The sequence below is a fragment of the Astyanax mexicanus genome, chromosome 3 (assembly GCF_023375975.1).
Source record: "Astyanax mexicanus isolate ESR-SI-001 chromosome 3, AstMex3_surface, whole genome shotgun sequence".
NCBI lineage: Eukaryota > Metazoa > Chordata > Actinopteri > Characiformes > Acestrorhamphidae > Astyanax > Astyanax mexicanus.
The window spans coordinates 53,864,836-54,148,375 of NC_064410.1; the positions used below are offsets into that span (position 1 = coordinate 53,864,836).

The following is a 283,540-nucleotide window of genomic DNA, read 5'->3' on the forward strand; positions in this document are numbered from 1 at the left end:
CCTAAAAGAAACACAACAGCAGGGTTAAAAGATAAGGAATGGGCTCTGCACTGAGCTCCATATGTTCAGCTGGAAGCGATATTCCCCAGACTGTCTTTGATTTATGGCATAAACGATTTGAATCCTCGCCCATAAATGGTCTCACATCATCAGTTCCTTCTTCTCAAATCAATGACCCATTGTAAATGAGTTTTGTGCTTCATTTAAGAAGTGATCACAGGACAATTATCCACATCTGATACACGCTTAGGAAATGTTCCTCAGAGGAATGTATCAGTGTACAGTACATGGTCAAAAGTATTGGGACACCTGCTCATTTATTTTTCAACTGATAGCAAAGAATTAAAGGGAATTCATCCTGCTGTTTTTGGAGTAACCGTCTCTGTTGTGCAGGGAAGTGTTTCTACTAGATTTTGGATCATTGCTGTTAGAATTTGATTGCAGTCAATCCATCCCAACTCATGCCAAGTATTGGATTAAGCACCATCATTCCAGAGAGCACAGTTTCACTGCTCCAGAAAGCTGGCTAGAATTGCAGCACTTTATCTGAGGAGCTCCTGTTGCTGTTCCTTGCAATATGAGTGTTTCTAATCTGAGTAAAATAGAAAAACAAGAGCAAACAGCAATTATTTACACAGAAATGGAATTGCGAAATCGAGCCACAGCTTGAAAGAATGTCCCTCTCACTCCTCAGAAGAGCCCAGAATCAGTCCTGGGTGTGGAATCATTTATTCAGCACAAGTGACAAAACTCCATTAAACTTCTGATACGAGGTGCAGAAAAACTTCAAGAGTATACGGTAGATTAAAGAATTATTTTAATGCACATGGAATTTATTTTTTACCTGGAGAAAGATGGAAATTGTGGCTGATTTTAATACTAAAATTACTAATGGCTTTAAGAATAACATATTGTAAATTAATATTAAACTTGATATTGTCTTATTGTGCAATACAGCTTTTGGGAAAATCTCTTTGCATACTTAAACATTGAAATATTTAAAACATTTAGATTTGAAAAGGAAATTGTGTTAGAATTGAATCTTTTTAAGGTATATTGTTTGTATTGTTGTATTTTTTTCTGCTAATGAAGTCTCTTCATATATTGTGTATATATATTTTGTTGGACAAAGTAAACTCAATAGTAATCAAAGCCTTAATTTAAAGCCTTAGTGTTTCCTAACAGTAGAGTAAGTCACAAACCTATATTAAAGCCCAGTCATGCAAACAAATAAATACATAAATAAATAATATTAAAGATACCATCAATATCTTGAAAGTGAAACCGTCAATATCTTGAAATATACCTTGATATATATTTTAAGTCATACCGCCCAGCACTAATATATAGCCATTCAGTCATGTCCGTGTATGGTCACTGTCTGTTCCTGGGTTAACAAATTTTATTTAGTCCAGCCTACAAAAAGCTTTGCCAGCATTACAGATTAAATATGCAGTGGACACCACTTTGGAAACTAATATTTAGTGAACATCCAAGAGAGTTGCCGTAGGCTTTTAATGCATTTTAAGTGGTTGGCGAGGAAGCTAGTCCAAGAACTCAACCATGAAAGACGAGTAAAAAGCTATTGTAAATTCTAAACGTCTTTCCATTCTCCTCATTTCATTATTATGCCAATATTGCTTTAGGAGGAAAATTGCATTTTCTCTTGTCCTTTGAAACCTCTCACAGATTAGGTTATAATGATTCCTCTGCAGAGTTTCTCTTGTTCTGAAATGAGAGTGTCCTTCACAGTCTGCCTTTACTTCTGACCTCCTTTCTTCTCGCTTGGAGGTACAGTATCATACAATTCTAGCTGTACTAATTTAAGTGGACAACAATTGGGCCTCTGTCAGAAATACTCTGATATGCTAAAGGTTTTGGGATAGAAGTAAGTATGTCAGTTAATCATGAGGTGTTGTCTCAGGGGATGACTTAAGAGCATCCACACCTGTATTCTGTATACCAGGGGTCGGCAATAGGCGGCCCGTGGGCCAGATGTGGCCCACAAGCATGAAACATCTGGCCTGTGAGGTTGTTTGAACTATAATGAGCGATAATGAAAAAAATGCTTCTCTGGTGAGCTTTTGTTTACATCCCTCCCCTGTCTCTCTGTCTTGCTTGGCGTGACTTTAGTTTCCTCCCGGTCTTGTTTTCCCACCCGTTCTTGGGCTCCCTATTTCCTTATAAGTGCGTTTTTTTCCTGGCTGTGTCCCAATTCACTAGCCGGGGCAGCGGTAGTGTATTGGACTGCGACCCTGACGACACAGGTTTGATTATTTATTTATTTTTCCCTTTTTCCTGGGTTACCTGCTTTGAATTTAACTCTTCTGCAATTGGGTTCAACAACCCTCTGGACTGGAGAGCTACTAGTCTGTAGCACTCCATCCTAATACATTTATTAATTTTCCAAAAAAAAAAAATTTGTGGCTGGCCATGTAATGGCTTGGAAAATATCTGGCCCACAGCCAAACTTAATTGCTGATCCCTGTTGTATATGTTGTAAGGAGCTACCTTGTGAGTGAGGTTGAACACTGGCCAGTGTGCTCATGGCAAGGTGGCATGAATTACCAGAGTGAGTTGAAGTGATACCTATTGGAGTGGGCTTGGGAGTGCCCGTACATGTGTATGCTGTGAGGTGTTATCTTGTGTGTAGGATTGAACTCCAGAGTTTGAGTGAGGCCTGATAGTGGGTACAAGATTGAAAAAACATTGTTTTTCTAAAGTCGTTCTGACTTGCTTAACTTTCTTTGGTGCACAGTGTTGCTTATGTAACTAGAATACATCATAGAAGGCATTACCACCCTCAGTGGGCAGCACAGTGGGTGATAATGATTCTTCTTATTTTAGAAATGCTAGTGCTTTTTCACAGTCAGTCTGTCTTTACTTGACCTTGTTTCTCCTCGCTTGGAGGTATAATACATTTCCAGCTCTGCTAATTGAAGTGGACGAATGTGGAACACAGTATATTTGCTGTGGGTGGTGGTGTGGAGTGGGAGTTCCATGCCTCTTCCCGAGGCCGGAGCAGCGTGTAGTGGAGATTAAGAGGAGTGATGATGTTTCTGACAGGACTGGCAGGTTCTCTTACAGCCAGAGCGTCCTGCTGCTCTGCTGGGAGCTCCTGGATCTGTCTGTTATTAGCAGAGGGAATTCACTCACCTGACAATGATAGATGGCTGCTCTTGTGCAGAAGCGTTACTGTAAGCTTAGCTTATCTCCTCATTACTGCGGACTCTCCTTCTGCTCGGCTCATTCTGCAGTTTTGCGTAGCTGTTTTAATGCCTGTTCTTGTAGCTCTGCCTGGCCTGATTATGTAAAGCACTGATTTATCAGTCAACATTTGTTTGCGAGCGACATTTGTTGATGGCGTGTGATTCACTTTCAAGCTTGGCTACATCCAAAACAACATTCTGTTAGCATCTAGTTGGAACAAAGGGGGAGAAAATGACCACCGTTCCACATTTTTGTAAGTTGCTTTAGACGTGAATAGTTACACAAGCGCCATTTGTTAAATACAGAGTTGCAGGGTTGGGGTGGTTGAGGTCTGGATAGTAATTTCATATCAATATTTATCGTGACAGACAGACAGACAGACAGATACTTTATTGATCCCAGAGGAACATTCTGGACATTCAGTAGCAGCGGATAAACACAGTACACAGAAGTTAAAAAAAGGATAAGATAATATGATACAGATAAAAATACAATAAAAGTAATAAAATAAAGTATAAACGTAGAGTCTTTTAGTGTATGGGTGTGTAATGGAGGTAGTGCAGTTAAACACAGTAAAACAACAATGAACACCAGTTGCTGTGCATATTAAAAAGACGAATAATGGCACTACAATCTTCACAGCACAGCAGTGCCAATATTACACGTTATAGCACTAACCTCGAGTGTAATATTGTGATTATACAACAGTTCCATTATTGCTGTTTATGGAAAGATTTTGAGTTAAAGAGGACGAGAAAATATGATCTGTTTGGTTATAAAAACTGAGAGTTAAAATAGTTCCATTGCTGTTCTGTTTGTAGCTGTGCTGTTTGGCTTGTAAGCACTGCATCGTTCCTAGGTTACCTGTATGTGGCGGAGTAATACGTTAAGAGCTTCGGTTACCGTGCATTACCGGCCGATAATGGCACTCATAGAAAGCCTTTCAGCCAATCACATTGCAGGGTCCAAACTAACTGTGGTATAATAACGAATCATAAAGTTTTTTCTTTCCCTATTTTAACTGATTTATTAAAGTTTTTTGAACTTAATCAACTGTAAGTTGGACCTGACTCTGCATCAGGATATTAGGTATTGTGTGGTTGTGAAACAGATGGAAAAACAAAGACAGCGATGGCATCTGGCAGCTAATTCCAGCATGGAAGACGGAGAAGGAGATGAGGAGGAGCGTGATCAGAGATGGAAGCCACAGCTGAACAGAGGGATTAAAGAGACGAGGAGCTGCGAGATCAAGAGCACTGGCAGCTAAGATAAGACGAGGGCAGGCCGACCAAAGGGCCCTTGATAAGTATTCGCTCAGATCTCATCACACGGATCTCGTCACACAATCTCCTAGAAGTGGGGGAGGGCAGTGGTTGAACTCTGGGCCTATCAGATCCCCTCTCACCGTCCAGCTGCCGTTAGAATCCCCTAGGCTTGAACCCTCTGCTGACACAGGACATTTTTAGCTATGGGTCCAGCGATCGCTTTGACGTAGTTAATTCCTTCATGTGCTTCATGTGTCCAATCTCTTCCTTCCTTCTCCACACAGCTGCTTCTCACTGCAGTACAATGAAAACATGGTTTATCTAGAGTCAACATGCAGACATGTTGAATTGTTAAAGGTGACCTTTCTGCTTTAATTACTGTAAAATCTTAAACATTTAAACTTTAACACTGAAGCTGTATGTAAAGATGGTAAATATTAGGTTAAATTAATATTGCCAGCATTGCAGCATCCCAGCCATTGTTTTTATGTGGGGATCCTGAGGGTGGGTTTCTTTGATTTGACCAAATTGAAAACCTCTAGAATATAATCAAGAGGAAGATGGATGATCACAAGCCTTCAAACCAAACTGAACTGCTTGTATTTTTGCACCAGGAGTGGTATAAAGTTATCTAAAAGCAGTGTGTAAGACTGGTGGAGGAAAACATGCCAAGATGCATTAAACTGTGATTAAAAACCGTTATTCCACCAAATATTGATTTCTGAACTTTATGAATATGAACTTGTTTTCTTTGCATTATTTGAGGTCTGAAAACTCTAAGACCACTAAGAGACCACTTCAGTTTCTGAATCAGTTTCTCTGATTTTCCTATTTATAGGTTTATGTTTGAGTAAAATGAACATTGATGTTTAATCCTATAAACTACAGTCAACATTTCTCCCAAATTCCAAATAAACATAATGTCATTTAAATGGCTGAAATAACAAAAAAGATGCAGAGCTTTCAGACCTTAAATAATGCAAGAAAAACAAGTTCATGTTTATAAAGTTTTAAGAGTTCAGAAATCAATATTTGGTGGAAAAACCCTGTTTTTTAATTACAGTTTTTATGCATCTTGGCATGATCTCCTCCACCAGTCTTACACACTGCTTTTGGATAACTCATCATTTCTAAGTGGTCTCTTATTTTTTTCCAATGATTAAGGTCTTGATAAACCCCAGTAATAATCAGAATCAGTGACGAGTCTATCCACTTTCCTCTTCGCTTTGTTTTTATTGTCTTGTGTATTTTTATGAAAGTCTGAGCTTGCTTAGCTTTAGCATCATCTTCATTTTCTCACACTGTGTTCAGCTTGTGGTTTGTGTTTGTGACGAAGCTGTTTGTCTGCATTGCTGATTGGCCACTGACCAGCAACACTTGCTTCTCATTTGCATGAAATTAGACAAATCGTAACTTTTTGTCACCTGCTTCGCCTCGTTCATGTCACTACCGCTTCCCGAGTCCTCTGGACACCACTGCCACCATTCTCTTCTTCAATACGCTCTCTCTGAACATACTGATAGAATCTCCTAGGCTTGAACCCTGTGCTGACACAGGACATTTTTGGCTATGGGTCCACCAGTGCTTGCTCTGACAAATCCTTCATGTCCTCCACGTGTCCAATCTCTTCCTTCCTCCTCCATGCAGCTGCTGTCTGTCCACTGCCTGTCCCCGGAGTACGTCCCTCAACGCTGACCCTGCCAAACAATGTTATTACACATAGTCTTTATTGAATTTGCCCTCTAATGAAAGGAGGAGGGGCTCGGCGTGCCGGTAAAAGAGCGCTGCTGGTGCTCAGAGATGAGTCGACTGAATTATAAAGCCCAGTCATGTCTGAGAGCTCCATTAGTCTAGGTGGCAGGCCGTCACAGTCCTCCTGACTTAATCAATGGGATCGCTTCATTAATCCTTTTCTCCCAGGAGAACAGGAGGCAGATAGCCCGACTCCCAGCTCTCTGTGGTGACAGTGAGAGGCTTGAAGGGAGGAAGAGTTCATTTCAGTTCATTTTTGGTGCTGATGGTACTGCTAATGGTGCCCTGCCAAGCCAGAGTAAAGCCAAAGGCCAGATTTAATACATTTTGCCTTGTTATTTTAACACAGTAACTTCTACTCTACCATTTTGTATGGCACATTTGAGTCAGTATATTTTGTTAAAAAAAGTGTTGAACTGACCTCTACTTGATTGTTCCTTCTCTTAAATCAATCAGGCAGGTTAGGGTAATAAAATCGATTAGAGGTCGCAGTGTCTTTGAGTAGCTTTTAGTAGAATTTTTTTTTTGTGTGTTTTTGGTGGAGTATTCAAATTTCAAGAATTCGATATTATTTTCAGCATTTTATAGTTTTTTATAAATGGAATTATGTGTTTTATGTATTATTTGTACAACAGACACTTTAATGTTATTATTATTTTGTATTCAGGGCTTGTGTTTAGCTACGAATGGCTTCTCAAAATAACTGTGAGGTCTTTAAAAATACAATAAAAGGAATTTGTGTTTTTTTTATTAAAGACCTCACAGTTCTTTTAAACTGTGCAGTAGTATACCATATTTATTGGACTATAAGGCACACTTAAACTCCTTTTAATCCGGCATTTATTAGCGCTATCTGTGGCTGGCTACGCTGCTAATTGTGGCTAATTAGCACTGCTAACTATGGCTAGCTAGCGCTGCTAACCGTGGCTGGCTAGCGCCAGATTTTGCTGTGTATCTGGTTCTGCATTTTTAAAAATAGCAACACCACTTGAGCTCCAGATTATTCAGCAAACAGCCAAATAACAACATGGAGCACTCATTAATCAATTGACAACACCTAAGCAATCACCTGAGACTCCATAGCAACCACCTGGGATACAACAACGTCTCCCTAGCAGTCACTTATCAAATCACTATAAGAACCAATAAGAAGCATCATGGAAACCACCTGAAATTCCATAACTACAACTAGCTCACATGATATCAACTACTTCGTTCAGAATTTAAAATATGCACATTTAATGCACAAATAATTAATTTTATTATTTTTTAAAACACTTTTATCCTTGACAAGTAACTTAAAATAATATGTGCCTAGATTCATGAAACGTTATTTGCACAGTACCACTCTGCATGCATTTAGGGTTAGATTTATAAGTATAGTAAAGATCAGAGATTACATTTTAATATTAACTGCTCCCCGCTGAGGACCAAATTGTGCTAGTTGAAGAAGCACCACTAGAAACGATTTTTGCGGATCCATAACTCAAGATCTATTACCCTGACATTCACTCCGTACAGTTTTCCACTTCTAAACTCCTTTGGCAGCTAATTAAATCGGTCGTCACATTCAAGCAATAACTGAGCGTCTGGGAACTGCCTGAACAGCCCTGCCAAAAACTCACATTAGCACTTAGGATGTGTAAATTTGCTCCTCAGCTGATTAACTGTACTGACGCCACTGTTCTAATTAAGAACTAATAGCTTTATGTGTGTGTGTGTATATGTGTGTATCTCTCTCTGTGTGTGTGTGAATGTTTGGTCATGACATGAAGCCAACTGCTAGAATAACGGATCCCAGTTCTTGATGTTACAACGCTGTTGCTAAACCCACTACTTTTTAGGATGAGTCACGCATTTGCATGTTAGTCATCGCCTCTTGGTCGGAGATGCTGTTGCAGCTGATGCTGATGCTGCCGCTGCTGCAGAGGAAGCTCCATCCTGACACACAGACACGTTTCCAGACGTAACCATATGGCAGATGTTCACAGGAGAGCAGGATAAAGAAGACAGCCTGCTGGAGCCCGGTCTCACTTCATTGACACTGTGATTCCAGCTAGGGCAGACAGATTTACTGGAGACAAATAGTTATTTCTAGCCATCAAAGTCGGCTCCTTTGTGCAGGTTTTGTGCCAGAAAATTATAGTTTTGTGCAAACTGCGTGTCTAGAACAGGGGGACGAGTGCACAGGACGTCACGAAACACAAATTTGCCGTCGCAGTCAGCTGTACTAAAGATGGATTTTTCTTTGGAGCAAGTTAAAAGCTTTTTTTGTTTGTTTTTCATTACATTGCAAACCTCTGTTGTGGGGGTTTGTGGCTGTTTTTATCTGGATTTTATGTGGTTCATATCAGTATCAACATTATTTCAAGTTATCTGAAAGTAAGAAATAAATTGTCTTACACATTTTGGCCAGATTATTCAGTCTTACTCTGTTTATATTTTTAGTCTAATAACCGAGCTTGCCCATCAATGGCTATCTATACTATATGGACTAAAGTATTGGGACCCCTACATATTCATTGTTTCGTTATTGATGAAAGGATGGGCTGTAGTATGTTGTAGTTAGTAGGAATGAGATAAAGATTAAACTGTGACCATAAACTAGTCCTCCACTTCTCACTGACTTGTGGCCACGACTTATTTGTATTCAAGCAGGAGAGTTTATACATTATACTATTTTTGTTCCTCTCTTCTGTCAATTGGAGGACTTTTTATCAGATCTTTGAGCATTCTTAAGGACTTTATACCCTCTAGCCCATCCCTAGCACCATTAAGCATGGTGTCAATAGGTACTTCATGTTTATCTACTTTAAAGAGTTCTATTTAATTGGCAGTATATTTATGTATATATGTATTATTCCGACACCCTATTGGTTTATACTGTGATTCATCACACCTGCACACGTCCCGCGTCCAACTAAGTCCAGTCCAACTAAGCTTCTTTAGTATATTTACATTCTACTAAAATACATTCATTTTAAATGTGCATATATGCAGCTGAAACAGGGAACAGCCTAGTGCATCCCAAATTTATCATTTACTATTAACATTTTAATATAACATTATAGTCAGTATGGCTTTTAGAAAAATGTGTTTTTGGCACTATAGTGCACTATAGGACCCTAAGGCACGGCTTAAGCTTCTGTTCTTAGTGGCATTTTTTCCTCTTTTATTACTTTTACTTTTATACTATAAGTAGTTTTGAAACCAGTAGTTTTTTTCTCTCCCCAGTTTACAAGGCCAATTACCCAACCCACTCATTAGAACTCCCAATATCTCTAGTGATGCTAGAGATATGATGACCAGGAGCGTGAAGACTAGCAGATGCCTCCTCTAACACATATGAAGTCAGCCACCACCTCTTTTAGAACTTTTCATTGCCAAGTAGCATCACAGCATGCTCGGAGGAAAGCGCAGCGACTCGGTTCCGATACATCAGCTCACAGACACAGCCTTGTGCTGATCAACATCACCCTTTGGTTTGATGTGGGGAGAGAGCACCATCTACCCACCCAGAGAGAGCAAGGCCAATTGTGCTCTCTCAGGGCTCTGGCAGCTGATGGCAAGCTGCATGACCGGGATTCAAACCAGCGATCTCCCGAATCATAGTGGCAGCACCTTAGTCTGCTGGACCACACGAAGCCCTGCTGGACCACTCAGAACCAGAACTTTTACACTTTTACTTAAAGAGTAAAAAACTTGAGCTGATACTTCAACTTCTACAGAAGTATTTTAAACCCTAGTATCTAGACTTCTACCTACAAAGAAATGAATGTGAATACTTTTCACACCTTTGAATGTGAAAAGTATGAAATGCATTCATTAGAGAGATATGTGTCCACAAACTTTTGGACATGTACTGTATCTCCTCCTCATGTGCTCTGCTGTCGTCCCTCATCCAGTCAGGTTAATGTAATGTGAAAAATGCAGGGAGGGCAGGGCGTGGAGTGGAGTGGAGAAGGAGGGTAATGAATTTGGAAGGAGAATGGAGTGGAATAGAATGATGAATAGATAGAAAGAAAGACAGAAGCAAGGAACAAGAACAAATATAGACAATAGTAAGGACGAGTTGGCTGAGACGATGCTTGGGAAAAGTCTTATTCTGGTAGTGTTGCGGGTCTTTTCTCCTTTTAAGGACATGGATGGATGGGATTCTGACAGCTGGGAAACGGTCTCTCGTTATAAGACAAAAAAATGGTTGTTCACTGCAGGGACACGCCATCAATTTAAGCTACTCTGACTGCTCCTCGTCTGCAAGGCTTTTCTTTAAAAAAACTGTGTTCAGTATCATCAAGGCAGCCTGGCTGCGGCGGGTGCCCTTTACTTCTGTTAACCTTTGTCATGATTTATTGAAGAGACACTCCATTTCTCTGTTTTCCCTGGAGAGAAGAAGCATCTTACTGTATGCCATGAAGTACATTCTATAAAGTGGCACAGGAAGGTTATTACTGATAGAAAACAAACCAGGCCTGCTTGTTCAGAGCATAAATGGTGCGGTGGTTAGTCATGACCTTGAGAAGATTAGGCCAAAATTGTGGGATGACGGTATGTAACTCGATCATGAAGTGCTACCTTAGAGGCCTGGTTGGGTACACCCTCATGTTTGTAAGTTGTGAGGTGTTGTATTGTTAGTGAGGCTGAACACTGGCCAGTGTTCTCATGGCAAGGCAACATTAGTTATATCCATTCTATTATCCATGAAGTTGTGTGGGCATTGAACATTCCTCTATCCACAGAGTGACTTTTGTATTGGAATTAATGGTAAGTAGGCATTACCATTTACAGTAGACAGTGCAGTGGGTGGTAATGATCATTTACGGCAGTGTCTGGCTAGAACTGTTCATGCAAACACAAAGCAACTTAGAAATCACACCCACATTCAATGCACAAGCCCCCCATGCATATCCTATGCATATCCAAAGCAGTTTTTTTTTTTAGCTTGGTTCTAATTGGTTCTGCTTTTGAGTTTGACTCTCTGTTTTCCTGCCACATTTGAAATAAATATTTTAGTTGGTTCTACCTCAGTCAAACTCAGAGGTAGAACCAATCAAAATCTCTATTTTAAATGTGTATGGGACAACAGGGAGTCAAACTCAGAGGCAGAACCAGTCAGAATCCCTATGAGTTTGACTCTGTTGTCCCACACACACACATCTAAAATAGGGATTCTGATTGGTCCTACCTCGAAATTATGACTCTGTTGCCCTACTCACATCTAAAATAGGGATTCTGATTGGTTCTATCTCTGAGTTTGACTATGTTGTCCCACCTCCATCTAAAATAGAAATTTTAATTGGTTCTGCTTCTGAGTTTGACTCTCTGTTGTCCCACCCCCAGCTGAAATAGGGATTCTGATTGATTCTGTCTCTGAGTTTGACTCTGTTGTCCCACCCCCATCTAAAATAGAAATTTTGATTGGTTCTGCTTCTGAGTTTAATTCTCTGTTGTCTGCCCACGTCTAAAATAGAGATTCTGATTGGCTCTATCTTTGAATTTGACACTGTTTCCCCACCCCCAGCTGAAATAGAGTTTTTTATTGGCTCTGCTTCTGAGTTTGACTCGCTGTTGTCCTGTCCACATCTAAAATAAACATTTTGATTGGTTCTGCCTCTGAGTTTGACTCTCTGTTGTCCCACCCCCAGCTGAAATAGGGATTCTGATTTGTTCTGTCTCTGAGTTTGACTCTGTTGTCCCACTCACACTTAAAATAGTTTGACTCTGTTGTCCTGTCCACATCTAAAATAGAGATTTTGATTGGTTCTACCTCTGAGTTTGACTCTATTTTCCGCCCACACCTGATAGAGGCAGAATCAAACAGAATCGCTATATCAGATGTAGGCGGACAACAGAGTCAAACTCAGAGGCAGAGACATATGAGTTTGATTCTGTTGTCCCACCTACATCTAAAATAGAGATTTTGATTGGTTCTGCTTTTGGGTTTGACTCTCTGTTGTCATGTCCACATCTAAAATAGAGATTTTGATTGGTTTTGCCTCTGAGTTTGACTCTCTGTTCTCCCTCCCACATCTAAAATAGAGATTTTAATTGGTTCTACCTCTGAGTTTGACTCTGTCTTTCCACCCTCAGCTGAAATAGAGATTTTGATTGGTTGTGCTTCTGAGTTTGACTCTCTGTTGTCCCAACTACATCTAAAATACGGATTCTGATTGGTTCTGATGGGGAGTTTGGGAGTAAATAGGTCAGTGTCAGTGTAAAATACGGAGGTGGGATTTCTTAAAATTAGATATTAAACTCAATTAAGCAACTTATGATAATAAGCAACATTAGACCTTTTATTTAGTCGGTTCTAGCCTGTGTACTACTTCTATCACAAATCCCAGCACTAGCTAAAAAAAGTTTTTTCATTATTTTCTCAGTTCTGTACAACTTATTAACAAAAACGCTGCCCTTGCATTCATTCGGAACGCTGTTTGAAGCGCTTCCTTTTTCTCTCCAAAGCTGTTTTTTTTTTAAGTCAAATGTGTTTGTGCGGCCTTCCCAGAGGCATGGTGACCTAAAACTCCTCACAGCTTCTCCTCATCAGCGCTTTATTCCATTTACGGCTCCCGTGAGAACAAACGCGAGGTTAAAACCCTCCTGATGGCTCACAGAAAAGAGTCTTGACAGCCCTGTTCGTATTTTTCATTTGCGTGTAGTGTAGCATAGCAAGTCACTTATCATGTGCCCCACTTAGAAGAGCAGAGCCTGCATTAAACATGAGGCGGGGCATTTCGGCCCTCGGAAAGCTGATTGCGTCCTTGGAGGGTTTTGGCTCAGATGTTTTCAAGATTGTGGAGTGTTGTGGAGTGAGGTGGTGCTCTCTGATTGGCTGACCGTGTGCGGGGGAGGTTGTGAGTGTGTGTATGTGTTTATGGCTGTACATTGAACCCTACGCTGTTGCATGGTACGAGGGATTGTGTCCTGTTGTGAGTGCGTGCGGCGCTCGGGTTTGCCTGTTAGTCACGATTATCTCAGTGGTGTTGACGCTGGCTGGAGCAGACAGGGCTAAAGAGGTGCTGATGGGTCACGCTTTCTGACAACTGCAGCACCAGTAATTCGCCTGCTTATCCGTCGTGCTCATGCTTCCACACACCCAGGAAAGCTAGAGACAAAACTGCTGTCACACAAATGCAAATGACAGATCTGCCAGTTATAATTTGATTTGAAGGGAATTTGTAGAATCGTTTTTTTGCCATAAGTAGTATACACTGACATGCCGGAGATCTCTGGAATAAATAACAGACCACTTAAAAATGATGAGTTTCTCTGATTTTACCAAATTGAAAACCTCTGGAATATAATCCGGAGAAAGCTGAACTGCTTGATTTTTTCCACCAGGAGTGGCATAAATTTATCCAAAAGCAATGTGTAAGACTGGTGGAGGAGAACATGCCAAGATGCATGAAAACTCTTAAAACTTTATGAAGATGAACTTGTTGTTTTTTTTTTTTTGCATTATTTGAAGTCTTAAAGCTCTGCATATTTTTTTTTGTTATTTCAGCCATTTCTCATTTTCTGCATAAATGCTCTAAATGACAATATTTTACAATATTTTTGTTTTACTCAAACATATACCTATAAATAGCAAAATCAGAGAAACTGATTCAGAAACTGATGTGGTCTCTTATTTTAGTCTGTTTTGTTTGGTCTGTTTGCTTAATAGCATTGTAATAACACATTTTTTATGATAAAGTATTTCTGTATATATACAATTAATCTATATGCCTATAAAAATCTCAAACTAAACAAATCACATTAAAGTAAAGGCTTAAACTAAAGACGCAAACTTCACACACCAAATGTATAAATTAATTTGATACAAATAAAAAGGCACAAGCTATTTGTAGTAGTGTGTACTATTACTAAAAATGTTTTGTCATGTCAGATGTTGAACAAAACGATGAAATATGTACAGTATGTTCTTACTTTTTACAATGGAATGGTCTGGCATTGTCTGTCTGGAATTTAGGTGAAACCAAAATAAAGGTAAATCTATTTAAGAACCATTTCTTTGTCATCTGTAGTTTGATTTTTAGTGGGGGGAAATATTGAAGATTTTTTTTAGCATATATCGTCCAGCTCTAATTAACTCTCAATGCTCTGTCTACTGTGTGCAGTAATGCCTTCTATGGTGTGTTCTCAATATACACGTGAGACTGTGGATTAACGAATGTTAATTAATTGCATTAGAAATGGATGTCCCATCCATCTGGCACCCCCTTTCAGGCCTCAGTGGAACTAAAATAATTTATGTGGCCTTGCCATGAGCACACCCCATGCCCCTATTGTTCGAAGCATCCCTTGGGGAAACACATTATAAGCAATTTACATACTGCTATTCCCATGACATTTGGCATGGCAGTGTAGTTCTGAATTAGCTGGCTGTTTTTTATCCAGGAGATTAAACTGCTTTGGAACGATTGTGATTCAAGCCAGAGGCCTAATTTGCTTTTGTCATTGAAAGGTATTAGCCTCTGTGGTTTTGAGAGAGCGCTTAAAGCAGTGTAGTTTACATTCAGTCCGGCTCCTACAGGGAGCACAATAATCAAAACCGGCTAACCCAAGCATAATAATGAAATTTCCAATTTCCATTCGCTAAACAATATCTGTTCTGCCTCTTGCTCATAACCAGAGCTTTTTTAATTAACATGCTGGCACAGGGGAAGACGCGTTTCACCAGACGTTCAGTGGCTCAAACGTTCACCTAGGAGGAGGATGTGTCTGCTTAGGTTTTATTAAAAAGCTCTTGGCTCGTCTTGCCCTCCAGAGTAGCAGGGAGGTGGTGGCTCAGATCCTCCAGTGCTGACGTTGCGATAAAAAGCTTAATTAAGTCCTAAATCATAGATTTTTATATTTCATCGCTGTCGTAAGATAACATTGCAACTTTTTTTTCCCATGCCATTTAGAAAAGAAAGCTGCCCTTTACATCGTGTGACCTTTTTATGATGAATGGGCTAATAAATAATGTCCAGCATTATTTGAAGTGTAACCCACATAGATCACATCAGTGAGCTTTAGGTGCCCATAACCATTTCCCAAGTTCAACTATTGTCCTTTCTTCATTGTGGACCTTTACCTCACTCTACCTTACTCTTTTATCCTGGACTTCTTTTTTTAATGAGATAGGTTACAGTCTATGGAATTGAGAGTGCTTTATCTGATACTTTTGGGATAAGCTGGGGATATAAGTTGATCAAACATCCTGACCTTATGTACGCTGTTGTTGCTGAGTGCAATCAAATCCTTGTCACAATGCCACACAATCAAATAGAACCCATTTCCTGGACAGTAGAAGCAGTTACACCAACAAAAACAGCATGAACACTTTAGTAAATATACTTAATTACAGAAAAACAATGATTGAGGTGTCCCATTTTTTTCCGTACTGACCCTTGCATACCAGGAACACTCCACAAGATCTGCCTGATGCTTTAGAGATTTTCTGCCGTTCCAATTTGACCCTGCTGGTCAAAATGTATCACATTTTTAAAGGTCATTTTTTCTGCTTCCAATAAATCAACTTCAAGAACTGACTGTTAACTTACTGCCTAATATGTAGATCCCACCTCTTGAGAGATGCCACTGTGACCAGATAATCAATGTTGTTCATGTAGTATTGTAGGTCACTTGTCGGGTACTGGGCCTGCATTAAACATGAGGCAGGAGAGGCTCATGGTTTGATCCTGTGATTTAGGCCCTCGGGAAGCTGATTGCATCCTTGAAGGGTTTCAGCTCAGGTGTTTACATGATTGCAAAATGATCTGGACTAATTAATAGTCAATGTTGTTTACTTCTCCTGTCTGATCAGTGTGGATGTAAATGTAAATGGTTTAGTAATCACTGTTTTGGTGATGACCTGAATGTGACGATATTAACTTACTTGATTGCAGAAAAACAATGACTGAGCAGGTGTCCCAATTTTTTTCCATATAGTGTTGCATGTGAGTCTTTAAACCCTTTGAACCGTTTTTTTTTCTCTGTTTTGTCCGTTTTTATTTTACTTGTTATAATACAGCTATGTTAGAAAACTGCCACATGCTGTTATTTTTTATACCAGAAAACATTGAACTGCTCAAAAATGTCATTATTTGAGATAAAAATCTTCCAGAATTTGTAAATCTTCATGAAATGAATCATGTTTTGATCAAAATTTTTTATTTTTTTATTTTGGAATGTACAGACTTTAAATCAGTTCACGCAAGAGTTTTCGGTACCACTTTAAAATAACACTACCTTTATAAAGGGTCTATAAATGGTTTACAATTAGTTCATTAATGGTTACTAATTAGGTTGTAAATGCCTTAGAAATCAACAATTATTTTCAGTAGTACTTTTTTTTTTTACTGTATCAGAATACATGAGCAGCACCAGGCGGATTGCTAAGACCTTGACAGTCCTAGCAGACTAAGAGTTTGAGTAATTGTGATTTAGTACACTGGATATTTACTATAATAACAATAACTATTATAATAAGGGTTCTTTAACAAAATTATCAGATTGATACAGTTTTACCATAATACACACAAAATTAAAAACTATATACATATATGCAAACTTGAAATGTAAATATAAAAACAAATACAAAACTGGTAAAAATAATAAATATTTTGTAAAAAAAAAAAAAAAAAAAAAAGAAAGAGTACAGAATAGAATAAAGCATGAAAATATTTTGCACCTGGGTACTCACTACTGTTGGGAGTGTAATTTACTTTAACTTTGCTGCAGTAAATACAAATCACACTTTAAGTGCCCCTTCTTTACCAGCTTTACACGTGCACTTGTTGGCAAGCTGAAAGATACAGAACCGGCATTTGAAGCGAAAGAAAATCCTATATATATATATATATATATATATATATATATATATATATATATATATATATATAATGTATATGATTTTACACAAATACAACTTTATTTTACTTTATTGCACAGTTCTTGAGAGAGATTTTGTGCAGCTTCACCAAAGTTACATAGTGCAGTCACAACATTCTGGTCTGGAGTAGCATTGCCAGGTTATTACAGGTTGGTGAACTGTTCAACATGATTATGCATCTTTTATTTTAGATGGTAATTTCAATATAATGGTAATATTTTTTCTCTTATGAAGTGTTTTAAGTGTTTTTCCTTAACTATGATCCACCTGGTTCGAGCATGTGAGCATGCTGGTCATCCTGCTGAACTGTGTGACCCTGGGCATGTACCAGCCCTGCGAGGACGTCGCGTGCCAGTCCGAGTGGTGTATCATACTGCGGGTAAGCCTTGATCTTTTGATGACACTTTTGATGTGATGAGGTAAGCCAGTTGGCAAAGACACACTCTTTCTCTCTCTCTCACACACACACACGCACACACACACACACACACACACACACACACACTCACCCTCATTGCTGTGCTCTTTTTTCCCTTCTTCCCACACTGCATTCTTGTGCCCACTGGCAGGTGGCAGATTGTGTCCCTGCATATATTTTTTCAAAGTCTGTCAGTATATGATTTTTCTCTTTCTAGTGCTTCTTAAAGCCCAGATTAAATTTGGGCACAGCCATTTATAGCTCGTTTCCATCGTGGTTCCAGTGTTTATTCCAATTCCTGCTGGGCACAGGTCTGAGGGTTCAGCGGAGGCCTGGCCAGATGTCAGGAAGAGAAGCATGTTGTTTGTGTAGCACATTGATTCCCTGCAGCTCTGCCTAGTGCCCCCGGCAGGGGACCGGCGGGGCTGTGGGAAAGGCGAGGGTCCAGCCCTCTCTGCCAGCCGGATCAGTGAGGTTTAGGAGACCTGGGTCAATCTGGGCCATGACCTGAAGATCCACAATACCAATAACTCATGTCCTGTACTCCCACTCCTTCCCCCAGGACTGGCATGATAGATAATGACTTCAGGATGATTTGATTTGTGAATCTTCTATTGCCAAAGCGCCAATCCTTTTTATTAAGCATGCACAGAAATGACATTTCTGTCTGAAACCCATGCAAACCAACCATGCAAAATAAAAAAATGGATTACTGGGATACTCAGAATACTGATTAATGAATACCTGATATACCTAATATGTTTTCTTTTTCATCATAAGTTTTATTAAATGTCTTAATTTTCAAAACTACAATTTTAAACTACAAACAATAAAAGTACAATAAAACATAATTACCTCAGCAGTTCTGTTTTAATCATTGGTATATTTTTGAGCAGTGCTACATATTCAAGTCACATATTTAGCTTACTACAGGGTTTGGACAATGAAACTGAAACACCAGTCATTTTAGCGCAGCCTGATGGCCAATCTTCATTAACTGCACATTGCACCAGTAAGAGCAGAGTGTGAAGGTTCAATTAGCAGGGTAAGAGCACAGTTTTGCTCCAAATATTGTAATGCACACAACACTATGGGTGACATACCAGAGTTCAAAAGAGGACAAATTGTTGGTGCACGTCTTGCTGGCGCATCTGTGACAAAGACAGCAAGTATTTGTGATGTATTAAGAGCCACGGTATCCAGGATAATGTCAGCATACCTCCAAGAAGGACCAACCACATCCAACAGGATTAACTGTGGATGCTGTAAGAGGAAGCTGTCTGAAAGGGATGTTCGGGTGCTAACCCGGATTATATACAAAAAAACATGAAACCACGGCTGCCCAAATCACGGCAAAATTCAATGTGCACCTCAACTCTCCTGTTTCCACCAGAACTGTCCATCACCACAATAAATTAATGTGGTCTAAAACCAGGTGTTTCAGTTTCACTGTCCAACCCCTGTACATCAGTAACTATTTAAAAAAACTAATAATTGGTACATTTTTGAGCAGTGCTACATGTTCAAGTCACATATTTAGCTTCATATCTACATCAGTAACTATTTAAAATGTATATAATATAAACAAAGTACCTTATAGCAGTATTACCTCAGCAGTGCTGTTTTAATTATTGGTATATTTTTTAAAGAGCAATTCAAGTCACATATTTAGCTTCATATCTACATCAGTAACTATTAAAAAATATTTATAATAGAAAAACATATCTGAAACAAAATTAATTATTCTGTCATTTCATTATTTGTGCTTTTTTTGCCGAATATTTTTGGTTGCAATTTTTTTTTTTGGTTTACAAAGTATTTAGTTTATCCCTATTTTTACACACACATATTAATTGTTTTGGCCGTATAAACCTTCTGTTTAAAGTCGTTCAGTTGATGCAGGGCTAACCTGCAGGGAAGTGGCTGCTTTATTTTGACAGCACGTCATACTTAAGTGTAAATTAAAAGTCTGCCTCTGTCTACAGGCGTTTGATGACTGCATCTTCGCCTTCTTTGCTGTGGAGATGGTCATCAAGATGATGGCTCTGGGGATTTTTGGACCGGCGTGTTACCTCGGAGACACGTGGAACCGTCTGGACTTCTTCATCGTCATGGCCGGGTGAGGGATGCGCTCCTTCCTAATGTGCCTGATGATCAAGTCTTCAGCAAATGCATTTCTCAGAGACATTTTTTTTGCAGAGGACAGTTATTGAGTACAAATGATATTGTCTAGAAATTGCATTGTTTGTGTCATTTTTTAAATTGTTGTCTGTCTATTTAGGTACTTAGGAATAGTTTGCCAAATCAAATTATTCTGCAGTTTACATTTTAATGTAATCTGGAATGTAGTCAGTCAGCAGGGTTTGCAAATAATGAAATGTAGGTTGCTACCCACAATGCTTCACCAACTGTAGGCTTTACACTATACGTACAACAGTATCCAGACACTCACGGTTAATAAGTGAGTTCAGCTACTTAATGATGCACCCGTTACTGTGGCATGCATTTAGTTACTTACTTATGCACAGTTTGTTTAATCGCTATAAAAAGCATTGCATGTATAACAGAACCCTCACTAATGCTGTCTTGCCTTTAAATACTCAAATATTGTTTCAAACTGTATTCAATAAATCATAAAGGCTGTTACTGCAATAAAAAAGGACAAAAAAAACAAATAAACTCTCTATAATAACCTTTGAAAAAGGCCAAATAAACTCACTATTACTACCTTTTTAAAGGCAACTATGCATAAGCAGGTGTCTGAATACAAATAATACAAATGCAAAACTTTAATAAAGGAATTCATTAGATAAAATTGTTTAGTTGTTTACTGGTAATCATATCTAACAAGTAATAGTAATATATAGGTGATAAGGTTTCTTCCTCTTAATGTAAGGGAGTTTTTCCTTGCCACAGTTGTCACCACAATAATTGGCATCTCTGTGGTGATGCTCATTAGAAGCGTGGACCTGTTTTTCTCTGTAAAGCTGCTTTGTAAAAACTTCTGTTGTAAAAAGTGCTATATAAATAAAATTGAATTGAATTGAATTAGAATATATAGCACAAATTAGCAATGTGAGCTTTAATCATGCATATTTACAGAAACTGCATTATCTCTGAACTGAGCTTACCAATGAGTTAACTTGAGTAATGTGAAATGTGTGAGCTTATACATTAGTAAACTGAGGTTTACTAATGTGATGTCAGTACATTTCTGAAATAATGTACTGTTATCAAAAATGGACTAAAATATACTATATATTAGCTGTGGGCAATATTATATCGTGCACAATATATCGTGACACAGAAATATCGTGATATTAAAAATCCATATGGTGATATTAGAGATGTTCTGTCTTAAAAGTAGTCTATTATTTACTGTGAAGCTTTAGGTGTATTTATTGTATAATTGTATAATTTTAGTTTGCAGTTTATATACATGCACTAAATATTCTGCAATATTTTTTGCTGCATTTTATTATTTTATGGTATGTTATTTATTTTGCCACATTATGATTATGCTGTTATACTCTTATACTATATTCCGGAAAGTAATTTATTATTTTTCTGTTTTCCTATATCGCCAAGTATATCGTTATTGCAAAAATACCCTGAAATATCGTGATATTATTTTAGAACCATATTGCCCACCTGTACTATATATGTGTTGCAGACTGCTGACTGACTGAGCTAATGAACACACACAGCTTCACTAGTCCCTGTAAAGAAGAATTACCAATAGAATAGGACCCAGCATTGAGCTTTGGGATGAGTTGAGTCACTAAATGTAGTCAGATCCTCTCAGCAATTCTCCAAAATCTAATACAGTTGCTTCACTAAAATACAATTGATTTAGGAAAAAACAATGAATGAGCAGGTGCCCATTTTTATCCATTTAGTGTACATAGTGTACAAAGCTAATGTAGCACAATAGCATCACCTTAAACATCATTTCTGTCTGTAACATTGGCCATGTGAGAGATTACGTATTAGCTAATTGGCGTGGTATAAGCTACCATTAATTCATAGCTAAATTAGCCTTGTAGCTCTATCTTGTAGATCTAGTCATCAAACATGTCTTGACATCTAGACTGTCTTGATGTACAGTAAGGGGGGAAATTGTGTAAGTAAACTTTTCACAGTTATTTCTTTCTAGTTATTTATTTTATAATTGAAAGCATCAATAAGCATCTCTGATGTGTCTGTTGAGCCAGGACTGCTTCTCATTCTGCTCTGATGTAATCAATAAGAGATGCTCAGAAGGAAAGGTCAGCCTGAGTTGCCTACAGAGTGACCTTTAGTGTCCAGAGCTGATTGTAGAGGCTGAATTGTTTTCTCTGTGCTTTGTTCTGCCGCAGGATGTTGGAGTACTCACTGGACGGCCACAACGCCAGCCTGTCAGCCATCCGGACTGTGCGTGTGCTCAGGCCTCTAAAAGCCATCAACAGAGTCCCCAGTAAGTGCCTGCCGCATCCCCACAACTCCCAACAGCTAGACTCTGCTGATAAGGCACAGTTTAATCTGATTTATTACCTAGATAATGATAATTACCACAGCTATGAACAAGCGCTGCTGTTTACACGTGTGTGTCTGTGCTGCGTTTACTACTCACAGCCGTGTGAGCCATGCTTTGTACATCCCATTAAAAACACTGTGTTTGTAAGCGCAGCATTTAGGTTTATGCCTGTGTGAAACCAAACCAAACAGAGGGAGAAAACTCTCCAAATAAAGAAACTCATTAACTGATCTGGGGTGGGTTTCCCGAAAGCTTCGTAACGCTAAGAACTTCGTTAACTCGTACTTAAGATTGATCGTTAATTAAAGAGTGTTTCCCAAACCGGTGCGTAACTAAAGTACTACGTAAACTCACTCGCAGATTAACGAGTGCCCTGACCCACTCGTTATTCTTAAGAGCTTCTTTAGGGGACCTCGACTTGCAGTTCAGCACCTTAAACACCAGGGACCGCCAATATTGAGGGAGAAAAAATATAATTTCCGTGGTTGAAGCAATTATATTATGTTACAATTAATTCTATAATTCTATAATTCTATAATTATTATATTATATTATATTATATTACATTACATTACATTACATTACATTACATTACATTACATTATATTATATTATTTCCCGTGTCTGCGGGTGCTCCGGTTTCCTCCCACAGTCCAAAGACTTAAAAATTGCCCCTTAGGTGTGAGTGTGTGAGTGGAAGTGCCTGTGTGTATGTCTGCCCTGCGACGGATTGGCGGCCTGTCCAGGGTGTATACTGCATTCCGCCCGATGCCGGCTGGTATAGACTCCAACCCCCCCCCCCCCCTCCCCTCCCCCGCGACCCTTAACAGATAAAGCGGTTGACGATGAGTGAGTAAGTGAGTGAATGATTTATTATATTATATTATATTATATTATATTATATTATATTATAATGCCAACTTTGTCTGTGGCTTGTAATCTAACTGGGCACATTGGAATTGACCAATCGAACCCACGAATAAATAATTAAAATCCAGATTCCTGCAGATGATGCTCACGGTCTAAGCAAAGCTGCAAAGTCACCAAGTCCGTGGATTCTGTAATCAGGCTGTTACTGTGCCATACACACACTTATATACACTTCCAACCAGGGAATTACAGCACAACACAATATATTTCCATGATATTGGTAAAATTCCTGGTACTGTAGGTCCGGTGCAGGGGACGCCTGCGGTGTCTTTAATCACACCTACACGTATTGTAAAGGGTATCGGTGAATGTGCAGGTAATATTTAATATTATTCCTTAATCAGGTGCTTCTAACCAACATTGTGGCCGTTCATCTGGGCAAACTCTGGGGTGTGTCAGCTCATAAATACCAATCAAAAGTTGGACACATTCAATGTTTTTATTTAATTTTTTTTTTATTGTCGATTAATATTAAAACCATGAAAACTATTAATTGACGCATATGGAATAATCTAGTAAACAAAAAGGTGCATGGCCTTCACAATCCCCTGACCTAAACCCAACTGAGATGGTGATTTAGGATGAGCTGGAGCTTTACAGAGTGTATAAAGTATAATAAAACATACTCCTTTTGGTTTTAATATATATATATATATATATGTATTATTATATTATTTTTATATTATTAATAATTATAATAATAAATTAATATTACTATCAATATTACTATTAATAATATTAGTATAACATCTATTAATATAATATATATTAACAATAATATTTTTAAAAAAGTAAAAAAAAGTTTAATGTTTTAAAATAGATTAGATTTTCGAGTATTTATTTAGTCATATGTATCTTTAGGAGTATTTTATTAATGCCAAAGTACATCCTTTTGTAATTTAAATATTATAATTTGTATAATGTTGTTGATTACAACACATTTCTACGTTTTTAGGGTGTAATAGTGAATAAATACTGCATATTGGCAGTGTTGAATCGATATTTGTGGATCGATTAAGTGCGCTGTTTCGGGGGAGGAGTCAACAAAGACGTTCTTTAACCTCGTTCGTTAATTTTCACGTTGCGAAGCTCTTTGGGAAACACTCGCAGAACTGGCTCGTTCTTTACTCACGTCATTCGTTACTTCGTTCGTTATTCGCTAAGGTTGATCGTTTTCGGGAAACCCACCCCTGAACCCTTGAATTCAGAGAAAACTATTAATGAGCAGCTCTTTCAGTATGTCTGTCTGTATAGTGTACAATGCATAGCTAAAACAATAGTATAATATTACATAAATTATGTTTGTAATGTTGCTATTTTGTGGGATTACTAGAAGCTAATTAGTGGGGTATAAAATCCTATTAGTTTTTAGCTCCATTAGACTCAGGTCTCTAAAGGCCTAAATGTCCTAAAAATAAATAAGGAAAACCAAATTAAAGAAATAGGACAAAGGTAGATTCTGGACAGTTACTGTAACAAATACAGGATATACTCTTTTTAATACCCTTGAATTCAGAGGAAATGAGCAGCTCTTCCAATACGTTTGTCCATATAGTTTACAATGCATAAAACAATAGTAGAATATTGCATTAATTGTGTTTGTAATTTTGCTAAATTGTAGGATTTCTAGAAGCTAATTGGTGGGGTATAAGCTTCTATTAATTGTTATCTCCATTAGCCTCAGACCTCTAAAAGTCCATCAGCTTCCAACTTCCATAAACAAAGTAAAATATCGCAGTATAGGGCAAAATTAAACACAGTTTACTGCAAGCAAGAGGATATACAAGCATTGTTTTTTATCTAATTTTATGAGAACAGTAATGGTATGAAAACACACCATCATATCCATATCATCTAACTTAAAACGAAAATAATATTTTATCCAATCAGAATATTAGAATCTAAAGATAAATAACACTACAACAGCAGTGCTTTAAGGTTTGTGAATCCTTTATAAATCTACATTTCTACATCAACTGTCCTTAAACCTTAATCAGACTTTCTAAATGTTTGTAATGTTTGTAATGTTGCTACTTTGTGGCATTACTAGAAGCTAATTAGTGGGGTATAAAATCCTATTAATTTTTAGCTCCATTAAACTCAGGTCTATAAAGTCCTAAAAGTAAATAAGGAAAACCAAATTAAAGAAATACGACAAAGGTAGATTCTGGACAGTTACTGTAACAAAAGCAGGATAAACTCTCTTTTTAAATTCTTTTAAATTTAGAGGAAACTAGGAATGAGCACTGCTTTTAATATGTTTGTCCATATCCTTTATAATGCATAGCTAAAACAATAGTAGAATATTACATTTATTGTAATTATAATTTTGCTAATTTGTGGGATTACTAGAAGCTAATTGGTGGGGAATAAGCTTCTGTTAATTGTTAGCTCTATTAGCCTCTAAAAGTCCATCAGCTTCCAACTTCCATCAACAGAGTCTCCAAAGTAAAGTATCGTAGTATTGGGGTATATTAAACACAGTAGTTTTTTTGTCTTATTTTAGAAGGAAACACATAATCATATGCATATCATCTGAGTTAAATAAAAAATAGTATTTTTATTCAATTGGAACATTTGGATCTGTAGATTAAAAAAACACTGCAACAGTGGTGCGTGAAAGTTTGTGAATCCTTTATAAATATTTACATTTTTACATCAACTGTCCTAAAAACTTAAGGAAATAAGGACAACCAAATGAAAGAACAGTTACTCTAACAAAAGCAGGATAAACACTTTTTAATACTTTTGAATTCATTGGAAACTATGAATGATCAGCTCTTCCAATATGTTTGTACATATAGTTTACAATGCATTGCTAAAAAAAAGAATAGAATATTACATTAATTATGTTAGTTTTTTGCTAATTTGTTGGGTTTCTAGAAGCTAATTGATGGGTTATAAAAGTCCATCAACTTCAAACTTTCTTCAACAGAGTCTCCAAAGTAATGTGTCACAGTATAGGGGTATAATAATAATCCTAATATAATAATTAATCCTCTTTTAGAAGAACAGTCATGATATGAAAACAGACCATCATATCCATAACATCAGAGTTAAATAGAAAATAATATTTTCATCCAATCAGAACATTAGGATCTGTCAATAAAAAAAGTCCTAAAAGTAAATGAGGAGAATCAAATTGAAGAAATAATACAATGGTAGGTTCAGGGCAGTTACTCTAACAAATTTAGAGGAAACTAGGAATGAGCAGCTCTTTCAATACGTTTGTCCATATAGTTTACAAAGCATAGCTAAAACAATAGTAGAATATTACATTTATTGTATTTATAGTTTTGCTAATTTGTAGGATTACTAGAAGCTAATTATTGGGGTATAATCTTCTATTAATTGTTAGCTCTATTAGCCTCAGACCTCTAAAAGTCCATCAGCTTCCAACTTCCATCAACAGAGTCTTCAATAAGGGCCTGCTCGGCCCCCACAACTCCCATCAGCATCCATCAGTTAGATAAATCAGAACAGAGACAGACAGCAAAGCTACATGATGTCTGGTTATAAACAGATGGGTGATGTTTCTTAGCCACACATATGAGGAGGCGGTATGGGAAAGACCAGTTACTGAGCACTTAGTTCTGTATACATTACACAGCCCTACATCCGCTGCAAATTGGTGGAAACATGACACCGATCTGATGGAAGCATCTGTGGTATTTCTTCTGGTAATCTCCTCAGGATGACGTGCAAAACAGTCGCTTTTGATCGCCGCAGGATATCTTCAGAAAGACGACACGAATCAAAAACTGTTGCTGTTGTACGTAATCACAGTTTCTAGCACCAGTCTCGTAATTGTTGTTGCCCTGTATAGAGTTATCGGTTTAGAGAGCAGGGGGTGCGTTTATTTCCAATTTTGTGCAAAGCTGGTTGTGGATTCAGCGCTCAGTTAAGCCTCCCCTGCTGCCCGGACTTTAATGGCTCCACTGTAGCACAGATAGGGGAACCGATTCTGGATTCTTGAGTGGGGGGGGGGATGCCTAAGTCACAGCTTATTTTAACTTTCGCTGAGTAAAAGTGTCCTTGTAGACCCCTGTGATGCAATATGTAATGTATCACAGTATAGGGGTTTATTGAACACAATATATGCAAGCAAGACAATATACTCGTTGTTTTTATCTATTTTTCTTAGAACAGTCATGGTATAAAAACACACCAAAGAGAAAATAATATTTTATTTTATCCAATCAAAACATTAGGATCTGAAGATAAAGTACAACAATGCAACAGTGGTGCGTAAAAGTTTGTGAATCTTTTAGAAGATTCACATCTACATCAACTTTTCTTAAACCATCATCAGACTTTCACACCTTCTTTAAGTCCTCAAAGTAAATAAGGAAAACCAAATTAAAGAAATAAGAACAAAATATTAGACTTGATCAATATTGGTCTCAACAGTGAGTCATGAAAATAAAGAAAACGCATTGAATGAGAAGGTGTGTCCAAACTTTTGGCCTGTACAGTATGTAATGTGGAATGTGGGGAGATACAATAGTACAATAGTCCAATAGGTGAGGTGTAACTATGAGTAGGGGTGTTTTTTTTTTCACGCCTAAAAGTCCAGACCAGGGTTTGTGTGTTTGGTACATTATATAATGTTCGTTTGGTCCAGTTAGTTTTGGTTTCACCCTTAAGGGTGCTTTCACACCTGCCTCGTTTGGTCCGGACTTTTGGACTTTTCAGATTGGTCCGAACCAATGTAGCAGGTGTGAAAGGGGCCGCGAACCACGGTCCGGACCAAAGGACCAGATTTTGGTCCGACCAAGAGAGGTGGTCTCGGTCCGGATCTTCTGGTCCGGTTCACCTCCAGTGTGAAAGCGCTTTTCTGGATGGTTCAAACTTTCGACCAATTGCAGGAAGCTGAGCAGGCGTTCCTCAACAACGGCAGCAGAAGAAGAAAAATAACCGGTTTTCCTCCTTATCTGACGTTCGTTTGGCAAATCAGCTTCAATTTTATGGAAAATGCATCACACAAGAGTATCACACAAAGGTCTTTGGTGCGCTCCCTAAACTGCAGTGTGAAAACAAAAATAAGCGGACCAAATATATACAATGTAGCAAACACATGAACCTTGGTTCGGACCACGGTCCGGACTTTCAGGTGTGAAAGCACCCTTAGTTTAGTAAGTGGACCAAAGAACTGTCCTACATCCTTTCGTCAGCTCCTCACACCGGTAGGTTAATTCACACATCAGGTTTAAATCTGGTGGCTGATCTTCTCAAAAAGACTCCATGTCTTCCTAAGCCCTGGTGAGTGGTGTGTGAGAGCGTGAGCTGGTCTCCTCATCTATCTCCACTCCACTGTTACAGAGCTCTCCTCCCTCCAGGGAGCTCATTACCCCTGCTGCGGAGCGCTGGGGCCTCCTCTGAGACGGCTTCACGTCGCTGTATGTGGGAGGCATGGGAGGGAGGCCAAGACAGGCCACACAGAGGATGTTCCCTCTCCACTCAAACAGGTCCATTTAAGGCCCTCTCCTTTCCTCATCATTCAGCCGAATTACATCTACCGTACACACACACACACACACACACACAGATAGAGTAGGTATTTCCGTCGAATGCATCTCGGCGCAGAGGCGGTATTTTTTTCCTGTCGTCTCGTCCTCGTGTTGTGCTGCTCTCTGGCTTTAATTCAGGCACTCAGACTGGTATGCGGCGTGTTGTTCGCTCCGTTCCCTCGTTAGTGTTTTGACATCAATTAGTCTAAGTGGAGGAGTATCCATTAACTCCTGGTGGTTGACCTTTCCAGTGCCTCTTCCCTGAAATTAGGCTCTCTTTCACCGAAGATGGATCGATAGTTTGTAACTACATGCGCAGAGTTACTACTCTACAACCTAAATCAAAATCCGAGCACCATCTGATATCTGCCGCCTACTCGCCCTCAGGAGCTTTAAGAACTCACAGGCACTTTCAGACAGGAAGAGCCCATTTAGGATGGGTCTGGAATGTCTATCTTTGGGTAACAGGGCATTAGTTCTTCTCTTGAAGTCTATTTTCTGCTGCTGATTTCCTCCTGCAGTTTATACATCCTGACAACTCCAGAATCACCTCTCTGAATTTGATTTGCTCCTGTCTGGAAGCACAATAACATGACTTGTTCTCTCTTCCTCTAAAATTTGCTCTTCACACGCCTTCTTTGCCAGCCACAGTTCCTTAAAGGTGCCATAGAATGCATTTATTCAGCAGTTCAACCCTATAGGGCTGAGGAACACACAAAATTCGATGTCGCTTCATGTTTCGACACTATACAGCTCTGTAAAAAATTAAGATAAGAGAAGATAATCCTTTATTAAGCTTGCAACAGGGAAATTAGCAGTGTTACAGCAGCACAGAGGACAGAGCAAAGGAGGTAGCATGAATATACAAGCCATATATAAAATAGGAACCCAAAATAAATAATAGTAAAATATAATAAGTAAATCAATTATAAAATATTGCACCTTAAACATATTGCACATGATGGTGGTAAACATATTAATAATAGAAAAAAAATGCACGTACAAAACACAATATAATTATTTTTTTTACCAGATAAAACTATTTGTAACTCCTGTCTAATGAGTGCAGTGGCTGTTATAGAGTCTTACAGCAGCAGGGAGGAATGACCTGCGATATCTCTCCTTCAAATTATGAGACCACTTCAGTTTCTGAATCAGTTTCTTTGATTAGGCTGTTTATAAGTTTATGTTTGAGTAAAATGAACATTGTTGTTTTATTCTATAAACTACAGACAACATTTCTCCCAAATTGCAAATACAAATATTTTCATTTAGAGCATTTATTTGCAGAAAATGGGAAATGGCTAAAATAACAAAAAAAAAAAAGATGCAGAGCTTTCAGACCTCGAACAATGCAAATAAAACAAGTTCATATTCAAGTTTTAAGAGTTCAAAAATAAATTTTTGGTGGAATAATCCTGTTTTTTAATCACAGTTTTCATGCATCTTAGCCTGTTCTCCTCCACCAGTCTTACACACTGCTTTTGGATAACTTTTTGCCTTTACCCCTGGTGCAAAAATTCAAGCAGTTCAGTTTGGTTTGATGGCTTGTGATCATCCACCTTCCTCTTGATTATATTCCAGAGGTTTTCAAGTTGGTAAAATCAAAGAAACCTGTCATTTTTAAGTGGTCTCTTATTTTTTTTTCGAGAGCTGTATTTACAAATGTATCTGCTCACCTGCATTATGTTTGCTGATGTAAGGCTTGGGTGGATTTGAGCTGCTCAGGCATAGAAAACCATTTCATGAAGCTCTGTTTGCTCTACTGTTCTCTATCTAATCTGAAGCTACATGAAGTTTGAAGGTGTGTAGTGATGTAGTGACTCTGCAGAAAGTTGGTTCCTCTGTGCACTATGCTATCACTGACAGTTGGCTGTGGAATATTTAGTAGTGAGGAGAAAATTTCAAGACTAGGCATCTTATCATGGTAACACAGTGCTGGAGTTCACTGAGCTCCTGAGAGCAATGCATTCTTTTACTAATGTTTGTAGAAACAGTCTGCAGGACTAGTTTCTGCTTTTCTATACCTGTCGCCATGGAACTGATACAGGAACACATTAGTTTATTGCTTTTTTTGATGGGTGAACAATTCAGCTTCAAAGTCATTTTGGTACTCCATTGACTGTAATAGGCAAAATGGTGCATCAATCTTTACAGTACGCATGATTCTTTCAAAATGTTTCAAAGCATATTAATGTTAGATTCTGTCAGCTTGTCCAGAAATGCATGTGAAAAGCATGTACTGAAGTGGTGGCTCAAACCAATAATTACACTTGAGTGAAAAAAAAACAGTTCTCACATAACTCCACTCTAAGAGCCAGTCATTTGCTGGTAACTGTAGCAGAACTTCCGCACTTATAAAGAGGACAGCTTTGTTTTAGGGTAATTACAGACTTTCTCATTTGTAAGTTTTATCCTTTATCCTGCAGCAGGGCTTGATGGCAATGTGCTGCAGCAGTGGATCTGAAATCTGAAACTGTCCCTGAGTGTAACAATCAGAGAGGCCCTGTGGTCAGACTGCAGTGCAGAAGATAAAATTACTGTTTTAACAAGCATCATTACATGTGATGTAGAGATGCACTAATGACTAATACAGGAACTGTGGGCTGAAGCTGATATTTCTGATATTTATTATGTAGATTTCTGCTGATGCTGATACAGATATATAAATATTGATAAAATGTAGAAATGTAGACAATTACTAGATTAATATTATATGTATATGAGATATGTAACTATAATGTAATTACTAGGGGTGGGCAATATTATATCGTATACAATATATTGTGACAAAGAAATATTGTGATATTAAAAATCCATATTGTGATAATAGGGCTGTTCTGTCTTAAAAGTAGTCTATTATTAACTGTGAAGCTTTAGGTGTATTTATTGTATAATTGTTTTAGTATGCAGTTTATATGCATGCACTAAATATTCTGCAATATTATTTGCTGCATTATATTATTTTATGCTATATCATTTATTTTGCCACATTATGATTATACTGTTATACTCTAATACTATATTCCTGAAATGAATGAATTATTTTAGTTTTCCTATATCACCAAGTATATCGTTATCGCAAAAATACCCTGAAATATTGTGATATTATTTTAGAGCCATATCGCCCACCCCTAGTAATTACTATAATGCATACAAATGCAGTAAAATGAATAAGATACGCTGAATTCTTCTAAACTTTCAGTGTTTCTTTAGTACAAAACATGTCTTTAAACATGGGCTCATTTTATTGCCAGAGTTTTACTCAATTTCAGCAGGTTCCAGGCTTCCATTTGTAATATATGTGTTAAAGTGTGAGTTAACTCACATGCCCTAATAACTTGTGGCCACAACATGTGTGATTACAATTTTATTGTCTTGCTCCTACGTTTCACTAACTTATGTCCACAACTTAAGTATCTCATTTCCACATCTTACTATATTTCAACTTCAAATAATTTATCTCATTCATACTCTTTACAAACTGGAAGCCACAACTTAATTACCTTATCTTTTTCCCACTACTTACGAATTTGTGATTACAATTTAATTATCTTGCTCCTAAATTTCACTAACTTGTGACCACAACTTAATTATCATTTTGTTACACCATACTAACTTGTGGCCACTACATAATTATCTCATTCCTAATCCTTACTAACTTTTGGCTGCAACTTAATTATCTCATTCCCACAGCTTTCTATCTTGTGGTCGCAACTGAATTAGCTCATTCCTCCTCCCTACTGACTGGTACCCACAGCTTAATTATCTTGTTTGCACTACTTATTAATTTGTGATTACAATGTAGTTATCTTTATTCTACATTTCACTAACTTGTGACCACAGCTTAATTATCTCGTTCTCACATCTTACAAACGTTTGCCCGCAACTTAATTATATCATTCACACAGCTTTCTAAGTTGTGGCCACAACATAATTATCTCATTCCTACTCCTCAATAATGTGTAGCTACAACTTAATTATCTCTTTCCCATAGCTTTCTAACGTGTGGCCACAATTTAATTATCTCATTCCTACTCCTTACTAACTTGTAGCTACAACTTAATTATTTATTTCCCATAGCTTTCTAACATGTGGCCACAATTTAATGATCTCATTCCTACTCCTTATTAACTGGTAGCCACAACATAAATATATTGTTGTTACACCTTACTAACTTGTGACCACAACTCAATTATCTCATTACCACATCTTACTAAGTCATAGAGGGAACTTTTCTTTAGTTATACAGGATGTGATCAGCAGGGTTTGAGGTTTTGCCAATTGTTTGAAAGTTTGCTGTTGAAAAACTGCAGAACTCAGAAAAACAGAAACACTGAAAAACATAGTTAATCACAGTCGAGCTGCAGCGTCTATGAGATGAAACGATGTTGTATAAAATGAGCCCAAACCCTGATTATATAAAATTGTCAGTGTGAAACGAGTGATATAATTTTAAATCTGCCTCTGTGGAATTTATGAAAACCGTGTTCTGCAAAGCTGCACAAAGCGCTAAACAGTGGGGAGCTCAGTCACCGGCACTGAAATGACTCTTTTTATTTCTTTTTTCTCTCTTTCTGTCTGTTTCTTTGTCTCCGCAGGTATGAAGATACTGGTGACTCTGCTCCTAGATACTCTGCCTATGTTAGGCAATGTCCTCCTGCTGTGCTTTTTTGTCTTCTTTATATTCGGCATTGTCGGGGTGCAGCTGTGGGCTGGTCTTCTGAGGAACAGGTGTTTCATGAAGGAGAACTTTACAGAGTAAGTGTCTCTCTCTCTCTCCTGTCCTCTGTCCTCTCACTGCTCTCTCTCCTACCTTCTCTCCTACTCTCCCTCTAACCTACACTCTCTCTCTCTGTACATACAGCTCTGGAAAAAAATCAGAAGGCCCCTTCATTTTCTTCACTTTCTGAATCTGTTTCTCTGATTTTGGTATTTATAGATATATGTTTGAGTAAAATTAATATTTTTTATTCTATGAACTACGAACAACATTCTTCTTACACACTGCTTTTGGATAACTTTATGTCTTTACTCCTGGTGCAAAAATTCAAGCAGGTTTGATGGCTTGTGATCATCCATCTTCCTCTTGATTATATTCCAAGTTTTTTAATTTGGTAAAATCAAAGAAATTCATCACTTTTAAGTGGTCTCGTATTGGTCTCTTTTTATATATATATATATATATATATATAGTAAAAAAGGAGAAGACATGTCCAGTGTACAAATTGATGTTGCCAGGAACCAATAAAAAAGGTGTCAGATATACTTATAAAGTTGCACTGTGCAAACATTAGTTCTACACCAGCCCAGAAAAAAACTTAAATTTTAAGTGTTAAAATTATGGAAAGCTCATTTAAATGGGTGAAAAAAAAATGCTATGCATTTATGTTTAGATGCAAAGGTTTCTGATCTGTTATAAAACCAAACCAAAGCCACTCAAAACCCTTTTTTCAGTGTTTGAATTAGTTATTTAAACTTGGTGTTATCACTAACAACAATTTACAGGGTCCTGTGCCATTAAATACAGTTCATCTCCTCGTGATTGGCACCAATTGGCCACTGTTTAAAGGAGAACTCCGGTGTGAAATTGTCTTTGGTGTAGTAAAACATGATACAAAGTACTAACCTTTGTTAAAAAGCCCACCACCGCTCTCCTACAGCTTTCTGAGATTCGGTAGTTTTGTACTTTTTGCCCAGCACTCTGTACAATGACAGTAACAGGGCATGTTTTGCCCCAATAAATCACTTTTTCCCCTGTTATTCAGGCTCAAAGTAGCTCCACACCTCCTTATTAAAATCCGGAGAGCCCTGACATTTAAAACTAGGCATTAATAACTTAAAAAGTGCACAAGAAGTTTATTAAAAGCCACCGTTTAGATCCTATAATGCGAGCTTCAGCTCCAAGCGCCGCCATTACTGAACTGATAATAATAGACATATAGACTTTGGCAATACTTTTTTAACCATAGGGGCACCAGGAGGGCAGTTGCCCCCCCTGCCCCCTAGTTGAGTCAAACATTGTGTCCCTTCCTCCCTCTCTCCCTCCATTCCTCTCTCTCTCTTTCTCTCTCCCTCTCTTGCTCGCTGTCTCTCCACCGGGAGCACGTCAGGGCTTCGGACGTGATCCAAAGCGACAGTCAACTGTTGCCAGCAGCAATGGCATTTCAGCTGCTGACAGTCGTGTAAACTGAACATCGCACCCCAGCGTAAAATCACTGTCGAGCCGCATCCCCTGAGCCACGGAGATGCACACACCTTCAATAACGCTACGGCAGCTCAAAACATTAGTATAAAAAAAAAAAAAATTCAGCCTGACCAGAAAAAACCACATGCCCTCTAAGTCATATTTTTTTGATGTAATGGAACAAACGAGCGCTCTGTGTTCCGCAGTGGTCCGTGTAATTCAGATATCATTAGAAGGCAGCGGTGTCGTTCGTCGGCCCCTCGTTTGGCACTGAAAACTCCCCCAAAAAGACTCCGAGCTGCTGTGCTAGAGTCGCTGAGGACACAATCTAGCTAACAGGCTCGCTTTTTAAAAGCTAAAACTATTTTTAACGAGAGATTGTGTAAGATGATTGCAAAACCACTGCATCATGACATTGCATCATTGCTTTAATCACACAGAGGTGTGAACTGCTTTCTTTGTCTGGCTTCTCCTCCTACTGTCTAACTGCCCCAGCCTGCACCAGCACATCTCAGTCTCAGTTCAGACATGATTCCAGTGTGTTATTAGGCTGATTTTCTATCTGCAGAGCGTGCTTCATATTACTGGTTCTGTCAGATTTCATAAAACAACATTGCATCATTCTGATTTTGTACATTGGACTAACTGACTTGCTTAGGATTAAGCCAGATCACATACCGGTATTTAAAAATGAGAATCAGGTCCAGACATTATCTATAGTTCCCTTCCACAAACGTAGTGTACAGTTGGAGATTTTAGAATAGGCTTTCTCACTACAGGAAATGTTCTGCATGACCCACTGTGAATTCTCCAGAAAGGCTTTTTATCCCACTTGTAGTAATTTCCAATCCCCCCCTACAGTAGCTAGTGCTCTCTCTCTCTCTATCATATAAAAGACATTTTTACTTGAAATGTATAAGCAAGCATGGGCTTTTATCCAGTCGCATGAAATGAGAGTTCTTTATAACTGCCAGTAAACCACAGGCAGCTCAACACGCTTGGAGGAGAACACTAACGTGAGTTAACAGGTGCCCTCACTGTAAAGCTTTGCAGAAGAATGGCAGAAGAAAGATGATCATCCTGTCCTTTCTTGGACACTGGTCCACAGCCATGCAGTTTAGAGTCTGCACTGTAAAATTATTTTGCATAGTGGCATCACAAAATACATAATTTAAAATGTTAAATGTTAGCAATGTTAAATGTCTATAAAATGACTGTGAAAGTTGTATAACTGGTATGTATATTTGGAATGGTTTGTATCAAAAGCGCTGATTAAATTAAGTTTGACATAAAATATGACAGAAAGTAAATTTAAATAGATAATAAATAATTGCATATTTTTATCATTTTAAAATTCCTCCGATACTTCAAATACTGTAAATATATATAGAAATATACTGTATATTGTATTTACTGTATTTACTGTGTTGTGTTGCTATTTATTATGTTGCTTAAAATCTATAATAAAAAAAACATCACAATTGATTCTAAACTTTTAAACATTAGTTTTTATTCTGCAAAATAAATTTAATTGTTGGATATACTGGAAATGTTCATTAAGCAAAAAAATCTAAAATGGCAAATTTACAGTAAATAGAAAAAAAAGATTAACAATAAAAGTCAATGTAAAAAATTTTTTTTTCAAGTCATATTTAAAGTGGCAGTCTGTATTATTTTGTTTCTAAGCTGAAGGCAGAAGCATGTCTAAGTGTAGAAGGGATAAAATGTTGTGTTTAATGGTACCGGTGTGCTGGAACGACCATCCCTGCTTAACCTAATATATTCATTCTAAAAACTAGGGTGTCTGGTTGCTTTTCCTGGGAGTGCTTCTGGCCACGTCACGCGTCTTTACGTACTTTCGTCACACGTACAGCTTCTAAAAGAGGATCCGGCTCAGTTTTACTGAACGCGAGCGGCTGGTGGAGCAGTGGAGACTTCAGAACAGGAAACTCACACTTCAGTAGCCCATTCACTCATAGTAAAACCAAAGAAACAAAGAAGTGAATTTTCTGACTGAGCGTGCTCTTTCTCTCTCTCTCTCTCTCTCTCTCTCTCTCTCTCTCTCTCTCTCTCTCTCTGAACATGGAATCGAATTCATCCGCTCTGGAAGGAGACCGCATCACACCCGCCCAGTTTAAAATGATTCTTCCACATGAACTGTGCAATTACTTACAGACATCAGTTTTAAGCACTTATATTGATTCATTCAATATGGAATTTTGACACAATGTAAAGAACAAGTGAATGTGAAAAAATGGTATAAATGGAGATATGAAGTGTTTTCCTGATCAGATCATTTACTTATAGCTGTAGCAAACCCACCTATCACCTCCAAATATCACATGTGATGTGTGTTTTTGACTCTTTTTCTCTACAGCATATATAATCTGTCCATGAGTCAGTACTATATGGACGAGGACGGCGAGGACAACCCATTCATCTGCTCTTCTGAGAAGGAGAACGGCATGCGGCGCTGCCGCAACGTGCCTCCGCTCATGGAGAATGGGTTTAATTGCACGCTCAACGCCTCCTTCTCACACTACACATACTCCGACCCCAACAGCTGCGTGAACTGGAACCAGTACTACAACCAGTGTCGACCTGGGGATTTAAACCCTCACAAAGGGGCTGTGAACTTTGATAATATTGGGTATGCTTGGATCGCTATATTCCAGGTACGTCCCTCTTTGATCTGTTGATGGTTACTGAATGCATGAAGCCTCTCGGAAGCCTACTTTCATACAGCAGGTAAAAGTGTCCCAAATCCAAATCTCAATATATCCTATGTTTTATAAGCTGTTCACACTATCTGTTTAATGTGGCCTACAGTATATTAGTTCATACTCCTAAAATGACGCTAATGCACAAAAGAGCAGTGCTTCACTATAAGTTTCGGTTTTATTTACTTTGGCATCACAGAAGCAAATAAGGCTCTTTACTTCATTACCTCTTAATAGGAGCTCACCCTTTACAACAGGGGTCGGCAATAGGCGGTCCGTGGGCCAGATTTGACCCCCGCAAGCATGAAACATCTGGCCTTTGAGGTTGTTTGAAACATAATGAACAATAATAAAAAAAAAAAAAAAGTATCTCTGGTGAGCTTTTGTTTACATTCCTCCCCTGTCTCTCTGTCACGCTTGGCATGACTTTAGTTTCCACCTGTTCTCGTTATTCCACCCATTCTTGGGCTCCCTATCTCTTTATAAGGGCATTTTTTTTCCCGGTCAGGTCCCAATTCACTAGCATGGGCAGTGATAGTGCATTGGACTGTGACCCTGATGACACGTTTCAATCCCGTGTGAGGAGCGGTGTACTTATTTATTTATTTTGTCCTTTATTCTTGGGTTTACCTGCTTTGAGATGAACTGTTCTGCAATTAGGTTCAACACCCCTCTGGGCTGAAGAGCTTCTCATCTGTAGCACTTCATCCCATTACATTATATTTTCCAAAACAGATTTTTTTTTAGTTGTGGCTTGAAAATAATCTGGCCACGGCCAAACTTAATTGCAGACCCCTGCTTTACACTTATAACAGCTTCAATTCTTCTGGGAAGTGTTTATGAGAATTTTGTGACAATTCTTCCAGAAGCACCACACAAAAAATGGTCTGTTATCTCTTTTGTGAGGTTGTTATCCCAACATTGAACCCCTCACTCACTACTCTCATCCATTTCCCGCTCTACTCTCTGCCTTTTTTACTTCATCTACACAAAAAAGTCACATAATTTCTCATCTGGCTGTACAGAGTGAGTTACAAAGACATAAATGAGATGAGATGTATCATGGCCCAGATTAAAATTGCGCTGTTCACGCTGCCAATCAAATGGCACATCTGTAACACATCTGCGTAATATATGACAAAATGATCAGTCATGATGGGTTGGTTTTACCTGCTGTATGAAAACATTTAATCCATCTGATTAATAATCAGGTTTAAAGGTAATAGTTTTCTACAGCTCAGTTCTACAGCTTTTTCTATTCTTCTAGAAAGGAGAGTGTCTGATTGAACACACTTCAGCTACTCCAAATGATTAAATATCTCTCGAGTAAATGTGAGGTTTTAGTCATCATGGTTCAATTCTCTTCTCTCTCTCACGACTCTCCAAAAATTACACCTCTTTTTTTTATCAGTGAGATTTATTGTCCATCTTTATCAGTGAAATTGAAATGTTTCCCAGAATATTGCTTTTCTTCTTGAAGTAATTCATTAGCATTTCAAATCTGGCCTGTAAAAAACTGCAGCGTTGCACAAGGCCACAGTCTGGCCTCTGTGTAGGTAGATTAATATGCATTCATGTATTTCCTAATACATGAATGCATTCCATAATTCCATAATTACAAACTGTTGCAGTATGTAAAGTGATCATGAAGAGTTGAAACTTTAAGGCACAGCTTATAGAATTGACAGTGTAAACACACCATGCTGGAATTACGGATGGTTTGAAATGAAACTTTTTTACCAATCAGAGAAGCTGAGAAACTTTTATTGGTTTTAACCCCCTAACAGACCAGGATTTTTTTCAATTTTCTGCCTGACATTACACCACTAAATCCTGAGGAATTCAGGATTACATAAAAAGCTTTCGTGTTTTATAAGGAACATTACTGAAAAGCATAATTGTAAGTGTAATATAAAATATTTAAAAAGATTAAGTAAATCTTTTAATTGATTAATCTATTTTATGAATAAAATAATAAAATTTGCTCTTTACTGAACTTTTTTAAATTTTACAATCAGTATTTTCCTGAATAAAAATTAAACAGTTAATGTACTTCAACCCTTTATTTTCCTTATGTTTATCTAGTTTTTATGTCTATTTTTTTAAACATGCAGATTTTGGATTGATTCCTATTTCTGATCTGGAATTATTAAGTACAGGGTTTGGACAGTGAAACTGAAACACCTGTCATTTTAGTGTGGGAGGTTTCATGGCTAAATTGGAGCAGCCTGGTGACCAATCTTCATTAATTACACATTGCACCAGTAAGAGCAGAGTGTGAAGGATCAATTAGCAGAGTAAGAGCACAGTTCTGCTCAGACCTCAGTCTCTGCATTATGGGTGACATACCAGAGTTCAAAAGACCACGGTATCCAGGGTAATGTTAGCATACCACCAAAAAGTACCAACCACATCCAACAGGATTAACTGTGGACGCTGTAAGAGGAAGCTGTCTGAAAGGGATGTTCGGGTGCTAACCCGGATTGTATCCAAAAAACATAAAACCACATCTGAATTAAACACCACGTTCATGTTCATGCTTAATCACTAATTTACAAAATAAAAAAACATATCTCTTATTTCCTACATATTTTTTATTCTTCTAAAAAGGACAGTATCTGATTAGACACTCTCCAGCTGCTCCCAATGATTAAACATCTCTTAAATAAATGTGAGGGTTTGGTCATCATAGTCCTGTTCTCTATTCTCTCTCACGACTCTCCAAAGATTACACTTTTCTTATTAGATCAGTGAGATCTATTGTCCATCTCTGTCAGTGACATTTAAATGTTTCCCAGAATATCTAGGAATATCTAGTGGTCATGTATAAATTCCTCAGCATTTCCAGTCTGGCCTGTATGATCGCGGTGGCTCGCAGGGCCGAGGCTCAGGCCTGTGCTTGAGGAGATTGAGTATGCACAGACACGCCCGGGGTTGAGTGCGTTAAGGAATGTGGCGATGGCACAATAAGAGCCGCGCTGACGGCCGGTAATGAGAGCCTGCAGCTCAGAGGGCACACTCATTAGTTTGGGTTTGCTTGGTGGGTCAGGCTCCCGCTCGCTCTCTCCCCCGGGTTAATGGTAAGACATGACACGCTGTAATTTAGGAGGAGTAACTGACACCGTTTCACATGTGTAAACAAGAGAACATGAGAGAACCGTTACTCCTTTCACACGCCACTGGACCTCCATTAAGTAAGTGGCAGGAGAGGACTCAGCTTACAAACAGTGGAGGCGAGGCCAGCCAAAACACACTGCTTTACCCTGTGTGAACACCACAACCCATAAAATCACACTCTATTGTCTGTGCAGCAGTGAGCCTCTGGAAGGTGTGTCCTCCAGCAAAAATGCACAATGCATTCTGGACCTGTCACAGTGACAGTCATTGTGTTGGACTGAACTATGTCAAACAGAGGCGATACAGGTGTATGTAAATAGGTGAATGTAAATCAATATATTAATATTGTGACTGGCCCCTGGGGTTAGTGCCGTGGCCACTGTGACACGGTAGCAGGAAGCACAGAGATACACAGACACAGGGAGTAAATGAACTCAAACCACACCTTTATTTGACTTTAAACACCCTCCACCACACCCAAAAGAACTTAAATAAACATAACGTTAGCCCAGTGGGGCTCAAGTCGCGTTTCTTTCTTCCTAAAGTCTCTTTTAAGGTCCGTGTGGCCTCAGCTCTCTGCTCCCCAGTCAAGTCCTCCTTGAGTGCGGGCTGAGGCAGAATTTTTATACCTGTCCACCCTGGCTGTTTAATCAGTCCTGATGCAGACCAGCTGGGACAGATAGAGCTGTGCGTTCCGGCGTGGGGCAGACCCACGGCTCCCCCGCCTCCTCACGCCACAGTATATATTATAGTTCTTGTAAATTATGAGCATGTATTTAATAAATTAACTAAAACAGGATCTAATACAGAGCTTTATTTGTTTACTAAAGGTTTATAAGTGTTTATATCGTTTGGAAGAAAAATTGGTGACACTTTATATGAATATTGTCTCTATAAGACTATAAACATACTCAAAACACATTCAATAAGTATATATATATATTGATAAAAAGGGACCCAAAAAAGCAGTGATGTGCACTAAGGCCCTTCTAACCCTTCAGAGAAGGGTTGACAATAGGTAAATGTAAATCATTATATTAATATATATCATAGTTGTTGTAAATTATGAGCAGATATTTAATAAATTAACTCAAATAAAAACACAAGATCTAATACAGAGCTTTATTTGTTTGCTAAAGGTTTATAAGCTTTTATATCACTTAGAAGAATAATTGGTAACACTTTATATGAATATCATCTCTTTAAGACTATAAACATAGTCACAACACATTCAATATACATATACAGTATATATTGATAAAAAGGTGCCCCAAAAAGCAAATACAGGATCTAATACAAAGCATTAATCTGCGTTTTTCAGTTGCTGACAACGCAACTAACCAATCAAAACTGCTTTTTAAATGGCTGCTGTCCCCTTATGTCTGCGTGCCCCTTTTACTGATTTCTTGAAGGGTGTAGTAATGAGTCTTTTAGCAAAGCTGTAGGACAATCTAACCAATCAGATTCATGATTTTCACTACAGTGCATTATGAATGCATTATGGTGTGAGATGAGTGCGTTCATTGTGCTGAACATTGTTTTATAGACATACCATTTATGGAAAATTTTACCTAAAATATGTAGCTACAGACATGTTAACTTTAAAATCAAAATCTGCCTATTATGTTGATAAATAGCATGTCTGTCGTTTTTGGAGGGAAATCGCTCTGTAAAAATACAGATTAATATACTGAACTGACTAATTAAAGCTCAGCTCTGTGGAGTGAGTGCTGGTACTGACAGTATGGTGATAAACACTCTTCTCATGATGACCTACATGGATAAATACCTTTTTATTAGGGAACAGCTGCTTGTTTGGAAGAGCTCCTGCATGGTGAAATGCCAAGCAGGCCAAAATTAAACATTTTTTAAGAGTGTTTTATCCAAATTAAATAATAAAAAGCAGTAAACAGCGTAAGCTTTTGTGAAACTGCACGCTAAATAGTGACGCATGAAAATGCGCAATCAATCCACAGCTCGGAATGTGTTCTTGTGTGTGAAAATAAACCAGCAGTAATGAGCCTCTCCCCCAAAAAAACCCAGAACCATTTATTCAGGATAATTTTGGAAAAAAAAAAACATAGATTGCGATGCCTAGAAGTGCCCTGGACATCCCTGTGATTTGGCCATTGGCTGTGCCCAGTACAATGTGATGGTGATCGTGTACTGATTGCATTTTAACTCTCCTCAATTTACATCTTGCCAGGAAATTTTCTATGCACTTAAAAGGCCTGCAACCCTCGGGAAGTGGTCTATTAGACCTGAAGTAATGGCTCATTGAATAAAACAGCATCAGTGGAGGAAACCCAGGAGTGCTTGGCCATTAACAGATACAAAGATGTGGACAAAATTTAAATAAATACATTTTCAAAGGCTAAAAGTCTTTAAATGCTCCACAAAGATGTACTTCTGTTGTTTGGTCACTGTAAATGACAGCATGTGCTGTATTTTTCGCCAGGCATATTTAATGGATTTGGCTATTAACTTTTGAAGCCCAATTCACTTCCAATGCTCTTTTTATCTGTGTTATACTTTCACTTGAGACTGTCAATCAAAACTCCACACACACCACTGTGAACACAATGGGCCCTGTTGTACACCCTTTGGAAGGCGCTCCGTAATGCTCTTTGCTATCTTACAGCACGTCAACTTTCTATTTTCCTGCCTCATAGCATCAGAGTTTAGAAATATATCTACAGTGATGGGTGTGGTGGTCTGGAAGTGAGGTGTGTTCAGGTAAATTTCTGGTGTGTTGCTTGTCAAGTGACAAGTGACACTCTGAAGATTTCATGCCCAGAACACACCCATGATTAATTAAGAGAATTACTTCATGCTTTTTGTGAGTTTCGCACTGTGCAAGGCGTTTGACCTATGTGCTACACATCTCTAAAATAGGGCCCTAAGGTTGTTTATACTTGATGCATCCATTTCTGAGCTATTCACTAAATGTAATACCCAAGATCACAACACTATTAAATAGTTACTACACATCAGTAGTTGGCAAACAGCTACAGCTCTCAGTTCAGAGTGTGTATTAATCAGATCGAAATGGGTCCGCATTACAGTACATGTCCATATATTTTTGCACTGTTAAATTGTGTATCAGAGTGACGTTAGTATGAACTGCGTAAAATGTTCTGTGTTAAATATGGCGTAGTGTTGTTTTGATGCTGTTTTCTCCTCCAGTAGTGGACTTTTAGCAAAATATCTGACTAATGTAAGAGACTTCAGTGTCCCAGTAGCTCCATCTTTTTATTATTAGCATTCCACCTCAGAGCTTTTGTCCTTTCATGTTTTTTCCCATCATATCCTCATCTGAAGAAACCCCAGAGGAAAACTACATGAAAGACTTGCCAGGCTTTTTAGTCCCCAGATGATCTTTTCCCAAAAAAAGTGGAATAATGTTTGAGGTGGATTAGATAGTCAGAAATAAAACAGATACAGCCGTGAGGAGAGAACAGATCTGTCAGGCTGCAGACTGTGATCACACCCAGCTTTTTTAAATGAGAGCATTATGATAATGAGTTTACTGTCAGGTACGAATGTTTCTGACTGTAGATTATCTGATTGCTCTAATCGTTATTTAATATCTGAATATCTGACATTCTTTCTCTTTTTCTCTTTTTTTTCACAGGTTATCACACTGGAGGGATGGGTGGACATCATGTATTACGTTATGGATGCCCACTCCTTTTACAATTTTATATATTTTATATTGCTTATTATAGTAAGTATGTTTCTTTCTGTTATAACCCTTATGCTAATTTTGTGTTAATGCACTGCAACATCAGCAAGCAAATGTGCCACAAATGCCACACAGAACCTGTATGTTTCCATGTCTTATTTTATATTCAGGCAATTCCCAAATAATTTTGTCCTTTTGTAATATTGTAATCACTTACCTAAAGCTTTGGAAAAAGTTTATTTGATTTTACATCTGGAATATAATCAAGAGGAAGATAGATGATCACAAGCCATCAAACCAAGCTGAACTGCTTGAATTTTTGCACCAGGAGTGGCATAAAGTTATTCAAAAGCAGTGTGTAAGACTGGTGGAGAAGAACATGCCAAGATGCATGAAAACTGTGATTAAAAACAGGTTTATTCCACCAAATATTGATTTCTGAATTCTTAAAACTTATGAACTTATGAATATGAACTTTTTTTTTGTTTTTTTGCATTATTTGAGGTCTAAAAGCTCTGAATATTTTTGGTTATTTCAGCCATTTCTCATTTTCTGCAAATAAATGCTGTAAATGACAAGTTTTTCATTTGTTATTTGGGAGAAATGTTGTCCGAAGTTTATAGAATAAAATAACAATGTAGATTTTACTCAAACGTATACCTATAAATAGCAAAATCAGAGAAACAGATTTAAAAACTGACGTGGTCTCTTAATTGTTTCCAGAGCTGTATATCTTAATATGTTCTTTTTTCCTCTGCTGCAGGTGGGCTCTTTCTTCATGATCAACCTGTGCCTGGTTGTAATTGCAACCCAGTTCTCGGAGACGAAGCAACGAGTGAACAAGTTGATGAAGGACCAGCGCGTGTGCTACCAGTCCAACGACAGCACGCTGGCCAGCTACTCGGAGCCCGGCAGCTGCTACGAGGAGATGCTCAGGTACATCAGCCACCTGTACCGCAAGGTGAAGCGCCGGACGTCCAGACTCTACCACGGCTGGCAGAGCAAGCGCCGGAAGAAAATCAACCCCAACAGTAGCCTGGCTGGGGTAGGCGGTGCTGGGGTGGGTGGCGCAAACGGGCACAGCAGGCAGAGGAGCAGAAATCACTGGGCACACTCCATCCATAACCTCATTCAGCACCACCAGCACCACCACTGTCACCTCAGCAATGGCCTCCCCAGCCCGCAGGCCACCACAGGCAGCAGCGAGGCTCTGGAGATGAGGTTCATCACTCCAGGGACGCAGTTCACAGTGCCCTCGCGGCTAAACGCCGGGCAGGATCTTTCACCCGGCATCCAGTCGGTGCACAGCATCTTTCAAGGTGACTTTCACGAGGCCCCGCAGGTTTGCACAGGAACCACAGCTGGTGTGTCTTCACTAGGGAGGCTTAATGGGGGCATGAACTATCCCACCATTCTGCCATCCTTCATTTGCAGCTACACAGGCAGAAACCCCACGGCCAAAGGGAGGGACGAATCCAACAACGGCACAACAGACGTGACGGATCCCTTGGAAAAACTCCAGCAGCTCACAGGAGACCACAGTAAGAGCCCTTTCTGTCACCTCCTCACCTCACCATACCACAGTTAGTTCACAAAGCTGGAACAGCGCTTTGTAGATGTGACAGAAAATCCATGCCTCAAATGTTAAAGTCATTAACAGGATCCTTAGAGGGCTGAGGCATCGGTGAGTGTAGATAAGTAGATAAGTTAGCGATACTTTGCTCCCAAAGATTTCACAGGACAGGAACTCAAGCTCATTCTTCCTCCGAAGGATAAGCTGATTCAAGAGGCATGCTCTAATGCTAAGTAGTATTTCATCATTATCTCCTGGGAGCACATGAAGTTTAAAGATTTAGGTTGCTTCGGCTGAGCATTATTCATCACATTTGCTCCTGGAAGAGGTCACCTGAAGGTAGTTTTAGTTTCAGAGTTCTTTCAGTTGTCATACCTTAAAATCTGGACTTAAGCCTAAACTAAAAATCAGTACATACAAGTACATTTGATCCAGTTAGTAAGAACTTTGCTGCATCCTATCATCATCATCTACATAGATTATGTTTCTCTAAACTTGACATTGATTGGTGTGTAGACAGATAGCTGATTGGTTTATAGCACGTTATGCTCAAAACACAACCATGACTAATTAAGAAAATTAGTACTTTTGTCTTTCATGCATTTCACACCACACAAGGTGGACTTTTTCAATCGCTGCGATACCACGTGCACTAAATCACAGTTGACTGGTGTACAGTTGACATCTGTCTCTCCTATAGATCACTAAAATAGGGTCCTGTGTGTGATCCCTTTGGCTACTTAACCATTTCCACCCCAAAAAACAATGTCTGTTATGTTTTACAAAGAAATAGCTGCAAATAGATCAGTATATTTCTAAATATTGGTTAATCTACAGTTACAGTAGATACAGAAATAATCAGTATCATTTAAACTGTTGTACCCATATTGCTGTGTGGTGCACAGTAGCAGGTATATTGTCAATATGGTAAGAAAATTAATCATGATTTGATAACATATCATCATATTGGCCACTTCTGTTTATAATGTATACCTCAAATCCACAGCCTCTGTCTACAGTAATTTCTGCTTACTGCTTATGAAGTTCCTGAGTCACCTACACTTCAGCTCAGGAGGGCGGTGCTGTATGATTAAGTGTTTCCCAACAACATTAAAATGAAGAAAAAGGACAGACCCCAGGATGCTCGAAATAGGTGGTAGTTTTATTATGAGGCCATGAGATGAAAGGCTTTAAACAGAGGCACGGGGGAAGGAATAGAGTGCTGCCAGGGTTGTGTTCTTCATCACTGATCGTCTGTGCATGGCTGCCAGACTCGGTGCCTGGAGGAGCTCACATGTGTAATTTGTTTCCTTGGCTTAATTTGACTGTAATCAACACCTGTTTATTTCCCTAAACAGAGAGCATTTAAAATAAACCTGAGGTTGGTTTTGATGCCATGTGGTCATGAATCATTTGAACACATTTGTGGTTTAAGCCAAATGGACTTAATAGGGTGGATGATTAAGTCACAGTGGAGTTACAGCGCAAAAATCCTAACAGTTGAAAGCAGGACGCATCAGTAATCTAGCAGGAGCGTTACTGAATATCAAGCAGAACACCTTTCACATGTGTCTAGTTTTCTATTCAGACCATGTTCATATCAACCAGCAGTAGATTTGAGCAAGATTGTTAACCCTCTCTGCTTTCTGGGCGGAACAGTGATCGTTGCAATTTGTCATGATTATCATCACTGTCATTATCGGTATGATTGATGTCATTCTTGTCATATTTGTTGTCATCATTGTCATTATCATTATTAGTGTCCTTGTCATTATTGTTGTTTTGTTGCCGATGTTGTCATCACGGTCATAATTGCTTTTCGTTTTCATTGTCGTTTTTATTGTCTTAGTCATTGTTGTCATTGTTTCCACTGTTGTCATTGTGGTTGTTATTGTTTGTCTTCATTGTTGTCAGCTTTATTATTGTTATTGTCTTTATCGTTGTGTTTGTCATTGTTGTCATTGTCATTGTTATTGTTGTTTTTGTTGTCACTGTGATTGTTTTTATCATTATCAGTGACTTTGTCATTGTTGTCTTTGTCATCATCGTCTTTATCATTGTAGTCTTTGTTATTGTTGTCATCTTTGTTGTTGTTTGTAGTAGGGCTGCACGATATTGGAAAAATGTTACATTGCAAATGTTCTTTTTTTGCGATATATATTGTGATATTAAACAATGCAGGGCCCGTGACATCACCAGCCCCGCCCTCAAAAGCTGAGTCAGCGTCAGCACTCAAAACCTGAGGAAAACAGCAAAACAATAGTAACTGGCCCTTTAATCAGGCATATAAATGGCTTTTTAAAAGGTAATTAAGAGTGTTTTTCTGGGATTAAAAGCATAATTCAGCTGTAACTGGAAATATCTGCGGCGCTAGACTGAGGTGCACAGCTTTCGACACGTGTGTTTACAAGCACATGCCCATCCATGTGGATGGAGGCAATGCGGTTACCTCGTGTTTACTCCTGCTCCTGCTCGCCCTCGCGCTTCTCGCGCAGGCAGCAGCAGCCTGTCACTCACACAGACACAGAGACTGTGCTGTGTATGTACTTCTTGTGTCAAGAATCAAAACATTGCAATATGACGTGTTTGATTAAATTGTTTTAAGTGACTATTGCGCATGTGCACATTGTGATGACGATGCTTAAACGATATATCGTGCAGCCCTAATTGTTAGTGTCATAATTTTTATTTTTGTTATCATTGTCTTTGTCATTGTTGTCTTTCTCATCATTGTCTTTGTCATTGTTGATTACCTTCATAGGCTTGTATTTATCTTTTTCATCATTATGAGTCTAAGCCATTTGACAGATTGTAATGTTTTTTTTCTGCAGGTCATGGTCGCTTGCTGTTGCAGATGAAGGGCATGGTGCCCACGGCGCTGCTCTTCGAGGTGCTGGGTTGCCCGTACTGTGCCCGGACACTGGAGAACATGGACCTGGAGCTGGCCGAGTCTGAGTGCTCCCGGTCGGAGGGGGAGGTGGTGCACGAGTTTTCTCATGGAGTGGAGTTCAAACCCTCCAGGTTACACCACCAAAAGAGACTGTGTGAGCGTATCCACATGGCTCGCTACTGGGAGGACTTCAGGGACAGGATGAAGCGCATAGTGGATAGCAAGTACTTCAACAGGGGGATTATGATCGCCATCCTCATCAACACCTTGAGCATGGGAATCGAGCACCATGAGCAGGTGAGTGCCAGCGTGGGTTCTTCAGCTTCTTCCTGCTTGCTGGTGGCCAGCACTCTGGAATTCCTCATGAGGGATCCTGAGCTCATTTTACAAGCCTCCCATTCATCTGTTTTACATCTGCTGTTGTTAAAGTAAGAGCCAGAGATAGCAGTCAGATTACTTTAGCGGCGGTGGTTGCAGGGGGAAAAGGGGGAAAGACAGTCAGGGGAACAAAGAGCATTTTCTTCAGGAGTGAATTGGAAGCATGTGGCCAGCGTCTGGCTTGTATCGAGGGCTGAACAATGCGCTCCTCAGAAGTACCATATCTGACTGGTGTACACAAAGGGATTAGCCGGTGATTTCTTTTTCATTCATAAACAGTGCAGAGGGCTCCATGGCCTTATTGGGCTAACAGACTGGCTGGTTATGTAACTGTGCGCAGTGCTGCACTGCCTCACACTGCACCTCCTCTCGCTGTGCCCGGGCCTCGCTGCCAGGGAGCGGGGATCTCTGTACCCGTAATATCAGGCAGAAGCCTGTGACTCGCTGATCTGATCAAGTTCCCGAGGGGGCAGACTGGTGCGGATGTTGGACATCCCATAACCCAGTTACAGCTCGCAATTTGCTGTTGCTGTTTGTCTCTAAAGTGTAGAGCTCAGTTCTGTTCATCAGCACACAGAGAGGAATGGATGAAGTGGAGTGACTGGTCTTGGCGTTTTCCTATATTCCTCTGATGTTAAGAGAATGTTATCCTAGAAATATCATAAACATATATATATATATATATATATATATATGATAAACAGCTTTTAGATTGTGATTTTGGAGTTATTGCTGTGGATTTGACAAGACACTTCAGACAGTGCTATTTTTTGTTCGTACTGTTATTAAAGCCCCAAGAAGTTGTATAACATAGAAATTGTGGTGTTCAAACCTGGAGAAATTGTGGATGAATGACTGGTTTGGAAATATTGTGCAGGTTGTATAGGATTATGTACATCCATGCAGATGTAATATATATAGATTTTTGTAACATTAATATGATCTAAAATCTAATGATTTTAGATCATAACCATAATCATATCCCATAATTAATGTTGTTAGGTTACAGTAGGCAATGTAGGATTGTATTGGCAAGAACATGGTGATATAATACATCACTATACAGAGGTTGTGGTCTGATATATTACATTATTTTTACATGTACAAATAGATTTTTAGGAAAACTGTCATAGTTTTCCATCATAGTACACAATCATATGGGCAAAACCTGAAAAATAAAGTTTACCTTTAAAAATTTAAAATAATAAGAAAAATATAAACTCATAAAAAAACTAATTTAAAACAATTACAGGCTTTTTGATGGTGATTAGAATTTAAACGTTTCTAAAACTCTCTTTTGAATTTCATCATAATGGACAAAAGAAATTCTTCAGAATTATTTGGTATTCAAAAAATAATTGTATTTTCTTTTAAAGCTTTCTGTGTTAAGTATAATAATAAGCATGACATATAATGATATTTAATACTGATATTTAATTTAAAAATATAATATTTCATAGAGTTTCTGTGTGACAGTGACATCTGAGTACCATATAATTAGGACTGTAGGTTTGGAAGCATTGCTGTTAGGATTTGATTGCATTAATGAGGTCAGGATGTTGAAAGATCACTACCTCATCCCAGCTCATCCTGAAATATTGGCTTGAAGTTCTATCATATATATCTCTAGTCCGTATCTGGCATTAGGCAATTTATTATTTTTGTTTTTGTCGTGAACAGAATGAAACATTAAACACCTTTAACTCTTTTTGGAAGTTTAGTTTAAAGTCATTAATTTATAAAAATACATTTCATAATAAGAGTATTATTATAGCATACAGTAATTGTTTTTGATGATGTTTTTTTGGGTGCACCTGCTTTGGGTAATTTACTACTGAAGAATACCTGAAACAGCACACTCATCTTTAAAACTAATGGATACAACTTGAAAATGTACTCAGCGGGCCACTTCCCCAGGCTCAGATTAAGCCTAAACCTAGACTAAATAGCTTTTCCAATAGTGATTCATCATTGGCTTTGCAAATTAATGCAAGACCTGGTTTAATCCCTGTCTGGGAAACTGGCCCTGTTTGAAGCTTTTTTAAAACCCTCTGTTCAGTAGCCAAATTAGCAACATTAAACAGGAGTCATAAACTAAACATGGGAGTAATTAGTTGGCACGTGGAAGCTAAACTGTGATATTGCTCTGAGTCGTGCTTTAAAAGCTTACTTATATAGAGGAATTTACCCCACTGCTAATCATAGTGGGAGGGATGAGGTGCTGAGTTGCTCTGAGGAAGTCTTCAGTATAATAACTGTCAGGATGTAATAACATGCTGTAAAGTCTCTCGTTTGGTGTCTTGTGTAGTTTATATAGGACTGCTTTAAATATGCACTGTCCCCTATGAGTCATTGCATGGGCACATACAGCTCTGAAAAAAATAAGAGACCATTTAATGATGGTTTACCTTGATTTTACCAAATAGAAAACATCTGGAATATAATCAAGAGGAAGTTGGATGATCTCAAGCCATTAAACCAAGATGAACTACTTGAATTTTTGCACCAGGAGTAAAGGCATAAAGTTACCCAAAAGCAGTGTGTAAGACTGGTGGAGGAGAACATGCCAAGATGCATGAAAACTGTGATTAAAAACCAGGGTTATTCCAACAAATATTGATTCTGAACTCTTAAAACTTAAAGACTTAAAACTTGTTTTCTTTGCATTATTTGAGGTCTAAAAGCTCTGCATCTTTTTTGTTATTTCAGCCATTTCTCATTTTCTGCAAATAGATGCTTTAAATGACAATATTTTTATTTGGAATTTGGGATGAATGTTGTCTGTAGTTTATGGCATAAAACAACAATGTTCGTTTTAATCAAACATATACCTATGAATAGCAAAATCAGAGAAACTGATTCAGAAACTGAAGTGGTCTCTTATTTTTTTCCAGAGAGCTTTGGCTATATCGCCCACCCCTAGTATGAAACTTCTTTTGATTGCCTTAATTAGTGTAATCAACATATAATATGAAAATAGTTCATCTCACATATATGTATCTATCGCCTGCTTGTTTATTTCACATAGATACTGTTCGAATATAGTCAAATTAAAGGTAAAAAGGTGTCAGAAAGGTCAGAGTACTTTTTCTTTACAACTGTGAGACATATTTCACCCCAATAACACACACACATGTGCAGAGGTGCAGATGCTATGAATAATTAGTAATTAACTATTCACTTCTTGATTGGATTTTTGGGGGTTCCAGACATCTTTTGGATAATTAAACATGCATCAGGTCAAATTGACCCGGAACACCATTGCCGTTCCAGATAAATTAGCGTAACAGGAGGGTTAAATTTACAAATGTGTCTGTAATGCTTCTCCAGATACTGAATTGAACTCTAAACTGGTGCGAACGCTGTGAGTTTTCCCAGTGGTAAACTCAGGATTGCACAGTTTCTACAGGACAGCATGTGTTGTAGTCGTTTATAGAGGATTGATCTCTATAGGCCTGGCCTCTGCTCTGTGCGAGGGCGGGTGAAAGGATGGCCGCTCGGCACAGTCCCAGCTCTCCGGAGTCAATCAGTCGGTTAATCGTATTTACACAGCGCCAGCGAGTGGATCAATCAACGTCACAGCACAGACGCTCGGCCCTTTAAAGCCTGAGTCCACACTGGATTGTTCGGATGTGCGCTGAAGCAGTGGGCTAACGGTCGTCTGGGTTTGATAATGAACGACTTGTTTGTTTGCACAGCGAGCGAGGCGAGGGGAGGCGAGGGGAAGTGGCCGTGCTGATCACTAGTGGATATGGGCGTAATAGAATAAGTATGACTGCACTCTTCCTGGATGCCAAATGTCACGGACGTTGTGCGCAAGCGAGTTTTATGAGCACTGCAGACAGTGAACAGAGCCTGGGCTTATTACAGCATACACATCATCTATCTCATCTGGCTTATCTTAGTCAGGCTAGTCTTTGTTGGCACGTCTCTGTCTGTAAGATATCTGTTTATGATCGCTATTACTGCTCTTACTGCTGTTACAGACACTGCTGCGTAAGGGGGGTGTGATATTATCAGTGGTGTTGCACTGATCCCACTGAAACAAAGGGACAAAGTGGCTGTGTAAAAGGTCTATTGCCAATACCAATACTTTGGCTGCATAATAAAAAAAAAAACAAGACAAAAAAAAACATTGTGATACTTTAGTATCGTTATTCAGCGATATACAGCTCTGAAAAAAATAAGAAATCACTTAAAAATTATAAGTTTCTTTACATATTACCAAATTGAAAACCTCTAGAATATAATCAAGTGGGGGATGGATGATCACAAGCCATTAAACCAAACTGAACTGCTAGAATGATTGAGTGAAGTGGCATAAAGTTATCAAAAAGCAGTGTATAAGACTGGTGGAGGAGAACATGCCAAGATGCATGAAAACTGTGATTAAAAAACAGGGTAATGTTGATTTCTAAACTCTTAAAACTTTATGAATATGAACTTGTTTTTTGCATTATTTAGGTCTTTAGGTCTCTCATTTTCTGCAAATAAATGCTCTAAATGACAATATTTTTATTTGGAATTTGGGAGAAATGTTGTTCGTAGTTTATAGAATAAAAGAACAATGTACATTTTACTCAAACATATACCTATAAATAGCAAAATCACAGAAACTGATTCAGAAATTGAAGTGGTCTCTTCATTTTTTCCAGAGCTGTATATTGTGATATTAAAAAGGATTTTTACCAGATTTGCCCAGCTGTTAGTGGTTTAACATCTTATAATATTAATAATGCACCCTGTGTATCAAAAATTGCAGAAATCAAATATTATTTACCTTTGGTGGATGTCACAAAAAATGAATATAATGCTAATTTTGCTGCATGATATGTTTCATTTGCTTTTGTGACCTTGTCAGGGCCCTATAAAATCAGTTTTATTTTTATTTCAATCCAGATTCCTTTATTTTGGTTGTATTTGTGTTTTTATATTTGAAATTCACTTTGTGATTCTGTTCCTTGTTTTCCACATTGCAAAGGTCACAGAGCCCTGCATTACAGGTCTTGTGACTTTTGCACTTCTTCACATTGTGATAAATTATGTAGCCCTAACTCGTACTGTGTGTAAGTGCCCATATCAGTGCCAATACCAGCACTTAAGCACGTAAAAAATGATATGAGTTTTAACATGGTGGAACCTTCACACCTTCTACTACATGTATATGCTCTGTAACTGGGCAAGACACTCCATACCCATCACAAATGTCCATTCTTTCAGTTTATCCATCTGATTTATGCTCCTTTTATCTGCTAATTTCCTCCTTCACAGAACATAAACAAACAAGGATGCACCCAGACAGAATAGATACAGGAGTGTGTGAGATACATAATTCCTGGAATATATTTATTTAAACTCTGCAGTAATATATTCAAAGTGCTGATCAGAGAATAAGCTTTTCTTAGGTTCATTTGTTTCAGCATTACAGAAAATTAAACAGGCTCCAATTAATAAATTACACAGCATCGCAGTCCGTTAGTTTCAGACTCTTTTTTTCCAATGTGGAAGGACCTTTACACAAAGTATCACTATTGACAATAGACCATTTTCCCAGTCACTGTGTCACTACATCCTGCTCTGAATAGTAGTAGTGTTTTCTACAGAAATTATAGCAATATTATTGTGTATGATATGATAAGATATGGCACTGCTGCTGTGTAATGTACGCTGATGTTGTGGCAGACAGCAGCAGGTTTACATCATTGTCTATGTTTTGTACCTCTCTGTAGATAATGGTGAGCCCCATTAACAGTGCAGCACTGCTGCAGAGCTTTATAGCGGCGAATGGCTTGTTATTTGTCGGCCCCCCTCCTGCTCCTGTGGTGATTTGTGGTGCGCTGTGCCCGGCTCCACTCACTGAGGCATAAAGAAAGTGGGTGAGATGCGGTGGATGTACAGCGAGGGGCCCAGAGACTCTGTGGAGTGTGGTGGAGCGAGCGAGCAAGAGTAAGTGAGCAAGAGAGAAAGAAAAAGAGGAAAACAGAGTGAGAGGAGGGAGAGAAAAAAAAGAGAGTGAGAAAATTAGAGTGACAGGAAGAGAGAGAAAGGTAGAGAGTGACAGAAAGAGAAAGAGACATGTAGAGAGTATGAGAACAAACAAGAATGAGAAATGAATAGACAAAGAGAGAGAGATTGAGAGGAAATGAGGGAAAGATGGTTAGAGAAAGAAAAATAGAGTGAGAGAGAAAAATAGAAAGAGAGAGAGATAGGACAGTAGGAGAGTGGAAAAAAATGGACAGAAAGAGAGATAGATAGAAAATTTGAGGAAGAGAGAAATATAGCTATAGATAAGCAGAGAGAAAAAAGTGATAAAAAGACACCTGAGAAAAAGAAAGAAAAAGAGAGTGAGAGAGACAAAGAGATAATGAGAGGGCAAGAGAGAGAGAGAGAGAGAAAGAGAGACAGAGAGGGAGAATGGAGGAAGAAGAGAGTGAGAGACAGAAAGGTAAAATGAGAGAGGGAGACGGTGAAAGAGAGAATGTGGGCGAGACGAGGAGAGAGAGACAGAGATCGAGAATGAGAGAGAGAGGTAGAGAGACAGAGAGATAGACAGACAGAGAGCGAGAATGAGAAGGAAAGAGAGAAAGACTGAGCATAAGGATGGGAGAAAGAGGAAGAGAGAGAGAGAGAGAGAGGGAGAGAGGGAGAGAGACAGTGAGAGAGGGAGAATGAGAGAGAGAGAGAGAGAACGAGAGAGGGAGCGAGACAGTGAGAGAGGGAGAATGAGAGAGAGAGAGAGAGAGAGAAAGGAAAAGAGTAACAGAGAGAGGGAGAATGAGAGAGAGAGAGAAGGAGAGAGTAAGAAAGAGGGAGAATGTGAGAGGGAGAGAGCTGTGGCTGATTCCCAATAGACTACTCCCACAGAAGGGTCGGTCGCCTCATCCCACCCCCCTCCACCGTCCTCTTCACGACTCTCGTCTCTTCAGTTGTCCTCCATATCCTCCTCTCTCTCTCTCTCTCTCTCTCTCTCTATCCTCCACTCCACTGCTCTACACTGGGAGCTCTGGGACATTTTCTTCACCATTGTTTTTCAATAGCTCACCCCCTCCTGTACAGCAAATGTTCCTGATGCAGCAGCAGTGGGACTTCACAGCTCAGCCAGTGCAGGCCAATTAGAGGAGCTTTAGAATGGGGTTCGATCTGTGTGTGTGCGCGAGCGGTATAATGGGTAAAGTTTAGCATTTGTCAAAGACGGAGGAGGCAGACATAAGGAGCTTCGGTATTGAAAGGAGGACAACAATACAGAGGCTGGATAGAGGATAAAACAGCCTTTAGAAAAGCAGGATCTCTGAACATAAGACTGTATTATGGAGAATACATGACTGTGCTGTTACTATTCCACAGCCTCAGTCAGTCAGTGTGTGAAAGAGAAATGTAATGTGACAATGCTGTTCTGAAAAAGGGAGCAGACCAGTTAAAGGCTAGAACTCGACAAATGTTCCTGTTTAATATGCGTATTATATTATTGTATGAAGATTATCTGTTAATCAGATAAAAGACCCACTTGATTAAGTAGCAGTGGTGTGGGAATGTTTGTTACTATGCACAGCTAAAATATAGTTAAAGATGACCTGATTTCCAAAAGGCATAAAATAAAAGATTAAACATCTCCTTAATATTTTACACTTTTAAATCAGTGCTCCTGAAGCAATAGTTTGCACATTATGCATGGCCAGTAATTAGTGGCACAACCTTTGGAGACTATCAAACCTTTAAGTATTATTTGGGGGGGGTTAGTAATTTTTCTGGCAACATTTTTCTAATTAGGAAACTTGTGGGTCTTACTAACTCACTAGCTCACTGACTAGGTAACTAGCATACTCTAGGCATAAATACTTAGCACACTTCGCTAATGTGAGCTTTTTAATGGAGTGAAAGAAGAAATATAAAAAGAAGAAATATAACATTAAACATAACGTTTTGCTCTGAGTGGTCCAGCAAGCTAAGCGCTGCTGCTGTGATCGGGGATTGCTGGTTCAAGTCCTGGTCATGCAGCTTGCCATCAGCTGCCAGAGCCCTGAGAGAGCACAATTGGCCTTGCTTTCTCTGATTGGGTGGATGTGGCTCTATCCCCTCATCACTCCAAAGGGTGATATCGATCAGCACAAGGCATCTGTGAGCTGATGCATCAGAACCGATTCGCTGTGCTTTTCTCCTTTACCAGCAAAATCCACAGAAAATCCACAAAAACACAAAAATGAAAGCAAAGTAGCAAAATCCAAATAATTTTTAAATAACTTTAAAGAATAATTAAGTAATATACATATTTGTGCATCAGTTGGCTGTGTAAATAAACTTGTTGTTTTATGAGTTGTCCCTCTCAGCTTCCTATGATATTGCTGGGAAAAAAAATCCTACAGGAATAACACTACTATTGTTCTATTATGTTAAAAATATATATTATTATAGTGTTTTTACAGTTAAGGCTGGAGTTTGATTTCATATTTTACTGTAAACTGTAAATGTCACCCAGCACTTTTTTTCTTATGTATCATACTGTGATTGATACTGTGATTTTATTTACAGTATGAACTTGTGCAGCCTCTTGAAACACAGATCTTCACCAGGCAGTATACCTGAAATAATACTAAAATAATACTTTCTGCTTTTGTTGTAAATGATTCGTAGAGCTCGGCTATTTTGGAGTTAGTGCGCTTTACAGAAATCTCCAAAAATCTTGACATTTAAGAATGGTGTCTGCAGTGAATGATAATTCACAAGGCCCTGATTAATGAGCCTGTGCTTACCTGATCCAGACAAAAACAACTTTATCTGACCTTCGAGAGACATCTGGAGTGAAAAATCACACAAAGCAAAGCAAAGCAAAAAAAGATACCTGCATTTATACCAAGAGAAGTCAATTTTAAACAATTTTTAGTTGCTTATTAAGGCACTTTATTTGGTTTGCTCAGAAATGTGTTTGGTGGTTTTCAGCCTCTCTTCTTCTTGCTTTTGTACTTAAATCGAGAGCTCGTTTCTGATGCATTTAGAGTAATAACTGTAGACGTTTGAGTAAGACGTTCTAGAAAAGTCTCCTTATATTTTCTCTTAGAGTTTTGAGAAGTTGTATTTTTCCGGTTCCTGAACCCAGTCTCCCAGAAGCTCCTAGGATCACATTAGGATCATTATAAGATGTCAGAGGGATTATCATGTGAGCACTTTCAGTACAGTGATTAAGATGGTCTTAAGGTGGCAGTACTTTTGGTACTTTGGGACTTTAATATAGTTATCAGGGTTTTTTCAGGGGGTTCTCTTGCTGTTGTAGCAGCTCCTATAATGCTTGGTACCAGTTTACTCTTCTTTTTTAGCTGTAAGATACAAGAGCTATACAGGACTAGGATAGTTATGTTAGTGGAGATAACTTAGCCTTTGCATTTGTAAGTTTACTAAAAGACTGTCAACTTTTTTTCTGTGTACTTTTAATTAATTAATTTATTTATTTATTTTTAACCTTCATTTCCACTTGGTAAATACATTAAGAGACTGAAAAATAAGTTAAAATTTTAAAAACAAGCAAACAATACTAGATTTAATTAAGAAATAATTAACACTAATAAGGTAAGAGGTCAAAGTCAAACCAGAAATAAAACAAATAAAAGGATGAAATCAGTAAAATTATAAAAATAAAAGGGCTAAAAGGTAAAACATAAAATTAGATGAATATAAATAAGTAAATATTTAAAATATTTAAAATAAATAAAAGGGAAAAGAAAAAACTCAACTAAAACATTTAAAAACAAAATTGATAGTGTGACCTAGGGCTGCATTATATTTGAAAAACTTGACATTGATATTGATATGTTTTGTTATTCTGGCATAAATATTAAAATGTTATAAGAGTTCCCTTATTAGTAAGATATTTGAGGTATGATTTGTATGTTTTAATATGCCATATGTATTTTTTAATCAATTTTTTAAAATCTTTTTTTATTCTAATTCAGATTTGGAATTTGTTTAAATTTTAATCTGAAATCCATTTTAATGAACAGAATTTTGTCATTTTTTCCATATTCTCCTAATTGCAAAAATCATAGGGCCTTTTATTGCATATCCTACGGTGTAACTATTGCAGGTACTTGTGCACGTTACAATGTCTGTGCTCAAACAATATACTGTATTGTGCAGCACAAATGTGATCTACTGTAGGCTTCTGTGGTTTCACAATGGCTTTAATTTAAACCACATATCACTATGTCCTTATAAAGATGTTAAAACAGCAGCCATGTTCATTGGATCCATTTTTCATTTTTGTTGAATGTGAAAACTAAAAAGACTTTGTTTTTAAGTGGTTTAAAACACATCTTTAGGTCTTCAAACTTTAACACTCTTTTCAAGTTTCACTCTAAACCAAAATTGAATATAGTAAAGGTCTTTTTAACAACATAAGTGATGGGTGAGAGTCAAAATGCTGCATGGCCTTGCTAAGTATTTAAACAGTACTCAGAATTATTTCTTTTTTATATTAAATTAAAAGCCATTTATTAAATTTTGTGACAAAATTGTGTTGTTATTTTGTAAACACTAAACATGTTAATGTATTTAATTTTTTTTAGTACCATGTATTATTATATTATTAACATGAATCAGCTTTTGTACAATATAAGTTCACATGTATGTGGACACCACTTGTAATAAATGCAGCTGAATTCAGCTAATTTATGTGCAAATGCTGAAAAGCAGAATATATTATTTTTTATACTCTTCCTTTGGAAGAAACATTAAATAATCAGGTCTCAATATTTTGGCCCATATAGAGTATCTCTTGTACCTAAAATAGGGTTAGCAGTCATGATGGTCAAATGAGGCTGTTGCCTGGAACTGAACTGAAAGTAAATTGAATTGAATTTACTGAACTGGATTGAATTAACAAATTGAGCATTTAGAGTTCTGTCTGGCTTGGAGTTAAGAGTTATGACTATACATGAAAATAGAGATGATGTAGAGATGGTGTAACAGTGTGTTTTGGGTCAATATAAGCAGGAAATGCTGTATTAAATATCAGAGGAAATAGTACGCTGGTCAGTTCAGCATTCTTTAGCTTTCATGGGAAGTGACGAATGTCATGGGACATAATAGTAGATCTTCACATTGCATGTCAGTGTAATTCAACTGAATAAATATGAGCATATATCATTGGGGCTTTGAAGGCCTGTGCCCTGAGGAATCCTTACTGCCAAAAATACTGCTGTTTTATTAGGAACAGTTAGACCATCAATATTTTCTTTTTAAGTTTAGAAAGAGTTACATAAATTGTCTTATGCATATGAATCATCTGAGGCAGAGTTAACTTTTTTTGACCGACTATGAAGACTATAAATATGTTTGTTTATATTTGATGTTTTTAATTACTAAGGAATAAATGTATGATTCATTGTCCCATAGTGCTAAACAGTCTTTAAATAGCTTTGGCTTAGTTTTATAACAACACATGATGAATTTTAAAGCTGTTTTAGGAATTTAGCTATATGATAAGTACTGTCTGTAATTATTCTTAGAGCTTCAGTTGACAGTAAGGCAGTATAGTATTAGACTGCTGTGTTAGCATCACTACTGCTTCGTTAGCATCACTACTTCAGTGTTAGCATAGCCACTGCTGTGTTAGCATCACTACCGCTTCGTTAGCATCAATACTGATGTGTTAGCATCACTACTGCTGTGTTAGCATCACTATTGCTGTGTTAGCATCACTAGTGCTGTGTTAGCATCACTACTGAAGTGTTAGCATCACTGTTAGCATTACTACTGCTGTGTTAGCATCACTACTGCTGTGTTAGCATCACTACTGATGTGTTAGTATCACTAATGCACACTTATGACACACTTGTTGTCCACTAGCACTTTTCTTTACCACGTGTCGCCGTGCCGTATCTCTGGCTCGCCGTGTGGGCGTGTTCATGACGTTTTTAATTTCAAATGAAGCTACAGAAGTAGGCGATCATAAGTTTATCACAGTGTTATTCTTACCAAGCATTGTAATTATGGCATTAGTCACAAGGTCAAAGGGTCACAGCACCTTTTCACCAAATTAAGAGCATCCCTATTGTTAAAATTTTATGACCAGTTTTATGCAACCAGTAGTGGCAGTCCAGTAAAGCTAGGCTTGCCTTGTTTTCTTGATTTTCAAGATTTTGATTTTCCTCCATTGCTGTGTATATCAGATGAAGTACATTTCTATTAGACGGTTAAATCTTTAAGCCCCCTAAGCATGCAGCTGGAAGTCTCTATGAGAAGGTCATCACGTAATTGCCTGGAATATTTGATTGCTGTAATGTGAACGGTGTGCAGGTGAACTTTTAGGTTGACTGCACTCTAAATGATCAGGCCAGAAGCGGTAGAAGCTTTTGGCTTTATGGCTCCTGTAGAATTTGTTTATTGATTTGTGCTGGAGACCTTGAATGCAGTGATTTCTTAAGCTCCTCACAGAGTGTTGGTAGTGTACAGTCTGCATCAGCTAATGCGGGGGCAAATTATCCAGTCCAGAAACGTCTTGTGATGGATAGATTTTAGGAGTACTCTCTGATTGATTCTGTTCTGCAGTATTGCTCGGCTCTCAATAAAAGCAGTAAATGATGTCAAGCCATTAGGATTTGACGTATCAGCATCCACATCATTGTGTTATTCCAACAACACTGGAGGTAAATGTCTGCATCAAAAATTATAAGCACACTCTGTTCAGTAGAAGCCTGGTCCTAAAGGCATATGATAATGTTTTTGTCCTTTTTGTCCTAGTCTTTTTGACTTTGCTTTGAGATATTAGGCATTAGTTGAACACTCAGTTCAAGTGATGTGATAAAAACATAGAAACCAACATAGGAATTTGAGACACTTTATCATGGGAAAAATCGTGACCTGTTCTGCATGTTCTAACCCCATGAGTACACTTTGTTTTTTTTTTCAGTAAAACTTTTAAACCCTACATTTATAATACGAGGTCTGTAGTGCAGGGGCGCTACATTTATTGTACACAATTTATTGACTAATATTAATCTTTCCAACGTACAGTTGAATGTAAAGCAGTTCTGCATGAAACAGGATGCCAACTTTTATATCTAAAATGAATTCTAAGATCATTTTAAAAGACAAGTCAAGAGGTATTTTGAATTGATTTATTCAGGTAATTGTTTAATATTTAGTTAGGTCTTCATGTATTATTGTAATATTCCATATTACAATGTTAATTTTTCTATGGTATGGGAATTTTTTGTCTTTACCTGTTCAGGCTGTGTAGTTGATGATGAAACTATGATTAAATTATTTTTTTTACTTGTGTAGGACCTAAAGCTGGGAGATCAATTGATTTTATCCATTAATTCGAATTTACAGTTAAAAACAATGTGTTGTTATGAAAATCGATGCACTTTTTAACTTTGGTGAAGCAGACAGGACAACAAAAGAACTGTGTAATGCTGCGTAACCTGAGTCATTAAATAAATAAATAAATAATAACATTACTCTACTGTCCATATGCTTCTTTCATTTAAATTGTTGGTTCTGTACCTCTTAGCTTGTAAAATATACAGTACAGGCCAAAAGTCTATAGTCTATATATAGACACACCTTCTCTTTTGCAATGCATTTTCTTTATTTTCATGACTATTTACATTGTAGATTCTCACTGAAGGCATCAAAACTATAAATGAACACATGCAGAGTTATGCACTTAAAAAAAAAGGTGAAATGACTAAAAACATGTTTTATATTCTAGTTTCTTCCAAATAGCCACCCTTTGCTCTGATTACTGCTTTGCACACACTTGGCATCATTCTCTCAATGAGCTTCAAGAGGTGGTCACCTAAAATGGTTTACCAACAGTCTTGAAGGAAGGAGTTCCCAGAGGTGTTTAGCACTTTTTGGCTCCTTTGCCTTCTTCACTCTGTGCTCCAGCTCACCCCAAACCATCTGGATTGGGTTCAGGTCAGGTGACTGTGGAGGCCAGGTCATTTTTTGTTAAGTACATAAAACTCCACATGTGTTCATTCATTGTTTTGATGCCTTCAGTGAGAATCTACAATGTAAATATTCATGAAAATAAAGAAAACGCTTTGAATGAGAAGGTGTGTCCAAACGTTTGTACGCCTGTACTGTATATATATATATATATATATATATATATATATATATATATATATATATATATATATATATATATATATATATCAGCTAAAGCGTGATTTGCTGTGGCTGTAGAGAATTGCACTTTCTAAGTTTTAGGGGAGTCCATGACCAAAACATACAATTCCAACCTAATGCTGCTTTAAACTACAAATAATGATGCATGTCTGATATTATTCTAATTCTAATTATATTATAATTATAATGTCATTATAAGAGTTGGTGCCCGTAGTCACTCTGTGGGACATGGGACATCCAGCAGACCATTACCACTGTGCACTGGTGTAATGAGGTGTGGTTTTGTGTTTTCTCCCACAGCCTAAAGAACTGACAGACATTCTGGAGATCAGCAATATCGTCTTCACCAGCATGTTTGTCCTTGAGATGATCTTTAAGCTGGTGGCCTTTGGAATCTATGGCTACATCAAGAACCCTTATAATATATTTGATGGGATCATAGTAGTGATAAGGTAAGTGATTTCAGTAATTATAGTATTTTAGTGTGCAGTCGTGCACTAATGCTCATCAGTAAGAGTATGACTCTTTCTAATTCTATAATAAGCTCCACACTGGAAGTCAATCTGGATGGACTGGATGTCAGCCCAGTCCACCACCATCATGCATTTGTGTAATTGGTTGTGTATGCGTCTGCTGATCTCACTCGGCCTCTCTTTCCAGTGTGTGGGAGATCATTGGCCAGGCCGACGGGGGTCTCTCCGTGCTCAGGACCTTTCGTCTCCTCCGAGTGCTCAAGCTGGTGCGCTTCCTTCCAGCCCTGCGCAGACAACTGGTGGTCCTGATGAAGTCGATGGACAACGTGGCCACATTCTGCATGCTGCTCATGCTCTTCATTTTTACTTTCAGGTGCCAAGAACACCCAGCAGTCCACTCACACACCTCACTCAATTTATGCAGTTTGGTTAATCATCAGTCAGAGGAGCTAAAGTCCTCTACTGCCACTTCACTCAGACCCCAGAGCATTGTCAGGAACTGGTCAGGAAGACAGTTCTGTTTTAAATACCCTGCTGAAAAATCTTACTCAGGCATTGTTTTTGCTGTTTGCTGGTTTTGGATGGTCTACGCTGTTTTTTGAAGGTCAGGGTGGTCAAACAAAGTGAAAATATACACTATGCTTGTAGGTTAGATGCTTAAACAGTGTAGTGTATGTTACATTTGATTTTGGTCATGCTTGGTCATGCTGGTTGATAACCATTACCAAGCTGGTTGATCAACATGAACAACATGACGAATTTAGTTGACCAGAGTGACGAGCATATCCATGCTGGCTGATCAGTTTGGTCATGTTGGTCATACTGGTTGATCAGTTTGGTCATGTTGGTTGATCAGCTTGGTCATGTTGGTTGACCAGTTTGGCCTTGTTGGTCACTCTTGTTGACCAGCTTGGTCATGTTGGTCATCCTGGCCAACCAGCTTGGTTTTGTTGGTTATGCAGGTCAACCAGCTTGGTTATGTGGGTCATGCTGGTCAACCAGCTTGGTTATGTTGGTCATTCTGATCAACCAGCTTGGTTATGTTGGTCATCCTGGTCAACCAGCTTGGTCCTGTTGGTCATGGTGTTTGATCAGTTTGGTTATGTTGGTCATGGTGTTTGATCAGTTTGGTCATGTTGGTCATCCTGGCCAACCAGCTTGGTTTTGTTGGTTATGCAGGTCAACCAGCTTGGTTATGTGGGTCATGCTGGTCAACCAGCTTGGTTATGTTGGTCATCCTGATCAACCAGCTTGGTTATGTTGGTCATCCTGGTCATCCAGCTTGGTCCTGTTGGTCATGGTGTTTGATCAGTTTGGTTATGTTGGTCATGGTGTTTGATCAGTTTGGTCATGTTGGTCATGCTGTTCAACCAGCTTGGTCATGCTGGGTGACCAGTTTGGTCATGTTGGTCATCCTGAACAACATAATCAAGCTGGTTGACGAGCTTGGCAATTTTCGTTGTGGTTATCAATCAGCTTTGGTTTTGCTGGTCAACCACCATGATCTTACTTAGTCCTACTGGTTGCCTAGATAGGTAAGGTTAATCAGGTTTATAGACCAGATAAACCATCACTCTCAAACAATAACATACCATTTGCTGATCAAGAGCTAAGCTGCTCAGCCAACCTACTAGCTCGAGCTCCTCATGCTATTTCTTTTATCTACAAATATACATATTGTTATAAAATCAAAACAAAGGACTTGACAAATAAAATAATTTCACAGGATTAAGTCATATCTGATTATTAAAAAAAAAAAACAGAATATAGCTAAAGCTTATCCTCTACTTTCCCCACAGTATTCTTGGAATGCACTTGTTTGGGTGCAAATTCTGCCTGAAGACGGAGAATGGAGATACGATTCCAGACAGGAAGAACTTCGACTCTCTGCTGTGGGCCATCGTCACTGTGTTTCAGGTTGGAGCCAAGTTTACTGTGTTTATTCGATCATTTAAGTAGACTTGTAAACTGTATACACTGATAGTTTAGATTGGAGTAAGGTCTAAAAATCAGATTAAGTAATCTGATAAAGAGAGCTGGATTTCTCTGTGCACAAATATCTGAGGACAATTTTCAACAACATGCTGAGGTTTTCCTCTAATTGAGAGGAGATACTAAAGAAATGCCATCAGAGGCAGTACTTGTTTAGGAAGTTGAAATCGTTTAGAGTTAACAAAGGACAGTTATATCAACTTCTATTATATATTAATTGAAAATATTATAACTTTCTCTTTCATTTTCTGGTTTTAATCCTTCATCCTGCAGAACAGAAACTGTCTGATGAAGGACCCATCTCATATTATGTTTTCTGATTGGAATATCAGAAATCTGAATGTATCCAGAGTAATTCAGGTCAATGCATGTGTGAATTTAGACTGTAGTATTGGCTGGTTGCAAAGCAAAAATCAGATTATTGCCTGAATCGTGTAAACTGTGAGTTTTCCCATTATCTGATTGCTCATGTTATAGTAAAAATGTTGATCAGATTAATGATAAACTACGATGGTCTGCAGTTCTGCAATTGGATTATGAAACATATGCAAACACTCTCAGTGTCTCAGATACTGGTTGCTTTGGCTGGAATGGTTTCAGATGTACATTATCCCTGAGGTCCAGGCTTTTAATAAATAGCATTTAGCATTAGCATTGGAATTGGATGAGGTTTTAAGCCTGAGAAAAAAACTACATCCAAGGATCATAATGTGTTTATTTCTACATCTTCCAGGGGTAACAAAAAGGCATTTCTTCTGTAGCAACAGTCATTTTAAAAGAGCCGGCTCTGCCCTCCATTATCAGAGCGGCTCCAAGCAGAGCGATTATTTTAATGCACTAAAAGGATTTTCTTGTAGTGTTTGTTGCATCAGCACAATTTTCTCAGTTGCTGCTGAGGTGCTGAACCCGCATTGTGTTTGTCCACACTGTGTAAATTCAGTGGCTTCACTGCTATTGGAAACATTTATAGAGCTTTTGTTAAGCAGTGAACAGGTGTAATAAGTGGACTGATACAGATAAGAGGTGTGCCAAGGTGTGCATAAAAAGACCCGTTTCAATGAAGTGTTTATTTCACCTCTGTGCTTTAGTTACGCTAGACAGCCAGGGAGAATTCATCTGTCTGTAGTATTTTTATAGAAGATACTTGCCTATATATGCAGTACATTTGGGGTTACATGTAGGGTTCTTTCCTCAGAGAGGGATTAAGTCTAGTTTTAGACTATACACAACTGTGAATGATGATTCTCCATTGGAATATATATAGTCTAGGACTAGGATTAATTTATAAAAAAGTTGACATTGTTCACCATTTTGTTCCTGTACTAGATTCCACACAACACATCTAAAAACAGAATTTCAAAGATTTTGGTAACACTTTACAATATGGGTACATTAGTTAACAGTACTTACAACAAAATGTCATAACTATTATTTATTAACTAAATATTTATTAAAATGTATAAACAATTAAGACATAGTCAATAATTACAAATGTTTTAATTTATTAACTAAATATTTATTAAAATGTATAAAAAAGTAAGACATTGTTAATAATTATAAATGTTTTAAATATTTTTTTTAATTTATCATTATCAACAACATTTTTAAGTATTAAAATTTAGTAATGATTAATAATGTGTTAACAATTTTTAACTAGCAATTAGTTGAGACAGTATTTAACCATTTAATAATGTTTTGTTACTGGTGTAATTACTGTTAATTGTGACCCTCATTGTAAAGTTTTACCAGGATTTTCAACAAATTATTGTCATTTTTTTACTGAAAGAAAAAGTCACTCAATATTTGGTGTAACCTCAATATTTGTTTGACATATCTCACTGCCTTCCTTCCTTAGAGCTGTTTGCAGATTTCTATGCAGTTTTATAACAGAGGAATAGAAGTTGTGCAGAATATTGGCACAGACATAAAAAATATTTAATAATTTCTAATTACTGAAATGATATCCTACAGCAATTTAATATTCTGTAGGACTTTTTTTTTTTTATGGTGAGAACATAAAGATACAAATATAGTTCAGAAAAAAACTAGTGTTTTGTGCCTATGTATGCCTAAAATATAAGTACTGTACAGACAAAAGTATTGGGACACCTGTTTATGCATTGTTTCTTCTGAAATTGATCTTTTTTATTATATGGTTTTATTTAAGAGTTTAAAAAGCTGATGCTTTTGTTGGCACAACTGTCTCTACTGTCAGTGAAGGCTTTCTCTAAGCTGCTGAGAGCATTGCTGTGAGGATTTGATTGCATTTATTTGCAAAAGTATTGTCAGTGACACAGCTCTACAGCTCCAGAGTGCTGGGGGCTTGAACCCCTCTAACCCATAAACCAGTTTAATATTTGTATTTATGTTAAAATTGTACTATTACTACTGGTTTAGATATTCCTGTAGTGGAACTTGTTGCTGCACAATTATCTGCATAATATTTATGCTTTTTACCTCTTACATCTACCCATCATATTTTTTCATACCGTTCTATCTATCTATCTATCTATCTATCTATCTATCTATCTATCTATCTATCTATCTATCTATCTATCTATCTATCTATCTATCTATCTATCTATCTATCTATCTATCTATCTATCTATCTATCTATCTATTCTACTGCCATTACTTTTCTTAACAGGGACTAGACAAGCTGTGTGTTCGCATTTGCATATCTGTGTCAGTAATGGGTGCAACCTATACAAGTTGAATGCATTAATTAGAAAGGGGGCCTATAAATATTTTGAGAGTGTATTATTATTATTATTATTATTATTGTTGTTGTTAATATTACTATTAGACAAAATTGATTAAATAAAGATTTATTTTTGGAAAAATAACAAAAACTTTATCTAGGAGATGCACAGTGTATCCTCAGTTCTAAAATTGACCATATATCACAAATTATATCAGTATTATGATGTTGTTTGTCTCAGCTGTACATTGTAGTCACACATTGTGTTTGTTTGTTGTTGTTTCAGATACTTACTCAAGAGGACTGGAACGTGGTCCTCTATAACGGGATGGCTTCCTCGTCTCCGCTCGCCTCACTTTACTTCGTGGCCCTGATGACCTTCGGGAACTATGTTCTCTTTAACCTGCTGGTGGCCATCCTGGTGGAGGCCTTTCAGGCGGAGGTACATCCGTCACGCACTGTCCGCATTATTCAGTATTCATTAACATGCTGCTCTGTGTTTAAATGGTCAAACAGTATTCCCAGCAGGAGCTTAGTTACATCCTACAAACAATAAAGACATTATTATACACATTCAGCCTCCTGTACTGGTGCATGTCATCGCTGCCACATTATTTATGCACATACTAAACGATTCTTTATCACACTTTAAACTGCTTGGGTCTGCAGCTGCATATCTGATGCTGTAGCTCTTTGTTGGACCCATCTGTTTAGCTGCAGGCTGTGTGAACCACAAGCAGGTCACTAGCATGCGTGTGTAAAGCCGCTAACGTTAGCGTTAGCGCTGCAGCCCTCACACTGTGAGCAGAGGCCTCAGCTGTGAGGCTCAGGCTCAGTGGAGGGCCATGTGTGTTGATGCCAAAGGACCCGGTCCTCAGAGAAACAGAGACAGGCTGCTATTTGTGTTCATTGTCTCAACCTGGTGACTTGACTTTCAGCTGCGCTCCAAATAGCACAGTTAGCACAGTTAGCGAAGCGCTGCGTGCTGCCCACTCCAATTGCTGGCCCCCTGTGGAGAGCTGGCTCTTTAAAATGCCTCCTGTGCCTTGCAGGGTGATGCCAACAGGTCCGACTCAGACGAGGAGAAGAGGTCAGTTGACTTTGAAGAGGAGGAGAAGATGGGGGAGCTGCGTGCCAGAGGTGAATGCCATGCAATTTATTATTTTTTTTTTTTACCCATAATAAACTTTTCAGACAGTCAGTGAACTCATTCATCAACTCTTTGGTGTTCACCACAATTTTTTGGTAGAGCATATTTGGTGTCATTAAAACTTGCATACCTTAAAGAAGGTGTTGAACATATCTCAACTTCATTGTATCATCTCTGCTAGTCAGAAGATAAACCATCAAGATCAGTTGATGAGTTTGTCTATTTGGAGCATTTTCTCCCTCTGTTTGACTTGGTTTCATACAGGTACAAACGTAAACACACCAAAATAGCTATCAATAAACCATCCGAGCACATCATCTCCTCTGATTGGTCAAAGCTGTCTAGTGTGAGAGCAAAAAGGAATTATAACGAGAAGATTCTGAGTTCCAGTGTGTATATTTGTGCAGTGTGCAGCTGCTTTAACACTGAATGTTGAGAACAGTGTTTTTAACAGGACGTGCAGTGCAGATGTAGACATAGTAAACAGAGTCGCCCGGCTTCAAGCAGTGGATGCAGCACAGATTGTGCGTGTAAACAGCATGGAGCAGACACAGCGTTTGTTCATAGCAGTGGTAATTACGGTTATCTGGCTAATATATCAGATTAACCTGCACAATATCAGCAGTTTAGCTAAAATTAAAGGAATATATTTTGATAGCTGCGTCGGATCGAGACCGGATCACTTTCTTACCAAAAGTAAACCACTTCTCTAGCAGCTCTCAATCCAGTTCTTTTGATCGACACCCGAGTGTGATTACTGTTTTCATACATGCTTAGTTGAACCGCACTAAGGATACAAACAAACCAGAGTCCGTTTTAACCTAACCAAATAGTGCTGGTGTGAAAATGCCCTTTTTTTGTTGTTGTTTTGTGTGCTGTTTTTGTGTTTGCTGTCAATGATTAAATGTTAACATATTTTGCTAATTCATCTATAAGCTTTAACTTGCAATTTTATTTTTATACACAAATGAATCACATCACCAAGTTTGTCTGCAGATATTTACATGTAAATATAAGCTCTTAAAATGACATTTTAGGTAGTTAATCAAGATTAATCACAGAATATTATTGGAATAGATTAATTTTTTTTTTTTAACAATTGACACCATCCATTTATCTCTATATGTTTTATATTTTTGTATTATTGTCCCAAACAAAAAAAGATTGATTTTTAAAAGGTGTGTATGTGAAAGGGTTAAATTTATTTATTTTGTCTTTTTAAAAATGATATAGTTTTTACTAGTTGTAGGATATTGGAGTCATCCCACGGTCATTATAAGATCAGAGCTGTAAAAAAAATTATAAATATAACGTATAATCTAATCTACTTTTTGTTAGGACTTTTCTTAAGAACAAATTAAATATTCTTTTACAAAGATGTTGGTGATTGAGACTCAATTTTAAAGCAGAATTGCATTAGTTTGTGTATTCCATCACCTTCTTTGTTATACTGCTCTGTTTAAGCTCGGATGATCTCAGTCTGGCTGCCACTGTGATTGCCTCTCATAAAGAGGGCAATGGTTCTCTAGAGCTGCATAAAAATTGGCGTTCACCTGCCACAGTCTGTGGATCTGATGAGGAAAATGGCGTTTTATGTGTTCTCTGCCATTTAGTTTTACTGTTGTAGGTCCTGCATGGCAAGTCTTTTCATTTAGTGTAGTCAATGGGCTGTGGTGGTATTTTGCAGTTTACAGTATTCCAGGCTGCTGTTTGGGCTTTTTATCTCTGGTTTCCCGAAACTGATGGCACTGTTTTTAATGATCACTGACAGAGCTGAAGATGTACTCACTGATGATGTCAGCAAATGGGCATGTGGAGTCCCGTGGTAACTTGCCACCACCAATCATCATGCGCACAGCCGCCACCCCCATGCCTACGCCTAAGAGCTCTCTCGGGCCAGAATCCGTCTTTGGTTTGGGGGAGTCAAGAAGAGGCAGCGGGGTCTCCATCGATCCAAACGGCTACGATCAGAGGTCCTTGGTAAGTGGATTTTCTACTGCTTGTTATGGAAAATACAAAATTAACAAATATATATATATATATATATATATGAAATGATGCTTTTCTGCTACATGTGACCTATTTCTGGCCAATCAGCACCATGTCAGCATTTACTGCCTACTCAGCTCACTTGGAACCATGAGTAAACAGTGGTTAAAAGTGGAGAAAAAAGAACTCGATTCCATGTATCAGGTACCAAATTTGTTCGATTTTGTGTCTCTCGGCTTGTCCAGAAATGTGCGTTCTTTAGCAGTGGTACAAGTCTATACTTTCCAGGCTGTAAGGGAAACATTATTGTCATTTTAAGAACATATAACGTCACTGATATAATGACAATATTATAGTATAATAATGCTTTTACACTTTTTAAAAGATCAGTTAAGTTTTGATTATTAAGAATATTATGAATCATTATTACATTTAATAAATAGAAAAAACATTGCAGGTACCAGGTATAAATATAATTGCCGGATGAAACATATTGTATTGAAAAACCCATAAGTAACTTTTCTTTTTAAAAGTCATATGCCATTTCCATTTTTTTTTAGCATTTTACAATAATATAAATTAAGATCAATTATATGATATAAACTGTAGCTAATTAGTGTGAGTGTGCTATGGAAGTTAACTTGTGTGATGTGGTGTGGTCCTCAAACCGATCTTCAGGGACTCTTATGATGGAGCACATTTTTGATTTATCCATATGTGTTGTCAAATGAATTGGAACAAAAATCTGGGGACCATCTGGGGAGTCTCCGAGGACCAGTTTGAGAACTAGTACTGCCGTAAAGCACCTTTCTCAGGCACTCTATACCTACTGCTTCTGTATTGTATATGTATTGTAAATATATAGTTTATAATGGAAATATATGTAACTCTGCTATTTAAATGGTATATGTTTAAGTAAAATGAACATTGTTGTTTTATTCTATAAACTACAGATAAAAGTTCATATTCATAAAGTTTTAAAAGTTCAGAAATCAATATTTGGTGCAATAACCCTGGTTTTAATCACAGTTTTCATGCATCATCTTGGCATGTTCTCCTCCACCAGTCTTACACACTGCTTTTGGATAACTTTATGCCACTCCTGGTGCAAAAATTTAAGCAGTTAAATTTGGTTTGATGGCTTGTGATCATCCATCTTCCTCTTGATTATATTCCAGAGGTTTTAAATGTGGTAAAATCAAGAAAAATCATCATCGTTAAGTGTTATTTTTTTCCATTGCTGTATATATAAACAGTATATTCTCTTCCTGTCCCCTCAGTCCAGCCCACGGAGATCACCGTGTCACCCCCGGAGCACAGGCAGTAACTGGGGGAGCCGCAGGTCGAGCTGGAACAGTCTTAGCCGAGCACCGAGTCTGAAGAGGAAGGATACATCTGGGGAGAGAGAGTCTCTGCTGTCTGGTGAGGGCAGGGGCAGCTTCGAGGACGACGACACAGATGAAAACCTGTCAGGAAGAGCAGGCAGCACCAGCGGAGGTTCACTACAGCACCCCAGTTCTCTGGAGTTCCCTGATCTGGCCCCAGGACCCTGCCTGTACCCTTCAGAAGAGTACCATGACTGCAACGGAAGGGCCATGCAACTGCCCACAGATCTGCCAGCAGAGCTGAATCGGGAGGACTCTGCCAATGAGGAGGATCTGGATGATGTGAGTAAAGATCTGAACTCTCCAAAAGTATTGGATCAGTGAGGCCAATCCGTTTATGTCTTCCAAATCTCACCAAACCAGCACTGAAACAAATGTTACAAACAAAGGTCTCATTCCATCGTTTTTTAAAAGCATTGATAACATTTCTTTCAGCTAAATTAACTCTACTAAACTCTTACCTTAGACTTTCACCACATCGAAGCCCCAAAGTCCGCTCTATATCATAAAATCCAATGCAAACGGCACCCGCTTTGACCAGGCTTCCCTAGTGAATATTAAGGGACTTGGTAAAACGTAAAATCCACCAGAGATCCAATTTAAACCTACAGGTACTCACACAAGATACCTAACGCTCACTAGCTCTGTAAACAGAGCTTTAAGCTCCTCTTTGGATCATTACCGCCTGTGGTTGACGTAGACTTCTGAGCCTTTCCTGATCAACTCGTATTTCTGAGGATTTTCTTTTATTAGCTACTGCAGACAAGGGAGGCTGAAAAACAGTTTTATGTGCAGCATCCATATACAACTCAGAGAGACCTATAGTATTTCACAAAGAACAAGAAAAGTGGATTTTAGCAGCATGGCCAGAACTAACTGTTGTCTATAAGATGTTCTCCCATGGGGTTGACTTGCTAGGAGACTAATTGTCATGGTGTAATCGATTCAGCCGAGCACTTCTCAGCCTGTAATTGTTTTTCTTGGTGGATAGAAAGTTTTCTGGTGCCAGTGTGATGATATCTCTGAAAACACGAGACTCTGCATTAAAATCACTGAAATTAAGTTTTGAGAGTTATGAAATGTGGGGAAATATATAATATAATATATATATAATAATATAATTAAAAAAAAAAAAAAATATATATATATATATATATATATATATATATATATATATATATATATATATATATATATATATATTTATATATAAATATATATATATAAAATATACAAGCTACTTATGTGTATTAGATTAGAAGGGCAGAGGAAGCTTGAGGAATTTTCTGTTTTTTTACAGAATTTGTGCAGTGGTACAGGCAGAACACTACAAAAAAATATATATAAGCATGTAAATTTCAATCAAGTCTGAAATCTAGTATAAAACTCTGATGTTTTCATTTTTTTTATTAAAAAAGCACAGAAAGTTTAACTACAGGATTATAGGATTATCCATCTTATTAGTAAATTGTTTTAAATAATAGTATCTGTTAAAAGTCTCTCATTCTTCTGGCAGGTAATGCTGTTTGTGGTAAGCTGTATTTCTTGCATAAATCTAAATATTCAATCAATTAATTATTGAGCTAAGTGAACTATTTGCCACAAATTAGACCCTTCTTATTGCTCAATACAATCAAATCCTTACAGCAATGACTCAGAATCTAGCAGAAACCTTTTTCTGTACAGTAGAGACAGTTATTTTAACAAAAGCAGGATAAACTATTTTATATTACCCTGAATTTAGATGAAAAAGTGAATAAACATGCATCCCAACACTTTTGTCACTGTTTTTGCAGTGAAACACTTTCCTATCTCACAGTCTCATATATGATCTGACTCACAGTAACTCTCAATAATTCAGTTAGGCAGGTCTCTTAGGCAGGAGTTAACTGTGGCATTTGCAGACATTTGGCTGCTATTTGTGCAGTTATTGAACAGTCTGTCTGGTCTGGTCTGCTCGTGTGCTGCAGAGTTTCTGTTGCCGGTTGAGGAGGATGCTGAACGCCTATAAGCCGCAGTGGTGTAAAGATCACGAGGACTGGTCCCTGTATATGTTCTCCCCAGAAAACAAGTGAGTAGGCTTCACACAATGCACACATATACAGTTTATACCCCAGAGTATCTGCAAATCTTAAAGATCTTACATTCGTTTATATTAAAATGGTCTTAATTTGTCTTAATGTATCTTAAATCAGTTTCCCAAAAGTCTTTAAAATACATTAACTAAATACAAATATGGTTGGATGTAAAATGTTCTATGCAAGTTAATTAGGATTAACTTAATAACGTTTTTTTAAGATGGTATGATAATGGTATCAGAATACAAACAGGTCCATGTTTATTTGCAAAAAAACTGGTAATTCATATTTGTTTGAAATATTGTTTTGTCAGAAATACAGGAATAATAAGCTTTCTGTAAAGTCTGTTAACTTAATAACTTAATTACTTAATTTACTTGTCTCCTTACTATGTTGTTTTTTTGGAAAGTGGTCTTACTTTTGTCTGTGAGTGGGGTTAAAAAGTTTTTAAAAAATTACATTTATTTGCCTGTACGTGCAGATACACCTCAGAGTATATGTATTTCATTTTAAGTTTTTTTTTTCTTTCTTTTTTTTATTATTATTTTTTTATTCATTGTTCTGCTTTTTTGACCTCTTTATCTTATATTTTCTTATTTTTATTTAAAAAAAATATTTTACCTTTTTTGTTGATCTTTTTCTCTCTTATTACTGAATTCTTAAATTGATCATTATATATTATTTATTATATTTTGTTTAATATGTTTTTCTTTTTTTATATTTTTAGTTTGCCTATTTTTTTCAGTTGTTTTGGTCTAAGACAATAAAATATTATTTTTATTTTTCTCTCTCAATCCCTGTGTATTGTAAACGCTCGTATACGAGTGAAAGTAAAAGTTGATTGATTAATTGATTGAATTGATGCTAAATCTAATTGGTTTAGATTTTTGTTATGTAATATCTTGGTGTTTTGCAGGTTTCGTGTGATCTGCAACCGGATCATCTCGCACAGATTGTTTGATCATGTGGTTTTGGTCTTTATCTTCCTGAACTGCATCACGATCGCTCTGGAGAGGCCGAATATTAAGCCTCACAGCACAGTAAGCTCAGCTGCAGTGTTGTGTTGTTTTGGATCTTATGAAAGTCGTGTATTTTCAGGCTTGTAGTTAAAAGGACCTCCTGTCTTACTGAAAACACTTTAATCTTAGAAGCGTTTAGAATCCATAATAGCTCTCCAGCAGTACCAGTTATTTGCTTTTGTGATGCTGCATCTAAATATATCCTCTCAGTGCTGTTCTTTCTGTTGTTGTTTTTCTTACAGGAGCGAGTGTTTCTCAGTATTTCCAATTATGTATTCACTGTGATCTTTCTTGCTGAAATGACTGTGAAGGTATGGAAGCTTACATTTGATACATTCATTTACTAGTGCTGTGCTGTCAGTGCATGCAATTAATCTGGAAATTTTAATGCATTCATTTATTTTTACGCAAATTAATCATGTCAGTTTGGTCACATATTGGTGTTCTATTCAGTGCTATAAACACAGCATCGGTGCTTTTATTTTTGGTTATTTTTAGATAGCTACAATGCTTTTTATTCATGCTGAAATATGGATTAAATCTCATAACTAACTCTCACAACCCCTCTGTCTCAAACAAACGCACATACAGATGCATGTTTCTTGTATTTTGTCTTTTTTTACAAAAATACAGGAAAAAAACAGCATTATTTTTTTATAATAAATAACCACAGAATATTGTTGTAAATACTACATTTTTTGTTTTTTTCTAATATAATTATTTACTAATATAAATGTATAAACTCTATTTCACCAGTCTTGCATTCATTCTCTCATACTTTTAATTACACTGCCCAAAAATGGCCAAAAAAAAGTTGCCACCAAAAAAAGGTCACACACTCTAATATTTAATTGGACCATCTTTATCTTTATCTTTATTGCAGCACGCATTCACTGTGGCATTGTTTCGATAAGCTTCTGCAATGATACAAGATTTATTTCAGTCCAATTTTGCAATAATTTTTTACCAAGATCTTGCAGCAGCATTGATGATGGTAGAGTCTGACCACTGAACAAAGCAGCTCTTCTCCATCCAGCACATCCCAAAGATTTTCAATGAGGTTAAGATCTGGACTCTGTGGTGAACTCTCTCTCAATCCATGTGTGAAAATGATGATCTCATGCTCCCTGAGTCACACTTTCACAATTACAGCACCATGAATTGATGAAATATTCAGGTAGTCAGCTGACCTCATTCTTTCAGCACCTACTGTTGCTGAACCTAAACCTGCAGACCAACTGCAGCATCAACCCCACATCATTTACTGACTTAAATTTATTTTTTTGGCCAGGCAGTGTATCTAATATAAAAATTTCAACTGTTAAGACCAAGAACATGTAGGATTAATCACATAATATTGATTATTGATTTATTGTTTTTAATTAATTAACTAACACTAATGACATTGACTGTTTGGTATTGCAGGTGGTGGCCCTCGGCTTCTACAGCTATCTGCAGAGCACGTGGAACATCTTGGATGGAATGCTGGTGTTCGTTTCGCTCATTGACATTCTGGTGTCTCTAGCGTCGTCCGGTGGGAACCGGATCTTGGGCATTCTGAGGGTTCTCCGACTGCTGAGGACACTGAGGCCTCTGAGGTAAAAAAGCTGGGGTTTTTGCTTAACTATACTATAGTTTACTGTAATTAAAGGTTATTGATTTTCTTGTGAGTGAACATGAACACTGGGCGATGTGCTCATGGCAGGGAAATGTGTATTATCAGAATTCAAGCAATGCCTGAATTGAGTGGGAGTAGATGGTTAGGACATTTCACAGTGTCAAGTGTGTCCCAGGAATATAAGATTATTAGGGCTGCACGATATATCGTTTAAGTATCGTCATCACAATGTGCACATGCGCAAAAGTCGCATCACAGGACGTGCAATGTCACTTAAGGGAATTAAATCAAACATGTCATGCTGCAATGTTTTGATTCTTGACACAAGAAGTAGACTGTCTCTGTGTCTGTGTGGGTGACAGGCTGCTGCTGCCTGAGAAGCACAGGAGGAGGGAAAGCTGTGCACCTCAGTCCAGCACAGTTTTGTGCAGATATTTCCAGTTACAGCTGAATTCATGCTTTTAATCCCAGAAAAAAGCTCTTATTTACCTTTTAAAAACAATTTAAATGCCTAATTAAAGGGCCAATTACTGATGCTACTTTTGCTGTTTCCCTCTGGTTTTGAGAGCTCGGCGCTGACTTAGCTCTTGATCGGTCCGGACACGAGACAGCATGCGGGGAGGGGCGGGGCTGGTGATGTCATGGGCCCTGTATTGTTTATCATCGCGATATATATCGTTGAAAAAAGAACATTTGCAATGTAAATTTTTTTCAATATCGTGCAGCTCTAGGTGATATGATTCAAGACATTACCACCAACAGTAGACAGCTCAGTGAGTGGGAAATGTGATTCACACCGACAATCGAACCCACACACATATCCCACCCATTATTACATGAGACATGTCCCATGACTTGTGGCATGTCAGTGTTTTCAGCCAGTAAAACCTACTGAAGAGGATTGACTGTTCTATTTCTGTTGAATGTTCTTGAAATGTTGGCTGATATTTGCTCACTACTGCAGTTAAAATCATTCAGGCAGTCCTTTAAGTACTACACAGTAAAATTGCACTAATAGCGTTAATTCAACACTTGCAAATATATTCATATAAAAGTAAAAAAGTAAAACAAAAATACTTGTTTTTGCTTTAACAGGGTGATCAGCCGTGCTCCTGGTCTGAAGCTGGTGGTGGAAACACTCATAACATCTCTGAGACCTATCGGGAATATTGTGGTGATCTGCTGGGCCTTCTTCATCATCTTTGGTATTCTTGGAGTTCAGGTAAAGACTTCTACAAGTCTAAACTTTATAAATGAACAGTCTCTAATAAATAAACATCATTGTGTAGATTTTAAATAACTGTGTAAAAACTGTGTTCTATTGTTCAGCTCTTCAAGGGAAAGTTTTACCATTGTGAAGGACTGGATACAAGAAACATTACCAACAAATCAGATTGTCTGCTAGCAAACTACAAATGGGTTCCGAGGAAATACAACTTTGATAATCTTGGACAGGTAAGTGTTCGTTTGTGTTGAAATTTTAATACAAAATTTGTCACTGTGTCAAAATTTTTTGATGAACAGACCAAAAAAAAAAAATCTAAAAAATTACCTCACATAAACTTTTTTACATTCATTTTTATTGAAAGTTAAAAAGTTTTCTCTCTCCTCTAAAGTTGCTGTTTTGGAGATGCATGTTTTTCATTGGACAGCGACGATATAGTCCTGTGTAAAACGGCATATTTTGCTTTTTTATATATTTTTTTATTTTGTAGTAAACACAGTCTCTGTAGCTAATCAATCATAAAACACAACAATATCATCTATTGGTGGATATTTTGAATAATTGTCCTTTTCGAGATGCCATATTCTTTGGGCCTAGTCCTACATTTTCAAACATGAATTTGCTGATTGTGGGCAAAGGTATATCAAAGAAACACAATTCATGATGATTTTTATTTTTTTTATGTTAACTGTGTGTTAAATTTGATCAAAAAAATTGTTTTATGTTTGATTTGCTTTTCTTGCAAATAGTATTGTCTGTTAATGACCACATTATGCCACTTTCAATGTAATAGCATAATAATGATGATATAATAGTGTAATAATTATATTACAGCGCATACATAAAATTAATTCCTTATTTTTAAACAAAGTCAACAGACCAGCTCATTTACATCAATGGAATTTCCTCACAAGTACACACAGTGGGTTATATTAAGGTCATAATTGAGGTCATATATTGTATGATGAGTCAATAAATGTATGATGAGAAATACATACAGTCAATTCACAAAACATGTATTTTTCAAAATATTAGACTTCACAAGAGGAGGATAAAATGTTCTCAAATATGATTTTATTCCAAGTTATTTTAGTGCATTTCTATTGGTCTGTTAATCCAAAACTACTTACACAGTGTGCAAAGCAGATGCAGGATTTAAACGGTGCAGAAAACTAAAAACTGACCAAAATGTACTTTTTTTAATGGATAGAGCAGCGATATACAGAAGATATTTCACATTACCCATGCTTGGATGGCCTAGAAGGAAGTTTGGGGAGATTTTAATGGACGTTAGCTCAGCCCATTTCTAATTTATGATGGAAACTAGACATTTAATGATGTAATGCTTTTAATGTACTTAATCCCTGAAAGTCGATTAGAGTTCCAGGATGTCAGAATTTGGTTTCTGTATTTTGTCTGTTAATTTGACGGGTTTTATCTGTGTTTCTCAGGCTCTGATGTCGCTGTTTGTGCTGTCGTGTAAGGACGGCTGGGTGAATATTATGTATGATGGGCTGGATGCTGTGGGAGTGGACCAGCAGGTTTGCTCTTTTTTATTTTTTTCTTTATCCTCAGACATTTCACAAGCATGGGCTGGACAAAATAGCAATATCGTGTATAATATATTTACAATTTATTATTGATAAGTGGCGTCAATATCAATATTTTATTAAATAATTCATAATTGAATTCATAATCTGTCTCTTACGTGTGCTTGCTTTGGGCAGCCGGTACGGAACCACAACCCGTGGATGCTGCTATACTTCATCTCCTTCCTGCTGATCGTGAGCTTCTTTGTGCTGAACATGTTCGTGGGCGTGGTGGTGGAGAACTTCCACAAATGTCGGCAGGACCAGGAGGAGGAGGAGGCGCGCCTGCGCGAGGAGAAGAGGCGGCGGCAGCAGGAGAAAAGGCGCAGGAGTAAGGAGAATTACGGGTCTGGTCGGTAGTCTGTTTTTCTGAGCACTGCCTGCCTCCAGAGCCTGAGACAGAGAAAGAGAGAGAAAGTTAGAGAGAGAGAGAGCAAAAAAGAGACTGAGACGAAAGTCTGAGAATATCAAAGTCTGTAGATTTCGCCAATGATCTGGTGAAGGCCTTGGATTGTGATGCTCTGCAGCATGCCCTTTGCATGAGATCCCATCGCCACCAAATACTGCATGACAGATTATTAGTGGGAATTAGCATTCAGTAAAACCACTCTACAGCTCTGGAAAAAATTAAAAGACCTCTGATTCTCTGATTTTGCTATTCATAGGTATATATTTGAGTAAAATGAACATTGTGGTTTTATTCTTAAAACTGCGGACAATATTTATCCCAAATTTCAAATACAAATATTGTCATTTAAAGCTTTTATTTGCAGAAAATAAAATGAAAAATGAGAAATGGCTGAAAAGATAACAAAAAAGAGGCAGAGCTTTCAGACCTCAAATAATGTGAAGAAAACAAATATTCATATTCATAAAGTTGTAGGAGTTTAGAAATCAATATTTGGTGGAATAACCCTGGTTTTTAATCAAAGTTTTCATGCATCTTGGCATGTTCTCCTCCACCAGTCTTACACACTGCTTTTGGATAACTTTATGCCACTATTGGTTCAAAAATTCAAGCAGTTCAGTTTGGTTTGATGGCTTGTGATCATCCATCTTCCTCTTGATTATATTCCAGAGGTTTTCAATTTGGTAAAATAAAAAAAAAACTTTTTTTTTTTCTAGAGCTGTATGATCCGCAGACTCTTCACTTTGAGAGCAGTTGAATCCAAAGGGAGCTCATTCATTTGTCTTAGATTTCTAAAAGCCTTGGATATAAAACACGACTTTAAACTGTGTATTAGCAAGAACTATGACACGATACACCATACATTGATACGCAATTCAATATATTCCGATATATTGCAATACTAAAAGCAAGGCAATATGTTGCGATTGATTGCAACACGTTATCATATTACTAAACTCTGAGTAAATAAAAGTTTATTTTGTATGGAATTAAAACAGTTGGATTTAACAACACAAGAGTATAACACTGTTATCTAGTGTTCTCTATTGCATTATTTTTGCTGTTTGATGCACTGACAGTGAGACCAAATTCAGCGCAACACCTGAAAGGCAACATACAGAACTGCCAATAATCTACAAACCAATCAGTGTGAAGTTTAGAGAAACACAGCCACGTAGGTGATGATGACAGAGGATGGGAAAGTGTTGGTTTATATACAGAAGCATCACAGACACGCCCACACATGGAAACAACTGCGGAATAAACGAGTGCAAGTGGATTCATACCTTAAGCAATACATTGCCTTCACACACACACACACACACACACACACACACAGCAGGGCTATCTGACTAATGATCTCTAACATTAAAGCTGACAGTTTTATCCCCCTCTCTTACACTCTTCCTGTGGGTCATTGATTCAGTTAGTGTATTAGTGGTGCTGCATCTGTAGCTACACTGCCGGTCACAAGCTTTAGAGCACACCAATTTTTCCAGTTTTTGGTGCCATTTAAGCACTTCCAAGTCCAGTGAATAAACTGGAATTGTAGCAGTAAATTTAAAGTGCTTTTGAATGAAAAACAAACTAAAACTACTGCTGAGTGATATGATCTCAAATGAAGATTACTAACGTAACAAATGTTTTACATTTTACCTCGATTGCTACCAATGAATGGCAGACACGGCATTTATCTTTGTTTTATGCTGCTTATAAGCTGCACAGTTGGCTCAATGTTGCATTTATGTTGCAGGCACTTGGCTATGAATCTATAGTATGTTTTAAAGCAGAATGTACATGGATGGACACGATAGGGAAAGTATTTAATTTAGAATTTAAACAAAAATGTTAATGTGAAACTTATATATTATATAGATGTATTACACACAAAGTGATCTATTTTAAGTGTTTATTTCTTTTATTGTTGATGATTATGACTTACAGTCAATGAAAACCCAAAAATCATAGTTTTAGAAAATTATATTATATTATTATATAATTATATAAGACCAATTGGTATCTTCGGCAGTGTGGGCAGTGTGCCAAGTCCTCCTGAAAATGACATCTGAAATGACATGTCTCTCCAAACCATCACTGATTGTGGAAACCTAGCCCTCAGGCAGTTTGGACTGTGTGTCTCTCCACTCTTCCTCCAGACTCTGCTCCCTCAATTTACAAATGAATTGCAAAATTTACTGATGATCAGTGATGGTTTGGAGAGACATGTCTGTCATCTGCTGGTGTCGATCCACTGTGTTTTATTATCAAGTCTAAAGTCTGTGCAGTTTTGTTTTCCCACAAAATCTTAAAGCACTCCATGCTTCCCTCTGCAGCTGACAACTTTTATGGAGATACAGATTTCATTTTCCAGCAGGACTTTGGCACACTGCCAAAAGTACCAATTGGTCTTAAATAATATAGTATTCTAACTTTCTGAGACACTGATTTTGGGGTTTTCATTGGTTGTAAGCCATTAATCATCAACAATAAAAGAAATGAACAATTAAAATTAAGATCACTCTGTGTGTAATACATCTATATAATATATGAGTTTCACCTTTTAGACTGAATTACTGAAATAAGTTTTTTTTTACTTTTTAATGATATTTAATTATATTTATATTTAGATGTATTCTTAATCCCCTGCTGTAGGATGTTCTGTGTGTATAAATACACTGCTATTGAGGCACTGGTTATTGTGTTTCTGGCTAAAATGTGGTAACGTTTATTCCTATCAAAACAAACATAATCTTAACATGATCTTAATAAGTCAACAAACACAGATTTATTTCTGAGTTTATAGGTACATATGTTGTTAGTTGGATTCACCTGACCATTACAACCCACCTTAATTTTACATTTAGGCCCCATATGTAGTGTACAGCTTACATGGGGCCCATGTTTATACCCTCCTTGTCCCATCACTGATTGAAGATACAGGTGTGACATTAAGAAAATCAGTGATTGTAAAGATGGCAAAAAAAGAAAAGCATACTTACCTGAACTGTGCTCAAAATTGGGTGTTAAAACATTTGACTGCTACTGTTTAATACTATAGAATTTCCACTTAAATTGAATTACAGTCTATCTGATTTCTTCCTAAAATCTCACACATACCACATCCACCCGGTTCGTTTTTCACCCGTACCCTGAGAGCACTCTTTTAGACTGAGGACTGTGGGGTAAAGTGCCTTTGGCTCTTCACCCGTGCCAGCATTTTGGCACCTCAGGAACGCAATCTCTCCTCAGTCAAAGTGCATTCTTATGACAGCCCCCGATGATGAGGACTTAAAAAAAAGCTGGAACTCTCCCTGAAAGAATAAGTGATTTATGAGCAGCTGTCAGCTTCTTCTGACAGCACAGGAACACAGCGCAGGATGTACAGGAAGTTGGGCACCAACTGCTTGAAGAAGTGCTCTTCAGTCTATAGCTGATTTATCCTTCACCCCCGCCATCATATTTCACCTCAACTGTATGGAGGAGTTAGCTGGTGTGGGAGATTTGAGGGCAGACTGGTGTTGTATTTGGTGGGGATCTGGTTGGATTCTTAGACTGCATGTGCATCTTTATACGCCGAGAACACAGTTGATCTTAGCCTCTCTCTATTTGGTATTTGGTAAGATGTTACCAGTAAACATGCTTTGTATGGCAGACTCAGAAAGATGGATTCAGCGATTGTCTGGGTTTCAAAAGTGTCAAATTAAAGTAATTTAATACAGAAATACTAGAAATACACTTGAAATACACTATATGTTCAAATATGTGTGGGCACCTATTCTAATGAATGCATTCAGCTATTTAAGTTGCACATCACTGCTGACTAGAGCTGGGTATTGTCATCATTATTCTGCCCATCCAAAGCAGCTGGTTTACACATTAGTCTTGCTCATCTACCAGCCTGGTTCTGATGGTTATGTTAGTTGAAGAGCATGGCCATGCTGGTCATGCACCTCAAACAACATTTTCTTGTTGGTTATACTGGTCAACCAGTTTGGTCACAATGGTGGTCTTGCTCAACCAAAATGGTTTGGCTGGTCCTGCTGATCATACTTGTGAACCAAAATGTCATACTGATCAACCAGCTTAGTTACGATTTAAAATATTACGATTTGAGCATCTCATACATAAAATCTAAGTAAAAAATATTGCGTTTTTGACCATCAGTATTGGAAAACATAATGGGCACTATCATACCCCCTATGCAAGGCATATTGCGATGCTCATTGCTATCATACACCTCGCGAAAGGTATATGTTCATGCCTTGTGCCTGCACCATTTAAAGGGCAGTTTCCTCTGCTGAAAAGCGTACAAACGCTGCACTGTTAAAATAGCAATCTGCTAAACCCACACCTGGGTCTTAAGGGAAATTTCAAGTGACATGCTTATTAAGGGAATAAGTACATGCCTTTTGTGTGTTTCAAGCTGCACAAAGTGTACTTTTCCTGTCGTTATGATAGCAAAGACATATTCATACACCCTAAATCAAGTAACATGGTGTGTGGTTGACAGCTTGCCTATAGATCTCTAAAATAGGCCCAATATATTGATACTTCCATAAATCAGTATTATACACAACTTGTTTATTCTCTAAAGTATTACCTGTAGTAAATATTACCAATAGAATAGAACCCTCTGGAGCACACAAAAATGAACCTATAGGCACTGTGCTTAATGCCAGACTTTGGCAGTGGAGCAGTGAAGCTGTGTTTTCTGGAATAATGGTGCTCCATCTAATAATTTTAATGCTATCAAATCCTCACGGCAATGTCCCAACACTTTAGCAGAAAGTGTTTAATGCACAGTAGAGACAGTAACTACAACAAAAGTAGGATTAACTCTTTTTAAATACCTTTGATTTCTGAAGAGATAATGAATGATCAGGTGTCCCAACACTTTTGTCCATATAGTGTATTATGTTATTAAAAGAGCTGTAAGCTTTGCTCTCAGTTGTTGTTTGGAATCGTTCACACACAGCCAAAGATTGTCATGTTTACACGGCCAAAATACAGCATGCTCCTCTGAACAGCATGATTATGGAGGCACTGTACTGCAGGAGATGGATCTGGGTTCAGAAGGGCTGTTTGATCTTCTGTATAATGATATTTTATGTTTTTATAATGTAGATACACACATTATACAGTTCTTACAGGGTGATGCTGTAAAACAGTCTGTTCTGTCCTTCTGTGCTGTAGAATTCTCCTCTCGTGCTCAGTGCCTCTTGCTTGTTGCTCACTGCTGTAGCTGTACTGCATGTAATACGGCATTGACCCCATTATGCATATGTGTGTGTCTGTCTGTCTGTCTGTCTGTGTGTCAACGTGTGGAACAGAGGCGCAAAAGATACCCTACTACGCATACTACTCCCCAATCCGGCTGTATATCCACACACTGTGCTCCAACCACTACCTGGACCTCTTCATCACCTTCATCATCTGCATCAATGTGGTCACCATGTCCATAGAGCACTACGACCAGCCCCAGGTGAGTGCACCAAAATGCACTGTTTTTGTCAGAAACAAAACCTAAACAAAATAAAATAATGCAGAATACAAAGTAGAAAACATTGTTTTTTTATATTTTCAGTTATTTTTTTCACTTTTTTTAATTAAATAGCTTTTAAAAGAAAGAAAAACAATTACAAACCTACATTTGGGTTCTTCCAACAAATATTCATTTTTACCTTTCTCCATTTTCATAAACATTTTTATTTTGATTAATTTGATATTTGTTTGTTGTGTCAGTCAATAAAAAGATTAATCGGATTTATCACAACTATATTTTTGTTCTACACATTTGTTCTTCTTCTCTAGAATTAAGCTTTTAATAATGGATCTTTAAGTGTAAATAAAATAATGAATGTAAGATTAGCAAAATGGAATTATATTTATATAAGTGGTGTCACTTATAAATATAATTGTATTAATCACAGCAATATTCTGGAATATTCAGTGTTAAAAATTAAATTGGGAGGTGTAATAAGATATGAGATTTATTAGATTCAATCTATATTTCACCATAAATAAAATGTAATATAGCTCTATTTTCTGAACTTGAGAATAGCCACAGTGTGTTTACATTATTAAATAAAAAAGTAATAGAAAAAGTGACACTTATACTTCCTTATGAAGGTGCTTACAACACCAAAAGGGAGAAAATAGCATTGATATATGGTTATTTGTTGGAGGCCCTCAATTTCAAAATATTTACACTGAACATTTTTACATCCCAGCTGGTTGTGATTTGCTTATGTAATCAAAAATGTCAAAGAAAAGAAAAAAATGGCCAAGCACAGAAAAGCATTTTTTGCTATATTTAACCAAATAATTTGTTGTCAAATATAATGTGCATTGCTAAACCACTAGTACATTTTTTATGTGCTATTTTGTGTTTGACTTTATTAAACAGTCATTAGCCTTGTTTTATTTCTTTACAGTATCTAGAAGAAGCTTTAAAGTACTGCAACTACGTCTTCACCATCTTCTTCATCTTAGAGGCTATTCTCAAACTCGTGGCCTTTGGGATCCGAAGATTCTTCAAAGACAGGTACAGTAGTAAGGGCTTCAGAGTGTCACATGTAGGGGGTGTGCCATATTTTATCGTTTGTTTAATCTATTTTAATACTGCATATATGGAGATATTTGGAGTGCATTATTAGTTATTATTATAATAAAATTACATTTTCATTTTGTTGCAGTAGTGTATTCTTGAAATATTTTTTTTTTTTATTTAGTGTTTTGTCACATCTCGAAGAGTATCACTATCGCAAAAATACCATGAAATATCATGATATTATTTTAGGGCCATATCAAATGGAGCATTTCCTGATTATAAATGTGATGGTTTTCTTACATTTTAAACATAAGATCCTGATTAAAAAAAAATCAGTTCCAGATTGTTTTTTGCTGGTAGTCGATTTCACATGTGTCAGGTGGGGTGCAGGAAGGACTAGGAGGCGGACGCAAATGCAAACTACAAAAACATTTATTAACAAAAATAAACACAAAATAAACATAGAAAAAACAAAAGAAACCAGGACTGAGGAAACACAAGCGAAAACACAGAACACTGACAGACGTGGAACGTACAAGGACCGACACAGGAACAGGAAACACACAGGCTATAAATAAACACGGGAAGAGGAAACACTTGGGGTTAGGGGGCGGGGCTACAAATGAACACAGGTGAGGGCAATGAAACACTAAGGAACACGGGTCACGGGGGGAACATTGTCTAAAAAGTATTTAAAATTTAATTAAAATCCGTATTATCATTATAATAAATCCGTTATAAGCCTCTTATAAAAGCCTTATGTTAAATTGTTACCCAAAATATTATTACCTTTGTATGTGTTGAATTTTTGGTTATTTTGTACAGAACAGTTTATGGTTTTATCATATTTAAAGTGAATATCCACATCTGTCTTTCCAAAACATATTTAACCACCAAAACTCCTCCAGTACCACCAAAACAGTCTGCTTAACCAGAGATGTGTTTGACTACAGAGAGTAAATTCATGTGGTCAAACCCTTTATCAGGATACAATCCAGATACTAGTACTCTGAAATTACCAGGTGTAAACTGGGTCTTAGATGGTCCAGAAACGCTTGTTTTTTTTCAGTTTTTTATAATCATTTATGTAAATTAAATATAAGCATTAAACATTAATGAGAGGATTAAAGAGGATGGAATGGATTGTCTTGGACTTTTTTTATACCCAATGTTAGCCTTGTTTAAATGTCACTTGTATTACTGCCACTATAGAGTTTAAACATCCAGGGTTAAACAGTATTTCTAACAGTGATGTTTTAGTACATTGGCTCTCCTTCGCCCTGTAGACAGCTGAACACGTTTTACAATGTCCTCCTGATTAGTTTACACATCAGTATGGGGGCTGCACACTTCAGACACTCATTACCAACACAAACCGGCTTATTCTAAAGGTCACTCTAGTGAGATCTGCAGGGAAACTTGTCGGCCTGTGCATCCTCAGTGCCGTTTCCTTTATTCTGGCCTCTCCCTGAGGAAGAAAGTGGGCATTGTAAAGGCTTATGCTTTCAGCTACACTGCGGCAGTGCATTGTTTCACTGTTGAGCTTCTGTACACCAAGTCCAAGCCCAAACAGATAAAAGTAAATGTGGATTAAAAATCAAAGTGGCATCCTGCAGAGTTACTGGCTGTTCCTGTCCTCTTATATCTGCATTACAATGCTTTACACTGATTGTGAGAGAGATGACAATTACATTATTGTTTTTAGCTTCAAAATTGAAGGTTTGGAACAGTATCACAGGATTGCTCCTGTCGACGTTCTGAACACACTCTGTCTCTCTGATCATTTAACACAACTGTGCGATTAAATCATGTTTTAATTGCTTGTGCATAATGCATGAAATTGTGATGTGTCTTGTTGGGTGATGGATCGGCTGTTGGGTTAATCATTTGTTTCAATTATGCCGAACGTCACAGAATGAGGAAAGTCATGATTGCCCCAGTTTATCACTTAATCCCACATTAGCTGAGCTTAATGTATATGGCCAGATGTAACTCTCCTTATGCTGCTATATTTATGGCTGTTGGTAGACTATGGTAGTCTAATTTATTACTATGGTGTTGGTACCAACAACACTATTATGACCATCTAGCAACCACATCCGGTACCATAGCAACCTCCTCGCTAAAAAGGTTTTACCCCAGATAGCAGAAGCCTAGTAACCAAGCAACTCTCTACCAACCACTAACTGACTCCATAGTGAGCACCTAGCTACCAACACTGCAGCACCCATCTAGAAACAACCTAACAGCCAATCGTTTTTACAAAAAAACATCTAGCAACCAATTAGCAACACTATAGCAACCGCCCAGCAACATCCTAACAAAAATTAGCAACTTATAAAATATAAGACATCTAGTGACCCTATAACACCTTAGCAACCACCTTGGATACTGTAGCAACCACTTAGCAACCACCTACCTACAACCTAACAATCAGTAGGCAACTCTTTAGCAAAACACTAAAAAACATTTTAAAACATTAAAAAAACTTTTACCCCACTAAGCAACAGCCTAGCAACAGCCTAGCAACTGTTCTGAAGTAGGACATTAAGCCGAGCTTAATGTATATGGCCAGATGTAACTCTCCTTGTGGCTAAGTTCTTCTTGTTCCGGCTTCTTCTCATTTTTCTTAAAGATTTTGAGAAATTTACACCAACTGGTGACTGTTCAGTTTTATTGTGCAATTCAGACTTCTACAGACCTTTGGATCAAACATGTGGTTTCTGTGGTGCAACTTAAATGTCTGGGATTTTTTTCCCCATAGGAATCAACATAAAAACACCATAGAAACCACCTGCTATACAGTAACAACCCAGAAGTAACCACTTACACTACACTAAAAAAACACAAAGCAACTCCATATGAGCATCTAGCAACAACCCTAGCAGCATTACTGCAGCCATTTATCTATCAACCACTTACAAACACCATAGCAATAAATTAGACTACCATAGCAACCACCTAGTAAAAACCTAGCAACACCCCATCAAACATTAAACAACTTCCTAGTAAGCACCTAAGAGCACTAGTATGCCCATCTAGCAACCACATCCGGTACCATAGCAACCTCCTCACTAAAACAGTTTTACCCCACATAGCGACAGCCTAGTAACCAAGCAACACCCTACCAACCACTAATCAACTCCATTGTGTGTACCTAGCTACCAACACTGTAGCACCCATCTAGAAACACCTTATCAGTATTACACAAATATCTACCAACCAATTAGCAACACTATAGCAACCACCTAGCAACATCCTAACAACAACTTAGCAACTCCATATTGTGCACCTAGTAAACACTATAACACCAGTCAAGAAACAGGCTATCAACAACCACTTAAGAACAACTTAGCAGCCACCTTGAACATTGTGGCAACCACCTAGCAATATCTTAACATCCAGTAGGCAACTCTTTAGCAAAACACCAGAAAAAAAACAGTTTCACCCCACTTAGCAACAGCCTAGCAACTGTCCTGGAGTAAGGACCCATTTTTCTCATTTTCGCCATGTAAGCATTTGTACACAGCTTGTATTGTACAGTATGTGCTGATATGTGTACAATATGCAGCACTGTATATAAAATACGCTGTGCTGTTTCCTGGCAGGTGGAACCAGCTGGACTTGGCCATCGTGCTTCTCTCCATCATGGGCATCACCCTGGAGGAGATCAAGATGAACGCCGCCCTTCCAATAAACCCCACCATCATCCGCATCATGAGGGTCCTGAGAATAGCCAGAGGTACTCCAGCGTTATAACCGTCAGCAGAGAATTCCTATATATCATCATTTACAGGACGTGCAAATAGAGTTGCAGAACTGCTGAGGTGCTGTGATTCACATTCTGCTGATGTTTACAGTGCTGAAGCTTCTGAAGATGGCCAAGGGCATGAGAGCATTGCTGGACACTGTGATGCAGGCTCTTCCACAGGTGAGCATACACTGTGTTTTGGTTGGATGGTTTGTGTGAGGCTGTTGGCTTAGATCTTTTGTCTTTGTACTTATTTGGTGTGTTTTTTGGGATAAAACTAGGTGACGCTTTAGACTTTTAGACTTTAGTTTACATTTTACATTTTAGACATTTTACAGGCTGTCAGAGGACAGACATGAACTAACCTATTAAATGATTCTCAACAACATGTCAATAGAGATTTATCTACCTTTCAACAACATAATATATATATATATAATATAATATAATGCTACCTTCATCTAAGTATTTGTAGTGTATATATATATATATATATATATATATATAGAGATATATATGGATCAACATGGATAAATTATATTTTGTCAATCAAAGTAAAGTAAAATATATATCAGCAAAATATCAACTGACTATTAACTAACTTGACTGTCTTATGTCAGTTTGCTGATAGTCTGCAAAGTGTTTAAAAGTGTCCTTCTGTATACACAGTACAGAGAAGGAGGTTAATCATACCAATTTGATTAATCAAATTACTTTTTACGTTTTAATGCAATTTTCAAAGTGAAATAATCATGATTGCACATCGTTCCATATAAAACCTGTCAGAGGAAATGTCAGTTTAGATAAGCTTGTGTTATATATATTTAAAGAAAATCAAGAATATTGTTTTTACAATTTCACCCAGCCCTAATAAAATAAAATAAAGTTTACCAGGAACATAAAATGATTTGAAATGTGTGTAATGTAAAAAATAGTGTGCAATGCACGTGCTATACAACAGGCCAGATGTCTTGGCATGGATTTGCGGTTCCTATGTATTTCCTATAGATTTTGAGGTTTCTAATGGTGTCTAGTGATAATCCATCCCATTCAACTCAAACATTCCTGCAGATGTTTCAGTAGGGTTGCTGCTAGAAGTTTAAATAGCAAGTCAAATAGCATCCCACACTTTTTCAATGAAGGATGGTATAGCATATATGTCTCCAAAGAACTATAGGAAGAGCATTGTCCTACAGTGCACTGGAGTGTTGGTTCAGAAGAAGTAGGGCCACTGTTTGCAGGACCTTATTAACGTAACACTGGGTTGTCAATCAAATCAAATCAAATTTATTTGTATAGCACTTTTTACAACTGGTGTTGGCAAAAAGCAGCTTTACAGAAACATGATCACAGGACAAGGAATCAGGCAAGACATTAAACATAGAAAATACACAATACAGAACCCCCAGTGGGCGCGTAATAAAATGTGTCTGTAATAAAAAGAAAAGGTGATCTGACATCAAGAAATTGATTGTGACAACAAACCGCTTATACTGCCGCTGACTATGGTGCATCCACACGCATATATTTGTTGATCGTCTTCACTAAGGTAATAGCAGAATGGCATCTTCAGTGAAATGTCACACTTTTGTCTTTAGCCAATATTGTGTAGCTCAAGTGTGTATCTGTGTGTGTACTGTGTGTGTGTGTTCTGTGAGTAATAAAGAACACAGAGCAGGCACCACAGAGCTGGGTGTTGTAGTGTGTGATTGATTTTTTAATAATACAGTATGTGATCATGTGTTCTGGTCTTTTTTAGGTGGGGAATCTGGGCTTGCTGTTTATGCTCCTCTTCTTCATCTATGCTGCACTCGGTGTGGAGCTCTTCGGGAAACTGGGTCAGTGCTGCATTCCTCTACTGTGCTCGAGCTTTCTTCTCTCAGCATCACTGCCTGCACTCCGCACCGCCTGCCATTTTTGGTTTGAGGTCGGAGATGTTTAGATTCAGTCCTTAAGGGCAACTTTCCGTGCTGCAAAACTGGATCTCTCTCTAAACTACAGTAGTGCTTTGTTATAAGAGGGAAAAGCTAAATTAGCTTTGTGGCTCTTTAGAGAATTGAGCGAGCTTACCCCTGTGACAGCAGCTTATTTTTATGAGAAGTAGCCCCTGGGCTCAAGCAGACATTTCTGTGTCAAGCAGCTCCCTGTGTGAGGCTTGTCTTATCAGAGGAATGATGGGATTAAGCTCCGTCTTGAAGGACGTGCACTCTAATTGCTTTCATTCGCCTTTAACTTTGAAATCAATGCTAATTATTGAGGCAGACGCTTCTGAGGGCAGCGTCCCATTTGTCCTTTAAAAGATACAACGAATCATCTTCGCATTATGCGTCTGCTTTCTACAGCAGCCTCAGTGGATAATTGGTGTTTTTTGAAATGCTTTTCTGCTTGAATTCTGCTTGTGCCTGACTGACGATTGTTGACGTTCACCATTGAATTGCAGATTGCATTAAACAGCCGTGTGAAGGACTGAGTCGACACGCCACATTCGAGAACTTCGGAATGGCCTTTCTGACCCTCTTCCGAGTTTCAACTGGGGACAATTGGAACGGCATAATGAAGGTACTGTAAGACTGAATATTAAAGCTGGGAAATAACACAGCACAGAAAACACATTACAAAATAGGATGATGTACAAAATATTAATGTCATTATGTGCTGGTTAACTGTGAATTTACTACTTATTACTGGTCACTGATCACCACAACGCGTACACAGGTCAAGTCAAGTCAAGTAGTTTTACTGTCAGTACTGCATATCGTTGCTGTCCTATGAAAAACACTTATCTCCATTTCGATTTTTAGTTTACTACATAATTTGAACAGACAAACTGTCCCTTACACTGTGCCAAAATTTCTTGATGAACGGACCAATAGAAACTCTTCAAAATGACCTGAAATAAAAAAAAAACTTTCATTGACTTCCATTGAAAGTTTTTTTCTCTCTCCTGTTTTGAAGATAAGTGTTTTTCATTGGACAGCGATAGTATGTACAAGACATACAGAGAATTGAAATTGTGTTACTCTTCTTCCCAAAGTTACAACAATCGCATCAAGATAAGATATAAATATAAAAAGAATGAGATACACTAAATGTACAATATAACAAGATCACAGATATAGACATACATGAAACAAGAGACACAAGACAATAGTGCAATAGTGATGGGGGGGGATAAGAGTGAATGACAGTACCATTGTAAACAGAACAGAACCCGTATGAACATCAGTGCAAATATAATGTACAAAAGCTTAAGGCTGATAAAGTGAAAGAGTGCGTAAAGTTATTTAAATGTCACAGTTGTAGGGGGAATTGTAGGTATGACAGGTGGAGAACTATTATTATTATCAGTATACAGTATCTCACCAAAGTGAGTACACCCCTCACATTTTTGTACTTATTTCCATGAAACATCACTGCTGCGTGAACTTGGCCATTGTGCTGTATCTCAGTTCTAGGGTGTTAGCAGTCTTCTTATAGCCTGGGCCATCTTTGTAGTGAGCAACAATTCTGTTTCTCACATTTTACTATGAAGTGCCATACTTAATATCCAGTGGCCAGTATAAGAGAATTGTGATCAGTATAAGAGAATTGTGCCCATATTGCAAAATGTATCACTTCTGCTCCTCATTCACACCTGAAACCTTGTGACATCGGCGAGTCACATGACACCGGGGAGGGAAAACGGCTAATTGGGCACAATTTGGTCATTTTCGCTTTAGGCTGCACTCACTTTTGCTGCCAGTGGTTTGTTTAGACATTAATAAATGTGTGTTGCGTTATTTACACTGTTATACTGTAGCTGTACACTGACTACTTTACATTGTATCGAAGTGTCATATATTCAGTGTTGTTACATGAAAATATATAATAAAATATATAGAAAAATGTGAGGTGTTTGATGTATTGTTACATGCCTTTTGCGTCTGCAGTATAGTTGTTTAATTTCTTACAAACACTGTGTAATAATACATTTCTGAAGAATTACTCTAAATAATTATCAAATGAAATCTTAACCTTCACTTTAATTTTCTGGTACATTTTATACAGTTTATTTGATGTGTATTTTTTGTTAATCTTAAGTATTTCTTTAAGCTAGGTTTTGAAGAGCAAAAGACAGAGTATTTTGATAATAACAGACCACACTGAGGAAACATCTTCCTCTAATCTTATAGTTTTGAAGATTTATATTTTCTAGTTTTTATATAAATTGACTTTGTATATTTTTATATATTTCTTGACATTTAAGTCTAGACAGAGTTATTTTATCTTGTCTTATAATTAATAGTCATGTTGGGTTTTCTGCAGGACACTCTGAGGGAGTGCATTCCTGCAGATAACTGCCTGAGCTACCTGCCCCTGGTCTCTCCACTCTACTTCGTCACCTTCGTGCTGATGGCCCAGTTTGTGCTGGTGAACGTGGTGGTGGCTGTGCTGATGAAGCATCTGGAGGAGAGCAATAAGGAGGCCAAGGAGGAAGCTGAGATGGACAGTGACACTGAAATGGACAAGGAGATCCAGAATGCTACTGATGACTCAGGAGAGAGTTCTGGTGGACCAGAGGAAAGGGAGACATACGTGGGTCCGAGGCCTGACTCACCCGGACAAGTAAGTTAGAGCAGCTTATTTTCTTAAATAAATCATATAGTTCTTTACGTTTTATCAGAAGGAATAACTATGAATGGACTAATTCAAATGCTCCTAAATAACAAAATAGTTGAGATATCAGACATAAAAATAACAAATATATATATAGATAATAATAATACTCATTGAATTTACACAGTACAGAAATTAAGAATTTAACAGGTAATGTGTAATCAGTTAACTGTGTAAGTGCAAAACATGCAACATACTGTAAATCTATACAACAAAACAGGAGGACATAAATGATTATATTTTATATATAAGTGTATTATGTGTTCAGTGCAAAGTCTAGGTGCTGTCCTAGTTAGCAGTGCATGCAACAGATTTTGTTGTTGTGTAAATGGAGTGCTCTAATCTTAAGGAAAGCTGTGCAGGGTCATATAAAGGTCACATTAAAAGGATAACAGGAGAAAACTAAAGAAAAACGACAGGCTGTAAATGGGATTTGGGATATATCTATCTGAATTCTGACCGTTGTATAAATCCAAGAGTTAAAGATCACATCAAGTTGCTCTGAGTGGTCCAGCAGGCTAAGCGCTGCCACTATGATCAGGTTCGAATCCTGTTCATGCAGCTTGCCATCAGCTGCCGGAGCCCTGAGAGAGCACAATTGGCCTTGCTCTCTCTGGGTGGGTAGATGGCACTCTTTCCCCTCATCACTGCAAAGGGTGATTTCAATCAGCATAAGGCATCTGTGAGCTGATATATCAGAACTGAGTCACTGTGCAGCAGCAGTTTGAAAAGAAGTGGTGGCTGACTTCACATGTATCGGAGGAGTCATGTGCTAGTCTTCACCCTCCTGGTGTAATTGGCCATGTAAATTGGGAAGAAAATTGACCCTTCTTCTGTGAAGTGCTGAGGTGACCCCACATAATGCCTGCGTACTGAAGGGTTATATATGGATAGTGAGCTTCTGTAGGGGGGCTGGGACTGTTTTCTGTCAAGGTGCTGCTTCAGTGAGCCGGTGAATGAGTCTGCTATAAGAGCTTACTTGTGTGGATATGTGTGTAAGGGGAGGAATGGGGAAGGGGGGGGTGTCTTTATGTACCTGGACAGATGGGTAAACGAGAATATCCCTCACACAGGATGAAGAAAGGCAAGGTACTCAGGAGAATTTCCTCTCTCCGCGGAAGATGTCCGTGTCCAGAATGCACTCGCTACCCAACGACAGCTACATGTTCCGGCCGGTGAGGCCTGCCAGCGCACCGTACCCACTGCAGGAGCTGGAGCCAAATCAAGGATACCCTGAATTAGGTACTCTTTTTTTTAACCAGACAAAAGTTCATAACCTAGATTTTCGTCTTTAAGAATCGAAAATTGTACATACATTTGTGTTAACCCAGTGAAAACCTAATGGAAGTGAATGACCCATTAACTTTCCATATAGGCTCGGTGACCTCGATCCACTCCCAGCCATGTGAGGGTCATTCCCTGCTCCAGGTCCCTGGTGTTCCTCCTCCTCCCCAGTTTAACGTCTGCATGCCCAGGATCCCTCCTCCCATGCCTTCCCCCACGCATAGCATAGGCAGGCCTCTGCGTAGGCAGGTACAGTAGCTGCACCACTTTTTTTGCACATTACTTCATTCTCAAATAATTAGCTTTAAATGAAAAAATGCTGCAAAACAGGGATCTAAAATGCATCAGGACATTGTGATGCATTGATCTGAAGGTGGTGATTCTATTACACTACTGGTCATAGGTTTTAAAACACCCCTAATTTTTCTGTTTTATTCAAATTTAAGCATGTTACATTTGTGTATCATTAGAGAAACAGACCAGACGTTTACAGACATAAAAGGCAAAAAGGGATTCAATGGAGTTCACAAGAGGAATTAAGCTAAAGCAGATTTGTGAACCAAGTTAACCAGGGTCAAAAAACAGAAAACCAAACAACCAAACCAAAAGTAACAAAACCAAAAGGAGAGACCAGTTTTACAATAGAATAGAATACACATAATGAAAGCAGACAGATATTTAATGCTCATTGTGCAATGACAGGAGTTGGCAATACTTTGCAAAGATACAGGGTCTAAATACACAGAAGGTAATGAGACAGATTAATTGAATCAGTACTCAGGGGATAATGATCATAGAAAGCGTAATTCATTGGTGTGAGGCAGGTGAGCCCTCAGACAGTAGGGGATTATGGGAATTGTAGTTGTTCTGATGAATGAAAGCAGATGGGAGGTCAGAATGCAAAAAGCTATGCCAATAAGGCCAGAGAATAACCTAAAATGGTGCAAAGACCAGTATTCTTAAGTGGTACAAAGTAAAACAGTAAAGAGCCGGAGCTAAAAAAAAAAAAAAAAAGGGGGAAATAAATGTTACAACTAATTTATACCAAAGAAGAAATTATGCAAATAATTTGAAATATATATTTATATATTTATATGTATAAAAGCAGTGTTGTGACAGACTGTGTTATTGCACACTCTACTGCAGTATTTACACTATATTGCATGTCTGGATTTATCTTATTAAGAGTAGAAAAAAATTGTAAACATAGAACCCAGCCTTATATCTCTTCAATATGGAAATAAAGTCAGATTGTGGTCAAGTAGGTTTCCTACACCATCAGAAGACTCCTGGAAACTGGAGAAAAGTGAGGAAGTCTAGTATAGGAAGACGCCTGAGAAGAGGATGGAAAAAGACCTGGTGTTGTGCCAAAATCTGACTCCCTTCATGTACAGGCATCTGATGCAGCGGAGGGGGCAGATTGGACCAATTATGCTGGTGATTTCTGTATCTACTGTAACTGTAGATTAACCCTTATTTAATCAGAGGGGAATCAGTTATCCCTTTCCTGCTGTGTGACATGCATGCACTTAGAAGGTGTCAGATGCTGGTGGAGAGGCAGAAATTGGCACCTGGAAAGGCAACTTGCCAAATTGATGGCATTCCCATACCCGACGCATTTTGTTCTACAGACCAATCAGAGTTAAGTATAGGGAGATGCAGCTTACACAAATGGCGATGACAAAAGAAAGCATAGTTCTTTAGCCTGCTCAATCACTAAACTGCAATATAAAACAGGACTTTCTGGTGTGAAAATGAAAGAATAAAATTATTAACTAAAAAAGCAGTCTGGTTTGAGTCACAGAACACTGCCAATGGACTACTAAAAAACATTTTGGGTGTTTAAAAATGTTTGACCAGTAGTGTATATAGTGTATAATAGTGTATATACAGTGTACATATGGAATGCTATAATTAATTAAATTAATTGGTTATAATAATAAGTGAATAAATAATAGCAATAATTTACACATTACAAGTCATTTGGCTGTATCGAAATCTGCCAAAAATGTAAAGTGGTATTTTTAGCAATAAATGTAATATTTTTTAATCCAGCTACACCATAGTTAAATCAGAGACTTAATCAAAATGAAACATTCTGAACTTTTTTTTTTCATTCTTATCCTCCTAAATTTTTATTTTCAGGAAGCGGTTAAGAACGACTCCGTCGATGTGCAAACCTACGGCTCCAAAGACAACCTGGACAGACAGATTGAGACGACCTCAACTAGTTTCGCCTTTCCAGTTCCCAGAATCTCCTCCCCCAGCAGCCTGCAGGTATCCCCGCTGCTGCCCCCTCGCAGCCGCTCCCCCTGCATCCACGTCCTGCAGCACCCTCGCCACCAGCGCAATATCCCCTCCAGGCCTCCCAGCCAGGCCAGCAGCGGCAGTGGCAGCACCAGCCCTAGCGGCTCCATGTTCGACTCGACGGATCCTGCCGATGAAGAGGTGCGGCACATCAACAGCTCGGCCAGGCTGTGGGTGGGGCTTCCGCCGGAGGTTCGAAGCCATTCGCTCTCCCCCTACAGCACCCAGGGGCTGCTGCTACCCGTTCCAATGAAGAACTGCAGCAGCGCCGCCAACCTGGCCATGGGCGGCCTCAAAGACAAGGACGCTAAGAAGTTCTTCAGCGTGGACGCCGAGGGGTTTCTGGACAAGCCTTCCGGTGCGGACGACCAGCGGCGGCACTCCATCGAGATTTGCCCTTCCCTGGAGGACGACGAAGATGACGTGTTCCAGCTGGGCAGCGGCGGTGAGAGGAGGCACCCGCCCACACGCGGACAATCATTGCACATCCCTAGGAAGAAAAAGATGAGTCCTCCATGCATCTCCATTGAACCACCGCTGGAGGTGGAGATCCCGGCTTCTCTGGTGTCCAGGAAGAAGCTGCCCGAGAGCAGCATGTTGCTGAGAAGACGGACGCCTTCCTACGAGCTGATGCTGCAGCGTGACTCGCTCGATCTTCTGGAGCACCAGCTCCCCAGCCAGCCTCTCATTAAGGTGGAGAGGCACCCGTCGCACTGTGGAGAATATCTCTCTCTTCCGCAGTTCACCTTCGACCAGGCGGACCCCGATTCCACGGGCGGTCTGGCGGGCGTCCTGTGCGAACACGATCCGCCCACACAACCGCGCTCTCCGTTCGACAGCAGACTGGAGGAATCCACAGACTTCAGCACAGTCAACAGAACTGTTCAATGATACGGATATAAACGCCACAGATGATGAAGGATGATGATAAAAGAAGAGTTTAAACGGCTTTAGACAGCGCGGCGCGGCACTCTTTTATTATTTTCCTTCTTGATTTAGTTTTTGAACGTGGGGCACCAACCACTTACTTCAGTAGCCAAAGTTTTTTTCAGATGTAATATTACTGTATGTAAGCCAGCCAGGAATGGCACCTTTGATAACGTGTGCGTGATCGGGCAAGATGGGATATGCAATTTCAGGTTTCCATTCGGAACTCTTTATCTTTCTCCCAGTGCTCAATCACATTGATTTGAGTTCAGGAACGTGTAGTGTTTTTTTTTATTATTATTACAATTATAAATATTATGATTATTCCTTTATCCCATACCATCTTGTCATTAACTTGAACAGCTGTTTTTCTGTAAAAGAGTATAATACAGAGCAAATTAAAATAAAAAATACAAATTTTAAAAAAGACAAAGAAAACAAACACAAGATCTGTACATGTTCTGTACTATTGAATCATATGTTGTAAATAGAGGAAATATTGTATTGGTGAAAGAAAATAGATCTATTCATATGCACATATTTTTTATAGAGATCTATAATGTTTTTTGCACATATCAATTTGAATTTCAAGTTGAATTGTCTTTTGTTGTCCTCTTGTGAATGTACATTTTTTTAATCGAATAGCAGTGGGATCAATTCTAGTCTGTTTAGACCTACTGATACTGAGATGATTTTTATTTTTCTATTGGGAGACGGGGTATGAGATACTAAAGTAGATCTAATGAGAACCAAACTTCAAATGATCTGTAGCCTGAGTGCAATACACTGTACATGTTTATGTAAGTTTACTCTGTTAGGTTGCTCCCATTTTTCTTTCTCTTTTTTTGTTCTTTTTTACACGAGCATAGTCAGTGACGTGCATCTCACCAACACGAACCAAACTATAGCAGTGTTTCTCGGTCCTGCTCCTGGAGGTGCTCCGCCCTGCCCCAACACACCTGATTCATCCAGAGCTGGGTTTATGGTACACAATTTTAGGCCTGATGATTGTCCAGTCTTTTTGTTTTTTAAAATTGTTGATAAAAGTGGTCTGAGGCAAATCCCTTACATTTGAAAGGCTCAAAGACACAATTCAAGTAAATACCCAGTGGTCCCCAATTGCTTGTAAGCCCCTGACAGATATCTAGTATCGCTGCGTCAATGCACATGAATGCACGGCCCCCTTCCAACTGGTCGCATGTGGGCATTACAAAGGCGTTCCCTGCGTCATCCAATTAAATCATTTTAATAAATGGAAAATGGTTTTATACAAGCTATTATTATTCCCTAAAACCTAATAAATATAAATATGTATTAAAATATATATAAATATAAATGTTTAATTGCACTTAACTAAAATATTTTCGTACACTGCGCTGAAGACACGTATCAGGCAAACACCTGTTCTCTGATTGGATAGATGCATCGCACTGGATGGATTCATTTGCATAAAGTTCACCTCGACGCCACTTTTTATTGCATTGCAAATCAAAATTGACGCATCCGACCAGCTCTGACGGAGCCAACGCTTCCCATAAAAAATGAATGGGATACATCGCTATTTGTTGTCACGACGGAGCAGTGTAAATTTAGCATATGTTTAATATTGTGACCTTTCAGTGACTCTAAGAGGGCATACTCTAACTTTTAGTCTTTTAAAGAGTTCAGTTTCACACATGGAGGAGTTCAGTTGTGGTGAGAAGCTAATCCGACCTCAATCTGACTCTTAAATTAGCAAATATCAGGAAATATGGATTTATTGGTGTCAGTAACCAATATTCTTTACCCATGTTTACCCTATTTATCTGCTACCATGTGGAGTAATGAAGCAGTAGCTTTAGTAAGCCTAATTGGGTGGCGAGTCTTAGAGGGAGTTTAGAGCGCTTATGTTTTAATAAAAATATAAATATGTGAAGCCATGTATCAATAATGTATCGCAAACAAAACAATACGATATATTGATATTTCTTTCAGCCCCTATAACTGATTTAGACTAAGGAATAGGAGCTCTAGGTGTAAAAACATACTAAATCTATAGTGGTAAAAGTGTTTTGACTAGAAGGTGCAGTGACTAGCAACAGCCATTGGGAGTAAAGAAGTAAAGGAGAAAGCACGAGAAGATGGAGGTATACAACACTTTTCTTTATGTATTATCTCATTCATATACTTATATATTATTCTTCTGTGTGTTTTCACTACGGATCAACTCACAGGTAATTTGCATTATTTTTATGGACATCTGAAAGTTCCTGCGTGTTTTTGGAGAGCAGACTGGTCTCCTCAGTTTTGAGGTATGTTAGCCGCAGCAGCTAAACGAATTTCTTATAATAAGACATAAAACAGGGGATCCACTCAAATGTGCAGGGCAGGGTGCCCCCAGGACCAGCATTGAGAAACACTGGCCTACACCACCCATACTCAATTTCATCTCAATGTATTCTGTAAGGTTTCCACCACCACCACACCATTGTTCAGTATTGAATTTAATAATGACATGTTTGACCCTCCGCTGTGGCACAGGTAGTATGCATGTGAAGGACAAAATAAACCCCTGTAGATATGATCTGTCGCCAGGTAGACTTTGTCCTTTTCTCCCTTTTTATAATGTTCTATCTGTACAAGGAAAACCAGCGTATTTTCTGTAAAGAGAAAAAGAGAGAGAGAGTTGATTTTAGCACAAACAGGATCTGGTTTACCTGTCAGCTGTGATACGGTGCCTCTACATTTATTCTGCAGTAAAGAGATGGATGATTATTATTATTATATTATACGAAGGAAATTATGCATATGGGTGATTTTACGACTATGGGCACTTTTATTACACATACACTATTAAATACAGACCTACTACTACAAATGCACAAATATATGAGCAAAAAGGTAAATGGACATCTCTTTACATCTCCCGTATACAATGCATTCAGCTATTTTGAGTTGCATCTGGTGCTGACTCAGATGTACAAATGTACACATACAGCTTGTCTAGTCCCTGTAAAGATCCAGCTAACAATTTTTACAATGAAGGGGTTAATGAAGAAGTTCAATCTGTCAAGCTTTCAGGAAGTTCTTAGATCATTTTTAAACATTCTGGTAACATTGCTGCAATGTCACTTGTGATTAGTGTTTAGTGTTTAGTTTTGGTAACGTTTTCTGGGGAAATATTGCCAATAGAATAGAATAGAAAATTTAAATTTGTTTAAAAAAAATTAGTTTTCCATCATACTATGGTTGATTTGGGGAGTTGGAGATCACTGCTGTAAGTAAACATCTTTACTGGATTTATAACTCAATCACAAGATTTCCCTTTAAAATGAAGGATCCTGTAAGTGCCCATAGCTCTATAAAAACACCCATACAGACAAGGTTAGAAAGAGTTTATTCAGAACTGATTCAGACTATTGCCTTTGACTATTTCATTTTAAAGCATACAGCATAAATTGTATTAATTATTAAGCTCACTATATTACATATATACACTTACATCAACATATTAGTACATTAACAGAACTAGCTAATACCTACTGAAGCTTTATTCAGTGGTCATTTACTCATTTTCTCCATTTTTTAATCTTGAATTGATTCAGAAAGTGAAACTCTTGCATGTTGTTGGAGGATTTTAGAGAAAAAAACAATCTGGATGTTTTTGAGGAGTTTTGATATTTAAACTTGGATTTGTAGACGGACTACCTAATTGCACTGGGTTGTAATGGGCTGTCTAAGTTTTCCTCTTTGTAGATCAACTTCTTAACTGTCTAATGCAATATTTGTATCCTTGAGAGACGAGCTCAAGCAGCTTGGGTGTTCGCAACAATCATGTTTAGTACTAGACTACTGAGACCACTTTTGAAACCTGTATTTCTGAGTATTTAATTGTGATGGATAGTTAATGTTCAGTTAATCTGGACTGAAAATTTCCTGTTTTTCCATTGCCATGATTTTTGCAAAAATACAGTTTGAAATTTCTTGGGAACAAATGTTTGAACATAGTGTGGAGATTTAAAATGAAGGACTCGGCCGTGAACATGCTGAAAATGTTTGAATCACTTGACAATTGAAGATATTGACGTTACTGTGGTTGGAATCTGAGCTTGTCTGAACTTAGTGTCCTTGAAGAAATAATACAGTTATTTTCCTTAACTTTTCCTGGAAGAAAGTTCCAATGTTTTTTCTTCTTCTTTTTTCTTTTCTTTTTATTTTAAGCGAAATGTCTGCAATAATTTTAGATTTCTTTGATTTGAAAGGACTTCGATGTTTCTGGAAGGGAGGTATTTAAACGGCTGAACAATTTCTAAGCTGTATTGTTACTTTTTATTGTGCAGCGATCACATGTTGATCTGAGCGATACTGTCATCTACAGATAAACATTTTTATCCAAAAATAAGTCTTTTGATTTGTGGTATTTTTTTAAATGAAGTTTGACAATATTGCCTACATATAAAACACATACATTCCTGTAAATAACAATATTACAAATACACACTGGTGACTGAGGACAAAACTACACATCTTAGTAATGTGTCTTTGTTGTGCTTATGTATCATGTCCCATGGACTCTAAAGAATTGCATGTGATTTCTGTTTGAATGCACAATTCTAGTCTGGCTCCCACTATCAGGCCTCTCCCGCCAGCTCCTATAATTCTCTTTACCTTGCCATGAGCACGCTGGCCAGTGTTTACCCTCACTCACCAGATCACCCCTCACAACTTGTGGTCATGTGGGCATTCCCAAGCCAATTCCTCAGGTAACACTTCCTGATCAGTTTACAAACTGAGGCCCATAACTTTTGGCATTTTCATTTGTGATTTTGTGATAAAGACCCCCCACCAGACCCCCTCACTTTTAGTGCTTTTTAGCTTTAGACTGTCTGATCATGTTCTGCTCTGAAGCTCTCAGTTGTCTGAGAAACAGCTGCTCTTCTGTTCTTCTGCAGATACCTCACTAATGCCGGACCATCACACTCACTGCCCACAATCCCCAGCCCTGTTTACTGATGTTCTTCCCACAGATCACACAGGTCACTTTATTCAATGTTCCTACTGAAAAAGCGGCTGATTAACCAGTCTTCAGTCTGACTGAATAATGAAGCCACTGTGAGAGTCACAAGTTACTTATATAGGAGCACACAGCGTGTTCTTGTTGTTTCTCTTTGGATGCTTAGTTATAACACTGAATTAGGACTAATCATGTGGAGGCTGTTCTTCAGGACAGATCTCACTGCGTGGTTTACAATTCTGAAAAGGTTATCAGTCACATACAAAGCCATGCAGTTCAGTTTACATGTAGAAAGGTAGGTGGATGGATGGATGGATGGATGGATGGATGGATAGATAGATAGATAGATAGATAGATAGATAGATAGATAGATAATAGATAGATAGATAGATAGATAGATAGATAGATAGATAGATAGATAGATAGATGATAGATAGATAGATAGATAGATAGATAGATAGATAGATAGATAGATAGATAGATAGATAGATAGATAGATTCTCACGGTTATTCCTATTACAGAGGTGGGCCAATGTAGTGTTAGAAGTCTTGCCCAGGAACTCTTCTTGGTGTAGCATAGTATAGTCACATGATGTTCCAGCTCACATGCAGGTGGTGGTGTTATCCACAGCACCACACCAACCCTGTAATAGATAGATAGTAAAAGAAGGATACACAAATGATAACGAACAGATGGTTCCCCAATACTTGTGTCAATATATTGAATTACTTAGTAGTATGTGTAACATGTATTGACTATATCTACAAAGAAGATATATGTACACTGATCAGCCATAACATTAAAACCACTGATAGGTGAAATGAACAGCATTGATTGTCCGGTTCCAATGAGAGAAGCAGAATGAATGGGCAAGCATAAGAATCTGAGGTCATTTGGCAAGGGCCAAACTGTGATAGCCAGATGACCAAACATCAGGTTAGTATTGTGTGTGTTCCTGGTATAACTTACAGTGCTCAGAAAGGGTTCTTGCACCATTTTAAAAAGTCGAATTTAATGCTTTTTAAGACCTTAATAAATATAATTTAAGCAGTCATAATTTCTTTAGTTCTCTCCCGGGTAATGTGAGTGTGTTAGCTAACTTGCAGCTCATTTTAGCTAGCATCCGCTAACCTTAGTTCTGTCCCTAGTAATGTTAGCTAGCTCATTTTAGCTAGCAAAATTTAGTATGTTAGCTAGCTCACCGCTAAAGTTAGTATGTTAGCTAGCTTGCCGTTAATGTTAGCTAGCTCTCTGATAACCTTAGTTCTCTCTCTGGATTTGACGCTTACGATAAGCCACTGTGTTTTCTCACCAGCATTTAACACACCATCTGAAAACATAATACCTACAGCAAATTTACAGTAAATTTAAGACCTTAATTACCCAGATTTTAATTTAAGACATTTTAAGACATTTCAGGACCTACAGGAACCCTGACAGAATCTACCAGAAGTGCTCCAAGGAAGCACCACAATCATGGACACCCAATCTCACTGATGTGGTTCATGGAGGCCCCACCTCACAACATACAGGACTTAAAGGATCTGATTCTAGCGTCTTGATGCATGCAAAGAAACATGCAAAGAATATTCTAGGTCTGAAACTTGACCACATGAAGAACTGCTGCCACTTTATTTTTTATTGAAAATTTAAGTGTACCAGTTTCACAACAGAGAGAAACATGCTGCACTTGGATTGCTGAAGTCCTTTAGTAACTTCCTGGTGTTGGCCCGTCGCCTCTTGCTGAATATAGACTGAAGGTCAGGGAGCGCAGTCTGGATGATGCGCTCAGATGATCAGACCACCCTCTGCAGTGCCCACCTGTCCTGCATGGTGCTGTTTCCTAACCAGGCTGTGATGCTTGCTGCCAGGATGCTCTCAGTGCTGCAGTTGTGAAAGTTTCTGGATGTTTTGGGAATGTTCATTTTAATGTTTCCATAATGTTATTATTCATCTTTATGAAAAATCATCATTATGCCACCGTTTTCAGAACATTCCTGGCACTTTATTCCTGTAACATTACAAGCTAACCTTCCTGGAACCTTTTTCAAAACCTTGCTAAACATGCTTATAATGTTTTCAGCTAATGTTAGCTGGGCCTCTTCTAGACAATAGAGATAGTTACTGCTGTCAATTTACTGTAAGCATGATTAATTTTTTGAATGCCCCTGATTTTGGCATCTTAATTTTTTTGACCATATGGTGTATCATGAATCATTATGTCAATGTCCTAAAATAATAAAATTTTCCTAAATCATCTATATACTATAAATACTGCATAGTTATTTAGTCTGCATTTATTCAGCAAAATAATCGTTCATAGAACTAACTAGCAATGCTATACAATTTGTGGCTGATATTAATATGTTATTATTAGTTTTTTTTTACAATCAGTATTTTCAAAATGTTAAATTAGAAGTAAGATTTCTGGTTGGTTCTCTTGCTCGACTGTATAATAAGATGCCCTCTCAAAGGATTGTTCATTTTTAAATATCAATAAGGACAGTGTAACATTCTATGGCTAAATAAGAACATAGGAAATTGGGTGTAAAACTTTATTTTACATTATATAACTTTGTCTGTTAGGCATTGAAACAGGTTTATTTCTGCCCCTCAAAATCAGAATAAATACATTTCTATTTTTTATTCTGGTAAATAAGTTGGTTGTATTACACCATCCGATATTAAATGCAAGAAAATGCTAAATAAAAATAAGAATCAGAAAACTTTTCATCATTTATTTTCATGTTTCCTGAATTTAAGATTTCCAAACATGAAAAACTTAACAATAAAAATATAATTGAAAATGCATTTCTTCTGCTTTATTAAATGAAAAATAATATATATTTTATTTAATGATAAAGGTTACACCAGGGGTCACCAACCTTTTTGAACCTGAGAGCTACTTCTTGGGTACCAATTAATGCGAAGGGCTACCAGTTTGATACACACTCATGAAATTACAACTTTTCTCAATTTACCTTTAATTATATGTTATTATTAATAATTAATGACATTCATCTATGTGAAGACACATATCAATATGCAACACTATTTTTATAAATCTCTGCAATTGTTTACATTTTATATTATATTATATTTTAATATAATATTACATATATTACATTATATTGTATAATATATAAACTATAGGCTATCTCTAAGCTAATATTAATCTAATATAATCTAAAATTACACCAATGCAACTGATTTAAAAAAAAAAAGAATAGCAACAAAAATGCTATTTTTAGACCAGGTCTGCGGGCTACTCATAAGGTCCTTGCGGGCTACCTGGTGCCCGCGGGCACCATGTTGGTGACCCCTGGGTTACACTGATCCCAAAACAACTGCCATATGTTTTGTATGTGTTTCCTAAAATTGGTTTAAATATATATATATATATATATGTATTATATGTATCTATGTAATATGAGGTAGGTTCATAGCAGCTACTCATTATCAGTGTTTTTTTCTCGTGGTTTTATCTCCATCTAGTGGAAGCTGAATGCGGTACAGTTGAAGCGGAACCGCTGAGTGCAGTGAGGCTGGTGAGGGGGAAGATTAATCAGGGCGCACAGGCAGACAGCTGTGTCAGAACGTATCTAAACAGTAAGAGCGTTTACTGTATAATATCAGCTTTATTAATGTAGCTGAAACAGAGGAGATGGTTTTACCAGCGCTGATATAATACAGGTATTTTATACACATTTTCTGTGTACATTTATAGGACGGGTCTTTCTGAAAACGCCTGGAAAACGTTAAGATAGCAAACGCTGTGAAAACGCTAAGCTAACTAACTGTGCATGTTGTCTTCAGGTGCCTAGGTTGGGAAACGTTCAGTAAACCGTCCACTGTGGGTCTGTTATACAATTATTTTCTTGTAAAATATTATTTTAATGTTTGAAACCTTCAAGACAGCTGAAATATGTACATTTTATTAGTATGTATGCTGGTATTCTTTTATTATGTCTAGTTCACTTGCATGGCTGAAAGAGTACACATAATTGAACTAATTAAGGATTGATAACTACAAGAAAACACTAATAAGAGTCAGTCTAATGTAATTTCTTTATTTAGGGACGTCATATCTGAAAATAATTTAAACACATTTACGAGGAAGTTAAAGTCTAAGTCTAAGGTAAGTTATAGCTTATGTTTTATATCCCTCTGCCAGTTGACAACGCTGTTTCATTACCACAGATACAATTATAAATAAAGATGTAAAACATATTTCCTATTCATTACTAAGTAATTAGAAGTATAGCTGCTGAGTTTAAAATATTTCTGTAGTGGTTAAAGTATGAACTTAAGATTTTTACTCTATAAATAAAAGTGTAAAATAACTTTCTAAGTAGTTTTAAAAGAAGTTTCAATAAGATTATAAAAGTAAAAGTAATGTAAGGGGAAAAAACTAAAGCAATTAAGGACAAGGCAACACCACAGAGTCCTATAGTGCACTACTATATATACTCCCCAAAAAACATTTTTTCTAAAAGCAATAGTGGCTATAATGTTTTATTAAAATGTTAATATTGATACATTTGGGATGCACCCTGTTTCACCTGCATATATGCTTAATGTAAATAAATGTATTTTAGTAGAATATAAATATATCAAAAAGGCTTGGTTGGACGTTTGTCTAGAGTTCTCTGCTATGTTCTTGCTGGAGTGTGTGTTGGGGGTGTGATGTGTGCAGGTGTGATGGATCACAGTATAAACCAATAGGGTGTCAGAATGGTAAATGTTTATACTTCTCATCCAACCACAATCAGATTCGCTCTATCTGGATGGAGAGGTTTATTTGGATAGGGGTTTTATTGAACGATGAGAAGCCGGAATGAAAACGTGCTGAAATGCAATAGGAGTAAGGAGGCTATTTTTAAAATGTAAGGAGTAGAAAGTTCAGATAATTGTGTAAAAATGTTAGACGTAGAAGTAAAAAATGTACTCCAGTAAAGTAAAACCTTTGCTGGAGTAAAATGTGTGCTTAAGTAAGGTAATGGAGTAATTTTCATTTGTTTTATTCATTAAAAAAATCAACATTGTAAATAAAAATATTATTACTGTGCCTGCCCAATTAATATAACAAATTTCAGTTATTCATCTAAGAAGAAAAATGCATGTTGAATAATAAATATGAGGAAATATGGTTAAAAGGTTTTGCAGTAATTTTATAATCAGAGGTGTCAATTAATGAAGTAAAAATACTTTGTTACCTTAACTAAGTAGAAATTTCGGTTATCTATACTTTACGTAATTATTTTAATGAAAAATAGTTCAGAACCATTTTAAAGAGTATATATAAATGATATAATTAGAGCATTAATAGAGCATTAAATGCTGGACAAAAAACTGACAGAATAACAATACAATAGCATAAAGCAATCATGCCCTTTTAAAAGTTTTGGCTTTGTTTGTGTTTGGTTATTTACAGTGTTCCTGACTCTCTGATAATCCCAGCCTAAACATACAGCGATATTAAACACTTCAGTGAGCAGAAATGTGGGGTGAGATAGAGCCAAGCTTCAGACCACAGAGTCCAGAGACTTTTGAAAACGATCAGCCGCTGAGGGATGACCAGGAGGAAGAGGAGGAGGAGGATGAAGATGAGGGTGACGACATGATGCAGAGTGCTGCTGTGGTTTGTGCTCAGTCTACAGCACCCAAGGGACCGGTAAGTGAACTATAAGTATATTCTGATATTTTTTTTAAGGAAGTATTATTTGTAGGTTAGTAGATTTAAGTAACAACAAAGTTTTGTTGAATATTTTATGTAAAATTAAATAAAATGTCTATCTTGACATGAATAGGTAATGAGTAGAATGTAAATTGCTTTCTTTACATTTGTTTTTAGGCAGTTGTCACGCTTGACACGCTTATCCAGAGTCACTTGCATGTAATTCATGTTACACTGGGTGGAGAATATAGAGTTAGAGTTGCTCAGTGACTGTTGGTTGGAGTATAGTGGATTGGTGTAGTATAGTGTGCTTGCTTGGGTGGGGAGTCAAACCACATTCTACAACAGCAGTGGTCCTTAACCCTGTTCCAGGTCAGCAAAAAGTTATGAGGCCATGGGTACATATTGTATGATAGTGTAATAAGTGTGACAGGTAAACTGTCCTGCACATTTTAACACCAAAATTGCAATATAACTGCATTATAATGATATTATTATTATTATTATTATTATTATTATTATTATTATTATTATTATTATTATTACTACATCAGTGGCCTAAAAATCCTTTAAATAACAATAATGTTGTTTATTGCAATGCATTTTGGGACAATATACAGCTTTGGAAAAAAATAAGAATTTAAGAAGCTAATTTAGCTATTTATAGGTATATGTTTGAGTAAAATGAACATTGATGTTTTTTTCTATAAACTATGGATATTTCTCCTAAATTCCAATTAAAGAATATTGTCATTTAGAGCATTTATTTGCAGAAAATGAGAAATGGCAAAAAAAAAAAAAATAGAGATCTCAAAGAATGCAAAGAAAACAAGTTCATATTCATAAAGTTTGAATATGAACTTCATAAAGAGTTCAGAAATAAATATTAGGTGGAATAACCCTGTTTTTAAATCAAAGTTTTCATGCATCTTGGCATCATGTTCTCCTCCACCAGTCTTACACACTGCTTTTGGATATCTTTATACCACTCCTGTTGCAAAAATTCAAGCAGTAAAATAAAAAATTAAGAAACTTATAATTTTAAGTGGTCTCTTTTTTTTTAACAGAGATGTATAATCCAAAAAAAAAGACAGATGCATGTTAGGTCTAGTTACAGGAAGGGAGTGATGTTATCCACTACACTAGTCCATCCACCTTTCCTCAATATTACACCTGAATAGAAGTGAAAGCCTTATGACTAAATTACCCAGGAAAGAACAGTAAATACCCATATATGAAAATAACAGGTAACTACCTACGCATTTTTGCTCATTACTAAAAAAAATGAAGGGGTTCATTTTTTTTTCTTTGTATTTATTTTAAAGGGAGAAGTTTCCTCCTGTGGTCTCAGTGCCATGATTGAGGCCATAGCGTCCAGTGGAAGTCCAGTGAAGAGCCAGCAGCTGGGAGAGCCGGATCTTTCTGTAGAGGAGAAGAAGAAAGTCCTGCTGGAACAGTATGAAACCAAGCCTTTAGTCTTCCTGGAGCGTTACCACGCACACATGCAACCAGAGCACTTGGAGGCCTTCTCTCACCTGAGCAGTGACTGCAGAGCACAGTACTACTGCACAGAGGTCCAGAAACGAGCGTCCTGTTCATCCAACAGAACGAGAGTCCGCAACCACCGATATGCAGCCCTCCGAGCACTTCAGAAGGGTACGAGCAGCAGTTTAAGCTTCGTGTTTACAATTTCATATTTCTAATGTGAGACACTACTGATTCATTTTTTTTTTTGTGAATCAGGAATTATAGCTTTTGTTGAAGGAATTGTGTCTGCTGCTGATTTTAGAGTGTTGCTTTATGGATTTGATTGAATTCAGCAACAAGAGTCTTAAGCTGGAATTACACTAGTCAACTTTAACCCCAGTTAATTTCCCATTTGTAGGGAATCTATGCTAGTGGGCTCTGGTCTGCAGACTCTGGTGCAGTTGGGTGAAAGTCGTATAGTGTATTGTAGACTGAGGCTCCATTTTTAGCCCTAAGATTGCCTTTTGATTTGTTTTACACAATTTTGGTCAGAGTCTGGTAGTGTAAACTCTCTCCATGAGTCTTTTACATTAAACCATGCTAGATGCACATTGCTAAAGTAGCTTAATGCATTCTTTTGAAGTGGTGTCCACAAATATGTGGACATATAGGGTTGCCAGACAGGGATTAAGCCTATACTTGGAATACATTTTTCCATTTCATGGAAAATCACTATTCAGAATACTGTGTAGTGCAAGACTAGGTTAAACCTCTTTTCTAAGAAACAAACCCATAATTATATTCTGCATTTATTTATTTGATGTGTCTTGTTACACTAAACTGACTGTAGCATATATAAATGTAACAAGATATTATGTCAGGAAAAAATCTTCTGTGTCCTAACTGGTTGTTTCTTAACCTTTTCCTCCATAGAGGGCCAGTACTTCAGTGAGGAGCAGATGAGGTTTCGGGAGCCTCTGCTGTATGAGCAGTATATTGGACAGTATCTGAGCGATGAAGAGATCCTGCAGCGATCTGAACAAGCCATGCAGCAAGGCCCAGCCTGTCTGTCTGACCTGCTCATCAGCTCCTACCAGGAGAAACAGCTCCAGAACCGACTGCAGGAGGAGCAGGACAGAGAGCAGTGTGCAGAGGAGGAGGAAGAGGAGGAGGAAGAGGAGGGTGAGAAATATTTAAATCTTTTCAACTGAATAAAAGCAGGAACAGGGCACAATGTCATGTATATCAAGCTGCATACTGTTTTTGTATTGTTTTTTGCAAACATGACTATTAATGTGCACTTTCATATTTCAGAATGGTTATAATTTAATTGTAAACAAAATTCTGTGAGTTTATTGACTGATTGCAAAGTAAAAATCTGATTACCACCTCACTCCATTATCTGATTACCCAAGTTAAATTTAAACACATTAATCAGATTACTGACAAACTCCCGTCTTCTACAGTAATCGGATTGTGAAGTGCATATAAATTAACTAATTGACTTGCATCATTTGTGATTTTAGATTATTTATATTAGCTTAATATTAACTAACAACAACTTATCAATTATGAAAATATTTGGCAATAATTTAATAATTTGTGTCAACGTTAAGTCATGACTTGAAGCCTTGGGTTAAGGAGATTCAGTTAATTCTTTTTATTTCCCTCACTCAATGTTCATAGACCTTGCTAGAGTAGTAAAATAAGACATGTCTCATTTTTAGTAAATTTATATCTTACTCACATTTAGCAAACAAATTAGCCAAAGCATTATCCCCTTCACCTTAAATTCCACCTTTAATGTGGCAGCTCGACCAGCAGTTCCAAAGCAAGCCATATTTTGTCAGGCTAACATTAGTGACGTGATATTTTTTTTTCTCTTGATCAATGTTATTAGAGCCTGCTGAAGTAGTTAAACAAGACGTTTTATTTTTTAGTAAATTATTTTGTTTTGTTCCACCTTAAATACAAGCACAAAAAATAATGATAATCTGTAAATTATCAAAATGTAAATCTCTGGATAATTCTTCATATAAACTAATATGTTTAACAATAGTGTGTTGTGCGTTAAAATATTTTTTGTCTTTGATCTTTTATATCTGGTCAAATATATTTATGTTGCATTTCCCTTTTATTCTCAGCACATGGCAGCATCACCTAATGTCCATTTATTTAATTTCATTTTAGATCAGTATTTATTAACTTAAAGCTGTATGTGCATTCTTTTCTTTGTATAAAATTAATAATCGGTTAATTGAAAAACAGATCAACAGATTAAATCAATTCTCAAAAAACCTTAGTTGCAGCCCTAATGTGAACATGAACATATTTTTTTATCCACATAAACAAAATGACAGCTGTGATTAGTCAGTATGCTTGAAAATACCCCTGTAAACCCTGTTGATCAGACATTTCCCTGCAGTATTTTCTGTTAAAGGGCAGAATTTATTGTTCTGATAAGTCATCCAGAAGCAGCAAAGCGTCATCATACTACCACGACGTTTTCTTTTTTTTTTTTTTTTGCGGTGCTGGATTTTACACCAGATGTTGCACCAGTTTTTACAACATGCCTGAGACTAATTGCTCCCTCTCCACTACAGAATACATCCAAATTTATATGAACTCATTGCATCCAGCTGGTGTTGCTATACACCTGAATATATGAGACCTGTCTGAATGTATGACTTTTTAAACATCAATTTAAAAGCTGTTTGACCAGTGGTAGTATGGTCCCCCTTTATGAGTCTTGGTTTTTCCCAAGGTTTTCTTTCCTCCGCGCTCGCTGGGGGTTCAGTGTTTTGCCTGATTCTCTGTCCTCTGATCACATTTCTGTAAAGCTGATTTGTGACATCAGTTGTAAAATGTGCAATATTAATAAATTGATTTGTGTAATGGGACCCCCCCTTTTATGGAGGTCCTACCTTCAGCTCATCAGTCAGAACATAAGAAGAGTCAATCCTATTACTATTGGTTCTTCAGTTGTACAGTGTGATGTTTATTTTAAAGCTGTGACTTGTGAATAAATGTTCTGTGACAGGACTGTCTTTCTGTTCTTATAGAGAATAATGCGTCTAGACAGGCCGAGTGGGAGCCCAGTGCTGAAGAGAAGGCTATGCTGAGAGAAGAGTTTCTGAGTCAGATGCATCAGCGATTCCTGGATGGCAAAGACAGGGACTTCAACTACAGGTTAGTTGTGCAGGGACTCAAATGCCATTTAAATTTGAAAACCAGAAAAATAACAGTGCAGTCCAACAAGCAAGTGGTGATTTAAGGCAACATAGCAACTGTACATTTAAAATAGCTTCAGAATTCTGATGATTTACCACTGACCTGTACTAGGTAGAATGGTCTCTCTGCCGGTGCTATTTATTTAATCTTTTTAATCTAAAATATCTGGAAATGCTACTTATTTCTGAAGTGTCTATCCATCTTATCCTGGTTACCAGCGCCTCCCACAGACCAATGTGTACATATTTCCTAACCATTCCGCTGAGCTCGTACAGAAAAAAGTTCCAGCATATTCGGCACAAACACCCGGTGGGATAAAGCATATAATAATTGCTTTGTCAAAGTCTTTTCTGTAATTCATTTAGTGTGTTCTCAATTTTCAGTCACAAACCCCCTGAAGTGTCCATCAGTGCGAGTAACTCCACGGCTGTGTAGACACAGTGTCAGCTCAGGATATGAATGTACCGGTAAACCTAGTTTTAAACCATTTCCATAGATAGATAGCTAGCTAGATACCTTATTGATCCCCGAGGGGAAAATCTAGAAATTCCCCTTTGTCATCTGTTTTTCTTTGTCATCTGTAGTCTGATTTTTAGTAGGGGGAAATCAAAAATCTGTCAAATCAAAAAAAAAAAAAACTTAGCAGCGTAGCCAGTGTCAATTTGTCTTTAAATGTTTGTTTGCCATTCTCCAGCCTAATTAAGGCTTTGAAGTCACTTGGTAACCATTTACAACGTCTAATAGAGCCTCTGAAAGCCATTTCTGGAACAGCATGTCCCACATATGCAGATCTTCCTTGTACAGAGCAAACTCAAGGTTTGAGTGTCAAATTAGCTCTAGTCATCACCCCCAAACTAGCAAAACTCTAGCAGGTATGTTAATACTTCACTCTAATTTGCATTTGAGTTCATTAACACACAAGGGTTCACATACTTGTTCACTATCACTGTTATGGGTGTTATTATTTTAGCCACGTTGTTTTTCTATACCCCTGATTTGGATAAAGAGCAGATCACATTTTATGATAAAGAAAAAATGTTCAGAGAAAAACATAACATTTCGATGGGTTCACATACTTTTGTTGCCCCTGTATTAATATTTTTTTTACTTAGTTTACATCTTTGTTAGAAAATACATGTTTACATTGAGGAGGAGATCTGTATTTACTGCAGTGGTGTAAAAGTGAATTATCCTCCCACCTGATGCCACAAAGCAGCTTTACGAACATGTGGTAGCAGGACAAAGAATCAGATAAAGCACAAAACCCCAAGTAGCAAACTGAAGTGACTTCTCACTATTTTATAATTAGTTTGTGATATAAGGTTGCTATAGAGCCATCTGGGTCTCATATTTAATGCAAGCTGATGAAAGTAAGACATGATTGTTAAATTAAATTAATAATAGGGCCTTGTAAACAACAGTATTGTCAGTAGTGGATGGTGGGTAATTAATCCATCAATAATACATTTCATAGTACTTTATCTTCTAGATTGTATATGGTGTCTAATTTATTTTAATCATGTGTGTTGCAGTGAAGTGGATGAGAACCCAGATTATGATAACCTGGACATCTTAAACCGTGATGCTGAAGAGCGCTACTTCGATGATGATGATGATAATGATGAAGAGGAGGAGGGTGATTAAGAAAAGGAAAACAAGATGGACTAATCACTGGTGAGAGGTTGAATTTAACTGACTGCAATCCTGGAACATTACTTTCTTGTTATACAGAGTAAAATATTTTTGTATTGTAAATAAGAACAATGTTTTCTAAATATTCAAATGCTGATAAAAAAAAGAAGTTACTTTTGTTATAGTGTAAATAAAGGCTGCAAAAATGGACACGACTGAAACCCTTTGAAATATCAATTAACAGTTGATAGTTAACAAGCTAGCCTATACTGGTAGGCTAGCTTGTTAACTATTTTATTTGTCTAGAAAACCAGCTGGCAGCTTTATCAAAATAAAAATAAATATAAATTAGAGCACAAGTTAAAGGAGTAAATACTTTATTAACATTCTCCATTAGCATAGCTATAATCTTCATTACAGTTCTACACAAGAAACAAATTAAATACAGATTCACAGGCTATGGATTTTGGATGTAACAGGTAAAGGTTAAAGTTCTTAATAAAGACAAAAATATACAAAAAAATACAGATTAATTGAACAAGATTAGTGAGGTCCCATTGACATCTAAAAACAGGAATTCCACTGGCGTAACACTACAGAAAATGAGTGACCGCGTTAAAAAAGTATAACCTTTACCAAGCAGTGTGTGAAGTATGTCGTAATTTCCCTGGAAAACATGATGCAAATGTAGCAGTTTAACTTCTAAAAGACGGTAAAAAGAAAAAAAAATCCTAGTCAATTCTAAAATCCACTGCAAAACATTTTGCATTGTTGGCACAATATTCGTTTCTTAAGGTTTCCTTCTCTAAGTCACTTCATCATCAGCTGGATGAGCTACAGTGAACCTGTGGTTTCCGAAATTCACTGATTTGGAAAGACAGAATTCCTAAATAATCTCTCTATATAAAAATAAACAAACAGTAGAAATCCAAATTAAATGGGTGGTATAAAATTATTCTATAGAATACAGGGTACATAGAAAAATCAGTAATTATTAGTTCCTTCATTTTTCTGTTAATACTTTAACAAAAGCATACATGAGTAATAAACTCAAAGCTCAAAACTGGCTAATTACTGATGAGAATACTTGCAAGATTACAACACCATGCTCCTTCAGCGTCTATAGTTCACAGTTAATTGTCAGAATTATTCATAATGGTGAGTGGCTACACAGGAACCATTGACAAAATAAGAGGGAAGAGAGCAAAGGGCAAAAAAAATCTATTATATTCTATTAAACCCACAGGGTCCATAAGATGAACTTTTCAATGGCCTCCTGAGTGTCAGCAGAAACCATCACGGATAAGGTTGAAAAAGCTGTTGGGAGGCAACAGAAACAATTCATACTGGATACACTCCCTCTAAAATGGTGCACACACAGTGAGAGGGGACAGGCAGAAAGTGGCATAGTGGCACATGGAAAGAGGAATGTGTAGGAGAAAGTAAAGCAAAAGGAAACAAGACAAAAGATCATATATACTTGAACACATGGTCAGTTCAAGTATCATGACCACCACCTCTTGCCTGCATGTTGTGCAACACTTGTGATCTACCTCTGATCTTCATTTGAAGCTCTAGGAGTAACACCCCGGCGCTCCCACAGTGAGAGCAGCGTTAGTGTTGAAGGGAAGAAACGCACTGGGAGAACAGACGAGGTGAGGAGAGGGCAAAAGGTCAAACATTCCACATTCTGGCACAAGGAACCGTGCAGCATTCCCGCCATTGTCCAAATTCCCAGAGCCATATCCTCCTTCTCAAGTTGTGATTAGGAGAAACCAGAAGATTAGTCATCACCTCTCCTGTAAGAGCCCTGAAAAACAGAACATAATCTTCAATTATAATGTAATCAGTTCAGCGGTGCATAATTACAGGCACTTCTCCAAATAGCTCCCTCTGTGACCTTAGTGCACTACTCTGACATGCCCTGCCCAACAAGTCCACTAGAGGGAAGCAGCAGCATCTGTTCTCTGTGCTGCAGAAACCTTGTTTCAGCATTTTAATACATTTACATGTTTATTTAGACCAGTAGAAATGCTTTACACTGATTTCTGTTAAAGGTTAGGATGTTTTTCCCTTCAGTTTCTAAGACCTTCAGTTTCTGAATAGGGTTTCTCCGATTTTGCTATGTATAGGTATATATTTGAGTAAAATGAACATGTTCGTTTTATTCTATAATCTAAGGACAATATTCCCCCAAAATTACAAATAAACAGTCATTTAGAGCATTTATTTGCAGAAAATAAGAAATGGCTGAAATAAAGATGCAGAGGTCTCAGACCTCAAATAATGCAAACAAAACAAGTTTATATTCATAATGATTTAAGAGTTCAAAAATCAATATTTGGTTAAATAAGCCCTGGTTTTTAATCACAGTTTTCATGCATCTCAGCATGTTCTCCTCCACCAGTCATACACACTGCTTTTGGATATCTTTATGCCACTCCTGGTGCAAAAAATCAAGCAGTTCAGTTTGGTTTGATGGCTTGTGATTATCCATCTTCCTCTTGATTATATTCCAGAGTTTTTCAATTTGGTAAAATCCAATAAACATAATTTAGGTGGTCTTTCATTTTTTTGTGCCAGAGCTGTATATACACCCATTTTAACAAATGCAATATCCCATCTATTTAGGACCCACTATCAGACCTCCCTCAATCTCTAATCTAAAAATTCCTATCAGTTTACCATCAGCATGCTAAGCCAGTGTTCAGGCTCACGTACAAGATAACACCTCACAACATATACAGATGTGGCCATTCCCTAGCTTGGCTTAGGCAAAACCTTCATCTATTTACTTGCTGCTATTTTATGACTTTTGTCATGTAAGTGTTGAAAAAGAACAAATTCTCATTTAGCCTCCTTTAGTCATCCTTCAGTCATTTTTTTTTCTCAGAATAAAACAAGACACTTTTAGGACGTACTGCTGCTCGATGTGGAGGAAATAAAACTGAAACTGATGTGGCGCGTGGGCAGAAATGAGTAAGGTTTTAATTTTGGGGCTTAGGGTTTCCAAAAAGGGAAAAGTGAGTGAAGTCAGCTACTGTTACAGCATACGGCATCTGGGACTGTTCTTCAGCCCTGCATGTTCTTTAAGAGCGGTCTGTTACTGACTGTGTGGCAATTTATCAAAAAAAGAGAGCGGCAGTAAAACCCCTGTGGTGTTTAATGGAGTTCCAAACTAAATGGAAAATGTTTAGTCATTCACAACTACAAAAGAAGCATCAAGCCTATAGTGGATCTTGACACTTAGACATGCAGCTCCTGGACTCACCAGGGGTTCATTTCCTTGCTTTGGCTCTTTCTCCATCCAAAAACAAATCTCCACCCAAATCTGGACTCAAAGCAGGATCACTCCCCAGTAAGATCTAAAGGATTTAGTGGAGTGCTCCCAGGCTGAAGGTGAAACTTACCTCCAGTTGTCATTTCTGCTCAGTTGATGAGAATTCCAGAAGGTCGTCCATCTTCCTCTGTCATATTCCTCAAGTTATTCTCAGCCTCGTCCACAGTCCTGAGGAAACATCAAATATTTACTATTAATCTGAAATATCAGACACACACACACACACACACACACACCTTAGCTTAGTAATTTATCTCAGGAGTAGGAATGGACATCTTAAGTAATTTAAAACTTCACGATTACACTAAAAATAGTCCACGTACAGCTGGGTTATTAAAGCAGCGAGTATTTGCGATAGATAAAGGGATCTATCTCAAATACTCGCTGCTTTAATAACCCAGTGCAGGCTAATGCAGTCATGCAAAATGCTTACATTGACTTCCATCAGTTACAACAAAGAAGCAGATGTGCTACAGCTGTTTTCTATCCATTTGAGTCAGATTTTGAGTCAGTTTCTGTCTTATATTTTTATATCAACTGATTTACAAAATGTTGCCATTGTAGAAATTCTTATACTAGTCTTTTGCTTGTTCAGTGTCCTTAACCATAAACTTTAAGAAACTCCTGAAGACAGAGCTCTTCAAAGAGCACTCACTCTCCTAACACCTCTAACTAACTGACTACTTCTAACCTCATTTCCTTCTTCCTCTCCTTCCCTCATCTATCCCATAATTTCCCTTTGATCTCCTGTAGGCCCTATCTAAAATGTTTGTCTTAAATCTTTGTCCTCTGTTGCTGAATGTAGAACATTAATTGTATGTCACTTTGCATAAAAAAGTCTGCCAAATGCAATGTAATATAATGTACTGGCAACCCATGTGAACTTTGTGTCTGGTGAGGAGGACAGCTCTTTCCAGTGTTTCAAAATTGGACTTTCGTAGCCATTTTACACACTAATCATAATTTTATACATATTTGTTCTTCAAAGCAGTGGTATAAGCTAGGATCAGGGTTCATACACTTTTTAACTGATAAATTTCTAAGATTTTCTCATGACTTTTCAACATCCTCAAGGCAAATTGTCATGACCATATGATTTTTAAAACAACAGAGCAGACATGGACAATAAAACCAAAAATCAACTAAAACTACCATTAAACTTGATTATAGTAGGCCTAAAATGAATAATAGAAATGTTGACATTTTTTAACAATAAAATGTGTGTCAGATCCTGAGAGCTTCATTATGTAGGGCTAAATTACTGAATTAACTCTAAACTGACGTATTTGTAGCTCAAAATATATTTTCTCCATCGATAAACGGAAACACAAAGATTTATTATAGACCAAATTTCCATGACTTTCCCAAAACCTATCCAGGCTTGGAAATTGCTATTTTCAAATTCCATGACTTTTTCAGGTTTTTCCTGACGGTACGAACCCTGTAAGATTAAATAAGGCAGTGCCTATCAAGCCTTCTAAAAGAGAACATTCTCCACTTACACTAGGAAGTCTTTCACATCCTCCACCGTGAGCTCTCCTGTGGTGTCGAGTGTGATGTCAGCGCTGCTGTTTGGGGAATCCAGGGCAGAAGAGGACAAAGGACTCACCTCATCAAACACTCCTGATAACCAGAGAGAAAGAGAGGAAAGAGAGAGATGTACAACAGAGGAAATGAAATAGGCTTATTAAATACACATCTATAAGGATCTCCCACTTCGGTTCAGTGCACCATCTTATGCCCTGAAGGTGCCATTACTGGACCTAGCCAACAGCATTGAGAAGAGTTGTCGAGTGTAAATGACAGTTAAGAGACTACAGTGTGGAACTGTTGTTTTACAGCGGAGCAAGAAAACAATGTAACACTACTATACACAAACTTCTATACACACAGGTTGACTTACTGACTGGACTGCAGTGTTTTAAAGAAACAGGGAGCTAAATGGTCAGGTAGGACAGTCAGACTATGTACGGGGACTGCCGCTATGATCAGGAGAGCGTCATTTCGAATCCTGTTCATGTAGCTTGCCATCAGCTACCAGAGCCCTGAGAGAGCACAATTGGCCTTGCTCTCTCTGGGTGGGTGGATGGCACTCTCCCCCCACATTACTCCAAAGGGTGATCGATCAGCACAAGATGTCTGTGAGCTGATGTATCAGAACCGAGTTGCTGCGCTTTCCTTCGAGTGCACTGTGATGCTACTCAGCAATGCTGCATCAGCAGCGGTTTGAAAAGAGGTGGAGTCTGACTTCACATGTATCGGAGGAGGCATGTGCTAGTTAGTCTTCACCCTCCTGGTGTTGGGGCATCACTAGTGATAGGGGGAGTTCTAATGAGTGGGTTGGGTAATTAGCCATGTAAATTGGGGAAAAATGGGATAAAAAATGTAAATAAAATTAAGAAAAAAGTAAAGCACTATATAAAATGTTACTAACTAATGAAGTGACTTTGTTTCAGTAGTAATTAGCAGCACATGCAATCTAAAACCAAAGGTATGATAATGCTGAGTATCAGCTGATACCAAGCTGATCCAATCAGACTGAGGGCAAAATAACCTGATCAGGACATTCTTACAAATCACATCAAAACCCAAGAGCTCCACTTCAGAAAACAACTTCAAATGTAATCACTTCCCTTTTACTCTGAAAAAACATGAAAATTAATGTAGACTTTAAACATCATGCATATTAAATATCATTACATAAGCAGTCTCCAAAAGAAAACATCTGCTAGGCACTTCTCATTTCTGTCCTTAAAAAACTGTAATCTACTTTCCAGCTGTTTGAGTTTTAAATAGAGAAGAAGTTCTACCTTCAGCCTCCCCTGCAGACCTGCTCTCTCCTGATGACGGAGTCTTGTGTGCGCCGTTGGCCTGGGGTGGAACTGTTGTGCAGAAGCTGAAATTATTCCACAAGAGGGGATTATTACCTTACATAAGATCTCTCACACACACACACCTGCTAAAAACACCAATTCAGCCCAGTACAATACAAACAGCTCTTTAGAAGAGACAGAGTGATATAATTTATATTATACAGAGCATTACAGTCTCCCTATATAAAATAGTAACAGTTTCCTATAGACGGTCTTAGCTACATGAAAAATGCTCAGTGTCCTATTAATTAGATTATTCACTTATTCAAAGCATGATTCAGAGTGTTCATTCATTTGTCATCAGAAAATACTAATACTTAATCATTTTTTTACTCTCCAACACAATTTTGTGTATTTCAATGTGTTTTTATCAAACCTGTATCCCTGTCTACATATGAAACACGTCTTTAAAAAAAAAGTACTAAAAAATATCCGCTTTGTTTCATCCCTCTGCTAAATTGCCATCCAGTCACACTAACATGTTTTGTTCTTTTAAAAAAATGGTCTGTAATAAAAAGATCACAAAGAGGAAGTGACATCATTTATGACTTTGTTACAACTTGCTTTTCATTGTTTCTAGCTGTTCCATTCACTTTACATTGTTTGCTATTTGTTGCTTAAGCAATAACCAGATGGGATTAGGTTCTCAGGGGGTTCTGGGGTAATTTTCTCTTTTATGGGTGGTCCTCTGTGATTTTATTCCCATCTTAAAGACCCTGTTCATGTTTTTCTCAGACGTCCTCTTAAAAAATAAAATTACAGGCAGAATTATCTACTGTTTTTTACTGAACTGCCGGTAATTTTAGTCCCATCCAGTCCAGACCCACGTTCAGAGTGTCTCACCTTGTGTTAAATAAAATAGCTATTTATACACCATATTTACATATGATACACGTAAACACAACAGTGAGTGGAAATGGAAGAGCTACTGAACGCAAATGTCATGTGACTGAAATAAATAAATATATAAAATACATAACACCTCACTGCCCCTCCCCTTTTTTTAATTGCAGTCTGGATGAAAGAGTTTTATCACCGAGTAGAAGTGTGAAATATTTTTCACAGACGTCCCCCTGAGAAACTAATCCCAGCCGAGTAAGGCTTAAAACAGAATCTCAAGCTCAATACAAATCACCCCATCACACAAAATATACCAATAAACTACAAAAAATATTTGCTCTTGATGAAAAGTTTGAAATCTGCAACATGGAAACTGCACCAGTTTCATAGAATAAACCCACATAATCAAGTATATTTGTAATTAGTGTAGTCAAAGTAATTAAGAAAATACATTTCAGGCTCAGAGAAGAACGCTATTGTTTATAGGTATGCAACATAATTTTTTTAAATTCCTGTTAAAGGTCTTACCTGGTTTCTGATGAATCATGTGGTCGATCAAACTCCACCTGACACAGCGGTTCTGTGATGACCCGCGCAGACAGAGAGAACCGCTCGTACTCGGAGGGCGAGATCAGATAGAATCCTGTTACAGAGCAACATTAACGCATTAACAACTAACAAGCACATGTTCACTGTGGATAAAATGTGTTTTATATAAACACACAAATACCTTGCCCAGTCTTTGTAAACACACAGGAGGCGATGCCGCTGATGTCCTCCTTGCGGATGCAGTCGTGGCGCACCTGCGGTCTCAGTGCAGGTATACTGAACACGTGGATGTCTCCCAGGTTGGTGAGACACACCAGGCCATTCTCAGAGTAATCCTCAGAAGCCACACTGCTGAAGTTCACCAGAGCCACCTTCCGCACACGGCAGCCTTCATGAGCCGTCAGCTTAAATTTAGTCTTGGCACTAACTTTAGGCAGCATGAACACCTAGAACAAAAGAGACGTCAGTTAATCCGCATAACGGGAATCTGCAGACAAATACAGTTAAAGTGCTTAAAAAACAAATGCTATAAAACTTTACAAACTGTTAACAATTGCTTACTTGTAGAGACTGTCGCTGACATTTACATTGTTTTCATACATTTTAGTTTTATTCAGAGGTCACAGTATTCTAAAAGAAGGAATTTTGAGCAATATTTCCATTTATTACCATAAAAATACATTTTGTAAAATATTTGATTTTCTTTTCTTTTTTTTTTTTTTTGCACTTTCTACAATCAAATGCCATAAAGAGATGCGAAAGACTTTAAAACCCTTCTGTTGAGGTGATTCTTTATATTCCTTTTTGAACCAAAAGAGGTTTTTTTTGTTTAAGTGTACATCTCAATACCATTATTTAAATAATAAAAAAAAAGTCAATCCACACTTGATAAAAAATTGTCATTAAAACCAAATAAAAATGTTATCGTTTGGATTTCCTTTGTATTTTTGATCCATTTAACATACTCTCAGGACAATTGTGGGTTAATTTGAGAATTCTCATTTTTGTTAACTCCTACAAGGCTTCTAATTTCATTTAACTGTTTTTAATCATAGTGAATTAATTTAACATTTAGCAATCATTTCATATTCACTAATCTCATAACTGATTGCTCGTGTGCTCTGAATGTGTGAACAGATGAGGGAATCTGCAGAAATTACATGCACAGACAATTCTAGCCAGAAGACCACGGTCACAACCATTACCACCCACTGCACTGTCCACTGTGGGTAGTAATGCTTTCTATGTCAAACTCTCAACACACCCAACACTGTCCAGGCTTTCAACCATTTCTCAATCCTCAATCAGATATTTGGAATGTTCCATCACTTAAGAAGGTATGCAGTTGACATCACTGTGAAGGTCTTCACTGTGGTCACACCCACAGCGTGACAAAAAGACAAACCGGGATGTCTGATATTTATATATGTTTAGAGTTTATATCATCACAGCACACCTAATCCAACTAATGAACTGGGTCCTTGAGTCCTGGCTAAGGAGAACTAGGTTTATTACGGTGTGTTTGTATCATAACAGAAACATATTGGCTATGTTATGGCATCGACAGTGTTTGTGACTTAAGCATCACAGACTTAAATCAGTTTCTTCATATAAAGGACTTCTTCATATGTGTGTTCTGGTGGTCCCCTGAGGCAACACTTCATGATCAGTTTACATACTGCCATCCCATGCCAATGCAAAATTGGTTTATCTTACTTTTTTACAAATGCACCAACAATAGGATCTTAACATAAAAAATTCACTGAATTCTGACTTCTATATATTTGCAGTGATGAACTGCAGACACTATGCTCACCTTAAACTGCTCCTCAGAGGCAATCAGGACCGAATGGCTGCCCTGCATGTCTGGAGCTTTAGCGAGGTCTCTGGAAACTTCGTACGGCTCTGGCAGCGGGTTTCCTCTGCCGTCCAGCACAGCGATGGACACCACCGGAGCTCTGTGCATCAGCTGGATCTCCTTCCCCAGCAGGGCCTCCACACTCTGCTCCGAAAACTTCTCCTGCGAGGGCACGTCCAGGGCGTACGCGTACACCGAGCCCGAGTTCGTCCCCGCCCACATGGTGGGGCCATGGTGCGTTCCTGAGAAATGTACAAAGAGAATTATTATAGAAAAAAGGAGTTGGAGTTGCTCAGATGGTAGACATCTTAGACGTACCGATGGCAGGTACTGGGTGATGAAATGTGTTTTACTTTCTCCCTCTTAAGACAAATAAAAATGCTTTAAGAAACTTCCATTTTTGAACAAAACAGCCAAAAGCAGCTGCCAATAATGAGGATTATTACACACTCCAACCACCTACGCAAAAGCACATCTGTATCCGTCCGTAAAGAATTTCACGGGTTCATCTGAGTTTTAAGTGCAGGTGTAGAACTGCAATCCATTCTCTCAAATTTCTCAACTCCCAATAGTGTTAACCCTTCACAAACATGAATCCACAGCTATTAGACATCATGCATATTCACCTCATTAATTCAACAATAACTCTAAGTTCAAAATTTCCCCAACAAGCGTCTGACCTACTGTAAAGACAGACATCACTCAGCCTCTATTGTTTAAGACACTGTTTGAGTTTCAGAATGACCTCTGCAGATGTTGGAGACAGGGCAGGGCTTGGGTGTGTGGTCCAGAAACGACTAGACAGATCCAAATCCAGCAGAGAGGCTTTCAGAAAGGAAAACAATAGCCTGGGCGAGTCAGTTTGGCCTCAGTCAGATATGTGTTTTGGTATGATTGTATATTCTAAAGCAGTTCACACATTCAGAACAGCACCAAGAGCAAACGGTTTAAACAGAGAACTTCTATTGTAAAGTATCCAGATCACCGCTGAGCTGAGCTTATTTATAGTGGCAGGCAAATCCACTACTTCAGATTCTACTAAAACTTCATGGAGGTCTTTTGTAGTCAAAAAAGTTTTTATTCAATTTTCTAACCACCCTATAAGCAGTTCTCTGTTTTATTTGTCTTAATTTGCTTATTAACATTAACTGGCAGCACTATAAAATTATATTAGATTGCGTTTAGCGAACGCTTTAATCCAAACCGATTTACAAATGATGAGTTACATTAGCAATAGACGACATCGAATCCGAGGCAAGACATTTAGCAAAGCCTGATAGAGGCCAAAAGTGTAATACTGGGATAGAAAAGGAGGAAAGGAGGAGGTGGAGCAGGAAATGAGTTTAGAATAGCTCATTTGTTAGAAGTGTTAGAAGAGTAAGTTCTCTTTGAAGAGCTCTGTCGTTTTAAGGTTCTTTAATTTAGCGAGGGACACTCCTGATCTGGTAGTGGTAGGTAGCTTAACATATTTACGTTTTAATTTAATTACATTTTTATCACATAATTGGTTTCTGCTTTCTTTAGTAATTCATTCTTTGTATAAAAGTATATATATGTTTATAAAGTTAACACAGTTCCTACTATTGGGCTCAGTAGGTGGATTACATTTTTTTATGCTGAAATATTAAAATCAAACATTAAATCTTTAATTTGTAATTTCCCTGTCAAAAATACAAGAACGTTTTGGCATTTTAACAGAACTGTTGTGTTTGACATAAAAATATTTTCCTTCAGGATACAACAATATTGTTAAAAATGTACTAATACATGTGAGACATAGTCGTTGCAGGAGGCCTCATGCAGGTCCACCAAGTTAAATGCGGCTAGCAGCGTGCAGAACCCAGAGTAACCGGACAGACATTCTTCTTCTGTAAAAGGTCTCTTCAATCCACACTACTTACAGAAACCAATCGAGCAGTGGAGGCTCATGGAGGAATTAAACTTTAATTAGTAAACATTTCAGCTTGCATAAATAAATGTTTCATTTCAATAAACTAGATCAATGAATCCAAGACTTGGTACCACTGTAGTAAAGCAGATTCAACTAATTAATCACCAAATGAATAAACCACTGCTGAGCTGAAATACGTTTATTACAGGTAATAGAGAAAATATAGTAAGACAGCGGTCTTCATATCCATATCCTTCAGGAAAGCTGACCTAGATCACATTTATATATGCAGATAGTGTAATGTAATCAGCAGAGCACAGAGGTGACGTGTGTGTGTGTGTGTGTGTGTACCGTCTCGGAGGAAGGTGTCAGCAAAGCAGAGACAGCGCACAACACCAGAGAGTGAGTCATCAGCCGAGCGTGGCTCAATCCGTCTCTGCACCGGCGTGACCTCAGCATCCTGCTCTGCTAGATGGGCGTTAGCCTCCTGGACCTAAACACACCCACCCAGGAGAGAGAGGCAGAGAGAGACAGAAACACAAATGAACACAAACGCACACAATCAGCTGAAGAACTGCAGCAGAGTAAACACCGGGACACACAGGATCAATAATGTAAATCTAGATAAATGACTGGCGCCTGCAGAATTAGCATGATAAATGATCAATTCAGAGTGCTGCACAATCAGAGTACTGCAGAGCCTTACCACAGAGTTCACACCTCCCTTACTAATAACATAATTGTTTTTCAAAGCTGTATATAATAATCAAGTGCCCACTTCAGTTTCTGGATCAGTTTCTCTGATTTTGCTATTTATAGGTATATGTTTGTAGTTTATAGAATAAAACAACAATGTTCATTTTACTCAAACTAGGGCTGTGACGATAATTTTATTACCGCAATACCGCGGTTATGGGACGTCACCGCGGTGATGAGCTCATTACCGTCATTACCGCATTTTTTATGGCTGTCAAATCTGATTGACTGCGTTTTGAGCGGTAGTAAAATGCTCCATATAAGCACAACTGTGGTGAATTCAGTATTAATATGTCAAGTGTAAGTCCTACACTATAGGGCTGTGCAATATATCAAATATATTTTGATCGCGATAGATATTGGTGTCAAACGATCTCAAAATTCATAATATCGAATATAAAATTTTTTGTCATTTATCTGTGCTGCCGCTGCACTGGCGCGGCAGCGAATGGGTTAAGCAAAACGCGGTGTGTGGTACTCATTGAGGTCAGAACAGCTCTGGAGTCTCCTGCTCACTTCATCTCCATTGAGGCTGCTGAAGAGAGTGAAGATTAGCAGCACTAATATTGGCTCGGAAATGGAAGCTACAGGGCAGGCTCAGTAAGTTGAGAAAAAAGGAAGAAAAAGACTCAGAACAGAAGAGAATCATCTGCAAGATTTGCCGGAAAGTGGTGTCTGCACCTCTCGCCAACACATCAAACTAATTCACCCACCTCAAGGTAAACCATAGAGCCATGTAAGGTGTTCCGTGGTCACATTTTGAGAAAGTAAAATATATTAATTCATTGTCTGGCTGCTGGCTGTTCTGCGTGAGCACCGCGGAGAACGCGCGGCATTGCGCCTCAGTCTTGGTAAAAATAGTAAGGTTGGTTGAAGTGCAGTTCAAACAGCAAAGCAATGATATAAAACTATAACCACCATCTTTACTGAAATGTTGTTATCTGACCAAGTCTGAGGTAAAATGCGCTGCGCCTTGTCTCTTTCACAGCACGCGGAACTGAGTTCAGAACCGCTACAAATATAACCATATAAAACTCAGTTCAGATAAATAAACTTCAGATGAGTAAGGACAAGTAAAGTGAAACAAAAATTGTCAAACATAAAGGACAGGTTTCTATTATTTTAAAATGGAACTAATGTCTTTTTTTTTGGTCGGTTGTCTCTTGCGAGCCGATTTCTTAACGTCACGACATTTTAATCAACATATTATATGACGCGGGTCCCGTCAGGATATCTTGCGGCACAGACAGAACTGAATTGTTATTGGCGGGAACAGGAGTTTAATCAATCCAGAGGATGTGGGAGCACATTAATAAATAGTTAAGAAAATTGTAATAATCACGCAGTGATTCTCATGCACGCAACAAAAAAACCCTAAGCACAAAAAAGGAGCGGAGAATGGACCGACACGCGCGCACACACACCGATTTTTTTTTTTGTAATGTGGTAAGAAACGTGACCGCACTATTCAGCGCGGTTTTAATAAATATTTTTTTTAATTTTAAGCACTAAATGTAATTTATTAAATTTATTTAGGACCGCGGGGCAGGTGCGGCAAAACTGTGTATGTGGCGGGCTGATGCGGGATTAAAAGAAGGATTTTTTTTGCGGAACGGTAACGGGACAAAAAAGAAATGATGTCTGAATTAATTTCCTCCAATCGAATATAATTTAACATGGTTTAAGAATATAAAATAATTTATAAACAAACGAAATATTTAATATTGAGCTAATAGCCCAAGTGCAAAAATACAAAATCTGTAATACTCTGCACTGCACAATTCAAACGAAATAGCCGTAACGCAGCTGCGCTCCTGCCCTGCGATGCAGCCGAAGCCTGGTGTGAGGCAGCAGAAATTCTGGGGTGAAAACTACATAACTACACAACATAAGGAGACATAATGCACTCCAAATATTCAGGAGGGAAGTGAAATAAATGATACTGTACAGATATAATCTGTATCTAGTAGATATTTAATGAGAAATAAGAAGAGTGTGAATAAAAAAAAAAACAGACGCCTATCACAGACTTCTTGAGCCTTGAGCCCGAGGAAAGGGGTGAGAAATATATTTTTTTCGGGGCCGGGGGTCAGTGGAAAATTTTGCTGTGGATTAATTCGTCTTTTTTTTTAAAACGAATATTAGAATATTCGCTACCGATTACTGCCGAATATCCTGAGCTCAAAACCGCTATTCGGGCCAGCCCTAAAATAGATCTATGGATGGAGAAGGGGGGGGCGGACAAGCTCCTCCTTCAAAAAGTGGGGGGGGGGGTCTCGCGGTTAACCGCAATATCGCGGTGATGCGTTAGTTTTTTACCGCGGTTATAAAAAATCAATACCGCCCCAGCCCTAACTCAAACAACATTTCTCCCAAATTCCAAATAAAAATATTGCCATTGCATTTATATGCAGAAAAAGAGAAATGGCTGAACGGAAAAAAAAAAAAGAAAAAAAGACGCAGAGCTTTAAGAGTTCAGAAATCAATATATGGTGGAATAACCCTGGTTTTTAAAGAATAGTTCTCATGCATTTTGGCAGGTTCTCCACCACCAGTCTTACACACTGCTTTTGGATAACTTTATTCAACTCCTGGTGCAAAAAATGATTTGATGGCTTGTGATCATCCATCTTCCTCTTGATTATATTCCAGAGTTTTTTTTAATTTGGTAAAATCAAAGAAACATTTTTCTTATTTTTTCCAGAGCTGTATAATAATAAACACTGCTTGATAACACCACCAGTTTATTATGCATTCTGCAAAACACAGTTATCAAGAGATTCATCTGATCATTTGAATGTAGAAAAAACGGTGTTCAATTCATTTTAATGGTTAGATTATTATGAATTAACAACTGCATAAAGGGTTCAATAAAGGCAAAGCCAGAAATAAAATATGAACAATTAAAATTATTTGGTGTGGCACAGTGGATAACACTACTACCTGCCAGTGAGCTAACTACCACATCATGTGGGAGACTGGGTTCAATTCCTTGCCTGGGTGACTATGCTGCACTGTACCAATCCCTAGGCAAAACTCTTAACACTACAGTGGCCACGTCTTTACTAGAAATAACCTTACAAATCACTCTGAATAGGAGCATCAGCTAAATGCCATAAATGTAAATGAATTTACTGAATTCAATTAAGTATTTTTTTTTACCCATTAGGGTTATTTATTAGCAATATTATTATAAATAACATCCAATAATCTTAATCATCAGTCCACTTCAATGTTACTCCAGGAGTGGCGGCATGCACTCAATAGTAAGAGTCCAGAGTTCTCAAAAGCATGTTTTGTTGTTTTTCGTGAACATGAATCCACTTTATTTTGTACAGCTCCGCTCTCTCTGGTTACTTTTGCATGCACATGCAGACTAAGAGGACTTGAAATCCAGTTTACTTGTGATTTCTGCTACTGCTAGACCTAGAAATTTACTTACAAAATCCAATTAAGAAACTGGAGTATGCTCATGACCACTCAAATAATCAGATGACTGCAGAAATCTGATTATTGCACAAAAAAAATCCAGACGCAGAACTTTCAGATTACATGCACATCAACTTTGGCAGATTTCATAACAGACTTTCTTAATGAGCAAATCATTAATGGGTTGGGCCACAGGAGACCAGTCACACACAAAAATAATTAGCATAATTCAGCTAGTCTTTAGCATGCTTGTTATAAGCTGCCAGTAAACAGATCGAGCCAACAGCAGGAACACAGAGAGTAGAACTGCTGACAGTGTCAGTAGTGAAGCACTCACTTTACTGGAGGGACTGCTGACCAACACACGCTTCTTCCCAGACACTCTGCTCTTCCTGATTCTCCTGAACGACTGCCGCAGAGACTTCTTCAGAGACTTGACCCGTGAGAGCGGCCCCTCCATAGCCAGAGAGTCATTAGGGTGAAGTGTGCACCTGGAGAGGAAACAGACTCTGATCATTTTCACATATTAATGAATTTATTATATGTTCTGACCTGTAACAAAAAAAAAGCATGCTGTAATACATAACCAGGTGCATGCCTTAATTACAGTGTGACACACTGAAACAATTATTAAACCTGATTTATTAGAGAAAAGTTCACTGATTAAAGCCATCCTGGATGTGCTGCAGAATAATGTTTAAGAATACCTTCTGGCTCTCAAAGCTTTCTAGGAAATAGCTTAGCATTTTTTTTATTCTTATTTCATACTAATCATATTATAAGACTTGAGACCACACAGAAATCACATTTTTTCAGCTTGATCACAATTTAATTTCACATTTTATGTCATGCATATGTCTACTGTTATGGAAAGATGCACAACAGGGTGGAAAACTTTAGTGAAAAGTAGCATTTAATAAAAAATGTGGTCAACTAGAGTTGCAGATATGTTGTTGGTCTTGGGGACCATGTTTTATTTCAAAAATACTTTTATTTATTATATTATTTAAAAATATATTTTAATTAAGTAAAATTTCACTGTGACTGAGTAGAGAGCTTAAACTTCACTTTAGCTAACTGTGGAGATGAGAAATATTCAGTGCAATTAAATTTATTTAATTTCTGCGCAAGCAAGTGTTAGTACTTTAAAAGTTGTAATGTAACTGATGTTCAAGAATTTTCTGTCAGTGCAGTTATCTGGGGATAACCCTAAGCATTTTAAGAAAATAACCTTTGACATGTTTAAATAGCTTGATTTTTATAAAAATAGCTAGACAAATAACTGAAATGCTAAATTATTAAGATGAAGAAGAAATATTTAAAAATAAGATTTAACCACTTAAAATAATCCATCAACTTAAAGCCACACTGCAGCAAACGGACCCCACTCCTGATCAAAGAAAAACAAATAAAATGTGCAAAAAGTTCTTCAAAGGTCAACTTTTCTCTATATGTTTAATAATTGGTTCATTCACAGTATATCTTTAAAACTTATTTTGTAACAGTGTTTGTGTGAAGTTTAAACAGCTATACTGTTGCACAAACATCACGTTATATTGATATTGACTCTACTACAGCTTTCTTTGTTGGCCGGGCTCCAGCGTTACCTTGCCAGCACTGGGCTCCGGCGATGGTAGTCGAAGAGGCCAAAGCCGTGACTGGTGCCAAACGCAATGAGGTTCCACTCGGCGTGCAGCGTTACCGCAGTAACCGCCGCGGGGGGCATGCACTGCACTAGGACAACCGGCTGGAATCCAGGAGCAAACACAACAGAGCCAGACTTCGGGGGCAGCCTGTCGTGACCCTTCCACGTAAAACCCTCCCGGTCCTGCAGGAGATCCACTGTGGCCACATCGATCATGTGATCGGACTTCTCATCAGACAGATACAACACGATCACCTGCAAATAAGAGACACATAGCTGAAGTTCTGACACTCATAATAACCAGTGTGTATAGTTAACTGTACACTCATTGGAGGATGGTTAGGAACATTACTGTATGGTTCAATCGTTTTTACATGTAGAGGGCTCATACAATAAACGTCCATGATTTTGTCACGACTTTTTCATGCCTTCAAGGCAAATTTTCATGAACACATGATTTTTTTAAACATCATTGCAGACACTGACAGTAAAACCAAAAATGAACTAAAAGTATAATTAAAATGTATTATACTAGGACCAAAATGAATCAGATAAAATGTTGACACGCAATATTTGATGATATAATGTTTGTCAGCTTCTGAAAGCTCTGTTGTGTAGGGCTTAATTACTGAATTAACTGTGAGCTGACATATTTTTGAGACTTGTAGACCACATTTCCATTATTTTTCCAAAACTTATCCAGGTCTGGAAATTGCCATTTTCAAATTTCATTTTTTTTTTTTTATGACCATATGAACCCAGCATGTAGACAGTTATAAATGAAGGGTGGGTTTTTTATGAACAAAAAAAATAACAAATATTCTTTAAAAAAAAAAACATTCGAAAACATTTGAATCCCTATCGTAGTGGCAGCACTCTGAGCCCCAAACTGTGAATATTTAAACTTTATGGGATGGATTACTGCAGGAGACCATTGGGAACAACTTTAACACCATGCTGAGATGTCTGACATTGCCATGCTACACACTTAAGATGTTTTAACTCAACAAATATTGCGCATTTCCAGTTTAATGTTTTAACTTGTATTATTCCTGGTAACATAGTCTTTCTGAATAGAATCACAATCAGACACTTCCTCCTGTAAATGCATTTTTGCAACTCTGAGTCAATAAAACTGAGGAATTCTCTATTGCAAATGATCTATATACCTGCATTCATTCTCAATATCTTTTAAAAGAAAATCTAAGTGTCTATATCTTCACATATCTTTTTTTTTTACACATTAAGCAAAGCAGAGAAATTGCCTACCTGCCCTGCAGTTCCAGCCACCACCAGTTTACCACTGTATTTACACAGGCAGATCTTCTGGATTCCGAGTCTGGGGTCATCACTGTATGGGTCGAAACAGCCCACCTGCACATAAACCAAAAGAAAACAGTGCAGTGGCTCAATATCCTGTTAGAGTTCAGTCACAAAGACATCATTACTCATATGGGCAGAGGCTGCATATCTTACATTCATTCACTTATAGACTATACACCCTATATAGCATACCATCTAACTTCAATAACATACTACATACCTCGTATTTCACCAACCAGACACAGATTCCAAGAGTGGTTAAACCTGAAAACTCCCAAAAATCCAACAGCACAAGCAGAGCATGTTCAATCTCTAAATGTTGTGCATAGTTTTGCTACAGAATCTGGGTTGAACATCAAGGTTTCCTTGAAATTCATTTAAATTATTAAAATGATACACATTAGAGAATCCCTTATATCCATTTTAGGCTGAAGTACAAAAAGTCATGGGATATCATGGTATTTTGTGAGTGGCGCTTGAACTGTGTGTCTCTCCACTCTTCCTCCAGACTTTGGTCCTTTGATTTCTAATAAAATGTCAAATTCACTGATGGTCAGTGATGGTATGGAGAGACATATCAGCTGGTGTTGACCCACTGTGTTATATTTTATCAAGTCTAAAGTGCAGAGTTTTCCCAGAAAATCTTACAGCACTGCTGACAACTTCTATGAGATGCAGATTTCATTTTTCAGCAGGATTTGGCACAGGGACCACACTGTACCAATTGGTCTTATATAATATTCACATTTTCTGAGACACCTATTTTTTGTGTTTTCATTGACTGTAAGCCATAATTATGAATTATTATGCTTAAAATAGATCACTCTGTGTTTTAATACATCTATATAACATATGAGTTTCACATTTGGAACTTAATTACTGAAATAAAAGAAACTTTTCAGTTATATGCTTTCACTTCAGCTAAACCTTGAGGTGCTTTTACATCTAAAAACAAAAACTGAAGGATGAGATTTTCTAAACTTTCTAATCACAGCCCACACACACTTACACTAAACTCCCCCTAGATTAGGGGGAACCTGCAGGAAACACTAAAGATTATATATAATCATGACAAATCAACTCTAAATTAACATGCTCCTTAAAAACCTGACAAGATTACAGTACACAGAACAGAGAGGAACATATAAAGCCATGAAACACAGCAGCACATATACAGCAAAACAATCCAGCCGTGCCATCCTGAGGAGGAATGCGCTTGATTTTTAGCAGATCCAAGCAAAGCGTTTCAGGCCTCAGACTGTCTGCTTTTAATTAGAGAGAAAAAAGGGAAAGGACTGCAGTGTGAATCCCACAGGCTGTACATGGCTGTGCGCCAGGCTGCAGTCCACAGCAGGGGGAAAGGTGGAGAAAGAAGAGAGAAAAGAGAAACAGGAAAAACTCCACAATTCTTATTGTGCCTTTCGCTATTAAGACGACAGCAATCTGAGACTTAATCACAGAATCTTTTAACTGAAAAATAATGTCCACGTCAGTGAATTAATAAAACCCAGCCCATGTGTGTTTGATCAAAGGCTGACCTTTCTGAAAGGAGGCCACTCCTCCTCGCCGGCCTGCGTCAGGCTGTCATTGTGGTCACAGTCAGTCTGGAAGATGTTAGCTGTGCTCAGTTTGTAGAGAGGCCTGAGCGACACTCCTGACGCATCCCAAAAGCGCACAGTGCCATCCTCGTGACTGAAGACAAACAAACGACAAATCATTGCAGGTCTGGAGGCGTCTGACAGTGTAGCTTCAACCTTCTTCCTACTCAACCATATTTTGCAAGGCAGAAATTTAGTGCAGCAGTAATTTAAAAAAAAAAAAAAAAAAAAAAAAAAAAAAAAAATCACACCTCTATTTCAAGGGCTTGTGCAAGATTTAGTAAAAACATTACAGCCGCTGGCGAAGTCTCTGCTGGCACACTGACATTAATCTGCAGACACAGGCAATTAATACTTCCAAAGCTCTTACCCAGTTAGCATCAGCTCTTGCTGTTTTGGATCTGGTGCTAAGTTTTTCCCTCCGCATATCGGCCAGTTCTGTCGAAACGGCGAGAGAGAAATAATCATTACATCCTTCTGAAGCAGCAACATCAATCACACGGCTCCAACAGTCTTCTATTCTCTGATGTAATAAACATTAAAAGCCTTTACTCTGTTGCGGGTTGATGTTTTATTGAGGGTTGTTAAATAAAATCTCTCAGTCACAGCACTTGATTCCAAGCAATTACATCTAAAAATACAGCATGAGCTTACTGTAGGCAACTTTGACCCCATATAAAACAAAACGTGCACACACCCAAAAACCACTGTACATAGTGTGGTTTCTATGGTGTTGCTTGTTGGTTGCTCTTGAATTTCAGGTAGCCGTTATGGTGTTACTTTGCAAGGCAGCACATAATCAATATAATTAAAAACACGTAGTATCAAATTCAGGGCATTAAGGCCAATTTATAATTCTACATGACACCTACGGCCTATGATTTTGTACCCTGCGCATAGCCGCAACCTGTACGCCATAGCCTATGCCGTAGCCCGACACACAACTCTCCAGAAAAGTAACTGTACTGCATGCCGCGGACAGCCGCAGCTGTGATTGGTCTACCAAGCCTCGCATTCCTGCCTTCACGGTATAAACGGCACAGCGACGAAAAGCCACTGATACACGTTCAGGGCGTATAGACATGCCTTAATATAAATTGTTCTTCAAACTGCAAATAAATAAATAAATAAATAAATAAAATTAAATTAAATAAATAAAAAATAAATGCCTCAGCATCAACAGGTAACCTGTTTTATATTATAGTAACATAATACCTGAAATATAAATCTTAAAATTTGTACCTAACCGCCAACTTTCCATTTTAAAATGGTAATAATGAGATTTTTTTTATATATTTAAATCACTGGGGTAATATGTAGCTAAGGTTATCCCTAGCAAATATATTTTTACCTCAGTGTAGTGTACTATACAAATTAAACAATAGACAATAGTTCTTAACTCGTTCATACATGCTTATAAATTAAATATAGAAATACAAAACAGGAAACAACTTTGAATAACCCTTGGATCAGTGTTGCATTACTAAAACACTAGCACTGTAGAAATTGCTTAACATGGGGGTATTATTATGCTGCCGTCTTTCCACAGTGCTCTGATATGCTTGTGCTTTAAGTGCTTGTGTATAGCAGCTTCAGTCCAGCTTGCTCTTCAGAGAACTTAAAAGCTGTCTCCTTTTATTATTTCAAACTATTTCAAATTTTCTCATTTCCTCTCAACCCACTCACTAGGACTCCATCACTAGTTATGTCCTCCTAAGAGAGTGAAGACTAGCACATGCCTCCTCTGATACATGTGATTGTGCCATCTACCCACCCAGAGAGAGCAAGGCCAATTGTTCTCTCTCAGACTCCCCTGCTGATGGCAAGCAGGCACTCAAACCAGATTCAAACTGGTGATTCTTGGATCATTGTGGCAGCACCTTAGTCCCCCGGATGGGTGGCAGCACTATTTTAACACATGGTAGTGATAGTGTGTGGTTTTGGATATGAACCCTGTCATCTTTGCAAATAATCAACACAAATGATAAAAATCAAGGTGTTTTTGCAATGGGCATCGTGTCAGTGAGTGTTACAAAGGCTTTGCCTTTTTTTTTTAGTGGTTAAGGTGGTGTCCCACAATGGTTGCAAGGCATTTGCATTGGTAATCCCAGGTGGTTGCTCTGGTGACTCAAGGTGATTGCTCAGGTGTTGTCAAGTAGTTGATGCGGTACTCTATGTGGTCGGTTGAGTGTTCTCAAATCAAATTTGTCACATCACAGACTACAGATGTACAGGTAAGAGAACAACTTTTCTCCCACAGTATGCAGAGAAAATATTTACAACCAAGAAGAATAAGTAAAATAAAAATAAAAAATACTATTAACTAAATATATACAATAACTTTTACACTATATACATTATTGCACTGTAGATGTGTGGTAAAATATAACTAAATATGTAGATATTACAATGCTTACTATTGTACATGTAATATATAATATCTGAAAGTTTTACAAACTTTTGAATCCTATTCTGTCCTATACAGAAAACATTCCATTAAAATCCGTTGCTAAACAGCACTGCAGCAGCATATGTGCCCTGAAGCGTAGCTTCCCCTATATATAGTGGATAGCGCATGTTTGTAATTTCCATAGCCAGCGTGCCTCAATCTGTGTGTGATCAAATATTGCACATTTGCCAGTATCTGCTAGACTGAGAATGGAATACCAAACACACACACAGCAGTATCTAACCTCAGCACTGAATGAAACAAGCCTAATACTCAGACTAGTCAATTTCATCACTGACTGAACACACTGCCTTTACAACACGTGACACATTATCAGAACTACAGCAGGTCTGAAGATGTAATCAATAAAATCAGAACATGTACTGAGACAACTGACCGTGTGAGTCTGCAGAGATCCCTGCTGCTGACCGGCGCTGACCACCCTCTCCCACAGCTTGGTTGGCACGTTGGAGATGTGGTAGGAGCAGGTGATGGCCGAGGAGTGTAGAGGAGCCAGGTAAGGGGCGGGGATTGTGGGCCAGCCAGCTGTTTGAAGGTCTATCACCACCAGCTCTTCCTCCAGAAGGACAACAAGGGCTGAAGGATCATCAAATTCTATAAAACAAACATGAATACACGTATTTACATTAAATATAATTTATTCTATTAAATATTATGTATTCTTATTAATAAATACAAAGCACCCCCCTGACACACAACACAAATTCGGTTTTATATAAATAAAAAATAAATAAATAGTTGGTAGTCACCAATACCTTTGTTTAAAAAAAGATTAGACCTTCTAGAGACAAGAAATGACCATACCGATAATTATACTGAAATCATGACTATCAGACAACCCACAGATTTGACATTTCTTCTTTAAAAAGGTTAAATGTATGTATTTTAATTGAAGTTGACAGTTCTATTTTTTGTCCTATGAGTTTTCTAAGTTAAAGATCATCTATGAGAATACTGGGTTACATTGGTATAAATGGCGATCAGCATGTTAAAAATCTCATATCACAATATTTAGACATTTTAAAATATTATGTAATCACATTATTTTTGACACAGCGACTGAAAAACTGCTACTTATATACTTTTATACAAAGTAGAGTGAGTTTTACATAAACCTTTGCCTTTTATCCAATTAAACAGGACTGATTACACATTTTAATAAAATATGTACTTCGTTAGAATCATTTAAAGTGTTGACAAAATAATAAAATTGTACAATATAATAAAATTGTCAAATTCAGGGTTTATACACTTTAACCAGTAAATTTCCATGATTTTTTCATCCAGGCAAATTCTCATTAACATACAATATTGAAAACAGTGCAGAAAAGGACAATAAAATAAAAAATTATTTAAGCAATGTTGACACAATCTTCAATAATAATAAAATGTGTGTCAGATCCTGAGAGCTTCATTGTATAGGGCTATATTACTGAACTAACTCTGAGCTAATGCATTTGTTAGCTTAAAACAGATTTTCTCAGTCAATAAATAGATAAATGGAGAGAGATTTGTGAATTTTTGTGCAATTTGTGCAAATTTCCACAACTTTACCAAAACTTTCTGGGTATTTTTATTTTTAGAACTTATCCAAAATTTTTTTCTTTTACATTTCATGACTTTAGTTTTCTTCATGACCGTACAAACCCTGCTAATTGCACAGCCCCTACATACATACTATGTTAGACATCCATCCTATTCCTCCCCTTCCCTTAAATTCTACTGAAACTCCCAGGTTTAGTACAGATCTAGATATATTCAGGTCTCACAGAAGCCTGGGATTTCCAGAACGCTGTGAAAACAAAACGGGCAATCGACTGCCAAACCAATTCCCCCTGTTATTTGAAGAAGCTTCTGTTTTCATTAGATGTAAATGTTTCACCGACAGCCCACTGCAGCCGGCTCTCGGCGCACTCACCACTGTGTGCGTCTGTGCAGTGGACGGTGAAAAAGTCGATGACTCGGGAGGTGAAGTCGAGGGTAACGTGCTGGCTGTCCTGCAGTATTGTTAGGCAGTGTCTGTCTCCGTAGCTGGCGCGGGGCATGCCGCCGCTGAACAGCACCAGCGGAGCTCTGCAGAGAAAACACAGTGCGGGAGAGGATTTCCCCCTGAGTCAAAAGAGCCACAGCTAAAACATTTCACCATCACCCACTGCTCCCAGTGCAGACACACACCCCGACTCTGCGGTCCTCCATAAGATCTTGTTCACGGCTTTACAGGGAAACGGACCTGAAGAGAAACGAGAGACAGAGAATGGCAGTCGTTAATACAGCTCTACACACAGATTTTCAGGCTTTTTTTTTTTTTTTAAACAAATATTCAGTATTTGTGGTGGGCTTAAGGCCCAAAACGACAAAATTGTACAAAAAAACAGGCATTTTCTGCACCTTCTTTACTACAATAAAGGAGAGCTCTGGTGTAAAATGGACTTTTGATGTAGTAAAACATAATAAAAGGTACTTACCTTTGATGAATAGCACACCTCCATTCTCCCACAGCATTACGAGATCTAGAAATTTTAACAGGTTGTACAAACATCCTTCTTTTTCAACCGTTATCCAGGTCCTGACATTTAAAATGAGGCATTAATAACTTAAAGTGCAAAAGATTATTTTGAGCTACTTTGAGCTGGATAACGGTGTGAAAAGCTATTTTTCAGGGCAAAATTATGCCCCGTGTGACCCAGTCTGAGGGGTGTTTGGACAAACAGTCAAAATTTCTGGATCTCGGAACGCTGTGGGAGAACGGAGGTGTGCTATTCATCGAAGATAAGTACTTTTTATCATGTTTTATTACACCTGCAACAATCACATTATTAACTTCTTGTACAGTATATGGTCTTAACCTCAACTGATTGTTAAACACAAAGGCTAATTTTAAAGTTGGCTACAATTACAGTTTTATTTCTTAATGTTTCATTTATTTAGAATATCTAAATATGTTACTTTTAAATAAAAATCCATGTTCAGACATTGGAATTTAAATATAAGTGTACATATGCATTAATTATGCTATTACATTATCAAATATGATGCCATTCATTTGTAAATATCAGTGACATACAACAAGCTTAAAATTACAATATAGCTTTTTGCAATAATTTCTGGAAATAATGTCGCACAAAAAAAATAAATAACTGGTTATCATGATGGAATTACTTAGATCTGACGCAGTACTTAAGTGATCAAGGTATCCTCAAGAGTTTTAACTTCTCTGTATTTCCCATTGCATCTATGTTTTAGAAACAAGAGCCCATAAAAGTGAATAAGCCAAGTTTAAAAACCTCAAATGTAGTTGATTTGTTATATATGTTTTTTATTATTATCAGTTGCATAAAATAACACTGTTGTTTAACAATTATTTTTCGCAAACTAAATCATCCGAATAAATAAAAAAGGACAGGCCTAATGAGAGCACATAAAACACAAATTAAAAAAATAATAAACGGAATGACATAAAAATTGAGGTGGTGTTGAGGTGAACAGTTCAGAATAACACTTTGCAAGGCCAAAACGATTTCACTTTGGCCCGCTCTGCACTACATCATCCCTAGAGTGGAGATTTGTTTGAAAAACAGCTATGAAACCCCAGTGAAACATGTGTTAATAACCCATCAGCTAATTTAAAAACAAGAGCATTTTAATAAGTCTGCAGAACAACTTTACAAGCCAATAAAAAGCTGTATTCACTAAAGTCTGCGGTGCATTAACTACATTTCCAGATATTCTGTGAGCTAGACACACATCTTCAGAATGACCAGTCAGAGTTACAGCCAATTCACCATCAACAAAAACAACAACCAACATTAAAGTGAGACTAGCATCTCTATTGGCGCTACTTTGTACTCGGCACACTGCTTTCTGCACTATGTAATTTTTTAAAGCAGGAGGGACAAGACTTAAGAGACCTGCACAACACCAGATTCATTTTAGTACAAAGGTCAGTCCACATGCTTTTAGATTTTTTCTTAAGAGGCAAAATAATTTTTGTATCTCTCAGCTTGTCCAGAAAAGCATGTTTAAAGCAGGCCATCCTTTAGGAGTGGCTCAGAGCACATATTTTACTTCGAGACTCTGGGGAAAGGGTAAGACAAGAAATTCCAATTCTCACATAATGCTAATTTAATTAGGGTGTGAAGGCAATGCATAAATCAAGGCGTTTCATATGTCATTTATATTGAGATTTATATATCTTGTGTAAACCAGTCAACAACAGCAGAGACACCCCATAGTAAAATTACTTTTTCCCAGTGCAGAGAAACAGAAAGGGTCCATAAATGTATTCTGGATGACGAAGAGAGATGATCGTCTTTTCAAGCTTGGAGATTTTTGCGAGGTTTGAAAACTGATGCCAAACCAGCTTTGCTCTGCAAGCTGATATGATTATTGTGTTTGGCTGGCTGTGCTGCAGTTTGCTGTCCTGCTTTGAAAGCAAGGATGACAAACTGCTGTCCTGCTTTGAAAGCAAGGATGACAAACTACACTTGAAATTTTATAATGTACAGTCTGCTAGCCAACTGCCCAGACATGTGTTTAGCAGTGTGTGTGATTTGCTTGGACACAGTTTACAAAAGCACTGCTGTGCCTGTAGTTCTTTCACCCAACCGAGCAGCTGCACACCTCGTATCTGTATAAAGCACTGCCAGAATTCACAAAAGGGAATCAGGTGTGTTAACTGCTCACACAACACAACCCTGCATCCATCAGCACCTCTTCCCCTTCCCCAAAGTCTTACAGGAGTTATTAAACACTATCAGTATCACTTACAGAATCTGTAATATTCTCCATATATACAGCCCTGAAAAAAAAAAAACTTATTTTACCAAATTGAAAATCTCTAGAATATAATCAAGAGGAAGATGGATGATCACAGCCATCAAACCAAGCTGAACTGCTTGAACTTGGCATAAAATTATCCAAAAGCAGTGTGTAAGACTGGTGGAGGGGAACATGCCAAGATGCATGAAAACTGTGATTAAAAACCAGAGTTATTCCACCTAATATTGATTTCTGAACTTTCTGAATATGAACTTGTTTTCTTTGCCATTTCAGCCATTTCTCATTTTCTGCAAATAAATGCTCTAAATGACAATATTTTTATTTGGAATTTGGGAGAAATGTCTGCTGTATATAAAATAAAACATGTTCATTTTACTCAAACATAAACCTATAAATAGCAAAATCAGAGAAACAGGTCTATTTTATTCAGTTCTCCAGCTCTGGAGATTTAAACCATGACCGGACATGGAGCATGTTATACTTCTGACTTACCGTATGTTATAGTGGAGCTGACTGGTTCATTGGTGCAAGGGGTGCTGCTACTAACAGACCACACCATGTACCCGCCATCACTGTGGGAGCTGACAAAGCTGTTCCCCGACCGCTCCCAGACCAAACTCTCCAGCTGCTGCAGAAGAGACAAACACAAAACACACAAACTAGATATTTAAAAGGAGCGAAATACATAAATACAAAAACCTTGTGAATGCTTTCAAAAAAGTAGATAAATTCATAAATTAAGGAAATAGATAATAAGCACATATAAATAAAATAAGTACATAAATTAATAAATAAAGTTAAACGCACTCTGAAAAAAATAAATAAAAATGGAATGTAAAATTAAAATATTTTAAGTACAATACAATGAAATACACACAAACTAAACAAATTAAAAATATATATATAATAAAATGTACCATAAATAAACAAAGACAAGTAAAATAAAAAAAATCTAACAAAATACCACATGCCACAAAAAAAAAAAAAAAAAAAAAAAAAAATTACATAAATAAACTGATTTACACAAATACAAAAAAGTAATAAGGTAAAATAAAAATGAACTGAAATCTCAAACGATTTCAAAGTATACAAATAACATTTACTTTAATTGTTCTAATTTATTATTTATTAAAAAAAATACTGCAGATGTAACCCTGTCTTCATGCTCACCTGTTTTCCCAGAAAGAGGTTGTCTACATGTCGAGTTTGTAGATCCCACAGCACCACCAGGCCTCTGCTGTAGCCGATGAGGATTTTGTCGGGGTGCTGAGGATGCTCCTGCAGGGACTCCACCGGCCCCAGAGACTTCCCACACTTATACTCATCAGGAACACTGAAGAACAGAGCAGTGAGAACAGATCACTCACTGGATTCAACATCAGACACATCTTCACATCTCAGCACAGCAGAAGATCTGAACCCTGAACCTCAGCTCAGTTTCACCAGAGGCCCAGAGATCCACAATGCCTGAGGCAGCAGTGAACTTCAAACGAGGAGAAAAGTGACAAATGAAAAACAACTCGAAGCAGAGAACGGCGTGTTTGGCAAAGTTGGGTTTTCTTTGTAGTGCTGCTGAGCTGGGCTCCTGCCTGGGAAGATCAAAGACAGCAGACCACCACTTCCCTCCCTCCGACCCCCTCATCTCCTGAATCACTCAGCTGAGCTTACAACACGCTCCCAGCATCAAAGCAATGCTTCATTCATGTATTCTGCAGTGTACGCTCGCTGCTAAAACGTAACACAGCGGCAAGAGTGTCACGTTACAGAGCTGAGAGCGTCCAAGAACCATGTTCAAGTTTGTATTGCGAGTTCAAGCACTGTGAAGAACACGTCCAACAACATTTGGAAGCAATTAAAACTGATATACGCTTCAACTGTTTGAAGAGGATACTTAAGACATGGAGTTACATTAAACAAAAGCTCTGTGGGTTTATAGACAGAGCTGCATTGCACAAGGACATGAATTTAATACATAAACACTACTGTTTAAAACCCTGACCAATGACCACCAATCAAAAGCCACAGTATGGAATTCCTCTACAGTCATGGCATAGTTTCAAGTAGTGGAATGTGCATGGTACACCCACAGAGACTTAGGAGAAAAGAAGAACCCAGGACATGGGGAGATGGACCAGAGAGAAACATGGAAAAACAAGACTGGAGTGCTGTACCAGTGGACTGGATGGTTCTGATGAACCAAAGCTAGCACAACAGACACAATGACGGACAAACCACAGCTCCAGTGCTGCTTGAAAAATTTTAACATTTCTAAACAAATTGGACCTAAAACTTCGGATAAACATAATTGGAAAACTAGGACCAAATCTATTAAAATTGGAAAAATTAGACTTCCTCATATTTTCCAAAAATATCCAATATTACATATATGCGGCAAAAATGTGTGATTGACAGATCACTTGAAGGAGAAATTAGGAGTTGCTTTTTATCTACCGTTTGCTAGTCTAGAGAAGCCAGTCCACTTTTTGGTTTAAATGAGGAATGTTATGTTTGGATAAAGAAATAAAAAAAAATGCTGCATTCCAGCATTAAAAAAACCTTTAAGCTATCTGTTAAGGGGGTTTAAAATTTTTTTTTTTAAAATAAAAAGCGCTGAAATTCATTTAGAGAGAGACCGTATTGGTTTGTGTTGATTGTGGTGCAAACAGCCACCCTGGACAGGCATGTATAGCTTAAGCTGTAATGGTTATTTTTTTCTAAGCTTGATTACTCATTAATAGTTTTTGACAGGTCAATAGCACTGCACTGGATATTTTTGATGCTTTATATAAATGTGCATTTGTTTCTGTAGGTTACTTCAGTTATGAAGTTATGCTAGTATCCTGTTGCCAGCTGCGGGTTCTAATTGAACATTTAAAAATAAATAAAAAATGATCAATATTACGGTTATTTAATTTTTTTTTCATCACAACATCTTAAATGAATTGCCAGCCCTGCTCACCAACTATAAGCCACTAGTGACAGAATTTAGAAAAATACAACCACAAACCATCTTGAACTTAAAATTAGTTCAAACATAAACAGAAGCTCTCCTACAGGACGTTGTACCACAAAAGATTTTATTCCTTATTCTCACACAATCCTGAAACTTTAACACAGTACTGTAGAATCACTAAAAACAGCTGCACTTTAAACTGGGAGAGTATTCCTGACAGCACAAAATTAAAAACTGCTGATGACTGACCGAAGACGGTCTCTGAAAGCTTAAAGACAGACAAACAGCTGACCACAATGCTGGGCATTGTTTTGAGCAGAGTCTCAGAGTATTTTTAGGGATTCCGGCATTCTGATGTGCATGTGAAGCTTGCAGGCTCTGCCTCGATTGCCTCTTCCACTGGGGCTCAGGGGATTTGGCACTTGGTACAAAAGCATTTTGTTCTGTAGTTTCCTGGCTGACACGTACTTATTAGCAGCAGCTTAGACAGGCCGCCCATTAGCCTAAATTGTGCTCACTTAATGAGCAGTTCATGGTCGCTTCCTACAGGAAGATGAAGTTTAACAAGACAACCCGGCTATAAGAGGAACGAGGCTCTGGGAAAGCTGTAATTTATTTCAGCTTAAACAGCTTCTTCAACAATGTCGTGAAGTGTGATTTTCTGCCTTTTAATAAGACTCACTGCAGCCAGCTGGCCAATCAGGCTAGTTCTCATAATTCAAACGTCAAATTCCCTTTAAAGCAATAGAAATAAAAAATGCTTTAATGACACAAAATACCTTAACTTATTAATATAGAGCTTTAGGATGAAGTGTTAGGGTTATATGGCCTCCAGAGATTACGAGAGATCACCAGCAATACAAAAGTTACAACAGTTGTTGTATTTTCTTAGTTTAAATGTTGTTATAAATGTTTAATGGTTGCTTGATTTAAAAAGAAAGGAAAAAACGTGTCTTAGTATGTATTGGTAGCTATCAAAATCTCCTGTTCTACCTTAAATGGTACAGTTTACATTGTTACCTGAAGATCAGAAAAGTTTAAAGAAGCGAATAATTAAACTTTAGGTGGTAACGCACTTGAACTGATTGTATAGCTTATAGATCAACAAATATACAAAAATTAGTCATATACTAAATTCTATCAGCTGAACTTGGACAAACAGACAACTTGGTGTAAGATATAAAAAGCTTAATTGTACAGAGAAAACTTAAAAAAACAAAAACAAAAAAAAAAGTTGAGAGCTGCATGGTAGCTGAAGCTACTGGTACAGAAAGTAAGTATTTAGCATATTTAAATTTCACAAAAAAAAAAAAAAAATAATAATAATAATAATAATAATAATAATAATAATAATAAATATATATATATATATTTGCATGGTTTTGTACACAGTAAAACAATATAGTTTTAGCCACCCTATGTCATCTAATCTCATATTTAGCTCGTTTGTTCTTGATATTATTAATTGCTAGTTTAATATACTCCTAAATCAACTACTTCACTGGTGTCAAATATTGAAATGACTTTAAATTTAGTGAGCTGACTCAGATTTGAAGTATAAGACTTATGTACTTGACGCAGGCTTCAGATTTACATGGTACTTGAATCTTAGCAACTTCATAGTGAAGTCCAGTAGCAATGTTGCAAAAATGTTCCAATTTTTCCACATCACTGCAGACTGGAAGCATCGCCTTCAGGATGTCACTAGTAGCCGCTAATGAAGCAGTGATTTTTATTTATTTATTTATTTATTTATTTTGCTGACATATCAGGTTTCTGAAGGACTGTTCCATTGCTTTGGTGAAGGACTTCAATCACCTCCCCTTGTAACTCAGTTCCACTCCACACTCTAAAACAAGAGGAACAGATGAGAAAATGTATGTCTATCCAAGCCCTGTAACAGACAGCCACAGCTGGACGTAAGAGTGGGCACTTGGCCCCAACCAAAGAAGGCCACAGAAAGTTCTCCCCAGTTCAGAAGTGTCCCAGATCAGCGTGGGACTCAACCTCAAACCACAGGGTCAGAGGAGGAGGGCATGAGGAGGTAAACAATAGAGCACTCTGAGAGTTCATTACCCTCAGAGCAGAGCAGAGCTGAGTGGAGCAGAGCCCAGAGCTCTCAGTCAGGAGGGAGTCCCCGAATGCTTGTTTTATGAGGTAAGCTCACAGGCAGTGGAATGTATCCACCCACCACTGCGACTGAGGGAGCAGAGGCTACAGACCGACTCCCACAAAAACACCATCAGCATAAACCATGCATTTCACTTCTTTATAACAATATTCTTACACAAACAAACCATTACACAGCTCTGTTAAAAAAAATAAGAGACCGCTTATAAAAGGAGTGGCATAAAAGTTAGCCAAAAGCAGTGTGTAAGACTGGTGGAGGACATGCCAAGATGCATAAAAACTGTGATTAAAAAACAAAGTTATTGCACCAATTATTGATTTCAGATTTTTTTTTTGGTATTTCAGCAATTTCTCATTTTCTGCAAACAAATGCTCTAAATGACAACATTTTTACAATGAATTTGGAGGAAATGTGGTCAGTAGTTTACAGAATAAAACTACAATGCTCTTTTTACTCAAACATATACCTATAAATAGCTAAATCAGAAAAACTGATTCAGAAACTGAAGTGGTCTCTTAATATTTTCCATAGCTGTACATTTCATTTATTTAACTGAAGATTTTCATCACGTACAAGTAAGTGCAGCTTTCCTGTTTTGTGTTCAACTTTAGGAAATCGTTCAGTTTTAGTGAGCAGTAATGTTCTCAGGTCAATCTGACCTGTTTAACCATGTTAAACAATCCAATATTTTTCTCCATATACATCCTTTTGATCAAAAATAATCAAATGTGTAATAAAATGTTCACTGCTTACAATCTATGATAGATCAAAATATTTCAGACACAAACACTGAACAGCACTGTATGTGTTATTATAAACATATATTAAGCCCTTAGCTGGTTAGATTAAAGAGTTGTGCTGCTAACCTGTTTATAATAGTTTTCCTGTGTGTTTTTTTTTTAAACATTAAAACAAGTCAGTTTGACCTGCAACATAACAGAAGGGTTAAGGTCACAGCCACTGCACAGTAAAGTGAACACACACTGTAGTCACACTAGTAAATAAGGCAGTAAGAACGCACACCCAAAGTAGTGGTGAGCCACCTCATCACCCAGGAAACAATTGGGAATTTGGTGCTTTGCTCAAGTGCCTGGGAATTGACCTTAGAAGTGGCCTTCTATATCTAAGGACTAAATTGAGTTTTGAAAGAGGCACAGTAACACAAACCATGTGTTTTTCAAACACCGGTCTTCACTTTTTTTTTCTACAACATGAACTGGAGAAGTGAAACATTTGTGCAACACCACAAGACCAATAAGGGTTTTTCCTAAATGGATGTCGCATTTACACAGCATCTAATTTTCTCACTTAATCCAAAGCTTTTTAGGCTGTATACATCTTTTAACATGATCCAGTTCTGACATGGATCTGAACAGTCACATACTGATAAGAATGTTTAAAAAGAGCGAATGCTACATCAGTCACCTATATGATACAAAAATACACATAAGCTTTTGGGCCATTTAAATACATCAAATAACAAATAAATACCCTGTGCTATATGGTAGTAAGTCATTTGAATAGTGGAGGGAACAATGATGTGCAGTAAACACAAACACAGACAGACAAACAAACACAAACAGCGCCTCCCACCTCTGCATGATCTCATCCTGAAACAGAGACTTGTCCAGAAGAGTCAAAGAGGGCAGCTCCAAGAAGTGAACTCCACCGCCTTCAGTGCCCACAGCCAGCAGGTCACAGCTGAGTTTTGGCAGGAGAACGGTCACTCGTGTTGCACTGTAGGGGGAAAAATAAGATGCACACAGCCTAAATAAACAAAGAGATTCTAGACACTCCTGACTAAGCAGATTTCAAAACTGTGACTCAGGGTTCGAGCTGATACTCCTGCAGAAGTGATAAATGCTCCCATTAAACACTCACTCTGATAACAGGAAAAGTAAAATACACTCAAGACTAGGGGTGGGCAATATTATTTCGTATACAATATATGGTGACACAGAAATATCATATTAAAAATTCATATTGTAATAATAATAATAATAATAGGGATGTTCTGTCTTAAAAGTAGTGTATTATTTACTGTGAAGTTTTAAGTGTATTTATTGTATAATTGTTAATTTTTAGTTTACTACATAATTTGAACAGACAAACTGTCCCTTACACCGTGCCAAAATTTCTTAATGCATAGACCAACAGAAACTCTTCAAAATTACCTGCAATAAACTCTTTTTACATTGACTTCCACTGAAAGTTTGCAAGGTTTTTTCTGTTTTGGAGATCAGTGTTTTTCATTGGACAGCGACGATATGCATGCACTTAGAATGCAGCAAAAAATATTGCAGAATATTATTATTTTATGCTATATTATTTATTTTTGCCACATTATGATTACTGTTATACCATTATACTATATTCCTGAAATGAAGGAATTTAGTTTTCCTATATCGCCAAGTATATCGTTATCGCAAAAATACCCTACTCAAGACCAGAAAACCCTACATTCCACATATTCTTTAATGAACACCAAAAATCCAAAAAAGAACCAACTCCATCTCTTTACTCTTTTTAATACTAATGGAAATCGATAATTAGAGTCACAATGGGGTCTGCAGTAATTGTATTATAATCTTTATGTTGTGTCAGTAATCTGATTGTTTTGTTTTTTTTAACTTGGGTAATCAGATAATACATATTCATAAGTCAGATATTAATCAGATGTTTGCCTTGTAACCAGGCAACAAACTCTGAGGTAAGCATGTAAAACCCAAACTTGCTGCTAGTTTTTAAAACACACTGAGCTGAAATATAATTACACCAGACAGAAGCTATAGATCATTTAAATCTTTTAATTTAAACAGTTTTAGCATCGCTCCAAAAGTGTTCATTTTGTGTGCTAAACACTGCTCAATTATGAACAGTACCATGGTCTGTTTTCACAAAACCGAACACTCTGGTCAAGACTATATATATATATATATATATATATATATATATATATATCGAGACACACGATTACAGAGCTAAAATCCAGCTCTCAATTTTATATTTTTTAGACCTTACACCAATATCACTCAAGTACAACACTATATGACTACCTGAATAATCAAATAACTGCAGTAATTTCATAAAGTAATTAATAAATCCTTTCATCACCACCACTACTGTTAAAGTCATACATTAAATGAACAAACAATAAATTGTGGAAGAAGAAAAGTGTTTATCCTGCTGTGGCTCATTGCTGTAATGATTTCATTACAAACCCCAACTCCCAAACTCCCCAGAAGTATTGGATGGAGCTTCATAATTTTAGAAAAAACACAGGTGTTTTAAACCCTCCAACCCACACATGGCATTAAAACTATAGATCCTGGGCCTAATGCCATTTTGTTCAGAGAATCATATTCTAATGGCAATACTTTCCAAAGGGGGAAAAAGCATGTGTCTCACAATGGGGACAACTTAAAGTACATGAATGCATTCAGCCATCAGTACACCCATACCAACCAATGAGCTTATGTGGGGCAAATGTGACTTGAGCACTAACAAGTTACTAAAAGATGTTATGTTAAATTTTGACCAGGGGAGGATGGATCCACCCTTTCAGAGTCTTCTCCCACGGTTTCTTACTCCAGCTTTCTTTGGTTTGCTCAATTGGAATGACATGTTTTGTGAGTCTCTGCTCTTCAGTTTTGGAACATTAGTAAAGCTGCTTTGTAAAATCACCTGCAGTAACCATAAGCACAGAAGGGTAAGTCATATTTAATGACAGATGACTATGGGTAGGGGAAAATCACCTGGTGCTTTCGATGACTGTTCTGCAGGGGATGGTGAAACTGCACACTTCCTCCAGGCTGGAGCACTGTTCCCTCTGCCCAATCTCCCACAGGTGCAGTGTGTTATCATCCAACAGAGACAGGATCCTCCCCTGCGATTACAAACACACACACACAGTGAGACTCAGCATTACACCCGCCAGACACAACTTCCATACTTATTATTTCAACCACTGTCATTAGACTGGTCTTAATAATTACATTACTGACCGATCATACAGCATAGTCCCTCTACTGGATAACCATATATAAAACATTTTCTCGTTAAATATAAATATCCTAAATAAAAGCACATTGTTTAGTATTTAAAAAAAATCCTCAAAATTGCTAAATTGTTGATTTATGGATATTTGTTATAAGGGCTTAAGAAGTGCTGGGCAATAAAACGATAGATAGTAATCGAGGAAATATATATCGCGATAACTATGATAAGCCGGACGATAGGATTCGATAAACTTTATTTTCTATTTCCTGTTTAAGTAACGCTGAAAACTGATTTTTTTTTTAGTTTATATATTTGTCCCCTTGTACTTGTTTTAAGGACCATAAATGTGGGGGGGTTCCGGACCTATGTGGATGTATAATGACTTTTTAAAATTAATTTAAAAGCTGTCTGAGCACCTTGTACCCACCTGGCAAGATGTGGACATCCTAGTGTCTGTCCACAAGTAAAAAAGAAACCTTTAAGTGTAACAGAAAGTGATTTGATTTATATCGTGATACATATCAATATCGGCTGATATGAAAAACTATATCTTGATGAGATTTTTTTTACATATTGCCCAGCCCTAGGCTTAAGCTTATTGCCCATTATTTTTACTTGCCTATTTACCTACAAAATGAATTGTCACCAATGTTTTAGCCAACAGCTATCAGAGTGAAAAAGGACATTTATATAGGACATATACATGTCAATGTCTGAATTCCCAAAAATGTTAATCAAAAGTTAAGGTTAACTAATTAGGTTAATTAACTTTAACTTATGCACTATCAAATCATCATCATTGTATCTAGGCTGTCACCATAATTACATTATCTACTTATTGTACATGACCATGATTCTTCAAATTTTCTCAGTGTTGGTTATAGAGTTTTTCTAAATAAGGAGAGCACAGTGATGAGTGAGACAGTATGTCTGAGGTTTCATTTAATCTATTTATATTTTTTAAGTTGTTTAAACAAATGAAATATTGTGTATAAACATTTTAACATAAAAAATGTTAATTGTATGTGTAAAAAATGATGTTACTTAATCATTATGCCTTACTTTTATTGTTCTATATTAGTTGAATAGCATTATTATTGTTATTTTAAGAATGTGGTAATCTCAAAAACACTGGGAACCTACAGTGTGCAAAAGAATGTAATCATCAAGACAGGCCTAACTGTAACAGTGGGTTAAATGGTCTTTAAATGACAATAGCATTTATAATAAATATTTTTTGGGGGAAAAATAAAATAAACAGGCCCATCAACGACAGTCATGCAGAAACAGTAGAGTCTTAAATTCACAGTAAGAGTGAAAGAGATGTTTTACCTGTCCGTGAAGGAAGTGCATCTGTGTGACTGTAGCTGTGTCTTTGTGAAGTCCAGTGAACTCCACTCCAGGAGACCCATATCTGAGCATGCAGTCAAGGAGCTGCTCCAATTATGAGTAATTCTCTCCATCTCCAAAAGAAAGAAATACAAGTGCACGGTTCTTGGACATCCAGTACTTCTAGCCACCTAATTAATAGTTTGTTGATATTAGAGACGGGGGAAAACCCATCACACAGACTCTCTGGGTTTTCTTTGTACTGAAATTGAGCATGAAAATCAAAGACTTTCCATTAGCAGTCAGAGTCATAAAACCCCACCCCAATTTCCATAGTGTCAAACAGTGAAGCTGAGTAAACAGACTGAGCACAGAAATAGAGCAGTGTTTGTTTATGTCTAGAAAATGATCACCCACATTTTCTCCTGAGGGATCAAACTGCAATATTTATGAAGTGATACGAGTCACAAAAACAAATATATAAATAAGGAAGTATGGCTGCACAATATACTGTTTCAGCATGGTCATCACAATGTGAGCATGCATCATAGTCACAGTCACAGTCACACACAGCAAGGCAATCCCCCCCCCCAAAAAAAAAGGCGTAATAATACAAATTTTGCAGTCTAATATACCAAATACATTTAAAAATATACCAGAGACTCACTATATCTGCACAATATAATAATAATAATTATTAGCTATTTTATTCCAGTCTGCCACTCAATGTGTAATCCGAAAGATACATTACTAAATGTTAAGATTGTTAAAGGTCACAAAATGTTGGATATTTCATTTCATATATCATGTGCAGTCTGGTAAAATTCCTGTATTACTTAACTCAATAAATAATGCAGAAAAATATAATATGTATACATCATTGCGCATCAGAAACATTACGTATTATGTATAAAATATAACATGTAATGATTCTGCTAAATGAACAAACAGCAAAAAATTTATGTGAACAGCAATAAGTCAATGTAAAAATATTTTGTTCCAATTAATCCAACCATTGACTTGGGTCCACACAACAGTAAAGAACAACAGTCACATCTAACTGATGTAAAACAGAAGAAAGGAGTAAAGAAGTGTAAAAATGAAGATACAAGGTTTTCGTATGACAGTTATGATATGTTTACAGTCAGAATGAGTGGGTGGGTGGGGTTAGAGTAACTTTCTGGCAGGCCAAACTAAACACTTCCAATTTTAGCCTGCAATTTGGGCGGCTCTGGTCGGAAGACTAAAAGGACAATGACTTAATTAGAGCTGTAACACTCAACACACAGCAAGCAAACTTGTGCTTCGTCTGTCAAAAAGTTAAAGATGAAGACAAAACTTTGTGTGACAACGTCAATCCAGCAGTTCTTTATGAGTTCTATCAAGTCTTTTCAATTAATTACAACAGACAGTGGTGCAATATAGAAGTACTTCCATCTAGTGCTGTATAGCACCTCCTAAAATAGGTAATTCAACCTGCAGTGTGTTAATTTAGCTATAAAATGTTAACATTAGTATGTTGAGTCAGAATATACTACAAGTAAAATGCTGCCTTATCTTTCTTTATTCTTTATCTCTCACAGTTCTTCTCTCTCTCTCTATACACACAACAGCAAGAGGGGGAGACAATAAACAGAGGATGAACCAGGATCCATATCAATTTCATCAATTTAAAAGATGAGTGGACCAACAGAAATGCTTCTGAATTAACTGGAGAGAATGTTTCTATAAGGACAGGCGTTTTTACACCCGTAGTTTGTTTCCATGGTCCAGATCAGTTGAGTTCATTTACCTGGAGCGTTTCTCCCTCTATTTGGTTTGGTTTCACACAAGCCTAAACGTACCAAAATGTGCTACAATAAACCACGCAAGCACATCGTCTCCTCTGATTGGTCAGATTTGTCTGGTGCAGAAGCAGGAAAGTAAATATAGTAAGAATATTCTATGTTCCAGCGCGGATATCTGTGCAGTGTGAAGTTGCTTCGACGCTGAAAGTTAAAAATCTGCTGCTGCACTTTCAAACAGTGTTTTCAGTAAGACATGCAGAGCTGTAAAGTCGCGCGGCTGCAAGCAATGAACGCTGCACATACAACAGCAGCGCTTGTTCATTGCTACAGTAATAAGACTTACCTGACTAATAAATCAGTTTAAATGCACCTTATGATCAGTTTAGTTTAAATAAAAAATAAGTATATTTAATAGCTGGGTCAGATCGAGACCGGATCACGTTCTCACCACAAGCAAACTGCTCCAGAGTTCATTTGGGACCAGACTAAGTCCACCTACACTAGCTGGTCTGGGTCTGGTTGTTTTGATCTGCACCAGAGTGTAATTGCTGTTTTCACACCTGCTCAATCGAACTATCATTTTAACCAGACCAAATAGTGCTGGTGTAAAAAGGGCTCTTAAATTCAAGGTTTTAAACCCTTTTGCTGTTGTGCCATGAACAGCTTATTAGTTCCAACAAACTTGTGATATCAAAAACACAGAAATAATAGATCAGCCTGAATCAGTTTAATCCCATTACAGGTTCTTCACACTGCAGAAATAAATCTCTTCAGCATTTTTAGTCCTAAAAATCATTACAAAACTCCAAGCCTGCGCGGTGTAGCTGGAACAGAGTTTTATATACAACAGTGGAGGAAAATGGCCATTGTAGTCTGCTTCTCATTACAAATCTGCCTAGTTCCCCCTCCTCCCATTAACAAAGGAGTGGATATCTAGGTCAGATCTGTCTCATGCTGCACTTAAAACAATGCAAACCCTTACAGATGGCAAGACGTCCTCATTTGAGGCCTGGACCATTGTGCTCTAGTCCTATAGTTCACACAAAAGAGGAAAACTGACAGACAAGAGTTTAGAGACAATGAGAAAGTCTTGAGCGGCACAGGTAGAAACACGTGCACTAGGACTGCACGATATTGGAAATATTTTACATTACTCATGTTCTTTTTCCGATGATACATATCGCAATATTAAACAATGCAGGGCCCATGACGTCACCAGCTTCGCCCCAACTGGCGCTGTCTCGGGTCCGGACAGATCAAGAGCTGAGTCAGCACCGAGCTCTCAAAACCCAAGCACAACAGCAAAACAACAGTAATCTGCCCTTTAAATCAGGCATTTAAACGGATTTTTAGGTAATAAGAGCATTTTTTCTGGGATTAAAAGCGTGAATTCAGCTGTAACTGGAAATATCTGCACAAAACTGTGCTGGACTGAGGTGCACAGCTTTCGACACGTGTTTACAAACTCGTGCCCAACCATGTGGGTGGAGGCCATGCAGTCACTCACACAGACACAGAGACAGGGCTGTGTATCTACTTCTTGTGTCAAGAATCAAAACATTGCAGCATGACGTGTTTGATTTAATTGCCTTAAGTGACATGTCCTGTGATGTGACTATTGTGCATGCGCACATCGTGATGACAATGCTAAAACTAAAATATATTGTGCAGCCCTAATGTGCACGGATGTATGCATGTGTGCACGTGTGTAGCCACTGCAGTTGCTAGCTGTCAACTAATCAAAATAAGCAAACCAGCAGCAATTCACACTAAAATTGTATAAACTAAAAATAGACAACCTCCAGAATCTTGTTTTGATATTAAAATTTTAGATTAGTCGACTATTTGTAAATAAATAATCAGTTGACTATTAAAAATTAGTAGTCGTGCAACATATCCACACACACGTGCACACACACATGCTTCAGGCTTATAAATTCCCTCTCTCAGACTTCAGCTTGTATTAAAGAGGAAGGAGAGGGGCGGGTGGGCTCACATCTGGAGGCGGGTGGGTTCACATCTGGAGGAGTGTGAGGAGTGGAGACAGATGCAGGCGTGGCGTCATGCCTCTCCAGCGTGGAGTAACCCATTCAGCACAGAGCGCCAGACCCAAAACAAAGGCCAGCCTGTGCTGCAGCCCGACAACACAAGCTGCACGTCAGCCCTGCCACCCGCACTCAGCACAATGAGGGGCACTGCGCTCTAATGGCTTACACAACCCCACCTCTCCACACTGCCCTGTCCACTGTCCCTGGCCTCGTCCGCCCCGTACACCCTGTCCACTCTCCCCGGCCCCATTCGCCCTGTCCACTCTCCACTGCCTCGTTCGCCCCGTGTTTCCTGCTGCTACCATGGCAGCCCCACGATTATGTCACATGGGGACTCAGGCATGCAGCAGTGTCATTTGCAGAGGGGCTCTCTTGGCCAGAGATGTTCTGCTGCTTCTGCACAAACATCACAGAGAGTTAAAAGAAAGAGTACACCATGTTATTCGCACATTTACATATTACAATCTAGGGCTACACGATATTGGAAAATTGCCTTGCTATTTTTTGTTCTGCAATATTAAATCATGACAATAATGACAATACAACCTGTGCATCAATGATTAGAACAGTATAAAGCTGCAAAAATGCAATTTGCACGTTTTGTGATGAGACATTGCAGCGTAAACATGCATAAATCGAAACTGATACAATGTGCAGTGCAGCTCTTTTACAAACCTTGAGAAATTGGTAGAGAAATGTGCAGACTACCTGTTCTTTGCAGGGTGATAAGAGCCAGGGGTCACAATGTCCTCACACAGGTTAATCAAATTGCTCTCCAAGAGTTTCCCAACATAAAATATAAATGTGGCAAATATGAAAGCAAAAAAATTCAGCTCTGTTATGCTGAAACCACCGCTTACACAGATGTACAAATAATCAAACATCCTTAAAAATCCTCTGTTGCTGAACGCAATCAACATCTCAATTCAAAATGCAGTAGAACATAATCTCTATGCAGCAGATACAGTTATTCCAACAAAAGCACGATAAACTCCTGTTAAAAACAAAACAAAAAAAGGTTTATGCAACTGCTTTATGTTGCACCCATTGCTGACAAAGCTTGTCGACATCCTGTAGAGAACTACTGCCAATAGAATAGGACTCCCTGGAGCAGATAGACATGAGCCTTTTAGCAAATGACATGCCTAATGCCAGGTTAACAGGCTAGAGGGGTATAAAACCACAAAAGTATTAAGCTGTGGAATGATTTTACTCCATTCAATGACAACTTTAGGACTAAAAATCAAATCCTCACAGCAATGCTCTAAAATCTAGTATAAAGCCTTTCCTGGACAGTAAATTAAACAAAACCAGGTTTAATTCTTCTTAATTCACTTGATTGTGAATATTTTTTTATTTGAAGAGAAGGGCTACTCAGCAAAACCACTGTACATGCTGTATTCCTGCAGGCTAAAACTAATACATACTGCATTCAATAGGTAAATAATGACTGACTGACTGCAAAGACAAATTTTAACCATTTTTAAATAATCATTTCAGTTCCAGTGATAAATCAAGGAGGCTGAAATGAACAAGATAGTAATCAGTGAACAGTGCACTCCTCCCAAACGAGATCAGAGATGAAGGCCAGGACGCTGTCAAAACCAAAACACAGCCAGAACTGGCTCTCTGTCTGAGTGCGTATTCATATTCTATTCTTCTACTGTTTGTTTAAGCTGGAGCGGAGCCAGTGTGCATCCTCTACAGCAGCACACGGCCGTCTGGTGACGAAAATAAAGCGTCGCAAAATTAAACTTCCCCTCCACCCACCCCCCACCCCCCACCCCGTGCCTCCTGCTCTGTCATTTTGTGTTGCATCATTCATCTGAGAGATAAGTTAAAGAGTGTTGGGGAGTTGGGGGAGGTCAGGGGGGGGTGCGGAACGTGAAGAGGACGTGTGGGGAGCCGGAGAAGGGGGCTATACAGCACAATGGGCTGGGCCCCAGTGCTGGAATGCACTGGGTGTGCGGGGATTAGAACACAAGAGAGGAGGATGGGGAGGAGGGGTACAGAGCAGCTGGATGAAGCTTTCAGAAAAAGGTCTGATTACTCCACAGCTCATTAATCATTAACCCAAAGGTCTCCCAAAGCTTTTTGAGAGACACTGATTCCACCCCCACGCCCCTAAAACTCTTCCTCACCATCAACTTACACTGTAACAGAATTGCACTGTAGTAAAGGTGAACAAGATGATCCAAAAAATAAATGAATAACTAACTAAATAAACAAATACATATAAATATTTCAGAGCAAATAAAGATCAGTTAAGACATCACATTGTAAATTACTGATTTACTCTTATTGTAAAGTGTTACTAAGTTTAATTTAGTTTAACAGTCTGAAACGTTCAGGAAAAAAAAAAGAAAAAGAGAAAACCTTTGTCTATTTTGTAAACAGTACCAGTAAAAATGTACCAAACTAACAAAAAAGTGAGGAATATTTATATAAAAATATAAAAAGAACATAAATAGAATCTAAAGGATATAATAAGAACATAAAATACAAATATAAACAGATACCAAAATACTAGTAAGAAATCATTTAGAATAATTATTTAATAAGAGACATCAATAAAACAATGTAAAATTGAATATATGTACATTTTAAGTGGTTCACGCCAATTATAATCATTGCATTAAATCACAACAATTTACTATGATTAAATCATAGTAAAGTTCTCAATGCTTTCAAACTTAGAACCCTTTAATGCACCGAGTAAAAGTTTAAGTATACAGATGATTATGATATTTAATCCATATATCAGCATAAATAAACAGTAATTCAGCTCTCGTCTGAACTCAGCACTAGCAAGGCTGTAAACACGGTAGGGTCATAAATGCAATGCATTTCAATAAGGCAAATTAAAGTCTTAATATTAATCATTTGCATTACATTGAACCTACAATGGGATTTCTATGTTTGTTGCAATATTTACTATAAAACTAAGAACAGATTCAAGACTGACAACTGCTGTTGATAGGATATGGAACACCCCTATTACACTGTTCTTCAAACCTCATCCTTTAGCTCTACACACTGTTCCATCAAATGCTTTGTATATAGGGCAAAAAAATAAATTTAAACAGATGTAACCAGCTGTAATTCCACGGAAAAATGCATCAGTTAGGTTTATTTGAGAATAAAGACATTAACCCCCTGGAGTAAGGGATTTCCTGTTCGCAGTCAACAGTTTCCCGTTTCTCTCTGACTGATACACGCCGTGACCTACATAAGCTCCTGGACAAGCTTCTCCTCAGGAGAACTGCAAGACCTCTGCTCAGACAGGTCTCGCTCACCAACAGCTTCAGCGCTATGGTTTCTATTAGCGGCTCCAAAGACTCAAACCAGACCTCAAATTCCCCAGACAGGGCAGGTAATATGATAAAGGCTAAGAATAATTACCACCCAAAAACTAGCAAAAACCTCCAGACCAAAAAAATAATAATAAAGACATTCATGAGGAACACGTACAGATTGTAATCTCAATGATAAACAAATGTAACACTTGGCAGAATGCAGTGGATGTGAAAGGCTGTGGCCCAGTGGAGTGAGATCACCAGTTCTTTTAAGCCCAACTGATAGGAAACGTCTGCACATATTTACAACCAATAAACCAGATTACTTAATTAATAGGAGATCCAATTCACATACAGCAAGAATCAGAATTTTAATTGACCCTATAATACATGCTATAAGTCATGGTAAAGCAGTATGGAAATTGATCATGACTTGCTACCTCATCGGATGTCTTGGAAACGCCCATTCTGAGGCTGAACACTGGCAAGCCTGCTCAAGGCAATGGGATGTGAATTATCGAAGTTCAAGTGAGGCCTTACATTGGGTGTAGTGCCGGGTGGTATACCGGTTCATACGGTATACCGGAGAGGAGTTTAGAACCAGTATGCATTTTTCACCAACTTCCGTACCACTAGAGGCGCTGCAGAGCATTGTGTAACGCTAGCCAGTTAGCATAACAAGCTAACAGCTCTGTGGATCCTCACACTGTCCTGCCTGGAGAAACATGAGAACAGAACTCCAGGAGCTTCTACTGCTGCTGCTACTTGCAATATGAGTAACTACAGTCCTGTTTTAAATATATTAGCACTGTAGGGTGAAGAATAATAATTAATGCACACTCAACTGAATATATTTGTTGAAGAACCAAGGTAACTGTGATAAACTGATTAACAGCTGCTTAAATACTGTAATGCCTCAAATGGCTTCAGAAATATATTGTAAATTGATAAACGTATGCAATAGGACATTTGAGAAGTATTGCTTTTGAATAAACATTAAGTATTTTAGGTCTTTTTATAGTGTTTGTGGGAATAAAATATTTATCTAGTTTTGAAAAAGAAGCAGTGTTAAAGTTGTTGGCATCTCTCTTTTTAAGGTCTATTGCTAATAATTTTTTTCTGCTGATTTCTTTCGCGGGACAAAGTAAATCGAATAGTAATCAAAGCCTTAATTTAAACCCTTTTATATATTACTACTACTAACAGTACAGTAAGTCACAAACTTATATTAAAGCCCAATCGTGCAAAAAAAAAAAATACCATGATACCCCATGAAACCATTAGAATCTTGCAAAATACTGTCATATGCATTTTTTTTGGTTATAACCCCCAGTACTAATTAGGTGCAAGATGGATTGGATACATTCCATTTCTTAAGTTGTGTACACAAAACAGAACATTTTTGGATACACAGTGGACAGTGCAGGCTGTGGTAATGATCTGTAGCAGACATCACATCCATATTTAAAGGAGCCCCGCAGGTCAGCACAGTGTTCTTTAGCTTCCATCAGAACCTGGTAAAAGTCCTAGTACACCATACCAGTTCCTGTCTTATGAAACATGGCAAGTCACTGTAAACAGTGAAGTAGTGAGTTTTTATTAAAAACCTCCTTTGCCAGTGGGCTTCCATGCAGCCAGAAAGCACTCAGCATAAGCTGCATATAAGAAACATATGGCATAAGGAACACTAAGTCTGCTGGACAAAACATCCCAGGAGGCTCCTTATGAAAAGCTGCTTGAGAGAACGCCAGGAGTGTGTAAACTTACATTAAGTCACAGGAGGGAAGTGTGTGACGAATGAAAGATTAAAATAATGGCTTTTGATTAGTTTGACATTTTTTTGGTCTCTGTACAATTCAATGTGTTGCTTTGCAGCTTTGATGTCTTCACTGCTATTCTAACATATGGAACACCGCTCCACATTCTTGGAGTAGGTGTGTCTACACTTTTGACTAGTTGTGCCAAACACACGTTTCAAAACAATTCTGAAATTATTAACATATATAACAGAAAAGTTTAATTATTGGTGTTTTTAAACCACATTTTTAAGCATTTTCAAAACGAAAGAAAGGGAAAGGTTAAAAAACAAACATTTAAAGGTCACCTTCCGCGAAAATCCGATTTTTCTTGTTTTTTGTGGAATACAGTAGGTCTCTCCGAGTTGAATGTGTACACCTGCACATTAAACTGTTTTGCAGCCCCCATTGTCTGCAGGAGCTAAGCAAAGAAATCCCCCCTCCCCCCCTCCGAAAAACGGGTGAATTTTGAATTATCTTTCTGCCTACGTAGGCAGAAACTCACAGACCAGCCCACCTTGGCTCGAGAAACTCCCAGAGGCGGAGCTGAAGCGACGCAACATCACCGCTCATCAGTTAGGAGGTGGGAGGCAGTGAGCGGCAGAGCGGCGGAGGGGCGTTGCAGTGCAGTGATATTTGCATGCTGTTTGCATGTATGAATATTCATGAGCAAAGCTGGAATCCGGTCATTTTGGACACACCCCTAAAACAGTCCATTAAAAAAGAGCTATACAGAGACACCTGAGCACTTTTTTTTTTACAAAAACGGCTCACATGTCATTCATTCATACTAGAGACCACAACTAGACATTTTAAAATGAAAGAAAAAACGACGGAAGGTGACCTTTAAGTATTTCAAAAAGACTTTTACGTTATGAAGACATATCAAGCTGCGAGTGTCTCAAGCAGCAGCAATACAAATGTACCATTTCACTAGTTTCATTTGTATTGTTTTACATACAGCTAATACACAAAAATTAGCTGTTGAGAAGTATAGGCCAAACATTTCCACCCTCCCCTATACACTCCCAAATTATGACCAATATAAAGCAATGACAATTCAGTTATCAGCTGGTGGTCAATTATTAGAAATGAATGGCTCTATGGATAGACCACTCATGAAGCAATTTTTTAGAGGTTACTTTTGAAACGCTGAAAGTAAAGGTCGTCTGAGAAATAGAGCTGAATTGCTCTTATAGAACTGTCGAGAATGTTTGCACTCCCAGATCTGTGGCAGGTGTCACAGGGTGGGCCACTGTTCATGCTGCATTTAAATAAAGAAGAAATATTATATATATATATATATATATATATATATATATATATATATATATATATATATATATATATATATATATATATATAAACAAACTATTGCAAATGGCTGTAAAAAGATAATTCTGCCAAAAACAGACTAAATGAAATCTCTACATATTGCTTGCTGTGACGCCACTCCTAAAATCACACTAGCCTATGTCATCTAAATAATATTTACATTAATGTAGTGGATTAAACCAATTTATTCTTTGTGTGTCAATTTCATAAATGTACTTTTAAAAACGTCAACAAATTATTGAAAAATTCAAAAATATGAATATTTAATTTAACTTTTGCAAAACATTTGGATACAGAATGTTGCGGAATGCTGTACTGTTGCAAACTTGGAAACACCTGCAACTTGTGCAAGTTGTGAAGTTTTATCTTGTAAGGCTGAATACTTGCCAGCGTACTCATGGCAAGGTAACAAATGGTCAGAGTTGGAGTTAGGCCTGATGATGCCACATAGAAGGGACACTCCATTTTCAAAGTTGCATGGGCATTTAACTTTCCTCCAACAACAGTATCAGGTGTGGATCAGGAATGCAATACTAGGGCTGCACATTATTGGACAAATTTTACATTGCAAACATTCTTTTTTTAATTATATATCTTGATATTAAACCATGCAGGGTCCATGCTGTCACCAGCAAGATGTGAGTCAGTGCAGAGCTCTCAAACCCAAGGAAAACAGCAAAACAGTAATCAGATCTTTAATCAGGCATTTGAATGGCTTTTTGAAAGGTAAATCAGAGCAGTTTTCTTGGATTAAAAACGTGAATTCAGCTTTAACTGGAAATATCTGCACAAAACTGGACAAAGGCACACAGCTTTCGACACACGCACTTACAAGCACGTGCCCAACCGTGTGGAGGGAGGCCTCCTTCGCGTTTACCTCGTGTTTACTCTTAGAAAACTCTTTCGCAGAATAAAGGAAAGTGCTCACTTGTGTCCACTCCAATCCAGACTAGTGTAAACGACAAGAGACTTCATGTTGAACATGTTCACACACCTCTTAATTCTAAGGGTAACAAGTGCAGGATAGACCAATATAGAACTATCTAATCTTTAAGTCTTTGATCATCGCTGCTCTCACATTCTCAAAGCCAAGCAATTTGATAAGCCACAGACAGGTCCTAAATCAGACCACCTTCCCCGGCCCCCCGGCTGCTCTCACACGGCTCTGGACAAACACACAGGAGAGGAGAGGGTCTGAAGGCCACAGCAGCAGATCTCCCACCCTCATTCCCCCAACAATACCGGACAATTACTCACCCCAATGCTCACAGAACACTTAGCAAAATATAACGCAATTTCACGCTCTGATTAGTAATCGAACACCAGGTTCAATACGGGACAGCCAAGGTTACGATTCCTGCACTCGAAATAAAACAAAAAAAAATGAATGGATGTTCAAACCAGTTTCCAAAAAATCCTTTCAATGTCAAACAGCATAAGGGTTGTCCTTCAGTTACAGGAACATTATAACCCCAATTTGTATCATTCATACTTCTTTAAATGCAACTGCATCTTATACTAGCTTTTAAACCGTGTTAAGAAAGCCATTATCAACCAGTGTTGCAGTAATGACAAAATATCCTCAGGATGATGAATATATTTTGAATTCTTCCCCAAATTTCTTTTTAGAAATTAAAGTAAAATGCAAAATAAACTAAAAAAAGTTATAACTTATTATAATCTAAGAAAATCAACTATAAAACACTACAAACAACCAATCAATCACAAACAAGCAGCAGGTAGTCCCCCAAACTGCCGCTGAACTTTGTTTCAGTAAATATCCCTCTGCTGTTTCGGTTAGAAAAAACAAAACACAGGGAATGTATCGGTTACCCACAGAGTGGACCAGCAAGTTCACGCCACAAAAGATCCCACCACATTGAGTTTCAGTTCACATGTTCACGGCTTTAACGTAAAGCCACCTATAACAATAAAAGAGCTTATTATAAAAGCTTCAGCAGCTTTAGTCAAGCCAACTTTCCCCTTATTGTAATTCATCAAAACGACCCCTCTAAAAGCTGCTGTGTAATTGTGAACTGTAAAGAGGCTCCAATAAGCAGAAAAGACAATTCAATGAGGCTTCCTCACGGTGCAGGAGCTGCTCGAATTTCCAAAGCCCCACAGAGAGTATTCAAAAAAACCTGGAGAGTCCAACGGGGGCTGAGAAGTGGACGAGCGTGAGGAGGGGGAGGGGTCCGAATTTAAGCTCCCTGTGTGTCCGAGAGAGAGGCCTGCATCAGAATACTAATGACTTACGACTGATGCTTCAACACAGACACAGAGCGAGAGAATAAAAAGTCAGCAATAGAGAGAGACAGCACAAGAACAATGAAAGAAAGACAGCAACAGCAAGAGAGATAGAGAGGGGAAGGAGAAAGAATAAGACAGCAAGAGAGAAAAGGAAGAAGAGAGGAAGAAGTGAAAGATATAGATGGAGGGACAGAGGGGAAAGAGAAAGCAAGACAGTTATATAGAGACCGCAAGCGCTAGGTGGAGGGAGAGGGTAAGAGAAGGAAGGAGAGAAGGAGTGAGGGAGTGAAAGACAGTAAGAGAGACAGATTGAGACAAAGAGCTAAATGTAAGGAGAGGATGAGGAAGTGAACAACAGCAAGAGAGAAGAGAGAAAAACAGCAGAAGAGATGCATGAAGAAATAAAATGAGAAAAAGAGCAAGAGAGCTGGATGAAGGAAAAAAAGAGTGAAAGTAAAAGAAGGAAATATTGTGATGTGTGTAAGAGAGGGAGAGATGATTGAAGGACAGCAAGCAAGAGAGAGAGAGATAGAGAGAATAAAAAAAGTCAGGAAGAGAAAGACAGCACAAGAGCAAGAAGGAAAAAGACAGCAACAGCAAGACAGAGAAAGTAAAAGACAGCAAGAGAGAAGAAAGGAGAGAGAGGGAGGAGTGAAATGCATAGAAAGCAAGATATAGATGGAGGGATAGAGGGCAAAATGATAGCAAGAGATTTACAGAGAGAGTGTAAGAGCTAGATAGAGGGAGAGGATGAGAGAAGAAAGACAGTAAAAGGGAGACTGAGATTGCAAGAGCTGGATGTAAGGAGAGGGTGAGGGTGTGAATGACAGCAAGAGAGACAGAAAAAGAAAAACAGCAGGAGAGATGCATGGAGGAATAAAGAGAGACAAAAGACAGCAAGATGGGGGAAAAGATTGAAAGTAAAAGAAGTAAATGTGATGTGCGTGTGTGAGAGAGAGGGAGATGATTGAATAACAGCAAGAGAGAAAAAGAGACTAGAGAGAGAGATGAATATAAGGATTAAAATACAGCAAGCAAGAGAGAGAGCATGCCAAAAAGAGAGAAAGAGAGGAGAAATGGAGGAGTAAAGAAGTAAATAATGTGATGTGTGTGGGAGAGGAAGGGGGTGATTGAAGGACAGCAAGTGAGAGGGGGAGAGAGAACAAAAAGTCAGCAAGAGAGAGACAGCACAAGAGCAAGAAGAAGAAACAACAAAAAGAGAGTAAAATACAGCAAGGGATAAATGGAGGGATAGAGGGGAAAAAGACAGCAAGAGCTAGATGAGGGAGAGGGTGAGAGAAGGAAGAAGAGAGAGGAAGTGAGTGAGTGAAAGACAGTAGGAGAAACAGATTGAGACAGTAAGAGCTAGATTTAAAGGAGAGGGTGAGGAAGTGAACGACAGCAAGAGACAGACAGAAGGAAAGAGAAAAACAGCAGGAGAGACGCATGGAAGGATAAAAAGACAAAGACAGCAAGAAAGCAGGATGGAGGAAAAGAGACAAAAGTAAAAAATGTGATGTGTGTGAGAGTGTTGCAGTAATGACAAAATATCCTGGTGATTAATATAAAATATTTTGAATTCTTCCACAAATTTCTTTTTATTAATAATTTATGAATTAAAGTTACAAGCAAAACATCTCCCTAAAACAGTAAAGGATGACAATTTATTGAGAGACAGAGAGAGAGAGAGAAAAAATAAAAGAATTTGATAAGTGTTTGTGGAGTCTATGTGTAGAATAAGAGAGGCAAAGCTTTTTTTTTTTTTAAAGCACAGAAACATGGCTGGATATTTAAGCATCCCAGAGCAGCACAATTGCAGAAATGAGGACTAAGCAAAAACACAGAGGGGGAAGAGAGGGAGAGGGAGCATAATGAGGGAGTCTGCTGGGCTGTTTCTTCAGCTGCATTCAATCAGACGAGAGAGCAGCACAACGTGAGAACAGAGTTCACCATGAAACGTGAGAGCATCAGCCCTTCACACGGCGCCCTGCTGGACCCAAAGTTTCAATAAGCCCTCAATTCTGTCCAGATAAAGGTTTAGGATTTTGCAGTGGCACTGCCCATCGACCAACACACCCACACACTGGTGCTGCACTCATCTGCAAAAAATACCCACTGCAGTGCCCTGAAAGTAGATGACTGCTGGTAGACTCCGGGAAAATTCCCATGCACACAGCTGTATCAGCGTGCCAGGAAGCTTATCCCACAAGCTGCTGAAATGTACTCCAGCTTAGCCCCTGAAGGGAGTCAAGTCAGCTAATACGGGCCTGGATTAATCTAATACCTATACTGCTAATAGGCTAGCTACTAATAGCCCAACAACCCTGGGATAATGCTTAAATGCAGGGTGTTGCACATTTACTGCTATAAATATGGCTGATATTTGAGTGATGCAGATAGATGAAATGTATACTTGATATTCACTTTTACCTTTGCCATATCTCACCAAAGCCAAACAATGCATTGACCTGTGGGACCTCTTGCTGAAATCCCACCCACATTCAAAAGTTCAGAAGTCGCTTGTCTGTTTATCACTGGCGCTGTTTGACTGCAACTGTGTTGCCAACTGTGAATGGTAATGCTTCCAAAACACAGAATGCTGAACTGTCCATATAATAAAATGCACTATATGGATAAAAATATTGGGAAACCCCAATTTACATCTTCATGAGCTTCTATGACTTTACATGCTAAGGAGACCCCCCTTTTACAGCTCCAACAGCTGGTGTGGAGCTCTGCAGTTATTGATCAGCATTGTGTTAGAGACGGTTCAACACTTTGTGGCTGAGCCGATGTGGTTCCTAAAGGATTCCACTTTACAATAGTAACTACTTCACAGCTGATGGTGGAATACCTAGGAGCAAATAAACATCACCAGCCGACTTGTTGGATCCTGTTAAGGTACTACACTGAAGTTCAGGTCAGCTTTTTAAAAATCAATCCATCAATCCATGGCTCACAGAGCATTAGCGTCTCAAAACGGGAGAATTAGGCCTCATGTGCCATTTCAAGTGACTGACATCATTCACTTGTAGGATTATACTGAACAGAGCGAAACAATCCAGATTCCAGTCCAGAGTTTGCACAAAACCATAACCCTGCTGTAATTCACTGTGGCTTGAGTCCACATTTTATAATGGACCTGCAATATGTACAGTCGGAGTTAAAATTTTAAAATTTAACCTGAAAATGCTGAGATTCAAGTTTAATCAAAGCAAATAGATATTTCGAGTGAGAGTTCACAAGCATGAGCTTCTAGTACTGACAGGAAGACACCACCAGGCTGCAGACTCTCGCTTATGCTTTCTAGAAAACACAAACTTCAGCAGACAGCCCAAAGACTATAAATGAAGTACAGAGAAAAAGCACATTTTCAAGATTCCCAATGACCAGCAATAAGAGTGATGAATATTAAAATGTTGAGTAATAAAGGTTAAATAAGTTTTAAAATGTATATATAAAATGTAAATGTATCGGTATGGGCAGTTGTGCATCTGAATCAGATAAGTAGATTCATTTAGGCAAATGCCTCTGTGGAGCACACATATTGTTTTAAAAAAAGTTTTATCCTGGAGATCTCCAAACCCGTTAGAAAATCTACCATTCTGCATAGTTGTCAGGAGCCAGTTACTACAGCAAACCTTAAATTTAATGACAAACTGAATGAAGAACAGCCCCCATGACGGCTGAAGACAAGGCTTTTTCCTCCCAGAGACAGCATCTCTTTCTGGCACCTTCATAACCCAAAACAGAAGTCGCTCGGCACCGATTTGACAGTTAAACGACAAACAGCGGAGCTCCCTAAATCACACTCCAAAACACTCAGCACTGAAAAGCAGCGGCGCATCTCGATTATCTGGCTGCTGGAGCGGTGGCCCTGGAAACCGCCTCAAAAGATGCCTTGAGAGAGGCCTGGCCTGGCGACAAAGCCTCGCAAGAATCTCCTCTTACTGCAGAGGGTGAACTAAGGGCAAGACAGCATACATTCTTTAGGGGTGAACCCAGTTCCTCTAACAGCTCTTCTGTTCCAGACATCTCATTACTTTCCATTCTCCCTAACCATCCCTCCCCCCAGTCCCAAATACACATACAGTCTCCTCAGCTTTACAACACGGCCCCCTACCCCGTGCCTCAATCTGCGGTTAGAGCTAAGGCATGTTTATGAACAGCCGAGCTCGTATTTCATCGTGTTTGCACAAAACCCAACTGGAGCAACAAAAAGACCCCAACAAACAGCTCACTCAGACAAGAACATGGACTGAACAAGTCTGAAGGTCTGCTGTTCAAAGACTTTACATGTTTACATGACATAACCAAACACAGCGGCCTAGTGTTCCTATATCTGAGTACAGAACACTGTTGTTGACAAGTGGCGGGAATCACAGAGCATCTCACGATATATCACAATACTTTTGAATCTTTGTTACGGACAATAATCCTAAATAACTAAAAAAATACTAGAAAGTAGGGATGAATCGTGGCAGTTTCAGAGAAACAGACAACTTTGCTTTGTTTGCCAATGTGACATACCAAAGTACTGAGCTCATGTACTTTAATTTGATGGAAATATAAATGATCTGGGTTCTACTGCTCAGACTCTAGATGAACATTTGACAAATTGGGAGAAAACTGACAATTTCTGTAGAACAGAAGGTAACAGAACAATGGCGTCATTGTGTCCAATAATCAAAGCGTTGTATCTAAACTTGTAAAATCAAGTGGGGTGGGTGGGGTTGAGGGGGGGCATTGGCACCCGATAACCAAGAGTGTTTATGAAAGGACAGACGATGGCCCTGCATCAATGACACGCTTCAGACCAGAGCCAGACCCTGCTGTGGAGTCCACTGCTGACTGTGGATGACCGTGACAGTGAATCTAAGCAGATCACTCCCATCCTGTCTTTGAAATGCAAACCACACATCTGGTGTCAAAACGCATCCATAGCAGATATGATGATCACTACCGTACATTTCTAAAATAACCTTGGCATATCAATGCAGTACAGATCATTTCAAGAAAAAAAAAAGTAATTAAGCTAATAAAATCTCCAAATTAAAAGACAACAGATACAGAACTGTAAAACTGTAAAAACTGTAAAAAGTAAAAGCTCCTTAACAGTGGTCATCAAGCCATCTTCACAAGACTCTTAAAACAAGTGAGATAAAGGAAAGGTAGTGTTTATCTTGGGTTGAGGATGAGAGAGACTGTGAGAGAAGGAATTTACAGGCTTCTACTGACTAACCAATTCAAGGTGGACCAAAAGCAGCTTTATCTGAAGAGGTCAAAAGTAGGGCTGACCCCTGAAAGTTTAGGAATCTAATAATCAGCTGTAGACTCAGTTTCCGGAGGCTTTAAAAAGAGCAGTTGAGGGCTTCTTAATTTATGTTTATATGTATGCAGGATGATCTTTTAATTGAATTGTAGCTAACTGGCACACCTGCAAAAAAAGATAATCCACATGACAACATGCACTGGTGGTTCACTTTAAAAAAAAAAACAACAGATAAGGTGCACTATCAAGGTCTCGCCGCTGGGTGGTGGCGGAGTAACACCAAGTTAAGTAAAGCTGAGCTAAGCAAACAAAACGGTCACTTAAACAAACAAACAAACAAAAAAAAAACACTTTTAAAAGTCAAACAAGCACTGGATAATAATCTACACAGAGTAAAGCGCTTCTGTTTATTAACAGTAGGCTTAGATTTACAGATTTCCACTAAGGCTGGGTGCAGCAGCATTAGTATTAGCTAAAAAAGATCCCGAGTGTTCCAGTAAGTCAGGGCAATATCAGCAAGCGGTTTGTCCCATGTAGCTTGTTTTAACACAGTTAATGAGCAGGCTACCATCCAAAAGAGCTAATGCTTAGCATCGTTAGTGGCTAATGCTAATACTGCTCCAGTCTCAGTGCTGGAGAGCTAAACTGAAACCCCTGTATAACGCTGTACTTCAGCGAAGTGGCTTTACTGCTTCTTACAACCTGACTGGTAGAATTCATACATAAGGCACACCAGATAATGTGCAGACCATTTTGGGGAAAATTAAAGTATTTAAAGTGCACTTTATAGTGCAAAGCATATGGTAAGCTGAGAGAGTGAGTGTTGTGTTAAGTTAGCAATAATGATATCTCCTGAAACAAATGTCTGGAGGCAACTTGAACTGCAGCAATTGGTCAAAATAATCAATATTGATTACAAAATATGCTGACCCCAAATTACAGTGTTGCTTATTCGTTAATTTGCAACAGCAGTGCGTTACACAAAGTGCTGGGGACAGAAACACAGTGGAGTGTGGCAAGGGTTGTTAATTTAGTGACTTCAGTCTGTGTGACCATAAAGTGCACAGACACAAAAGATTACATATTTTTACATCATTTAAACCCCACATATCATTTTGAAGCCATAGAGAGCACTAGGAACAGGAGACACAACCACAGAAAGCAGAGATGAAAAGAATGACATAAATAATTGTTGATTAATTGGAAAATAATCAACGGAGTGGTCATCTGCATAAATAAACAATCAGGAAATCAGGAAAACCTCTCAGGAAAAATTCTAACAAAACTAAATGCAAATTCTGCTTATTTTACAACATCAAAAATGTCAATCTGCCTCAAAACTGGGGCAGTTGAGTTACATAACTCAAAACAATCTCTCGTATCAGAGCCAAGTTGTGCAGGACAAAGTGAAGTGACTGACAACAAACATTTGCTTCATCGTCATAATCATAATCGTCGATATTTTACAACCTAAACCTAAAGTTTTCCTTCATTTATTAATTTACACTTAAGATTTGACAGAAGTAGAAAGACCTAGAAAGTCTGCTCTTCTTGCTGAAGAAGAGATGCTAGTTGTTTTGCAAAGGAAAATGCTATTTACGTAAATAAACCATTGCATCGTATTTATTTACATGTTGATTTTAAAGCTTAAAGTGAAAAACTATACCAGCTTATTTATATATATTAAAATCATCTCATTATTCCACAAGTCTTTATGACAGCCTGACATTAAATGCTGGTAATTAAATTAGCTGCCATTTAGATCAATAAAATCATATGCTGAGTCTCTTCTACTGATTTTAAATGCTTAGAAACATAGTTGTGATTCTGCTGACATTCTTAATTTAATAGAAGCACTTGGGGATTTTCTGATTGCTAGACAATTACATAAAACAAACAATAAAAATGAATAAATGAACAGTTAAATAATTATATTCAAAAGAAACGTCTGGTGTTTTGTTTTTATTTGTAAAAAATGTCAGACCCATTTACATACAACATCTTAAGATCAAACTTAACACCAACATTAGAAGACTTTCTACCACAGGTGTATTACGTATTCACATACACACGTTTTTTTTAAGCATGATTTGTGATGTTCGTGCTCCCTGGAGTTAACAGAATAAACAGAGCCAGTCTTCTGAGGGAACCCTTTAACGAGAGGCTGACCACGCCACTAAAACACTGGGCAGAGAAACTGAACCCGTAATCCTCTCTTCACGTCTCCCTGCCACCCCTCTCACCACCACTACACGCCCATGTGTACCCAGACAGAGGAAATGCTCCCGAAACCAAACCCTTCATTAACCAACCTCAGAACAACCTCTTCCTTTCCCACCTATCAACCCTGCCACTCTCCTGCCCAGAGCAGCAGCTGACCTATGAGCTTTCCACTGCAGACAGATGGAGTCTGGGGACAGACGGGTAGATTTAAACCAGGTAGATATAAACCAATATTTTCTATTCAAATCCACATTTTAAACCAATTTTAACCCAACTTCCAGTGTTTAATACTGAGTGTGGTGTATATATGAATATGTTGAAAGTGACTGAGAGTTACATAAGAGAAAGTGGGCAGAAAGATAGTATCTCTACTATGATACAGCGCATCACACTCAAAAATTAAGATGCTCTAAACTTTTAGTTAAGAAATACATTTGTTGTAGATACTGTAAACAGATTAGCACCCTCTGAAGTCACTGGAGAACTTTAATATCCTTAATTTCAGAAGAAACAAGGAATGATACTCATTTAATGTATAAATGTATTGGGATAGTGTATTATATGACATATCTAATACAACATAAGATAAGGTCTGTAGTTGAAATCCGCACTCAAAATTTTGGCCCCAAGCCTGATCTCAGACATAAATGAACGGGTTTTTCTACACCGAATACATTTCCCCTTTAATTCCACTCAATACTCAGGTCAACGCAATGAGCACTTTGCCAAGAACATGCTGTTTAGATCTTGACTAAACTGACTTGACACTAAACTGGTTAATATTAGCTCATAACCTCATATGACAACATCCCTGTTACTTGTCCAATGCAAGAACTAAATGATATAAACTAGCTTTTAAATTTGTCTCTTAAAATTGTTAAGTATGCAACTGTTTTTTTTGCCCAAAATCCATTTGTTTCCATTTTAATATTCTTTTTCCCCCCTTTTCATTTAGTCTACTAAATATTAGATTATTACCCTAAACTTAGATGAAACTCATTTCCATTTACAAAAAAAAAAGCATAATATTCTGGTTTGGTGTGGCACCGAAAAAGATTACCGTATTTTTAGCACCGGATTATAAGGCGCATTTTATGTGACTAGTTAGGCACAGGGGTGTTGCATTGTTTTCATTCAATTCAGCAGGTCTCAAGGCTGGGTGGCGAGACCTGTAAAGCTAAGATAAGTAAACAAAACTGTAATTCTTAAAATTTCAGAAGAGTCAGACAAGTCAAATGAGCACTGGATATTTATCTACACAGATTTCTCTCCGGAAAAATGTTTATTTGGGTGAGTAAAGCGCTTCCATTTATTTACAGTAAACTTAGATTTCCAGCTTGCCACTAAAGTTGGAGCAATGCAATTAGCATCAGCAGTGCTAGCCGGGGTTAGAAGCAGACTACAGGCCAATAATACTCACCTCTGAACAGCCAAAGAGCTAGCGCTTAGCACGGTTAGCGGGTAATGCTAATACTGCTGGACAACTAAACTGCAACTCCTGTATAACAGTGTACTTTAAGCGGAGTGGCTTTACTGCTCCTTACAACCTGACTGGTAGAAATCATACATAAGGCACACTGGATTATAAGGCACACTGATGATTTTTGGGAAAATTAAAGGATTTTTAGTGCACCTTACAGTGTGAAAAATACTGTAAACTAAATAACTGAATAAATATATACTGTGCAGCTTAAAACAGCTGTAGCACTAGTCTGACTGATCTTCCACAAACTTAATTATGATGTTTTCTCTGAGCACATCATGGACACTACACATTTCATACTCTAATGATCAATTATTTAAACAAATATAGCACAAGCATCAGTATCTTTATTTCAGAATCACCACATGCATTCCTAACAGGTAGCTGAATAATACACTGAATGAAACTGCTGCATTCCTCCAAAGCTCAGAGTCCAGTGAATGACTCAGGGCCCTGGAGCCAATGACTGGCAGCTGGGCTGTGCCTGACAGCACCAGCCTCCTTTAAGCAAGCCTGACTGCAGCTCAAAGACCTGCACTGTGCTCAACGCCCACCACTACAACAGCCCAGAGAACTTCCTGACCCGGACAGAGGAGCTCACACACATTCTGCAGCATGCACACATCGCTCGCCAGGCATTAGACAAACAAATGCCCAAGACATTCCTCAGGGTTCTGTCCACACTGATTAGCTCAGTCCAAACGGACCAGATAAAATCACAGGTCACAGAGGGAGTCTCCAGCACCGCAGCCTGATAGGAGTCATTACACCCTCCTAAACATTCCTTTACCCTACAGCCTCAACATGCACACAGTGAGCTGGAGCATGTCAACTCCAAAAGCATCAAGTTATATACTAGAAACTAGAATACAAGAAAGCATCCCAAAAATCCCATGAAATAACATAATTCATGTAACTGGGCTTTACTCAATGAGAAAATTGTTTCAAATGCATTATTAATTAGAGAGAGAATAAGTTTCATAAAAAAAAAATACGTTTTCTGCGCATACTGCAAGCAGACGAGAGTCAGCGCACAAGAGATCTGCGCAAGCACAGCAGTCACAACAAACCGAAAAACCTGTGCATTATTGAGCCAAAGGCTCAACTAAGATATGTTTCTTAAATGGCTCAATTTGACCTTCAATTGTATTTAAGTTTTTCCCCAAAAAGAAGGGAGTCCCGTCTCATATGACCAGAGATACATTAAATGCCCGTCAATGTTGCAAACAGGGCTGCCGAGTGAACAGACCTGTCTCTAAGGGAATTACAGGCAATAAGGACCCTGGTTTAGCACAAAGCACAGTGGGGAAATGATTGTCATGCTGTCCAAATCCCAAAATGATCAAAGCAGAAGCTCCTCAACAAGAGCCATGGAAGCTCAGTAATTAAATGTCATCAATGAAGCAGAAAGTAGGCCACTTTCTCATCGTATGCTTATGTACCAGAGCCCCAATTAAAAGAACCATGAGCTCAGAACCTGTTTGAAAGTATGCAGTCAGTCAGTCATGATCAGTGGCTGCTCATAGAAGAAAAAGCTAATTATCACAACATTATCAAACTGCAATTTGTGAAAAAAGTGAATTTATCCTTCTCTGGTTGGAGTAACTGGCTCTCCTGTGCAGAACAGGTTTTCTGCTACATTTTGGAGCACTGCTGTGAGGATTTGTCATCAGGATGTTTAATGAACAGCAGCCCATCTCATCTAAAAAAAAAAGTATAAGACTGACTACAATCATGCCAGAGAAGACCATTCCACAGATTAATGCTGGGGGAATTATACCCTTCTAACCCACACCTGGCATTAGGCATGGGGCAAAAAAAGGTAATGTCTTGGTAATACTTCATTACAGAAACTACACAAGTTGAACATGTTTTTATTTGCACAGTTGTGTCAACAATGGTTGTAAATTTAAATAGCTGCATGCATTAATTAGATGGGTGTCTACAACCATTAAGATACCTACTGTACATAGTGTATAGAATATGCATGTGTGTATTCACAACACACAACATATTTAGTCTTTCCTTGAGGCTAAGGTTAACTTTGACTAGAGCATTAGACCAAAAAAAATTAAAAAATAAAAAGAACAAAAATATGCCTCATACAATATATTGTATATTGTATTAAAAATACATTCAAAAAGAAGGATTTTGATAAAATTCCAGTGAACCATCCAATCAAATATCTCTGAGTAAAATAAACATTACTGGGTTAATGAGTTAGATCTAATTAGCCACTGGTACATACATTACAAAATGAAAATGGTGGGAATGTGTCCAGAGAAGAAAAAAAATAAATATTTGACAGTGTACAACCTGTGATCTTACTACTGTGCACATGCCCATTGCAACATTGTTAAACAATATACTGTGCAGTATTTATAATATCCACAACAGTACCTAGTACATCGTGTCATCATGCATCATAACACAATATTGGTTTTGTCCACCCCTGATACAGTCACATAAATACATCACATAGGCAGATTACCTGTTTGGAAAGGATACACTTTGATGGCTCCTGACTTGGTTCCGATGGCCATAAGCTGCAGTTTTGGGTCATAAGCCAAAGCACTGGGCTGATTGGGGAATCCATGTTCGACAGTCTGAAAGAATTAAAGAAAGAGCACACATGCTGCAGTCAGACTGAGGAGACACCAGCTCAGCATTCTGACATCTCATTACCCTCCATTATCACCAGGCAGCAAGATGAACTTACAGGCAACATCAAACGCTGTCTAATTACTGAGTCTCACGCAGAACAATTAATGAGGTGAAACATTACTTAAACGGGCCTATACAATCGGCCCAGTCTGACAGGGACGTCCTACCAGAACACAGTGTGAGAATAAGCTGGTTTGAAGAGCTGAGAAGAAAGAGCTTGGCGTTAACTGGGCAGCAGCTGCTTCTGCACTACATGACGAGGTGTGACATGATAAATGACTGGGCCATCTGAAGACATTTCTCACAGTGTCTCAAAGCCTCATCAGATTCACACAGATGCGGTCACCCTGCCTGACACCACCATTTTTCACAGAGGTAAAATGTCAGAACACCTTATTCCCAAAACAAGTGCTGAGAGACTATAAAACGATTTTCATGATGATTTTAAAAGAGTCAATTTCATGATGAATGAGCCAAAAGAAATGCCCCAAAAATGTTTTGGAAAATTTTTTTACAGTGTCTTCTATTGAACATGGAGAGGAAGCATTTAGCTACTATGCTGTTCTGAAATCAAACCAATTGACAGAGCGTTAGAAGAGCCCCAACACTAGAGACTTTTAAACCCAGGCTGAAAACCTTCATGTTTAATTAAGCCTTAGCCTTCAGCTCAGTTTAAAACAGTGAAGCTCTTTTATTCTGTAACAGCACGTTTATTCTAATTTATTTGGTTAAATTTTCTTCATTTAAATATATTGTTTTAATCATGTTTAAATAATCACGTTTTGACTCTTCTAAATCATGTTTTTTTCACGCTTTATTCATTTTTCTTTCATTTTTATTGTTAATCTTTTTTTTATTTGACTTCTCTTTGTATTTTCTAAATTGTAAAGCACTTTGAATTATTGTGTATGAAAGATGTTACATAAATAAACTTGCCTTGCCTTGAAATATAAGCACCCCTCCCACACATTTCCTCCTTATGACCTGAGCTACACTTTATTGCCAAAATTAACTGCTCCTCTGCCTTTGAACACTCTGAATTTGAGTGACACAATTTGAGTGAATTTGACTAGAACAGCTTTAACTCCTCTGGAAAGGCTTTCCATAAGGTTTAGGAGTGTGTTTATGGGAAGTGCATTTGTGAAGTCAAAAAAATGATGGGAAGGGATTGGAAGGCCTGGCTCATGGTCTGCACTCTACCTCATCCCAAAGTTGTTATATCAGGTTGAAGTCAGGATTCTGTGCAGAACAGTCAAGTTCCAGTAAGGTTGGAAGAATTAAATTGTCCAAAATCTTTCCAATTTCCTTTCAATCATAAGGAGCCGAGCCACACTCCTGAAAAACAGCCCCCAAACAATAATCCCCCCCCCCCCCCCCGCAAACTTTAGACTTGGTACAATGCAGCCAGAAAAAGAACCGTTCTTTTGGCAACTGTCAAATCCAGACTCGTTCAATGGTTTACCAGACGGAGAAGAGAGGTTTGTTAATCCAGAGGACACTGCTTTTAGTACATTGGCTGAATGTTTTCCACCACTGCACTTGACACTTTGCATTGTGTATGGTGATGAGGCTTAAAAGGCAGCTGTTTGGCCATGGAAACCCATTCCATGATGCTCTCTATGCTCTTCTGTTCTTATGCTAATCTGAAGTTACGTGAAGTTTGGAGGTGTGTAGTGATGTAGTGACTCTACAGAAAGTTGGTGAACTCTGCACACTATGCTCCTCAGCATCTACAGACCCCCCTGTCATTCCTAATCTCTTCCACTGTGTTATAATATCACTGACAGTTGGCTGTGGAATATTTGGTAGTGAGGAAATTTTACGACTGAACTTGTTGCACAGGTGCTGCATCCAATCACTGTACAACAGTGCTGGAATTCTACTAAATGTTACTAATGTTGTAGAAGCACCTGTGGCTGTGGAAGTGATGGGAACATCGGAATTCAATTGTTTGAATAATTACTTTTGGCAATATAGTGTATATGCAGTACCTTTTGGCTGGAGACTAACTAAGATAAGAGACCTAATAGTCCTCTGATTAAAAATTTGGGCAAAAATGAAGCAAAAAATGTGGTTAAGTCCAAATCATAAACATTTAAGAAAAGGGGTTCAGTAATTTTGGCACTATAATCACGGTTCAGTAAAAAGGAACAATAAATGTTTTTCCCTGATTGTTGCAAAGCTGCTATCATGGAGGTTTTGGGGGTTTTGCATGACAGAATGTGGGTAATCATTTCAGAATACAACGCAGTTTCTACTCACATGTGACTAGGTATAAAGTGACTTAATAGGGTGTCCAACCAGCACATATGGCTATTTCTGCAGTAGTATCCAGAGGACTTTTGGGACTTAATATAAAAATCCAGACTGGGGGTCTCAAAAAAAAAACACACACCTTTGTCTGGTCACTTCAATACGGATAGTCATTCCTTTGTATAGCATCAGACATTCCAAGTTAGTGGACACAAGTGGCAATTGCTCTTCAGGCAAAAATAAAAATACATCTCAGATTTGCTGTAGTGATGGATATGTTTCTGCAACACTGTGGTATGACTCCAGGAGACCATAAACAGCTTCAAGGAACACTCTTGGGGTTCAAATTGCTTTGGAACAATAGTTGGTTTGTAAATTCCCAACAGATCCATCACAAATTGCGAAGGACTGTTTTAACCACAAGGGAACACACTGCACACTGTGGTCAGCGTATCAGGATACACAAATCACATTACGTTTACACTCGCATCTCTGACCACCTCCGAAAGTGGTTTGTGTGTTCCAATTGTAATCCTTTCACAATGAGTTCCGGGCACGTTTAAACTTGGGTTTATGTGGTCAAGAGAAATCCGAATGTGACCCAATTACTAAAAAGTGCAAGTTACTGCAAAGTGTAATTTTCTTTATATATAGTTAAAGCTCACCTTCCGTCGTTTTTTCTTTCATTTTAAAATGTCTAGTTGTGGTCTCTAGTATGAATGAATGACATGTGAGCCGTTTTGGTAAAAAAAAAGTGCTCAGGTGTCTCTGTATAGCTCTTTTTTAATGGACTGTTTTAGGGGTGTGTCCAAAATGACCGGATTCCAGCTTTGCTCATGAATATTCATACATGCAAACAGCATGCAAATATCTCTCCTCTGATTGGCTAGGAGCACTGCGACGCCCCTCCGCCGCTCCGCCGCTCCGCCTCTCTGCCGCTCACTGCCTCCCACCTCCTAACTGATGAGCGGTGATGTTGCGTCGCTTCAGCTCCGCCTCTGGGAGTTTCTCGAGCCAAGGTGGGCTGGTCTGTGAGTTTCTGCCTACGTAGGCAGAAAGATAATTCAAAATTCACCCGTTTTTCGGAGGGGGGGAGGGGGGATTTCTTTGCTTAGCTCCTGCAGACAATGGGGGCTGCAAAACAGTTTAATGTGCAGGTGTACACATTCAACTCGGAGAGACCTACTGTATTCCACAAAAAAACAAGAAAAATCGGATTTTCGCGGAAGGTGAGCTTTAAACAAGATCAAGTGAACATGCTTTTAAAAATGGTGTGGTGTACAGTAGGACACAACAAAAGCAACTTACCCCTATTGATACATTGCTTCTACTTTAGTAATGATTCAAATGTCAGGTGTCAAGTAAATTCCTCGAGTAAAAAAGTTGGTTATCTATACTTTAATGGAGTCATTGTTTTTCTGCCACGGCTTACATTTTAGCCTTGTTACTCTTATTTCATTTCAGCTTGTTTTCATTACAGCTTCTCGTCAATAAAAAAACACCCTATCCAGATAAATCTCTCCTTCCAGATTGAATGAGTGAATCCGATTGCGATTGGATTAGAAGTATAAACATATACAATTCTGACACCCTATTGGTTTACACGATCCATCACACCTGCATGTCGCGCCCACACTCCAGCAAGAACATAGCAGATGTATGTAGTCTAGAATGAAGATGATCCATGCAGAGACTCAAGAGAACTTAAGAGAAGAAATTTCAATATATTTGCATTGTAAACATTAGAATACATTCATTTTCAATGGGCATATATGCAGCTGAAACAGGGAGCCTAGTGCATCCTAGTGCTTTTGTCCTTAATGTTATTTTTTCCCGCCTTACATTACTTTTACACTTTAAGTAGTTTTAAAACCAGTACTTTTACTTGAGTAAAAAGCTTTAGTTGATACTTATTTTTAAACCCCAGGATCTATACTCCTACCCGAGTGATCAAGGTCAATAAACATAAATGCAATCTTAATCCTAGAAAATTGACAGTGACCAGATTACTACAGAATTACCATTAAATGGTGACATACACACTACTTTTTTATAGACTTGCTTATATATAGTTACAGGATTCACACCAATATGTTATTCACCTCCTTTGGAGGCTGTAATTTAGTACAATTTTAAAGAACTCCCACTGAGACCCAGCCAGGCTAAAATATAGCCTCTGTGTGACAGCTGAGACTTCCAATGAAACCGGTGTTATACTCCAAGCTCCATATGTTAAACAATAAAAGGTCAAAATACGATGACTATTTACTTAAAAAGTACACAAAAAAACTTTCACTTTGAGCCACATGTACTGATTAATAATGCTGGTTCTCCTCTCAGAAAAGAGTTTTTTTGGCTGAATATTGTATACAATATTGTGTAAGGTTAGAGAAAAACCCTGATCAGAACATGTCTAAATTGTAAAACTCATTAATGCAGATTAAAATAAACATTTTACACAGAGAAATAATTAGATAAAAAAAACACTACTTATACTCCATATATTTAGAAAAGAAGCCAAAGTCATTACTCAAAGGATATCAGAGCCCACCTCCTCATGCCTGAGGTGAAAAGAATTGTCTTATCTTAATGAAGATGTTACTTGTCTCATTACATAACAGTTCAACAAATCTTACCATCTCCTGCCTCTGAGAAGCGAGTTCAACTCAGGTGGGAGAATTTACTGCCAGGCAGATGTCCTAGACTTCTCACCACTGTGTAGACACTTTATTGGACTCCAGATTTTGGTATTTAAAGTCTACAGTTTTTTCAAATTAAGAGTGTAAGCATACTCTGTTAACTTTAGTCACCTCCAATTTTACCAACTCTCACATTGTCAGGGAAGTGAGACCCAGACAGAACTAGTGGAAGACCACAGGATAAGTTTGGAATTGTTTTCAGAGAATCTGGATAAGAGAATTTTACAGAAACATCACAGGCCACACTCCACTGCATATGCTGTTTATATGACCTCATTCAGAGTTGAAAAAGAGAGAGAGAAACAAAAGGATATAACCAGAATCTGTTTGACAGTTTTATACTGTCAGAGACGGACAGCAGTAAAACAGCAGCAGTGTGGTGCAGCAAATGTTAAGATTGTTTAGTGGGAGGAGCAAATGGAATGCATTGTTTTTTTAGGAATTTTAGACAATAACGGTTACAGAAACATATCCCACATTTCTCCTTATTGTGTACACTCTTTCTATAAACTGTTATATAGTTAGCAAAGAGAAAGTGTGGTGCAACCACAGTTACACAGTCAGAGACAGACATCACCCAGACAGCACTAGTTAAATGAGTGCAGCCAAATATGTTATTGTTTACTGGGAAAACTGAAGGAGAGGTTTGGAATTATTTTAAAAAAAGAGCACATCTGTGGTAATTTTCCCCAATTTCATCAAAGTTTTCACAGTCAAAGAAACAGCAATAGCTAGTGTGGTGTGACAAATGTTTGTGGTTGTTTACTGGTAAGATTATGGGAGTTTGGGTGTTTTTAGGCATTTTTGTACAGGCCATTCATGCAAAGGTTGTATGGTTGATTCATGCAATTGTTTGTTTTGCCAGTTTTACCAATGTTTTTACACTGCTAGACAAAAAAACAAATACAGAAAAGAGCTAATTTGTTTGTAAGAATGTCTGGGCTGCTTTTTAAGATGTTTTAAACTAGTTTTAAACTCCCACACCTTGCTCCATTGTGTACTGGGAAGAGCAGAAGATATGTTTGAATTGTTCTTTAGTAACTGGGGACAAGAATTTGGAATGTGCAACAAAAATAGGTTGCAATATCACACAGTTTACTGAAATAAGCGTTAGTGCAAAGTTGATTCATGCAACTGCTTATTGTTTTTGCCATTTTATCAATGCTAAAAACAAACACAAATATAGAAAAGAGCTTTTTGGCAGAATAAGCTTGGGCTGTTTTTGAGATGTTTTAAATTAGAAATGGTACATAAACACATCCCACACCTCTCTACATTGTTTTCTGGGAAGAGCAGAAGGTATGTTTGTAGACATATCTTTAGTTTTTTTAAGTGATTGCGGACAATAAACGTTGCAGAAACACATACCAGACCTGTGTACACTCTCTGTATGTATCATCATATAGGAGTTCCAAAGCTGAAAGCATAAAAATGCTTTGTTAACATTGGTAACTAACTAGTTTAGCCAATTTTACTAATGTTTTTAGACTACTAGAGACAAAGAAGACAAATATAACCTAGTCATCAAACCAAGCTGAACTGCTTGGATTTGTGCACCAAGGAGCGGCTTAAAAAAACAGTAGTGTGCAAGCAGTGTGCAAGACTGGTGGAGGAAAACATGCCAAGATGCATTAAAACTGTGATTAAAAAGCAGGGTTATTCCATTAAGTATTGATTTCTGAACTCTTAAAACTTTATGAATATGAACTTGTATTCTTTGCATTATTTGAGGTCTGCATCCTAATTATCCTTAATTATTTTTTTCCAGAGGTGTTGAAAGGTTTTGAATTAGAAATTGTACAAACAAACATCCCACACATCTCACTAATGTTTACTGGGAAAAACAGACGATATGTTTGGATTGTTTTATAGTGACTGTGAACAGTCGTGTTAAATAAACATCCCAGACCTGTGTAGACTCCTAGAGACAAACAACAGAAAAAATGTCCTAGAAAAAGCGTGGATTAGCCAAATTTGAGATTATCAGTAGCTGTGTTTTTAAGGAAATAGTGGATAGTTAATATGTTTTTTTTTTAATTCTGGAGACTAAATGTCTCATTTATAAGAAAGCACATTAAACTGTGGTGCAGGACAGAGCAGCAGCACTGCATTACAGCAGAAGCAGCAGCAGCAGCAGCTTCAGCTAACTTTTTCCGTTGAGTGGTTGAGTTTTAACACGCAGCTCTGATGAGCCGCAGCTGAGCGGGCAGCCGCTGCTCCCCGCAGAACCCCGCGGTTAAACTGCCCGCTGCCCCCGAATCACACCCACCTTATTAAACGCGAAGAGGTCCTGCTTAATCTTCTCCCTCTGGGGGTCGTTCCCCTGCCGCCTGAACCGAAACTTCATCATCCTGAAGCCGAACACAGCGTCCCCAAACCCCGCGGCGTCTCTCTCTGTCTCTCAACTCCCGCACCGTTTAAACTGACGCTAAATAAACGGACAGCGTGCCTCGCGTAGCTCCGCGTCTCCCTCCGCCTCCGCTTCTCACCGCCCGCCCACAGCCTGCTCCTGTCGTTCAACCACAGGGCAAGTTCACAGGAATCACGGCCGCAGCAGCCAATCACAGCCCGGGAAACCGCGACCAAGCCTCTAAACCACGCCCCCAGCCTCACTGCGCACCCAAAACCCGGAGCGGATTCCGCGGACCGGAGCGCTGCTGCCGCGGACTGTAATCAGCAGCCAATTTCCCAGCGTCCAATCAGAAGCGCCGCTGAGAGCAGACCGTTTAAGCACGCTCCACATGCAGGGCTTCAGAAGACCAGACCAAATACTTACTAAAAACCTAAAATAATCCATTTAAAACATTTCCCAAAATTTGATAAAGCATTATTTAATTTTAATAAAAGTATCCATCTATTTATAAATTTGATTCAATTTCGAATTAATTTAATAATTCAATCTTTTTCTCAATTAAATAAATAATCCCCTTGTTACAAAAATCTAAATCTGGAAAAAATGTAAATTTTTCACTTTATATTATTCTCTTGATTGTATTAAATTTATTACACTCCCCTAATTTAAAAGACAGGTACCACAATCTAACAAATCTTTCACTACTTATATTCACTAATCATTCCATCAATAAAAATGTATTATAATATAATAAATTATTCCCTTTATTTGAATAATTATTTACCATAAGTTATTACATGATTCCCTTGATTTAAACATCTGTTATCACGGTTTGAAACATGAAATCCCCACAAATTCCCTCAATTTAAGAAATTTCTCCCTTGTTTCTGCCTTAAAAAAAACAATTTTGGAAACATAATGAAGGAAGGAAATAGTGAATATTTGAAAATAACAAATGTTAGAAAACAACATTGAATTTATTGAATCGACACATTTTATGGCCTTATATAAAGCATGCATAGTATGAATTCAGTATTTTGGATTCCTCATACATTGCCTTATAATTTGCAAGTGAGTTTAATTTGCAGTATTATTCCTTTCTATTATGCAGTATTTTGATTGTCCTGAAATAAGTTTTGAGCTCAAACTAAATATCTTTAGTGATGTTTAATAATGAGTAGGATATATCAAATAAATCACACGGAGGCTTTCACGTTTTGTTCAATTATAAAAAAAATAATTTGAAAAACTAGATTTATTTTTGTATTCAGATACAACATGTGAAAATGACACACAAATACATTATGTACATATTCACAGAAGTGCAAATGATTTCAGAAACAGCAGCAAAACATGGCATATCCTGACAAATCATAGACATTCTTTATAGACGGGCGATTCTACCTTGTGTTCCACAGTGAAAGTGGAATCAGGGCCTGTGGGGGCATATCGAAGCATATTCTTCAGGGTGTGAGGTAGTGGTAATACGATTTAAATTAGCAACAAGGCTAAAAATCGGTCAAATCATTCTAACAATATTTATCATTGAAAGTGGAAATATAATGTGTGTGAGTGTTTTTGTCTGAAGGCTAATTAAAGCAAAGTGATCTCGCTGGGAGGCAGAGTGAGTCTCTTCTCTCGCACTGACAGCATGTTCTCCATGTGCATGGCGATGACACGGCATAGTTCCAGACTCTGAAAAGTAACAAACACACACACACATCACACATATGCAAAAATCACTCCAATAAATCCAAAAGTTGGTACTAAATGCTAAAGTATTTAATTGCAGACAGTATAAACTCAATATTTGTAGGACCCTATCTTATACCCTGTTCATTGCTATCTTACACCCTACCAACAGTCTATTTTCATGCCTCGCACCTGCATTGTTTAAATAGCAACAGTGTGTGTGAATATATCCAATAAGGAAATATGGTGTGTGTTTAGGTAAATTTCTGCCATATTGCTACCTTGGCAACAAAAAACACAGGTGCACCACTGACTGAAAACAACCTAAGCAGACATCAACCATCAGACACAAGCACGTGCCCAACACACTTGTTACGCACAAATGGACACGCAGCAGTTAAAAGACCCATAGCACATGCCTGTTGGCAGCTATGCAAACTTTTACCTCAACAATAAACAGAATGAACGCCCAAAACACACCCATTATTAATTAAGAGGATAAGTACATGCCTTTGGCGTGTTTTAAGCCTCGCAGTGCATACTTTTCCTGTGGTTACAATAGCAAAGTCATATTGCACGCCTTAAATCAAGCTGCACGGGGTGTGGGGATGACTTCTCACCTAAAGATTTTTAAAATAGAGCCCTTAATGTTTTGTCTGCTCAGTTTATTTCATGTGCTAATATACAACACATTTCAAAAGAAGTTGGGATGGAGGCAGCGTATGGTTAAAAAAAATAATAATGATGTTATTTTAAAAAGGTGATGTCAACAGCTGATTATAATCATGATTTGACTCAGACTTTGATGAGCAAAGATGAGGAGAGGATCTCCAGTTTATCAACAAGCGCAAGAGAAACATATTGAAATGTATAAAGACGGGGCACCGAGTGGTCCAGCGGTCTAAAACTGTCTGCATCAAACGAAAGTCAAAGCAAATGTACAAAAACTCCCAGTCATGTCTGATTTGTCTTTGCATATTTTGGAATTAAGCCAGCCCAAACCACATCATGAAAGATCACAACATCCCAATTATGTTATTCTCCTTCATGTACACATACAGTACAGAGCATACCTGGTCTAAATGCAGCTGTGTGATGCGCTGAGACATCAGATCTCCCAGCATTATCTCCACATAAGGGTAACAGGAGCCGGCTGTAGGCCTCTGAGTGCGGCTGGACTGCACCTCTTTCAGGGGGAATTTCAATATCGGCTCCTGCAGAGCAAATAATCGATCAAGTTCATCAGTTCATCAGGTCTATCTTCTTTATCTCAATATAAAGATACATGTGTTCATGATCTGCTCAGTTTACTTACATGTGTTTCTTTGTTCAGGAAGTTCAGTCCGTTCTGATTGACAGCCAGAATGCAGGGGCAGTCAATGGAGCTGTTGCTGCTGCTCTGAATGTAGAAGAAGGAGGATCCAAACATGGGGAAGGCACTTACGAGCCCTGTAATACCAAAATATAAAGCAGTGGTCATAAATACAGTATACACCATAGACACTTACAGTATTGATTACGTTTTGAGCATCGAAGCTCCTTACCCAGGAATTGGGCTCTGGCTTGATGGGGGCTGAGGGCCTGGATCTGCTGCATGTGTTGGGTTACCATGTTCAGCCACTGCTGGGGGCGCTGCAGCACACACAGCTGGACAGGAATGCACTCCTGGACCTCAAGGCTTGAATGTACAGATAAACATAGTTTATAATTTTAGCTATTAATCCAATTGAAAAAAAACTTAAAATAAAAGATTAAAAATAAAGATTTTAGAAATTCATAATTTTGTTAAAAGTTCTGAAAAGATCAACTTGTCCGATAATCATGTCATTATGTGAATATAACACAAGAAAACAAAACTGACACTTTGAAGATAAAGACCAAATTAATAGTTATAAAAGCTATTGGAGCAGGAACGACCCATTCAGAGCAGAGCGCTAGCAGAACTAATAAAATCTTTTTCTGAAAATGTAATGAATTTAACTCTATCATTTCTGAAATCCAGGACTGGAATCTGGAATCAAGCTCTAGAATTGAACATGATCTAGAAAAAACATGATCTAGAAAAAGGTCTGGTAAAATGTAAGGCGAGTGACTGTTGAATTACAGGGAAGGAAGATAGGCAGAGTCCTTGGCACGATGTTGCAGGGCGGCCAATTTTGCCACCTGCTGAAACTGCTGCTCACTTGCTTTCCCCTGCGGAACAACATTCAGCAGTCCTTTTAAGTAGTCAGGGGCAACCTGCAATATGAGACACATGAAAAAGTACAAATTCTGTGACAAAAGCTCATCCAATAAGTACAGCAATGCATCATCCAACCTGTTACTGAGGTATAAACAGAAATATTAAAGTGACAGTGTGCAAGTCTTTTCCTAGTAACCAGGAAAAGTTGCTATAGCCAGAAAAAATCCTTGGGATCTACAAGACACCCTGTCTTTAAAATAAATATATTATATACTGCAGGAATGGTAGCAGAACACACTGATGCCATTTACAGTATTATAATATGTTGCCCTCTCTGAACTAAGGGACAGTACTGTTTTTAATTCAAAATAATGAAAAGGTGCTGCTTTAAGAGAAAACAGGTACCTGGTTGTAATGCATGGTGACTCCAAGTTCATTGTCAAATTTAAGTGGCTGATTCCAGATCACTCTTCTAAACCACAGGCTGTAATTGCTGTCGATAGGCTCTGCTTCTGTGACGATATCCAAGATGTACTCTCTCTTATTCAGTGGACGAACGTTCTGACCTGTAGATTAGGAGTGATGGAGAATTTTATAGAAAAACATTGCACTTGCAGCTCTGGAAAAATATGAGACCACTTAAAAATTATGAGTTACTTTGATTTTACCAAATTGAAAACCTCTGGAATATAATCAACAGGAAGATGGATGATCACAAGCCATCAAACCAAACTGAACTGCTTGAATTTTTGCACCAGGAGTGGCATAGATTCCAAAGCAGTGTGTAAGACTGGTGGAGGTTTAATTCACCAAAAACTGATTTTTGAACTTTATGAATATAAACTTGTTTTCTTTGGCATTATTTAAAGTCTGTTCATGTTCATTTTACTCAAACATATACCTATAAATAGGAAAGTCAGAGAAACAGATTCAGAAACTGACCATCCAGAGCTGTATATACACTGCATATAATATCTATTGCAGTGGCTGTCAACCCAGTTCTTTCATTCCAACTAAACGGTTCATAATCTGGCAATATTCCATCCCCCAACACAGCTGAAACAAGTCATTAGTAACACTAAATAATCATCACAAGCACGATACGTGTTAGTTTAGCGCAAAACATGGTTAATCTTGTGCATTTTGAGACAATACTGATCTAGAAATGGAGATTTTCATTAATGAACCTCAAATACAGCAGAAAAGTGCAAAACTATATAGAATTTGTATTGTAGATATAACAGCTTTAGAATCACTGTGATGCTCCACTTATGATTGTGAGAATAACATCACTATCATTGTCACTCTGTGCTCATCACACTGCTAACTGCATTGTGTAATTCTGGTTTAACTCTTCTTAACTCAAGTCAAATTTGTGTAAAATCGTGTATTTGGTAAAATTATATACAACATAATTAATTCACTTTTAGTGACAGTTCTGTATTGATCAGCTTGCCCAGAAATGCATGTGCAAATCGTGTCCTTTAATGGTGCTACAAATTATGCAATCATCAAAAATATACTGATGTTATTAATTATATGTTCTCACCTCTGTTTGTGACAACAAATATGGCATATTCATCCATGGCCTCCATGTTGTGTAATCCCATCTCATAGCATAGCTCTTCTATGGCATCCAAAGCAACCTAAATATGACAGTTGCACAAATATAGTGTAATAAATATAGAACATAAACTCTCAAAGCATGAAAGCTTGAAAACAGGAAACTCACTGAGCAGGTCTTAATTTTCAGGTGCCGCTCAGTCCCCCCAGGGAGAAGAAACAGCTGACGTTTGGAGCTCCTACCAGCCTACAGGAGCCAAGAGCACAGACATGAAGAAATTAAACAGGGTAAGTACAACCGTATAGCTGGATTAAAGTCAGGTAAATATGAAAACTAACCATCATAGCCTTCAGTTCCATGCTGTTAGGATACTCAATGCGCCCGCCGTATTGAAACGTCTTCCTTAGGTTCTGCTCACAAGCTTTGGCAATGCCTGCCAACAACAAGACAACATCAAGAACCTTCTCATGTTCATTTCTGTCTAGTGTACTTAATTAAATTAAATTAATTAATTAAAATGGTCTACTAAATAATCACTGAAGGAGCTGAGAGGAGGTGAAGTATATGACCTTAATATTACAATTATAGGGTTCATATACTTTTTAACCAATACATTTTCATGATTTTTTCATGACTTTTCCATGCCTTTAAGGCAAAGTTTGACCATACGATTTTTAAATCATCAGTGAAGACATGAACAATAAAAACAAAATTCAACTAAAAATATAATCAAAATTAATTATAGTACGCCTAAAATTAATCTGATAAAAATGTTTACACACAATCTTAAATAATAAAATGTGTGTCAGATCCTAAGAGCTCTATTGTGTAGACTTAAAATACTGAATTAACTTTAAGCTGATTTTCTCCAAACTTTTCCAAAGCTTTCTGGGTATTTTTTCCTTCAAATTTGCTATTTTCAAATCCCATGACTTTTCCAGGTTTTTCCTGACCGTCTGAACTCTGCAAATAACATTTTACCTTAATTCTGACTAATGAATTATTATTTTAGCGAACAACAGACACAGCATGTTTTATTTTTTTACCAATTTTCTCTCCAATACAGCTTAAAAAAATAATCCACCCACTTACTCATAATGCTCCCAATACTAAAAGGGACGAGGACGAGTGCATGCGTCCTCCCATTTATGTAAAATTAGCTGCCCCTCTTGTAGAATTGTCACCAATAAGCATCACTAGCAAGCATCATCTACACGCAATCAATTGTGCTCTCTCGGGCTCCGGCTGCTGATGCTAAAGCAGTATGACCCAGGATTCCAACTGCTGTTGCCATGGTATCAGTGTTTTAGTCCGCTTGGCCATGGTATCTCATGGCATTTTTATTTATTTACTGTGTCACTTATATACTTACATTGTGGCGAGGCTGAGTGTGGGAGTGCTTAGGAGGTCAGGGAGGAGCCTCTTTTATTTTATTTAGGGTTAACAAAACAGTTCTAACAGTGTTAGTACACTCTTTTCTTGCACAACAGTATTACAGAATGTACAAAACAGGGACCACAGGATAAATGTTACACAATATATAACGATTAACAGAATTTAATTCTGAAAAAATTAAATAACTGATATGAGCAAGATTTATACACAAGATCCCAAAGCTTGGTTTCTATTTATGTTTAGTAAAATATCCAGCCCTAGAAAGCCCTAGCAGACACCAACAGCGTCCTACCTTGAAAGTGCACTCCTGGGCTTGCGCAGACGTCCAGCAGGTATTTCAGTAGATAGGGCTTCAGGACTTCAGAGCAGCGGTAATAGGCTGTGAGGATATACAGGAGCCTCCACCCCTTTTGACAACTGTCACTGAAAAATACAGAAAAAGTACAAAAACATCATGCTGACAGTCTACATACTGGATTTTCTAAAGCAGAGAAAAGAGAAACGATACGTTTTTGAACTGGTGTTTCCGGTGATCTGTTTGAGGATCTGGCAGTATGCTTCATCCTTTAAAAGACCATACTCTCCACTCAGCTGCCAAAGAAAAACATATATCACAGGAGAATCTGATTTTACTAATGGTGGACGGTTAATGTATTTTGTGCCGGGTGGTCTGTTTGTGATTACCCTCAGTATGGTGCTGACGATGTCTTGCTCAGTTTGGCCTTTTATTGGGTAATCCCCCATAAACTTCATTATAGCTGGAAAAACATCAGACAGATGTATAAGATACATATGCACAATAAACAAACACTAGATAGTATGTAAACATGTTTGTGGACACTCATTTTAATAAAGGCGATCATCTACTTTAGGTTGCTCCCACTGCTGAAACAGATGTGCAAATGCACAAACACAGCTTGTCTAATTTCTGTAGAGAGGTTCTGCCAATGAAATAGGAAAATCTAGAACATTAAGTAATGGATTAGACGTGTATAAAGATCCCCGACATGAAGTTGCAGAGCTGTGGAACTTTGTTCTCTGGATTGATAAAAGACTTTAACTACTGCAAATCAATCAAATCAATCAATCACATTTTTACAGAAATGCTCCAAAATCTAGTAGAAAGCCAAATCGTAGTAGTTTGTGGAATTATAATAATTAATGGCACATATTGTTTTCAAATGCTGGGATTTAGTACAAAACAATAACTGTGAGCTCGATACTTACCTACAAAAATATCTGCAGCTATCTTATTCATATTTTCATCTGTGAACTCAATCAAGGACTGCTGGATTGGGGTCTAGTCAAAACAAATAAACCAACAACATTATCAACAACTGATACTAACCTACCAATAGTTATATAGCATAAAAAACTAATTATCTTAAATTATCTGTATGCTTAAAAATATTTTTTTGCATTCGGTGAATGTTTCCTCACAGTATTTAACTTATGTATTATTATATGTACTAATGGAGTATCGCAAAAACATTATTCTGCACCTTGGAAAATTTCACCATTTCTGCTGGATCCTTAAAGTCTTTCCCCTTCTTTGACTTTTGCTTATATGAATCACTGCAGAAAACATTAAGAGACAGTAAAGGATGTTCATTATCACAAATAAGACTGTTTCTTATGGCTCATGCTTGCTTAGTTCATCCTCTATTACATTTACATTCACATTTACACACATTTACCAGTTCTGTTTAAAGAAGTTGTCTGACCTGGTCTTTCTCTGTCCGTCTCTGAAATATTTCTTGGCGAACTCCACCATGTTGTATTGGCTGTCCTGCAGGATCCTCTCATCAATCTCCATGTCGCTGTAGTCTGTGTGGGCCTCTGTATACTCAGTGGCTGGTGAGGCCACCTAGAGGAGAGAGATGCTCATATATTAATAATACATAATTATATATATATAATAATAATATAGTGTATGAGCTACAGAACAGCTGCAGAACACAGATGATTATATTATTTTATATCATGTTAAGTACTTTTGGAGACAAACATACTTTACTGAAGTATTTTGATCAAGTTTGTCAAAAATGCAAGGGTATTTCTAAGGCCTTTTTTTAGTTCCCCTTCAACCACAAGATCATTTAAACAAAACAAGACAAGACGACCATTTTTGACATATTTGTGTTGGACACACAGATGGTATGTGGCCCCCTCCTTTAACCCACCCATGTAATAAACACACACACAAACACATGAACACACACACACACAGTAAAATACACTGACCACATATGCGTGGAATGGTGGGCAGCCATCAATGCAGTGCCCCAGGGAGCAGCAAGTGGTAAAAGGGCCTTGTTCAAGCGCCCAGTATTAGATATTAACCCAATAACCCTGTCATCAATATCCTGGTGATGTAACCACTAAATTACAGTGTAACTTTGAATGCTACACTGTAGAACAATGCAGTTACTGATATGGCAACTAAGAGTAGCAAGAGTATTTAGCAAAAAAAATCCGCTTGGTGTTCGGCCAAATACATAAAAAAAAAGAAAATATTTATACAAAATGATGATTAATTTATTATCATACTGTGTGTCAGCCTGCCTGCTCCGGACTCCATTTGCCAGCATTCACACAAGGCAAACTTCCCTCACTCCACTGATCATGTGACGCTACAACATTCTCGCTCTCCGAGCTACTGATTGTTTCCACCTGTTCTCCCCTGTATAAATACCCCTTTAGTTTGCCATGCTCATGGCTAAGTATTGAATCTAGTTTTCCTAATTCTTCTTTTTCTGACTCTTCTTTTTTGTATTTGCCTTTTTGTTACGATCATCGCATTTTGCGACCTATTTTTTTACTGACCTATTTTTGTGTTTTTGACTCCTCTCTTGTCTTCCCTTTTGCCTTGCTGGATCTTTTGTGTATGACCCCAGTTTGCTTGACTGCTCTCTCTGGTATGTTGTTTATTATTGTTGCCATTTAGTTACTGCCCCTGCCTGCCCCTCACTACTCTTGTAAGAATAGTCTCTTTGTCAATACATTTTTGATTCGTATCTGTGAGTGTCTATCCTGTGTCTGGCTTGTGTGAAACTGTGCTTAGTTGAGATGTCTGTGTAGTTTTAAATATGACAAACAAGACAAAAATACATTTAATCTATTACATTTATACACTGCTAAAAATGGCAACAAAAAGTGTTTAATATTGTTCAATACTTGATATCCTGCCTTCAGTCATATGTTTCATCTCTATTAGCAACGATATAGACACCATTCTCCCTATTACAGTCATAGGAACATCCAAAGCTATTATTTTATGTAAAAATACTACATACTGTTGCATTGCTTTAATACTTACTTCCATGGAGCGGTCCAGCTCATGGGCGGCAGCAGCAGAGCCTACAGCCACAGCTATCGCAGCGGAGGCGGCCACACGACCCTGTTTATTCTTGGGCTCCTCTTTCTTGTCCACAGGGAGGTTGATAAAGTCTGGAGCAGCCACTGGCTGAACATACTCCACAGGGAAACCCCCTGCACGACCGTGCACTGCTCCAAACTTCCAGCCTTAATACGGCATAAAAACATCATGTATGAATGTAAGACGGCACATTATGATGAAATATTAGTAGGAAACACAAAAATACAGGAGAAACAATACAGTTCTATAGTCCCAGCAGAAAGCAGACAGTGAAATTCACACAACAGGAAAATGAAAGTAGAAAACTAGAGAGTGAACAGCATTCCATGCAGCCAATCAGCACACTCCAACCCACCAAAATCAGGTGTGTCTCTCTTTAACTCTTCAAGAAGCATGACCTTCTTTTTCACAATGCAACCATAGCAGTGGCCTGCGGAACAGCCACAGCAGCTACCAGTCAACATTATGGACAATAAATATATATAAATACTTATATTAACCAAGTAAAACATATACAGCTCTGGAAGAAATTAAAAGACCACCTCAGTTTCTGAATCAGTAATTTTGCTATTCATTCAGGTATATGGTGAGTAAAATTAACATTGTTGTTTTATTCTATAAACTACGGACAACACTTCTCCTAAATTCTAAATAAAAATATTTTCATTTAGAGCATTTATTTGCAGAAAATGAGAAACGGCTGAAATGACAAAAAGATGCAGAGCTTTCAGACTTCAAATAATGCCAAGGAGACAAGTTTATATTATAAAGTTTAAGAGTTCAGAAATCAATATTTATATAATGTTTTATAATCACAGTTTTTATGCATCTTGGCATTTTCTCCTCCACCAGTCTTACACACTGCTTTTGGATAACTTTATGCCACTTCTGGTGCAAAAATACAAGCAGTTCAGTTTGGTTTGAGGGCTTGTGATCATCCATCTTCCTCTTGATTATATTCCAGAGGTTTTCAATTTGGTAAAATCAAGGAAAAATATAATAATTAAATGGTCTCTTATTTTTTTTCTAGAGCTGTATTACTATTTAATTTATTTATCTGTATCAAAGTATAACTTTTTTGAATCAACAAAAAACATTTGGACAAACCACAGAATTACCAACTAAAAAACGCTCATAAATAAATTAACAAAGATGAAAACTACGTATATTCTAAATATAATTTCAGTAAGTTTTATGGACACTCAATGCAGTTCCAGTTAGTTACCTTTTTTTTCCTTTAAATTACTGTTTTTATTAGTTTCAGTAAACGAAAATGTTTCTTGACTTTCAGTTTTTGGTATTTTGTTCATTTTCGTTAACAATAATAATCTCGGTTTGTATCCATAGTGCCAAACAAAAAACTATCAGTCCAAACTAAAGAGGCATTTCTGTGCCCATGCTTATAATTACTTGTTTATTTTTTATATGAACACTTTATTATAACCACTCTCACTATGTTCTCTAATTTTTTATATTAAGTTTCTATAAAAAAATTACTATTATAAAGAGTTTTTTCCATTCCTCCTTGCAGAATTCTTTCAGCTGTGTGGCTATAGGTCCTGTGATGACATTTTGGGATTGTTGGAGACTTCTATACACAACTTTTTTTTTTATTATTATATTTATTATTATTATTATTTATTATTATATTTATGTTTGTTGAAGTAACTGTATCTTCTGTCCAGGTAGAAATGGGGTGTCCTACTTTTTCCACATGACTGTACGAAGACCCTACTACTCCTCTTAGATATACAGTATGAGAGATCATAAGAACCCTCACCTTCCTCCAGACCTTCCATTTTCTGCAGACGTATAATATCTCCCTTGTGGAAACTCAGCAGCGTTCTGTCATCTGTAACGTAATTACGCACAGCAACTACATAGTCTGAGTCCTAGAGCAGAAGAGAACGCAATTACTGCACAACACCTCAACAACCACCTCCCAACTCACTGTGTTTATAAAGAGACAGCTCACCTTCTTCAGCTCGGTGATGAAGTAGTCGATCATGGTCTTCACTTGAGGAGCTTTGGCTGAGAACAGGATCAGCTTCTCATTGGTCAGGTTGAACTCCAGCATGTTCTTGGAGGGAATGGTGACGAACATGATGTCTGTGTAGCTGGAATCAGAGAAACACACAGCTTTACTATGACTGGCATAATCAGAATTCATATGAGGACAGAGGTAAGATCTTGTTTGATGGCGTGTCTACAGTAGATACTCTAAATGGACAAAAGTAATGGGACATCTTCTCACTCTTATAAACCTCTTGAGACTATAGACTGTATATAAGTATGAACAGGACGTCTCCATTCACTATTATTACGGCATTTTAAAGCCAAAATATGGCCGAAATGGACGCTGCCATCTTGCATGCACTTTTGCAGTAGAAGCAAAGTGGAGCCAGAACAGGAGCAGCAGAGGTGGGAGGCGAGGCCCAGCCAGCCCATCAATCCCCACATTGCCACGCCCCTTTAAATATAAAAAAAATAACTCCTATAAAATCCAGTAACTGTTAAGAAAAACACTGGGAAACATGGGTTATTAACACAGGAGGGGGGCTTGCATAAATTGAATGTACAGAACCCAACTCTCAATAAAAAAATACTGAATCTGTAGTTTTAGAATTTCATCATCTCCCAGGCGGGGTTAAAAGCTGTACTGGAGCCAGCCACCAGAGGGCGTAAGAGACATAGTAGCTTCACTTTTCAACCACTGTTGTCCTGTCCATACTTATATACAGTCTATGCTTGAGGACATTACATTTCTGCTTCTCTGCACCATTAATTTTAAATGTTTAAACGCTGACCTTTTTGCCTCATATGGAGACACGTATCATGCCTGTCCAATCTAGTGGGCACATGACAACATTACACTCAATTAATTTAAAAAACATGATGCTGGAACTTTGTTTTTGGGCTAATTGGGTCTTTCTGATTGAAAATCTCAAGGGTTTTAAAACCCTCTATAAAAATAGCGTTTGGTAATATTGTGTACTGTACACTAGTTCTGATCTACTCAGCTCACTTGTGTCACTAAATCATTTAAAACTTTTAATATCTAACCACCTTTAGACAGCCTGTACCGGTTTTACTTAATCTTATTTATTCTTAACTTTCATTTCTTATTTTATTTTTTTCTCTTAGTTCTTCTTTTCATTTTTATTTCTAAATTTTTATAGTTTTGTATTATTGCTTTCTAACTTATTTAGATTAGTTTCTTTTATTATTAATATATCTATATCTATATATATATATATATATATATATATATATATATATATATATATATAATTAATATTTTATTTATTTATTTATTTGTATTTTTTTTGTACTATGCAAAAGTTTAACTTTTTTGATATTATCTTATCATCTTTTGATCTTAATTTCTTAATTAAACCCAGTTTTATTATTATGATTATTAATCTTTTCAATTTTTAATTGTATCTATTTTTGATTGTTTATTTACTGTTATTTTAAAATAATTAAATGTAGTTATTATTTTCTTTATCATGCCAATCCCTGTATTTGTAAATCTCAATGTACTTCCGAGTTAAAATCAAGGTTGATTGATTGATTAATTGATTGATTGATCTGCTGTAGCCTACCTGTATGGTCTTAAAACTCTGAAGTAATCTGGGGCCACTGCACTGCTCCTCACCATCTTCAGCAGTTTGATCCCCCTGTGGGACACAGACAGCACCTGGACCCCAGTCCCCACACTGCCCTGTAACACACACAGACACACAAAAAGCTTTCACTTTTTCTCAAATTTAAGCCTTTGATTAGGGAATAAGAGATGAGATGAGATAGTTCCTCACGGAAGCTGGAAAAAGACGAGAGAAGTAGATCTCCCAGCTGTCCCTCGCAGCGCTGACAACCTTTTTCTTCACATTCTCATCCTGAGTGGCAGCGACTGCGTCAACGCTGTGCTCGGCTGTACCAATGAAAAAGATACATCAAGGTCACGCCTTAATAATGTACACCACTGTTTAAAAGTTGACAATTACTCTTAACAGTAATGCGGTTTGTTTTATTGTTTGCTTTATGTACTTCGAGAACGAGAACTACAATGCATGATGCAAAAAAATCAAATAAAAGTGCTTATTGACAAAAAAACAACAAACACGATGGTTGCAACCAACTGTGCTGTCCACTGTGGATGGTAATGATGCTATGATGTATTCCCTATACACATATGACACTGTGTAAGAAATGTTAAAGATCCGAAAAACTTCAGAAATAAAATTTCCCATCCATCTGTCACCTAAAATCAGACCTCACTTCTCTCCCAACTCCCTGTCATGAGCTCACTTATTTATTAAAAGCTATTCATAACTTATTAATTTCACATTATGTCTTTAAGCATTTTTTAAATAGTATAGCTCCCTTCTAATTACTTAATTTAATAAACTATCACCATACAGTGTTGTGTAGAATTCTAGGCACCTAAGCACAATATTTAAAACTCGAATCACATGCAGGTAAACATACTGTTTCATATAAAATGAAACAATAATTTCTAATTTTAAAGAAAACAGTTGAGATCTGCTGAGCTCTGAAGAACAAAGCTCAGTTACCGCTAGCAAATACAATTTTATTTTGTATTTTTGTATTAATATTTTTTGTACTTATTTTACATCACTAGTTTCATTTTATTAATAACACTGATTCCCAACTTTTGATTTCAATATTGTGTAACCCATCTGGTTTGTGTACTTTACCAAACAGGGATTTCATTTTCTGCCTCTCCTCCTTTGTGATGCGAATGCAGGCCTCAGAGAATGTATCGTGGACAATCTGAAACAGGAAACGGGATCTATTGTTAGCATGAGGGGAAAATAGCACATGTCAAAAAAAAAGGATTCAGCCAGCTGGATCCAGAAACACAAATACACACCTGCTTGAAGAGGAGATCTAATACCAGAGGGTGGTTAAAGCTGTCCTTGGGATAGAAAACCTAACAAGAAAAAAAAGTTTTTGTTAGAATACAGCACTGAGCATAACATTATTTTATTAATTTAATTAATTATTATTTAAATAATTATTTCTGCACACACACACACAGAAAATTCTAACCTCCTTTCTGAGGTATATTTTCCAGGGGACGTTTGAATATGTGTAGTGCTCTTCACTGCTCCTCCTGTGGAGCTGAGTCTGAACAGTCTCCTCTTCTATTGGAAGCTCTCGAGATACTGGAACAACAAATTACTGTTAATTTAAAACAATGCAACAAGAACTTCTAAACATTGATGCATCACCCAGATACTTTAATCAAGGCATATCAGTAATGCAGTCTTAAGCCCTATCTGGGCGGGATTAGTTTCTTAGGGGGTCCTGGGGTCATTTTCTCTTTTATGGGGGGTCCTCTGTGATTTTATTCTCGTTCGGAACGACCATGTATGTGTTTTTTTCAGACGTCCTCTGAGAAAATTACAGGCTGAACTACTCAATTTTAGTCCCACCCAGATACACATCTCTGAGGTTCATCACCTCGCGTTTAATAAAATAGATATTTGTCCACTGCCACGCACGGTAATTACACTTTGGGCGCGCGTTTCCAAGGAAATTGACGTGAACTAAACAGCGAGTGGAAATGGAGGAGCTACTGAACGTGATGTCATGTGACAGAGAAAGCTGTTTTTTCAATTGCAGTCCAGATGCAAGAGTTTCATCACTGAGTAGAAGTGTGAAATATTTTTTTACAGACGTCCCCCAGAGAAACTAATCCCATCCGGATAGGGCTTTGACAAGGCATGAAAATAGACTGTTGACATTGTATAAGGTAGCATCGTGATGTGCCTTGTGCAGGGTGTAAGATATATATTTATATCTATATATATCTGATAACATACTGTACTGACCAGGTGCAGGGGGCGGGGCCCTCTGACTGACTGCAGGAACTGGAGGTGATCTTTTGGCCTTCATGCTCTTTACTGGCTGTAGTCCCACAGGCTCGTCTCTGTAGTCCCTCACACCTGAAGCAGCGGGAGGGGGACCATACCTCTTCTTTTGCTGGACGTTGAAGACATTAAGCAGATATTGGTAACAGCAGGCACAGCAGGTGTGTATTTAATAGTGACAGGGTGTTAAGGTGTCATGTTGCGTTTAACTGATCTACCTGAGGGGGCGGAGAACTCATCTGGTCTTTAAGGATCAGCATCGCTTCATCGTGTGGATCGGGTTTCTTTACAAACACTTTAGGCTCTTTTCTGTGATGATGAAAATAAGCCACAGGTAATTATGATGGTCTAAAGGCAGGATCAGTTATCAGTTGAAGATACAGTGGCTTGCAAAAGTATTCATACCTCTTGAACTTTTCCACATTTTGTCACGTTACAACCACAAACCTAAATGTATTTTATTGAGATTTTGGTAACACTTCATAATAACTTTCATTAATATATATTAATTAATGATCAGAATATGTGAACAAAGCAGTAGTTCATCAAAATTTGAATATTTACAAATGCTTACACATGACGCTTATTTATCAGCATGGATATTTATATAAAAAATGTTAGCAACTCGTTAGCTTATTAGCATTTGAACATTAATAAATTGCTAGTAAATACAAATTTTAAACCAGGCAAATGATTATCAATTGCAGTTCATGATGCCAATGCGTTCATTAGTATTTACAAATGTGACAGCAACTTTTTAGTTTCTTAAATTGTGAAAAATAACAGTTATTAATCATTAGTTAATGGTATATTAATGAAAGTTATTATAAAGTGTTACCAAGATTTTAGGTGATGGTGTGAAGTGGAACGAAAATGATACATGGTTTTCAAAATTTTTATCAAATGAAATTTAAAAAAATGTGAGGTAAAAAGAAAAAGAGACGTGAAAAGTATTCAGCCCCCTTTACTCTAAAACCCCTGAATAAAATCAATCCAGTGCAATCAACTGCCTTCAGAGGTCACTTTATAAGTTAATAAAGTCCAGCTGTGAGCTGTAGAAATTGTGCAGAAAAGTCATGCGCTGCACAAATCTGTTCTTTATAGAAGAGTGTCAAGAAGAAATCCATTGTTAAAAGAAACATATGAAATGCTGTTCGAAGTTGCAGCAAACATGTGGAAGAAGGTGCTGTGGTCAGATGAGACCAATGTTGAATTTTCTGGAGTAAATGTAAAGTGCTATATGGGGAGGAAAAGTAACACTGCTCATCACCCTGAAAAACCCATCCTCACTGTGAAACATGGTGGTGGCAGCATCATGCTGTGGGGATTTTTCTCTTCAGCAGGGACAGAGAAGCTGGTCAGAGTTAATGGGAAGATGGATGGAGCTAAATAGAGGGCAATCGTGAAAGGAAACCTGTGGAATGGTTTAGATCAAAGAATATTCATGTGTTAGGATGGCCCAGTCTTAAATCGCATTGAGATTCTGTGGCTTGAAAAATGCTGTTTACAGACGCTCTCCATCCAATTTGGCTGAGCTTGAGCTGTTTTATAAAGAAGAAAAGGGTAAAAATCTCAGTCTCTAGATGCACAAAGCTGGTAGAGACCAAACCCCAAAGCAGTTACAGTTGTAATTGCAGCGAATGGTGACTCTACTATTCTAGTATTGATATAGGGGGCTGAATACTTTTGCATGTCACACTTTTCAGATTTTTATTTGATAGAAATTTTGAAAACCGTGTATCGTTTTTGTTCCACTTCACACTAACGCAATACTTTGTTTTGTCTGTCACTTAAGCCACTGTACAGTGTGTTATAGTCATACTCGTTGAGAATAAAAATAAAATACACAAACCTTTGTACCTCTACTGGTTTGACTGGGCCAGGCTGGTACTGTTTGATGATGTCTTTGATGTTGTGACTGGGAAGCATGTGCTCTGCATTGGAGGTGCTGGACTTGACGACACTGTCTGGTGGTGCTGCTGCTCTGCTTGGGCCTTTAGAAAATACATTCAAAGAACAGAAACCATCAGTAGATTCACAAGGCATCATCTGTATTTGTAGTATTTTAATGTTACATTTGAAAAATATAATCAAACAGATTAATATTCAACTTTGCACAAATTTGAAGTCCATCAAATGCTATTAAAAACTACTAGAGTCACTCGCCATTTTCTGGTAATTGTAATTGACATGTTTATTGACAGGAGAGTAGAATATCTAAATCAACTAGAATAGCCCCCCAAAAAATAGACAGGTATCCTTTCAGCAATATATAGGCTATAGTCTTATAGGGGCACTAAACCCCCAGATTTTTGCTGACACCACCCTCAGCTCACCTTCATTTGAAAAAGGCTAAAATGTGAGGGCTAGTTTGGCACTGGGTGATGTATGGGTTTAGGGGCGGGGCAGAAGGGTGATTGGCTGAGCTGCAGCAGCAGCAGTGTGCCTCTGATAGCGGTGAGACGCAGATGGTTGGACGTCAGCAGGGGGGCGCAATTATTGATTGACTGATTTGCATATTGTGATGTGTCTGTGTACCAAAGTCATCCTCGCCTATGTTTATAAAAAATTGTAAGCAGGACTGGTATGTTTCATTACTAAACTAAACACATTTCAGCTATTAATGAAAAAGATATGGTTTAGGGTTAAGTTTGATCTGCATGACATTAATTAATGCCTTACTGCGTTGATACCGTGAAGGCCTCGGAGCTGGAGTAACAGGAGGTTGAGGGTACGAAATGGGTCCAGGTTCAAATTTGGTCTGTGAAAGAAAAAAGCTCAGAATTTACTAGAAACAACAAAACCATAACAGGGACAATAATGTAACTGATACCATAAATGTATATGGTACTAGAGACACAGATAGTAAAAATACAAGAGCTATATCTTGTACTTAAGCATTGTTTAAGTAGTTTATTGTAAAATGTAGTACTGAAGTACTGAAAGTAAAAGAACAGTACTGTGTTTTGTAGTTATTAGAGAAAGCAGTGGAAAGTTTACGCATTTTAGTACTGAAGTACAGTAGTGAAGTAAAAATAATACTTCAGTGGATGCAGATACAGTATTTTAGTACTTAAGTACAGCAGTGAAGTAAAAATAATAATTCAGTAGATACAGATAAAGTATTTTAGTATTTAAGTACAGTAGAGAAGTGAAAATAATACTCCAGTAGGTACAGATACAGTATTTTAGTACTTAAGTACAGTAGTGAAGTAAAAATAATACTCCAGTAGATACAGATACAGTATTTTAGTACTTAAGTACAGTAGTGAAGTAAAAATAATACTCCAGTAGATACAGATACAGTATTTTAGTATTTTAGTACAGTAGTGAAGTAAAAATAATACTCCAGTAGATACAGATACAGCATTTTAGTATTTTGGTACAGTAGTGAAGTAAAAATAATACTCCAGTAGATACAGATACAGTATTTTAGTACTTAAGTACAGTAGTGAAGTAAAAATAATACTCCAGTAGATACTGATACAGCATTTTAGTATTTTAGTACAGTAGTGAAGTAAAAATAATACTCCAGTAGATACAGATACAGTATTTTAGTACTTAAGTACAGTAGTGAAGTAAAAATAATACTCCAGTAGATACAGATACAGTATTTTAGTATTTTAGTACAGTAGTGAAGTAAAAATAATACTCTAGTAGATACAGATACAGTATTTTAGTATTTTAGTACAGTAGTGAAGTAAAAATAATACTCTAGTAGATACAGATTCAGCATTTTAGTATTTTAGTACAGTAGTGAAGTAAAAATAATACTCCAGTAGATACAGATACAGTATTTTAGTACTTAAGTACAGTAGTGAGGTAAAAAATAATAGTCAAGTAGATACAGATACAGCATTTTAGTGCTTTAGTTATTTCTACTTCCTGACATATTTAACATTTACTATACAAAAATGATTCTCACTGCACATTATAAAAGCTATAGGTTTGTTCAAATTGAATTAGCAAACTTGGACACCTCATAAAGTACAGTAAGTACAGAACAGAATAACATAAATTATTCATAAAACCTGATGCATCACTATTCATCATTGAGATACTCACTGGGCTTGACTGGCCAGAGCGGGGCGATGGTATATGTTCGCTGGGAAGCGGGGGACCGGTGTACGGCCCACCCACTGAATTATACATCTGCTGTTGAAGGGCCATGGCCTGCATTGTCATTTGCTGAGCCTATTATTCAGCACAACAGAGCGGCAATTAGATCTGCGGCAGGGTGCACTTATCACACATCACACATGTGCAACATTCAGAGCACGGTCCAAGTCTGCTCCTCCTGCTCCTAGTACTCACCAGTATGATGGCTTGCTGGTTGATGATGGCTTGCTGCTGCTGTGCTAGGATGCTGTGATCTACTCCTTTGGGAAAGATATAGTATAATAAATAATGAAATTAAATAATAAATAAATAGAGCATGCTGTATATATAGCAGGGAAGACTAGGGCTGCACGATATTGGAAAAAATTTACATTGTAAATGTCCTTTTTTCGATGTTATATATCACGATATTAAACAATGCAGGGCCCATGATGTCACCAGCCCCGCCCCCACCCGTGTGCTGTCTCACGTCCAGACCGATTAAGAGCCTAGTCAGCGCAGGGCACTCAAAACCCAAGGAAAACAGCAAAACAACAGTAATCAGCCCTTTAATCAGGCATTTAAATGGCCTTTTAAAAGGTAAATTAGAGCGTTTGTTTTTCTGGGATTAAAAGCGTGAATTCAGCTGTAACTGGAAATACCTGCGCTGCAAAACTGTGCTGGACTGACGTGCACAGCTTTCGACGCGTACGTTTACAAGCACGTGCCCAACCATGTGGATGGAGGCCATGCGATTACCTCATGTTTACTCCTATCACCACCCCCTCGCACTCCCCCTCACACTTCTCAGGCAGCAGCAACCTGTCACTCACACAGACACAGAGACAGCGCTGTGTATCTACTTCTTGTGTCAAGAATCAAAACATTGCAACATGACGTGTTTGATTTAACTGCCTTAAGTGATATTGCACGCCTATTTGACTATTTGACTATTGTGCATGCGCAAGTCGAGATGCCGATGCTTAAACAATATATCGTGCAGCCCTAGAGAAGACAATACTTCAGCTAAGCATTACATTATGAACATCCCATAATTCTACACACATTACCCATTTTTCAGCTTCCCTGACCATATAGGAGCATTAAGACTGTAGTACTATATTTGTTTCTCTGTATACTTTATTATTATTATTATCCTCCTTTGACCCTGTTCTTCAATTCTTCACAGAAAAGAAAACCACCAGAGAGCAGATATTATTATTATTTGGGTGGTGGGTCATTTTCACAATTTTCAGCAGTGCAGTGATTAGCACTGAGTAGCATGGTGGTGGTGTATGAGGTGTTAGTGTGTGTTGAGGTGGTGGTACAGTGAGTAGATCAGATACAGTGCAGCAGTGCTGCTGGAGTTCTTAAACACTGTGTTTAATCTGTCCTCCACTCTATTACACACTCCTACCTACAGCTGAAACACCTTGTAGATAAAGTAAAGCCAGAGACAGAGGCTCTAAATCTGTTTTTGCTCAGTTGGTCATTATCATATAAGGGTACTACTTTTTTTTTTTTTACTGTTTTTAGCAAAAGAATAATTCACACTGTTCTCATTTCTCATTATATATCTACTACAGACAGATTATATCTGTCCAGGATAATTTATTTTACTTTACTTCTGGATAAATTAACATATTTGGAGTGCATTATTAGTATCATGACATTCTGAATCTAATACAAATATTGTATATTTTTAATATTTCATATATTTTAATATCATATCTTATGCAATAATCAAATTAAATTTTTATTTTGTTGCAGTAGTATATTCTTGAAATATATACATTTTTTTTATTCAGTGTTTTGTCATATCGCCAAGAGTATCTTTATCACGTGTATCATATTATTTTAGGGCCATATCGCCCACCCCTAACTGAAGTGTTTAAAAACACAGCAGGACACACACTAAAACACCAACACCGTGTCATTCAGTGTTACTGCAGTGCTGAGAATAATGAGAATAATGACCCACCACCCAAATAATAATAGCTGCTCTGTGGTGGTCTATCCTGTGGGGTCCTGACCTTTGAAGAACAGGGTGAAAGGAGGATAATAAAGTATACAGAGAAACAATTACAGGACTACAGTCTGTAATTATAGGACTACAAAGTGTTCCTATATGATCAGTGAAAATTAAAAATAATAATAGGATTGATCACTGTATACAGTGGTAACATCATTATATCATATATAAGAATTTAGTAATAAAATTATAATTCCCACAGAAACCAAGCTGTGCCCACAGTCAAAATGGACAGTGACCTCATGCATCCATACCTGGCACATCAGTCAGTGGTGGCACATTGGGTAAACCTGGAATAGGTGGCATAGCAGGCAAAGCTGGCATAGAAGGCATAGCTGGCATTGGTGGCAGGGTAGACTTTGGGGAAGCTGGGGGTACTGAGGACCCAGCGGCTATAGATGTAGGAGCAGGCATAGTGGGCACAGAGTGCATAGCTGGCATAGGTATAGGCGGCATCATTGTTCCTCCCATAACAGGCAGAACTGGTACAGCTGAGAAGAAGAAGTGAAGCTCCAGATCAATGCAATATATTTTTTTAGAACTGGAAAAGGCAATTGAAAGATCAAGCACAGCAACAAAGTAAATGTTTTTACTTAATAGGAATTCCACTGATTTTTCAAAAGTTGTCAATCATTAAGGCTGAAAAAGGATAAAAAAAACAAGGGTGACCATATGTGAGGACATCAGGGATGCATGGTTTAGAATGGTTGGGGTGTTGTGACTGGGGGGGGACTTCACGTAGGCCTAAGCTGTAGGACTGTCAGGCTACGTTCACATTACCAGGCTGAAGTGGCTCAGATCTGATTTTTTCATGGCTGTGTAAACGTGCCAAATTTGATTTTTCTAATCAGATTTGAGTCACTTTCATATGTGGTTCTAAATTGGATACGTCTCCAATTCATGAACATGTGACATGAATGTGAATAGTCAAATCAGAATTCATGCGTCTTTTTGCTTTACGCTGAGCTACGTGCTTTTCTCTTGTACCCACACATCTCTTGGTGCAGCTGTGCAGCTATAGCTGCAAAAACAGCAAAAGCAAACCACCTGGCCTTTTTTTTACCTCCTTGACCTTGACTCTCTACTCTAGCAAAACATGCTTCACATAAGAGCTGATAATGCATCCATTTCACCTTTATGAAGCTACGAATCGTCTATCGGTAACACTTTAAAATAAGACTACCTTTATAAAGGGTTTATAAATGAATTACACTTATTAATAGTTACTAATTAGGTTGTAAATGCCTTAAAATCATTAATAATCAGTTATAACACATACATAAAAAGGGCAACAATGACCAGTTGTTTGCCAAAAAGTGAACCCACAGCCATCTATATTGTTGCCCTTTTTACGTACAGTATGTGTTATAACTGATTATTAATGAATACAACCTAATTAGTAACCATTAATAAACACATTGTAAACCATTTATAAACCCTTTATAAAGGTAGTCTTATTGTAAAGTGGTACCCGTCTCTCTAATATGTTGTTTTTTGTTGTTTGTTAGTGAAGAATGTGCTGTTTATACACATATCAGTGTGCTCATGTGAGGCGTTTCAGGGACACATTTGTTCACATTACACACAGAAACAGCTGGCCAAGATAGCCAAATCCAATCTGAGTGAATAATTGGATTTGAGCAATGTGGCTTGTAATGTGAACGTAGCCTAAATGTACAGTAAGTGACCATGTTAAAAGTGTCCAGTGCAGATGAAGGTACAGATGACAGGCGATGGATAGTACATGAATATATGAATAAATACATATTAGAGTCCATATTTCTAAAGTCTGATAGCAAAAGGGTGAAATGGCCTGCGGAGGTTTTTCCTTCTTGCAGTAAAAGTCTAATGCTCATTGTATATCTTTCAATTTAATTGTAAGACACTCAGTTACAGGGGTTGGACAATGAAACTGAAATACCTGGTTTTAGACCACAATCATTTATTTATTGTCCTGACGGAGAGTTCTGGTGGAAACAGGAGAGTTGAGGTGCACATTGAATTCTGACGTGATTTGTTCAGACGTTGTTTTATGTTTTTTGGATACAATCCGGGTTAGCACCGGAACATCCCTTTCAGACAGCTTCCTCTTACAGCGTCCACAGTTAATCCTGTTGGATGTGGTTGGTCCTTCTTGGTGGTATGCTGACATTATCCTGGATACCGTGGCTCTTGATACATCACAAAGACTTGCTGTCTTGGTCACAGATGCTCCAGCAAGACGTGCACCAACAATTTGTTCTCTTTTGAACTCTGGTATGTCACCCATAATGTTGTGTGCATTGCAATATTTGTGCTCTTACCCTGCTAATTGAACCTTCACACTCTGCTCTTACTGGTGCAATAATGTGCAATTAATGAAGATTGGCCACCAGGCTGCTCCAATTTAGCTATGAATCCGCCTACACTAAAATGACAGGTGTTTCAGTTTCACTGTCCAACCCCTATATTTTGTAAACTTAAGAAGTATGTACAACTACTTACAAACTCCTTTCCAGTGCTCTCATTTGTGACTAGTTAAGCTGTGCACATTTGTGTTTTTGGAGAAATCAGTGGAATTCCTTTTTATATAAACTGTTCTAATGAAGTTGAAAGGGTTATAAGTGCAACCAAACAAGCCCAGTTCAAATAATTAAGAACTGAAAACAGGAACTGCACACAATGCACACTAGTAAACACACAGGCCAGCAATCAGCATCATCCCATTGATCAATCAACAGCCAATCCACCACCATGGTAAATGGTAATTACCAGCACCGCAATACAGCATTCGCTTCATTCCGCATGCAAAATCCATTGAAATGAAATTCAGAGCACGATCCCAAACAAACTAGAGGCCTGAATTCCACTCTGTAGTGCAATTGATTGCATTTAGGAAGCAATTGACACAAGGGCCTCCATGCATAATTCATAGGCGGTAAAAAGAGAGCTGGGAGGGGAGCAGAATGCGACTCACCGCCGGGTCGCAGTCCTGGTGGATAGGGCCTGCTGGCTGGTACCGTCTCCTCCTCATCCTCATCCCCACCTCCAAGCCCACCGGCTCCCTTCATACGACTGGACATGCTGGCTGACTTCTCCGCGTCCTGCTCCAGAGATAAGGCAGAGTGGAGTAGAGCGTCACCCAGCCAGGACCCCTTCAGCGCTCTGTCACAGGGAAATCAATCTCCCCCTGGGAGTACCTTATACTCTCTAAGAGGAGTATAACCTCATCTAGCCTTGTAATCTATTCTCATAAACCTCTGGATTTTACACAGTTTATTAAGGAATTTCAGATAATATAGCCTCTCAATTCTTGTTGTCCACATTTAAACAATTATAAAGACACTTTATAAGCTGTTCTATATGAACCTGTTGGCTTTAAAACTTTCCTCTAACCCACAAATGAGATCACTGCCACACCTGCTCAAAGCTAACCACTTGTTGGAAAGGAGCCATTACCTTACAGGTGTCTGAAAACAGCTTTTAAAGGGATAATGGTTTAATGGTAATGGTTTAGCAGATTAAGTGGAGCTCAATGCTGTGAGAAATACGGTAATCCAGTAACCTAATCGCCCTCAGTGTTTGGGAGCTGGTGCTGAGGGAGCATTTGATACTCAATCACTTACGCTCCCAGGTTCAAACGATCCACATAAACCACCACAACTAACCACACGTTTCACACACATTCATACATAACTCATAATACAATATTAAAGATATACAGTACATTATTATTTATGATATACAGTACCAGTCAAATGTTTGGACACACCTTCTCGTTTCGTTTTTTTTTATATACAGTTTATAGTTTTTCCTACATTGTAAATTAATAGTGAAGTCATCCAGACTATGAAGAAGAAACACATAAGGAATCATGTAGTAAACTATGTAGTAAAAATGTAAAACAAACCAAAATACCTAAATGTGAAGCATTTAGTGCTCTTATCTGGGGTTCTGTTTAATCTGTGGTTTCTGAGGCTGGTAACTCTGATGATCTTATCCTGTGCAAGATCTGCAAAGCTGTCATCTAAGCAACATGTTTAAATTCTGGTTTGTTTAACACTTTTTTTGTTTGCTAAATACAAACCAAGCTGAACTGCTTGAATTTTTTGCACCAGGAGTAAAGGCATAAAGTTATCCAAAAGCAGTGTGTAGGACTGGTGGAGGAGAACATGCCAAGATGCATGAAAACTGTGATTAAAAACCAGGATTATTACAGTATACAGTATATACTATTCCCCAGTTCATCTTAAACACATTACCATCATTCCAGAGAACACAGCTCTGCTGCTTCACAGCTCAATGCTGAGCTGGTAGTCCTACTTTCCAGGGACTATATGAGCTGTGGCAATGGGTGCAATGTGAAGTAGCTGAATGCATTTATTATTCAGTGTATTTTGCATTTACCTACTGAGAGCATCTTTTTACTAAATATTACTTATGTATTTAACATTTGCTTTACTCAACAGTAGGCTTTAAGAAAGGACCTAGAGGGACTTACCCCACTGCCGTCAGACAACACTGGGTCAAACAGGCTGTCCAGATATCGGTCCATGCCTCTCTGAGTTGGAGCCTCGCTAAAATCTGATTCTAATAATAAAGCAGAAATGATGAGAGAAAATTGAGGTCATACATTGAGAAATATGAGTTAAATAGACTATGTGCAATCAGGTTAATTTTTATTTGGACATTTGCGCATATTTTGTTATTTTGCCTCTGTAAACTATCTAAATGTACTTGAAATGAAGGAAGTGAGATGTGATTAAAGTGTTCAGTGGGTTTGGGGAATACTGGAGTTTACACTCAGGTGCAGAAAGATGAGATCAGGCTGAGAGAAAACATCTAAAAAGTCTGTATTGTTCTTTGGACAGATAAAGCAAGGTTAAATTGAAAATGGAAAAGGAGAGATGGGTTAATTATCCAAAGCTTGCTGCATCGTCTGTTAAACATGGTGGAGGTAGTGTTATGGCCTGGGCATGGAAATAAGTATAGCCTACACATTCTATTTCATATAAAAAGATATATATTGCAATGGTGTTTATTGATGATGTGACTCCTGATAGAAGTAGCTGTGGTGCAGTTGGCTAATGATCGCGAGATCGCTGGTTCGAATCCTCATCATGCAGTTTGCCATCAGCTACAGGAGCGCTGAAGCTGTATTTACACAGTTCTGTGGCGGCAACGTACAGCGACATTTCCCATTAATTTTTAGTGGAAAGCGTCGGCTCGCAGGGTGCATCGTGGGTCAGATGCGTCGAGTCCGGGGGATGCAATGCGATGAAAAGTCAAACTTTTATTAAGGAAACTTTATGCAAATAAATCCATCAAATATGATGGTGTTTGCCTGATATGTGTCCTTCGCGTAGTGTATAAAAACACTTTAGTTTCGCTTTCAAGCGTTCCAAAGAAGCAGGAAAGAGAATTTTCAGGCTCAGTAACTCAATTACTTTTTTGGAGAAGTAACTAGTAACTATAACTAATTACTTTTTCAAAGTAACATGCCCAACTCTGCTAGTGGGTGGGATTAGTAAGAAAAAAAAGTGGAAGGAAAAAATAGAAATAGCTGTATAAATTCTGAAGTATATAGAGCTCAATTTCTGCTTAGATAATGTTACAAAACTGTTTAGTTTAGTTAGTTAATGAATACAAAACATACAAGAGCAGCAACTAAAAAAGGGCTGCAATATATAATCATATAAACCTGAAAGGCTACACTTCATTAACATTATTAATACTTCATTCCAAACCCACTCACATGGTAAACAGAGTCAAACCAACAAAAAAAAGTCCAAATGTCCAAGTACTAATGGACCTGACTGTATATACTGTATATACAGACACATACATCTATTCACCACTGGGTGGCTTACCATCCTCAATCTATAACCTGAATACTAACAGCAAGATTTAGTACTAGATGTTTTTAACAGTTCTAGTTGTTTATATATAGTAACCATCAGTACAACAATCTGTGGATAAGGTGGTAAAAGAACATGTAAAGGAAGTAAAAAGAGCAGTGAGTCTCAGACCGTGGCTGTAGTATCCATCGGAATCTGGGAGACTGGCGCTGGCGAGAGCTGGAGGCATCAGGAGCGGACTGTCCTCATCTGAATCAAAGCCACTCCCAAACAGAGCCCTGTAACAATCAGAACAACACCTCAACATCTGAACTAACAGAAACACATTTCCTCCAACATCTGTTATAAAATGTATTCAGAGAAACGAATCCACATCAGACTATGAGACTATGAACATTCCTTCTTAAATACACTAAACATATTTACACACGCACTGAATGTGGCAGGTTTGGGGGACCCCTTTGGATATATATTAGGTAAGAAAATTCTAGTAAATCTTTAATAATATGAAACAGATGCTTACTAATGCTTTGGTGTAAGGTAAATAATTCAACATCCTGCTTCAGCCTGATTAAAAAGAGTGTGGTTTGGAATGAAGAGCATGAAATGATGATTTGATGTTTTTCTTGCAGCCTGTTATTATTAGCAGCAAATGAAAAATTTGTGGAAAATGTTCAGTGTTCTGTGTAAAGACAGCTTCACACTGGAACACAGAATCTTCTCTCTATATTTACATTCTCGCTCCTGCACCAGACAGCTCTGACCAATCAGAGGAGACAATGTGCTTGTGTGATCTATTGGTGTGCATTTTGGTGCGTTTAGGTTTATGCCTGTGTGAAACCAAACCAAACAGAGGGAGAAAACGCTCCAAGTAAACAAACTCATTAACTGATCCAGACAATAGAAGCAGACTATAGGTGTGAAAATGCTCTTTTATACTCAGCAAATTAAGTTCTAATTCAGAAATCCTTACAAACAAGCTGAGATTTTGACAATATAAGTAAAGAGGTTTCACTTTGTAATTTATCATGCTTTCTTTATTCCAGCACCCCAAGTTGGTTTTATCTCCCCTCAAACGTACATGTATATACCAGTATTTTAATTAACATCATTAATATAATATAATATAATATAATTACAATTGCAATCATTCTTTTATTAACATTTAAATATCCACTATAAAAACTTGCGTCTTAAGAAGAACAAGTGTGATTAATTGCGGTTTGTCACAGAATATTGCTGTGATTAATCTGATTACATTATTTAATCGATTGACACCTCTACTCAAATATTTATGGTAACTATTGAGACTTATTAATTATGTAACAATATTCAGTAACAGTATTTTCATTGTGTCTAAAGATTGTACACCCTTGTACAAATTACATATTTACATATACACTGATATGCCAAAAGTCATGAGATAGACTTTTAAATACATAAAATCCATGTAAATGAAAAGTGTGTAGAGTTTTTACTAACAGGCCTGCGTTGGGTCTGGTTCTGATGGGACTCTCTGCGGAGATGATGAAGAAGGACTTCTGCTTGGGAAAATCTCGCATCAGCTCCAGGTCTGCAATCAGATCCATTACATAATCGTGTCCCGCAAGCTCCGCCCACTGACCATGCTCCTTCATGATCACTGAGCAGCCCTTCCAGGACTCAGAAACGCCCCTACAGAACCACACACACACACACACACACACACCACAGCGGTCAGCCCTCATGTTTTTGTTTTCTTTTTTGGCCTTGTTCTGTTTGTGAAAGTAAATATCATGATGAGTTAACAAAACAAACCACAAAACCAGCACTACTGGACTGGTGCCCTCAAATTACCCAGCACCCAGATGCTTAAACTGGCCAACAGAATGGATGCAAAGCAAAAGCAAACACAGACTAAATGACTCACATATACTGTACATTATATTCCCAATGCTCTCCACTTAATGTCTCTCTCATAAATGGAGTGTCAGTTTAGTTTGACAGAATTAAAAATTCTAATCTATAAAATAATGAAAAGACGGTCATTAAAAGCAATTCAAATAAATTTAAAATGTATTATATCAACTTTGTATGATTAATCAAAAACCCAAATATAGCCCTACGTTAAACAATATCAGAATCATCCTAAAGAATGACTGCAGTGTGTAAAAAATAATTACTAACATTAAGTAATTATTAATTATGTAATGTTATTCAATAACAGTATTTATTTATTATTTATTAAAGGAAATTCTGAATGTTTGTTGGCTTAAATAGTTTTCACTGTCAGGCAGTTAATAGGTTTTTACTACCTGGTTGTCATTGTCTCCTAAGTGGTTGTTCTTAAGGGGTCGCCAGGTAGTTGCTTTGGTGTTGCTAGGTGGTTGCTATGGCATTGATAATTGGTTTCTATTGTGTTTAGTAGGGTTGCCAACTGGTCTCAGTGGTGTTGCAAAGTAGTTGCTAGGTGGTTGGGTGATAAGTGGTATTTCTGACGATTGTCATAATGCTGTTAAGAAATGGATCATCATTATGTGTATATCTTGTGTTATCTCTACACTGTAGCACTAAAAATTAAAGTGCTACACAAGGTTATTTGTGTGGAATCTAGCAAGATAATCACATTTCTATTAATTACATTTAATAAAAAAATATTTTTTTTTTCCTGACCAATAATAATAATAATAATAATATAATTATTATAATTTAAGATTTGTATTATGATTGATTATTTATCTTATATTTATTTTTTTAAAATATAATTTTATCAATTTACATATTTATTATTTTACTCATTTACTAATCTATAATTTTACTATCTTAAATGAATTTCTGGTATTGTTGCTTTTCATTTTTACTTTTTTTTTTCATCAAATTTTCTTTTTGCACTTAGTTTATTTAGTTTTAGATTATTTTATTATTTTGTTATATAGTTTCTTTGTTTTTTACATTTTTTATAATACAATTTGTAGTCTTGTTTTAAATTAATAGTACTAATAAAGACTATTAATACATTATTATTTAGACTTTTAATTAAGACTAATAATAAGTTAATGCTTATTTTTATTAATACTTAAATAATTCCTTTCTTTCTTCTTTATAATGCATGGATACACTGTGAATGAGGGTCATGCTCAATGTATTTTGAGTGTAAAAGAGGGTTGGTTGATTGACAGATAGATATAGTTGTATTATTTATAGCTATATTACAACCATTTCTCTCAATATTGTTAAATATGTATATTTAACAGTAAAATGTGCTGGACCCACTCCAACACCTGACAGCTATCTTAAGCAGAGTCCGACAGGAACATTAGAAGCTTAGAGAAGACACAGTGACCTTGGTTAAATGACAGAAAGAAGAGTGGTCAGGTGACGATCAACTCAGGAGAAAAGAGGGCTCATGTTCTCTCAGTGGAGCGCTTGGCACGGGTTCAGTAGGACTGAGCGCAGTGCTCTCCCCGGGGCTGGAGCGTACCTGTGCTGAAGGATGTCCCCAGCCAGGTCCTCTCCGCTGGTCCACGAGTGCACGGGACAGAGAAAGGAAGCCCCTGTGGAAACAACATGATGTTTGACAACCATGATGAGAGAGGCGGCGTGAAGAAGAAAGGCGACACCTCAAACTCTTTTTTTTTCCATTCCATTTAGCTGGAGAGATCAAGTGACCCTTAATCTACACTCTAAGAAATATAAGTACAGATTTGTATTTAAAAGAGTACAAAGCTTGTCGCTGGGGCTGTACCTTATATTGAGGTACAAAAAAGTACCTTTCAGTGAAAGTCCTTTTTTGTACCCATGGTTTTTGTGGCAGTAAAGATCATAAAGATTATAAACATTATCATCAACTAGATATGGCTCAAAAACTTGATGATACAAAATTGTCTGGCTTTCAAATAAAAAATGTGCAATTTAAATATATATTGTTCATTAGTACAGTGATGCAGAATACTGAATGTACCCTTTGGCTGGTTAAATGGTACAAATTTGTACTTATTGCTGTTAGAAATGACTTTGTACTTCAGAGGGAACAAATCTGACCCCGTAAAGACCAATATTGTACCTTTGAGGGTACAATTATAAAGAGTGTACCTTCGAGTACAAAAAAGTACTCATATCGTACCTCTGTTTTTTAGAGTGTATCTGAGCACTACATAATAGTTTTACAGACACAGAGAAACTCCAGCACCAGAATAACTCTGGACAGATGAGGGTGATATAGGGATTTTGACACTACAGGCATCCTGTGTGTATATATGTAAGTGTGTGTGCGTTACGTAAATGTGCTTATATCCGAGTCGTGCCAGAACAGTGAGTATCTACAGATGGTTATCTCACAGGAGACTGACACCTTCGTTTCTACATTTCTACTGCAGTGTTTTCAAGCTCCTCTAATTTCAGACTCGGGTTTCACAGCAGTTACGTCTCTTTTCGACTGGAAAGGAAAGAGGAGATTTTCTATGAAGCAGAGTTCCACAATTGTAAATGGCTTATAAACAAGGCAAGAAGAGTTTGAAACTGATATTTCCAAAAAAGAGGAATAGAAAGAGGGTGATGTTGTCAATAATATTGTCATTATTCCACCAAAAACGTGTAATTTTGTGAGCATTTCTATTGGTCCATTCTGGCTTAGTGGTTAAGTGGTGGCTCAGTAGTTTAAGGCACTGGATTATTTATCACAGGCTTGGGATTTTGATACCCATGTCCACTAAGACGCCACTGTAGGGACCTTGAGCAGGACTTTGAACCTTCTCTACTCTAAGGATGCTGTAGCATTGAATACATTTTTTAAATATCTTGATTTCTGGAATTCTTTACAATTGTTAAAATTAGCAAACAGAATAACATGGTGTGCTTTCCAGCTGTGTACTAATAGTTGTGTACTAAGTACTAAAAATAATTACACTCAATGAAAAATAATACAATTTGATTGATGCAAAACTTGCATTTTTGTCTTAGGCAGATACGTAAATCATTACAGGTGTGGCCGGATTAGACACTGATTGGTCTTGAAACAAGAGGACATAAAATGGCTTCATCTGCTGCCCTATGAATATCCTCACAGAGTCTAACTTTTTGGTAGTGTACCTCGTAGTGAGAGACTGTCAACTGATAGATATGTCACTTAAAGACAATTTTTAACTTTGACTTTTGACTTTGAGAGGGGGACATCACTAGACTGAGACAAGCAGGATGATATCTTTGACACATGTCTCATGTAGGCTATCAGTTGGCCACTGTTGCCTTTGTTTGCAGTGGTGTTATGAATGAGAAACCTGGACTGTGACTTGAACCCGATCATATTCAGCAAAAATCCAACAAAAACAAGTTCTGTTTCAGATCCAATACCGGTCAAATATGTCTATAAAGGCCTTGTGGTCTCAATCCGGCCACAGCTGTGGAATAACACACTGCCCCAACTGCTGGTGTGATAATATGGTGTGTAGGAGCCATCACTTACATCACACAGTCGGTGACCCCTAGTAGTGATATGGGAGAAACTAACAGCTCAGCAATTCTGTGGGCCACATGTGTTCCCTCTCATGCCTCCAAATAGCATATTTCAGCAGTATAATGCTCACCCACACATATCAGGGATTACCCATTTTTTCCAAACAATAACATTTCCTTGCCTGGTTGCCAGATTCATCACAAATTAAGCATTTCTGGGATCAGATTAGATGCCTGCAGGATACCATACATACTGTAACCTGTGTGAATCCATGCCCAGCAATATCTCATCTTGTATCCAGGCTAGAAGCAGCAAACATTGTACTGGATGCTCTTTTCAAGTGTTCAGTTTCCCCAAAAAACATATTCTAATACCTAATATCTCTAATATTGTATTCACATACATACTAGTGCATATAAAAAATAATATATTGAATATCATTGAAAAGTTACATTATTTCAGTAATTCAGTTCAAAATGTGAAACTCATATATTATATAGATGTGTTTTTCTTTCTTTAATTGTTGATGTTTATGACTTACAGCCAATGAAAACCCAAAAATCAGTGTTTTAGAAAGTTTAAATATTATATAAAACAAACTGGTACTTTTGGCAGTGCGGGCAGTGTGTCAAGTCCTGCTGGAAAATGAAATCCACATCTCTATGAAAGTTATCAGCAGGGGGAAGCATGAAGTGCTGTAAGATTTGGCGGGAAATCACTGCACTGACTTTAGACTTGATAAAACACAGTGGATCAACACCAGCAGATGACATGTCTCTCCAAACCATCACTGATCATCAGTAAATTTTACATTTCATTTGTAAATTAAGGGAGCAGAGTCTGGAGAAAGAGTGGAGAAAAACACAGTCCAAACTGCTTGAGGTCTAGTGTAAAGTTTCCACAATCAGTGATGGTTTGGAGAGACATGTCATTTTTTTTGAGACACTGATTTTTGGGTTTTCACTGGCTGTAAGCCATAATCATTAACAATAAAAATACATTCTTAAAATAGATGTAGTACATCTATATAATATATGATTTTCATATTTTCAACTGAATTAATATAACTTTTCATTTGATGTTCTATTTTTTTGAATGCACTAGTATATCATCATAATATTCACACATATGTAGTGTCATTCTATTTCTATTTTTTGTGTTTTCTTGCCAAAAAATCTACATTGCATACACCAGCAGAACTGATGATGCTGCTTTTTCCTACAGCTTTTGAGATCAGCTGGAGAACTCAGCAGGCCCTTAATAAACACCTGTGATTCTCACCATCAAAGCAATGCACCTGCAACACCATGTTGGCTTTCTTCCTGTTGGCTGTCCACTCCAGTAGAGACAGTGGGTATGTCCTGGCAGTCTCTGGCCCATAAAGCGACTTCTGCATGGCCTGGATCAGCTTGTGTTGGCAAAGTGCCTTATACCCATTATAGCCGTAATCTGAGACAAACCTGTAGCATTCAGAAAACAACAGTTTAGAGCAATTCAGCATCATGATGGATAAAAATATGGAAATATATTTAGTTGTAAGCCTGTAAGCAGCTCATGTCTCACTTCAGAAGGTATTTCTCTATTTTGGCTGAAGGTGCAAATGTGCTCAGGCAGCCGAGGAGCAGTAGCCAACCCCTGTCAGCATTGTCTGGGTTACTGTTCCTCCAAACCTGATTGGCAATTTGACAAAAAAGCTCATCCCTCAAGCCGGGGATGGAGAGTCCCTTCTGAATGATGTAGTTTCCAAACAAATTCTCTTGAGCCCCATTTAAATGTGGGTCACCCATAAACCTGAGGACCTATAGAGTTCAAGAACATGAGAGCAAGGTTAATATTATTATGCTATTTTAAAAGATCAAAGGCCTCCACAAATGTCACAGAAAATGCAAGTAATGAAAAAAAGGATTCATACATCTGAGATATTTCATATGTGGTCTGTTTAACTTTACTTAATTTGTTAATATTCATCCATTCCTGCATTTCTGGCCAACAACACAAAAACGTTGAAAGTTCTCCTTTCTCCACCACAATCAGCTTTGCCTGTGATCTGCAGTCTTCAGACTACATTGCCCAGGATGCACGGCACCGACATTACACCCAATCATGATCACATGACACAGCACGACACTTCCAGGAGGTAGATCACCTGAGTACTAGCCACATGGTTTAGCCTTATAAAAGGGACTCTTTGCTCTCAGTCACTGTTGAGTACTGACGGTTTATCCTCGTGCAACAAGTTACGCTTAATTTATACTCCTGCGTCAAACCTATGCCATAGCCTACGCATATCCACCTATACAGCGGAGTGTGTTTATAATTCTGCGTGCACATACCAGCGGCTTTGCGCAGCTCTGCAGTTTAAACTGCAAAGGCGGGAATGTGTGGGAGGGGACGCAAGATCCGGCAGACCAATACCAGCCGTGGATGTCCACATCGCGTTGTCACATTTTCTGAGAGGTGCGCATCAAGCTACGGCGTAGGGTACGCGACGACACATAGGCTACGGCGTAGGTTCAACGCAGAAGTATGAATTGGGCTTTACTCTCTTGTTTTGATGTTTCTTTTTGTATTTACAGACCTTGAGTTTTGCCTGCCCTTTGATATTGCCCTGGCATGTTTTACCTCTGGACTGTTTCTTAACCCTGGTATGTTATTTCCTTGTTGCTGCTGTTTAGCACTATTGACCTTGCTTTGTCTTTAATTTGCAACTGCGCGAGTCTGAGACCTGCTAAAACATAACAGGGCGGGAGCAATTTATGGCAAAGATGGGAAGATCATCAGTTTGTAACAAATGCTTGAGATCAATACTTATCTGTATCACGAGGAATTTTAGTGTATAAAAGGCAAGGGCACAAACCTATGCTGGACAAAAGTGATCTTTGTTACCTTGGATGACACATCAATAGCTGATAGAACCACATGGGCAACAGATTATTTTGGTAAAGCATTAAAATTAAAATTTAGAGTTATATTCACAATTGCCACCTAAAACTTGATTGTGCAAAACAGAAGCCTCATTATAACCATGTCCAGAAGCAGCAGCAACTTTTATGGGTTTAAAGGCATCTGGAATTAGCCATCACACAGTAGAAATGTGCATTGTGATCAGACACATTATTATACTAGATATTTTATTGAAAGGGATGGATGCCATGTGCCCTGCTGCTTAATGACAGAAAGTTCCATCCAGACAGTTATCAGCAAGTTTAAAAGCTTGCCTGCCAGACATATTTTTTTACGGGATGTCCATGCATTTTTGAACACAAAAAGACAATGAAGACAATGCAAAACTACATGCTGCACAAATGATAAAGGCATGGCTGTGGAAGAAGAGAGTTTGGGAGTGCATCCCTGTACTTTTTAACCTATTATATATGTGAATAAGACAAAATAACATTTAAAATCTATTTTAAATGGTCAATAATTTACTGTTCCTCCTTTTGTGGATGCCAGAAACGCAGGAATGGATGTATGTTAACAACTGATCTGAAGTTGTGTGCTATTTTTTGCATTTTCCATACAACTTTTTCTAATTTGGGTTGCACAGTCCAGATAAATAAAGGTTCTTCTACCATAATAAACACATCCAGAGCTTCATGAGTGAGGTCCTCATCAACATGGGTCAGTGGTGCCTTCAGAGGTGCCATCAGCATTCCGAACAATGGCTCCTGTAAAGCAGAACGAAGTTATCATAAACTGATCCGGTGTGAATACTGGCTCTGTTAGAGCTGTCGTGCACTTTAGTGGAGAAACAGGAAGCAGGGCTTACTCTGAAGTGAACCTGGATGAATTTGGAGATTGGGTAGTTGTTGATGTCGAGAGGCAGCGTGAGCTGGGATTCCACCTGAACAGTGGGAGCCTGCACCAGCGCCAGGCAATCAGAATGGAGCTCTCGGCCACCTGTCACACACACACAAAGGCTGTTACTGTATAGAGAGAGGCATTCACTTTAGAAAGCACAGCAAACTCTGGGAAGTCTAATTTTATTCAATTATATTCTCTCTAGCTGTGATTTCTTATTCTCTTTTTCCAAAAAGCAAAACACAAAAAAATCCTACCTGCAGCTGCCTGCAATAACCTGCCGAGTTCTGCTGGAATAACCAGGTGTGTGACGTTAACTACCTCCCGTCTAGATAACTCCTGCAGGATCACATAAAAAAGTTAAACTACAGGATAATGTACACAGACCACAGAGACCATAGAAATAATATTTAGTATAAATATGCCAACAAATATGTTAATACACACCAAATACAGGGGTTGGACAATGAAACTGAAACACCTGGTTTTAGACCACAATAATTTATTGTGGTGACGGACAGTTCTGGTGGTGACGGACAGTTCTGGTGGCAACAGGAGAGTTGAGGTGCACAATGAATTTTGCCGTGATTTGATCAGCCGTGGTTTTATGTTTTTTGGATGCAATCCAGGTTAGCACCCGAACATCCCTTTCAGACAGCTTCCTCTTACAGCATCCACAGTTAATCCTGTTGGATGTGGTTGGTCCTTCTTGGTGGTATGCTGACATTACCCTGGATACCGTGGCTCTTGATACATCACAAAGACCTGCTGTCTTGGTCACAGATGCTCCAGCAAGACGTGCACTGACAATTTGTCCTTTTTTGAATTCTGGTATGTCTCCCATAATATTGTGTGAATTGCAATATTTTGAGCAAAACTGTGCTCTTACCCTGCTAATTGAACCTTCACACTCTGCTCTTACTGGTGCAATGTGCAATTAATGAAGATTGGCCACCAGGTTGGTTCAATGACAGGTGTTTTAGTTTTCTATGTTCGACCACTGTAGGTAAACATATTTAAACATATTGGAACATCTTAGTCAATTTTCATTGATAGTTTTCTAAAAATTACAAAACTGCTATCCCATGACTTTTGGCATGTCAGTATAGAATCTCATATTAGACAATTCTTTTCTAAAAAATAAATAAATAAATTAAAAAGGTCTTTCTAGCCATTTCTAATCGGATTCTCTCCTGTTCTGCTCTCCTCCTGGCCTCCAGTCTCATCTGAAAGGAGATGAATGATGGGCGTAGATCAGTAAAGGAATGCAGAACAAGAACACATGTCTGCTCTTTGTAGTCTGAAGATGTGCCGTTCCTACCTTTATGTATCTCTTTCGATTGACGTACATGTGCACCAGTGAGCGGAATTTGACCAGACTGGACCGCATTTTAATGAACCGCTTCCTGTGGAAAAGCACTGGGGAATGAATCTGAATCAAAATCCAAACGCTGTGTAAAATCAATAAAGTGTTAAAAACATGAGTGTGTGTACCGTGTGAGGTATCCTCGGCAGTGTGCCTGCAGTCTGATGATTTTCATGCGGAAGGCCTTGTAGCGCTTCCGCACGAAGAACATCCGAGTGTAGCGCTGCAGAGTGAGAGCGGCCACGTGCCGAACCCTGTCTCTCTTACTCTCGAGCAGGAAATAGATGTCCTCTTTCATGAACAGCTGACACACAAACAACACAAAAGAGAGTGAATAGAATATTAATATTGTATTGTGATATGATACTGAAGTACTGTTTTTGGCTATTGGATAATAAAATCTGTACTAGGACTCTTACCTTGGTCACGCCCACTTGAAAAGCTCCTGGTCTCACCGGGCAGAGTTTCCTCAGCATGATGATACAGTTTTCAGCACAGGCAGGAGGAATCTGTTTCAGGCCCAGCAAAGACTTGTATCTAAACAAAAAAACAACTCAATCAGCAATGGTTATTTTGTCATATTGGCTACATTATGCGTTGTACAACCCTGATAGCAGCTTTAAAAAGATCTGAACCCTGGCTGCATCTGGTATTTATGACCTGCCCAATTACCACTAAAAATAAAGCCCATAAGTTGTCCAGAAGCAATTGTGTTGGCCAGTTGACCAGTCTCTTTTATTTAAAGCTGCTAATTGAAAGTATAATTCTTTGCATACTGTAAATACACACACATTTACATCACTGGTTTTAGGTCACCCCCATTTTCCCTTTATTTTTGCCATTAAAGCACCTCAAATCCAATCAGTAACAAGAAATAGTATAAAAACCTGTGCTAAATCGGCAGGGCCTTTAAGGAAACCAAATTAACTAAAACTGAGAAAAAGGCAAGTTTATCACATGTAAAAAAAATAGAGTATTGTGAAAGTATACTATAAAAAAAATATTTAAAAAATCATATAATGTTTAAAAAAGAGTTTTATAAACAAATCATTGGTTAACAGCCTATAAATCTTCGGTCTGTAGTAAAGCAGTATTGTAACAGACTAGCATTTACACACATAGCACATTCACACTTTCATCATAATAACTTTATACATAATAACTCTGTAACTATTAAAAGTTTAAGTCATTTTTCTTGTAGAGAAATTACAGATGAAGCCAGAGTGCAGTGAATACTGTTTCCTACACCTTCAAAAGACTCTTTCTCTTGGAAATTGGAGAGAATTGGCACAGGAAAAGGTGTGGCAATCGCTAAGTCTCAGTTTGAGCAGTGATGAGAAGACTTAGAGGTCTGACAGGTGAAAGACAGATGGAGTGCAGTAATAAAGTATTGAATTGAACTGAATAAAGTCACTGCTAAGATGAAAAAATGCAGCAATGCCACTGGACAACTAAATAATAGTAGTGTTCTAAAACTTTTGACTGATTTTCTGATATTTTTGCTTATCAGAAATAGTCTATGTACTATTTAAGATGCTGCAAACCTTGTTCATCTGACACATTACCTAAAAAGGAAGACATCAAAGGGTATTCTGATTGGATAACCCTCTCCTCTGATTCGAATGGTCTCCAAAATCCCAGAGTACCGAAGCTGAGTGCTGACCAGCTCCATGTCAAACACACCAGGCTCCTGAAAGCAGACACACTCTCTCAGCATAAAAACCTCAGAGGCAGATATTTCAGACTGATCCTGGAACTGAAGCTCCTCACCTTGTTATGGTTTGGCTTTATGCAGCGCACAAAGAAAGGGTTACACCTGGCATGAAATGAAAGACATAACATGGTAAAATAAAGTAATGGGCGTTTCTATTTAGAGAGTGAAGTGCATTCCGAGGGTTACAGCTTTGATGGTCTACCTCTCCATCTTCTCCACAAGCTCCATAAGAGACTGCTGGAACTTGGCAGCCACTGTGGAGGCCTGGTATCTGCGTGTAACCGTGCTGTTCTTCCTCACGTGGCTCTTCTGCTGACTGATAGCTTCTGAATAGTTCATGAACAGGTACGCAACCATCTAGAACAAGATGTTGAAAAATGTTAAAAAAAACCCTGGATCTGCTTTTTCTGAAGCAGATGCTGAGTGAATACACTTACCTTATTCTTGCTTTGCATGAAAAGGTCAAGAACCTCCTGCCGAACCTGATCGTAACTCTTGTCCAGGAACTTGTGGACCTGTTTTGAAAGATATGAAAAAATCAAAGTGGGCCTTTAAGTGAAATCATAGACTGTATAAAGCTGGACAGAGCATCGTCTCTCAAAAGTGAAGCCACCACAGGTCGAACGCCCCCTGCTGTTCGGCTGCAGAAAGCTGTGTAACTCCACCCATCCCCATAGGTTTCAATGGCAAAACAGACAACTTTCAAACACGTTTTTTTCTAATATACTGTAATTCTACCTCCATTTTTTAAATGCAACAGCTAGTGTAACCTCTGCTTATATTGTAAATTTTTTATATCCCCACAGAATTCGGTTTTTAAAACGTTATTCAGCTCTATTCAAAAAAGGTGTGGTTATTGTAAAAGGGCTGCTTATGGGCGGGACCAATAACAGACCGTCAGCTCCGCTCCGCCCCGCTCTGCAGTCTGTGACCGCGAGGCAGCCCTCAGGGGCGGGGTTATTCAAATGAATAGGCTGCTCTCCACAGTCTTTCTCCCTCCTCTGGTCTCTACTGCGCAGAATCGGGTGTCAGGATCGCCAACATGGTGGAAGATTTTGGCTTCATTTTCATTGAATGAATGGGAACGGCGACACGGCATCCATCTTTTTTACAGTCTCTGAGTGAAATAATAATGGGAAAATTTAAATCTTGGACCACTACATCACAAGCTCTTTATAGAGATCATCAGGTTTGCACTTTTTTTCTCGTCAGTGTTTCGCTGAATCAAGCAACTCTAAACGTCACTTTTAGGATCTCCCAGTATTTTGACATTAATTTTATGCACCTAGCAACCTAAACTGTATCTCCCACCATTATACACCTTTAACCTTTAGAACCCCATTGACGCAAATTGCGTCAAAAATCGTGCATTGTTTATACAGCTTAATTACTCAGGAATACGTCAACGCATTAACATGATTCATACATTGTGACATTCAGGGAACCCTGTTGAATCTAAAAACAGCACTGACCTCAGGCTAAACTGTGTTTGGAGAAATCTAGAGGTGGGAATATCAAGAAAAATGGCAGCCTGGTGCTGCTCATGTATTCTGTCACAGTAATAAGCCATGTAATAAACTTTCATTCAAATCCTTTTAACTAATATACACTCTAATCTAACTATGACAGAAAAGAAAACTCTTTTGTGAATTTATTTGAAGTCTGTACAAGTAAAAAAAAACAGGGTATAATTTGGATTAAACATGATCAATTCCATGACGATTTACAAATTACATCTCAAATGTAGACATGTTTGAGCAGTTCAATGTCTTCTGGTATAAAGAAATATAATACCACGTGTTATAAAAAGTGAAGGGGAACTGACAAAAACAGAGAAACACACCAAAATAGGCTGGGTTTCAAAGGGTTGATAACATTCTGCCCTTCCCCACCTAATTTTAGCCTCTAGTGATCTTAGCCTCCACCGACATGAAACCAGCACTGTTCTGATTCGCGAACCTAATTTTGAACCGTTTCCACCAACAAAGATAGGTCCTAGAACCAGGAATGTTCATTCGCAGTGGGAACCGAAGAATACTAGGTTCTTCAGCACGGAACATGATGACATCTGTGGGTGTGTCTGTTTATACAGGAGCGCCGCCGCCCTGCAATGCTGTGACATTTTGTTGGTTCCACTGATGGTTGTACCAGTTCCAAACTGGTGGAAAAACGGGCTGGTTCAAGAACCAGAGTTCTTTGGGTGGAAAAGCTCTATGACTGGACCTTTCAGCTACTCCCCTAATGGCTGCCCTGGGCTTATGGCCTCTGAATCCAAATTCAAATAGCTGAGACATATATAGGCAGATATCTAACATAGCTTTAAATACTACTCTCATAACTAGCCCTCATCCAATCCAATGACACAGGATATTTTAATAGATAGAGTATCTGCTATTTAATCCCAATCTACTTAGTTTGTTTTAACCATAGTATTAAGGGCATCATCTGTTGTCCTCAAGGTACCATTAGAAGACATTATGTCCAGCCAGCATTACTAAGGAGATTTCTTAGAAGGTAAATAATACTATTACTCAAACACTTTATTTTAGTAGTACACAAACAACAACATATTCTAGTATGGAGTGTGTACCACTACACACACAAACATACAAACACATACACAAAGTGTGTAATGAATGCATTGCTTTAATGTTACTGGGAGCTGAAAGGCCAGACTAAACAAAATAAATCAGTCCAGAATCTTTCATCTTATAAACTGTAGCTAAAACATCTAACTATGAAGTCAGTTGCTTCAGTAATAATCAGCAGCACATCTGATCTAAACTGCATATTTTATACAAACACAAAGATTAGATCAGATAAGATGATACTTAGCATTTATAAATGTAGACTTTGGGGAAAAATTACCTACAGTAACTTCCCTACTTAATAACAGTAATAACCCTCTACTGATCACCATAAAGTTGCTAAAACATTCAGCTGAAGACCAGCCTGTCATCCAGAGAAAACATAGCCTTTGCTGGTCAAGAGCTAGTTAACAAGCTAACCTCTCAGCATACAGTATGTTTTTTTCTCGATGACCAGCTGATCTTAAACTGGATTTTTATTTAGCAGGGAAAACTTACACATACCTGATATGTGACTTTTCCAGCAAAATGTTTGATGGCAAACTCAGGGAGAGGCATTTTTGGCTTTGAGTAGAGTAGATTGTGGCCATGATGATAGTGGCATTTCTGAAGAAAGGTGTGGTCTGTAGCCTGAAGATAAAAAGATTCATTTAAAATCTAAGAAACTGTGGTAAAAGTACATACAAGCAGAAAAACACATTGCTAAAGCTGAAGCACCTGTGGAAATCCACTCTGGTCATCCAGAATCCGTAGTATCCCATGAGGCTTTGAGGCGATGAGGTCAAGGCAGCCCTGATTATCATTAAAAGGGACTTCTTCCCAGGGGATCTGCTCTCGGCTGTATTCCTCCTAAGATATTCAGAGTTGTTTTGTTCATATGTATATTGAAAAGGCCACACAATGCTGCACTATGCTGGGAGGATTAGAAGGAAAAAAATGAAATTAATTACCTGCTCTTCTCTGAAGACGACCCTATTGAAGAAGAACTGTAGGTACTCATTTGCATAGTTTATGCAAAGCTGTTCGAAGCTGTTGAAGGTGAGGTCCTGAGAAACAGAAACAGTGTGATTTCCTAAAAATCTGGGATATAAGGCATCGCCAAAATCCCCAAACACAATAATTTTCTATTGCTGTAAATACCTCAAACCCATAGATATCCAGGATGGAGATGGACAGGGCTTCGTTCTTCGGGTAAACCAGCTTATTGATTCTGTCTGTTAGCCAGTGGAAAAGAAGGGAGTACAGGATCTTGGCAACTGCATCTCTGGAATGTTTGGAGACAGGAATTGAACATATTTGAAGCTTCTTTTATCTCCATTCATCACATCCTCATCACCTATCCATCCACTGCAGGAGAATGATGAGGGTTTTATTTGTTATGGCTTTTTAGGCTTACCTGGCATCAACAGCATTCTCGACTGTCAGGGGAGTGTAGATCTTCTCCCTCATTGTTTCCTAAAAGTAAAAAAGCAAACAAACTAAATGAAACAGTGAAGATCTAAACTGAAACTGATTTGTGAGAAAGTATGGATACAGTAGGGCTAGACAATTTAGGAAAAAACTGACATTGCCTGATCTGCACACACTTTATATAACCCAGATTACTGAATCTGATTCATACGAAACTATTTTAACAAATGTATGTGCGTGTTATGTGTGGATTACAGCATCTAACAGGTTTGTTTGTTTGTATGTTTGTGTTTTGTATATATTGTACATATTGTTGGGTGATCATATTTTCATTTGGGTAAACCAGGACACCTGGTAGTGGGGGGAGGGACACACTGACAGTCACGTGTCTACTACTCTCTGGTCCAATGAAGGAATTTAAAAACCAGGACATTTCCTCACTTTAAAAAAAAACCCAGGACGCCCGGGACAGGACTGAAATACGGACGTTTGGTCACCCTACATATTGGCTATTTTATGGCATTAACAATGTTCATGACTTGAGCATCACAGACTTAAATCAGTTTCTTAAGTATTTTATCTGGTGGAATCTTTTCAAACTGTTCTTTCATATGTCTAACCCTATAAAATGTATTTCTGGTGGTGAAAAGTGCAGGGCAGTCTACTATGCTGTGTTTAATAGTTTGAGGAGTTTCACAGGATTGGCAGGCTGTTCACCAACCAGGAGGTGGTGGTGGGTAAGAGCAGTACGTCCAATTCGGCACCTAGTCATGATTGTCTAATCTTGTCTAAAAAGTCCATATTGCATCTAATATTAATGATGGGGATATTTCATACAGTTTATGTTGTGGATTGCTGGACCATTTATCTTGCCATTTTATTCTGCAGTGAACTTAGACTAGATGGCAGGCATTTGTAATCGGAACATAGTTCCAAGTGAGTTCCTGGTTTCTGGCTTCTCTTGCTAAAATCTCCACTGTGTCCAGGAACCCAGCAATAGAGAATGTAGAATCCTCGGCTGTAGAGTTCTCTGTCTGCAGCTAGTAGTTTGTAGATAACAAGATTTGCAAGCAGGATACACGGTATGAAGCAGGACAATGGGAAAGATGTGTTTGAGTAAGTCTGTCTAGCAGTCAGTGATCTCTCACCAAGAGGTACCCTAGCTTCTGAGGTAGCCTCTGAGAGCCTTTTTTATAGGGCTGTGAAAGAAGCATTTTAGATTAGTCGACAATGAAATTTGTAAAAAAAAAGTAATTGACAATTATAACAACTAATCGTTGCAGCCCTACAATACAGCTGATACAGGTGAGTGTGAAAATCAGCCCTCACAGTTAAACACAGCCTGTACTTCTGTGAGAATACGATCTTAATCCGCTTTAAGTGGTGCCATCACCTATAGGGACAGGTTTACTGGGGTGGTTTTACACTCTGGTAGCTGATTGGGTCGTCCTACTCACTCTTCTAGAACATGATGGCGGTTCCTGAATTAGATCCCGCGTCATTCAGTAAAAACAGGGTCGTACAGGTTTGATCAGATAACAGAAGCACTACAGCGTGAGAGGCCCAGCTTTAGCGAGTGGACACACAGCTAATGAGTTGGGATATAGACCTCTCTGATTACACTGAGAGCAGCTGATATTCTAACCAGCAGAATTGGCTGAACTGCACTGTGCATCAAAGTGTGTCACACCGCTGCCCACGATGAGCTGCAGTCTGAACGCCATTCCATATGATTTTAACAGGAGCAGGTGAACACTGTGAACACTGCGAACACTGTGAACACTGACAGGCTCGGACTCCCAGCAGGACAAGGAGGAGAGAAAGGTAAACTCTGAAACAGGATATCGACCTCATCCTTACACAGAGCTTTTTTAACAAAAGAGCAGACAAAAGGAATCGATGAAAAGAAAGATGGTGAAAACAAACACAAAACGCTGCCTATTGGCTCAAGAAATTGAATTCATCGCCTTTGACCTTGAGAACAGTGGAGATGTTAGAAATAAAGACAGCAAAAGAGGGAAGCAGCGGAGACAAAATATCATGTTGAGAAAAATCGACTGTAATATTCAGTGGCAAGAATAAGGTTGCAACTGGATAAACACATCAGAAGTGTAAGCCAAGCACCTTGTTTGGCCTAAACCTGAAAGTAATTCTCCGGTACTATCACTTGTTTTTAAACTGCGACAATTAATTAGTCTCTGCTTGGTGGCGCGTGTCACAAGATTTATGTGGTATTAGATTGCCGAACGTTAAATATGCATAAATCCTACTACTACCTGTAAATATTAATGGGGGGATCTGGACAACACAGAGTCATACTGCCACAATACAATGCGAACACTGATATATCCAACAGTATGGGCCATCTATCTTACACCCTGTGCAAGGCATATCACGATGCTCATGATGTTCATTGCTATCTTACACTTGGCCAACAGTCTATTTTCACACTTTCCACCTGTATTGTTAAAATAGAGACAGTGTTTAGGAATATATCTACACAGATGGGTGTGGTGGTCTAGAAATGAGGTCTGTTAAGGTAAATATATGGTGTACTGCTATCTTGGCAATGGAAAACACAAGTGCGCCATCGACTGAAAAAAGCCGAGACAACAGTCAGATGTTCATTGCTAACTTGGCAACGCAGACATGCACAATGACCTGCAGCAGTGCACAAACAATAACAACAATAAACACATTAACTGTTTCTGTAAATGACGAGTTTGTGCACCTTCACAGAGTGAATTTACAGGTCAGTTCCCTCTGCAGAGAAGTGCAGAAGCACCGCGCCGTTAAAATAACAATCCGCCAAAGCCAGAGTATAAAGAGAACGGCATGTGTCATGATGACTGGTTTATTTCACACTACACCTAAAACACACCCATGATTAATTAAGAGAATTAGTCAATGCCTTTGCTTGTTTGAGTCACGCAAGGCATTCTTTTCCCGCCGTTTTGATAGTGGTGTGAAGTTAACGGCTTGCCTATAAAATCCGAAAATAAGGTCTCATATACCCAAAATCTAACATCAGTGTTTAATGGTTTTAATTAAAGTGAGACATTGGAATTGAACACATGCATTGGGACAATGTCTGGGTGCATACAGAAGTACAGCTTGAGTTAGGTTAGATTAGGATAGGATTAGAGTAAGGGTTAAGGTCACGGGTAGAATTAACTCTGGGGTGGTTTAACAGCATCAGGCACCATTGCATTTGCTGTAATGTGCAGCTATATGGCCAGTGATGCTGAACAAAATGCAGAATGAATTTTGGTACAATGTACCGTATTTAATGGACTATAAGGCGCACCATATTATAAGGTGCACTATCAGTAAACGTCTATTTTCTGGTCTATTTTCTGGTCTATTTTCATACACAAGGCGCATTGGATTATAAGGTAGTAAGGAACAGGGGTGTCACCATGTTTTCCTTCTAATTTAACTGGTATCGCTGCCGGGTGGCTAAGCAAAACAAGTAAACAAAACATTTTCTTTTAAAGTCAAACAAGCACTAGATGTTAATCTCCTGAAAACTGTTTATTTGGGTGAGTAAAGCGCTTCTGTTTATTTACAGTAAGCTTAGATTTCCAGATTTCCACCAATGCTGCCCGACAGAGCTACGTTTGGTTAGCAGCTAATGATCATACTGCTGCAGCCTCCGTGTTGAAGAAAGTGAAACTCGGAATATAGGGCACACTGACGATTTTGGGAAAAAATTAAGGATTTTAAATGAGCCATATAGTGCAAAAAATATGATAAGTCTATTTTTTTTTCCATGTTACACAGTGTCAAGTTTAGAAATACACTATAGAATTGTCTGTGGGAACAGAAAAGCAGCTCCTGACCTTTGAAACTGTTGGACATATCATATTGTCATATTTTGTTTTGCAGTACTGTAACGATTAGTATTTATTTGATTGAAAACCAAAAAAAATGCATCATATTTTATAAATATGATAGTGTAACATGACAATTTTTCCTAAAATTTGTTTTAGAAATCTCAATATATTGCCTTGCTTACGTCACAGTATTGAAATATATTGTGATATATTGAACTGTATGCCTGTATTGTGATACATTTCATATTGCCAGCCTTTTGTCAATACACAGCCCTTTAATACTGCTCCTTGTAGAGCTGAATGTGATGCTACTGTCTGAAGAACTTTCTCACTGACTAACGTGCTGATACACCTCCCTGACTGCTCCTGTCCAGGGCATCCCCTGATTGGGTTACAGTGGTCTCCATGGCTCTGTGGCCTGCTGCCCTGATGAGCGTGCTCTGTTACTCTATCTGGGATTATTTTGAGCTTATATATGCTCCATTTGACATTTTCTTTGTGCCTTTGTCTCCGCTAACTGCAAGACAGACTTGGCCGTGGCAGTTTTGTAATACAGATCTTGTTTCTAAAGGATGGCAGAGAAACAGACTGCACGTCTGAATCAAGTGCTGGTACTTGGCATCGGGCCGTGAGGTCTGCTTGGAGTTCATCCAAGGTCTACAGGTGAATAACCTCAAAGACGGGTTATGCTTCAGAGTCAGGGCAGATGCAGAAGCCAGTAGTCAGTTGATAACGTTGAATATACTGTCAAGAACCTGAATTATTGGACAACCCTCTTAATTAATTATTTCAGATACTTTAGTTTAAAGTTGCACCCATTGCTGACACAGATATACACATGGACACAAAAAAACAGCTTGTCTAGAACTGTAGAGAAGTAATGCCAATAAAATAGGACTTTTGGACCCATCTTACATCCTGAGCAAGGCACGTCCCAATGCTCATTGCTACCTTAGACCCAGTGAACATTTTACAGCTCTGGAAAAAATTAAGAGGCCGCTTCAGTTTCTAAATCAGTTTCTCTGAATCAAATTTCAAATGAAAATATTGTCATTTAAAGCATTTATTTGCAGGAAATGAGAAATGGCTAAAATAACAAAAAAGATTGAAGAAGAACTTTCAGACCTTAAATAAAACAGAGAAAACAAGTTCATATTCATAAAGTTTTGAGAGTTCAGAAATCAATATTCGGTGGAATAACCCTGGATTTTAATCACAGTTTTCATGCATCTTGGCATGTTCTCCTCCACCAGTCTTACATACTGCTTTTGGATAACTTTATGCCACTCCTGGTGCAAACATTCAAGCAGCTCAGTTGGTTTGATGGCTTGCGATCATCCATCTTCTTCTTGATTATATTCCTGAGGTTTTCAATTTGGTAAAATCAAAGAAACTCATCATTTTGGATTACTAAACAACCCTCGTGTTTAATTCTCAGATACTCAGATAGTTTAAGTTGTACCCATTGCGGATACAGATGTGCACAGATATATCAACGCTGATGGGCATGGTGGTCTGGAAGTGAAGTGTTTTCAGGTCATTTTGCAGTGTGTTGCTATCTTGGCAGCAAAAAACACAGCTGCACCACTAGCCAATTTAAACCTTGACAGCAGTCAACAGTCAGATGGCCATGAGGAGTTGAGGTCATGAGGAGTTGAAGATGGTGAGTTGAGCTGGTGATAATTAAACACCCCAACCTCTTCAGGTGTTGTTTTGTTGTTTGCAATCAAAACCTCACAGCATATTCAAATATTAAATGTTTACAAATCTCAAATTTAATAGAAATCTCTTTCTTGACAGTAGAGATAGTAACTGAGAAGGTGCCTGATATTTTTGTTCATACTGTGTAGATATGTTAGTAGGTAAAACCACACTGTTGCATTGTTTATGTGGCACAGATCAGTGTGTATCCTACCGTCACTTTAAAGGTGATGGATTTCTGCAAACCCTCAGGAGAAATCTGCAGGAGCTCCGCCACCACTCTGATTTCCTGAGCACTCACCACCGACGCCATCTCCTGAGAGTCAGTCTGCATGTTCAACAAAAATGCTTTCCCATCAACGCACATTAATTCTTTAAATTGAAAATGTAATAAAACAGCATGTTATACTGTAATATTACAGAGAGGGCGATTATACGGTAGCTTACTGACCTCATATCTCTCAAAGAAGACATTTCCCAGGTGGAGTATAGACGACAGGATTCTGAAAATGCCATTCTGGTCTTCAACATTGAAGTGAAGGATCTCCATGGCACTGAGGAGCCTGCGGAAGTCTTCCCCATCACTCTTCCCCATGATCTCACAATCCCCACCCTGAGCAACAACAACAACAACAGGTGAGCAATAAGACAGGCATCCATTTCTGCCATTGCAAAATTGAGAATTTACAGTTTGTTTGGGTCAGTATAATGTTTATCAATTCAACTGACTGACAATTTAAGGCAAAACATCTAAAATAGAAAATTGAGGGTAAAACTTCTTACCATTCAGTGTAGTACAGAAAAAAATGTGTTTTCATAAATTTTTCAGATTTTCTAGTTTTTTTATTTCTGCGCCTCACAATTAGAATTTCGGGACAAATGTAAAAAATTAATCTCCTCTCAAATTGTTTTTTTTTTCTCTTAATTCTGATTTTTCCATCCAAATTGCACTATACCATCAGATTTTTGTTACAAGACGCAAAAATAGATAGATATAAAATATTTAAAAAAATAAAATTGAGAGAAGATATTTTTTCAGTTCTGTTAGCAAAAGACAGACATAAAAAACTGAAGACTGAAAAAACAGATTAATTTCTTCTTTACCAAAGTAAATTGAAAAAAAATATATACATTTTTTTACCCAATTTTCTAGCCTGAAACAATCAGAAAATTGAACTGAAAGATGTTGCACTGACCTATTTGTTCTTAACAAATCCAATTGTTCATTAACACTAAAAACTTTAACCAAATGCCAACTAATAAACTCTTGATAACAGACATTTTTAAATTAGATTTAATCTTAATACCTGATTGAGGTAATAGTAGGTCTCTGCCTCTTGGAGATACAAGGACTGTTTTTGTTGTGATGGGAGGCCGGCAAGCATCTCGTAAAAAATGTGGTAATTTCTTTCATCTTTGGCCTGAAGACAAAACACAAAAAGCAGAAAACACCCAAGTAAAAACCTAACTGAGATTTTATTATAAAAACAATTTTTCTGCAGGTTTTAGCTCCAATCCAAATCGACCCCCCCCCCCATTTCAGACAATTAATATATTTTTAAAGGGGTAAATTTCAGTATATCAAAATATTTGTTTGCTATACTGATTTTTATTATTAGATTACATATAAAGATTGATCTAACGATTGACTCTTAGATTCCACTGATCTGATTGGATGAAAAGTAAAGATTTTATAAATGTGATAGTGTGTTTTTAAGCTATGACAGTTTTTCTAAAATTCAATTTAAACAATCACTTTGCATACAATATCACAATATATTGAATCATAATCCCTGTATCATGATTTGTATCATATCACCAACTTCTTGCCAATACACCATCATACTATTTAGAATAATAAGTGCAAAAAAACCTGAAACACAATCCTTGACTTTTCAAGTAGATACTGTGAAGTTATGGCACCGCTGATCACACCCCTGCAGATACAAAGCAAAATAGATCATATATTATGTGAACTGAGGACAATACAATTGCAATACAATTAGTCAAAACATTAATTATTTTTCATCAACATCTATTTAGTGCAAAAGGTCAAATGCAAAATGTATAATCTGTGCATAATCTGATGAATCTGAGTCTTTTTTTAAAATAATGTTTGTCTAAAATGGAAACTCTTAAAATGTAAAAAAAATCACTTACTCTTCCATATAAATCTCAATGTATTTCCCAAAGCGACTTGAGTTATCATTCCTGACAGTTTTGGCATTTCCAAAAGATTCCAACAGTGGAGTTGCTTCAAGAATCTGCAAATTTTGTCATTTTTTCTTATAAAGGTCATAGAGTCAGCAATAATAATGACATAGCAGAAAAGCTATTCTTTATCTACAATCAGGGGTCTGTCTATTGTCTATGGGTATTGAATCACAATGTAAAAAATCTTTAAAAGAAGGAAAACACATTGCATGTAAAGAGGTGTCCAAGGACCTTCACATATTTATTTTATCAATAAAAATATATTAGGACTCTATTAAGATGCATGCAATTACTAAAGCAATACGCACACTGTCCTGCCACAATATTTACAGTATATTTCAATATGCAGACAGACACACACCACAATTAAATACACTACAATACCTCAATCTGTACATGTAAGCATGTAAAAAAACAAACAGAAAAAAAAATGTTAGATTAAAGTGCAATGTATGCAGTAAGTAAACCACTGTCCGTTTGAGCATTAAGTTGGGTCATACCTGCTGTGTAATGTTGCGCTTGTGATGTATAGCAGCTAAATAGCGCAGGACCAGCTTAGTGGCCTCAGTCTTACCAGAGCCACTCTCCCCACTGAAAGACAATAAGCACATTTTACACTCGCACCAAATGGTGGCCGTAACCCCCCCCAATTATCAGCTTAACACCCCAGTTAGGTGGACTGGAACAGAGCCTTGGCATGGGAAGAATCGATTTCCACCTCTTTTAGCTTGCACTTAAGTAATGAACACAGTGTCTGGTCATCAGACAGAAGTGAAATCGAATGCTGGAATGTGTGCGTCGTGCCAGCTTCCCTGAGACGACAGTGGGTGCATTTCACAGAGACATGATCTGGTAGTGCGCTCCTAGGCCAGACACCAGCGGTCTTCCCTTACAAGTATCTCCTTCAGGGAGAGGTTTAAAGTGTTCCAGGTGATCAGTTGTGGCAAACAAGATTGACATTGATTGCTGTAAACGATCTGAAAGTCTATAAAGGGTTTAATGGCTTTAATTTTTCACAGTTTATCCAAAAACACCTTGCGGTATTATATTTTATACATAATTTACTTCATATTTTTACCCGGTTTCTTCACAATTACCCAATCCCTCTTGATATGAACTCCCGCTGTCAAAGATTATGCCTTCTATGCTAACAGAGACACATCTGAAGTCAGTGCAGCATCACTGGGTGGCCAACACGCTTAGAGGAAAGCGCCAGATCCCCAGCTCTGATACATCATCTAACAGATGACTGTGTTGACCATACTGGGCCCTATTTCAGCAATCTTTAGAAAAAGTGCATCTCTAAACATGCAAAAGGTACGTATTATTTCTCTTCATTAATTATGGGTGTGCTTTTGGGGTAACGTGCAATAAAAAACAATAAACATATCAATGTCCATTCCCCTGCAGCTACCTCGACATGTCCAGCACTTCCCAGAAGAGGTTTGTTGTAAAATGTAAAAGTTTGCATAGCTGCCAACAGGCATGCGCTATGGGTTTGTGCACTGCTGCAATTCCGTGTGTGCATAACAAGAAGGGGTGCACATGTGTTGGGAATGCCCCTGTATTGACAATATAGCAATATAGCACTGCCAAGATAGCAATGAACGTCTGACTGTTGATCTCTGTCTAGGTTGTTTTAGGTAATTAGTGGTGCTCTTGGGTTATCTGTTGCCAAGATAGCAAAATGCCAGACATTTACTCTAGGGATTGGTACCAGCGATTTATGGATAATAGTAACAGACATTACCTACAATTTTAACCATTAAACATTACCTGATAATAATGCACTGGTTCTGTTTGGCATCCATCATTTTCGTGTAAGCAGCATTTGCTATAGCAAATAAATGCCTGAAAAGAAATGAGGGGTGTAATTGCAAAACACACTAAGAAATGTATTCCTTTGTATCCATTTTAAAGTTTTTGGAATGGATAAATGTAAAGGCATATTGCATAAAAATGGTTTTAATACAAATAATTAATAATAACCTAACACCAATTTGCTCTCAAATAATAAAATTCATTAAAAAAGTATACTTACGGAGGATTTTCACCAAGAGCATGTCCTTTGTGTTGCAGCACCGTGTCTGTTCCATAAATATTGTACATCTTGTAGGGATTCACAGCTACCAGAATACTTCCTATATATGTCTTGAGGAAAAAATCAAAAGGTTGAATTTATCATAAAGTATGTGGTCTTGTTAATTCACGTCAATAATATAAAATAAATATAAGACATTTCTGGGAAAGGCCCCCAACCACAAAGGGCCCCGGAAAATCACGTCCCCCATTACCTGCCATCTGATTCACAGTTTACTAATGAATACACTATGGGTGTTAAAGGTAGTATTGCACAGAAATGTCAAAAACTGTACTTACATAAATCAGTTCTCGCTCAAACCTTTTCTGTAGGTTGAGTAAAACAGCTGCTTCATGAAGCTCCCTGACATCAAAATTTTTTTTTTTTTTATAGTTAAAAGAAAGAACAGACAAAAAGCATTTATAAATTGAGTAGGCAGTACAAAATGTTTGCTATTCTGTAGGTTTAAAGTAATATGTTCTATTCCACATAATAGAATTTAACCTGGTAAGGAAACTGTGTGAAATGAAATGATGTCATACTCAAGTTGTGTCATGTCCTCAACGCCATCCTCCTCGGCTCGCTCTCGATACAACATTGTGGGCAAACTTCGGATTGAGTACATCTATGTGCCCGAATAAAAGACACAATCAAACTAATGGCACAAATAATACAAACAATTACAGCAGCCAAATATTAATTAAAATAAAATCATGTTTAGGTGAGTAATGTAACTGAATAATGTCCCAATGCTATTTATGGCCCCTTAATAATATTAATATGTTTCTATTAAACTGCTTTGTGACATCAGCCGTATAAAGTGCTATACAAATACATTTGAACAAAAAAAAACTGTGTCTTTGAATAATGTAGTAAAATAAAAATCCACAAAAATGGAGATACTTATTTATTAATTGGACAGCGTCGAAATGAAGAACACTGCTGAGTGAGCTGGATTGGCTGTATGTAACACCAATATGAATGGTAATGAGTGACATGTATTTTGTTTCTTTTTAACATATTTTTTAATAAATCCTAATCCAAATAATCCAAAAATCCTATTTTGTACTGGTGTTCATTATATTATGAATAATATTGTAATATTAGATACATTTTCTTTTATGATAATTTTATGATAATTATGATAAAAAACTTGTATTTGTACTACTTTATAGATTTTACATATTTACTATTAATCTACAGTGCAGAAAATAGTAAAAAAAATGAGAGTGGGTGTGTCCAAACTGGTACTCTATGTACATAAAACATTTTTAATCTGGGGTCACGAAAGTGATGATCATTATGTACAATTATTTTAATAAATTAAAACCATTTTCTCTGCAGAATCAGATCTGGACCCTTCATCTAATTGTATCCCTTTTTCCCTATAATCCCCAATGACACAAGGAGAGGGTGAGATCTAGCTCTTGCATCCTGTGATACACGTGAAGCCATCCACTGCTTTTTTTAACACTTTTTGCACTGCTGATTATGCAGTTTTACTGGGTATTCAGAGTGCTCGGAGGAAAGCACAGCAACCCGGCTCTGATTCAGCAGCTAGCAGAAGCCTGGGCTGGCCAAAATCACACTGGCAACTGATGAGAAGAGAGAGCACCATCTACCCACCCTGAGAGAACATGGCCAAATGTGCCCTCTCTCGGACTTCAGCTGCTGATGCTGTTGCAAGCAGCATGATCTGGGGTCTGATCCAGCGATCCTCGGATCACAGTTGCAGTGCCTTAGTCTGCTTGACCACTTATAGACCCCTTAAAAAGCAAGCTCTTTTTGACTCGATCACATTAAGTGAGTAAACATATCTAATTATTATTCTCATATTTTAGAAAGCAGAACTGACAACTATGGTTTTGTGAAGGGGGATTGTGAACTATTCTAAACCCTAAAAAGGGGACATACCATGAAAAAGGTTAAGAGCTCCTGACATAAATCAATGTTCCTCTCATTACAAATGTATTCTTGTTTCAGTAGGCACCCTAAACCCTGTGGCCCTCCTCTAAGTCCACACTCTGACATCAACAATGCACTGATATGTAGGTCAGATTACAGACCTTAGCCCTTTTTAATGAATCAAACTGCTTATCTACAGGGGTTCAATTCTGATTACAAGCATAATGCAGCTCAATGGCAAGATACATGAATAAACGAATGCATTTTGACACCTGAATATCTTGTTCACATTAGATACGCAGCTGTAAATAAACCCATCCACTCTGATTAGCCTGTGTCTCAAGGAATTGATGTAGTCATTGCTGAAGGCCACACTTGCGGAGTGTAGTGGGTGGTCGTGAGCACCCGTTTGAATTACAAAATGAGAAACAAGACGCCTTACCCACCCTGGTCTATGCAGGCACATGCGCCACAAGTACATTAGTTGGAAGAGGGCTGATGTTGCTGTGCTGTTGGCACACATTTGGCTCTTAAATAGAATAACAAAGGTTGATAGATTGTATATTGTTGTAGCAAACCTACATACACACACACACACATATCTACACTTGCACTGTGATTATGAAAACAGGGCCCAATAATGTATTATCCAAATGTGTTCATGGTGCAGAAAAGTGTTATTCTTAATGTTCTTACCTGTGTAACATTCAAACACAAGCGCCAACAGTGAGAAAGGGTTATGAACATATGACCTACTGTAAAAATCATTGTGTTCAATAAAATATAAGAAATGCACGACTTAAACATGACATTTACAACTATGAAGGCATTGCAACACAAAATAAAAGTGATATGCCCAAGGTATTAGCTTTGTACCTTATCATACCAGTGCCCTTGAGGTTCCCCCTCCCGGTCCGGTAACCACTCGGGCTCAGTGCCATCAGCCTCATGACCAGGATACACGGGAATGACAAATTCCACCAGTTCTTCATCCCTGTACATGGACCATTTAGTGAGGTTCTGCACAGTATGATGTGGAAGGACTCTTTCTGAAGACCACACATCATCTGTCTCATGAGGATCTATTGTGTGGTTTTGAGCCCAGTGTTCACCAGGTTCACCCTGAACCTGAGGTGTCACCACTGCATACCTTGGATCTTCTGGAGAACTCCCGAAATTGGTGGACAACTTAAAGGCGGATTTACTCAAATTGGTTTTCTTCAATGCACTTCCCAGGAAGGGTGAAGAGGGTTGGTCACTTTGAGCTGTTTTACCCCTAGTCATGATCGATCCATCTGGCAGTCTGTAGGAGGCTTTACGAAGGTTTTGGTTCTGGAGTGCACCTGACAGCACTGAGGGCTTTTCTTTTTGGTTGGGATTTTTGAACAGACCCGAGGTATTGGGCATGCGATAAGAGGCACTGCGGAGATTTGCGTTTTGCAAAGCACTTGACAAATGGGATGAAATACCTTTTTCTGCTTCTGGCTCGGGGCTCTTGGTTAAAAGAGTTCCATCTGGAAGCCTATAGGTAGCCTTGCGGACCCCTGTGTTTAGTAGTGCACTTGAAAGAAGGGGGGAAGATGACTGCTCTGTCTTTTGACTCAGGAGAGTTCCATCCGGCAGTCTGTAAGAAGCTTTACGAAGGTTGGCATTCTGTAGAGCACTTCCTAAGAATGGTGAAAACTGTTTGGGTTCACTTGACTCATCAGATTGACGAGACATAATTGATCCTTCGGGGAGCCTGTAGGATGCTTTACGAACATTGGCATTCTGAAGGGCATTGGACAACAGGGAAGGAGATGAAGCTTGTTGTTCTACTTCAGTCCTTTGCCTGATTGTACCATCTGGTAACCTGAAATTTGCCTTACGGAGACCTGGGTTTTGTAAAGCATTTGACAGTACAGATGGGGTAGCGTCCTGTTTTTGGCCCCCTAAGTTTCTAGATAATGCTGACACGCCAGGTAATCGTAAAGAAGCAGCCTGCAAGTTTTGATTTCTTAATGCACCAGATAAATTAAAGGAATTTACTTGAGCCTGAGGCACAGGTGTAGGACTTCTCAGTAAAGGAGAAGTGTAGGAGGCATTGCGTAAGTTAGGGTTCTTCAGTGCACCAGAAAGTAATGACGGTGAAACTTGTGCTGTTTGTTGATTAGGTTGTGCCCCCACTGGAGCATATAGTGATGCATTTCTTTGAAGGGGTGACATGTATGAGGCATTTCGTAGAAGAGGATTTTGCAATGCACTTCCAAGGAATGGAGAGGACTGCAGACTTTGGTTGGGGTCTTGTTGTACAACCATAGGAGGCGGTGTTGCAATTCTTTGTAAAGGTGAACTGAACGAAGCATTGCGAAGGTAAGGGTTTTGAAGTGCACTACTTAAAGAAGATGCCTGAATAATTGGGGTTGCCATTACTAAATGAGGAGATAGAGGTCGCTCTAGGGGTGAGCCATGTACACCATTCTGTAGCAGTGGGTCCTGCACTGGGCTTGCAGTCATAACAGGAGATGGAGACCTCATTGCACCAGACATCAGCGGGGACTGAGCAGACTTGATCCTTTGAAGAGGTGATCCGTATGAAGCATTTGTTAAGAGAGGAGATGGCCCTTGTGCAACTGTCTGGTTAAACGATGCTACTTCTTGAGGCTGAACTCCAGGCGTAAATGGAGATCTGAGGGCAGCACGATTAATGATTTGATTATGCAGAGCGTTTGTTAGTACAGGAGATGGGAGAGTGGCAGGTATTGGGGAGTGCATAGGTACTGGTGAGCTAGGCATCATTTGCGGGAGAGGTGAAGCTGCTCTCATTGGGAGGAGAGGCGTGCCTAGTCTTACTGAAAGCTGAGGTGATCCAGACCTCATTGAAAGCTGAGGTGAAACTGGTCTCATTGAAAGTTGAGGTGATAGAGCTGGATTTGGTATTTGCCCCATCGAAAGTTGTGGTGATGGTGGTCCTGGCTGTTTCATTACAATTTGCTGAGGAAAAGGTGCTTGGCCATTCATAACAATAGGATGTGTTGGCCCCCTTATGGACTGTCTCATGGGAACAGGACTTATTGGTACTCTTACAACAGGACGACCTCTCCCAATAGGTCTGTGAAAACCTCTTTGAGCACCTGGAGTTCCTGGTGGGAAAAATCTTTTTGAGTCTCGGAAACCTGCTGCTCTAGAGCCATGCCTTGTCATCATAACAGGAGATGTGGTTCTGCTTTGACTCATTGGTCCTGAAGCCACTGTCCCACTATGAATGGAAGATCTGATTGGAGAAACATGCTGCCGTAAAGGAACATCTTGGCGACTTCTTCGTAAAATTGGATTGACTGGAGAAGGTTTAACAGTACCCATCGGTACTTTGTTGCGTCCAAATCCTCTGAATCTACGTGTGGATGAACGGGTGGGTAGAGTTTGCATGTCAGAATACCTTGTTGGCGAAGGAGACAGAGGTCGCTGTGATCTTGGGGAAGAAGGGGACATTGGTCTTGGAGATCCCATTCTTTGTATGGGAGATGAGGCTCTGTGTGGTGCATATGGAGAACCCTCAGGTTCTGGTTGTGGACCCAGTCTTGGAGATAATGGAGGACTTCTTCCCCTTACAGAAGGCCGTGGTGAACAAGCAACTGATCTTCTTGATATTAAAGAGTCAGTCCTTAGTTTCCCACCAATTGGCCTGAAAGAACTTGGAGGCGGACCTGAATGGACACTTTGGCGCAGGTTCAATCTTGGAGATGATGGAGGACTTCTCCTTCTTATTGAGCCATGTGGTGATAGTGGAGTTTCTCGTGCCAGACCAAGAGGAGATGGTGGCCTAGACAAGAACGGTTTTCTCTGGGGGATGGGGGACCTTCCCTTTAAAGTAGGTGAAGGTGATAGCCCATGTCTTGAAGGTAGTGGAGAAGATGGAGGGCTAAATTTTCTCCTTTGAAGAGGAGAGAGTGGGCGTTGTGCATTATTATTGTATGATGGTGGGCCAAACATTCTTCTTGGCTGCCTTGGTGAAAGTCCTGGACCAATTACTTCAGGTGGATAATCAAACCTTTGGTAGGACAGAGGGCTAGTTCGGCCTGGTGAAATATGCCCCTGTCTAATTGACATTTGAGGTGAGGGAAGAGGACTTTGTCTCATTGGTATTGGTGGCATAGTCTCAACTGGAAAGTCAAATCTTTGATACATGGGATCTGAAGGGATGAAATAGGGGGACATTTGATCACCAAGAATTGGATCAAATCTTCTTGCAGACAAAACAGGAGATGGTGGTGCTGATAGTGGTATTTGTGGTCCAAAGGAGTGTCTGCTTAGAGTAGGTGATACTGGCACATTAATGGGGAAAGGAGGCCTTGCCTGAAGTATTGGAGAGGCAGGTAATTGAGGTGGTTGGACCAAAATAGGACTAGCACCTGGTACTACAGGATATGGTGTTGGTGTTTGTTGGACAAATACATTAGCTGCAGTGGGAGACAGTGGCCTTTGGACCATTCCAACCTGTGGAAAGGTTGTGGCCTGTTGAGTAAATGCCATGGGCTGAGGAATTGTTGGCTGAATTTCATACTGCATCTCTGGTACCACTTCAAAATCATTAAGGGCAATTTGAGGAGATGGCATATTTGCAATTTCAAGCTTTTCTTTTCCGAACAATTTCACCTGTGGCCTCGGGAACCGGAATGGATCTTCAACTACTGCGCATTCCATTGCAAGTTGTGCGTATTCATTACCATACAGTTCTGATGGCTCAGTTTGCTCCATTATGTCCTCCATTACATACATGCTTGGCTGGTTAACGCCCAAAAGAGGATCGAGGTAAACTGAGGTGCTGTCTGCACCATAGCTGTATACATTTTGAGCATATGGATTTGGATAATTTGGGTACATTACATAGGGATCTTGCAACCCTTCAAGTTGACCATAGTAACTTTGCGGATTGCCATAAATATCAAATTGCTCTGGGTAGAGATCATAGTTATAGTATTCAGCCTCATTCCCATAGTTCCAGTACTCATCTTCAATGGGAAAACCAAATTCATCGTAATAGGGTGAGTATCCAGTATCATAATAACCATACTCATCCATTCCATAGTAGTCCATTCCTTCATCATAATACTCATATGGATGTCTATCATCATATTCACCATAGTGCTCTTCATCATAATAGTCATATTCGTCTTTGTATAGGGGATAGTAGTAATTATTCTCCTCATCATAATAGCCATACTCATCTTCAGGGTACTCATAATACTCTTCCTCATAGGGATCATACTGATGTGGTCCACCTCTGTAATATCCGTGCCCATACTCATCGTACTCTCTGCTCCAGTGTGGCCCTCTTGGGTTCCTTCCATAGTTTCTATGCTCATAGTCATCTTCCTCATAGCTAAACTCCCCCTCGTCATATTCATATCCTCCATTGTGGTATCCATTGTACATTTCTGAACCTGACCTGCGATAGCGAACAGAACGCCCCAGTCTTCCACGGGATGTTTTGGCTGATAGAAATTTACGAGTCAGCCAATTAGCTGCTCCTGAGATCTTCCCCAAAGCCCATCCTTTGTTCTGGAATTTGGAGATTCCAGTATTCTTTTTACCAAAGAATCCCTTGAATTTGCCCCCTAACCCAGAGGTTGCAGCAGCATTTTTTCCTGTTTTCCCACCAATATTAAGCAACAAAAGAGATTTTCCACCTTCTTCTTTCTTCTCAGTTTTTTTTCCACCTAGAAAATTGGACATGAATTTGGATGTATTTTTTAGATCTTCAGCTTTGGGCTTACCAAACCCGGCAAACAGTTTAGAAGGGCTTTGCAATGCTTTGGACGGTGTGTCTTTTTTCTTCTTGGATAGGCGCATGAAAAGTCTGGATGTGCTTTTTAACCCTCTCTTGGGTTGTTTTGGGGCTGCCAGACCTGTGAGAAGCTTGGAAGCAGAAGATGCTCCCTTAATGTTGATGTCTTTCATTTTACCCAACGGTATTTGAGGCTGTTTCTCGTCAGCCTTAGCATTGGCACGCCTTGCTCCAGCTCCAGCTTTTACTGCCACAGCTCCTTTCAGTGCAGCTCTCCCTTTCCCTTTCCCACTTACCATCTCCTCTTCCTCTAACGCCTCACTGTCCTCGCTCTGTAACTGCTCATCCGAGCCATCCTCAGATTCACTTACAGCCTGCTTGCCTTTCCCCTTCGCTTTCTTGGGGTCCTCCTTGCCTTTGCCTTTCGCAGGCGGCTCTTTGCCTCCTTTTGCCGCCCCTTTCTTCTCATTTTTCGCTCCTTTGGGGTCCGCCGCCGGTTCCTCTGCTTTTGCACCCTTTTTAGGGGCAGCCTTTTCACCTTTTTTTGGTGGCATTGTTTTATCTTGTGATAAAAGTCATGCTAGTCTTTTGCCACAGTGTCAAAACGGATTGATCAGTGACACAGTACAAGCTTCAAAGTACATCAGCAAAACATCTCAACTCACAATTGCAGTACAAATCCTCAACAGTATAGGGTATAATCAAGGGCAAAAATGGGATTGAGAACATGTCCATCACCTGACATATAAGAAGTGTACCAATATATAGCTAATATAGTGCAGGTATTTCTGGATTACAATTCCAACTAAGAAGAATACTTCCTTTAGGAACATGCCATAAAGATCACAGTCATGTAGGACTCTACCTTACATTGTAATTCTTCATGTAAAACATGTCCAACAGATTCCCTCCCTTGGCTCCTAAGTGGATTTTGGCAAAAAAAGATTTCCCACAGACAACAGACTGCCTCTGTAATCTGCATCAGGTATCCATAAACGTCAGCATCCCTTTTGTCATGTGCCGCAGCCCTTTGCCTTTTGTCTAAGCTCTAGAAAATACACTCCGGTTGCGTATCTGTCGTCGGCGAGTCTCAGCGAGACCCTGTCCTCACAAAACTCTGGACGCATGTGGCTGAAAGTACGCGAGGGCTCCCTGTTATAGTTACAAAGGGCACCTTAAATGTATCAACTACACTGACTTAGAGTAACATTATCTCTTTGGCTCATTCCTGTATAAATTATGCAGGTTGGCTGAGCTGTTACTAAACTGTCTGAGAAACATTTCCAAAGAGCAGAAAAATAGTCTCTGATGGAGATTAAAAATGAGTGAGACATTGAACTCTCAAACTCTCTGTCAAAAAAAATAAATACAAAATACAATAAATTAAAAAAATATTTTATATTGAATTGTATGTGCATGCAGACTTGTGTTATGTATTTTTATTCAGATTTTTATTTAGATGTGTGCATTGTATTGCCACCCTTAGACCTACCTTTGTTCTACATAAGTTTATATTTAATAATAAAAAGTCAAAGTTACTAGTGTGCAAACAAATCTAAAAATTTTAAATGCTAAAATATTTGATATTTTTACACACTGTTACTATTTAAAAAGGTTATGCGTATTTAATATATAACAAGCTTACTTTTGAATATTATTAGTATATAACAATATAACAATTTTAGCTTTCTTACTAACTTACTACATATTATTTATTAAAAATATATCCAGTACATTCACAATAGCAATGTTTTTATCCCTTAAAAGACTTTATTAAAAAGTGAATCTATTTAGTTACACGCTTTTGTTTAGTTTCTGTGGAGCTGAAAAGTTTCACATGTTCAGTTGTGGGATTCATGTTAATTAATTGATGACTGCTTAATATTTCAACAGGTCATGGCTGGTTATAAGTAGGCTATTTAAATATAACAAGCATCTAGCTTGCTTGTGAATACTAATATTCCAGTTATCATTTTGGCCTCGGTATAACATATAAAACTACCATATATACTATGTTTTAAAAACTACCAGTATGTAGCCAGTATAGGAACATCTGCAATGATTTTAGCCATTAAAACAATTTATTAAAAAATAAATTGCAAAAAGTTTTTTTTTATGTTTATTTTAGATTTTTAGTTTCTGTGGAGCTGAGGAGATTCTAATATGTTTAATTGTGAGATTTAGGCTAATTTATTGGTGACTGCATCATAAACCTCCAACAATTCATGACTACCGGTAGTTATATATATGAAAAAAAAACACAGTACAGATTAATATCCATTTTGTTAGTGAATATTATGAATATTTTTATTTAGATACATGTTGGTCTCATGTTGGTCTCTTTTTATCTTAAACAGTCTTTTTTTTTAAACAATGCAGTCAGTATAAGAATATGTGCAATGATTTTTTTTATCCAATAAAGCAAGAAATGAGTTTATTAAGAAGCTAATATAATAATTTATATGCTTTTATTTAATTTCTGTGGAGCTGAGAGATTCTAATATGATCCCTTGTGGAATACATGCTAATTCACTGACGGCTGCTTAATATTCCAACAGTTCACGACACTAGCAGTTATCAATTCTTAATGGCTGGTTTGTATTCGGCGTACAAAGAAATGATGAAATATTAATTGGAAAAGTTCTAAATATAACTAATATAAAGGCTTTCTTTTTGGGGTTTAGCTATTGCAGAATATGGAAATTGGTGCTAAAAACAGGTTGCCACACAATAAAAGAAAGTATAGTGGACTAATACAAGCATTTCTAACTGAAATGTTTCCAGTGCTATTAGTGATAAAATAAACATAAAGTAAAGTATTTATTTTTAAAATGTTTAATAAATATAAAATACATACCACCACTAAATGTGATTAAGCTTTTTTACACCAGATCTAATACAAATGCTGTAGGACTTTATATTGGCCTATATTAGCCTATATCTGACCTGCATGAAACACCAGTATGGGAGCTTCTGAGTTAGACTGATTGGATTGGACAGGTTGGATCTGGATTAATATAATTGTGCTGCAGATAATCAGACACAGATTCACTGTTTTAAACAAAAAAGTCAGCGGCAATTAAAAATAAACTGATAAAAAGGTGAGTACAGACAGTATTGTACTGTATGCCCCAAACCCTAAATGAACCCAAATCCAGACCTCGCTATTCACCCAGGCCAAGTGCTGTGTAGAGTTTCAGTCAGGTGGCACAGGGGAGCTCCGGTTTAAATTTCAAAGTGTTCATGTAACACTGAGGAAGTGTGCTTTTAAAATGCTAAACATGTGTACTTACCTCACTTACTGTACAGCATACAAATTACTCAACAATAATATGACTACTAGCTTACTATTATATAACAATATTGTTACTATAATACTATTACATATCATATTATAACCTACGTCAAGGTGATTTTAAACTATAATGAGTATCAGTAAGTGTGTAACGTGAAAAATTCTGTTTTTGCATTGTACTGCATTGTTCATATTACAAGATATAACACATTTAATACAGTTAATAGATTTTTTCTATTTATTTTATGTAGTTAGTATATGCAGCTCTGAAAAACAAAATAAGAGACCACTTTAGTTTTTGAATCAGTTTCTGTGATTTTGCTATTTATAGGTTTATGTTTGAGTGGAATATTTGGTGGAATAACCCTGTTTTTTAATTACAGTTTTCATGCATCTTGGCATGTTCTCCTCCACCAGTCTAACACACTGCTTTTGGATAACTTAATGCCACTCCTGATGCAAAAACTCGAGAAGTTCAGCTTGTTTGATGGCTTGTGATCATCCATCGTTCTCTTGATTATATTCCAGAGGTTTTCAATTTGTTGAAATCAAAGAAACTCATCATTTTTAAGTGGTCTTATTCAGTTATATATTAGTTTGTTATAATATAGACACTTTGTTTTATCCAAGCTTGCTTTACCTTAAGAAATATAAAAAAATGCTATGGACAGGGCTTGTTTAAATCATTAGCCATAGTTTGTGTATATCTGTAAAAAAGGAAAAAAATAAATGATTTTTGCATTTCTATTGGTCTGTTATCATGAAATTAACAACTGATAGATTTACATAAAAAAGTAAAAAAAAAAACAAAAAAAAAACAAACAAGACAGACATGTGTTCACTGCTACTATGTGTGTTATGTTATGCTAACGGACTATGATTTAAACCGAATAAAATGGAATTTGCATCCTTATGTAAAACTTGTCCAATATAGGAATGTCCAACACTCAGCTGAGTACATATTGTAACTGCAGAGCTCCTCACCTGTTGTTAGATCTGCAAATGGGGACCAACTCCACACTAATGACTATGGCAGGGGTCTGCAATTAATTTTATCCGCGGGCCAGATATTTTCCAAGCCATTACGTGGTGGGCATAAAAAAAAAAATCAGTTTTGGAAAATGAAGTGTAATGGGATGGTGTTCTACAGACTAGTAGCTCTCCAGCCCAGAGGGTTGTTGAACCCATTTGCAGAACAGTTGAATTCAAAGCAGGTAAATCCAAGAAAAAAGGAAGGAAAATAAATAAATAAATAAAGACACCGCTCCTCACGCGGATTCGAACCGTGTCATTAGGGTCGCGCTCCAATACATTGCCGCTGCCGCAGCTAGTGAATTAGGACAAGGCTGGAGGAAAAAACGCCCTTTTAAGGAGATAGGGAGCCCAAGAACAGGAGGAAAAACGAGAACGATTGGAAACTAAAGTCACGGTGAGCGTGACAGAGAGGGGAGGGATGTAAACAAAAGCTCGCTAGAGAAGCATTTAATTTATTTATTTTTGTTATCGTTCATTATAGTTTAAGCAGACTCATGGGCCAGATGTTTCATGCTTCTGCCTATTGCCGACCCCTGGACTATGGGTTTGGAATATTATGTCTTAAAAGCTCCTGCAGGTGTAATGTGTAAGTGTTATAGTACTTTTGTTCATATAGTGTATCTCAAGGGAGAGAATCTGTGTACTGTATCAGCATCAAAGCTGCATCCAGCCCCAGGATATATTACAGAGCAGAAATATGTTCACATATCAGTGCAATCCACTATTCTCAAATACTACAATTTACAGAGAAATCAATTTTAATTTCAATACACAAATAAATACACTTTAAACAACAAATTAAATAGACTTTCTTTAAAATCATAATAGAAAGCTTTCAAATGTCACTTGAATCATCTGAGAGTGGCTTGTCCCTATACTTTACTTTTCTAATTTTGCCAGTAACACATTATTCTTATTATACAGGGTTCTAGAACAGAAACAACAAAATCCCCAGATTTAAGCACATAAACCATGGTGCACATCTTTGCTGACATTACTCTAGTACATTGCTAGCTATTGTAAAATAAATAAATAAATAAAAAAGCTTACCTTAAATGATCATGAAAGTCATTTGATCTGAGAGCACAGCTTCATACTAACGAAGCAGGCCTGAAGACATGATGCTGTGTTGTAAACTGTGCAGGAATAGTCATGCAAGGTAAACCCCCTACACTGCACACCCACCCACTCACTATGTGTCGTCCAGGAAAATATATCAGACCATTACTCCTTGTGTTTGTTAATGAATGGGATGATTCACTGCGAGGGCCTGAAAAGCCTTTGCCCACACTCTTACAGTCCATTCATCTTCCCTGACCGCAGGGGTTTACAAAAGCCTGAGTACACTGACCTCCAAACAAAACCCAGGCTGGATATTGCTCCCCGCTTTCTTTAGACAATTATATTTAGCAAAATAATTAGTGTAATCATATGCCCTTCAGTAGCTGCACGCAAATGGAACGTCCAAGATTATACAAATTAGACAGATTGGGTTTCTAAACAAACACACAAACTATACACAGCAAACTACAGACAGACAGATGCCACTAAATCTGTTCTATTGTTGGGTAATGGCTGGCTGAAATACACATGATGATGTGTAATCAGACAAAACATCACCATATAGATTACATTTCACTAATAAGATACATATACAGTACCAGTCAAAAGTTTGGACACATCATCTCATTCAGTGTTTTTTTCTTTATTTATATTTTTAATTTATTTTCGACATTTTAGATTATTATTAAGTTTACCCAATTGCAGAACAGTTGATCTCAAAGCAGGTAAACCCAAGAAAAAAGAAAGGAAAATGAATAAATAAATAAACACACCGCTCCTCACACGGATTCGAACCGTGTCATCAGGGTGGCGCTCCAATACATTACCGCTGCCCCAGCTAGTGAATTGGGACACCGGCGGGGGAAAACGCCCTTTTAAGAAGATAGGGAGCCCAAGAACAGGCGGAAAAACGAGAATGATGGGAAACTAAAGTCACGGTGAGCGTGACAGAGAGACAGGGGAGGGATGTAAACAAAAGCTTGCCAGAGAAGCATTTAATTTATTTATTTATTAAATTATTGATTATTATTAAAGACATGAAAACAGTTACGCTATACACATGTAATTATGTAGTAAACAGTAAAAAATGTGATTGTCCTTCACAATCTTCTGATCTAAACCTGATGAACTGAGATGGTGATTTGAGGTGATTTGGGATGAGCTGGAGCTTCATAGTGTGAAGGAAAAGCAGCAACTATTGTTCAGCACCTCCAGGAACTCCTTCCTTCAAGACGCTGAGAAAACTATTCAAGGTGACTCTCCCTCATGAAGACACTGTGATTAAAATACCAAGAGTGTGCAGATCTGTCCTCAAAGATAAATGTTCTACTTAGGAGAATCTAAAGTATAAAACTTATTCTGATTTGTTTAACACTTTTTGTTACTTCATAATTCCATGTGTTCCTGCATGGCTTTAATATAGTCTTCAATACTAAATTAAAAGTAAACCAAATGAATAAAAAGAGGTGTGTCCAAACTTTCAACTGGTAGTGTATATTTATCAGCCATAACATTAAAATAAATGACTGGTAATGTGAATAATACTGATTATTTTGAATAGGCAAATAATCAATTATTGAAATATATATATATTAAAAGCATACAAAACACAAAACACATCTAGTGCACTTTTACTAAGGCTTCTCGCTCATAGGGCTTTCTAGTAACCCAAGGAACCCAAGAACGCTTTACAATTATGTTTTACACACAACAATTTACACACCGGCAAGAAGCGGCAGCCAATAGCACAACAGCGTACTCTCAACCAGAAACAACTGTCCAACTGTGAGGACTGCATGGGGCACAACAGCATTTAACCAGGACAGAGTGCCAATCCATACCATCTGGATACATGGTCATACATACATTTACACACACAAACTTACATACATACCACATACATATACATACAGTAAACACCAGATCGAGTTAGAGTATTACCCCGGAGGAAACCCATGCAGACACAGGAAGAACAAGAACAAGAACCCAAGACCTCAGTGCTAGGAGACAAACGTGCTAACCACTAAGGCATTTTTACACCAGCACTATCTGGACTCAGTTCAGTTTAACCCTTATTGCGGTTTGATTGAGCAAGTCTGAAAACAGTAATCGCACTTGGGTCGTGGTTCACTTGTGGTGAGAACGTGATCCGGACTTGATCAGACCCAGCTATTAAATATACTGCTTTTATTTGAGCTAAACTGCTGATAAGGCACAGTTTCATCTAATATATTAGCCAGAAACGCTAATTACCACAGTTATGAACAAACGCTGTCTTTGCTCCATGCTGTTCACACATGCAGTCTGTGCTGCGTTCACTACTCGGAACCGCACAGGTCTGTTTACTACATGTACAATTTTCAGTGTTCTGTGTTAAAACAGCCTTAGCCTTACACGGCACAGATTTATGCGCTGGAACACAGAATCTTTTCGCTATAATTACTTTCTGGCTCCCATGCCAGATAACTCTGACCCATCAGAGACAACCTACTCATGTGGTTTATTAGTGCACTTTTTGGTGCATTTAGGTTTACCCCTGTGCGAAACCAAACCAATCAGAGGGAGAATTACTCCAAGTAAAAAAAAACTCATCAACTGATCCGGAACATAGAAACCAACTACTAAACCAACTACTCTAAGTGTAAAAACACTATTACAGTTCTCACTGTTAAAAATCTAATAGGCTAATAATGTCTTGGTCTCATAGACAGTACCACAGAACACTATCAGAGCTGTTAGACACAGTGGTTTTAGTGGTCTTAATATTTGGCATGTCAGTAAAATTCCTGTTTAAGCTTAATAAGGCTTAAACACTTAAAACAAGGTGAAATTACTGATGGTTTCAAAGGGAAGATCCCCTAACAGACACTATCCTTATATCCCAGAGGGTTAAAAAGACCCTCTGTAATTATTTTCCAAATCATTAAGACATCAGAGCCCCTTGTATTCAACATACACTGCTTTATTCAGTACAGCTTTCTTTAAACTCTAAGGTCTACAGCAGGTGAACGTTTATTTAGCAGTAGGTGGCAGCAGAGCTCTCCACACTGCAGTACTGTGCAGACCTGAGCAGTGACTATGACCGTGCAGATTATTCAGGAGCACAGTACAACAGCACAGTGAGAACTGTATGTCTGCAAGATATCTGTGTTAGAAAATTACACCTAAAATTACAATATATCATATAAACTAAATGGATCAAGCTGTGCTTTATTTTTATTTTTTTACAGTACCAGTCAAATATTTGGACACACCTCTTCTCGTTCAATGTTTTCTTCATCTAATTTATTTCCTATATTGTAGATTATTATTAAATACATGAAAACAATAAAGGAACACATATGGAATTACATAGTGAACAATAAAAAAGTGTTTGTCCTCCACAATTCCCTGATCTAAACCTGATCAACTAAGATAGGAGATTTGGGATGAGCTGGAGCTTCACAGCATAAATAAAAAGCAGCAACTATTGTTCAGCACCTCCAGGAACTCCTTCAAGATGCTGAGAAAACTATTCCAGGTGACTCACCATCATGAAGACACTGAGATTAAAATACCAAGAGTGTACAGATTTGTCCTCAAAGATAAATGTGGCCAAAAATGTAGAATAATCTAAAGTATAAAAAAAATATTCTGGTTTGTTTAATGTTCTATTGTCTTCAATATAAAATGTACAATGTAAAAAAGAAAAGACATTGAATGAGAATTATGTATGTCCAAGCTTTTGACTGACACTGTACATTTGCTTCAAATACTGCAATTTTTTGACTTCCCAAACAAAATCTTTAAAATTATTTGTTAAATTACAATGGACTGTATGACCAATTTTGAGGAAACCCCTCCTAAAGAACGCATTCAGCTATTTCAATGTTTAACATCCAGATGTGCAAGTCTTCTACCTGTAGAGTATTGCCAGCAGAAGAGGCTATGTTCATTGGGCTATAGGGGTATAAATCCCACTATCATTATGCTATGGAACAGAGGAACTGTGTTCTTTGGAACGATGGGAATGATGCCCTAGAATGCTGCAGAATTTAGCAACAAAAAAAGTTTTCAGGACAGTAGAGACAGTTACTCCAACAAAAACAGGATAAACTATTGTTTATTACCCTTGATTTCATGACTGAGCATGTATCCCAATACTTTTATCCATACATTGTGTTTACACAACTACTTTAATTTGTAATTTACGATAACTCCTGAAAGACAAACAGCCTTTGACTTATTTTGCATGGAAATACAATGCATATCATTGCTGTCCAATGAAAAACAAGTATCATATACAGGGTCAGAGAGGTGAAAGTAACTTCCACCAGTTAAAGGGGACACATTATACCTCTTTTTACATAAGTTAATATAGGTCTGTGGTCTTTACAAAACATGTTCAAAAAGTCCTTTACCCAAAATTACTCTTACACAACGAGAACCAGCTCTATTCTCACCCGTTTTGGTCCTTTTCAGAATGAGCTGTTTAAGGGCTCCATCACTTTTAAGCAAATAAGCTGTTCCTAGCTATGCTATGTTTACTCTGAGTTTTTAACACATCAGTGTTAGCTTGTGCTAAATGGCAAAACACGAAAGCTAGTTCATGCTTAAGCACAATCGAAGCACAAAACTTCAATTATTTTAAAGTACTTACATTTTACTCATGTGCTGACTTGCAACTGACCCACCCTGACTTGTCACAGATCCCTCCTTCAGACAAAGTCTGCAGGCTAATCCTGCTGTGTACCGTTTGAGGTTCTCAACCAAAATGACCGAAATAGTGTTTCTTCAACTGATCTAGTGGGTGGGGCTCTGGTGGGGGTTGGCGGTGCAGGTTTCCTTATTGTGATGTCACACTAAGGGAGCGTCCAAATAGCTCATAGCAGCATGATTCCTGACACCAAACTTTTTTAGCTGATTTAAAGAAAGCAGATGGATGTGTTTACCAGGGCAGACCAAAGTGGACAAGTGGAGATGAGAAAAAAAGCACAAAAAATAGTTTTTCATAATATGTCCTCTTTAAACACTTAAGTGTTTACAGAAGCATTAGCTTAAGGACCATGCAATAATAACACTGAAACAAGGCTGTTAATATAAATCTTATAAAGAGTATCCAAGAGGACTCACCATATTTATGGTTGAGATATACAGCTTTTATCTGAAAACAAAGCATTTTATTATCAATATGCAATAAATCTAAATATATAAAAATAGGCATTTCACAAAAATCACTGACCGCAATGTTTGTTGGGCGATATATTGTACAAAAAATAATTGTGATAAATAATATTATTGCCAATTTTAGACACTTTAATGCCAGTAAAATAATGGAAATTCTGTACCATGACATTGCATTTACACATTACTTTTAAAGAGCAACAATTTTTTAGACTTCAAATTTTGAATACATCCTTGTTTGAATAAATAAAACATACAGTAAATAAAATATAAACACTATATTTTAAAGAAAGTTAACATACTGGCTCTCCTTACTAGGGTCAACTTAAATGAATGAGGTAATGTTGATATATTGATCAATAAGCTGATAATATAATTATCAATTATTATGACAATTGGAACTTAAAACAATAATTAAAAAAAAGTCTTTTTAAATAGTTTTGCTGCCATAAGACTAGCATTAACCCAAAGCTACAACAGTCATGCACCCACACACACGTTCTGCCATATGGCTCCAGCATCAAGTGTCATGCCCAAGCCAGCACTCAGGCCTGGTTCTGTTTCAGCATTAAGCCTGCTTACCTTCAGAGCTCTCTCAGAGTGCAGTACTGCTCCTCAGGTAATCCCAAAACACAGTCTCTCCATTTTGCTCATCACTCACAGACTGTCCAGCTTTAGCCCAATTCCACCCCAACACATGAGGCCTGGAGTGGGACGTGTGGGTTGTCCTACAGAGCTGGGATAATTCCCCATGCCACACTTCTCCTCTGCGTACTACAGCCCCGAGAGCCTCCACATGCATATTTAATGACCTCTATTATACTAGTTTTCTGTGATGAATAGAAGCAGCAGCTCTGGGTTTCAGATGAATGCAGAAAGGTAACAGTTGGCATCTTGTGAGTGTAAAGGAGAGGTTATTAGAGCGCCGAGGCCTGAGGTCTGTGACCGACAGCGTCTTTAACATACCCCACAGCAACGATAACCATCTAAATAGAGGTTAGCAGGCTGTAACATGGGGGAGGAAACATAAAGTGAGTGTAAAGTAGAGCTGATTGATATCTTATTGTATCGACAATATGTACAGCACCAGTCAAAGGTTTTGACACAACGCAAAAAAAAAATAAATAATAATCTGCATTGTAGATCAACACTAAAGTCATCCAAACTATGAAGAAAGAAAAACCTATGGAATTATTTAGTTAAAAACAAAAAAGAACAGAGTATGTTTTATATTTTACATTATATTCAAAGTAGCACCTCTTGCTTATACAAAGACAGCTTTGGACATCTTGGCTGAACTTTCTCAATCAGATTTATGAAATAGAGTCACCTGGAATTCAGGCTTTCAGTTAACAGCTGTGCGGAACTTATCAAGAGTTAATTATTTGAATGTCTTGTCTCTTAATGTGTTTGAGAGCATCATTTGTAAAGTTGTGAAGAGTGCAGTCGCAAAGAGTTTTCTCTGTTGTACAGGATAAGTTCATCAGAGTTACCAACCTCAAACACCGCAAGTTAACAGCTGCAAAGATAAGAACTACCTTTCATCTAAAGGAAATGTATTAATGCTATGTAATTTACAATTATCTGTAAAATATGAAGAAGAAGAAGAAGAAGAAGAAGAAGAAGAAGAAGAAAGAAAACCTTGATAAAGGTGTTGATAAACTATTTTATACAAAAAGCTGCATGTAAAAATGTTTTCTTAATAAAAAATAGAGCATTGTCTAAATTCAGCCTTGTGGCAGATTTACTTACCCCTCATTAAATAGTCAGTAAGTTAGTAAGGAAAATAAATTTTCCCTAAAATGTCAGAAGAGCTTACAGAGGAAACTCTGCAATCAGGATAAGTACATTTGACATCATCATCATCATTAGAGAAACGACATTTACATCATTTTAACACTGATTTAACAATAAAGCTGATTTTTCAAAAAAATCTATTAACAGACCTGAAGAAAGTGGAGTGATGTTCCATCTAATATGCTTCCTACCAGTGTCTCACATGCTGCAGCCTGTTACAGCCTCAATAAGTGTCTGGCACTCATTACTCAATATCAAAGAAAAGAGACAATAAGGATGAACTCTGATCTCTTTTAAACTGCAATAAAACCAGGTTTTCAAAAAAAAAATTCAACACAACCTCCAAACCTTTGAACTCTGGGATTTTTATTGCTTTCTGATTAAACATGTATCTGAGAATGATTCGTTAGCAAATACATGACTGATTCAATCAACCAATGGCATTTGATTAATAATATTCAATTTAATTTTAATTAAATCAGGAGTATCGGTTTCCATAACGCTCAGGAGAAAATTGAGCATTTGTGCAATACCATTTCATATGGGTTCCAAATTCCCACAAAATATCCAAAATCCATTTTTTGCTTCTTTTTTCTGTAAAAGTTTGGGTACAGTTTCTGTGTAAGGATATCTGTGTAATTGTAGGTATTGTAAGTACTGTGTAAATGTGTATTTTTGTTGGATAAAAGGTCCTGCGTAATAGTGCACAACATCCGAAGCCACAATTCTACTTCTTCACGATCTGAATGACGTCCTCATGTTCCATAATGTGCGTCAGTCCTACTCGCTGAGGGCTGTACTTTGTGCTTGTTCCCTGTGGAGCACAACCAAAAAAACTTACAAAAACTGTTTACCACAAAATAAACATCAGTAATCAAAGCTAATTAATCTAATCACTGTGATTAAAACATCTACAGACTCACCCAGACAAGTGCATACTTGAACTGGCTGGCTAATGTCCTGTGAATTCTGTGACACTGAAAAAACAAAAGGAGAGTAAATTTGAGGAACCTTCTGGTTGACGTGTGCAAGACAGCAATAATAAAACAATATTTATCCCAAAACATCCAGCACAAAAATAGATCCCTCAGAGCAACATTCAACTGGACCATCAAGTTGTTGAGGACACAAAAATAATGTAACTGGATTGTTCCAGGCCTGAATGATATGACTGAATAACTCATAAGAGCTAAAGAAAAATTGCAATATATAATATGTTTTATTATAAACTATATAAATATAGTTTCCTTGTAAATATATGTATAATGCATTAGTGTAAACATTTATTTAAATATTATTTGGAATTCAATTATATAGGTGATAACCAGTAGCAGGTGCAATAAAATGTTATGGTCATTTTCTATATCAACATTTACAATACACTCCCCTGCACTTGTTTATTCTGCTCCAAACACTTGACAAATCAAGTATGAGTTTGATTCAAGATTTCAGAAAATATCCAAGAGTTCTTACATACCACATGCTCTACCGATGCTCCTCTTCTCATGATGATTGGGTCACCGAAATCTGGCCTTTCTATTTGCCAATAAAGAAAAGTAACTGTCAGTTTAATTTAGATTGGTTTTTAGATTCTGCAGGACCACCAGCAAAGAGTCACTGTATTTTACTGAGTCACTGCACACATGTACTTGTTCTTAATAATCTGATTCGGTGATTCATTGTTCTCAGAAAACAGTTAAAAACAGGGCTAAAACACTCCAAACTTCCTGCCAAGTTTGGCTGTTAGCCAGCATTGGGCTGATATCTGCATTCCAGTGTTCAGAGGTCAAAAACTAAAAACTCAAGTAAAATATAGCATGATCCACATATCAAATAAACCTGAGAAATGTGAGCCATTGTTGCTAATCCACCATTTTGGACTTCATAATAAAAGACCCAAGGTCAGATTGTAATAATGAAAAGATGTATGATACAAACAAAAAAACAAACATCCTGTTTTTTTGTTTGGACAGCACCAGTTTTTACACAACTGTTGATAGATGGCGTAATTCTATGCCTCCCTTTGCTTTTTATTATTCTGCTTGGATAAAATCATTAGAGTGTTAAGGAAGAGAGCTTTGGGATGCACAGCATGTCACCATGCAAGAGTTAATTCAAACCAGCAGCCGTTCCACTATAAAAATATTTTTCTCTATACAGGCCAGTATGAGATGATCATTTATCATCACCGTGCTCTCAGTACCTGCACTCACTCCACAAAGCTGAGCTTATTACCCAGTACCCTTTCTACTGTCCTATCAGAGTGTGGGTATATTATTAGGATATACTGATGGAAAGGGAAAGCAACATGATTGCTTAATTTTGTAACATGACTGCTTCAACCCATCATGCGACCCCACACTCAGCACCAGGAGTGGATAAAGTCCAAACCGGCAGCGGTTTAAGTGCATTGAGTGAATGCAGGCAGTCGTTAATAGCACAGTGAGTGAATAGACAGTCAAAGGATTACCTCCTCTCTTCTTGGTGTACAAACAAATCAGAGCCAGGTATTCCCACAGCTGCTCCAGGAGGTAGTCGAGATTCAGTTTCATGCCACAGCTGATGACCACACTGTTGGGTCGACGAGCAAGACGGTCTACTTCCTCTATTGAGATCTGGTCCACTTTGTTGTACACCTGTAAAATTAAAATTCATATTTAAAAAATAAATAAATAAATTAAAAAAATATATATATATATCTATATATATATATTTTTTTCTTTTCCCCATTTTCTCCCAATTGTCGCACCCATTCAGCTGCTACTCAGCTGTATATCCCCCATTACTGATGATGCTACAACTTAACACCAGAAGGGGGAAGACTAGCACATGCCTCCTCAGACACATGTGAAGTCAGCCACCACCTCTTTTTGAACTGCTGCTGATGCAGCATTGCTGAGTAGCGTCACAGCGCACTCGGAGGAAAGCGCAGCGACTCGATTCTGATAAATCAGCTCACAGACGTCTTGTGGTGATCAACATCACCCTTTGGAGTAATGAGGGGAAAGACCTAGAGAGAGCAAGACCAATTGTTCTCTTTCAGGGCTCAGGCAGCTGATGGCATGCTATATGACTAGGATTCAAACCAATCTCCCAGTCATAGTGGCAGCTCTTTAGATTGCTGGACCCTTCAGCGGCCCAACCATATTATTTAAAAAAAAAAAAGTATTATTTCCAAAATGAACAACCAGATATAAGGCAAATATGTGGAACATATTAGACAGATATGATGGATGCAGACTGCTACTCACGTATAAGCAAGGCATGTACACTCTGTTGCCAACAATAACATCGATAAACTCGTCCGGTGTGCAGTCTTCTCTAAATAAAACCTCAGCATTGAAGATTTCTACAAAATCAAGTTAAGGTAATAATGTTCCCATATTGTTATTCCCCCTAAGAGAGACAGTTACAGACACAGACAATGTGATAACGTTTGAACTACCATAAAATAAAAAAAATAAAAAAAAAGGAACAATCTATGAGTAGTGTTGGGCAAATGGTCGGAAGCACCACATAAAAGAAAAAGCAAAGTACAAAAGATCCCTTTTGTTCCCGTCATATATATTTATAAGTATGTCGTTAAAAAATAAACACACACACACACACACGCACACCTTCAAGCAAGGCAACTGCTACCTTATTGGGAAGAGCCCTGTACCTCCATTTCTGGGCTGTTTTAAACAGGTATCCCCCCCCTACAGTATATATGCGATTGCCATCACTCTTTAACATACACAGTTAAAATTTTTCCACCGACATGGACTGGCATCACTCTGGTTTGCGAACCTAAATTTGAACTGGTTCGACATGTTTCCACCAACAAAAGTAGGTTCCAGAACCAGGAATGTTCGTTCGTAATGAGAACCAAAAAAATACTGGGTCCTTCAGTGCAAACCATGTTCACTGCCACTGTGCAGCACCCGCTGTTGATGTCGTATAATTAGCTGATTTGAGAGTTCCCACTAAAGCTGTTGGAAACATGGTCTGGTTCACTGAAAAGCACCGTGAGGAACCAGAGGTTATTTGACAGAAAAGAGCCAAATGTGTACACGTAATTAACATATATTTTTGTTGGATAGACTCATTCAGGTTAGTAAAGCTCAGTAATTTATCCCGTCTTACTCTTTTAGGACCCTACAGGTAAGTTTGAGCAGTGCTAAACAAAAACAGGTAAGTATATACAATTGTCTGTGTCACTAACGTGTCAGGGGTACCTTACATCATTACCAACACAGACAGCAATGCTGATAAAGGATACTGTATTCATGAAGAATGAGCTGAACAAGCTTCTCTGAACAGTATGTGAGAGGAAGTGTTGAATTGAAGGAGAGGCCACCTCCTTTCTTAGGCTGAAATGAGAAGAGAATATTTTGTAAGACTTTTGTAAGAACACAGTTCAAGGTCCAAATCAGAGGATATGTATCATGCAAACTGTTAAATGTTAAACACCTTAAGTACTCCTGAATGCAGGAAGGTAAAGAATGTAAAAAGTACCTTGAAATAAATGTTTGGTTTGCACCGGTTGAGTCTGATGCCAACAGATTCAAGCTCTTTTTCAAGAAGTTCCCTGAAAGATTAAAAAATAAATCATAGGACACTTTATCTTTTTTATTCACTATGAGGGTTCCTATGAGGAAGAAATAGCCAGATAGAAATATTATAGACAATACTCAATAAAGGGTGCACAATATTTTGGTGGTGTGGCGCAGTGGAGAACACCACTACCTGCTAGTGAGCTACCACATCTGGGGTTCAATTTCTGGTCTGGATGACTAAATGCTGCACTACACCAATAAGTGTCCTTGGGCAACTTTTGTAATAAAAATAACCTTGTAAATAACCTGGATAAAAGTGTCAGCTAAATGCTGTAAATGTATTTTTTTTTATTCCCCAACTATTGCTGCTGCTGCCAATTTCATTTTTTCATTATTTTTAGTTAATTTGATAGGAGCTTCCTGTTTCTGAATATGTCTAAGATTTTATTCATCCCTGAGGGCAAATTTGCAAAAAAATATATCTGTTTCTGTATATTCAGTACATTTTCTGTTTTATTTATAATATTATATTGTATATCTAAATGTATATCAGTCCTACCCTGTTCTAACTACCTGAAGCTCACCACAAGCATTTTAACTGCACATGGGCTAGTCTCATAAATGTTTATTTAAAAAACTTGTCCACGTTATGTACCATAACTGCACAATATTAAAGACATCTGCATACCAAGTGTAATCACATGTGGCAAGTCACAATCCATGACCAAGTCTCAACGAGGCATATTACTCACCTTTGAACCTCTCCTTTGGTTGCATCCAGCATCATGATAACCACATCTGCAGTTCTGGCTACAGCTATGACCTGTCTACCTCTGCCCTTTCCTGTATGGAAAACAACATTAACTTATTAGAATCAAGAAAACAAGTGCAAACAAAAATGTCAACATCCACTAACATCCAAAAACCACACACCTTGAGCAGCTCCTTCAATAATTCCAGGCAAATCCAGCAGCTGTATATTGGCACCTTTGTACTGAAAGAAAGAGAGCATGATGAAACATTTAAATAATTTAAAATCTCCAGAAATATAAAAATTCAAATTGACAGGTACCTCAATGACACCTGGAATGCAAGTCAATGTAGTGAACTCATATGAAGCAGCTTCACTTTCTGTCGATGTCATCAAGCTAAGAAAGGTAGACTGCAAAAGAATTGATTGTTAATGCAAAATAACAAACTGTATAACTGGTAATTAACACACATACACAAATAGATACTCTGATTACCTTGCCAACTGATGGAAACCCGATTAGAGCCACCCTGGCATCTCCTGATTTCATAACATCAAAACCTTCACCTTTGGCTCCTGCTGATTTTGAAGGCTCCAAAAGTTGTGCTCTGTACTTGGCTAGCTTGGCTTTTAGCAGACCTAGATGGTACTCCGTAGCTGCAAACATGTTTAACACAGATAAGGACATACTTTTTTTTCACTACACCCCACATCCATTTCACACCGTTTTTCTCCTTTAAAATAAAGTGAACTTTGTAGTTGAGACTGATTAAGGGTATTATTCCTATTCCTAAATAAACAAAACAGTCTTACACTTCAATCAATCAATCAACCTTTATTTTGCCTCGGAAGTACATTTAGGGCAACCCTCATCTTTTAATAAAGCTAAGCATTTACAAAAACAGGGATTGGCATGACAATTAATAACTACATTTAATAATATTAGATTAAAATAAAATAAAATAACAATAACATTAAATAAACGAAAAATAGATAAAATAATACAATAAAATAATAATTAATGGTTTAATTGATAAGAAATTAAGATCAAATTATAATGCTTAGTAAGACAAACACCTTGAAATTAGATATTTTCGCTTATTAAGATTTTGGGTTTTCGAGGCGGTGCAAAATCACCTTCCACAAAGATCCAACAGCTGGCTGTAGCTGTACAGGTATACAGAAGTGCCAAATCCAAATCCATGAAGTCAAAACCCACCCCAGTATTTTGTGGCAGCTGTCAGTGTGATTTAGCTTTAGAATAGATCCACATTCATGCTGCCGGACTGTACAAAACAGTGGTGTGGATTTGTACTTTCGGGACCTGGATTTAGCACCTTCTAACGTGGCAGTCTGGGCTGGCCGGCTAGCTAAGCTACCTTTGTTTTTCTGTGTCCGAGAGATTTCTCTCTCAATCTCGGCTATCTTCTCCAGAATCCCCATGCTGAGGGAGGGGTGAGGTCCTCAGGACGGTGAAGAGACCTGTGAGAGGAGCAGCTGAACAGAAACACAGACAGACAGACCGCTAGATTAGATTAGCTAGGGTAGCTAATAGAAGCAACTAGTAACTGTAGATAGATAACTAGCAAACTTATCGAGCAGTTTTACAGAAAAGCCGCTAAACGATGGCATTTCCGGCTTCGACATGCACATGAAAATTAAGATATAGGTGTTTATTTGTGGGTACTTTAGAATTTAACACTCACGTATAGAAATAAGAGCTGTAAAAGTTGGGAGAAACCGAACTCACTCTCTAGCAGCACCGGAGAGCACGCGGTGTCGCTCTGTAAGCTGTCCGCTGAAAACACGGCTTTGCGGACTGATCGTTCCGCCTGAACACGGACTAATGCTAGCTAAGTTAGCTAGCCAGTTTAGTTATTCTAGAATTTGAAATAGTATCTAAACTGTTATAAATCCGAATTTAATTGCAAGATGAGACGTTTTCTGATGTTTCTAAACTGACCAAACGAGTCTTGCCCTCTTCCATGGTACGAAACGTAGCTTTAAATCTAGCTAAGCAAACATTAGGTTAGCTAACAGCTAGCTATCTTACGTTAGCTAAGTAAGCTAACTAACAGCCGTCATGGCAGCTCCGTCAGGGTCGCGGTACGGGGACAGTGACAGTAACAGTAACAGCACTGGTATGGAGGGCTTCCCCTTCCCTCCACCTGTCAAACCGCCTGGAGAAAGTTCAGAAAAAGAACAGGGCGTGAAAAAGAAGCCGTGTCGAGCGTGTACAGATTTTAAGTCATGGATGAAAGTTCAGAAGAAGCAGGCTGCCCCAGGTAACCCAGCACAGGTGAGTGACTGACTGGACAGTGTGGTGAAGTTTCCTGAAAAATAAGAGTATCATTGAAAAGTTACTTTATTTCTGTAAATCAGTTCAAAATGTGAAACAGTGAAAACCCAAAAATCAGTGTCTCAGAAATATAGAATATAATTTAAGACCAATTGGTATTTTTGGCAGTGTGGACAGTGTGCCAAGTCCTGCTGGAAAATGAAATCCGCATCTTCATAAAAGTTGTCAGCAGAGGGAAGCATGAAGTGCTGTAGGATTTTCCGGGAAAACACTGCTCTAACTTAGAACTTTGGGTATAACACAGTGGACCAACACCAGCAGATGACATGTCTCTCCAAACCATCACTGATTGTAGAAACTTCACACTAGACCCAAGCAGTTTGGACTGTGTGTCTCGCCACTCTTCCTCCAGACTCTGGTCCCTTGATTTTCCAAATGAAATGTAAAATTTACTGATGATCAGTGATGGTTTGAAAAACCCTGTCATCTAGGGGTGTTGATCAAGTGTGTAATATCAAGCCCAAAATCATTGCAGTGTTTTCCCATAAAATCTTACAGCACCTTATGCTTCCCCCTGCTGATTTCATTTTCCAGCAAGACTTATCACACTGCCCACACTGACAAAATCTTATGTAGTATTAAGCCATAATCATCAACAATAAAAGAAATAAACACTTAAAATAAATCCCTCTGTGTGTAAAACATTTATATAATATATTAGTTTCATATTTTAAACTGAATTACTGAAATAAAGCAACTTTTTAATGTCATTTTTTGAGATGCACTAGTATGTATCTTCTAAACATACAGGTATGAGTTGTCTTTTCACAGCAAGTTATGTTTGTTTAAAATAATTACATATTCTGCATAGAGTTCTGATCTCTTCTTTAAAGAAAACTTGTTTTTAGTATTGCTCAAACTGATTTCATACTTTTAAAAGTACCTGGCAACCTGGCTATTTAGCAATTGTGCACACAGGTTAAAATCAATAAGGTGAAATTCCACATGGTATTTGAAGATCTCATTCATGTCAGCCCCAGACAAATTTACAATTATTGTTATCATTCATACATACTTGCCACCATCCTGCACTAAAAACATTTATTTTCTTTTTACTGGTTAATTTGACAGTTGTCTTAATGACGAAAGTGTCATCTGTCCACCAATAGAAATGCTTAAAAGTGGCTTGGAATAAAATATTTGAACATTAGCTTCCTATAAAAGTTACGATATTTTTTATGTACAAGGTTATTTCATGATGATAATATACAGGCTAATACAGAAAGCCAATACTCTATAATCCTTTTAGTATGGTCAAGAGATGCTGCTGACTCGATTTGATGCTATGAATCGTTTCCTTATTAAAAGAAACAAACAAAACAGTTTACAGTTTACCAATTTACTCTGTGGGCCAATAAATGTAGAAAATACCATCTTGGCTAAACTAGAAATTTTGCTTTTAGGAGACTCAGGTGGCTGAGGAGAAGCTGGTGGAGTGTCCCCTGGACAGGGAGGAGCTCGGGAGGAGTTCATGGTCTTTACTCCACACTATGGCTGCCTACTACCCTGATACTCCCAGCACATCCCAGCAACAAGAGATGAGCCAGTTTATCAACCTGTTCTCAAAGTTCTTCCCATGTGACGAATGCGCTGAGGACCTGAGAACAAGGTGGGATATACACAGTATTTAATATATTAGCAGGATTGATCTAGCTGTCTGCAGACATGCACTCTATGTCAAAATGTTTGTGGACCCCCCCTTTTAATAAATTCATTGCTGACGTAGATGTGCACATATATAGAAATAGCTTGTTTAATTTCTATGGAGAAGTATTTGATTGTGTTCAGTGACAAAAGCCTTACTGAGGTCAGGACTTCACTAAGGCTTTTGTCCCCTCACAACAATGCTCCAAAATCTAGAAGAAAGCCTTCTCTGCACAGTGCAGACAGTTACTCCAGCATAAGCAAGATAAACTCTTTTTTTTAGAACAAAGAATGAGCAGGTGTCACAATACTTTTGTCCATATAGTGTTTTGTCTGCCAAATTTATTTGACTCTTATCTCTCACGAAGTATCAAGCTTATTCAGACAATTAAAATATATATATATCCAGCATATATACATATACTGCCTGAAGAGTTATTACTGGGGTTGGATGCTTTATTTTTAGTTTTAATTGTTGTTTTCCCACTGTGCTTTTGGCTGTATGTTCACTTGAGCATCTGTCCCCTTTTTGACTCATCGTTTCTATCTGTTGCCAGATTGAAAACAAACCAGCCAGACACCAGCAGCCGCCACAACCTCTCACAATGGATGTGTCGTCTCCATAATGGCATCAACATCCGATTAGGCAAGCCAGAGTTTGACTGCAGCAGAGTGGACGAGCGGTGGAGAGATGGCTGGAAAGATGGCTCTTGTGATTGACACTGACATGCCCTCCACAGCTGATTCACTGGAAAACACAAAACAGAACCATCAGCTGCTTTGAACTTTTTGCCTTGGGCTATAATAACTGTTGTTGGAAGCGGCTATTGTGTCTCATATACCTGATATGTTGTACATGATGTTATACATATTGCTGCTGTACACAGGCTTGTTGACTACTAAGACCAACATGAAATTTAAACAAAATAATCAGCTATTATGACTTTCTTTACAACCAGCTTGGTCAAGAACTGGTTTACCAAAATATAAGTATTTTGTAGCTTGGATGACCAGATTTCAACCACATTGACCATCTAAAACATGGCAGACCTTTTGATTGCAGCTCAATATTTGACAGTTGTCCCAATTTGACCCGTTTCCTCCAACATAACATTTATAATGCTATTCTTTTGTCGTTTTTCACTTTTTAATGTGAATATGGAAGTGGTTCTTAACATTAAATCTAAACCTCATTTAGAAATGAAATGTTGAAATGTTCCAAAGTTGGAATAGCTTTGTATCTTGACTTTCACTGAAAGTTAAGGAAGTTTTTTTTCTCCTGTAAACAAAACGTTTTGGAGATACCAAATTTTTGTGTCAGCAACAATATGTACAACTTTGGCCCACTATAGTTATGATTATATTTTTAGTGATGTGCTCATATTTGTAATTCTGAGTCTATTTGCTTGTAAAGATAATGAATCATATAGAACTGTTATTTTTATTGTCCATGTCCTCAAAATGGCATTGATGAGAATAAGCCTTGTCACAGTGTTATTGTGGTCTGTCACATTCAACAATCTGCAATAAAGGAAGTGATATATCAGGTATAATGTATGGTGTAACAGTTTGTTCAACCAATGTTTCTTAAAATCAGAAATATTAGCAGTGGTGGACTGTTTTAAGGGCACCTTCTGCACAACACAGAGCTTTACCCGCAGGCAAACATATATGATAGGTCACTACATGTCATTTCTCCAGTAGAGGGTCTTTTCTTTTTCAATCATGTACTTATGCTTTTACAGCACCTCTCCGTCATTGCAGACACAATGGCACTACATTGTTATATTATGTTATATTATATTCTCCATACCTGAATACCACACACCTGGGCCAACTTGTACAAACCATATAGGGACCATATTTAACCCCTGCTCCTCCCGTCTCTGACCCTGGTCCCTTGTTGGTACTCATATGTGGTACCAGCGTGGATCTCATGGACAGAACTCATGGTTACCTGTTGGGCTGCTCATACAGGCCCCAGGGCAAGGATGGACCTGTTATCTGGGTGTGTGTGCAGATGTGTGATGCTGGCGGTAGATGGTGCTGTTGGGTCAGTTGCTGCAGCTGCAGCAGCGAGTCTGGGAGTGCGGGAGCGCACAGGCAGGCAGGCCATTGCCAGGCGGAGGGGTGTGTGTGTGTGTAGTAGCTGTATGTGAGTGTGTGTGTACCTATTGCGACCAACACACAGCCTTAAACGTGAAGAACGGTGTGAGGGAAAATGGACGGAGTGGGGTCTTTCGGTGCTGGGAGAGCGGGCAGTGCTTTCGACCCCTTGGCTTTCATCCAGCAGCCGCAGACCATCCTCAGGATATTATCATGGGTGAGCCTCCATTCATAGCATTGCGCTGTTTTTCGGCAGGTCTGGGCTTCGTGTTAATGCCTATGTATAGGAAAAGGCTATATTACAGTCGAGTTATTGCATTACCAGCTAGCTACAGCTACATATTGATGGGTATTGTGAGCGATGTGCGTGTTTTTATAAAGGATGCTGCAGCAGCGCCTGTATCCTTTATAAACACTAACGTTACTACAGCAGGCATCTGGTGAACTGATGCTCATAGCTATAGGAGGTTATTATGGTGATGCTGATGGAGGAGGCTGTGTGGAGGTGGGTGTAGGAGAGGATGTGGAGGAGGGACTGGGAGTCATATCTGCTCCTGTCAGCTAGATAATAACTCATACACCATAAATACACACGCCCTCAGTGTTTCTCCTGATTATTTAACTTACCTCTGATATAAACTGATGCAGCAGCTGAAGATCCACAGCTGAGCCTCTTCATCAGTCTTTATCATAAGGAATGGTTCATCATATGACTGCTCTGTATTATCTGTATAAATGGTTGGGATGGTTTATAATAATAATAATAATCAGTTGGAATGTGTATGGGAAGCTCCGCGGCGTGTTTTAGCTGCTCTCTTTCTCTCTCACTTGCCACTTTCTGTTACATCCTCTCCGTGTTTTTGATCCCACCGTTTAGATTGGCTGTCACGATTACTGTGCACTTGTGGATCTCCTTGGCCTTTCAGGGAATTGCTCAGCCGTGAAACACCGCTATAACAGGGCTGCTGAACAGAATCTATTTTATTCATTAATATTTGTGACAAATTATTTTAACACAATACATAAATAATTAATGAATAAATACTGAACAATTTGTTGACTAATTTAATATTCCAAATATAATTTTACACAAAAAATATTATGTTAGAAATGTCCCGTGTAATATATAATACTCGCACATCAAATTATTATTATTTTTGCGAAATGAAAAAAGAAAATACTGAACAATATATAAATATATATAAATTCATTTAATAGATTTAAAAGATACTTTTTTATTATGATTGTATAGTTAAGTTGTGTTATAAAAGTCCCCTGTACTATAACAAGTTTAATATTTTTGCGAAAAATTGTTTGTAAAAAAAAGTAATACTAAACTAAACGAATTTAATATTTAAAAATATAATTTTACAAAATAAAAAAGTGTGTTATAAATGTTTTCTGTAATATAATATCCGCAACTAAGCTTAATATTTTTTGCGAAATATTTTCTGTAAAACAAATTAATTAAAAAATACTAAACAGTTCAATATTTAAAAATATAATTTTACAAAATAAAATTGTGTTATAAAAGTCCAGTTGAATATGGTTAGTATTGTTGTGAAATAATGTTAATGAAAAAAATACTGAACAATAAATGGATTCATTTATTATGTTATACTTCAATTTTGCATAGTTAAATTGTGTTATAAACAACCTTGTAATATAGTACTCGCAACTAATGTTATTTTTTAGGTGTTTTAATGAAAATAAATTAATAAATTGTGTTATAAAGGTTCCATGTAATATAATTAAACTACAATACATTTATGATAATAATTGCTAAACAACATTTAGTCAGTCAACTTGGTTATGCTGGTTCATGTTGGTCAACCACCATGACCAGGTGTATATGTAAATATTGTGTAATATAATATATTATATGTAGTAGTAGAATATATTACGATTCTATTCTGTTGTGTGTGTGTGTCTTGGTTCCAATCATTTTTGATTGGAAACAAATAATCATAATAAAAATACTGCACAATTTGTGAACTGAAATAATATTATTTGATACTGCCTGTTAAATGATCTATATGAATGAGCTATATGTAAGGTTTACCAATAGTAGAAATAACTAGAAATAAAAATGTATTATTTGTTCATATTTGTTAAGCAATAAAGCAATGATAGAGAATGTATGATAGAGTAACATCATGTTTATCTTTTTCCTGCCAGATTTTTTCCATGGTGGTTTTCGGCTCCATAATAAACGAAGGCTATGTCAACTTTGATAGTGAGACGCTCTACTGCGTTTTCAACAAGAACTATGATGCCTGCAACTATGGGATCACCATCGGGCTCGTAGCCTTTATCGCCTGCATCTTCTTCATGATCCTTGACATGAAGTTCCAGCAGATAAGCAGCGTTAAAGATAGGAAGAAGGCGGTCATGCTGGAGATCGGCTTCTCAGGTACAGTTTGTGATGTATTATAATTTTTTGAAATCACAGAGATGGATGTGGATGCTTAAAACAGGATAGATCCCTCTCATTTGTCTATTAACGTTTTGTCATTGTGATCATGTTTGTTGATTAATGTATTAAACAATATTGTATGGTTTGTTTCCAGGTTTCTGGACGTTCATGTGGTTCGTCTGTTTCTGCTTCTTGGCGAACCAGTGGCAGCGCACCACAACAGACGAGCTGCCTCTGAACCAGGGAGCTGATGCAGCAAGAGCTGCCATAGCCTTCTCCTTCTTCTCCATCTTCACCTGGGTTCGTACTGTTAGTATATAATATAAACTGCTTAAAACAGACCAACCGAGCATAGAAACTAGTACACAGTCATACTGTGCTGCTGGAGTTTTTAAACACTGTGTTCACTCACTGTCCTCTAATAGACACTCCTATTTAGCTGCTTCAACGTGTAGAAAAAGTTAAGTCAGAGACAGAAGCTCTAAATCTGTTACTGCTCAGTTTGTGTTGGTCTTTCTCTAATTTTTCATCAGTGCCCATAGAATGCCATGATTGGACACTGAGGTGTTACAATCTATAATTATAGAACTACAAAGTGTTCTACAGCTACAGGAAAAAAATAAGTGACTACTTAATGATGATGTTTTCCCTTGATTTTACCAAATTGAAAACCTCTGGATGATCACAACCATCAAACCAAGCTGAACTGCTTGAATTTTTGCACCAGGAGTGGCATAAAGTTATCCAAAAGCAGTGTGTAAGACTGGTGGAGGAGAACATGCCAAGATGCATGAAAACTGTGATTAAAAAACATAGTTATTCCACTAAATATTGATTTCTGAACTCTTAAAACTTTATGAATATGAACTTGTTTTCTTTGCATTATTTGAGGTCTGAAAGCTCTGCATCTTTTTTGTTATTTTAGCCATTTCTCATTTTCTGCATATAAAAGTTCTAAATGACCATTATTTTTTTTTGGAATTTGGGAGAAATGTTTTCCGTAGTTCATAGAATAAAACAACAATGTTCATTTTACTGAAACATATACCTATAAATAGCAAATAAACTGATTCAGAAGCTGAAATGGTCTTTACATTTTTTCCAGAGCTGTATATGCCCAGTGTAGCTGAAAAATGGGCAATGAGTAAAGAAACAAGAAAGTGGTCGTAATATTGTGACTTGACTTGACATCTGGTCAACCAAAACCTTAATACCTCTTATACCTTTATATTCCCTCAAGCTGAGGAGGAGGAGGAGGAGTTAAGCAGTGACAGGGCAGGCAGAAAACAGGCTCATAATTCCTCTAAGAATAACATGGTGACCTATCTAAAGTGCATTAGATTGCTCTACTTACTGCGTTGAGTCTGCAGGGGCTGTAGAACAGCATCACCTCTTTTCCTTCTCAGTGAATGAAGATGAGTGGGATGTTGAGTGGTGTGTCATGCTCAATGTTCGCTTAACTCCTCCACTAGGAGGCTCTATTTAATTTATCTGCTTCGCTGCATGAACAATAATTACAGCAGGGTGACAGTAGAACTGTTCCTGTTCTTATCTACATTTAATTCTACTAATTTTTATTAGATTTTTATATATAATTTTTATTTTTTATTTTCAGTGTGGGATACTAGTTTACCATATTATTACCTGTAGATTAAAGTCTTATATTATATTAAATTCATTGTGATGAAAATCGGTGCAAACCACAGAGTTACACCAAATACATTTCTGCTGTTCAAAGTTTTCATCAATAATTCTGTAGTTAACACTAGGAATGGCACTATTAACTATTTGATCAATTATTGGCTAATCTGATTTAAATTATTGGCTTTGAATTGACTCAGTTGTTTCTAGAGACAGAACCCATCAAACTCCTGCAGCAGTTCCATATAGTAGTAATGAAAAAATATTTTTTATTTGAACTGAAGTGTTGTAAAGATCTAAAAAGCTTACCAGAGTTACAATTCAATGCAATGTATTGTGATTGTTTAAATAAAATTTTAGGTAAAATCCTGATGACTCTGCATGCAAACACACTATCATATTTATAAAATCTATAAAAATGTACTTTTCTTTTAGAAAAGTGAAATCTAATCGTTGATAAATAGTGGGCAGGGCTTAAACATAGCCCTAATTAACCCACTGTCTGACACCAATCTTTACTTGTAAACCAATATTTAAAAATATTTATGTACTGTTGTTTTTAAAAACTAATACAGTATTTCTATACAGTACAATATAGATATTTTTTTACACCCCTACTGATTGCAGTCCAGAATCCCCCTCAAGGGGCCCCCTTCCATTAGTTACTGACAGTAGAATATAACCAGACTGGAACATGTTCAGCAGTATCCATGTACACAAGCTGTTCACTGTCTTTAACTCAAGAACGGATAAAGCTACTGACTAACTGACATTAGTTTCACTTACAAATCATGGGTAATGGTATGTGGTGGGGCCCATTTTTCTTAGGGCCCCTGCATGGCATGAAACGTCCCTGTGTACTGAATATGTTTGTGTGTTCTGGTTCAGGCTGGTCTGACTGTGAGAGCAGTGCAGAAGTATCTGCTGGGAACCGACATGACCCTCTTCACCACAGAGCACCTGGATGGCACCCCCCAACCTACCCAGCCTTTCCCCACCGCCCCCGGCCCTGAGACCACTGACACCTACCAGAGTCCACCTTTCACTGAGAACCTGGACGCCAATGCGCCAACCTACCAGGTCCCAATTTACTAGAGAGGTGCCAACCAGGGTCCATGTGCAATGTAACCGACCTGTTAAACGAGTGTGAATGGGGAGGGAGAGGCTCGGGCCTTTCTTCGAGCTGAAATGGTGTGATGATGATGATGATGATGTTCATAGGTAGTGCTGTGCTGTGACCTTCTGTACAAGAGTTTGTTGATTGTGATTTCACTTTTACTTGGGTCTATATGGGTAGTTAAACCTTAAATCATCAGGTCGAATCAGAGAGAAGCAAATAACAACACCCCCATCCCCCTCAATGTGTGGTAGGGTCTGATCATGGTCCTTCTAGGTCACCGAAACAAGGGAGATTCAGATTAGCCTTCAAGAGATGATTATAAAAAGTAGTCAACAGATAAACTGAGAAAAAAAACTGCCTAGTGAAACAAACTCAGTGCTGTTTAGATAAAGAAAAAGGAACATTATGCATGTATGATATAGCCTATTATTAAGAAAGCAATTAATAAGTGCCATGCATCAAATAACTTGAAAGAAACAATATTGTAGCTGTCCGTAATGTGGGGACAAAATAAGTGCAATATTTAAAATATTACATCAACTACAACCTCAAATCAAGTACAGTTAAGACAGTATGGAGAATGCATATAAAACAGAAATAAGAGCAGTGTTTCTTACATTTACTTTAAAGCATCAGTCCTTAAGATTTTTTTATTTAAAAGCAGTAGTATTTCTGAGTGGATATGGGACATAATGTTCTAATACATCATCAACGAGCTTCTCTGATCATCCCCATGAAGCCAAATATATTAATTCTAAAATCAGAGCTACTTATATACATTTTAAAAGTCATTTTCTGCATGCTCGGTGTAACTGCTCACCAGGGAGATATTTAAATCCCTAAAATGTATGGACTGATATTGTGTAACTTCTATTTAATTTCAGACAGTATAAACCTAAGATACAGCTCCGGAAATAATTAAGGGACCACTTCAAAATTATCAGCTGTTCTTTACTATTTACAGGTACATATTTGAGTAAAATGAGCATGGTAAAAAAAAAAACAAAGCAATGATTTCAGAAAAAATCATATTCATTTAGATTTCTGAATTCAGCAGTAAATATTTGGTGCGCTAACCCTGATTTATAATCACAGCTTTCATGATTCTTGGCATGCTCTCCACCAGTCTTTCACACTACTTTTGGGTTACCTTATGCCACTCCTGGTGCAGAAATTCAAACCGTTCAGCTTTGTTTGATGACATGTGAAAAAGTTGATCTTGGGTGTTCAGCTTAGACTTGTGGTCTTGCCCTTTACACACTTAGATTTCTCCAGATTCCTTATTATTATATATATTATATTATCTGTAGAGGAAGAAATATTTGAATCCATTGCAATCTTTTTTTTTGAGAAACATTGTTTTTAAACAATATAATAATTTCCTCAAGCAATTGTTGTTAAACTGGAGATTATTTGCTCTTTTCCTCTTAAACCCAGAATTTCCCCGTCTCCAATGTGTTACAGATCTAAAATGCAGGAATAGATGTTTAATAACAAATGAGATAAAATTATCTTCATCAGACTAGATATGAAATATCTCTGGATCATACTGTCTGCAATCAAATAAAAGTCAAAGTAAATGTAAGAAACACTGCTCTTAATTTTCCATTCTGTTTTAAACTCTGATTTGGGGTTGTGTGAAAGCGATCCTCAAACTATATTAAAGTACAATGTTTACCAGTTAAAAGCTGCCAAACTGTCAGCAGTCTGTGTTGGGAAGCTGTTTCAGAGGGCAGTCGTCCACTGAGGGGAGGAAGCCTGGGGGCTCCATTGTAGATAACTGTGTCTTATGTGTTAAAGAAGATCTGAGTGTAGCAGCAGTCTGCCAGTCCAGTGTTTCAGTAAAGCCAACACAGGTATCTCTGCGTCTGAAAAATGCATGTGGATTTATTTCATTTAAGTGTATTTTAGTAGGACAGGGTTACCCTGGGTTTAAATCGCACTATAGAAGGAGGGGTCCAGGGGCTGGATTCACAGAAGTGACTCGAGAAAGAACTTCTTCTAAGACGTGTTTTTTTTAAATAAATGCTTAGGAAAAAAGGTAAGATAAATTGTTATTCTTCAAAAAACCTTCGCTTTCACTAAAGAAGTTCTGATAACTAATATTACCAAAATGTGTTACATTACCCTCTTAAGATAAACTGATGTCCTTAAAATGTCCTTAAATTTCTCTTTAAATTTTCACAAAAATAATTAATGTCTATTAATGTCTATTTTAACAGAATTAAAAGTGTAGATTCTTCTTAAAGTACAGTTAGTTTCTACAGAGCTCTTCACTGAAACTCTTAAACAAATTCACAAAAGTGTATTTTTTAAGAAAGTAATTCTTTTTAGAGTGTGTTTTTCTGAATGTCAGGCTTAAGACAAAACGAAGATACATTTTTATTCTTCAAAAATCCTCTTAATAATTTTCAGAATTATAACAGCAAATAGAATTCTCATATTTTTTTAATCCTCTTCAACTCCTCAGAACCGCTGGTGTGTCCTGGTGTTACTCACTTGCCTGTGTTTACTGACTTACTAATCCTTATGATGTATATGAAATCAGGGACTTAAGGGGTTAAAGATGTTTTTAACCTTATGATAGCCTCACACTGACCTTACACTGCAAAAAAATCTGAATGTCTGCCTCTAAAATGAAGTGGTTTAACAATGGTTTTAGAATGAGCAGTGTAGATTGTTCTTAAAGCACTGTTAGTGGAGGAAAAATCACATGGCGCTTTACTGATGTTTACTGATGTTTAAACATTTGATTGATTCTGTTTTCCTCTATTTATTCTCTCCACTGCACAAGTTTAACTAAATATAAGAAAATAATACTGTGAAATGCAGTGGAAAAGACTATGCTACAAAAGCCCTTAATTAGAAAATAGTATGATGTAAGAATAATTTTTAATAATATAATTAGAACTTTACTAAGATAATATTTTATGTAAATTTTGGGAAAACTACTCTTAAGAACTTTTCTCATAAACTTCTAAGGCTAGAGATATATATACAGCATGTGCTGTTATCTGCGTGTTAGTGTACGCATGATAGCTACCTCACGTATCCTGCTACCATGAAATGAATGTGACACACACATACACACGCTGGCACACCAGGGGCCTCATGTACTAAAGGTACGCACAAAAACATAGCGTACGCCATATTTCACGCTCATGGTCAGATGTAATAAATTTGACTTGAGAAACGTGAGAAAGCGCGTTCCCCCATGTCACTTTCGTTTCGGTCGTACGCCTGTTTTTTGTGCGTATATATTGTGTTTTTGTCATTTGGCGACACTTAAAGGCGATGCATTGAAAATACAAATAATAAGATATCCTTTATGCACACATTGTAGTACGTATTATTGGGTAAAATAAAGTCAATTAATCAGACAATTTCATTGGCTTAGAGAAATAATCGTTCAACGTGTTTCCACTTAGCCTAGATTATATAAACATGCATAAAAGTTTGCGCTGGAGTTGTTGGAGATGGCAACGCTAATGGCCAAATTCACTGAGAGCGCATTTTCCGTGACCATTATGTTTTTTTGGCCCGTGATGATGACTGGCTTATAAGCCGTTTTAGATTTTTCAAGAGCATAAGAGGATAAGAAAACAAGCTGAGTGCGTGACGGGCGGCTTCTTGGTAAGCAACTCATTTAAAGCATTTAAATGAAAGCATTTATTATACATCTTAGAATAATACAATTTAAAACATGGGTAATCATACGCTACGCTACGTATTATTATTATTATTATTATACTCTGCGTAATTGAGGGAGGAGTCATGGCAGGTGTGATGTTTTCGTGCACTTGCGCTTGATTTCAAGTTGATTGTGATGTACTAAGAGAAAGTACGTGGGATTCTGTCTACGCACTGTTTGATAAATCCGGATTTTTTTGTGCGTACGGAACTTTTCAGGTCTGAGCGTACGGAACATTTTAGTAGGAAGTCCACGCAAGTCTTAGTATATGAGGCCCCTGGTGTAGACTAGACACATACAGGTGGAGTACACACAGAAACACCTGAGGCAGTGCTGGCACTCAGAATAGCAGTTTTTGAAGTTCTTTCTTAGGAAAGCTTTTGTGAATCCGGCCCTAGAGTCCTTGTGCTGTTGTCAAAACAATGAATGGATTTTGATATTATTACAGTAAATTTTTATTGAAGGTTTGGAATTCAATAAAGGCTCAGTTTGAATAAACTGAATAGTATGATGAAAACTGTCAACATCAAGTCTGTATGGAGTGTTAAATTATTTACAGTACTGTGCAATGGTTTTAGGCACTAGTAGAGCCGTGTATGTATCACGATACAGCATCCAACCTGGGAGTCTAGTATTATTTATATTACACTGCCTGGCCAAAAAAAAAGTTGCAACCAAAAAAAAAAAAAAAAGGTCACACACTCTAATATTTTGCTGGACCGCCTTTAGCTTTGATTGCGGCACGCATTTATTATGGCATTGTTTTAATAAGCTCCTGCAATGTCACAAGATTTATTTCAATCCAGTGTTGCATTAATTTTACACCAAGATCTTGCAGCAGCATTGATGATGGCAGAGTCTGACCAACCGCTGCACAAAGCAGCTCTTCTCCATCCAGCACATCCCAAAGATTCTCAATGAGGTTAAGATCTGGACTCTGTGGTGAACTCTCTCAATCCATGTGTGAAAATGATGATCTCATGCTCCTTGAACCCTGAACTCTTTCACAATTCCATCCCCATGAATCCTGGCATTGTCTTAAATTGGAATATAAAAAGAAAAAAAAACATTGATGGAATAACCTGGTCTATATTCAGTATATTCAAGTAGTCAGCTGACCTCATTCTTTCAGCACAAACTGTTGCTGAACCTAAACTTGCAGACCAACTACAGCACCAACCCCACATCATTTACCTAGTTAAATCCAGGTGGAGACATTTTTTGGTCAGGCAGTGTACCGGTATTTAGAATTCTCCTAATGATGTTTAGTTAGGCAGTTTGCTAGACAGGGATCAGGCCTAGTTGTAGACTACATTTTCCTATCAATGTAAAATCTCAAGACTCAAGACTTAATCCCTGTCTGAGAAACTGCCTCAGTGTGTTAATAGGCCTAAATCTTCTGCCTAGTATTGTATTTCTTGCAGGACAAGCATAGCAAAAACACTTCTATCCATAGATCTATTCAATAGATGAGTAACTAAAAACCTGGAGGAGGAACTGAAACCACAGCTGAATGGTACTCTTTTGTCCTTATCCCAGGCACACAACGTCAGATGTTCTTAACCATGTTTGGTGACCATCATCAGTGCTTCGTCTGATCTGTGGTAGAAAATCACTGATGTTTCTGTGTTCTCAGTTAGGGAAGCGTACACCAAGTGAAAGTACAGAGTGTAATTCAATACATGACATGTAAATGGAATCTGTGTGTGGAAGTGATCTGGGTTTTTTGTGTTTCCCATCAAACACCACAGTTATAATAGTTAGAATACTTTATGGACCACTAGATCCATGCAGATTATGTTCGCGTTAGTATAGTCTGCAACTGCTGGTACAAAATTTGGCACCAATGTGACGATGGGAAAATTCCAACATTTGCCAATTTACACACAAATTCATACTGTTTTATGGGACCCTCACAAAGAGCAAAATTTGCACCAGAACAAAAAATAAAAAGATTATAATATATGAATACAGTATATATGGAAAGAGAAAGCCCAGAGATTGACGTTTTATTTCTGTTACACTGTAACCTCTGGCCTCATAGCCCTTCTTGTGTGTAAGTTAATGCTGTAAACTGAAGACTTACTGTTGTCAACTTGAATGTCTTTGGACTGCAGTTGTCTGATATCATAAAAATAAAAGACTTGTTTTTCATGAGAATCCTGATCTGATCCTGATCCATCTGTTACTTGCATGTCTCTCAGAACATTATGTCCATCATTAGGCCTGTCACATAATTTTTTTTGTTTGGTATATCAATATATTATCCCAGATATAACTGATAAACGATATACACTAATCAAGCATTACATTATTATTGCCTCCTTGTTTCTACAGACATTATTCATTTTTGTAGCTAAACCTAGCGTATTGTAGCACTATGTAGTTCTAAAATTACAGACTCTAGTCCTGTAGCTGTTTCTCTGCACACATACCATATTTTTCGCACTATAAAATGCTGTAAGTAGTTTGTGGGGTAAGGAGTAAACTAGGTCTTGGTTGTGTGAAAAAGAATGTGAGTGAACAAAAACAAGTGAGTCAAAA

General features: G+C 37.9%; 7 protein-coding genes across 16 annotated transcripts; 4 read left to right on the forward strand and 3 right to left on the reverse strand.

The window, feature by feature from the left end:
* Window positions 1-17,199: 17,199 nt before the first annotated feature.
* cacna1ha (calcium channel, voltage-dependent, T type, alpha 1H subunit a) lies at window positions 17,200-104,644 on the forward strand. Of its 3 annotated transcripts, none has more exons than XM_022683349.2 (33): window positions 17,201-17,485; window positions 19,510-19,643; window positions 21,883-21,980; window positions 33,082-33,241; window positions 37,045-37,342; window positions 44,139-44,231; window positions 44,953-45,730; window positions 48,594-48,949; window positions 63,461-63,612; window positions 63,821-64,006; window positions 65,433-65,550; window positions 68,613-68,768; window positions 69,379-69,466; window positions 71,248-71,456; window positions 72,746-73,132; window positions 74,821-74,921; window positions 75,845-75,968; window positions 76,190-76,258; window positions 77,373-77,545; window positions 78,661-78,787; window positions 78,895-79,020; window positions 80,242-80,331; window positions 80,518-80,731; window positions 86,119-86,270; window positions 87,223-87,332; window positions 90,947-91,080; window positions 91,199-91,269; window positions 92,849-92,927; window positions 93,530-93,648; window positions 95,395-95,694; window positions 96,819-96,987; window positions 97,121-97,278; window positions 99,175-104,644. In XM_022683349.2, exons 1-33 carry the CDS (start codon window positions 17,393-17,395, stop codon window positions 100,225-100,227), a joined length of 6,675 nt encoding a protein of 2,224 aa, XP_022539070.2. In that variant the 5' UTR covers window positions 17,201-17,392; the 3' UTR covers window positions 100,228-104,644. The 3 variants fall into 3 exon arrangements, with proteins under 3 accessions (XP_022539071.2, XP_022539070.2, XP_007247911.3); XM_007247849.4 differs by having other exon boundaries at window positions 17,202-17,485; window positions 80,518-80,710; XM_022683350.2 differs by lacking the exon at window positions 97,121-97,278 and having other exon boundaries at window positions 17,200-17,485; window positions 99,175-99,267.
* A 4,122-nt stretch (window positions 104,645-108,766) lies between these two features.
* ccdc97 (coiled-coil domain containing 97) lies at window positions 108,767-124,018 on the forward strand. Of its 3 annotated transcripts, none has more exons than XM_049475493.1 (9): window positions 108,767-108,950; window positions 109,074-109,114; window positions 109,335-109,395; window positions 110,692-110,931; window positions 112,260-112,590; window positions 113,335-113,583; window positions 115,464-115,590; window positions 117,165-117,306; window positions 123,382-124,018. In XM_049475493.1, exons 4-8 carry the CDS (start codon window positions 110,758-110,760, stop codon window positions 117,274-117,276), a joined length of 993 nt encoding a protein of 330 aa, XP_049331450.1. In that variant the 5' UTR covers window positions 108,767-108,950; window positions 109,074-109,114; window positions 109,335-109,395; window positions 110,692-110,757; the 3' UTR covers window positions 117,277-117,306; window positions 123,382-124,018. The 3 variants fall into 3 exon arrangements, with proteins under 3 accessions (XP_049331450.1, XP_049331449.1, XP_007247905.3); XM_049475492.1 differs by lacking the exon at window positions 123,382-124,018 and adding an exon at window positions 122,112-122,218 and having other exon boundaries at window positions 108,768-108,950; XM_007247843.4 differs by lacking the exon at window positions 123,382-124,018 and having other exon boundaries at window positions 108,769-108,950; window positions 117,165-117,406.
* llgl1 (LLGL scribble cell polarity complex component 1) lies at window positions 117,625-186,624 on the reverse strand. 3 transcript variants are annotated; one of them, XM_049475491.1, is made up of 23 exons: window positions 186,403-186,624; window positions 179,026-179,123; window positions 155,031-155,112; window positions 153,455-153,585; window positions 151,293-151,436; window positions 145,786-145,948; window positions 145,108-145,240; window positions 142,012-142,066; window positions 141,755-141,909; window positions 140,213-140,430; window positions 137,737-137,804; window positions 137,307-137,460; window positions 135,715-135,819; window positions 134,408-134,700; window positions 133,138-133,291; window positions 128,967-129,108; window positions 126,683-126,966; window positions 125,048-125,312; window positions 124,846-124,960; window positions 123,415-123,500; window positions 122,107-122,227; window positions 120,675-120,772; window positions 117,625-119,074 (listed from the first exon to the last, which is right to left on the reverse strand). In XM_049475491.1, the coding sequence occupies exons 1-22, from the start codon at window positions 186,481-186,483 to the stop codon at window positions 120,694-120,696; spliced, it is 3,126 nt and encodes a 1,041-aa protein (XP_049331448.1). In that variant the 5' UTR covers window positions 186,484-186,624; the 3' UTR covers window positions 117,625-119,074; window positions 120,675-120,693. The 3 variants fall into 3 exon arrangements, with proteins under 3 accessions (XP_049331448.1, XP_022539072.2, XP_007247910.3); XM_022683351.2 differs by having other exon boundaries at window positions 117,625-119,063; window positions 145,108-145,243; XM_007247848.4 differs by having other exon boundaries at window positions 145,108-145,243.
* A 1,092-nt stretch (window positions 186,625-187,716) lies between these two features.
* Window positions 187,717-261,024, reverse strand: myo15aa (myosin XVAa). Of its 4 annotated transcripts, none has more exons than XM_049475494.1 (65): window positions 260,880-261,024; window positions 241,249-241,331; window positions 241,006-241,069; window positions 240,668-240,777; window positions 240,403-240,477; window positions 239,127-239,217; window positions 238,573-238,676; window positions 238,286-238,349; window positions 237,720-237,833; window positions 236,864-237,025; window positions 236,627-236,740; window positions 230,862-230,920; window positions 230,606-230,729; window positions 230,416-230,511; window positions 230,183-230,314; window positions 229,970-230,095; window positions 227,315-227,392; window positions 227,080-227,234; window positions 226,934-226,979; window positions 226,729-226,853; window positions 225,583-225,700; window positions 225,292-225,467; window positions 225,119-225,203; window positions 224,970-225,023; window positions 224,055-224,136; window positions 223,766-223,896; window positions 223,569-223,664; window positions 221,560-221,795; window positions 221,278-221,456; window positions 218,026-218,098; window positions 216,048-216,239; window positions 214,737-214,843; window positions 213,209-213,297; window positions 211,685-211,811; window positions 208,983-209,219; window positions 206,913-206,977; window positions 206,664-206,792; window positions 205,281-205,359; window positions 204,451-204,592; window positions 202,817-202,907; window positions 202,560-202,710; window positions 201,775-201,890; window positions 201,596-201,655; window positions 201,420-201,495; window positions 200,517-200,632; window positions 200,304-200,422; window positions 198,674-198,815; window positions 198,479-198,590; window positions 197,054-197,128; window positions 196,639-196,844; window positions 195,044-195,186; window positions 194,822-194,894; window positions 194,547-194,619; window positions 194,004-194,077; window positions 193,828-193,910; window positions 193,612-193,742; window positions 192,263-192,357; window positions 192,093-192,170; window positions 191,910-192,006; window positions 190,766-190,926; window positions 190,283-190,416; window positions 189,723-189,856; window positions 189,494-189,627; window positions 189,252-189,392; window positions 187,717-188,181 (listed from the first exon to the last, which is right to left on the reverse strand). In XM_049475494.1, exons 2-65 carry the CDS (start codon window positions 241,329-241,331, stop codon window positions 188,080-188,082), a joined length of 7,236 nt encoding a protein of 2,411 aa, XP_049331451.1. In that variant the 5' UTR covers window positions 260,880-261,024; the 3' UTR covers window positions 187,717-188,079. The 4 variants fall into 4 exon arrangements, with proteins under 4 accessions (XP_049331451.1, XP_022539080.2, XP_049331453.1 ...); XM_022683359.2 differs by lacking the exon at window positions 260,880-261,024 and adding an exon at window positions 258,883-259,010; XM_049475496.1 differs by lacking the exons at window positions 208,983-209,219; window positions 260,880-261,024 and adding an exon at window positions 258,883-259,009.
* A 51-nt stretch (window positions 261,025-261,075) lies between these two features.
* drg2 (developmentally regulated GTP binding protein 2) lies at window positions 261,076-267,516 on the reverse strand. Its single transcript, XM_007247841.4, has 12 exons — window positions 267,399-267,516; window positions 266,516-266,676; window positions 266,341-266,430; window positions 266,202-266,262; window positions 266,021-266,111; window positions 265,228-265,300; window positions 264,992-265,082; window positions 263,982-264,079; window positions 263,201-263,366; window positions 262,208-262,266; window positions 261,654-261,707; window positions 261,076-261,544 (listed from the first exon to the last, which is right to left on the reverse strand). Exons 1-12 carry the CDS (start codon window positions 267,460-267,462, stop codon window positions 261,458-261,460), a joined length of 1,095 nt encoding a protein of 364 aa, XP_007247903.2. The 5' UTR covers window positions 267,463-267,516; the 3' UTR covers window positions 261,076-261,457.
* A 586-nt stretch (window positions 267,517-268,102) lies between these two features.
* Window positions 268,103-271,575, forward strand: gfer (growth factor, augmenter of liver regeneration (ERV1 homolog, S. cerevisiae)). Its single transcript, XM_007247840.4, has 3 exons — window positions 268,103-268,318; window positions 269,782-269,987; window positions 270,580-271,575. The coding sequence occupies exons 1-3, from the start codon at window positions 268,103-268,105 to the stop codon at window positions 270,740-270,742; spliced, it is 585 nt and encodes a 194-aa protein (XP_007247902.3). The 3' UTR covers window positions 270,743-271,575.
* A 526-nt stretch (window positions 271,576-272,101) lies between these two features.
* Window positions 272,102-278,307, forward strand: syngr3a (synaptogyrin 3a). The gene is made up of 4 exons (XM_022683363.2): window positions 272,102-272,345; window positions 274,307-274,541; window positions 274,699-274,844; window positions 277,074-278,307. The coding sequence occupies exons 1-4, from the start codon at window positions 272,244-272,246 to the stop codon at window positions 277,278-277,280; spliced, it is 690 nt and encodes a 229-aa protein (XP_022539084.1). The 5' UTR covers window positions 272,102-272,243; the 3' UTR covers window positions 277,281-278,307.
* The last annotated feature ends 5,233 nt before the right edge of the window (window positions 278,308-283,540 follow it).

Coding starts and splice junctions, on each gene's coding strand:
- cacna1ha (XM_022683349.2), top strand. CDS start 17,393: ATGCTGGTCATCCTGCTGAACTGTGTGACCCTGGGCATGTACCAGCCC. Junction 45,731..48,593: donor GCAGCTCACAGGAGACCACA/GTAAGAGCCCTT, acceptor TTTTTTCTGCAG/GTCATGGTCGCTTGCTGTTG. Junction 80,732..86,118: donor TAAGGAGAATTACGGGTCTG/GTCGGTAGTCTG, acceptor CGTGTGGAACAG/AGGCGCAAAAGATACCCTAC.
- ccdc97 (XM_049475493.1), top strand. CDS start 110,758: ATGTGGGGTGAGATAGAGCCAAGCTTCAGACCACAGAGTCCAGAGACT. Junction 112,591..113,334: donor CCTCCGAGCACTTCAGAAGG/GTACGAGCAGCA, acceptor TTTCCTCCATAG/AGGGCCAGTACTTCAGTGAG. Junction 115,591..117,164: donor GACAGGGACTTCAACTACAG/GTTAGTTGTGCA, acceptor TGTGTGTTGCAG/TGAAGTGGATGAGAACCCAG.
- llgl1 (XM_022683351.2), bottom strand. CDS start 186,483: ATGATGAAGTTTCGGTTCAGGCGGCAGGGGAACGACCCCCAGAGGGAG. Junction 145,949..151,292: donor CAGGATGAGATCATGCAGAG/GTGGGAGGCGCT, acceptor TCTGTTCTTCAG/TGTTCCTGATGAGTATAAGT. Junction 126,967..128,966: donor TGACACCTTCCTCCGAGACG/GTACACACACAC, acceptor TACATTTCTCAG/GAACGCACCATGGCCCCACC.
- myo15aa (XM_022683359.2), bottom strand. Junction 240,478..240,667: donor GCTCTTGGTGAAAATCCTCC/GTAAGTATACTT, acceptor ATTTCTTTTCAG/GCATTTATTTGCTATAGCAA. Junction 198,591..198,673: donor TCATCACCGAGCTGAAGAAG/GTGAGCTGTCTC, acceptor CTTCTGCTCTAG/GACTCAGACTATGTAGTTGC.
- drg2 (XM_007247841.4), bottom strand. CDS start 267,462: ATGGGGATTCTGGAGAAGATAGCCGAGATTGAGAGAGAAATCTCTCGG. Junction 266,112..266,201: donor TATTGAAGGAGCTGCTCAAG/GTGTGTGGTTTT, acceptor TTTTCCATACAG/GAAAGGGCAGAGGTAGACAG. Junction 261,545..261,653: donor TCAAGTATGCACTTGTCTGG/GTGAGTCTGTAG, acceptor TGTGCTCCACAG/GGAACAAGCACAAAGTACAG.
- gfer (XM_007247840.4), top strand. CDS start 268,103: ATGGCAGCTCCGTCAGGGTCGCGGTACGGGGACAGTGACAGTAACAGT. Junction 268,319..269,781: donor CCCCAGGTAACCCAGCACAG/GTGAGTGACTGA, acceptor TTTTGCTTTTAG/GAGACTCAGGTGGCTGAGGA. Junction 269,988..270,579: donor GCTGAGGACCTGAGAACAAG/GTGGGATATACA, acceptor ATCTGTTGCCAG/ATTGAAAACAAACCAGCCAG.
- syngr3a (XM_022683363.2), top strand. CDS start 272,244: ATGGACGGAGTGGGGTCTTTCGGTGCTGGGAGAGCGGGCAGTGCTTTC. Junction 272,346..274,306: donor TCCTCAGGATATTATCATGG/GTGAGCCTCCAT, acceptor TTTTCCTGCCAG/ATTTTTTCCATGGTGGTTTT. Junction 274,542..274,698: donor GCTGGAGATCGGCTTCTCAG/GTACAGTTTGTG, acceptor GTTTGTTTCCAG/GTTTCTGGACGTTCATGTGG.